Below are 276026 nucleotides of genomic sequence, written 5' to 3' on the forward strand. Positions count from 1 at the left end.
GGATCTGCTGCCATCGATTACCTGTGAGAGGGAACACGGTCCCCTGTGTGCCACATGAGGCAGGGATAGGGGCCACTCCCCAGGGGATGCTGCGTGGCCCCGCCTGATGTGAGCTTTCCTTGTCCTGTGCAGGGGCACCTGCCTGAGGTGGGATGACTGTAACTATCCTAGTCTGAGCCCCTGGGGCTGTACTGGGACCCACACTGGGCACTCAGGGAAGTCCGAGTACTTCAGAGTACCTCAGCCATCAGCGGTCCCAGCCTTGTAACTGCACCTAAGGAGGGATAAGGTGCTTGGCACGGCCCCATTCACGGATGCGCGTGCGATGCCTCAGTGGCACCTTGCCAGGGTGGCCGGTGACCGGTCCCCTGTCCCTCGGCAGCTTCACAGTCTAGGGGGATCTGCAGAAGCCGCCCTGGCTCCCGCTGCCCAGTCCCGGCACGGGCAGGCGGCGTGCACGCCATGGGACACTCCTCTCCCCGGGTCACCTCTTCTCCGGTACCCGCACCATGAAGCTGGCTGGGAAACAGCCGGTTGGAAATCGCACCGGAGAGCTTCGGCTCGGCAGGAAGGAGGTCCTGGAGCGGGGAGTGGGCAGGGACCCGCTGCCCATCAGCCGAACTAACCAGGGCGGCCGCACCGGCTTGCCCAAAGCCTTCGTAGGGCGGTGTCCTCATGTCTGCCCGCCCGGTCACAGCGAGCACCACGGCTCCGGCCCGGTGCGTGACACTGAACAGTAACGGGAGACCTACGGCAGCCTCAGGGGGGGCACCCTCAGTCCACCACCATCCCAGCCACGGAGCCTCCTTCCTGCGGCTGCCGGCCGGTGCCGGAGAAGGACGGCCCGCCGTGGCACCATGGCCGCCCGTGGTGCCGCGCGGAGCACGGCGCGCGGCGGCGGCGGCGGCGGCCCGGGCGCCCACGGCCGCGGGGGAGGAGCGGCGGCCGGGGCACGGGGCGGGGCGGGGCGGGCGCCGGGGCCGCGCTACAGGTCCCGCACTACAGGTCCCGGCGCTCCCCACGGCGGGGCGGGCTCGGCGCGGCGGAAGCGGCGGCGCGGCGCGGAGCGACGGGGGACCCGGCACGGCCACTGGTAACGGCGGCGGCCTGGTGGGCGGCACGGCCCGGCCCGGCCCGGCACGGCCCGGCACGGCACGGCACGGCGGGGCGCTCGGTACCGGGGCACAGCGGCCCGGGGTGCGCACCCTGCCCGGTCCCGGCGCTGCCCCGCTCTCCCTCACCCTGGTGTCCCAGCCCTGATCCTTACTCCCCGTCCCAGCCCTGATCCTTATCCCCTGTCCCAGCCCTGTCCCCAGCTCTGCTCCCCTCGCCCTGTCCAAACCCTGTTCCCCACCTAAGTCCGGCTTCCCCAGTCTGCTGGCAGGCAAGCCCCGGGATACCCGGACAAGGGCACATTGCAGACCCCATAACTCTTCCCACCGTACAGAGTCACAGGGCGATGTGTCAGCCCTCGAGTGCAGGGGAGCTACACAGATTCCTGGGTGCTTGGTATGCCAGTCTGCCATGCCTTGTAAAACAGGTGTCTGGTGCTCACACGTGCTGGACACTGTTTTTCATGGCTGCCTGCAGGCCCCTGGCATCCTCGTGTATCCTTCCCACGCCTGCGAAGTTCTGTGTGCTGCCTGCTGTGGGGCTGTCACAGCCGTAGCGTGGCCCATGGTGCGATGCTGGTGACCAGATATGCCTCTTGCACGTTTTGGGGTGGTCATCCCAGTCACTTGCTTTCTGGTGTAAGTGCACTGTAGGGCTCTGGGCCTTGCCTTTCAGGCTGCTCTTGCTCCCTGAGTAGCTCCTTTGGGTTATTTTAACTTCATTTTCCCAGGCTGGGTCTTGCTTTGTTTCCTGCTTACATTTCTTGGATCCTTTCAACGGATCCTTCCTTCCTTCCGTGTCTTTCTGGATGGTGTTTACAACAGCTCGCTGCTCAGTATCATCTAATGACAGTTCATTATTCAAGTAGAAGTTTGAGAGATGCTGTAAAACGAGACCCTGAAGTTCAGCTAAGTTGGCTCTTGCTTGCCTCATCAAAAAGCTTTGCCCAGTGATTCTTCTGAAATAACTTCTCTGGGCAAGCCAGTATCCGTCATTCATTGTACAGGTATGCAGGCTCCTTTAATTGCCAGTTTTGTTCTGGGGATAGGAACAGGGTTTATCCTGTTGTCAGCTCTGGTTGTGTTGTCCTTTCTTACAGAGAAAATCAGTGCCTTGTTTGCTCTAGCCATCACTAGGGCCCTGGTTTCTCCTCAGCACTGTGTGTCAGCAGGTTAATAGGTTCCTCTCCGCACTGGCCAGGCTGGCCAGGTGACTGTGTCTGTGTGGACATGCTGTTTTTGCTTTTGCTGCAGCTGTTTTTGCAAGGCCTCTGCCTCATTTGCATTTTTCTGTTTAAAAACAGTGATTTTTCCCTTTTGAGTCATCTTTATTTTTGAGACATCATTAATTTTCTCTCCCTCCTTGTTTATTAATAGATCGTTTCACTTTTGTGCTGATGCTGCCTGGTTATATTTGTAAAGTCCTTTGTATTCCCCTTAGCATTCTGGCTGTTAACTCCTTCTGCTGGTTTGTTGTCCCTTCCCTCTCCTGTGCCCCCCTGCAGTTGTGAGGGGACACTATTGACTTTCAAATCATCTTCCTGTCTGGAATGTTCCCCTTCTCTTGTTCCAGGTATCTCCTAAGAGCATCTATTCCAGGTGTCTCCTAAGAGTATTGCAAGTGAAAGGCACAATTGAAATCTCTCTCAGTGCCTTGGATGCTTTTGCCACCTCCTCACACAGCCAGTGTTTGCTGTGGCTGCTGAAGAGCTCTTTCTCCTGGCAGCAGGGGACAGGAGGTCTTAAAACCTGCGGGGCTGCAGGCAGGAGTTGGATGGAATGCAGCTCTTCGCTCCTTGAATGCTTTGCCTTGTACTAGTGGCTGTGTTCATGCCTTTGCTCTGTCTCCACCAGGTATCCAGGTCCTTTCCTGACCCCGTTGCCTGCTGTTGAGCCAGGTGGCCTGGGCTGGAGCTCTGCTGAGAGCAGGAGAGGTGCAAGGTAGCCAAAACCTCTGACAGTCCTTGTCCTGGCTGTCAGGGGCTGGTGTTATGCAGTTGGTAAGTGTGCCATGGCACGTGCCTGGCATGGGATGAGTCCTGCAAGTGGCAGGTTCCCCAGTGGAGCTGTTTAGAATCTCCTTGTACCTGCCTTTTTATTATTCTTGTTATTATAGTTATTTTTTTCCCCTTCAAAGAGCCCAATCTGCTGCAGGCTGTAAAGAGTGACATTGTGGTGTGCGAGCTGCATGCCAAGGCTGCGTGAGGTCCCCCAAGGCTCCTGGTCCCCCAGTATTGCCATCCCTGTTCACTGTCAAGGCTTTAAGGTTATCTACTCTATTGATGGGAATATGGATTGAGTGGAATTAGAAACCTCGAAGGCTAAAAATACAGCTCCCTGCCAGGAAATGCGGCAGCCTGCTGAGAGGGTGCTGTGTGGCACTGAGACTTCTCCAGGAACTGGCATGTTCCACATGAACACCACAGTCCAGCATCCGTGCCTGTTCCCAGGTTCCCTGAGCAGGACTGTGGCTGGCTTGCTCTTGTTTGTGGGGTCCTTCCCTCGACAGGACAGGGGGAGAAATCAGGGAGAAAACTCTGCCCGTGTGACCTGCAGATGTTCACTAGAGGACAGGCTGGCACCTGACTGGGCAGCTCGCTGAGACCTCACAAATGCATACCATGAGCACAAGCTCCCCATGAGCAGGGTATTCCTGGGAACAGTGTGAGAGGAGCCTGTGCCTTCAGAGAGCTCTGGCTGCCTCCTGGCTGATGATCCAGCATCCTCCTGGCCATGCTGGGCTGTGTTGTGCTGGGCTGGTGGGCTTTACGTGGCAGACAGCTGGGCAGCACTCCCATCACCTCTTTTACCATGGTGCCAGAGTGCTGAGTTCTTTTACTAGGCAGGTTCATAAAACAAGACAGCATAGGCCTTTTTGGAGATGCACTGCTTGTTGCTGCCTGTCTCTATGGGGAAGGCTTGGTCCCAAACTCTGGAAGTGGTAGGGTTGCCCTGCTTAGTGTAGTGTGAATGAGACCCAAAGCCAGGGCCATTGCTCTGCCTCCCAGAGCATGAAATTAGTGGGTGCTGACCCGTGGCTGTAGCATTGACAAAGTGTTTGATAGGCTGGGGGCAGGAGCTGTGCAGCCCTGTGGGGAAAAAACAAAGCACTGCGACATCCCTGCCAGTGTGGGTCATCTGCCACCTTGCCGTGCTTCTTCCCAGGCTGCAGGAAGCAGCTCTTCCCCAGCAGTGTGTGGCAGGCAGAGGCAAAGCTGTGCAGGGAGAGGATACTCCCAGCACCAGCCGTCTGGCTAATGCTGCACCATCTGCTTTGGAGGGTGAGGCAAGGTGAATGGCAAGTTTTTGAGGAGCCCATAAATCCTATGTGCAGACGCTCTTGGAGGTGACATGGGATCTGCATGGAGCACTGCTGCTTCTGGTTGCTCCCCGTGCTGGAAATTGTCAGGAAGGAGAGCCTGGGGAGATCACTGACCCCCACAAGTCATTCAGCAATGAGCCATGGCCTGGGACTCTTGGGCTTGGCTGGGAAAAGTCCTTCAGCAGAACATGCTTCGGTGCAGTTGGAAGCTGTCTGTGGTTAGAAGTGGTGGTGCTGGGGGGGCTTCCAGTGCCCCCTCGCCTCTGGCACTCGGCTGCCACTCGGTGAGAAAATGTATAATGCCTCAGTGTTGAAAAATGACTAATCCAGTCCTTGGAAGGTTTGTAGGATACATTCCTTTCTTGCGGTCGATAAAGATAAAGGGGATCGTTCTGCCAGCAAAATTAGTGTATCAAAGAATGGGAGGGGGGGGGAACGACAAGAGCTATGGAGACAGAAAAATGATTGGGGCAGCCCTGGGATGGTGCTCAGCATCACCACGGCACCCGTGCCTGCACCTCATGTTCCTGCCCACCTTTGCAGCATGAGGTGCAGGCACAGGCACCGTGGTCATGCTAGGGGTACTGCCCTGCTGGGCTCTTCCAGTGGTTTCCAGAGAGCCATGAGAGACTCATCCATCATGCCAAGGCAACGGTCTGTCCATCCATCAGGAAGAGGGGATGATGCCGTGTGGCGTGGGCAGCCCCAGCCACTTTCCAGCCAGTGGTTGGCCTCCCCTCGCCTTCCCGGCACCACTGCTGGCTGTTGGTGAGGGGCCATGGAGAGCGTTCGCGCCTCGGTCAGGGGCTGTGTGGAGGGGAGGCTAATGTACCGGAGGTGCCTCGGAAATGAGAGCCTTGGATGGGTTCCTGGCCCTATTGATCTGCCGGCAGTTTATGCATCCTGACATTCATAATCTCGGTCGGCGCTGATGGTCCAGATTAATGGGCCCAGGGGCTGTCCATCCGTCACTTCACATTAATTACTGAAGAGGTGTTTTTCCAGTGATTTACCTGACAGCGGCCTGTGATGAATCCCCCTAAATGGAGTGGGCAGTGATTAATCATGGAGCCCCAGCCCAGCCCCACTCTGCCTTCCCCTCAACCACAGTGCAGCCCCCTGCACCATCCGTCTCCATAAACCCTGTCTGATGCATATTTATAGGGGCAGGGGGGCCTGGCCACTTGTGGTGTGCCTGCTTCTGCCAAAGATGATGAAAAATAAATCTCTGTCGGGACGGGGCAGCAGGTGAGCAGGGCTGCATCATGCCATGGTCCTGCGCCAGGGTATCCCTGCGCTGGGGTTTGCTTCCTGTTGTTCTGTGGCTGCCTCAGGCTTCTCTGTGGTTTTTGATGGCTGAGTAGTGCCTGGTCTCAGTGTTCTGCTTCAGCTGCAGATGCTGTTCCCTTGAGCCTGAGGGTCCCAGGTAGCAGCTGCCGGAGCAGGGCAGGTGCCCCAGTGATTCTGTCAGGATTTCCCTGCTTCGCCCGAGCTGGATGTGCCCCACCAAAGGCTGTAGGGCTGTGGGGTGCTCCGGGCCCCAAACCCTGTCTGCTGGTACTCTGCTGTGGGGCCGTGTTGAAGCTCCACAACCTATCACTGTGTGCCAGTTGCTGAGGGAGCAGGGCTGGGTGCTGGGACCCCGACTCAGTGACCTGGGCAGGGGCTGCCCACTGTGCCCTCAGCTGTGGGGCTGTTGGGCTGCAGGCAGGACAGTGACGCTGTTCTCTCCTTGGCAGGCACTGGTGGCACCATGCAGCAGGAGGCGGAGGGCGGCCGGGTGCGCCGCAGGAAGCCTGACATGGCGCTCTACGTGCCCAAAGCGCGGCGGGAGAGAGAGGCACAAGCGGCAGGCGACATACGGGCTGGGCACCGCCGGGAGCCTGAGAACCACCGCCGGGAGCCTGAGAACCACCGCTGGGAGCCTGAGAGCCACCGCCGGGAGCCTGAGAGCCACCGCCGGGAGCCTGAGAACCACCGCCTGGTGCAGGACTCTGGCTGGGCCAGTGGCGAGGGGCAGAGGAGAAGCCCCTGTGCCAGAACACAGGCAGGCAGAGCGGCAAGGAGGGAAAACAAGGTGGATGCCGTCCCAAAGGAGCTGCGGACAGCCTCTGCCAGGCACAGCCATAGGACGAGAGGCAGCTGCCCTACTGCACTGGAAAGCCTGGAGGCATCACCCAGCATGTGTGAGCCATGCCCAGATCCAGCTCTTGCTCAGCCCCGGGACAGGCAGGACAAAGCATCTCATGAAGAACCTGGAGAGCTCAGCCATGACCACAGGATAAGGACTGAGCCTGACCCTCCATCCCCAGAGAATGTCCAGGCTGGGGCTGTGAAGGCTACCCCCAAGCCTGAGGATGACTCCACTAGCCCAACACCCGCTGCTAGCCCAACAATGGTTTGTCAGACAGGCCTGAGTGGCATGTTGGAGCACTTGGGGGACAGCACTCTAGATCCAGCTGGGTGCCTCTCCCAAGGCCTGGGAGAGGCTGTCCTGCAGTCAGCAGGGGTGGGCAACCATGGAAGAGTGCCCCAGGTGGAGGTGGGGACAGTGAATCCAAAAGCCTGGGAGGAGGAGAGGTCTCTCCTGGCAGAACAGAGCAAGGGTTGTGCCACTGGAGTGCCAAAGGAAGAGGAGACATGGGGAGGCAGAGCTGAGCTTCCTGGGGAGAGCACGTTGTGTGCACCAGGAGCCAGCTGCCAACCTGCGTTCCTGAGGGGCAGCATGGGCGACGTTCCAGTGCTCCCAGGGGAGAGCACTCCACAGCAGGGCACGGGCAGCCCATCCCAGCTTCCGCCCGTCATGGGGGAGAGCGCTGCTGGTGCTGGGGATCCCAGTGGGGAGGGTGACCTGGTGCCTGCTGTAGTGGAAGCAGGCAGCACAGATAGCAGTGCTGGATCTGAGAGCAGCCCGTGGGAAGGAGCACCTCTGGAAAGCTGTGAGCCCCCAGTGCCCCTAGAGCAGCTGTGCCATGGCATGGAGGGGATCTCACCTGCGTCCTGGGCCAAGGAGCTGGCAAGGCCAGATGAGGATGTGGGCTCGCTGCAGAAGCACCAGGAGGCTGAGAAAGAAGAGAGAGGTCTCCACAGCAGCTCCCCTAAGGAAGGACAGACCAGTGCCAGTGCTGAAACCCTGAGCCAGACCAGCCCAGGTTCTGAGGAGAGCTGGGATGTGCTGTTCAATGATGATGGAGACTGCCTGGACCCACGCCTGCTGGAGGAGGTACTTCCTGCAAGCCAGTGTTTGTGGGGATTGGCAGGGTTGTGGGGGATGTCTGTTCCTGTGTTCTCTGGGGTGAATGCGTGGGGTGGGTGGGCTGCACCCAGTCAGCCTAGCTGGCTGTGCTGCCTGCTCTTAGAGCCAGCCTTCCCCTGTGCTGCCGAAACACCTGGGATCTCCATCTTCCCCATCTGTCCCACCCCATCCTGCATTGCTGGAGAAGGCTGGGGTGATCGTCCCTCTGTAGTACATAAAGTGTGCCCAGTAAAACCTGCTGAAGTGATGTAAACTGCAACTGCACCCTCATGAAACCAGGGCTGGTGATAAAGAAATGGGCTGAGATGGATAGGATCCCATTGAAACAGCAATGGGATGTTTCCTCGAATCTATGGCTTCCTAATCAGCTGTGGCTCATTGCCATTCCCTCCTGCACAGATGCTGCTGAATTTACTACAGTTGGCTGCTTAGTGCCAGGACCCACACAGTTTTGCTGCCATCCACGAGGAAAGCTTGGCTCCTGCAGCAAGGCTGGATATCCCTTACTGCATTTTAAATCAGTAGCGTCAAACTGGTAATTTTCCAAGTGACGTTAATGTACCTGAGGAAACAAACAACGTTATTATTGTTACATCCAGCGTCTGCCTATCCCTGGCTGGAAGCAGGGTGTGAAGTGATGGGTGATACCTTGATAACAGCATCTGTGAAGGGATCAGATTAACTCAAGAGCACTCTTACTGAGGGGCACAGATCCCACCTTGTTTGCAAGCCCTTGCTTGGGCTGATGTGTCCTCTTGGAGCCTGGGATGGTGGGACACAGAGGGCTTGCATCTGGGAGATGTGGAAGGGTGTTGGGTATTCCCATCCTTGCATGGCTGTGCTCCCCTGAGCCGCTGTCCCTCAGCCTCCAGACTGGAGATTGTGGTGAGTGCTGCTGTGAGGAGGACAGCACTGCTGCTCTGAGGCAGCTGGTGCAGGTGGCATTGGCTTTCTGTGGGCTGATGCCATGGGCACGGCTTTGCCCTCGGGGGAGGAAGGTCAGGGAGGATCCCTGCTATGGTGCGGCCATAGGATGCTGTGGGCAAGGTTGTGCTGTGCAGTACGGGTTCTCACTCCCAGGAGTACCTGTATTGGCTCCCCTATGCACAAGCTCTGAAACAAGTTTCAGCTTTAAAGGGAGCTTCCCAAAATGGGTGAAAAAGAACCTGAAATAGGGATTTATCAAATGTTGCCATCTTTGTCCCCTGCAGATTCATACATGGCGCCTTGTGCTTCCTGAGCCCTCTGAGCTCCCAGCAGGTGGATGTAGCTGCGTGGGGAGGGCCCAGGCTCTTGGGAAGATGGAGCTGTTGTTAATTAACATAAAGAACAAGAAAATTAGCAACATTTTCCTCGAAACTGAATCCTTATGCAATGCAGGTAGCTGGCAGAGAGCAAGATTTATGACGTTCTGTGTGGAGGAGAGATTTCTGATAGCGGATGGCTCTTTAATCTAGCAGGAAAAAACCACTCTAGTGAGCACCATTGGCTGGAAGCTGAAACCAGACAAATTCAGAGTAGAAATCAGTTTGAACACAGAGTAATTAAGCACTGCGACCGTTTCCTTGCAGGCTCTGTGGATTCTCCATCAGGTGGTGTGGCACGGCAGGGGCTGCGATGTGTGCGTGCCTGCCCAGGGCTGTGGTGTAAGCAAGCAGCCACAGATCCCCCCTGGCCTGCTCTGCCAGGAGTGTGTCTTCAGAGAGCAGCAAGATGTGATGGACAGGCATAATTTTCCCTGTCATCTGTCTGTCCATCCATCAGGCGAACCCTCCTTGGGATGCCTGCCATGGCTGGGGACCTCACCATGGCTCGCATTCCCTGCCCTGCCCCATGGCTGGGGAGCTGCTGGCACGCTGTGTGCCAGGCTGGCAGTGCTGCAGGACCTGTTGAGCCGTGCCTGCCGCGTGGCCGAGTCCTGCTGCCAGACGGCTCCTGTCCTTCCTGCCCCGCCACACTTGGTGATTTGTGAAGGTCAAGGGCTGCTCTGGCACTCTGTGCTCCTGCTCTCAAATCATCTTCCCGGTGCCTGACACTATCTGAGTGCTCTGCTCCCTCAAGCAGCACTACAGGGCTTAATCCTGCCTGGGAATGGCTCCCTTGCTTCCCCTGAGCAGGTGCAGGGCACCTGATGAGTGTGCTGCCTGCATGGGGGTGATGGCAGGGCAGGAGGCTCTGTTGGCAGTGCTGGCTTGTCCCATGAGCTCCATAACTCAGCTCTACCCTCCACCAGCATCCAGCTGCTATGGCAGCACCCCCTTACCTGCCATGAATCCATCTTCCCCATAAAATTGTCGGAATGAGCACTTTTTATCGACTGAGCTGGCTGGGATTTATGGACTCTAACCTTGCAGTCATGGTGTGCTCTGCTATGATCGCTTAGGGGATCGGGGTGGGAACCTGCCTGAGTTATGTACCCATTTCTTGGCATCATGCCAGCCCCATGCTCCAGAGGGAACAGGGAGCTGTCAGTGGCTTTGGACTGCACCTGGCCTGGTGTCTCAGCTGAAACAGGACAGTGAATCTCCTTGGCCACTGGCATGGTGTGGTTTGGAAAGCAAGGATTCAGCAAGCGATGCAGGGCAGCCCACTGGGCAGAGCATGGTGCAGGGTGACCAGCTGGCACTGGCAATGCTGTGGGACAGAGGGAAATAGGGGCTGGCTGCACCCTTGTGTTGTGGCAGCGGGAGCCTGCTGCCTGTGTTCTGAAATAAAGGCTGAAAAATGCGCAAGGTAGAAAAGCTCTACAGCCATCATCTTTTAGGGCTGGAGAAAGTGCTCCGCTGTGAGGTATTAAAGGTGCACAACCCATTTTATCAATAAGAAGATTGAGAAGGGACTTGATTAATGTTAGTAAGTGCTGTGATGGGGAGGAGACCAGGGACTGAGGGTTCTTTAATCCGGCAGAGAAGCAGAACAAGAACTACTGGCTGGAAAGTGAAATCAGACAAATTCAAATGAGAAATAAAACATAAATTTCTAGGTGCACAGGTGATTAACCAGCAGAACTTGCTCCTCAGTGGAGCACTGTCTTTTTCATCTTGGCACCTGGGGTGCTGATAGGCTGCTCCGGTGCATGTGCTGCAGCCAAGGTGTGCTGAGCCTGGTGCTTCCATGTGGCAGAGAGACATCAAACTTTCCTCCTGGCATTATTATCCTGCTCCTTGTTCTTCCCCTAAGGTATTTCAGGTCATCACATCACTGTGGAAGGAGGGGTGTGCTTGGAGATGCATGTGCTGTTTCACCCCTGCCATTCCTACCATGTCCCTGACCTGGCCACAGAGCGTGGCAAGTGAAGGGATGCTGGTAATGGGAAAAGCAAGTCTATGGTGTGAGAACCCTGGTTGATAACTCCTAATTCTCAATGCCATTAATCCATCTGCAGTGCTGGGGTGCAGGGACCTGGACAACTTTCTGGGGAGCACTTGCCACGCTTTGGGAACTGCTGTGAGGCAGGTGGGCATAGGTTGCTCAGTGCTGTGCCTCTCCTACTGCTGCAGCTCTCAGGAGGTGAGAAGCACCAGGAGAGCCAGCAGTCACCTCGCTTCAACTACTATGGGGCCGAACCTGCTGCTCCAGACATCAGCGATGATGAGCTGCCCCACGTCATCGAGATCTATGACTTCCCCTCGGATTTCCGCACCGAGGATCTGATGCGTGTCTTCTGCAGCTATCAGTGAGTCTGCCAGCACTCTGTCCCTGGTGCTGGGGTTCCCTGCCTGGGCTTTGTTCCAGATGACTTCCCTATCAGGTGTCCATGCCTCGCTGACCTGCCCTCTCTTCGGCAGGAAAAAAGGCTTTGATATTAAATGGGTGGATGATACGCACGCCCTGGGCATCTTCTCCAGCCCCATAACAGGTATTGCTCCTGGTTCAGCTGGGGATGGGCAGAGAGGAGGCATCCCTCTCCCACAGCCAGATCCTGGGCATGGGGCTGACCCTGCACGTGGACATGCTGCTCTCTTCCTGCAGCACGCGATGCCCTCAGCACCAAGCACCTGATGGTGAAGACACGCCCACTGTCCCAGGGCACCCGCGCCTCTAAAGCCAAAGCCAGGGCATATGCTGGTGAGTGGTGCTGCCCTGTGCCAGCTTGGTCCATCGTGCTTGTGCTGCAACATTATCTTGATAACTGGGGAGGGATGGGGCAGCCAGCGTGGCTCCACAGCTGTGCCAGCTGCCCTGTCCCTCCCAGAGTGCCCCACTAATGTCCCCCCTCTTCACAGAGTACCTGCAGCCAGCCAAGGAGCGCCCTGAAACATCAGCTGTCCTGGCCAGGCGGCTGGTGATCGGTGCCCTGGGGGTACGGAGCAAGCAGACACCAGCCCAGCGAGATGCCGAGCGGAGGAAGCTGCAAGAAGCTCAAGGTGAGTTTTGGGTGCCTGGAGGGGCTGCAGTATAGGGGGGCTTCCTCACGCATGCTCTGTCTCACAGAGCTGCTGGGTGAGAGGCGGCTGCAGCAGGGTGGACTCCAGCCACTTCCACAGGGAGGTGGGGTGGTAGATGTGGCATTCACCCTCTTGTCTCTGCAGAAAGGAAGCGCCTGGAGAACAAGCAGCGGGAGGATGCCTGGGAGGGCCGGGACTGAGCCAGGAGGCTGCACTTTCAGCCCATGTCCCTCTCTGCAGGCAGGCAGAGCATTCTGCATCTCAGAGCTGGGACAGATTCTGCGTCCAAAAGCACTGGGCTGCTTTGCCGAAAGGGCTGAGCAGCACGTGGGCTGGTTGGTGCTGTGGGGATGCTGTTGCTGTCAGGCAGCACTGCCCACCCTGCCCAGGGCAGAACCCCCAAGGCTGCCAGCCACAGCAGGAGCAACAGCAGGATGCAGGGAGCTCAGCAGAGAGCGTGAGGGGCTGTGTGGGGTGGCCCTGGCCACCTGGAAGGGCCTTGTGAGTGAGAGTTTCTGTCCTTTATTTTGCTAATAAATGCCATTTATTTTATTTGCTTGCCTGGGTGGTGGCTCCCCATTCCCTTCATACCGGGGGAGGGTGTGCGTGCCTGGGGCAGCTGCGCATGGTCTGCAGCGCTGTGGGGATGTCCACCCCTCCCAGGTGCTGGGTGTCCCCAGCGGGTGTGGGGGATGTGCAGGCAGGAGGGATCGGGCAGGACGGCAGGCAGGAATGTGCTGGCAGGAACCCTGTTTACTTCCGCGGAGCAGCTGCAGCCCTGAACAGCAGGGCCCTTGTCAGAGCACGGGCAGGGCCGTGTTCGTGGCCCCACATGGGGCTCTGATGTGGCCATGCTGCCAGCCATGGCAGGCTGGGGGCTTCCTGCCCTGCCCCTGGGCGGAGGCTGGCACCTGGGACCTGCCTTTGGCTCTGCTTTGCATCATCTCTCAGCACCTGAAAAACAGCTCTGTGTGCCCCAGCATTCCCACCCTGTAGCTCTGCAGACTCTGAGGTTTTGGGGCCTTTCATAGGAGGTGAGGATGGGGATGATGCTTTTCTGCCACCATTACCAGCAGTTTGCATGCTTTTGGTCGCTGAAGAGCTCATGTGGCTGCCCTGCGTCCCCTGGCTGTCCCCCAGCTTGGCAGCAGTGGAGCTGGTCATGACCCCGTGGTGGTGGCTGCCTGCCCCTGCACCATCCGGCAGCGCTGCCAGCTGGGAGCCATCTCGGCTGCTGTTCCCGGATGCTCGTGGCTTGGCCGGTGGAAATTTCAGGGAGCAAAGCTGCTCTCATGTGGAAAACATCTTCCCCACCATCCGGCATCCCTCAAAGCCCGAGCCTGGCCGAGTGAGCCTCCACCAGCACGTGCCTTGCCACGGTCTCTGGCCTCAGGCCCCTCCAGTGCATCACCATCATTCCCAGCAGCAACTCCACGTGCAGGGACCTCACGTGTGGGTGCAGCCTGACTCGTCCTGGGCTGAGGTGGGTGCTGACAGCCCCCCACCCCAGGCTGGTGCCTGCCAGCGAGGCAGGAATGGACAGAGGTATGCAAGGAGAGGGGTGGCACTGCCCCGTGGCTGGCGATCTGGGGAACAGACAGTACAGAATGTGTTGGTGACATTCCCTTTTATTTCCTGTTGTAAGAAAAAAAGGTAGAAACCACGGGAGGTAAGAAACAGAGAGCAAGGGCACAGTGTTCCCTGTGTCCCCACTCTGTGCCCAGAAGCAAGGGTTTTGAGGGACAGAGTGGCCCTACCACAGCTCCCATGTCTGGGAAGCTGCCAGGACAGCCTGGGAAAGCCCAGCATGTCAGCTGCATACACTGTGGCTGCTGGGCTGGCTGCCAGCCCATGCTGCCACAGAGCTGGCTGGGTCTTTTTGCATGCACAGGGTTAGCCAGTTCAAGGCCAGGGTGTCCTGGCCCATGGGGACCACTGATGGCAAGCCAGAACTGCTTGATGCCAGCCACGTGCAGACAGCCAGGGAATTGGTGGCCTTGGGTGGCACAGGGAGAACACTGCCTGGCTGGGGATACATTGCCTAGACCAAGTTGTTCCCAGCAGGGGACTGGCTTTGTGATCCTAATAGGAAAGAGTGCAGGGAAAGGAGGAGGTGATGATGGGATTGATAAAGGAGTAGCCCCTCTTCCACAGCACAGCACCCTGCTCCCAGCTCACAGAACCTTTATTGAAGACAGGACTGGTGCATGGGTGGCTGGGGACTGTCCTGAGTCTGCTGGAGCATAGGGGGCTGAGCAGGCTGAGGTAGTTGTCTGGGGGGCCCTGGGGCTGTGGAGGTGAGGCCTGCTGCAGTACTTGGGCCACTCTTTCAAATCCCGCTGGAGCACGGGACTGGGCACCCCCAGGCACTCCCCGCCAGCCCTGGCGCTCATCTCCATCCTCTGCAGCAGCATCAATAAATACAAAAGTCTGCAAGTCCCTGAGCTCAGTCCGGTGCTGCCAGGGCACAGGGGCTGGGGTGCGGGAGTTGGACTCTCCCGTGGCGCTGCTGGGACCACGCCAATGCCAAGGGTTCACACGAGGTTGTTGGCCAGGCGCTCCCGTCTCTCCAGATCGCTCACCACGTCGGCACCGTAGGCATCACCTGGGGAGAGCGATGTTGTGGGGGTAGGTGTGCGTGTGGGGGCACAAGAAACCTGTGGCACCCTCAGATTCATCACTTCCCTCACCCTGCCTGCCATGGCCCCTATGCTCCCGTCCTCCTTACTTGTGTGGCAGCCGTGCATCCAGACACGCTGCCCATCATACTTGCACTGGCACCTCATCACGTTGTTGGAGAAGTCCGACTCAGCCACCTCATGCTTGGGGTTCACAACCACCTGGGGAGGGCAAGGGGCAGGGCTGGCAGCATCTCTGCTATGCCCTGGCCAGGCAGGGCTGTGGCATGCACAGCAGGGTACAGAACAGCACCCTGATGTGCAAGGTGAGAGATGCTGTTGTGCTCATGGAGGGGACTCCCCAGCCCTGAGATTTGGTAGCTTGGTGTCCCCCACCCCTCCATCCCCATACCTGGAAGGTGTAGCTGCCCGGTGGCACATCGGTGATGTCAATCCACTGGCAGTCGATGTCATGGCGGTAGGTGTCCCAGCACCCCACACTCACCCCCTGCTCACCAAAGTTGGCACAGGCGAAGCGTCGCTGAAGACCTGCAGCAAGGAGGGGAAGTGAGGGAGGCACAGACAGAGCCCCTTTGGGGAGCAGAATGGGAGCCTCTGTCAGCTCTGCAGCTAGCACCTACCTTCAGGGCAGTTGGTGTCTTCCAGGCAAAAGCTGGCCTTGTGACCCTCGGCCACCTTGGAGCCATTGAGCGTCAGCAGGTCATAGTGGGTAAAGACCTCAATGCTGTGGAAGTGTCTGTGGGGACAGGGGCTGAGCACAGGACCAGTGCCTGGCCAGGGAGCACATGGCTGGCCCAGGCAACCCCGGCAGAACTTCCAGTAGGGCAGCACCCAGGGACTCAGCAAATTACAACTCTGAAGCCAAATAAAGCCGTAATGACAGTGCTGGCTCAGACGCTGTTAATTACCCCGGGTGGGACAGCCTTTTGGGGACGGGTGCCACCATGCCCTGCCTGGCCCAAGGAGAGGGCAGCTCCCTGCCAGCCCCTGCCTATGGGCCACTCACCGGTGGCACTGGTGCCAAGTCCAGGCATGACGCCCCATCCTCGGTCGGAAATCGGCTCTTCCCAGGTTGTGGATCTGGGAGGAGAAGCGAAGAAGGCGGCGGTGGCCATAGGGCCACTGCATGTTGTCAGCAGAGCGGGAGAGGCAGCGCTCCTCATGGGCACAGTACAGCAGCCCCAGGGGTCGGTCCTCCAGGTAGGCTGTCTCCTGCACCAGCTGGGCGTTCATCACCAGGTCTGGGGCATCTGGAATGGAGGGGATCAGCGGGGATTGAGACGGTGATCCCCACCCCGCATAGCACCCCCTACTCTCCTACAGGAGAAGGGGGGTGCTCCCTCCAGCAGTACCCCATGGGCTCCTGCTACTCACGGGCAGTGCAGGTGACCCCTGCTGAGAAGCGTCCCCCGCCGCTGGGGCAATGGACAGGGCCATGGTGCTGGCACTGCTGGAGGGCCAGCTCGGTGCCGGCACAGCGCACCCCACTCATCACAACCTGGGTGGCATCGGGGCTGCCTGCCCAGTACCACGTCTCCTGAACAGAGGAGGAGCACAGTGCTTGGGACCAGTCCTTGCAGCCCTTGCCAGCTCCCACCTGCCTCCCCTCCTGCCCTAACACTGCCACCGGGATTTGTCCCTGCACCATCCCATCCCAGAGCCCCTGGCCACACCATGCCCACGCTATCCATCCTGCAGGACCCCTGCAGTTCTGGCCCCAGGCTGGTACCCCACTCACCTGGAGGGCATGGCTGGCAAAGCCCAGCCCCAGCTGCCTGCAGACCACCATGGCCTCGTTCAGGCCCCACTGTGCACCACACACTGCACCCCACTGCAGCTGTCCCTGCACTGGCACCAGCACCTCCACCACGCCTTCCTCGGGGTTGCGGCCCCCAGCCAGCCGCACCTGTTGGCAGAGAGGGGCTGAACTGGAATGTGGCACAGACCGTCAGCTCTCCCATCCCACATTGCAATGGGACAAGCAGCCCCGCACATCCAGCTGAATATATCCCTCATCTTCATCTCCCTCCTTTCCCCCCTACAAGACCAATTTTGCCACCAGATCATCCTGCAGAACCCCATCAGGGTGCTGCTCTGTATCCCCCCATCCCCTGGGTCACCCCAGGGCTGCTCTGATTATCCACACTGGGCATTGAGCTTGGGGAGCAGGGACTGTGCAATGGGGCTGGGGTTCAACAGGCTCTGGGAAGGAGGCAGGGACTCACCTGGCTCTTGAAGTCCATGTAGGGCATGTGGCAGCGGACGGCAGCATCAGCTTCGTGCCGACACCCATTCTGCTCAGCATCCTGGAAGCGACACTCGCCCAGGGAGCGCTCATGGCCAGTGCACTGTACATTGCTCATATGGATGGGCCCCAGACCTAAAGCATAGGAAGGGTCAGTGCTCCCTACTCCATGACCACCCTGGAGCAGGACCCTCATCCTCCTTCCCCTGATCTGGGCATTCTCTATGGGAATGGGGCTGCCCATGGCAGGAGCAGTCAGGGTAGCTTCATCCCAGGGTGGGCTGGAGCTGTGTGAGCATCCCAGGATTCTCCAGCAGGACACATTAGACCAGTTGATTTCCCCATCATACCCCTCCAACCCCAGAGGTTCCCCAAGTCCATGCTGTAACACCTGCCTCACCTTGTCCCATCCGGGCTCCCACCAGGGCCTGCTTCGCTGTCCCATAGCCCAGCTGCCGGCACACCACACTGGCTGCAGCCAGGTCCCACTGCTTGTCACACACGGTGCCCCACTGCCCGTGGCGTAGCACCTCCACCCGGCCCTCACCAGCATGGGTGCCCGCTCGCAGCCGCACTGGGAGCACCTGGGTACAGAGAGCAGCCAGTCAGCAAGCCCAGGACACAGCCAGCCCCCTCCTCAAGTGCAAACGGGGTGGCTGAGTGCTGCTCAGCCCTGGGACTCTCTGTCGGTGGGAGAGGGTATGGAACTCTGCAAGGGCTCACCTTTCCTGGGGCTGTCTTGTTCTTGCCCTTTCCCTTCTGGAAGGCAGGGCCAAGGAGACAGCTAACGATGGCGTGCATGCCGTGGGGGCAGGCGTGCTGGCGGGGGGCTGGTGGGGCCATCTGCATTGGGCAGCGGGCCAGGTGGGGCTCTGAGCCCTGACACCGCACCTTGTGCACCCAGAAGCTGTTCTTCTGGCTGAGGGTCTTCAGGCTGCCAAGGGAGAGGAGCAGGGCCAGGGTCAGCTCGGGTGCCAGACTCTCCCCCACCCAGTGCTCATGCTGGGCGCTCATTCAAGGTGCCCTGCTCACCATGCACAGCGCTGAGTCCTACCTGGAGTTGGGGTCCTTCAGCTTCCTGTTCCAGAGCTTTCTGTGGGTGTACAGAGCCAGGAAGTGAGGCAGCATGCTGACACTGCCCAACTCCGAACCCCCTGCCCCGTCATTTCTGCCCTCCTTGGCAGGAGATGGAGACCCCAGGGTACGTCATATTCTCTCCCCACTGGCAATTACTGTGCCAAGCCCGTCTATACCATGTGTCCCAGTGGGACTGTGCGACTCCTGGCACCAGTAGGGGCTCATTATGGACTGTATTTATAGTTCCAGGCTGAGACAGGGTGGGAGGGACCAAGGAACACTCATCTTTCCTCTCCTTTCTCCCACACTTTGCCAGTCATGATGGTGACCATCTCCAAAGACCTCTGGATGCTGCTGAGCCCAACTGTGACCGTTGTCAAAAGCCCAAGAAGGGGATGCAGGCATGGCCAGGCCGTACCAGCACCTCGCACACCCACCCACATGTGCAGCCCTTCTCTGACCACTGCTCCAGTCTCTTGTCCCCACAGTGTGTCCAGCCAGGCACCTGCCCCACATGCCCAGGTGCAGCGCATGTCTCCCACATCCCTACCGGTAGAAGCTGGTGTTGATGTGCTTCTCCCGGGGGAAGCCCAGCATCCCGCAGACCACGCGGCTGTTGTTCCTGGTCCAGTTGGCATCACACACCTGCCTCCAGCGCCCGTTGTGCTTCACCTCCACAGCACCCTCCATCACTGGCATGCTCAGCTTGGCCCGTGCCAGGATGGGCTTGAGCCGCACCTCCTCCAGGGTTAGTCCCAGCACCTGCCACAGTGGGCATGGGGTGGGCGTGGAGCTCCAGCATCGAGGGCAGAGTGTTCAGAAAAGGGGCCAGGGGAAGGGTTAGTGGGACCTGCCACTAACCCCGGCGTACCCTGCTGGCCACAGGTGAATGCCATGGGTCCCCACTCACCTCTCCCAAGTGACCAGAGGTGGTAGCCTGGGGGGAGTTGCCAGGCAGGCGCTGTCCTGAGCACACCACACCAGCATCCTCACCATGGTGGCAGTCACTGATGCCCCAGCCATTGTGGACACACTCTGCCAGAGAGCCTTCGCTGCCCCCACATCGCACGTTGTCCAGCCAGATGGGGCCTGGGGACACAGCGTCATAGGCCCCATGCAGTGGTGCAGACAGCCCCGTGGGGAGGCTCCCACAGCCAGCGGGGAGCACACTGCCCTCATCAGGAGCCCCTGCCTCCATTCCCCACCTGCCCCCTACCTTCCCCTTGGCCGTAGGTGGCACTGTGGGTCCAGGTGATGGCTGCGGTGTAACCCAGCTGTCGGCAGGCCACGGTGGCCGCATGGAAGTCGAAGCCGTCATCGCACACGGTGCCCCAGCGCCCCTGGTACAGCACCTCCAGTCGGCCCTCTCCAGCTGGACCCCGTGGTCCCCCCAGCCGCAGCTGCACCGGGGCCAGCTCCTGTCTGCTGGGGGCCACCCAGCACAGCACCAGCACCAGCACCAGCAGGATGTGACTTGTGCCAGTTGGCATCACCATCATGGTTCTGTGAGTGGATGCCTGGGGACAGACCAACAATGAGTCCTTGGGGACCATGGCAGAGTGGGGGAGCAGCTGCAGCCCCCCTCTGCTGCAGGAGCTGGGCAATGGTGGAGGGATCTCGTGCCCTCTTGCACAGTGGTGTCATTCCTGTCCCTGTGCTGTGGGGGATGCATGGGCTGGTCCCTGCCATACTCACAGTATACCCCAGCCCTACACTCTTCACAGGTCACCCAGCTCTGACACAGCCCTCCTGGGCACTGACAGCCATGGGCCGCCCCACGAACACTGCCCTGCGCTCTTGTTGCTTCCTGTTTGCCCCATGTTTCAGGACATGGGTGAGGGCCCCACAGAGCCCCCTTTCATGGTCCACCTGGATTCTCTACTGAACACCAGGATTCCTCCCCATCTTGCACACAGCCCCATCCCCATCACCTCACCTCTTCCCCTGCATCCTCATTCAGAGCATTGGTAGGATTGCTGACCCCCCTCCAAGTACCCAGACTTCCCCTCCCAGGGCCATCTCTGGCACTCACCCTGGCAAGGGATGGTGGTGCCGGACCGGCAGCGGTGCGGGGCAGGCGGTGGAGAGGGACACGGTGGTGGCGAGGGGACGCAGCGGTAGCGCTGGCGGCAGTGGATCCCGCAGCTCCTGCCTCCCGCTGGGCACCGCCTGCAGCCGCTTTTATGGTGCGACGGGGTGGGCCGACCCGAGGGGGCCCCCCGCCTCCCCGCCTCTGGTCTGGAGCCCAGCCCTGCTCCCTGCCCACCCCCGGCCCTACTCTGCCTCACCGCACACTGGGGCAAACCCGTTCCTGTCCCAAACCCTGTCCTTTCCTGTCCAGCCGGGAGGATCTGAGCTGTCCCGGACAGTCCCTACCTGCTGTGAGGCTGGACCTCCCCCGAGTCCAAATTCCCTCGCTCAGGGATGCTCCCCTCACTGGGCTGTCCCGCAGCCTGCCACAGCATGGACTTTCTGGAGATGACGAACTGCTATGCCGGGGACACTCCCTGCAGCTTCCCACTCACGCAGTGGTTCAAGTGGGTGCACGGGCATAGGATGCCTGGAGGTGCTGCGGTGGGGCCAGGACTCGGGGGACACAGGGACCACGGCAGGGTATGGGATGGTACCGTGAGCCGGGAGCACAGTTATCCCGGGGCTTGGGGCATCACCTATGCCATCCATAAACCGGGCTGGCTGTGAGGGTCCTCAGGCTCAGCCCCGCTCCGTGGGACGTGGAGACTGGTGATGCGCGCCCCCGCCCCCGCCCCGACTTGCCCCGGGAGCAACCTCCGGCTTGGGGTGCCGCCAGTCCCCGGGGCACCCTGCTGCCCACACACCCGCCGTGCCCCGCCGTGGGATGGGGATAAACAGGAAACCCAGTGCTCCGGCCGTGCCCAGGGACCGGCCAGGAATGTGCCGGTGGCCACCGGACTGTTTGTTTGGAGTCAAAGCAGCCGGATCCTGCCGGGAGGAGCCAGGATCAACACGGCCGGGAATAGCCCGTGAGCTCATCGCCACGTCTCGCAAGGACCTACAGCACCTCTGGGTGTGCAGGGATGCACAACTCTGGGTCCCCCTCGCAGGGGACTCTCATCCCAGCCCTCTGCCTTGGCCGGGATCAGGGCAATGTCCTGAAGCCTCTGCTGCGAGATGGTCCCCCAGAATGGAGGCCACGGAAAGCCCTGGGGAAGGGCAGGGTTGGGGCCAGCAGTGGAGCCCGTGACTCATTCGTCTCGACGTTTTGGAGATCAATTGCTTAAGTGTGAAGCCAGGAGCCTCCCCCGAACTCCTCCCCCGGCAAATGCTGGCAGGGGCGCAGGGCAGGCGGGTTCTGGGTCCCGCTCCCAGCTCTGCCTCTGCTCCTGGGGACAGCAAGAAGAGAGAAGTGAGGGGGCTGGTGGGCTCTCCCACATCTGGGAGCTGCCAGCCTCTTCTCGCAGCAGTACGGGCACTGTGTCCTGCCGCTCATGCGATCGTGGCGGGCTGGAGGTGTCCCCCTTTGCCCTGAGGTGTCAGCCAATGAGCCCCTCATCTCCCTCGTGGCTCACTGGGTGCCAGCACCTGCAATCCCGGGCAGCCAGCAACGGCAGCAGCTAAAAATACACGGCCGGCAGCAGGGCAGCCCCTGCGCGGGAAGCTGTGGGCGGAGGGCGGGCGTGCGGGGCTATTCTCAGAGGGCTGCGGGACTATTCCTGGCCGGTCAATATTGATTCAGCCAGCTCAGGTGCAGCAGCTCACCCTGTCAGCACCGTATTTAGGGCCCGGCAGGAGGCGAGGCGGGCGGCTGAATTGGGAGCATTGTCTGGCGGAGGAAGAGGGCAGGGAGAGGATGTGAGCTCTGTAATCTGCAGCCAGCGGCTCCCGGCAGCAGCCCGGGTGAGGGGCACACCCCGAGCCTGCTGTGGCTGAGGAGTGGCCAGCACGGAACATCTGCCCAGGGGACGCAGGGACGGGGCCAGAACACGTGCAAGCAGCTTCCGTCGGGAATAGGAGCATGTGTGAGACACGAGGGGACAGCTGCTGCTCCTGGCTCCTGTGGTTTCTGAGCTGCTGGGCACGTGTCTGCTGTGCACACAGCCACAAAAGCCAGGGGACAGCTGGGGACTTCAGGTACCAAAGCAGTATCCAGGCAGCTTGTTCTAAGTACTTAGGATGGTCTGGACCTGCCCTGAGCTGTAGAGCTAAATACAAACAGCCATGCATGCACCTGAGTCTGCATCAATGGGCAGAGAAGAGGGTGAGGGGCCGTTTGTCCCTGTTCACTACTCTGAAATGTGCCTGTGCTCTCTGGCAGCTCCCCCAAGGCTGCATTACCGGCAAGCGTAGATAACACAGTAGGAGCTGCATGAGTTGCTCAAAAAACACGGTGAGAGTGCTCATGACAGAGCCCAGGCCAGGGTTTATTTTCCATGGGCACAGGCAGGGACTGACTGAGGCTTGCCATTGGTCATGCAGGGTCCAGGAGCCGCTGGGGCAAGGCTGGGTTGTGGCAGGCTGGGAGCAACCATCTGTTCAAGGTGATGGTAGCAGCTGGCAGCACAAGGGACCCCTGCCAGCCTACAACCAGCTCTCAGGAGATGCTGCTGCCCTGAGGTACTGGGGAATCAAGTTGGGGATGGGCAGGGATCTGCGCTGCATCAGTAGAGCATGCTGCTGTCGCAGCCCTGTGTTGGTGAAGTCAGTTTCACCAATCTCATCAGAGATGCCTGAAATCCTCGATAGCCACCTGGGCGGCATTGCGTCCTGCTGCTCCCATCACTCCTCCTCCTGCAAGAAAGGAGAAATGGGGAATGCTGGTGCACCTCTTCCACATGCCCCTTTCTTCCTTCTGCAGGCCTCCATGAGGGTCCTAGCTCCCAGCTCTACTCACCAGGGTGGGCTCCACTTCCACACAGGTACAGGCCAGGAATTGGGGACCGGTAGCCAGAGTAGGATGGTGCTGGCCGGGCGAAGTACAGCTGGTCCAGAGACATCCCTCCATGGAAGATATTCTGCCAACAGAGCTCTGTGAGCTAGCTGTGCCTGGCCCAGGCCCGTGTGCCCACTAGCACTGGCACCAGAGCGATGCTTAGAGTTGACACGCATGGTACCCACTCCACCGGGCAGCCCAAAGATCCTCTCCAGGTCTGGTGGTGTCAGGATGTCCCTGCCAATGACAGATGCCTTGAAGCCTGGGGCATAGTCTTCGATGCAATCAAACACTAGAGAAAGATGAAGGGACTAATGGTGGGCAGCCCGGGGGGACATGGTAGCAAACCCCTGCAGCTCCAGGGCAGCTCTGCCCATGGGTGTTCCTGGGGTCTGTGTGTGCATTACGTACCCGTGTCTGCATATGCATTTCTGGCCTGCTCGTCCCAGGACCGACCGCCTGCCAGCATGGACGGGGTGTACTGCGTGAAGAGGGACACGACGTGGCAGCCTGGCGGGGCCAGCCCTGGGTCCAGTGCTGAGGGAATGCAGAGCTCGATCATGGGCCTGGGGGAGGAGTACACCAACTGGGCAGGCAGAGGGGGACCCAGCCATTCCACATCACCTTCCTCAGCATGCTCTGACTGTCCTGTCCCTTCTCCAGCACACCAAGGTGTGCCAGTACATGCTCCTACCTGCTGGAGGGGTGCCCGTGGGCAGCCTCAGTGAATGCCTGATGCAGGAGCTGGGTGCCCTCGCAGTTGAGATGTATGGAGCACTGGTGGTGGGGCAGGGGCTGGCCGTCGCGGGCATTGGGGGCAGCCAGGAAGCTGGGCAGCCGATCCACCGCCACTGGGCATGGGATGTGGAGATGGAGGAAGTGGAGTGCAGCCTCTTGCTGAGCCTGGCACCAGTGTTCCTCCAGCAGGGATGGCAGCAGAAGTGTCCTTGCTGGTACCTACCATTGATCTTGGTGACAGGTGAGCGTGTGTCAAGCTGCCGGATCCGCTGGACAAAATCCTTCGGCAGCTTCTCCTAGGGTGGGATATACCAGTGCAGAGGCTGGCTGTGAGAGGCAGTGAGAATGGGGCTATTCCAACATGCCAAGCCCCCACCAGGCCCATGCACTCCATACCTGAGGAATAAGTTCCAGAAAGGTGATTTGGGGGGAGGCATTGGACAGCACCAGTTTGCTCCTCACCTCTGTCCCATCCTGCAGCACGACACCCTGCGCCTCCCCGTCGCTGCCCAGCAGCACGTGGCACACTGCCTGGGCACGCGTAGGGGACAAAACTTTACCAAGAGCATCCCTGCTGCCTCTGGGGATGGCCAAGCAGCTTCCCTCTCCCAGACACCCCGTACCTTCTCCGCAAAGATGTGGGCTCCCCGGGCAGTTGCTGCCTGGGCGATGGCTTGGGACAGGGCTCCCATGCCACCTGCCACGTAGCCCCAGGCCCCCCGCCGTCCCTCCAGCTCACCCATGACATGGTGCAAGAGCACATACCTGTGGTAGCAGGACCTAGGATTAGCTGCTGGCTGAGGGGATGGATCTGTCCCCTGCATGGGTAGTGAGGATGGTGCCACAGCCCCCACATCCTCCCCATGGGACCATGCCACCTCATGGGATGTCAACTCAGTTACAGGGAGCACCAGCCAGGACTCAGCCTAGCCCGGGACAACAGGTGCCCAAACCGTGAAGGAATAAGTGGGGGCCGCTGAGGAAAGCCATATGGCAGGGCTGGGGGCAGCCCCTTGCCCAGCACCAATCCCTGAGGAACCCTCCCTGAACAGGCAGTGGGAGGGAGAGGCAAGGGGGCAGGGCATGGGGTACTGGTGTGCAGCAGAGCCAAGCACAGAGCATGGCAAGAGGGGACAGTGCAGGCATGAGCCCCAGGGGAAGGGTCCCTCACCCACTGCCGGGGGTGTGTGGGCTGGCCATGGCTCCAATCACAGCATCAGTAGCCAGAGTTGCCTTCAGGGGTTCTGACTCAAACCAGTGATCCAGGATCTGGCCCAGGAGAAAGAGAGCATGCCAGGCTTGGGGTGGGGAGCTGCCGCAGCATCCTGGCAGGCAGGAGAGGCAGTGGGTGTTTCCACACCAGCACTGCCAGCACGCACCTTGGAGATGGGAGCTGTGAGCACCTCGTAATAGCGGGGCAGCTGCCGCCCCAGTGCCAGCCCTGGGGGTTGAGAGGTGGTGTGAGACCTGCATGGCTGTGCCAGGGCTGGCTACTGGTGCCCAGCTGGGTTTGGAGGTCAGTCAGTGGGACCAAGGTGAGCAAGCCTACCAGAGCCTGCCAGCCCAGACTGGGCTCCTGAGGAGGCTCTGCATTGCCCATCCCAGGTGCTGGCAAACACCCCTTGCTGTCGGGGTTCCCTGGCATCCCAGATGTACCTGCTTGCAGCAAGGGCTTCAGGGTTCGCAGGTTCCTGAGCTGCTGGAGCAGGGAACCCTTTCCCAGGGCAGCTGTATCTACTGGAGGGGCATCCAGCAGTGGGTCAAGGGCCAACACCATGTGCCCCATGAACGCCTCATACTCAGGGTAGGCCTGGAAGGAGACAGAGGGTGGACAACAAGGACTGCACCATGGTGGGTGCAATGGATACCCCACCAGGAGCATCCCTGCCATGCAGGGGTAGGGCAGCCCCTCGTGGGTTTTGCTGTGCCAGGTGCATGTCCCTGGTGGTACCTGGGCATCCTTCTGGGAGAACTGAGCAATCTGCTGCTGAGTCTGAGCCATGTCATGTCCCAGCAGAAGGGAGCGAGGAGGGCTCCTGTCCTCCAGCAGTGGGGTGAAGGAGTAGGGGTCCCGTGGGAGCACCCTCAGACCGTGCTGCTGCAAGACAGGGATGTCTCCACTGCAGGACCCACCCTGCAGGGACAGCCTGGCAGCAGGGTCCCCTTCCTTGCATGCTGTGAGTTGCCAGCAGCCCAGCAAAGGGTGGGTGCCAGTACCTGCAGCTCCAGATCAGCATAGATTTGTGGTCGCAGCAGGCTGAGCAGATATGATGCCCGGGAGAACTTGAACCCTGGAACATGTGGGGTGGTGTGGAATGTCCACCACCAGGGCTGGCCAGGGGGACAAGGGGCATGCAGTGGTACCTGGCACAATCTCCTCGGTGACGGCCGCGCCGCCCAACACGTGACGCTTCTCCAGCACAGCTGTGCGCAGCCCTGCCTGCTGCAGGTAGGCAGCCTGTGGGGAGCACGGTACACACTGCCCATCCCTCCAGCTGGGATGTCACTGCCAACTCTTGCACGTGGTGCCCCCCTCACTAGGGAGGGCCAACCCCATGGACATTGCCACCAAAGCCCCCCCTTGCTCACAGCACAGCCCCTTCCCAGTCCCTTACTGTCCCCTGTGGATGGAGGACAGGCAGCACACCACTCTAGGTACTCACTGCCACCAGCCCGTTGTGCCCTGCAAGAAGAGAGAGAGATGAGCAGAGCCCAGTGTTGGTGATGGGCCCACAGCACAGGGCACCCTGCCGTGCCTGGGGCATGGGGCTGTCCCAATAACAGGGCCACCCCAATAACAGGCTCTAGACACAGGGATACAGGTGACAAGGAGAATCCTCCCCCAGCCCTACAGCCCTGGCCCTAATGGTGCAGCAGAGGGGAACAGAAGTGCTCAAGGCAGATGCTCCAACAGTCCTCTGTATGCTGGGGGGTTGCAATTTGTGCCAGACCCCTGTGTCGTGCCAAGCACGAGGAGCAGTCTGGAGGTTTGCAATGCATCCAGCACTACTGTGGTCCCCACCTAGCTGCTCCTCTGCTACCAGCTCTGGGGGGAGAGCAGATGTGGGTCCTCGCCGGCTGCCCGCAGCTCGACTCTTGCTCCCTTGCTCTGTTACCTGCGCCGATCACCACCGCGTCGTATTCCTGCTGCAGCTGGGCTGCAGCCCCGGCATGGGCCAAACGCGCTCCTGATGGCCCCAGGGACAGATGCCAGCCCTGCGGCCAGCGGGACGAGCAGACCAGACTCAGTCTTCCCCGAAGCCCGGCTGCCATCGCCCCGCAGCCTCCGGCCATGGCTGCCCTGCGTCCGGCAGCCTGGACTTCGCTTTCACGGCGGAACTTTTCCCAGGGCTTCCGGGCACAGGGAGGGGACGGGGGGCCAGGGCAGGGAACGCCTTGAGGAGGCGGGGAAGCTGGTCGGGACAGCGGCACCCGCCGAGCGCTGCCCAGCTGCTGCTGTCCCCAGCGAGGCGCGGACCGTGGCGCAGTTCAGCCAGGGGCTTGCAGCGGGGCCGGAGACGAGCCCCAGGGCTGAGAAGGGGTCAGATCCTGCCTGGGGCTCAGCACGGGGCCAGGAGCTCCCCAGGCTGTACTCCAGGCTGTAGTCCGGCTGAGCAGGCAGGCGGGGGCCTGAGAGCCCCCTTCCCCAGCTCCTGTTGTGCTCCAGGGATGAGCCAGAGGCACGTGGCTGGGGTGATGGGCCAAGCACCGGCAGGACAGAGGGAATTTGCCCCCCCCCCCCCCCTCACAGCCCCAAACGCAGCCCTGAAAGCAGCAGGAAAAGGAGCAGTTTGGGAATGAGCTTGGCTTTGAATCCAGAACTATTGCTCAGCGGGGCAAATTCCAGCTCAGCAGAATGAGCAAAGGCCCTGTCATGGTCCAGTGCTCCCTTAATTGCTGTCCCCAGCTCCAGCGAGTGACATGGGAGCAACAAGGGGCAGTGGCTACCTGAGTCCCTTGGGGCTGGCCCCATTCCCAGCTGTACTTGAGGTTTGCAGTGCACTGAGCCCAGACGTGCCTGGGAAACACATAAGCTGCCTCAGGATTTACTCACTGTTCCCAGCTAAGCTCAGAGCTGTGGCTAACTGGTGCCTGGCTGCAGGGAAGGGGGTGGGTGCAGGATGGGCTGCATCTCCCCAAAGCCTGCCAAACCTCTGAGGGCCGTGCACCCCACATTTGGGGGTGAGGGGGAAGGGGCAGGCACCCTAGACCATTGCTACACTAAGGTTTGGCTACACTATCTTGATCTCTGGCCAAAGCCCGGCAGCAATGCCAAGCTAACATTATAAATCCTGCTCTGGAAATGCACTTTTCAGCAGGACAGTGATTTGCCAACAACATCTCGGCCCTCCTCTCTGTCTGTCCCCTGAGCCTGCTGGATGGCAGTGAAAACCATGGGGAGCAGGAAAAGGGACAGTGCCAGCCCTGGCCAGGCTGAAGGATGGGAAGGTTGCCTGTCTCTGCTAAAGACACAATCCATGGCACACAGACACTGAGAAAGCAACCCAGGCTCTGGGAACACCCACACCCCCACTTTAATGCCAGCCCCAAGGTGGCTGGAGGCAGCTCAGAGCAGAGGGATGCGGGATGGCTCCCAGAGGCGCCGGGCCAAGTCGTAGGCCTGCTGGACCACGAGTTCGGAGGGGATGATGCCCAGGTGCACGGTCAGCAGCTCATAGCACTTCACTACCTCTGCCTGGTGGTTCTTGCTGTAATAACGCAGCAACTTCCTGGGGAGGAGAAGACAAGGGCTTGCCAGGTACAGTGCACACAGGCAACCCCTTTCTAACAACCTTCCCTCTATAAAGCACTTTGCAAGGACACAGCAAAACCATGGCACCAGGCTGGGAGATGGGCCCGTGCAACTCCAGTGACACCACAACACTGGCATCCTGGCATCACTCACAGGGACTCGTGTGCCATCACAGCTTTGAGCCCTGCTGCCAAACCACAGGGCTGGCAACTGCTCACCTGTAGTAGTCTCCTGCAAGCATCCCAATAGGAGCAGAATCATCAGAAAGGACTGGTACCTCCATCACCTCCAGCTTGTAGCCCTGGGGAGAAATGACAGCAGAATGCAGGAGCTGGGATGGGACCACCGAGCAGTCAGAGCTGGCTAGGCCTACAGCCCTGCTCCCTGCCCCAGGGAAAGAGGGCTCAGCCCCTTCCTGGCTCCACATACCATCTCATTCTCAAACCAGAGGAAGTAGGAGCAGCAGTAGTCGCCATCCTGCAGCACCAGTGTTGTATAGCCCTTCTGTAGGTATCGCCGGGCCAGTGTGATCAGGGACCAGACCTGGGGCACAAGGGGCACCTGAAACCTGAGCAGAAACCCCTCCAATTTCCACCCTCTTCTGCGGTTCCCATCCCATGAGCAGTACCTTTTTCTTGATGAAGGTGGCCAGGGGACCCTTGCCCAGCTCTGAGCTGGACTTCTCTGTCACACTGAGTGATGGTGCCATCATTTGTCCAGCTGTGCGGTCCACATAGATGAAGTGCACCAGACCAGGGAAGTCCTCCAGGTATGTGGGATGGGTTAAGGGTGTCCAACAACTTTGGTGCTCTTCCAGGACAGCCCCTGAGCCTCGGGGAAACCACCTTTGCCCATTAAATTCCTCCCCTTGATCCCAGTGCCGGTGGACAGGGTCCTACTCCCACATCTGCTACCCCCTTAGGGACACCCCCTTGCTAGGCTGGGTCCCCAGCTGCAGAGATGGGTATGACACCATGGTGATATTGCGCCTGCTCTTCACCAGTAGGAAGTCCCGCCAGTCCAGCAGCTTCTCCCTGCAGAGAAGAGGCACGGTGAGAGGCCAGGACCCACAAGCCACAGCACAGCTGGGTGTGTGGCAGCCCCCCGGCAATGCTGACCATCCCCATGCACTCACCTCATCAATTTCTGAGCACGGTCCCGCAGCCCTTGGGACAGGCTGTGGCCAGCAGAGGTCAGGAAGAGCTGGCGGTACACAGAGCAGAGCTGCCGCTTCACATTGGCCACTGACTGCAGCAGCCTGAGCCAGGGGACACAGCGCTGAGTTTGGACACTGGGTCCCCAGCACTGCAGAGACAGCTGGGCTGGTCCCCAGGCTGGGAAAGGTCCCTGCCTGTCCCAGAGACTTTCCCTGGCTTCCCCCTACTCACTCTAGGGAACTCCCAGGCTCACTCCGTGAAAAGATCTTGTTCTTGAAGTCCAGCCAGGTGTTCTGCAACTAGAAAGAGACAGGACTGTGTCAGGCTGTGGAGAAAACAGGACAGGGTCCTCATGTTCCCACTCCCACCTGGATGTCCTGTCCGCTCAGCTTCTTCACAAATTTGTCCATGCGCTGCCGCAGCTCAGCGAGGAATGGGTAGGAGCGTGCGACTCCCACCTCTGGTCCCTCTTCCAGCTTCTTCTCCAGCACCAAGAAACCATCCAGCAGTTGGTACAAGGTGATGGCCACCTGGGTCATGGGGCCCTGTCAAGGAAAGGAGAGGTGTGTCAGGCAGGACTCGGGCCCACATAGCTTCCCTCACCTCAGAGGCAGCTCACCTTGGTCAGTAGCACAAGGGAGATGCCTGGCCAGAGCTGGAGGCAGTGCATGGTGTGTGGCAGCAAGGGGCAGTAACCTTCCCGCAGGCTGGCATCCAGAAAGATCCTTCTGGGGTTTGAAGCTTCAGGGACCAGAGGCCCCAAAGTCTGGAGCAAGTCCTCTGCCATCTGGGAAGACAGGGGAGATACTCAGTCCTCTGTGGGGATGAGACAGCTCACACCAAGAATGCTCTGTAGGGATGCAGCATTGCCTTGAATGCTGCAACCAGGCAAGACAGAACCAAAAGAGCTGGAGGGACCACGTAGGAAAAGATCAGCAGTGAGGAAAGTGCCCAGGGACCCCAAAGGAGTGGCAGAGAAGACTGTTGCAAAGACAAAGGTTGCAAATGCCTTAAACGGTGGCCAGTGTTTGCTTGCAGTGTGTGAGGTGTTGCAGCATCCATCAGGGAAGCAGCCCAGAAAGCCCAATGGCAGCAGAGGGAGACACGGGACTGCTCTGAGGCAGCCCCGCTCCCTCTCTCCTGACAGCTCGTTGTAAGCAACACCTCAGAGAAGGAGATCAGAGCTGTCACAATTATGCACAACATGGGGGATGCAGAGCACCCACAACTGCAGCACAGCAAGAGATGAGTGACGAGGACCAGAAGCTGCAAAGGGCACCGGGACAGGCTGGTGAGGTGTGGAGCTGGGAGGTGTTGCAGAACTCTGTGCTCACCTGGACATCTGCAGCATCCACTTCCCCGATGCTCAGCATCTCAGCACCCTCTGACCAGCTCTCGCTGCCTGCAGAGAACATGGCAGGGCACCCTTCCAACCCCCTCAGAGCCCTGGGGCCTCAGCAGGGTTGGGGGTGTGGGGCACAGCTGCTGCCCAGCTGGGCACTCACCTGTACTATGCTGGCCTGGCGAGGGCTCAGGTGTGTAGTACACCTCAGGCACAGAGAGATCATCTGTGTCCTGCCAGCAAAAACAAATGGGCCAGCGATAGCAGCGATACAGGCAGCCCTCCCAGCAATCCCACCCTGCAACTCCTGATATCAAGGACTCACTTGGTCATCTGAGTCCTTCTCTGCAGCTCCATGGGAGCCAGAGCCACTCACAGGAATGCTCTCACTTCTCTTGGGTCCCTGAGGGAGAACATTCCCTGCTGTGGCCTTTCAAAAAGAGAGAAAAAACCCCTAAGCCTCAGCTGTCAAGGTATCACCCCATGGGAGCACCCTGACTTGCTGTACTCCCAATCCTGCTCTGGAGCACCTGTGGGCCAAGCTCCTCCTCAGCACTCTGGCTGGGGTACAGGTCCTGAACCAGGAGGATGAGGACAAGCAGGTCGGCAGGGCGAATGGAGCTAGCGTTGCGGCTGCAGGCCAGAGAAGGAACAGGTCAGCTGGTAGGACAAATGGCTGCCCTGGGGAGGGTGGTGGGGCTGGGCACACCTGGAGTAGAAGGCCAGCAGCTTGGTGTGTACCAGGAGGAAGGCATGGCCCACTTCATCCCCGCCACGCTCAGGGCTGGCGTTGATGTACTGTACCACTTGTCGCTCCAGGAACTCGATGCACTGCTCACACAGCTGAGGATGGATCAGCCGCTCCACGGCCTGAGGTGCAGGAGGAGGGTAGGCTGCTGAGCTCCCTCAGCCCAGCCTTGCAGTCCTAGGGGCAGGTCTGAGCTTCCATTGCTCTAGGGAGCTGCCCTAAAGTCCCCAGCCTACTGCCTTTTCCCACATCCTGGGACTCCACGCAGCCTCCCACCCCTGGAACACTCCAAAAGTGAGGGACAGCCCAGAGCATTGGTACCTCCACTGCAAAGCTCTGGTCCTCCTCCCGCAGGTGGCTGTAGGTCTCCAGCAGGCCCCGCAGCAGGCTCCACACGCGCTCCCGCTGCTCCGAATCAGCCGGCCGCAGCCTGCAGCCGTCACAAGAGTGTGAACTCATAGGTGGCTGTCACCTCCCTGCGTGGGACGGACACACCAAAACCCAGCTCCCCGCGTGGGACGGACACACCAAAACCCAGCTGCAGCCCAGCAGGCAGGGGGTCCTGCTGCAAAGGGAGGGTCCCAGCTGGAGACACCCACTCCCACCCCCCGGTGCTGCATGAAGGCAGCTCAGGGCAGCCATCCAAGCAACCCGACATGCCACCCTGTGCCGGTGGCTGTGCCTGCTCACTCCTTGCGAATGAGGTGCGAGTCGAGCGTGACGAGGCCACAGTGAGTCTCCACCAAGCGCCGCAGCACGAAGAGCGTCCGGCGCAGGTCGTCCTCGCTCTGCGTCCCGTCGCCGTTCACTGCGATGTACAGGCAGTCCCCGAACTGCAACCGGCAGCGGGGTCAAGCGGGGGCCGGCCAGGAGTCCCTGGTCCCCGGTGTCGGTCCTACCATGTGCAGGACGTGGAGGTGCCGCCCGCCCTCGGTGGCGAAGCACGTATAGGTATCGGAGAGCTTCTCCAGCAGCGCGGCGCAGGAAATGATGAGGGGGGCGAAGAGGGTGTTGAGGCTGTCCTCCAGCGCCGGGCCCTGCGCCACACTCTCCCGGTCAGCGCCCACGTGCGACCGCGCACCCCATGCTCTCTTCCCCGCACCCGCGCCGCCCCGTCCCGCCCCACCTGCCCGGCGTGGGACGACCGTAGCCGGCGGAGGAAGGCGGCATCGGCCCAGTAGAAGAGCAGCTCGGCCGCGGTGCTGGCGATCAGGACGCAGCGCATGGCCCACGGCCGGGGGAACACCAGGATCGGGACACCGGGACCGGGCGGCTCCACCGGCTCCACCCGCCCCGCGCCGCTTCCTGCTCCGCCGCGCGTGACCGCCGCGCCCACGCGCGCAGCGCCCCCGGCGGCTCGGCGCGGCACCGCACCGTGTGACAGCGGCACCGCACCGTGTGACAGCGGCTCCGCACCGTGTGACAGCGGCACCGCACCGTGTGACAGCGGCTCCGCACCGTGTGACAGCGGCTCCGCACCGTGTGACAGCGGCACCGCACCGTGTGACCACCGCACCGCACCGTGTGACAGCGGCTCCGCACCGTGTGACAGCGGCACCGCACCGCGTGACAGCGGCTCCGCACCGTGTGACAGCGGCACCGCACCGTGTGACAGCGGCTCCGCACCGTGTGACAGCGGCACCGCACCGTGTGACAGCGGCTCCGCACCGCGTGACAGCGGCTCCGCACCGTGTGACAGCGGCACCGCACCGTGTGACCACCGCACCGCTTGACCGCCGCACCGCACCGTGTGACAGCGGCACCGCACCGCTCCCGCCCGCCCGGCTCCGCCCGGCCCGGCCCACGGCGGACAGAAGACGCCGGCGCGGTTGAGAGCCCAACTTTATTACACCTCCGGTAGCGCCTGGGCGCGTCGCAGCTGCTCCTTCCTGCCCGCGACACCGCCACTCTCCCGGGCAGGACACGCTCCCGGCCCGCCGCTCCGCCCCTCTCCGCTCCGGGATGTATAATTTAATTATCAACATTTCCCGCCGCGGAGCTCCAGCTCGCCCGCCCGGGGCGGGCCCGGCGCGCCCTCCCCTCCCCTGCCCCGCCCCGCCCCGCCCGGTGCATCCCCGGCGGGCCAGGCCGGCTGGCGGCATCCCGGCGGCAGTAGAGGGAGCTGCTTCCATGCGCTTGCTGCACCGGAGCACTGCCCGCCTGCGGGGAGGGGGTCCGTCTGCTGCAGGGGTCATCCCGAGGGGCAGCGGGACCAGGGGGTCGGGGAAGGTGTTCGTCCCGGGATATACCGGGGCTCAGCACCCCAGCCCTCCCTGCAGCCAGTGGGCACCAGGGCCCGGGTGCTTCTCGCAGCTCACAGGACGGAGGATGGCAGGACCTGCAAATTGGCTGTGGCTCTGCTCTGGCGGGATGGTGGCCAGGGCATGTGGAGCTCTGCGGTCACAGGGCAGGGTGGTCCCAAGGTGGAGGACATCCTGGGGGTGAGGATGAGGGCATGGCGTGGAGCTGCCCAACACGGCCCCACGGCGAGGCTGCGTGGGCTGCCAAGGAGGCAGCGTGACCTGGGCAGTGCACAGGGGCAGGAGCGGGGCTGGCCAGTCCGTTGTGGCCGCAGGCTATCGGTACCGACAGGCCAGCGCGTTCACATTCTTCACCACGTAGAAGCTCATAGTCAGCGGGGGGATGACGAGGGTGCGGCCGGCCCGCAGCGGGCGAGGCTTCAGCTCGGGGAGAGTCCCGTCATCCACCATGGCCAGCGGCTGCCCGTTGAGCTGGACCGACCTGTGGGACCAGGAGAGGGTCAGCGCAGTGGCACTGAGTATGGGACAGTGGTGGCAGTCCCAGCCACCAGCATCAAACTCACTTGGAGTGGAGCCCGTCCTTGCCATAGGGCTGCAACAGGTACTGGTGGACAATCTTATCCCGCAGCGTCCCTGCCAGCTTGATTTTCTTCCGGGAGCGATGCAGGTTGATGATGTAAAGGGTAATGGATCCCCGGACATAGTTGTGACTGCAAGGGGGAGAGTGGGAGATGAGGGCTGCACTGCCATGTCCTCAGGGAGCATTGCCTCCAAGAAGGGGCTTGGGGGATCTCTGTAAGAACTGGCCTCGTGCAGGCATCCCGATTCGCTATCCTGCTGCCCCTTCTCAGGGAGATGCCACCTTCCCATCATGAAGCCTGATTCTGAGGTGGCACCTTTCAAGCCCCCCTCTTCAGGCAGCAGTGACATGGCACAAGAGGACACTGCCACCGTGTCCAGACTGGAGGTGGCCAAGGACAGAGTGTCAGTCCCAGGACGGCCCCTGCCCCCCCCTCCCACAACATTGCAAGGAGGAGGCTGAGAACGGAGGGGAGCTCTGTGCATGAGTGGCGTCTGCCCCTGCCACCCCAGGCACCTGACAGACAGGTCCAGACACTGATCCTCTGTCCCTGCCTAATCAGGCAGCCCCAAACAAAGGCTATAAAGCACTTTGCACCTGTCAGTTACTAGACAAGGTTTCCTACCGAGCTGGAGGCATGTTGAAAGCATCTGGACTGTGTAAAGAAACAGTCTCTCCTCCTCCACAATAGCAACTTGTGTCCGCGGAGGAGGTGGCCGCTCCCCCGGCTCGCTGAGGTGCTTTCAAAGACCTTATCAGCGAAACAATAACCAGGCCAGGCTCCCCGGCAGCGCGGCCTGGCGGGTAACCCGACCGAGCGGGGCCCCTCGTGTGAAATCCACTCCCTTGATCTCTGCTGCCCAGGCTGCCCGGCCGCCACTGCACCGGTCCCAGCCGGCCCTGTTCCCAGGCACGGGCTTGCCACGACTTTCATCGGAGGCATCGCCATTCCTGCACTCTCCCTTCACTGTGACAGTGGCCAGAGCAGGACCCGAGTGGATATCCTGGGAAGCCAACCTGCCCCAGCATGTCCTTGTTGGCCCCCATCTCCTGGGGGTACCACGTATCCCACCCTCTAACCCTCAGCCTTGCTTCACTTACTTGTGGTAGCTGGTGCAGTGGGCATAAATCCGGAGCTTGTCGCGAATGACTCTGCCGGGCCGGGGTTTCCTCTGGAGACCGGCCACGTGGATCGCCAGCACCTTGGGACCAATGAGGCGCTTGTAAAGCAGGGACAGCCAGTAGTCCTGGGGGGCAGAGGGGACAGTCAGCAGCACAACAGCCCCCCCTACTCACAGAGAGCGTGGGTAGGAAAGGCTGGCTCCCCTGCTTGCAGCCTAGCAAAATTATGGCTGTTCGGGAGAAAATGTTGTGTGTCAGATGTCTGCTTTGGGATGAGGCTTTTTAGTGCAGTCCAAGCCATAATGGCATGGATGTTTCCAGGAAAGAGATTCAGGGAGGAATACATTGCCCATGCTGAGAGACATGGATACTCTCTAAAGGAGCTCAGATCTTGGCTGGGTTGCAGAGCATGGGGAGCAGCATGAGCACCATCGCACACACCCATGGACCAACACTTAGCCATGCTGTGGATCTGCACACCAGCTCCAGCTGATGCACACAGGGTGGTAATGTCTCTGGAGCAGGCTCTTCCTCCACTCTCTACACAGAGCTGGAGCACATCAGAACTTCCCCTGCTCTTTGTCTCTATTCATGGCACACTGGCTTTTGGGACTGCTGAGGGTACTCAGCTTCCCAGAGCCATTTCTCCCATTTTAAAGCCTCCTGAGGAGCATGGGGAAGCCAAGCTCAAGAAAGAGGAAATGCTTAGACCCTACACACATGCATAAGTGATGCAGCCTTAATTACGTCAGCACACACTACTTTTTTCCGCAGGGCACGGCCTCGCACGGCACGCAGGATGGGCCCCAAGCCCCAGGGAGGGAGGTGAGGCTGTGTGGTGACGGAGACCGCTGCCGGCAGGGCCCCCCACTCATCCGCTGCAGGAGCTGGGAGGTGTGTGGTAAATGAAGCAGGGTTGTGGGAAGGGAAAGGGCAGGCTCAGGCCCTCGCCTGCTGTTCTGCAGGATGGGGCTCTGGCCCCGCTGCTGCTCCAGGCACACCAGGTGATGCTGGGGAGATGGAGCCTCTCACCCTGCTTCTCTGAGTGCTGCCTGTAGGTGCTGAGGCACCTTCACACACATGAGCACTCTGGATAAACACCCTCTGAACAGCCCAGACTGGATATCCTAGAAGGGCCATGTGCCCCAGGGCAGTTGGGATGATCTCCCCTCCCCGATGGCACTGTCAAACGTTCAGCAGTGATGGTCACACTAGCACCAGGGGCTGTGCTCTGCCTGCCAGGGCTGACCTGCACAGTGAGGAGGAAATGAGTACTGAAAAAGCACCTTGTGGCTCTGCACAGTGCCTGAGAAGGGCAAGGAAAGCCCTGCATGGTCAGGATAGTGTGATGAAGGGATCTTGCATCCCAGGAGGGCATGTGGTTGGGAATGGGGTCTCCAGGCCCCCAGGATGCAGGGCAGAATGGGCAGGTGGAAGTGCAGATATCTCACATAGACTGAGTTTTCCATCCTGTGCGTGGGGAGCCCTCCCACAGCCCCCGATTAACATGCATTTTGGGTAAAGGGGTCAGCAGCATATAAAACCGACCAGTGGGGCACCAGTGACCAGCACAAGGCGAAAACCCACCAGCCATATTGGACTGCCAGCCCCGTGCTCTTTCCAGTTCAGCAGAAGCTGATCTGTTCCATCAGCATTTAGCTGGTCTGGCAAAGAGAGATCCAGACACACTTCTCACTTTCTGGGCAAGATTTTGGCATAATGCTGGAGGAAAAGCCACCTTCTGTTCTCCTCTTGCTACTCCCAGCCAAAACCACGGGGCTTTGCACCACACCAGCCTGGTAACTGCTTCCTCTGGAAACTCTGGGCTCCAAAGGAGATGTGAGTGTGAAGGGAGAGGCTCATGTAGCCTGAGACAGCTCAGCCACAAGGCTAAAGCTTGTGAGGGAGAACGAGCTGCATTTGCTCAACGCAGCTTATGTGTGCTGTCAATGAGGCCATGCCTCTGTCCCTGACTGCTGGCTGGGCTGCTCTACAGACTGAGGATGTCCCTGCCTGCACCAAGCTTCTGTGGGAAGCAGTGCCAGCCTGTGCTGCTCAGGCTCACAGCAGGCAGGAGAAACAGTACTGCTGCGTCTCTGGCAAGCCACCCTGATTAGCAGTCATTAGATGAGTAACTGCTTGAGTTTGCAAAGACAAAGAAGACAAAGAAAAGCACAGACTTCAGTGTTCAGCCCCATGATCACACGCTAAAATTAAGTTTTGTGTCCTGAGCTACCTGTCAGCTCAGGCTTTTAGGTCTTCTCTAGAAGCCCTTCGGGGGTTTCTCATCTCCGTATTTCCACTGATGAGATGCTGCTTTTACCCACAAGTTACAGGAGTGATAGAGACCAGACCCTCAGTGTCTGCCCTCAGACACAGAATTTCCATGTGGATCTCATGAGCTGCTCTGCAGGGGGTTCTCAATGGTCTTGCCTCCATGGAGCTTGCTCCTGGGACCAGCAGCTCCAGCCTCCAGCTGAGCACCCACCACTCTGGGCTGGGTGTTCCCCAGGGATTTGCTGCTTTGACATCAGTGTCCCTCCACTCTTCAAGGCAGCAGCAAGGTTTGTAATGTGGGGGTCCTGGGAGCCTGCCCAGCCCCATGACCTGCCCCAGCTGCTGCTAAATTTCACATCTCAGCACATGCTCTTCCCAAGGATTCTCTGAATAGCCCTGAAGAGCTGGGAGCATTGAGCCCCTAGCTCCTGCCATGATGGTTCATGGGCAGAGCTGTGCCATTCAGCATCTCCCAAGCTCGGCACAAGGACAGATGATTGTCTCTCCTAAAAGTGTTGGCTATGTTTTGTGAGCTTCTGGCCCACCTAAGGGTACACAGCTTTTCTGAGAAAAGCCATGCAGGTGCCATGGGATGGGTAGGAGAGTCAGCAGTGATTTAGGGTGAGCTGTTCTGCAGAGTATGAGGTGATCACAGCTGAGTGTGCAGTATTTCAGCACAGTCAGTGCCTCCAGGGCAGTGCAGAGACCACTGTGTCCCTCCAATATCTGCAGGAGGTAAGCGGAGAGCAGAGCAGTGCTTTTACCTCGCCTTGCTGGCAAAGCTAGCTACAAAGTCTCACTTTCAAGGATGTGAAAATACCAAAGGCAGTTCAAAGGAGGGCTAAAAAATTGACCCGGGGTTGAAAAGGGAGTTGTCAGCACTGGCCTCAAGGCATTTGAGCCCTGCAGCTTTTCGTGTCATCGCAACCCCCCCCCACTTGTGTGAGGGGCCAAAATCATGTTATTTGCAATAAATTACCAGGACCTGGTGACATCGAGCACTTGGATAATGAATTACACACACGCACCTAGCATGACTGAAACCATCCTGCTGAGGGCAGACACTTTCCCTAGCTGGGCTGGTGCTCCAGAGCTGCTCCTTCCACTGGCATGAGTGAACCCCAGCTAAAATCACACCAGGGCTGCTGGGCTTCCTAGAGCTACCAGCTCCTGTTCAAATGGGACCAGCTTGGGAAATAGTTGCTCTTGAAACCCACCTGCAACCAGGGCAGCTTTTCTGCTGACCAGTGACCTCTTCCTCAGCCCCAACAGCAGCTGGCACCCGCTCCCATGTGGCATGCTCTGTGCAAGCAAGTTCCCCAGGCTGGCAGTGCCCAGATGTGCAGTGTGGTGCTGGACATCCTGTCAGGGGCAGCCTCAGCAATGTCCAGGGAGACAGGTTGCTCCAACCAGTGCAACTGCAGAAAGGATTTGTCTTTTGGAGTCATAGAAAACTCTTGTTGTGAGGGCTGGGCCAGCAATACAGGTATAGCAGTAGAGGAGGGATAGCAGAGAAGAATCTGGTTTGTTATTAGTACCAAGGGAATCGATGGATCTTTCATGGTTTAATTACTTTGCAGACCCATCAAGCAGTACTGCAGGTGAGGAGCACCTGAAGGCAGAGCTTTCCTGTGCCTCAGGAGGTCTCCTGTCTGGGACCCCTGGTTTGTGGGCAGGAGGGGAGCTTGTGTTGAGTGAGCTGATGTGCAGAGCTCAGGGACCCTCATCTTCTGAGCCCCATGGGGCCAGTGAAGATGTATAAGCTTTCTATTAGAGAGGGAAAACCCAGAGGGTCCTACTTGATGTCTTTGCACAGTTTACTTCATTGCAGAAGTTTTAGAGACTTCAGCTTTTGGAAACAAGGTTGATTAGGCAGACACTGAGGCAGAACTATTAGCCAGACCCTCCTGTCTGTAGAGCCATCAGGAGAAGTGCAGGAGTTATCCCCATGCTCTCTCCTAGAGACAACAAAGCAGCTCTGCTGCCCACCTGAATTTGTTCAGCTCTGTGCTCTCCACGTGTGAGAAGATGTTTCCATAACCAGAAAACCAGAGTAAAAGAGCCATAGCCCTTCAGTCTCCTGGGAACTGTAACCAGCAAAGGCAGCTGAATTTCAAACGAGTAGGCTGTGAGCCCATGGTGCACAACCTCCTCTTGCTGGGGCTGCCAGGGTATGGCTTTATGGCATCAGCTGGCTGCTGCTCACCATATTCCACTTTTTATTGCTTCTTCCTGCTTCTGAAGCTGTCCAAGTTCTTCCCCTGTGCCTTATGCACACTCGAGTTTCAATAGCCTGTTACAGAGAGCTCCAGTCCTGCACCTTCATCTGCATTTTTCCACAGTCCAAGCAACCTGTGTGGAGATAAGGGCTGGCTGGTCTGAACACCACAGGACAGAGAGCTTTGCTCTTTCATCCCTTTGTTGAGCCTGATGGCTTGTTTTTGACAAAAGCATCCTACAGAAAAATAGTGATTGTAGTTGTGAAGACTTGGAGGGATGGAGAAGCTGACATTTTCCAGGGAGCCTGTTCCAGCAGTTACATATCCACACTGTTAACAATCCCATTCCTTATTTTTGTCTTGAATTTGTCTGGCTTCAGCTTCCAACCAGTGGTTTTGTTCTTTCTTTTTCCACTAGATTAAAGAGATTCTCAGCATCCAAAGCTTTCTCCCTGTGGAGGTCCTTACATCCTGTTCAAGCCATAGCTGCTTGTTCCTCCAGCAAGGCTGGATAACGTTGCTTTTAACATTATCCCTGAGTTTTATGTGCTTCTTAAGTGGGAGTTCAAGTTTTTCTCAGCCAAGCCCTTTGCAAGGTCCTGTGACAAGTTGAGTGGGGCAGAGTCTCATCCCGAAGGGAACAACATTTTCTGAAGTCAAAATTTCCAGCTTCAGACACTAATGTTGTCTTCATGAGCTCTCATGTCCCCTCTCAAAGATGCAATCTGTTTGCTGTTTTGTGTGTGTCCCCTCTTGTATGGAGGTTGTGTAGAAGTGAGCAATCTCCTACAACATTTGCTCCTGTACTGGGAAGTCTGTGAGTGAGCACCACAGGGGACACTCCAGAGACAGTCCAAGAATGGGGAACAAGGCTCCTTCTAGCCCCAAACAAGGGGGCTTCAAGTGGACTGGCCTGCCAGAGGCAGCAGCAGGGGAGGAGGAGGCAGCACGCAGAGATGCTGCAGCAAAGGGACCCCTTGCCTCTCCCCTCTGCTCTGCCCCTGCTGGGCAGGACACACCTTTGCTTTGATCCAGACACCTCCGCCCATGAAAGGAACGGCCGATGCTGACCAATCCCTTTTTTTGCTGAGGCCACATCCCTGCAGGTGCCCCACCACCAGCCCTCTGAAGCTGCTGACGTCTCTGCCTGGGCATCTGTTGCTTTCGCTGTGCTGATCCTCTTCCTTCCTGCTCTAACGGCTGCAAACATTTCATCTCACACCACTCTTTCCTGCATTGCCTTATGCCTTTACATCTTCCTGCAGCTTTCTCCTCAAGCAAGGGGTCTTCAGCAAAATTCCTACTGTGGGAGTGGCAGCCACAGGAATTGCTGCCAGGCATCAGTGGCACTGAGGGGACAGCCTGCCAGGAAACGGGAAAGTGCTGAGTAGGACGTGACCCCTGCCTACTGCCCATCACAGCCTGCCTCCAGCCAGTGGCCTCCCCATCTTCTTGGGATCTGAGCAGATGGAGGAACAGCCAAATCTCTCTTTTGTCATCACCTCTCCCTAACAGGGTCCAGGCGATGCAGGCTACAGGAAGGGAGCGGAGTTGCCAGATCAGAGGGCTTGGAAACCAAATGCAATTTTTCTGTTTCCTGTTCTTCCAGAACACCAATCTACTCTGGGAATGGTCTTTCTGTCCCACCTCATTCACTGCCCTGGGTTGGCTCTGTGACCAAGCTAGGCAGGTTTAGCACTAGCATGGTGCCTCTGGGAGATGTGAGCCGTGGCTGTGTCCATCCTTCCAAGACCAAGCTGCTGCTGCCGGTCCCAGATGGATTTTGTTTCTGCCCCAGACTCCGCTGCAGGAGGAACAGTCCTGCTCCAGCTCTGCACATGTCTTGCAGCTCCAGTGGGTGGGTGCCAGAGCTGCTAGCCTGGCTTTGATCCATTTGAGAGTCCATGCATATGCACTTCAGAGACCTTTTTTCTTGTGCACCAAGAGGGAAAGGCCCTTTAACCCACTGTGACAGCAAGCAGAGTTTAGCTGCTTTAAATCTGTCTCCTCACTCACGGATACAACGATCCTCAGAGCAAACCTGGAACTCCTGGAAGGAGAGAGGGTGCAGAAAGCAGACAATGCCTCAGTCCTTGAGACATGATAGAAAGGACAAGGCGCTGGAGTGGATGCTCTGCTCAAACCTGCTCCAGGCAGTTGTGCCAAGGATCGCTGGAAGACTTCCACAGGGCACCATTTCCACTCTGCCCTTCAGCAGACCATGCTTTAGCTTGACATCTCATGGGAGAGCTTTTCCCCCATGCACACCTGAACTGCCCGGGATTTCATCCCTCCCATCCGTGGCCAGAGCAAACGTCCTCTAACAACAGTTCCTGCCAATCCTTGCCTCTCCCACCCTTTCCCTGTCTGCAGGCATCACTCCCACCAGAGTCAGTGCTCTAGCGTGCAGGGCAGATGGGGGTGTCAGACGCCCGCGCAGCAGATTTATCGTCGTCAGGAACAGCTTCCGTGTGTGTGTGCAAGCTCCATTGAACCTGCTCCCTCTCCCCACCCTCTGTCGCTCCCAGACTTGGGACCGTGCTTCTGCCTGCATGGCACGCTGCAGTCCGACCTGAGCACCCTCTCCTAGACAGTGACCTGGAGCCGAGGGTTCCCGCGGGGGAAGAGCAGCCACAGTCCTGCTTTGGTGCTCGGCCGGCTGTGTGCCCAGCGTGGTGACAGTGGTGGACGTGCAGACGGGCGGGTGCAGCAGCAGGGCTGAATTCCGCTGGCCCCCGGGGTGGGCATGGGCATGGGCACAGGAGGGCGAGGACCCAGCCCCCGCAGCCCTGGCCAGGCGAGGACCCCTTCGGGTGCAGCGCAGGGGCCGACCGGGGAGACGGCTGGGACCTTCAGCTGCAATTAGCAGCGCCTCCTGCCAAGCCAGCTCAGCTAATGAGCGCACCGGGGAGCGTGTACGTGCAGCAGGCGGGAGCATGGCCGGGACCCGCTCCCGCTGCTGGTACCTCACCGGAGGGCCCCTTACCTCCTTGGACCCGGAAACTGGGAGGGCCCAACCCATTCCCTAATGCGGAGGTGCTCGGGACAGGTCAGACAGACCTAATACGAGCCCAGGGTCCTCCCTCCTCCAGGACAGACAGTAACGTTCTTTCCCACTGAGTTCTCAGTGCCTTTGGGCAAAGCCAAGGAGGTGAAAAATCACCCGCAGCATCCAAGCATCTGATCACAGCACCACTGGGCACAGACCTTCGCACTGCTGTGATGCTTTCTCAAGGACACCATCAATTCACAGGCAATATCGTATTGTCTTCTACCACCACAGCTGAGCAGGCAGCCCCTGCTGTCGATTCACCCTTGATCCCTCCGGGACTTTCTTGTCCTGCATATGAATCTTATATGCAGAAAAGAACTTTAAGTGTCTACCAAACTCAGTATCTCACCGCCCATAGTCCTTAGAGGAAGGTCCATGAGGAGCCACAGGAAATGGAAGTCTGGTTTTCAGCTTTGGCTTTTCCATGGGGTTTGTGTTCCTCAAGCCCTGCCTAGAAATATGCCCAAGTTTTTTCTCTTCATAGATATAACCTTACAGCATTGTACATTAAAGGAGCAGAAATCAATACCAAGGATGGATAAAAAAGAGATGAGTACCACGTGGAAGAGCACTGAAAAACGTCTTTAACATTCTGTAAGAATCTGAAGAGAAATCTCACGTCTGCCTGGGGTGAAATAAATGTATTGCTTCCCTCTGGACTGTTTCAGAGAGATATTAAGGAAAGAGAGATAGAGTATGTACCTTGCATGCCTGAAATGATCCTAGAGGTACTATATGCCAGATCAGCATTTCAAAGGCACTGCCCCGTGACGAGCAAATATTAGTGCTGCTCCTGCCCTCCTTCCCTCCACTCCTTACTCCCACACATATGCAGGTTTAAGTGCAGGCAGGCAGACTGATGTACCTGCAAAAGGCTTCATTTGAAGGGCTTCTCTGACTATTATACAGCTGACTGCTCCAATCACTCAGGAAGAAAAAGCACTCCAACCATACATGAAAATGTTATCTCAAAAATAACAAGGCAGTAAAACACTTGAGCTCAAAGGGAGAGTGGACAGGCAATTCTGGCAACCAGGATGGGCACTCAAGCTGCCCTTCCATGGGTGAAGGACCTGGAGGGGCACACAAGGACCATGTCTCTTGCAAGACGTTTCAAAAGTCACAAGATGCCGTTTAGCTCATGAGTCAGCTGTGTATGGGAAGCCCAGCAGAGATGTGAGCACCTTCCTAATTTCACTGCGAAGCTTCAGTGCCTGTTGTCCACACTGCTGCCACCTGAGAGCATCCTCTTATTGGACAAGCAGGCATCAGCAGGGGCAGGGAGGAGAAGGAGGTGCAAAGACTGCTATGGGGAGCCCAGGCCTGGCTCCCAGCTCCCTGAGGAGCTGCCAGCTGGAGCTGTGATTGATGCCGCGGCGGTGCAGCCCTTCTCTCAGCAGGCAGCTGAGAGCTGCCTCACGCCCAGCCGGCGTGCGGAAACCTCTTTGTCATGGAAGCTAACGAGCAGATTGTATTTCACAGCGCCGCGGCCCCGCACAGGTACAGCCAGCGGCTTTTATCTTCTGATAGCTCCCACGGGAAAAGAGCAGCCGCCATCCCGCGGAGCAGGTCACCGCCCGGTCTTGATGGGCTTTACGGTGTTTGCAGCTTTTTAAAACCCTTTGTCTGTTTTCACCTGTCTGTGGCTCTTTTATAGCACAGGAGTGGAGGGAAAGGGGTTGTGGAAGCACCTGCCAGAGTTTGTGCAGGAGCACAGTGATGGGATGTGGGATCGCTGCTGAAGAACATGGGAGTGAGGAAACAATCATGACAGCAATTGGCACCTCACTTATTGGGAGACTTATCTTTAAAACAACCGCAAAATCCAAGTTAAAGACTTCCATTGTGTTTAACAGCCTGGGGTTTATTCTTCTAACTCCTTCCCTGGCTTTAATCCCGTTCTGAACTGCACTCCTCCAGCCGCTCTGGGGCTGCTGCCCCGCTGTGCCAGCAGAGCTGGCCATGGGCCACCCTCTGAGCTGCTGTGCCAGGAGAGCTGGCCACAGCCATCTGCTACCCTCGTGCACCCAGCAGGCAGAAGCTGGCCTGCACCCATCCAACCAGGAGCAATCTGGGGCCCCGAAGCCCTGGGAAAGGGAGTGATGTGGCTTAGTCAGGGAAATTGGCTCTTCAGGAGAAATCCATCGAGCTGCGAGCTCAGGTTCATCTCAAACGAAGCTCAAAGCCCCTAGGCAGGGGCCTCAGAGCTGGCAGGTATGCTTGCTGGAAGGCTGCATGTGGAAACAGACCAAGGTGCCCCAGGAGATACCCAGAGCAGCACAGGCAGTAGACCATGCTCTCCTGCTCACTGGTTTGTTCTCTGGAGCCAGCCTGGTGCTCAGGGATGCTGTTGCAGGGATGCTATTTTCATTGCCTGAGTAGGCAGAGCTGACTGAGCTGCAATTCCCTCAGATTTTGCTCCCCTGCAGCCACCCCTGAGATCCCAGTCCAGCATCAAGGGCCGGCTCACAGTGTCAGGGTTGTGCACATCTTCCAACAGGGATCCCCAGCCCACTGGCAGTGTCTGCTGGCTCATGGACCAATAAATCCCTTCTAGAAGAAATGCAGAGCACCCAGCTGCTCTGCCAGGCTCTCTGCTTGCAAGGCAGTATATTTACTAACCCCCAGAGGAAAAAGGAAACCTGCTACTTTTAACAGGATTTTTCATATGTTTTCCTTATGAGCACCATGTGTTCTGGGAGTTCCCCTCTGCCCAGGTATTTCTGAAGAGTGAGGGATGTTGTGATCCACTGCTCACTGTGAAGCTTTCACCTTGGTTTCTAGAAATCTGAAATCAGGTGCTGAAGCTCCAGCCTGGCTTCCCTTGGGCCAGCTCAACATGAGTGATCCAGCTGCCTGCCCCATCCATTCCTCCAACTTGCCAGCCTGCCCTGGTGCCCCTCAGTGGTACCAGCTTCCCTCCTCTGCTACAGCCCTGAGGCAACAGATGAAATTTCAGCCACAGAGGTATCGCTCTCCCATCTGCCCCCAGCATGTTGCACTTGACATGAACCAACATCCCCTATTAACACTGTCAGGAACAGATCTGGAAAATTCATTTTCTGGCAGAGTTCAGAGAAGCCACAAGGAGAGAATCCCCCAAACGTGCAGGGAGAAGCCAGCACCAGCATGACATCCCTGGGCAGACCTACCGGCAAGGGGTTGAAGTTCTGGTCCACCAAGTGGTTGTGGCCGTGGTCGAGGAAGGAATGGCGCACCACCACGTCGATGCCCTGGCTGGCCAGCAAGCCCAGCGTGTTCAGCCACCTGGGGACAGAGGGAACAGAGCCAGGGCACCATGGAGGGGCAGGGGGCCACCAGGGGGGACACTATGGGGGGACTGCCTGGTCCCAGTGGCATAGCTGCTCTCATGCATACGACCTGATTCCTGCCCCAGCACCTGAGCTGAAGCCTCCTGATGGTTTTATGAGCTGGCCACTAACTGGCTCCCACTATCCCTGCCCCAGCAAGTCTGCACGTCTCTTCCCCTGCCCCAGCTGTGCCCAGCTTGCACATCCCAAACCTGTGCTTGAGCCCCTGTGTGTGTATTGAGCCCCTGTGTATTGAGGTGTGGGGGCACCCCAATATCTCAGCCCTCTGCCCAGAGCCTGGGGTGCTCCCCCAGCCTGCCAGCACTCTGCACCCACTGTGTGAGCAGGGCACACCAGACCTTTGCACTGGCCTGTCTTCTCACACTCCCTGGGCAAGATCTTCAGTTCTCACAGCCTGCCACAGCCCTGATAGCCCAGGCATGTCCCTGTGCTTCCCTGCAAAGCTTAGATAATCTTCCTCCATCTTTCATGATCACAGCCAGCTCTGAAGATCTGAACTGGGGCTTTGCAGCAGGATGTCCAGGCCATGGGGCTGTGCCAGTGGACAAGCCCCAGGAGCCAGGAATGGTTGTAGCTTCAAAGGAGAGAAAATGGAAAGCAGAGCTGAGGAGGGGTAATAGGTATGAAATGGAGACATTAACAATACTCAGGCTGTCAGGGAGTACTGAGGGGGTCTCTGGGCCTGGAGCTTGCCCTCTTCCAGCTGCAGTGCCTTTGCAGGACCTCAGCCTGCAGAGCCCATGGGGGTGGCAGTGCCCTGGGGCTGGCAAGCCAGTGTCACTCACAGGAACCCGGCTGCGTATGAATCGGAGAGGTTGTTCATGCCTCCAGCTGAGGTCATGCCAACACCTTCCAGCCAGATCTTCTTCCCTGGTGTGTACGTGTTCACTACCTGCGTGAGAGACAAAAGCAACCAAAATTACTCTGGTGAACCTGTGATTTAAAGCCAAAGCATACATCTCCAGCCTCATGGGAAGACTTGTGGAGACCTTTGGTGATGGTGCTGCTGGACAGTCAGTGCCTGCCTGGCCATGGCATGTCACTCTGTGTCTTTACCTTGGCTGGGTGGTGGGACACTATTCCTCACTCTTTCCTTCCACTGCCAACACGTCCACTCACATCTTCTGGAGCTGCTCCCAAACGGACTCTCGTGTTCCCAGTCCCAGATCCTGCTCTTCCCCTGTGGTCTCCCCATGCACTCTGTCCCACAGACTGTCCTCTCATGTCACCTTAGCTCATCATACCCCCTTTCATGGTGGCCGCCAGCAACGGGTAGCCCCCGAGCGCCAGTGGCTCTGCAGTGTGGCAGCACTGGGCCACATACTGGAGCCACATGGATTAAAGGTGGGCAGGCACTCAAGGAGAAAGCAGAGGGATTCCTCTGGTCACAGACAGTCAGTCCCACAGCTGAGAAGGGGCTGCTTTGCCACCTGAGGGGTCCATGGCACAGGTGGGACATGCAGGTCTGAGCATGCCAGCCCACCCCTTACCAGGCTTCAGCTGGCAGTGCAGACACCTGTGAGACGCTCAGCTGGCCAGAGCTGCCCTCTCCCAGCCCGAGCAACTTTTGGCACCACACCCTGTCCCCTCTCCTGCAATCCCACTTCTCCAGGCTGGGTGACAAGCTCCCAAGACCAGATGTCTGCAAACCCAACGGCCCCAGGAATGCTCTGAGCAGCCTGATGGATCCTGCCCCATTAGTGAGGAGCGCTGGAATGTGCTGGATGGACTGGGATCCCTCAAAGATGTTAAATACGCCAGCTCTGGGCTGCCTCCCACTCACAGCCTGTGAGAGTCCACAACCCTGACTGAAGCCCCAGAGGTGTTGGCATCCTGCCTGTAATTATCTAAGCCCGCCACCTTCCCCGGTCGGAGAGGAAGCAATAAAACAGGGAAGTGGACAAGTCCAGCTGCTCTAATCAGCCCCGGCAGGATGCACGGACTCAGAGCCAAGCTGGAGGCTATTAGCACCCAGTGCTGTGCTTTTGCTCAGCCACACTGGCATTCCCAGGAGAGCCTTCCCCAGCCCTACCCTTTGCAGACCAAATTCTGGCCCATGGGTGTGAGGGTTTCCCTAAACTGCACCAAGGGTAGCTCCTGGCTGCTTCTGGTCTGGGAATGGATGGAGTCCCACTCCATTCCCAGCAGGTTCCAACCCGCAGCAGAGATGGGATACGTCACCACTTTTGGCAGGGCATTATAGCCATGGGGGCTGGGTCAGCTGGTGTCTCTTGCTTGCCCCACAGTGATTCCACTGGCCATTGTGCCATGCCTCCCCCACAGCAGGAGTATCATCCACACACATGGATGACTCCCAGCTTGTGCCAGAGGGCTCAGCAAGGAGCTTCTCTCCTCCAGCTTTGCTGCACTGACCCTCTCATCCCCTTTCCCAGGGCCTCTTTGAATTGTTTACTCATTCTATGGTTTCTCCCTGCAGGAATTACAAGTGAGACATTGTGGTAAGTGGTAAGATTTGAAAACCTATACAAGACAGATGGGTGGACATCTCCTCTAGTCCCTAAGGCCTTTTTCACTCACTAGGTGTTCCTTATTTCTTCCAGGGCTGACAGCTGAGTGTGTCAGTCTCAGCCCTGGCCCCTCTATCAGCCAAAGCAGGGGGACCCTGCAAAGCCCCTGCCATGTATCCCATTGTTAGAGATACGAGCTAGTTCCCCTGGACAGTGAGGAAAGGAGCACTCACGAGCCAGGCCATGGACTCTGACACCACAGGCCAGCAACAGCTGGGTTTTTTGACACAGTCAAAACATGATTATCAGGGAAAAAGGACACTAGTTAATAATGGTCACAGTTCTCCACCAGTGAGAATCACTCTGGGAATGCATCTGCCACTACTTTGCAAGAAACATTTCCAGGCACACTGTGAGCAAGTGGGGCAAGATGTGGCGGTAGGAGCCCCCTCCTGAGCAGACATGGCGCTGGCTGTGCTCAGGAAGGTTTGGTACCACCTGGCTGCTCGCTCCTCTCCTTGTTCGGGGGAGCAGGTTCAGTTTCACCCTCATTACATGCTGCTCCCTTCAAGAACAGACAGATGGGAGCCTCAAGCCAGTCAGCTGCCTTAGCAGGGCCTTGCATGGTGTTTTCTCCTGCTCTGTGTCCCAGCACACCTGCACAGCCCATGCTGTGCTGCAGCCTGTGGCCACTTCCCTCAAAACCCACCGCACACCCCACCCTGGGGCCAGGCTTTGTGCTGCCTGGTGTTTCACCCCCTGCCCTGGATGAGGGCCGGCTGCACTTTCACTGGGAGCACAGGGCCCGCTCTCCCTCCCTGTCCCACACCAGCTCCCCTGGGAGTTGGTGCTGAGCCCTGGCCATCAGCTGTGCCACAGCCAGGCACTGCAGCCATGGTGTCTCCTCGCCCCTGCAGACCCTTTGCTCACCTTCTGGATTTTCCTGATCTGGTCTGACAGTGTGTCTAACAGGCGTGTCTTCAGGAAGTCTGTCACTTTGGCCACTCGACCATCAATGTAGTAACTGGAAGGAAAATAAGAAAACAAGGTCAGACAGGTGGAAGTATCTCTGCCCCAAACCACATCCTCCTGTTCTGCTGCTGTCCCATACCAAGATGCTTTCTTTGCTCTGGGGGAGTCCCTGCTTGCACCCTGTCCTATCCTGGCCCTCTCCCCATACCTGTATGGCAGATGCTTCAGTCTCCAAAAGAGGATGTAAGGTGGACACACCCTAAACACTGAGCGTCCTGCACTTCAGGAACCATGGGAAGTTTTGCAGTTTCTTAACTTTTGCTGGTGAAACTCTGTGGGTAGTATTCTAAAGGCTGGAAGCAAAATGCCACCTGCAAAGGCTTTGCAGCACTCTTGAACAACCTTTTTTCGCTTGCCCTTCCAGAAAATTCCACAGTCGAATCCCCCTGTCAAGAGATGTTGTGGCTGTTACCAGCAGAGGAAGTCCTGCTCTCACAGAAATACCTTCTGGCCTACGAATGCCAGGGAGTGTTTCCCATACAGGAGGCCAATTCCTGCTCTCCATGTGCTTGATTTTATGAAGTACAGCTACAGTGCTGCCCATAACAATGTGAATCATCTGTCTCTAAGTGTGAGAGAAAGGCTCTGAAATGTCTCACCGCTGTCTCCTGGCTCTGGGACATAAGGAGAAGCATTCTGTCCTGACTGCACATACCCTCTGTCAAGAGGTAATCCCAACCTGCTCCTCCTGAGGAAGAGTCTCGGGCTGTCACCTCTCCTCCATGCAAAGAGAAATGGCAGGCCTTGCACATCTCCCAGAGGGTCCTGCCAACCTTGCAGGGAATAGGATGCCTGCTGCAGCATGCGCTGGCATACCCCTAGGCCAGCCTTTTTTCTGATAAATAGGTTTTGCAAGAGAAACTTTATGAACCTTCTCCTCCCAAATCTGCATTGTGTATCAGCCACTCACCCCAGCAAGCCCCAGAGTATGTGAGAGCCACGTTGGGGGGATGGAGGTTCCCAGGAACAGCAGCAGCTCTGGCTGGGGCTGGTGGGGCTCAGTCATTAACTCCCATCCCTCAGTGGATCTACATCCACTCGGATTTCACCAGAGTTACACGGATCCTTCTCTCTCCCTGCAGACCTCGGTGCAGCTGTGGGTGCTGGGATGCATAACAAACTAAAGACCTGGGCTCTGAAGAAAGGTGGATTCACCTTTCCAGGGCTGCTTTCTCCATGACATGCACCTCATCTGCACCAGTGAGCAGCTGTAGCAGTTGTAGTGGCTGTTTCACTTGGGTGCTGGAATGCAGGAGCATCCCCACAGGATGCCGTGGGCTAACTCAGCCTCAGACAGAGCACCTGGCACATGTGCAACATGCATGAGTGCTTGGAGAGGATTTTTGTGTCTCACTTCTCCAAGTCCCTAACTGTCCCAGAGCAGAATTCTATTACAGGCTCCACTTGCAAATGCATTCAAGGAGAAGAACCTCCTCTGTCAGCCCTCCCCCAGGCGTGCAGTCCCAGCTGTGTCCCCAGTGAAGCACAGGAACATGCCAGCACACCCCAACGTTGTGTGACTGGGTAGGGAGGCACGAGGCACTTCTGTATATCCATGGTGGCTGGAAGGTGCTAAGGGCAGAGATAATCTCCAGGGAGAATTTAGGAAGTGTTCAAAATCATTCTGATCACTTACACACTATCGAACCACTGGCTGCTGGGAGGAGAGCAGATCTGTGAGCAGCAGGCAGTGGTGGGGTTTACACAGATTACTTTTTAAGACAAAATTACAAAGCAGTGTTCTCTGGGGATGGCAGATGTTTGGAGTTTAGCACCACACTTAAAAACTGAGCAGAAATGACTTTTTCAGACTGCTGTGGACTAAAAACCCCATCACCTGGGCTGAAAACTGGCTGAAAGACATAAAAAAAAGTTGTATTCACAGGGAAAATATGGAGTTAGATAGACCTCAGTCTGTGTATGACCCCTCCAATGCATCAGGTTTTCTGGAGGGTTTAGCTCCTTGGCCAGTATGGTCCCAGAGCCCAGGATAAACCCCTCAGAGAGCAAAGACAAGCTTGCACTGCCTCATCACCTCATTCAAGCACAAGGTGTGCTCTGACATGCAGCTCCACTGCCAAGGGGAGAGGATCAGCAGCAGACCCAGAGGAGGCTCTGCCCCCCAGAAATCACCTGGGGAGGTGCTGCTGTGCTCAGCACAGCCCAGACCCTACAGGGAAGAGAAATAACAACCCAAAGAAATAGAGACAGGTAGAGGCATGAAGGGCAGAAATAAAGTATCAGTATTCCTGCTTCAGTGTCAAGAAATCTTGGTAGCATATTTCCTGGTGGTATGAAGAGGGGAACATTTCAGCTTTGGGTGTGTAAACAGAGCATGAAGACAATTACAGGCTTCAGTAAAATGGGCAAGGATTGCTTGCAAATCTGCCTGGGAAGTCTTCAGTTGCCAACAGGCAGTTTCATCCTCCTCAGACTAGGGAAAAGGGAAAACGGCACCAGTTGCACAAGGCTTCTGAGGAAGAGAGAGGAACTGAGGTCTGTGCTGATACCTGGCTACTCAGGAATGGGTTCCAGCTTCATCTCATTGAGTTAATGGCTTTTCCTTTTGGTAACTTTAACTGTCTGTATAGGCAGTATAGAAATCCACAAAATGCAAACTGTCAGGCCTTTAAAGCAAGAGAAGAGCTCATTAGGCGTGGATTATTCCTTGGAGAAAAGGCTGCAGCTTTGCTGGTATTTACAATGACTCAGTGCACTTGACTTTAAAAAAAACCCAACAACCTAAAACAGTCACAACTCTTCAACCTCCAAAAAAGCCAGCAGCAGCTGCAGAGATATCCAGCACTGACAAATACCTCCCCAGGCCAGCCCCAGGGTCTGTGGCACTCACATCCTGCTCTCCTAAGTCTGGCAGGGAGATGAATGGACAGACCCTCCCCAGCACGGGCAGGGGTCTCTGTCAGCCATGACTCTGCAGGGGCAGAGCACACTTAGCTCTTGGACAAGCTGTTTGTCTCCAACACGGGCTGACAGTTCTTTCAGTGGGCTCTGAGTATGGCACAGCAACAGCAGTGGCCCTGAAGCCTAGGAGATATCAGCAAGCACACCATGAGCACTGACCATGCTGTTTCTCATCATTCAGGAAAGAACAGATATGGCCAATTATATACAGAGCTAGGCCATTGTGTTCCCCTATTTGATGCCACTATCTCTATGAACAGGCAGTCTGCAAGAACATGAGAAGAGTCAACCAAGAAAAAGAGGGATCCAGATGAGACAGACATCTTGAAGGAAAGGCCATGTACATCTACTTTTGGGTGTCCTATTATATTTGGATGCCTATTATACAAAGCTGACACAAATTCTTCCCCCCTCTGCTTACATGGCCCCATTTCTAAAACCATCATTGGACTGTGCCATAAAAGCCAGGATGAGATCAGCCACTTTGCAAAGGGAGGTGTGACTGGGCCGCTCTGGAGATGGCCAAACCAGAGTGTGCTGCAGGGGAAGGACTCAGCCAAGGGCTGGGTAAGGATTTATGCCAGTCCTAGGAAATGAACCACCCCAATTCCTGGCTTCCATCCTTTGATGAATCTGTAGCATGGGACAAAGATGAGCTGAGAACAGTAGTGAGGCAGGGCTGAACACAGCTGCCAGTCAGAAATGCCCTTGCTCTTGAGCAGGCTGCAAGGCCAGGCTGCACACAGCTTCCCACTGCCTCCCAGAGAGGGACAGTGCCAGGCACCAGAGCACTTGGGCACTCAGGGGCTGGCCACATGTCTCTGTCCTCTCACCTCCAGGTCTTGTGTTGCATTTAAAATTGTTTTCTGGCAAGATCCATGATTTGCTGCATGGGACCATAAGCATTGTACCATGTTTAATGAAGGCAGTGCACTGACTCCTGGGCAGCTGGTTTCATTTACATCCTCCTGCATTTTAAAGAGAAACCTTTGCCCCTATTATCTGACCTCTTCTTCTGTTGCAGTTAATTACATTAAAGCCCACTTCCCAAAGCTCAGGAATTTCCGGATCTACTTTGTTGCCTGCTGCTACAGGGAGAGTCTGCTTGGAATTAGGGCACTGGCCTGCCAGGGACAGCGGGCAGGGCAGATCCTCACGGTCAGCATGACACCCTGCTGCCACTGCAGCTGTGAAACCGGGACACCTCTGCTGAGAGGTGGCCCTGAGCCCTGAGCATCTTCCCGAGGAGAAGGATCTGCAGCGCAGGACGTGGGGCAGCCACACTGCTTCTCATGGAGAAGAGAGGCAGGATGCCACCTGCTCCTTCCAAACACCTGCAGGCACAGATGAGAGGTGCTGCCTACCTCCAGTCAACTAATAAATGCTTTGATGAAGAGGGACCAGGGGCTGTTCTCTGGCCCCAAAGGCACAGCTCACACCCACGCCTTTCTCTACCCCCAGACAAGATGCATTTGCCCATCTCACCACCAGGAGCCATCCCTGGCCTGTGCCATTTCCCCAGCCTTGCCCTGGCATTGCCTGGAAATGTGCTGATGGCCAGGGCCATGGTGCTGCCAGGAACTGTTCCCTCCATCAGACAGTGAAGAGGATTGCAAGCCAGAGGGCAAAGCTGTGCCCTGACCAGGTTTATTTACACATTGTAGTGGGTTTGGCTTTCAAACCACCACACAGGTGCAAATGGGTCAGAGACTCCTTTCTGCAGCCCCTTCCTCCAGGCACAGCCTGTGAAGACACAGCACTCTGAGCACTCTGAAGCTGATGTGAGCCCAAATAGACACCCTGGGTACATAACACTGGTGGGTGTGCCCATGCTGGTCAACTCTCTCCTGGCACCTTTGGAAAATCTGCCCTGTGCTACTGCCCGTGAGCATTTCCCCCTGCACATTCAACATGTCTAGGCCAGAAGAGATGTCACCCAAACCAATCCAGGCAAAAGCATTTTAAGCAACATTTTTCACACGCCTGTGTGTCTGGCACCTCTGATTTGCCACATAGGACAAGTGACTTTGTATCTTGGAAGAGAAGGTGGCATTTTCCAAGAAGCCACAGGGACAGATGTCCGCTGGTTTTGAAGATGTAAACGTTTACTTTCCCCATAAGTAATAGGGATTTGTGCTTCAGAGGCAGCATTGCATGAGGATTTGCCCATTAAACATGACAAACTTGGAGCTGTGTGAAAGACTTCGAGTGGAAAAGCAGTTGTGCAGACTGAGAGAGTGTGCTGGGGGATGGAACTGGGCACAGCTGCAGGTTTAAGCAGACAATGGATCTTTCCCATATGTGAGGACACCAGTGCAGAGCAAAGAGATGGCTGTGGGGACGATTCTGAGCAGTGGGAACCCACATCCAAAGGCTGATGGGGTCTGCGTTCACTCATAACCAAACATAACAATCTAAATCACCAGGGAAATGCCAAATCCCTTAGAGCCACTTGTCACATCCTCCTTTAGAGGAAATTCCCTGAGCACTTTGAAGCCATTCACACATCCCTCTCCAGGAACACTTTACTTCTGAAGAGGGAGGCACACATGCTGAGTGATGTTGTGTATGTAAGTGAAACCATACTCAGTTGAGTGAGTGAGGCTCATTGGTGAGCTGTTTATTTCTACACAGTGTCACTTTTCTATCAATTATATTTCAGATATATTCTGTTTCCACGCAGAGAATAAGGCTTCTTGCAATATATTCCCTCCTCAATTCCCCTTCTGGATTGAGCACAGACTTTTCAAAGGAATAACAGATTTGACAAATTTATAACCAATATCCCAGGAGAACGTTAGGGTTTGGAACCAAAATACTCATACTTGAAATTAGACAGCAGTTTAGTTTCCTGCTAATAATTTTCTTCTTGGATACAAAGGAACTTGTTTTGTTTTGTTTTGCTGTTTGGAGCAGAGGGATGAGACACTGTTTTGACATTTATTCATAAACAGTACAGAAGCCCAGCTCAGAGCTGTGGCCATTGCCAGTCCTCACAATCACATATGAGTGCTATCTCCAGAGCTGCAAACCCTGGCTGGGGGAGAAGCTGGAACACTGCAGTGGAAATGGGGCAGCAGGCAGCAGCTCAGCTCTGCTGACCCTTGTGGGGAGCTGCACCTTGTGGGGAGCCCTCCCAGCCACAAGCTGCTGCTTCAGCACCAGACCTGACAAGCACTTCAGACTGACCCTATAAAAGAAACGGTTTCAAAGCAGCCATGCAGGCAGATTCCCTGCACACCAGATGAAACTCCACATCTGAAGCCTGGAAGATTGTTCCTTCAACTCATCCAAGGGCTTGGCCCAGCCATCAACCCCTGTTGCAGAAAGCAAATTCCTGGACTAAGTAAATGCGATCAGCACATCGTGTAATCATGAAAAGCAAATTCCCAGATGAGACATAGATCATCATTGCACAGCATGAGCCTGTAAGTAACACAAATCCTGCTCCAATTGCTCTGCTACCCCACTGTCCCCCTTGCAGCAAGCTGCTGCTGCCTGGCAGGAAAACCCAAGGAGCTAAACACCCAGGCAAGCACACTGAGACAAGCCAAGTTCCAGGAATGGGACTTACAGGTTGCTGGTCATGTCTGGTGCTATAAACCCCTCTAAGATGCCAACAGTTGCTTCTGCAGAAGCCTCCAAGGCTAACACACTGACACAGAGACCACGGCTGTGCTTGCAGGAGCGCCTCTTATGTTAAACCCCACTGAGCTCTGCTTAAGAGCAGGTGTCCAAAGGGCCTTTCCAAGTCATGGGTTTACAAACCCCACTACTGCACTGCAGCAAAGCAGCCCGAGCCCCTCATGAAGGGTCATGGTGAAGAATCAGCTTGGGAACAAGACCTGTGGGCATCACACTCAAGCACATCTTGGACCTGAGACCCTGGCTCCCATGCTCAGGCCAGCATCCTGCATGGGAAGTATAACCCAGCATGACAGCAAGTCCACTTTTTCTGAGAACAGAATGGCCTCACAGTAGTTTTTTCCCCTCCAGTGAATATTTGTCTCTGAAATGTATCCTTTCTGTGGCAGGGGAGAGTCCTGCCTGCCCCACAAACCCTCTTGCTATCAATTTTGGTGGTCTCTGCTGTGCTTGTACAATGCCTCACCTTTGCACTGGCGTTTGCACTCCCACTGCAGAGAGCCACAGCCTGCTGGGGGGCCTACCTCTGGCCATAGCATGGAAACTGGGGCAGGTAGAAATAGGAGGAAGGAAAAGATGTTTTTTGATTTTCCCTCAAATAAGAAAACCTCTCCCTGCATAGGGTGCTTGTAACACTCAGTGCTACAGCTCAGAGCTTCCTTTGCTCTTCTGAAATGCAGCATTTGTAGGACCAGAGGGAAGAACAGGTAACAGCATCTCTCTCAGCCTCAGCTGGGCCAGGATCTTGGATGTTCATCCCCTTTTAACTGATATCTGCTCCTGGGGCTCCACCTGCATGTAGGACACAGCAGTGTGTCTGTGGACACCCTTACAAAGCAGAGTGGGGGCTGGGGCATTATGTTTTTACCATTGGACTAAGATGCCTCTCCCTTGTCTGGATGAACCTGTTTAGATTCAGGCCAATGGGCATGAGGAGGCAGTGATTGGGGTGAAAGGAAAAGGGCTTTCAGATAGTGCCACACATCTGTCATGTCTGTGGCTTTTGCCTCCTTGTCCCTACCCTGGCTACCCCCAGAGCTGTCTGTCCTCCCAGCTGCCTCTGGAGACTCAGGGCTCTGTTTCCAGCAATCCATCAGGCCAGGCATGCAGGCAGTGGTATTTTTGTCCTGTGTCTCAGCTGCAGAGGTATAGGTTATTACATCCACTCCTGTAATTGTTTGAGAGGCTCGAGAAAGAAGGGCAGAGCTTCCTTCACCTGTTTAAATTCAGCAGGACAGAGGAGGTGGCTGTAGCACATCTGCCCCTTTGACACCCAGAGAGCACATCAGCTCTGTTCCCAGCATCTGTGATCACTGCACTGAGTGTTGGAAAATAGAAGGAATGGTGAATACCTACTGTTGCCAGGTAACAGCATCCACCGTGCCGCCGGCCACTTTCATGAACCTATGGGAAACAGAGGAAGAAACCAGATAAGCCCAGTGTTGTCACAGGGGAAATCCTAAACAACCAATGCTCATCCTACATTCTGAGATAACAAAGGTGGCCACTGTATCCACAAATACTTTCTAATGAAGCCTCTGTGTCCTTAAATAGAAGGAATAACTTCTACTTAATCCAAATGCTCGTAGCAAGCACAGCTGAGAACAATGAAGTGAAAACCAACTGGCAGCAGAGCTCTGGGCATTATTTTAGAGCAGGAAGGGAGAGCTTTGGAAACACAACAGCATTTCAGGAACAAGGTCTTGAGGTATGTATTCAGTTCTGTGACTTTAACAATTCTCAACAGCAATTAAAGAACATGTTTTAAATGTCAATCTTAAAAGGAGATACTTCTTAGCCCCCAATATGTATTTAATTTGAGGAACTCTTTGCCTGGATTCAAGAAAGGACTGGAAAATGGAAGAAAATGGAAATAAAACCCAGCAAAGCTATTAGGTGCAAAAATGCCACCTCCTGCTCAGGAAGCTCCTGAGGAAGGGAGGAAAAGCTGGACTAATATTGCTAAGTGCTTTCCTTTTTTTGACTCTTTCTTTGGCATTGGCTATTAGCAAACTGTGGGATTCTGACCTGGGTCAAACCTCTTCTGGTTTATTCCATTCCTGTGCCTAACCACAGCACTTCCATGGACAAGGTTAAAGTCAGTGATACATGGGTATTATTGTCCTGGTGGCTTCTGACCTGACTAAGAATATACCTCTTCCAGAGAGCTCCTGTTTGAGTCAGACTTGAGGCTACACAGGTGCACCTGCTCACACTGCCAGTCCCAAAACCAAAGCAATTCCTAATCCTGGGCACCATGTGTAACTGCAGGGGTCTCTCCCTGGTTCCCCAGCCCAGCAATCCAAACAGCACCTTGGAAAACTGCAGCTCCCATGAGGAAGCCCAGGCAGCTCTTATAATCTTATGTTTAAGGGTATGGATATGGAAACACATAAAGGCACACTCCGAGTGGACAGGCACGTTGTCTGTGCAGGAGTGCAACGTGCACTGCGTGGCTGATGCATTTTGGACGTGATAGTGCACACACATGACAGGAGACATTTGCCTGAGCTCATGAATGTGCTGAGAAAGGAAACGATGCTCTATTTTCTTGGGCTGCTTTTGATGCACAAGGATTCCAGGAACACAGCAGCAATGTCACAGCTGTCCCAGCTCCACACAGGGGTCAGTGGTGCTGGGTCCAGCGACCCCAAGGAGAGCCCCATGACCGAGGGTAGGGAAGGGGAAGCTTTGTGAGGAGAGACCATCAGACTATTTGTCATGGCAGGGATGAGCAGCAGCTTTCTGGCACATGAGCCTCTAATCAGGTCTGAAACAAGAGCAGCAAGCTTCAGGATAAATATAGCTCGGAAATGATCATTCTGACTTTAAATTAATGACCATGGTCAATTATAGACTGGGACAAAAGGGCAGCTGGACCCTGTGGAGCATAAGAGGATGCTGGCAAAGGCAGCAATAATAAATCCCTGCAGACAGAGAGGGAAGAGAGACAATTAGAAATGGAAAAACAATAACATGCTGTAAACTCCTGTAGCACTGAGGCATCCCCCATTCTGCTGCCCAGCAATGCTGAGAGCTCAGCTCCCAGGCTCTGTAAAAGATGCAAAAGCCTTTCTGAAATGCTTTTACATCTTTCTTGAGGGGACAGCTCCTCCCCAGCTGAGCAGGGGGAGAATATCCGCTGGGCCAGCCCTAGTGCAGCCACAGGGAGAGGTGTGAGCTCCCCACAACTCACATTGGTCACCTGGAAAAAAGAAAATTATGCAAATATTGCTGAGGAGGTGTTGCTGTTGTCTAAAACTAAGTGTGCAAAAATACACCAAAAAAGTCAAAAACCCCAGCTGCCAGGTTTTAAATTCCCTGTACAGGGGCTGCTGCATAAAATGTAATGCACAAAGTCTATAAGAGTAAACTAATGACCTCTAAACTGAAATTATGAACACCATCTGTATTGGATTTGAAGATCGATATGTTGCAATTGGATTTGAAAATTAGCCCAGCTTGTTTTCTAACCTCAAACGCTTTACATTCTGGCTGAAAGTAAACCATCCTGGACTTTACTGAATCACCTTTTCAGGCTCAGCTTGGCACTTTCCTCTCACAGACCAAAACCATGAGCAGACCACGCTTAAAGGAAGAAGCTCTCTGGTTTTCCTTGCCATTTTCATAGGGCCTATAGCCCTGTTGAAGACACACCTTCTACAGTGGTCTTTGAGCAGGGACTGAAAAGCGAAGCAAACCCTCATTATAACCTCCTGGAGCAGCAGAAGCAGCACAGCCATATGCCTCATCTCCCACATCTCTAGGAAGCTACTTGGTCTCCTGATAAAAAGTTCCTGAGAAACAGTTATAGAGCACAGGCAGCACAGTGCAAACCAAAAACAGGACAGAATGGCCCTGGCTTGCTTAGCGTTCCTCTTCGGCCCCTATAATAGGAAGATAAATCAGTTAGTTCTGTTAATATTAAAATCTTATGATAAAACATACATATCTACCTCAAATTTTCTTTTGCATGTCTGTTTTCCTTTCTTTCTGTTTTCTTCCTTTTTCCTTTTGTTGAGATTTTTGCAAGATGAAGTTCCTAGTAATTCTTCAAGTCCTGCCTTTAGAGCTGGAGTTGTTCCTGGAACACCCCAGATGTTTTGGGCAGTGGTCTCTACTCTTCAGAGGGAACCTAGAGCAGCCCAGCAGCCAGCAAGGGGTACTGCAGGAGCAAGAGATGAAAGCCTAGGGGAGGTGAAGAGGCAGTAATGTACAGGTATCCAAATATTCTTGTTTTAGGAACAGGGATTTAACTAATCCCTTTACTCCTATAGCACCCGTGCTGCTCCATCCACAGGTTTTGAGGCCAGTGAAGATCCATAGGGTCAGAATGACCAGTGGTGACACATTTTCACTTGGGATTTCCTGGGCTGTGTGATTTCCACGTGCACGGTGCAGGCACAGTGAACCAGACACTTCCGGCAGAGCTCAGATCCCTGCACATGTGCTGCACAGATGGGCTGGGCTGGCACAGTAAATCTGCCATTTTCCTACACACTGGGGTCTTTCTGTGAGCACCAATTGACCCTGCAGCACATGTGCACTAAATCCCTCCCAGGAGCAGTGGGACAAGCTCAGCCCATGCTGTGCAGGCTATAGGGGCAAATGCTGTAGCATTGCCCCAAAATTCAGAAGGGTGGCAGCCCCAGTGCCTGCCCATGCAATACCCTGGCTGGGTTTCCACATATCAGAAACCTGGGCCCACGTTAAAATCCTCAAGAAAAGTCTTTGAAATCTTCCGGGACAGCATTTCTAGGTGGGAAAGCAGAACACATCAGAGACGTGTAAAGGAATAGGAATCTTGGGTAGGGAGTTTCTGATTTGAGGATGAGACAAAGTCACTGAGCTTGATATGGACACCTACGTGACAGGGGGTAGGTTTAGATCAGGTATTAGCAAGAAATTCTTCACTGTGAGGGTGATAAGGCACAGGAGCAGGTTGACCAAAGAAGCTGTGGATGCCCCATCCCTGGAAGTGTTCAAGGCCAGGTCGGATGGGGTCCTGGGTAACCTGGTCTACTGAAAGGTGTCCTTGCCCATGGCAGGGTGTTAGGAACTAGATGATCTCCAAGTGTCTTTTCAATACAACCCACCCCATTACTCTGTTCATTTTCTTAGCCTTGCAGCTGGCTCTGTGCCAGTATCCCATGCCACCCTTGCTACCTGTGGGGCCCTGCATTGAACTAGAGCTGAGAAAAATGTAATTCAACATTGCTCAGTGGCTCAAACAGTTCCCAGCTCTGTCCCACAAAAGTGGGGCTCACCTCACAGGGCATGTGTGATCTGTGGGGGCAAAGAGCAGGAGGGCTGCAACATCTCAAGATGGTACTGATACCCAAACTCTGTATTGTGACACCATGGCTCAAATCTGACCTCTTCCAGAGCATCTCCTATAACCACATCTCCCAGGACGACAACTTTTACTTTTGTGTTGGCAGATACCTGAAACATGTCTCCTGCCCTGATTCAATACTTGTCAGTCATGGAGCACCTACTGCAACCTCAAGTAAATTGCTCCCATGGTTAATTAGCCTCCAAGTACGTTGTTTCTCATGTGAATGTGTCTGAATTCAGCTGCCAGCTTCTGGAACTTCCTAGGCTTATTCCTGATACATTAAAGAGACATCCACATTTGGAAATCTCTTTCCCATGCAGGTAATTGCAGATTTTCATCCTTTAAACTATTAAAAAAATTTAAAAAAAGAGCAATGCTGTAACAAAGAATGCAGCTGCACAAGGAGAAAAGTTGTTATTGCAGAGGCATCCAAGTGGTTTAGCATCTGAATGACCCCTGAGTGCTGAACTTTACAAACATGGGTTATTTCATCTGCTACTCACTGAAGAACTACAAAACAGAGTCCCTACCCTGCACAAGCCCCAAATGTAGGAACAAGACTGGCTTGCCTGTGGTTGTGGTGATGCCCTGGTGGATCCCTAGAGCAGGGTGGTGTCATCATCATGTGTCTCAGCAGGCTGGTGAGGGTCACTAAGGCCCAGGCTGCCCTTTACTGACTTCTTCAGGTTCCAGCAGCACAACTGAACACGTGCAGCAGCAGCAGCAAGAGATACTAGACCTCACTAATGCTACATGCTGCAAAGCCTTTATCCTGCAGTGGACATTCATGAATTTCATTCTGGGGAGCAGAGGCTGGTGTGAACTAGGTATAAATCTGCTGATATTCTCTGTCTGCTCAGCATCACCTTTCTTCAGCCAGCCTGGTCTGTGGTAGGGCTGCACAAGCCTTCAGCAAGGAGGGCTTTTTGTCCTTGGGGGAAGCTCAAGGGGTTAGGAGACAGGGACTCACCTAACTCTAGCCTCCACAACACCCTGTGACAATTACTTACACAATGCCACTGTGCACCGTGTGAATAACCTTCCTCCTTCTTTACAAAGCTTCCTTCCAAACGACTTTCTGCATTGTGAACAAACCACCCCATTCACAGGCTCCTGGGCCTCGGTAACATTCCCTCTGAGCTGTCTCTCTTCTGAGCTGAAGAGGCATGGCCTGTTTAATCCCTTCTCACGTGAAGAAATCACACACTATGCACATCCTCAGCTTCTCTCTGTAACCTCCTGGTTCTATTACATCTTTTCTGAGATGAAATTACTAAGACTGTAGATAGTAATCAGCATGAAGGTACAATGTGTACTTACACAGTGCTGTAATCTCATCTATGTGTTTTCTTATCCATTTTGTTCTTCCTATTCAGGTGACTTGATTCTGGCATTCCAGAAATCAAATTAAGTTTCAGAAGCAACAACTATATTAACTCTTTCCTCCTGCAAGAGCAGTAGCTAAATCTTTTGCTTATATCTCAGCTCCTTGACCCTGCTATATAACCAACTGCAAAATGAGTCATCACATCCTTCACACCTCATTTCAACGTATTTATGAATTGAATCACTCATAAGTTCAACGCTACCAGAGCTTGAGTTCATGCTGCAGTGACCTCCTCCTCCCTTTGTAGCATTAATTTAATGTTCCTTGTCTTGTGGCTCAAATTTTTGTACAAAATTCTTGCTCTGGATCCGTTGAGCGTCCTGGTCTGTGCCACCAACCTTGTGGTAGTTTTTGTAATACAATACAGCAAGGATATACTTTTTTTTTAAGGAAAGACAAACAGCCGAAACAACTTCTAAAAACCCAGTGTTTACAAGTCCCTTGTGTCGAATATGGCAGAAGTCCTTCTCAGCAAGAGGAGGGGAAAATGCCTACTTTCATTCCTAAAATTCATCCAGAGTCCTTTCCTTTGCCAGATACCACCTACTCCAGTTAGTTATTTCTCGTTCTTACTTGAATTTAAACAAACAAGCTCTGTCCATACACTGTCTTTGCTGCTATTTGGATAAAAACTAATGCCTGAACTGACTGAGGCGTGCTGACCTGCACAGACAGGCACAGCCCTCTTCATCCTCATGATGGCAGAGACATAAGGCAAGGGCAGTTATCATCAAAACACTACCAAAGCCTCTCCCATTTTAAAGCACTTTGATTTTGCTTTGGTGGAACCCCATTGTGCCATTTCATTATCTGTAAGCTAACAATTCTCTCTACCAGGTAAGTGTTAGAAACCTTGGCTTGGGGTTGATTTGTGGGTGAAAGGAGCAGGGCTGAGGACTGAGTCAGGTATTAACCTGACCCCTGCTTGTCTGCCCACAAATAACTAAGACACGCCCCCTCCCAGTCCTGGCATATCCACAGCTGGCAGGGAGGAAGGGCTTCTTCTTAACCACCGCTGACAAAAGTGCTTCTTCAGCTTTATGGGCTCCTTTCAGACCACTGTGGAATGACATCACCAGAAGGAGACACAGGGAACCAGATGGGTGGTTAAGTCTCCACAGGCAGTACAAACCAGGGGCAGGAGGCAGTAAAATCACAAAAGATCAGATATTTTTGTGCCTTGCAAGGGAAAGATTGACAAATGGGAGCCTTGTCACCTACTTCTGCCACCTGGCTGAAGGTGCTGTGCCCTGTGACCAGAGGGTGGATGCACAGTGGTGACTGCAGTAGCAAAAAGGGGCCAAGGAGGCTGGAAAGAGGGCAGAGAAAAGCCAAGGAGGCACAAGATCTGGTGACTTTGAGACCTGTGAGATGAGGAATAGGGAAAGACTATAGCTCCAGACAAGAAAGATTTTAACTTCTCTGGTGACTCAGCAGTCTCAGGACTTAAACTGGCCAACAACAGCCAGTCTAGCATGGGCAAAAGCGCCTGCCAGACCTTACCCTGCTGGCACTGCTGCAGCTCCTGCCATGGTGGAGGTTACACACCAAAACTTGTGAGTTACCAGTGGCAAAAACTGGCCTACACCAGCTGAGGAGCAATGGGTCATGAGAGCCCAGAGTCAAATCCACCCAGACATGCCAAACTAAGTTTTGTACCACATGTTCCAAGCTTTAACACCTCTCCTTTAGCATCTCTCCTTCCTTATAGCTTTTCCGCATGTTTCTTCTCTTCCAGCACCAAATGGGCTATCCAGCCATGCATTAACCTTTGTGTCTGATTCCTGATCTGCTGTTAAAATCTATGTTAATTCCTCAGAATCCCATAATTTTTTTCCCCAAGCAAATTCTGAGCAGTTCTGGGATTCCTGTACCTGCAGACACAGTAGGTAGCTAACATGGTCTGCTCTGCAACAGCTCAGCCTGCATGAATGGTCTAATTAACACCTCATCAAACTCAACTGTTGGTTGTGTCTGGAGAAATTCCCTCTTGCACCTGTGCATCCACAAGATACCATTTCTAGCCTCCTGCATAGTAGGAGCAGCTCTCCACTGCAGAGCCTGTCCTTACACCATCAGCAGCAGCCCAGCTCCAGGCTCCAGGACCTGCCAGCCCAGGGTGACACGGATGGCTGTGGCTGCTCTGAGCCACTGCTCCCTGCAGGGTGGTGGAGGAGCTCAGGGGCAATAACTCAGCCCTGAAGGGTGTGCAAAACCCAAGCTTCTGTGCTCCAAGCTCTCCTCCCCTCACTACACCCCACCTCCACCACTGGGAAGTGCATAGCTGTCACCCAGCACAGCTCAGTGTCACCTGCCTAAGGACAGCCTCTGCAGTGGACAGCATGCACATCCTCCTATATGCTGCAAACTTTTGGGTGCCCAAACTGTCCATTATTGTAGCAGACCCCAGAGAAAGGTGGCACCTCAGGAGGGATTCAGTCCCACCCTGTTCTGGAGGTCAGGCATAAGGATTTAGTCAGAAGACCCCTGGAGGTGTTCAGCAGATGCAAATGCCCAAGTCATGTTGACACTGCCATTATTTCAGGACAAAACTTAAGCACAAAAATAAGTTTAGTTTGGTTGCTTGAGATAACAGCTAAAAATAGACTAAAACCTTTGGAACACAGATCATGGAACAGGAAGATGTTATTCTAGTTAATATGTCACAGTGACACTTTTCTCTGAGTGTTTTGGGACCTCAGGTATCTCCAGAGGCTTTCCCTGGAGAACATCTGATGCCAGCTTCTACTGCTGGAGAACACTCCCTGGGCTTGTCTGAGGTTTCCTGTCCCATTTCAGCTCATTTCCATTACTTCTCCTACCAAAATTCACTTCCTCACTTTGTGTAACACAGCAATGCTTGCCTGGCAGACTAATCCACCCATCCCATCTTCACATCAGGGGTGTTATCTCACCCCTCCAGCCTTAGTTAACTCTTGATGCATAATCTGCCACTTGACATATCACCCCCTACATGGTTGACTTCTGCTGTTCATCACAATTTTTTAAAAGAAGAGAAAAACTACAAATTTCACATCATCAGGACTATGAGCTGCACATACTTCACTCAGGAGCCTTCAGCCTACTGTGAGCACTACATAGATCACTCAGGGTCTAGCAAGGCAGGTGGCAGATTTGCCTTTGAGACAACCTTCCTAAATTCCCTCTCCTCTCTCCTGCTTGCTGACTGTGTGTGGCTTGTTCAGGACCCTGAGAGGCATGTCCTGGCTGTGATAGTACCAGGCACATGCTGAGCCACATCCTGTGGACCAGTTCTGGATGCTGCTGCAGAAGACAGAGCTCTCAGTAGCACTAACCCACATTGAAGAGACCTTGGGGAGCTACTGGCAATAAAGCTCACGTTGTCTAAGAGCTTAGGCACCGGGGTTTATATGTTTATCCTTTTGCAACTCCACGTCCAAATACTGCAAATGAGCCTTTAGCCCTTTGTGTAATCAGACTTGTCCCTCCTCTTTATGCCCTGCCTGGTAATAATGGGGTCTTTACATGGAAAGACCAGCAGCTCTTTTTCCACAGGACCCCGCAGGCTGTAACGCCATGCAGGCATGTGCCGCTTGCTGTGAGCTGCAGACACCAGGATTTGGAGTGCAGGACACAAGGTTTCTTCATGGGAGAGACAAAACTCTTTGAGCACCCATGGAACAGAGTTATCCTGGAAGGCAGGGATGGCAGCAGAGAAGAGAACATATGGCTTGGAGAGCAGGCATGCTCATCAGAGTTTTCCACACCAGTTGGGGGGTTTATGAAGAGCCCCACTATCCCGTCACCAGGGCTGCAGCTCTTACATACCTTCCCTTTCATTTGAGATGGGGTGTCTGCCATTATCTCCACCAGACTGTACACTACAGCCTTGCTCCCAGGGTTGCTGTCAGTCAAAACACAGCCAGCAACATTTAGCTGCTGGACCACCCTGGCCGTGCGACTTGGCTCTTCCGACCCCTCTTCCCTGGGACCCGGCTGCGGCGCACGAAGGGCAAACACAGCAGTAGGACTTCCCTTTCTCTAATAGCTTCTTGGCTCTCATCCCCATTGTTTTCCTTACTCAGCCCGCTCCTCCCGGCGCTAATAGATTTCCTGCTGATCAAGGCTACTACAGCATTCTGTAACTCCCCCTGCGCCGCTCCCACGCGCGGCACCAAGCGCGGGGCTCCGTCGGGCGACGCTCTCACATGGCATGGGTGGCAGCCATGGTGTGGCCACGGGGGCTGTTCCCCCACTTTCGTCAGTGGGAGGGATGCTGGTGTCGCAGCTGGTCCAACCAGCTTTATGGTCTCTTTGTGCTGCTGCAGTAGAGCTGAGAATCTGGCCCTGGCTCCCTCCCCGCCTCGCTGGGGACTGCATCAGTGTGCTGTTTATTGTTTCTGCCAGATCATTCCTGCAGATGTTAATGAATGCTAGACCCAGCTTTGCTCCCAGCAGAGTCCCTTCCACACCTCCCCCTGCCCAGCCTTCTGCACTGGAGTTTCTGTTTACAGTCCTGCAGGGAATTTCCCTTCTGCTGCATGGTCTTCGAGTCACACAGACCCAACTCCTGCTGCCAGCAGGCTCCCACACCTCCCTGATTCCTGTAGCTGTCCAATGTCACCGCCAGGTTTCTGTGTCCCTCTCTGTCACCATTCTTTCTCCACCTCTGGCCTTCCCAAACTAGAGACATGCCAATCCCCCTAGGAGGGAGAAGAGAGCTTGGCCAGTGAAGAAAGTTGCTACAAGTTCTTCCTCTGCACAGATGGAGAAAGCACAGGGAGAAGAAATCACCAAAAGGGAAGAGCAAAGCAATTTGTCCAGGAGGACTCAGAGATAATAATGTGCACATTGGTAAGTGGTGCCAGGACCCACATCCTCACCCTGCAGCTCTTGGGCTTACAGCAGCCTGCATCCACAAGACTGCATTGTCTTAACATCCCAACAAGGTGGACACCTCAGCCTGCCTATAATTGGGAAACGCTGGAAATGCTTGGGAGAGTGTGAATCATTCCATCCCAAAATCCCACCAGAGACCTCTGCAGAACTTTAGCTGTACACATGACCATGTTCCAAAGCCTCTGGTACTATGGTGGCTCAGCCACACAGAGCCTCACTATCCTGGATGCTGTTGGACATTGGGAAGCCAAGGAGCAAGCCTTCCTGCTGCCAAGGACATTGGTCTCAGGAGGGATTTCTGAGCTCTTTTTGATCAAGCCAACACCACTTACCCTTCCAGGAAAGCAATGACATTCTTTCTGGGCCTTCCAATGTTTGGCCCGTAGAGGTGTGCTCTGGAATAAGTGCGGATAAGCTGCAGCAGGCTTCTCAGCTGAGTGTAGTCCTTTCCCAGCTGGCTGCCATTCACTGAGCGGCCGATCAGTGTCCGATAGTTATTGGGCTCTGAGAAAATACAAATTGACAAGCAAAACTTGTCAGCTCTGCTTCCTCCTCTGCGCTTCCAGAGAGACACAGCTCACCCTGTCCCACAGCTTGAGCTCCGCAGAGGACGCAGGCAGCTCTGCAGAGCAACAGAAAGAGCCTTTGAGGAGTGGACGACAGCCACTGCCTGCTGTCCTGTGCCCTTTTTGCTGTGCGCTGGGTGAAGGAGCTGTCCCTTGGTGTCATGCTCCTGTCCCCATAGGGTTGCCCACTTCCCCTGGCACTGTTGCCACCACACAAGTCCCTACAGTTGATGGCCTGGCCCCCCAGGACCAGCCAGGCCCAGCAGCCAGGGCAGAAACATTTCATGTGCTTCATACCAACTGAGAGAAATGTCCAGCTAAGAGACTCACACCAAGTCTTAGAGGTGATGCTGCCTTACAGCAGGGGCCTTTAAATCCCTCTGAAAATACACTGGTAAAGCACCCTGGGAGCTACAAGTATCCTCTTCCAAAACTGAGTATCTTGCTGCTACAGCAAGCTCCATTCCCGTGGCTCTCCTTTTCCCACACTCACCGTTGCCCAGCTCCCAGGAGATGTTGTACTTCTTGCTGGCACTGTACTTCAGCAGGCTGAGGGCATTGGAGCTGTTCCAGGAGTTGTTGGGATTTCGGCGCAAAGCATTCAGTGCAAAGATCAGGTGAAGGCCAGAGCAGTCAGCAAAGTTATAGAGTTTGTCTAGAGACCTGGCTGGGAAAAAACAAAAAACAGTTTGTAATTCAAAGGAAAGCTAGTTCCAGGGGAGTTCAAATGATCCTGCTGTCCATCATTCCTTGCCTTCTGTGTAGGATGAGCCAGGGTCAAATGCCATCCCCACGACATCTGTAACCACAGAAAGGCACCTGACCTTTGAAACCCAGATAGGATTCCAGGTGTGGGTTCATCTCCTTCCAGCATGAAACTTGGATGCCCTCCACTTCTGTGTCAGAGCTGGGGCCATGTTACCAGAGACAAGTGACTTTATAACATCGCTTTTCATCTGATCTTGGCAAGGAAAGTTTGTCCTTTCCTGTGCTTATTCTGCCTTGCATCTCTTTCAGAGCAGATCCCTGCAGTGTCTGGGGAGAGGAGGAAGAAGTCACCACCCTAAAGCTGCCACCTCTCCTGCACCCCACAGCAGCCTGGCCTTTGCTCCCTAGGCTCCCTGCCTAGTGACAGCCTGGCCAAACCCTGCTGCCAGCAGGCCCTCCCAGGGTGATGGGGCTGTGTGGGATCTGTGTCCTATCTGCTGGCCCCAAAACTGCCTGGATGGCATCTCCCTGTACTGTGGCCTCGATGAGCAGTGGGAACACCAGCCAGCAGCAACAGGAGAGACCAAAAAAAGAGCTGATCCACTATGTAGGGAGGTGCAACATTAGCACAGGACAGAGAAACAAAACACTTAATGTCCTTTTTTTAATGAAAATTTCCCTAAAAACTCAACACCAATCAAATTGCTGATGAAGCTAATGCCAGTATTAGCAAGACACAAACTCACATGACAGCAAGAGGAGATTTGGTTAGAGAGCAATTAGATAACTGTGGTGTTTTCAATCATCCTTGCCTGTTGAACTGCATCCCAGGATACTCAGCAAGCTTCCTGAAGCAGCCTTGGAGATGCAACCACTTAACTGTGAAGAGCCACCAGGGACAGGGAGGTTCCAGGGGGCCAGGGAGGGCAGACTGCAGGCTCCACTTTCAGAAGAGGGGAAGAAGGTTCTTGGGAATTACAGAGTAGGCAGACTGGCTTCAGGTCCCAGAAAAACACTTGGACAAATAACCAAGTTGCTTGTCAGCACTTACAAAATATAAGGAGATGATCAACAGCCACAGGAGAGTGCCAAGAACAAATCACACTGAAGCAGTCTACTGACAGGAGAGCAGGACTTGTGGGCAGCAAAGCAGCCATTTAGGTCTTACACCTTGATGGGGTCTGAGGCTTTGTACACAAAGGATTGCACATGATATTCTCTCCAGAAATGGAGGTAACCCTTATCTAGACTGAACTGCAGTGAGAAATACTCACACCTAGGTCAGCTTCCAGTCATTTTACAGTGAAGGGTCTAGGCAGCCTGCTCTGGGTCTATGTGCACATTTCCAAAAAAAAAGTGGGGCATAAAAGAGCAGAAGATACATCAGACTTGCCATGGCACCAAGGTGATAGCATGCACCAGCTTTGCCAAGGGAGATGAAGGGGATGTAGGAAAGGCCACCACACACTCAGGGAATTGCTCTAAGCCCAGCAGTGATGCTCCAAGATTTCCTGTAGCCATGCTGCCCACCTGAGGTGCAAGTGGAAGAGGGAGCTGCTCGCTCCAGGTGGGATAAGCTGTTCACTGTATGTCTGTGTTTATTCTGTTGCCTTTCCTGGTCACTGAAAGTCTCAGTGAATACAGACCCAGGTCTGAGGTCTGACAAAAATAAACTTACCTTTTAAAGTAAAGTTTTAAGGAGGGTCCAGGAAATAAGCTAACTGAATAGCTAACACTTAATGCAACACAGGGAAGTTAAGGAAAGAAGAAGAAGAATGCAAAAATGTGGAAGAGAAATTCTCAATCCCTTCCACAACCTTTTTCAAAACGCTTCTGGTTGTTTGAGTGAGAAGTAGCTGAATTAGATTAATCTAATGTATTCATCCCAGTGGTTCAAGCACATTAGCTGTTTTTTGCCTTTTTTTTTTTTTTTTTTTTTTTTTTTTGCATGTTTAGTGAATTAGAGACAGATACAGTTACTTATAACTGATTTACTTCAGACCCCCGGGCAAAAAGTTGCACTTGAAGTGGGACTCCTATAAAGAGGAGAAGATAGACACCCAAATGATAAAACAGGATAGCAAAAATGGTGTTACCTGCAGTTCTCCTGCTAGAAACGAAACCCTTTCACTGGTACAAAACAACTGCACTGCAAAAGGGGATTTGGTTCATGTTTAGGAGCCACTGCAGAAGACTGGGAATTGATTTTCCATGCATCCATGAGAAGAAACAAGACGTCTGTTTATCCCAACACAGGGCCTGCCACTGTGAAATTATATTTTTCCCATGACACTTATTTTGTTTCTATGTGCCTGGATGCAGAGATGCCACGTATATTTCATGTTCTGCCACAACTTTCCAAGCTGGAAACCTCAGCAATCAGGGGAGTGAGCTAGGAGAAACACACAGATGTCTGGGTTTCAGTCCTGCACGTTTCCTAGTGGTCTCCCAGGACAGATGGACCTGTAGCCTGTACTGAAGCTACAAAGAGCAGAAAAGTACTAATAAACCTATCTCTGCATCACATCTGATTGTTAAAATGACCACTCTTGATACCAAGACTAGCAGGTACTGAATCCACTTTCCTCCTTCATTCTTGGCAACTGTCTTGGGATAGTGCAAGCTTGGAAGCACCAGTCCAGTGACCCTGGCAGAATCTTGATGATCAGTTTGCACAAGCTAGCTAACCATTAGTGGCTAACCATTAGTCTCTCACCTCTGAGATGATTGCCTTAAAAACTGGACATCTTCATTGCAGACAGCTGCAGTTAGATGACAACAATACTGTCATGCAGTGTATGACAGCAGAGTGGCATCCTGGCTTGTATCAGCAGCAGTGTGGGCAGCAGGACAAGGGCAGTGATTGTCCCCCTGTACTCAGCACTGGTGATGCTGCACCTTGAGTGCTGTGTTCAGTTTTGGGCCCCTCACTATAAGAAAGGTGTTGAGATGCTGGAGCATGTCCAGAGAAAGACAAAAAAGCTGGTGAATGGTCTGGAGCACAAGTCTTGTAAGGAGCATATGAAGGAGCTGGGGGTATCCAGCCTGAAGAAAAGGAGGCTCAGGGGAGACCTTATCACTCTCTGCCAACTACCTGAGAGGAGGTTGTTAGTGAGGTGGGGGTAGGCTTCTTCTCCCAAGCAACAAGGGATAGGACAAGAGGAAAGAGCCTTAAGTTGTGCCAGGGGACATTTGGATGGGATACAAGAAAAAATTTCTTCACTGAAAGCATTCTCAAGCATTAGAACAGCCTGTCCAGGGAAGTGGTCGAATCACTACCCCTGGAGATATTTAAAAGATGTGTGGGTATGGCACTTAGGGACATAGTTTAGTGATGGAGTTGGCACTGTTAGGATATTGGTTGGACTGAATGATCTTAGAGGTCTTTTTCAAACCAAATGATTCTATGGATGGCTAAAGCACAAAAAGAAGCCTGTTTAGAAGACTTTGAGTGATGCCCAGTCCTCCATATGTACAAATAAGGCCATAAGAAAATGCTATAAATATTTTACTGCCATGACTAGGGATGGCAACATTACTTTTGAGTAATGAGAACATGAGGAATCGCAGTATTATTAACAGCTGGCTAAAACTCACTTTGAATTCTGGATAATTGCACTGTTTTTTCTTCATCAAACAAAGAAAATCATAAGGAATTTAACCTTTCCCCAGCTAACAGATCATTAGGCAAGGCTTTCACAAAGCACTTCAATAGAAAAAGCCATTGTCGTACCAGAATGAATCTTAATAGAGCAGAACTAGATTTATAAGATGTTCTCCTTGCTCCTTCTCCCTTCTGCCCAGTGCAGAGATGCACATGCTCAGCACTCATCTGCCACTTCAGCTCAGCAAGAAGGAATAACAAAAAAAAAAAAGAAAAAAAGAACAAGAAAAGTGCAAGGATGCTGAGAGTCAGCTTCTTCCTTTTATAATGCTCATGTAGTTGGAGTGAGGCTGCCCGAGGCAGCAAAGCCCCAAGCTCTATCCCCTCACACCCAGCAGCAGTGTTGGTGGGGGGGTCTCACTGGGCTGGGTGCCTTGGTGGGTTTGGGACAAACAGCAGACACAGAGGCCACTTAGCCCTGGCACAAAAGCTAAATCAGAAGATATTTCTCAAACTTTTACATCATTGGTTGTAGAGGCTTCAACTCATCTAGGGAGTGAATACAGCCCAACACTGCATGTCTGGGTGGCCACCAGTGAAGATCTGCTCCCAGTCCTGCCCTCAGATGAAGCTCTGTGCACAAATTAAAGCTTTTAGCTGCTTGTATTGATCTCATACCCTGCACAGAGAGAGACAAACAATTTCAAAATGCAGAAGGTGTCTGTGAAACCACAAATGATGGTAGGGTTCAAGGGACAAGTACATCCTTTGGGATTCTTTCCCATTATTCTTCTTTTTATACAAGGCTAAATTGTAATGTTCTCTGAAAGATGGATGGCACTTAACTCTGTAGCATACCAACACAAAATCTGAGGCACATTAAAATATCTCTGGCAGTTTACAATAATTGGAAAGACTTTCCAGTTGTAGTTACTGAATTAAACATTATACTAGAGACTTTATAAAGAGCACAGTATTGACTGCTGTTTGGTAAGAGGGACAGTTCAAGAATCTCTGGGTTTGAAAGTCTTCCACATTTTTTATTCTGGAATTTATTTATTCAGGAATTTTGCTTTGTCAGAGTTTAGCATGAAGAGTGGAAATTCATGTGCATGCTGAGATGGAAGCTGGGATCAGTCAGTGGGCTGAGGGGTGGCGTGGTGTTCCAGGGGCTTTTGCAACTCTGGGAAGGCAACCAGAAGGATGGGAAAGAAGAGCCTGTTCCCCCTCTATCCCCACCATTCACCACATCCATCTCTTGCACATACAGAGTATGCAAGCACCAAGGAGGATGAGACAAGAGCTGAGTATGGGGTGGGCAGCACACAGCACAATTCCCAAATCCACAAGATTGCTGAGAGACCAATCCAGTGAGCAACAGATGAACCCTTCTGTGGGTAAAGCAAAGAAATGTAGCTCTAGAAATAACCATTTCAACTAGTCACAGATATTGCTCAACTCTGTTGATTCCCCATAAATTCTGAGCAAGCCTGGAGTGTCCCTGCTCCTGGTGCCAGCACTAAAACCAGCAGCATCCCCTGCCCCTGAGCACCCCAGAGGAGATAGCGGGGTAATGGCATTGGGAAAGACCTGGCAAAGAGAAGCCTAAAGAAAACTTTACAGGGAGAGGGCAGAAAGGGCAGTACAGGCTGTTCAGATTAGAGATGAGTAAGATGGCTGGTCAGAGCAATGAACAGAAAAATAAAGATATTCCCCCTTACAGAAAAACAAGTGGGTACATGGAAAATTTATTTACAAACACATTTGCACCATGGTCAGCTGAATTTCATTTCCTCTGTCTCTCTTGCATCGAAAATCCTCATAAAACCACTTGTGTGTGGCAATGACTTGATGTTTTCTTAGCAAATAAATATGAATCAGAAGATATGCAACAGACAAGGAGAGTAACTCCAGACCCATGGGACAGGTCTGCAACACTGGCTTGAAATCTTCCAAAGGATTGCATCCCCAGACACAACAGGGTGTCAGACAAGGCAACCAGACCCCCCCATCCACAATCTGCACAGTTGGAGCACCAAAGATCAGCCTTCACCATCGCTGCAAGTTCAGAGGCAAAGCAACATCCCACACTGTCGGTGTGCACTACAACATCCCACTGGAGCATGGGAAGATTTTCCTATTGTAGCTGCATGCTAAGCCATTCCTTCAAAGTTGTTGCTTAATGAGAATTTTAGAGATTTCAAGGCTACCAAGAAACCCACACAGTTGCTGGAAACTGCATTCTAATGATGACCATCCCAGCTGGGAAGATGTTTGGTTTTAATTCCATTTTCTGAAGCATTTTCCATGCAGTAAAACCATGCTGTATAAAGATGCTGAAGAATTCCTGGGCAAAATTGCTGGAGGGAAAAATTTGCTTGCCTCAGATACACATTTCACCTGAAATGATCTCTCTACCTGGTCAGGTTCCTAACATCCTCCAAAGAGGATTGAGGTTTTCAGAACTGTCCCTTGCTCTCCTTGACCTGCCAGGCTCTCCCATTGCTGCAAGGCAAGGTGCAATGTTGGAGGTCTGTTCTGAGTGACAAGAAGTGCTTTGGCAGAGCCTAATGGTGCTATAGAAAAGGGATCTAGTTTAATCCCATCTGAAGAATACCTGAAAGTTAGAGGAACTGGCTTTAATACTGCCAGCCAGCAAAGAAATGCTGCGCACTGTGTTAATGAGAACCTGGATTTTATATCCAGCTGGAAGACAGATGGGGGATCTGGGACTATTCCCTTTGGAGTATCAAGGGGGCCTTTTTCCAAGGGAATTGTCATCATCCCTGGTCTTTAAGCAGCTGAACATTGACCCTCAATATTCATTCAACTCTTTAACTAGATTTTTCATTTCTCTGCCAGTGCAGAGGTGATTATGCTGACCACGTGAGCAAGGTTCAGTCCTTAACACCACTGCACAGAAATAGCAGTCTGGGGGCTTGGTGTCAATCTCTTGCCAATAAGGAGCTTGGCTAGCAGCCATGGATTGTGGGCTGAGTTCCCAGCTGGCATATAACTTGGAAGACAACCACGAGGTCTGGGTTCAATATCCAATTGCTAAGGAGTCTGGCTGACAGCCTCATTTTGTGGAATGAATCCCAAATTAATATAATTCTTTTGATACCAGACAAGGGGCATGGCCTGATTCCAAATGCTCTAAGGGCTCAGATAAAAGCCATAGGCATTGGGTTCAGTGTGTAAATGGTATCGAGGTTGGATAACAGTCAGGATTTGGCTTAATCCTCAGATGGTGAGAAAAAAGAATGAGCCCTGAGCTCTGCCTTCGTGCTAAAAAAGAGAGCTCAAATGAGCAGAATAGCTCTGTTTTCAATCCTCGCGTGGTAAAGAGCTCACAGGACAGTAATGGTTTCTAGGAACAAGTGTAAATTGACATGGAGCTTCAGAAGAGATGTGGGATCTGGGTTCAATCTCCAAGTGCTGTAAAGCTCAGATAATGGCCAGAGGGGCAATTTCCAAACCCTCTGTTCCAGTCTGGTGTCTGGGAAGAAACCAGGATCATATTACAGCTAAGAAAGCTGTTTTCTCCTGCTGCATAACTTAAGGTATTTTCCCTTTTGGATTGGGATGAATCCAGCATCTTCTAAAGTTTCAGAGGGAAATGGAGGTGAGCAGGGAGAGTGCTACATGTTTGAGTGGAGCAGAAGAACAGAGCAAGGGAAAATAAGACTGTGAGCACCACCTGCTCTTCCACATCTTCTTGGCCACTCCAGATCACTGGATCTGAGCCATGGAAATTGTTCCAGGGAAAACCTGGGTACAGGTCCTCAGCCTCCTCAGTGCTCAGCAGTGCCTGCACTTCTGGGGGTCTTTGGGGCCTCTGTGGGAGGCAGCTTATCCTGTCAAGAGTCAGTGACAGCCTGCGTGGCAATTCCATCTCACTGACACCACTTGCACAAGGGATTGGTGGGAAACAGTGCGTGCAGCAGTGAGTCAGGTCAGCAGCTTGCTTGAGTCATTCCATTTTGGATAAAGGAATGCAAATAAAATGAGCAGAAAGTATTCAACCAGGCATTTAAAGCTGGTCTTTCACATAGGAAAAGGAACAGAGGATGAGGTTTTATCAAAAGCTATATATTGATCCTGTGAAAAGCTACAAATTTGATAGCACTATCTTCCTGCTCTTGAGGAAATTTTAAAAATCTAATTCCAGTCCCTGTGACTCTCAGCTTTAGCTCCAAAGTCCAAATAGGATGGACCACAGCAGAGAGGGTCTGATCTGTGAATGCTGCCAGAACAGGCTTTGGATTGTGAACGTGACCTGCAGTTAGCCAGACTCCTGAGCAGCAACCGCAGGTTTGGGGTAAAACCCTCCAAAACCCCTTCTCATTGTGGGAACTACCCATTCCTAATGACCAGGGGTGCTGAAGACAAGCCCTGTCAGCACCATCCCCTGCACAGGTGGTGGGCACAGCCCAGCGTTCTGCTCTTTACCCTGTGCACAGCTGTGACTCTGGGGACGGGCTACCCCATCGCCACAGAGGTGCCTCCCTCCGGGCTTTACCTGTGCACGAGGAGGGAGCAAACCTGCCAGGCTCGGGAACACGGCTGCAGACATAACCCAGCTCCACTGCCAGACCTTTGCTGACAGAATGACTGTTTTATATGGCTATAAGAACAGCTATAAGCACAGCTGTCTGAAAAGCAACAAAATCTATGATGTGTGTTTCTAAACCCAATGACAGCTGGCAGTGCTGCGCTGCAGCTCATTCCTTCTTTTACACGGTTTAGTTAAAACACTTCTCTGCAATCACTGTGATTTATCAACAAACTGCAGTTTCTGGAACAATTTAAAAGCATTCCTAAATAGGTAAGAAGTGGTCAGCTCCTCAAGCTTTCAGCAAGTTCCCAAATGGCAGGCAGCTAGAGATGGACAGGGACAGCTGATGGGAGGACCAAGTGCCCTCCCAGGTCACCTCACCTGTCCCAGGGAGGACAGGGCTGTCAATCCCATTGGGATGGGGAATGTTGAGGCATGGGTACCTGGGCAGCTGCAAAACATTACCCATGGATGGGAGAATGGTGATTTATTGAGTTTAAAGCAGCTTCAGGTGCAAACATGAGCTATTTCTGTGCTGCCAGGAGAGGTGAATTGGTCCTTGCACAGGGCTGCTCCCTAGCCACATGGAGGGGGACCTGCTGTGACAGTCTGACCTCTCAGGCATGGGAAACCCTGTGCAGCCCAAACCCACCGAGGTACATACAAGATAACGCCATAGCTCGCTGTTCAGCTGGATGTTGTACCACAAGGCAGAGCGAGAAGGTAAATACTGTACCATGCCTGTCCCCACAGTCACCTCCTCCTGCCAGCTGTAGGGCAGATGACAACAGCCATGATGGGAACCCACATAACCCCATGCATCACTTGCTGCTCAGGCAAAATGCATCCACGTTGTTCTTTCAATCTGACACAGTTGCAAGGCAGAGGTTTTTTTAGAAATACATTTTTATAGAAGCACCTGAAGCACTAACACTACAGCAAGAGGGTAGGTGTTTCCCGCACTTCCCTGCAAAAAGTGAGCGGGGCAGCACAGGCTGAGCACCACCCTGTGCAGATGCTGCATGGCTAAACAGGAATGAAAGATGCACAGGTACAAAGCATGCTTTTAACATGTTCCTTTAATCTCAGTAAAATGCTTAGCCCAGGTAGGCTGTGCATCTAGCTCACCAATCCCCTTCAGCAGCTCCCATATTCCATTTTTTGCTGCCTAAACTGCTGTCACGTGGCAGACACACAGCTTGATTCAGAAGAGCCTCATGCAAGCCAGATCCACCCCACAGCATCCCTGGAGCTGCAGAAGGAGCAGAGCCTTGTACCAGGCCCTTCGCCTCCCACCCCCCAGATCTCTGGCTGCTCCAGAGCAGAGTGACATTGATCAGTCATGGGGGGGGGGCTGAACTACCACATCGGGAACAAATTCAAACTGAGCACTTTAGTGTTGCCAAACACCAACATTCAAAAATCATGAGTCAAACTCACAAAAATCATGGGACTGGCTCAAGAAACTTGGTTTTAACATAATTTTCATTGCCTGCTGTTTTCAAAAATTTGGGGTGCCTTTATAAGATGTTTTTGAGCTCTTATACTACCAGGAGAGTTAAAATCTGGCTTGTTTTTATTATTCCTTTTAGGCAGTTGATGTGCAGCAGAACAATCAGTTTACTTTGCAAGTTGTTTGACTGCCTTTCCCATGGGCGGGGACTGCAGCTGGTGGTCAGGGATGGCAGGGGCGCGCCTGAAGTCCCTCAGTGCCGGGTGCTGCAGGAGAAACGCTCTGCTGCTAAACAGGCATCTGACCATCTCCTCTTACAATCCCTGGCTATTGGGAAGCAAACCCGGAATCCACAAGAATCAGGTGCTTTATTTTGTGTGTCTGAGTCAATGTTTGCTATGGTGCAGGGAGCCGCAGGCATGGCGCGCTGCTGGAAGCGCCCGTCGCGGTCCCGCACATCCTCTCCTGCCTGCTGACCCCATTCTCGCCATCGGCCGTCCCTGGCTGCTCCTACTCAGCGGAGCAGCTGACTTCCCTTGGAGGAAGAGGGAGTGACTACGGCTCTTCGCACACTTTGTGAGCTGGGCATCTGGTATTTTTCAAAACTCTGAAACATTTTAACTGAAAACTGTCTTTAAAAAAAAAAAAAAAAAAAAAAAAAGAACACCCAAAACCCCAACCAAAAAAACAACACATAAAACCGGAAATGTTTCAATCTGAAATCCCTAATTAAAACCACACTCTTTAGTACATAAAGAAGGAAGTTAAAACAGAAATGTACTTTTGCACATTACAGACAGCATTATAATAAACACAGAGCTCTGCCAAGAAAGAGGCATTTTCAAGGCCAAAATAGATGCCTCCAGCTGCACTCGGATAATGTCAAAGGGCTCGTCTGCAGTGCCGAGTGTGGCTGCATTTGAACACAACAGCGACCGACCAAGCCTGGCGGGTGAGGAACACGGCAATTACCGGGGCAGACTGCGAGCGCTGCAGCAAGGACCACAACCCACTGGGGTCAGAGCTCCACTGATTCCCACAGATCCCAGACCCGGATCCCAATCTGTAAAATATTTGCAGGAACTGGCCCTGGCTCTCTATGCTCCTCTGGGCTCTCAGATATGGCTCAGCTGGAGGGACCCGGTTTGGCAGGAGCTTTCTCCGGCTAATCTTTGGGGGAATCTTGTACCAAAGCACACAGGGTGGAGTCTGAACCTGATTTTGGAGGCACAGATGAATGGCTGGAAAAGACCAGCATCGTTAGCATGATGTCCTGCACCAGGCAGCCTGGGACACACATGTGGAGTGCACAAGTCAAACCAGTCCTTCAGCAGGACAGATCAGCTAGTTTATAAAGGTACCTACTAAGAGCTTAAAATCTGCTGCAGTTATGGAAATCAGCCTACCCCTGTGTGAGATTTCACAGTTATTTAGCATCTGTGATCAAAATAGGCACGTGGATTTGAGTCCAAACTTACCTGTTTTGGCTTTCTAGTGACTGGGTCTTGCTATACTCTTGCCCTGCTAGGTTTTTGTTTCTTGTGGATAGCTCAAGATTAAGGTCAAGCCTCCTCTAAGCACACTTTCATTAAGCTGTATTTGTTGCAAGTCTTCAGCATATTCACAACAATGCAAGATGTTCCAAGCTTCCATCAATTCTTTGGCTCTTTGCTGTCCTACAAGCCTTACCAAACTCTGTCAACAAACCACTGCTGGGGGGGGGGGCATTTAGGATCTCATGAACCAATTGATTTGCTCTGAGAGGACACGTCTGCTCAGACTCCTTCTCCTCTTCACCAGCTGCAGAGCCAAAGCAGCCATGTCTGCACATAAGTGTTAGGAGAACAAACAAGACACAGTTAAACAACTACAGCAATTAGCCTCACACATGCTTCATGGAAAGATTGTTAGAGGGGAATGCTGATGTGGAAGGATGTCACCTGCTTAGGAAACAGAAGAAGGAAATAGGAGGGTTGATTGGGTTTTTTTTTTTGTATGAAGAATATTTTGGGGTTCAAAGAGAGGTGAGAAACAGACTCTGTGCATGTCTCCAGGGACCAAGAAAAATAAAAGGAGCACAGAAAATGTCTCACAGAACTCCATTAATAACAAACAGAACACAGAGGACATCTATTTGAGGGTCTGACTAAAGCAGTTAAAATAACTAGAGCTGGTAGGAACTGGTAATTTTAATTACCATGTTATCTGCTAAAGACAGAGCAGAGCAGGTCCCAGACACTCCAAGCTGTTGGAATACGTGAGGAAAAGTTGCTCTGGAGAAGGGAAAGTAACAGGGGAGGGGATGTTTATTACTTGAATATTATTGATATAGAAAGTTGATTAATAGTCCAAAAATGGAAGTAATTTTGAGTGCAAGTGGTTACAAAACCAAAAAGCCCAGCAATTTAAGGCAGTGAAGGAGTAAGACAAACGGATTAAAGATAATGTATTTCAAAAAACGCAAATTTGAACAAATTCAGGGCACAGGTCAAGAGGATCTCTGGGGAAGGGAGTTTAAGACAGCATTTCCCAACCAGTGAGACATGGAGAGGCAACAGCTGTGCTGTGGGTCAGGGGAGAGAGCAGCAGAAAGAACAGCAGGAAAATACCTTGCAAATACATACAAATTAGAGGAAGAAAAAGGAAAATATCAACTGGTAACTCAGTGCAAAAGAGTAAGCAACATATTGACATAGAAACAGCTCTTTTCTTTAGTTTTCATCGAGACAATTAACTGTGACATGACATGACTGTTAGTTACATTAATCTGAACTGTGAAAGAGCAGCAGACCTGAAGAAGGACAGAACAAATGAAAGACCACTTAGGAAACCTAAACCACAGAAGTGCTTAATAATTGCTATGACGTCTGTGTCAAATTGTTTTGCCAAATACAGAAGATTCATATGTATTCAATAAATACCTTTTCTGCATTTTTCACCCAGAATTTTGCCACTATCAGCATGCCCTCTTACAATAATTCTGTATTTTACTGAAGTGGTTTTACTCCTGGTACACTGGAAGTATATTTATTGCTTTACCCCCCTGGGCACAGATGCATCCCCAATACTCTCAGCCTGTGCAATGGAGGTATCACCTGAGGCAGGTTCATTCTTTGAAGGTGAGCTGGGAGGAACAGCTATGACTCATAGTGATGTAAGCATCCAAAGAGACTTGGGTGAACTCCCTTTAAGCTCCATACTTCTTTATACTCATGGAAAATAACCCAAAGCCAGCCCAGTCCTGTGGATCAACACTGCAGGTGTATGGACTTGGATGGGATGGATGTTAAATTCCACAGCAATAACCCTGCAGGCACTGCTGCCACACAACTCCTCTGCACTGGCTGGCACATCCTTGGTTGCTGTAGTGATGGGGAGGGTGCTTAGACAACCTGCCAGCACAGCAGCTCCAAAGTATCACCCATTAATGGTACCATGCCTAGGGGTGGCTGGCAAAACCAGAGGGAGCCACGTAGGCAGAAGAGGCAGAGGAGAGCACGACTCACTTGTGGTATGTGGGACTCAGCTAAACACACATCAAAAGGCTGTGCTGTGAGTTACTCCACTCATGGAATGGATTTAGATGTCAGATGTCGGCTCTTTTCATGAGCAGATCCTTTGCATGGCTTTTAATACATATGTGTACCCAACTGCTGAGTGACCTACAGCACTGCCCTCCCTCCTGCTCCCCTCTTACTACTGAAACACAAATCCTTCAACTGAAAATACATCAAACTCTGGAGCTAAAGAGTCATATTAAAATCGAGTATATGAGGTGCTGGTTTAAGCTAATGGTGTCATTGGCTTGCCTTCTGGGAGAGGGATCTGAGGATTTTGGAATATACTTGTCAGACTTTTCAACTTACTCAGCTAAACAAATAACCACTGTTAAACCTCTGAAAGGGATTCTGCCCCAGCCAGAGGAGACAGTCTTCTGAGACAATTCTTGGGGATAAAGGTTGATCTAAATAAGCATAATTTCTCAGGGTTTAACTGACTATCTCACTGGTTAAGTAAATGGTTTTATTTCTGGATATGGCATAATCTCTGATGAAAAATAAATTCATGGAAAATATTAAAATCAACTTATTAAAATAAATCCCCCCCATACTTCTTGGCAGTCTCTAATTAAATAATTCTACCTGAAAATCCCATCGACTCAGATTACTTATGGGATATGCCACCTTTGGTAAATGGGAACCATGTGGGCAGCATTAGGAGAGGGAAGTGCAAGAAAAGGTGAGCCCAGTGAAAGGCAGATGGACACACCATGGCATTCTGGGGGAGATTAAAGGGAGACACCAAAGGAGGGATGAAAGCTTCTAACAGTGAAGAACAGGAAATTTTCTGTGTCTGAGGAAGGTTATGCTTGCTCTGAGCAGGAAGGAAGGTGTTAGCAGCTGGAAGAAAAGACTAAGTCTTGTCCTGAGAGGAAATGCTTCAAAAGCATTTACTTTCCAGATTAGCAATGACCTTGCTCCATTTACTGCTGAGACTGTGGCTGTTGGAAGCCTCATCCTGCAAAATGTGGCTTGTTGTGCATTATTGTACAGCTGACAAATGCTCCGTGTTCTGAACTGAGAAATATGCTCACAGCACTCAGAAATGACTCAACAGATTCTCACTCAGATTTCAGGTCATCTCTTTAAAACCTCAGTCTGAAACTTTAGCATAAGGAATTCCTATTTAAAGAGAGGTGATAGGATAAAATTATAAAAACTCAAACCACAGACTAAGGGTTCCACATGATCTCGTGCTATGTCAGCACCAGGGGGACAAACAGGGCAAGCATCTGGACACCAGGAGGACAAGTCAGCCACCAGGATCACCTCCTGGAGAGAAAACAGAGACAGAGAGTGCCCAGGATGAAAGCAGGAAACTCAGGCAGCCTCAGTCTCTTCCCAGCAGCACTGACCAGATCTTCTGGTGATGTGCTGCTGTGCAACACAACAGCTTTGATCACAAAGACTGATGGCAATGAAGAAGGAGATATCTCTAGTGATTAAGAAAGGAACGTGAAATATTTTATGCACATGTGTGTAGAAACAGTATCTTTCTAGAGCACTTTTGGCCATCCAATCAAGAAAGGCACAAAGGCAGCACTTGTGTTAGAAGAGGTGGCGCATCAGGGAGAAATTTATTGAGCTTCTCTGTCAGGCCCTAGTTGGTCATAATTTCTTTCAGGTGAATTTTACTGGTACTCCAGTGCTGACAAGTCCTGGGATGGCAAAGACACCATGAACCCACAACTATCAGAGAATCTGGAAAACCTAATTAGCTTTCTGATGGCTCTTCACTCAAATACAATCTAAGCACCACAAAGACAGAGCAGAAGGGCAACTCAGCCTCCACAGTGCCCTGGAGGAGTTTGGAAATGGTGTTGATAACTGTGCTCCAGGAAGGCAGTGCCTGGGACATTGCATGAGTGCAGGGTTTTAACCACTGGGTTTGCTGTGTATTCCGTTTCCTGACACAAGAGGTGCTGCAAGTCCTATTGGTGATGATTTCCCACTTCTCAAAGGATGGAGATCTGCAAAGTTTCCTTAGCCTCTAATGGCTCCTTCCCAAGGACAGACTCACTAGGAGGTGCAAGCTATTGGCAGCTCAAGGGCCCAGAGGAGCTGTTGACCGTGTTTAGGCCGCGATCCAGAAGACTTGATTTCATCCAGCATAAGCGGAGCTGTTTTATTTATTCTAATGGTCTGATGGCGAGGGAGGAGTGCTCCCTGGCTGCCCAGGCCAGCCCTGTTCCAGGCAAGAGGTCCAACACACAGCCCTTCTCCAGAAAACACTCACAGGGACAAGGCACCCATCCTCATGTGCTAGCTGGAAGCAAAGTTTCAGCACACTCATGCTGCCTCCCAAGAGATGTTTAATCTTCTCTTAGGCCTGTTGTCTGACATTCTATGTCTTTGCCAGCCAGGTGAGCTTGTGTGATTGCTCCACATCTTACTGGAGGACTGTTTGAGCATCCCTTCTCCAGCAATGGCCAAGAGGAGATACCTGGAGAAGAGCACAGTAAGGACAACCACAGCTTGGTTGGGCTCCAAGAATTAGTGGCACAGGGCAGCAAGGATACAAGGAATTAGGAGCCTTACTTTCCAAATAAAAGCAATAGTAGGAGCCAGGATACAATGACAGGCCTGGGACATCACATGCACCATGAATATGATGAAGCTCAACTCAGAGTAACCTGCTGTGCCACCCAAAGGTCTGAAAGCAAGATGTCCTAGCTCACATAAAACAGTGAGAGTCTGCTGAACCCTTAGAACAGACTCACGCCAAATTATAAATAAAGATCCAAGAAGCCTTGACACAATACTGAGGCAATGACTAGAGAAATGACTTATGAAGTGCACAGCAAATGCCTGCAGGGCTGACCAAATGGAGGAGAAGCTTTTAAGAGCTGCAGAAGCTTTCCAAAGGAACAGAATCTGAGGAGTGCCAATTTGTGTCAAAGATTTTCCATCTGCACACAAATAAAAAAATAAGAAAGATGGAAGAAGACAGGGAGAAATCTGTGTTGTCCATCACGGAGCCCTATGTGGGTGTAGCTCCTCCAATGCAGTCTGCACTGAACTCCAGCGAGACTGAAGTGTTGCAGATGGCCAGCAGTAGTCATCTGCGTGGAGCTGAGTTACACTTCAGAGGTCCAATTCTGCCTCTGAAATGAATACTGTGTCCTCTACATGTCCAAGGTGCTCTCCAGACCTGCACAGCATTGATGTGCCAGAGAAGGAGCAACAATGTCCCTCAGGCAGAGAGTGGTTTGGGAGTCCAGGGAGAACAAAGAGCAAGGAAGGAAGATGTGGGACAATAAGCAGAAGGGGAAAAGAAATAATTTTCCATGGCCAAGCCATGATATCCCAGCTCCCATTAACTTCCAGTCCTGCTCTCCACAGCACCTCTGCATAAGGACACCAGCCTTGCCACCCACCAACAAATCATGGAGGGAGCAGAGAGGGAAGCATGGCAGGCAAAGACGGGACAAAGGCAAGCCAAAGAGTGCGGGAGGGAAAAAATATTTTGGGGTTTATTTTTCACACAGGATTCACAACATTCCTCAGAAAATTTAATTTTGCTGTCCTGTTCTTGTTTGCTAACCAGAACCAATTTAATTTTAAAACAACACGCAGAGCCAACAGGGGAAAAAACATTTTGCAATGGCTCTTCGCTCCCACTTGGAACGGCGAGCACAGCTTAACTCGTTCGGCTCTCGCAGTTGCAGCACCAGCTCGTGGGGAGCTGACCCAAGAAGCCTCTGCCCGGGAGGAAGAGGGAACTCAGTGGTGCCCGTAAATGATAGAATAAAAATGGGTTTTTTTGAGCAACTTGAGAGGTCCCACTCCACACATCTGTGGGGGCTGGAGGTGGTGGGAGCAGGGAGCAATTTGTCACATGGAACATCTTCCTGCAGCCCTGTCTCTCCACTCGACAGCTCACTCCAAGGTTTGTAGAAGAAAAATGGTTTGTTGCCGCATTTAACAAAGCTCAGAAAGCTTCTATTCCTCTTCCACTACCAAGAACTTGCACATTTCTCATATCAGCTTGTGAGTCTTCTGTGGTTTTATGCCTTGTTGTGACAGTTTGGTAAACAAGCTGATAAAAATCAAGAGCTTTTCAAAGGCAAGGTTAACACACTCATGTACGACCTGGCTTGTCAGAGAACACCAGAAACTCCAAACACGTTGCTTCTGCTTACCATCTGCATGAGCTTATTCAGACTAAAATAACAAAGTGTGTTTCCTGATCTCCATCAATGTAAATAGAGCCATTAAACTGCAAGGCTGTTTACATTCTGGGAAATAGTCATTGCATTCATCCTGATTGCTCCTTATCCTGCAGCCCCAGCATCCCCACACCATTCTAGCCGTGGCTCTGCTGCAGACCACAACCCCACTGACCACCACCTGCCTAACACCAGGCACAGGGACCCGCCACGTCTGTGCCACAAAACCAATGGAAACCCCTTTGCAAACATTGTATGCTGGTGTCCAAATTTGGTTTTATAACTAGAAACAAGGACACACTTGAAGGATCCAACTCTCCCAGTTGTAATATCTGGCAGGCTTAGAAGTGGGAACATTCACATTTTATAAAAGGAGATCTTTTGCTAGGTAAAATCATAAACATTAGAGCAGAAAAAAACTTCTGGAGCTTGCCAGTGGTGTGCTTACAATAGCTCTGTCTTCTGCGTCATGCAAGGACCAACACTCCAACACAAGCACGTAAAGATAGCCCAGCCTCCGTCCCAGGGGATTCATGTCCTGGAGGAGGAGGGGATGGTGCCATCTGTAAGCTGTTGCATCCCAGAACATCAGAGCCAGACACTGCACTCTTTTGGCCCCGGCAGCCCAGCTGCTCATAGAGAAGGGCTGAGAGCAAACCTTGCCCAGCCCTCTGGGGTTGGATCACGCCAGTCAGCACCTCTGCACCCATATGGGCACGGGGCTCCTGGGTGCTGGCAGAGAGATTTGCACAGTTCCTGGGAGCATGTGCCATTCTGGATGCTGGCCTGCACTGCTAGGCTCCTTACAGACCTAAGAGGTGTTCTCTGTAATTGTGGGAGACCGTTGTTTTTTGTTGGCCTAGCTTCACCTGCAGAATTGTCAGGAATGAGAATTCCACATTTGGAAATAATAACAAAAGGATAAAACTGGGCAAATAATGATGCAGGCCAGGTCACACATTCCCATTTTATTAGACTCAAACCCTCCTGAAAGAATTTCCTTGTATCTGCGTGTAATAGCTAAGTGCAAATATTTTCTAGAGGACATTCCGTTTCACAAAATGGAGGGGCTCTGTTTCTGTGCGGGTTACATCATAAATTATCCATTATAAGTGTGGCAGATTTTGCCTTTATGCTCTCTGCATAACAGCTCTGGACCTGCCCTGTGGCTCTGCTTGGCGAGCCAGCTCTGCAGTTCCACAGATCCATCACAAGCATTCCCCTCTGCAGGGCCAAGGTGTTTGTATTGCCACTCTTCACAGCTCCTGTCCTTGTCTCTGTCCCAGATGAAAATATCCCTCTCCTCTTTTGCATATGGCTCTTCCCTACCCTCTCCCTCTGCTAGCAATTATACTCATGGAGCATTTGTGAACCAGAACAAAAAACAACATGGAGGGATAAAAGGGTAGTCCCATTCCTCACTGTCCTGGTGGGGACAATGCCACTCTGCCCTGCCTTGTGTCAACTGGCAGCGTGCAGCAGGAAGCCCACAGAGTATGGACAAGGCTAAGGAAGAAAGGAGTGCAGCACATTTGCTTTGGCTGCTGATGTTCTGCCAGTTGCATCACATGTAACCATTTAACAACAGGGCTCGTGAAACCCAGCACATCAGCATCTGCCTTTACCTTGACTTTCAAGGCATCTGTGCCATGCAGGCACTGTTTTTACAAGAGTGAAGCAAATATGGATTTGCACTTGCATTTGAGCACCAGTGAGGTGGAATACACTGTGGGAATGGCATTGCCCCAGGCAGAGCCAGTGTGTCCAGTATGTCCAAGGGACAATCCTGCCTTGATTCAGAGCTGTTAATCACATCCCAGCAACCATTGCAGGTTCTAGAGTTACACACCCACTGGGAGACAGGCTTTCATCACAGACGTGTAATTAAAGGGAGATGTCAATGTAGCATGTTAATAATTTGGAACATCAGTTATCCTTGGAACATCGGTTATCCTGGGAGTTCAGCGAATTTAAAATATAAGTATTTTGATAGAGCTCATCAGTTAACATACCAACTTTAACTCCAAATAAATCAAGAAAGTTTGATGATTTTATGCCAAGTTATTTCTGCAAAAATAGAAAGTACCTCAGTGTAAGCATAGAAAGTCTCAGCCACAAACCAGGCAGGCACAACATGTCAGCATGGAACACCTTACATCTGTCTCTCTGCATCTAAAACAGTTAAATAATTACTCAGTACTTTGCACAATAAACTCTAAATATCATTACAACCCCTCAGGTTTGCTTCATGGGGAAGACAGAGTGAAAAAAAGATGCCTGTGGCTAGATGGTGTGTTTTAATCATGTCCAGCCCTTTCCATTTGAGGTGTATGTATCAAGTATCTGTCCAAACAGGAAGGACGCACACACGGGATAGTCAGAACAGCTGAAACTCACGCACTTAAGAAGGAAAACATCTCCCAGTTGTGCGTGGGTTGGCTCTGAGGATCAGGAAATACACAGAAGACAATGCCCAGGGACAGGGCAATCTCAGCCATGGGACGTGCTTGGGCACGCTGCAGGGGTGTCACTGAAGAACAGGCCACTTTGGGTCAGGGATGGAGAGAACACCATCCCATGCACAGGCTCAGACCTGCTCAGAACACACCTAACCCAGATGGGAGAGGTGAAAGCAGCAGCCATGAGCTGTTTTCAAGTGCGTGGCAATGTTTCATTGTCAAAAAGGCTGTGCTGGCCAGAAATGTTACTACATTATTCAGCATTAAAAAACATTTTCCACTTAAGAACAGACACAAGTTTGAAGCCAGTGTAAAAGCACCCTCTCAATCAGTAGTAACAATGGCATCATTCAGTTCTGCTGATGCTTCAGGAGAGATCAGTACTTCTGCCTGTATGGTTTTAATAAAAGCAGCCAAACAATCCCAGTATGGGCTCTCTAGAAAGCCCTGTGGAGGGTTTGTGCACTTGAAAAAGGAGCGTGGGATCCATGGCAGTTGAGGTGGTACTTGTGTGAACGCAGCTGCCCTGGGATAAAGATGTTCACGGCATAAGCTGAAGCAGTACAGAGCTGTAGACAGACAAGCCCCTGGAGAGACAGAAGAGAATTATGGAGTGTTGAGCTAATTAGGTTCACAGCCTTAATTATTGGAGCACTACAGCTGATAATGCAAAACCAGCCTTGTAAACAAGCTTCTATTTTCAGCCACTCATGCCAGCAACTTTCTTCTGAAAGCATCTGCTGCACAACTCAGACTTGTCACATCCCAAGGGCACATTCTGGAGAGTGTAAAGAGGTGCTCTGAAGCCCTATAATATCAGGTAATTAGAGCAAAAGAGATCTTGACAATTGCAATTTTTAAACAAATAATGAAAACATGATGGAACATTTCAAACTCATATGTGGGCTGGAACATGCATGGCTTAAGTGCTGGCTGAAAACAAACCAAAAACATGGGAATTCAGTTTTATAGATGGCTTGCAAACCTTCAGCTTCTCTTCAGAGCATCCTCCCCAGGATCAGAGGAGCAGGAGGCAGGGTCGCATACAGACCATCTGCTAATCCCAGGAGAATATAGATGGAGTCACAGCTTCACACCTTAACTGGTCCCAACCTTCTGCCCACACTAAAACTTTGTAGAGGCTCTGAAGGAGGAGGAACCATCAGATCACCTTGTCTGACCTCCTGTGCATCACACACTATAGTATTTCACCCACTTATACATGTGCTGAGCCAAATAACTCAGATTTGGCAGAACCATAGTTAATATAAAGGCAGCCAGACTTAATAGAAAGCATTACAAGATGAAGAGAAACCACTTTTTTTCCTTAGGTAGTTTATGTAGCTGGCTAAATATTTGTGTCCCAGTTCTAATTGGAATTCTTTGGGTTTGGCTTCCAGACCCTGACTCTTGTTCTATCTCTAGTCATTAGATCAAGAGACCTTGCAGTAGATTGTGTGGGGTTTTTTTGTGAGACCACACAAATCAATCCACATTTTAGTTGGTTTTTTTTTTTTTTTTTTTTTTTTTTTGATACACTGATCTGCCCAAGTTTGTGAAGGCTCCTTCACAAAAAGGACCCAATACCTCTTGGTACCCAGTGGAGTTCCCTCCACTCCACCACCTTCACTCACCCAGGTGAAACAGCAAGTTGAATGAGCTCAATGTCAGTCTCAAATGGTGCATGGAGAGCCCAGGGAAGTAGTAAAGAGTAAAGACAACTCTCAGTGATGAGGGAAAAGCAGGGGAGCAAACTCTGTCCTGTAGAGGGCCTAAACTTTCAGTTACAGCAACACTCAAAGAGCCATTCCTGTTCATACGAGAGTCACACATCAGTGCAGAGAAAATGGTCCTTGAAAAAAACCTCAGTCCATATAAAGCTCAGAAAAGGTATCACATCATCGAGACTCTTGTCCCACACAGCCAAATGTACCTCCTAGAGCCACCTTCACTGAACTCAGTAATTTGAATTTACTCAGTTACAAAAAGCATCAGATTTTAAATGTTTTTTTTTTTTTTTTACATGGAAAACAAATTATCCACTTTTCTATTGCTGCCCACTCAGTGAAGCATTAAATGTTTCCTGGGATAGGGTGAAAGCAATGATGTAAGGTTTTGGGAGCCTCAGACATGGGGCAGCTGGGATAACTGGACTATCACGAGCTGTCAACATGTGAACAAAGATATCAACTATGAGATGAGATTCCTGGGCATTTAACTACACACTTTACAATTCCCAGAGCAGACAGTGATTTATGACTCACCCAATTATCCCTGTCTCATGATGCTGCATAACAGAAACATTAATGAAGGAACCAGAGTTAAGGGGAGATAAAAATGGACAGATTTCCACATGGACAGCCATGATATGCTATGGGACTCATGATATTCCAGTGCCCACCCAGGGGACTGTGGGCTGCGTAAATGGGGCAAAGAAGGTAGAAGAGGACCAGGTCACGTATTTCTGCTGTGGGTAGCAGTTTGAAGAACAGGAGAAGCCACAATGCTGCACTTCAGTCCTGGGAGAGTGTCAGTGACTGACAAATCAAGCTCAGATCCCCAAGATACTGTAAACTTCAGGGCAAACGTGCTTTTAAAATGCTGATGCATTTTGTTATTTCATACCATCACACTACCATTGTAAACACATAGGGTTTGGCAGGTTAATGAAATAACTTGTCCCTTTAGCCCTGCTTAGAGCTAAACCTGAGCTCAAGGCTCTTCACCACTAACCCCACCCACCCTACATCCCAGAGAAGTCATGTCAGATGAGCTGCAAGCACACTGCTCTGTCCATCCTGCACAGAAACTGGGGAGGCCTGTCCCTGCCAAGGGCCCACCCCAGTAATAACTGTGTCATTATCATTTCTGTGCATCTTCTATCTGACAGCCCTTTCCAACTTAACTCTGGCCAACCCCCCCCCCCACTTAATTGCAAGGACTTAGTCATTAAGAAAGTAACATGAATTGGCAGATTATGAGAAACATCTTTCCTGGAAAAGATTAGCCTGAGTTGCTTAATAAATAACATGATAGCAGAGAGGGTTTTTAAGATTCAGGGGTCGCCAGGCACTTGTTACCATCACAAAAGGTTTTACAGGTTCTCTTGGACCTCTTAAAGAGGCCACTTAAGAAACAGGTATGAAATCAGTAAGTCACAAAATAGCAGAGCTGTGTGTCTTCCTCATTCCGAAACAGAGGGCAAGCACCATGAAATAAAAAGAGATTCAGGGCTGGGTTTATGTGCATTTCTTATGCAGAGTGGATGTGAGGATCATGGACAGAGCAGACCCTGGGGTCCCTGGCACAGTTCTTCCTCAGCAGCATAGGGACGCACTTTGGACACAAAGAAATGATTTCAAAATCATCAATGTCAGCAGGGAAAGAACAGCAATTTTAATTTCAATCATGGCTTTTAAGTAAAGGAAGCACTAATGTTACAATGAAAACATACAGCCAAAGCACGGAAGGTGTCTGCCTCCATACTGCTTGAACAGAAACTTCCTTCAGACACCAGGAGGCACCAGCATCCTGACAGGGATGAACTGCGGGTGATGCTTGCAGCGCACAAACAGATACCTAGGAATTCGCTTTCTCCAGCTGAGCAAGCACAGCTTTTTCCTAAGCATGAGGTTTCTATTTGCATCTAGCCTCCCGTATCCCTTCATTTTCTCCCAGGCTTTCTGCTGTATGAATATCTCCACTAGCCATCATCTTTTTGCCCTCTGTAATGCTGCCAAAGACTTGTACCTGTCTGTCACTCATTAAGTTACTTGAAGTAAAACCTTGCCTTTTCTCCTCAGAATATGATACCCACCCATGCCCACACCATGTGTGTATCATAATCCAGGGCATCTGGAGCAGCTCCCATGTGCCCAAGCAGCCTCCAGCCACCACTGCAACCACCAGCCCCAAGACTCCTCTTCCTATTGTTATTATCCCAAATACCATCACACCTGAACTGCCCCAGGAAGAACACTCTTTTGTGTATGATGCCCAGCTTATTTCTGAGCATATGAAGTTTCATGTCTGTCTCCAGTTAGCTTCACTCTGAGACACTTGGATGCTGAGCAAGCCAAAGCCTGCACATCTGCTGGGATGAGAGATGCACTGTGGCAGCTAAACCCCCGGGGCGCACACAGTCCATTTATCTTTTCTTGCAGCAAGCTGAAGTGAGGACATGCCATAACACCTAGTGCTATTCTCCTCCTCATCTCTTCCACCACTCTGTTCATTCAGTGAGAGAAGCCCCTCCCAAGGGCAGAAACCCGTGGGAGCCCAAGTCCCAGCCCTAACACAGGCTGAGTTTAACATTCTTCATAGGTTGTGTCAGTGGCAGCAGGACTCCCTCAGTGCCCGAGGAGGGGGCTACCAGAGAACTGTGCTCCCATGTCAAGAGCCAATAATCCAAACAGCATGAAAACAAATGGTACTGGAGCGGCTGGCACCGAATTACGGTGTTGGAGGCTCTCTTCCCTCAGAAGTCACCTCAGGGAACACGTGCCATGGAGGGCTCCCCATCCCCAGGCACCTCCAAGCTTCACAGCCACGCAGACGGGCAGGAGGCAGCACTAATGCCCTGTGTGCCAAAGCACATGGCGCTGCTCCAAGCCTACAAAAGCCACCAGCATGGATCTGCTCTCCAAGGTCTCAGTAAGCATTTCTGCAAAGCATAAACTCCTTAAACCTCATGTTTCTGGAACTTAAATCTGCCATTTTAAAGCAGCTTAAATGTGATGTGAACACTAATAAAAAGACCATCCACCAGCTCTGCTGCTGCAAAACAGCTGGCTTTGAAGCTGGCTAATTCACTTAGCAGAAGCTCAGCCTTGCCACGCTCTTGAACAAGGACAGAGGGACTGCAGGACCACCACTAACAGCAAAACCTATCTAGGTTATTTCTGCCACCTGCTCAGGGCGCTAACAAATTCAGCAAGGAGAAAAGCACATGTACTTGCCTGCTACAAAGACAACGTGAGCAGCCCAGTGCATGAGGTAACGCACACATGAGCTTTTTAAAGCAGTGGCTGTGACCATTTCTGGGGTTTGGGATGTGATTGCCCCAAGGGAACATATGGCTGCGTGACACACAGCCCTTCACTGGGATTCACACTCTCTAGAATTCACTGAAGCTAAAGCTTTCATTGTATTTTCACTGTGTTTCAGGGCTGGGTAATTTTATGGACACTAATAACACTTAGAGTTAAGTAAGATACTCCTATGAAAAGGTAATCAAATGTCATGCATGAATCAAGAAACCACTAGTGGTTCATTCAAAGAATGCTGAGGATATGGCAAAATAATTATCTTTGGAAGAAAAGAGGAGATGAACTTAAATATTAGCAATTAGCAATAAGTACTTACACATCAAGAAACCTTACATCAGTAAATTAAACAAGGGCTGGTGCTTGGGGAGATGGGCACAGCTAGCTCAGAGGTGGGCTTCTGCTGGGACTAAGATAAACTGTGTCCAGATTAGAGGCCAGAAATGCAAGAGGGGATGGATATGACCTAAATTAGGCACCACCACCTTGGTGATGGAGGCATTCCTGCATTGATACAGCACAGGATTAAATTCTGCAGCTACACAGTCCTGGGCTGAGGAGAGAAAGTCACATCAAGGAGGAGACTGGAGGCCAGGGGTGGAGAGGAGACACAGCTGATACTGCTGAAGGCTGGCTGTGCTGTGCACACAAGAAGTTCCTGCTGATCTTCTGCCACAGCCACCCCGTGACTGGTGGGTGTGGGTGGTGCCAGCAGCACTGCTTGCTCTCAGCCAGGAGCCTGTCTGCCCCTGCCCTGCTGTAGGGTCAGCAGGATGCTGTGGGACAAGGCATCTGCAGACACAGCCACCAAACACCTTCTGGTTGCATGGGATTGGTGTGCACCATGCCCATCACGTGGCTTTTACTGAAGAGTTTTCCTGAAAGGTTACTGAGCCTCCAGCACCACCAGAGGAACACAGCACCGATCTGCCCAGCTCAACAGAAATAATGACTGAGAGTTTGTTTGTGGAGTAACCTCCACATCCTGGTGCTGCACTAAATCACCCTCCTGGTCGGTTCTCAGTGTGGAGAAAGCAGCCTAAGGATGTGGCTATGGCAGGCTGTGTTACTGCAGTCAGGATGCATTTCTGCACCCCATGTGGTGACACTGGGGTCCTCTTGTTTTCCTGCACTGCACTGGCCCCTTGAGATCCTGGGCTGGGAATGGAAGAGATGCTACAGCCCTTGTCAGAAAAGATTTCCAGATACAGACTTTGATCACAGGGAAGAAAGGGCAGGTTGGGACATTTATGCAGGAAACAAGTCCCCAGGAACCACTTCATTGCAGTGTAAGGAACAGTCTTTTTTCCCTCCAAGCTCCACAGATTGTTGGGGAAAAATACCCAAAAAGTAACCCCCAGAAAAAGCATAAACTCTGGCAAATTAAATGTAAAAGCATAATAAAGCAAATCAAAAAGATTTTAAGAAACAACTTACTAAAGCCTTTAAAACTAATAAAAGCTTTTTCAAACACATCAAAAGGAGGAAGGCTGCCAGAGAGTCTGTAGAGCCAGAAGATGGCTGAGGCAAAAAGATAAGACGACAGCAGAAAAGTTAAATTAATTCTTGGCCTGTGTACAAAACAGCTTGAGAAGGTTCCCACAGCAGGGCCTTGCTTTATGTGGGATGAGCCAGAGGAATGTCTCCAGCAGCAGCACCAGCCACAGAGGTGCAGAGACAGGGGCTTGTGGAACTGAGCAGGACAGGGGAGCTTTGGTCACTGCTCCTCTCAGCAAAGGGAACACCAGTGCCAGGAAATCACAAGGTGGAAATATCAACTCATGCAGCCAGTGCAGCTTCCCTCCCACCATTTGTAATTAGGCAGAAGAGCTCATTACCAGAAAGGTTCTGAGGGTGGTACAAGGCTGGATGGATTCCCTGGACTCTGAGATGAATAAGTAGGAAGAAATGCACCATCAGCTTTAGGTGATACTCTGGCAATTCCACAATTCTGCCCAAGCTCTCTGTTTAAGGCAAGAGATGTAGGACATCCATCTGAGGGACAGAGAAGCAGTCCCTAGAACGAGAGAAGGCTGCAAGTGGACACCCAAATGAGACCTGCCATCATCCTTATTACTGCTTTAAGGCTGTTATTTGGGAAAATGTCCCAGTAATTAGGATTTAGAGTGCAACTTATAAGTAAAGGACAGCAGTAGAGAGAGAGAGAGAGCAGTGCTGCAAAATAGGACAGTCTTTTGGGGGTTCATAAAAATTTTGCTTGTGGCTGCTAGAGAGGTCAAGGTCTGTGCCTACAACCACACTGGAAATGCTTGGTCACAAGCAAACCTGAACCAGCAGCAGCTGGGCAACGCATCGGTTCGAGCTCCTGGCTGCTTCCAGCCCAAATTTCATGTGATTTGGTAGCAAGCATACTCTGTCATCATCACCCACATGGCTGTGAAGACAAATCACAGTACCCCAGATTATGAAATTAGGACCAGGGTGCTTATCCTGAGCAACACTTTCTTGGCCTCACAGGGTGCCTCCCAGGAGAGCCTGCTGCAATGCTGTCAGTGACAGGGCTGCATTATTGAGGTTAGTATTGTTTTCATGGGGAGAAAAAGAACACAAATACAGGAGTAGTGGGAAAACTGGGGGTCGGAGGAGGAAATGTATCGGCTAAGGAAAGGTGTAATTTTATAACTAGACTTTTTTTAAAAAAATCTCTAGACTGCACAAGCCCCTTCCTCTCCACACCTGCTTGCCCTGCTGTATTTTCCAGCCTCAGTTTTTTCACCACTGAATCTTCCCGATGGGTCAGAGGCAAGTCCTGATCCATTTCTCAAACTTACAAGAATGGATTTAGCCTACCAGGGCAAATGGAGCCTCCTGGATGAGAGGGTTCTGCAGAGCCACCATGGTCCCCTGACACCTGCAAGACACCTGGCACCTAAGGGAATTCTGTAGACAAAAACCCAGGAAGTCAAACACCTGGAGGTTGATATCTTCTATATTTGAGCCTAATTGCCACACACAGTGCACTGGAAAATTTCAACATTTCACCAAAATAAAGACCTTACAGATTATATATTCACATATTAAGTTTGAAAAAAATAATTAAGTCTCACTTTCTTACTCATTTTCATTTACTTGGGACAGGAAATGCTGGCTTTCTATCTGGCTATAGCAAGGGGAAATTTGCAGATGAATGGAAGATGGCTTTGCTCCTAGAAATGCTGGCATAATGACTCTGCAGTGAGATACCAAAGAACTTCAAGCTATTCAATTTATTCTAGTGGCAGATAGCACGCCAATCAACTCTTAAGCACCGGAATACGTTAAAAAGACTTTTTTTTTTTAATTATACATTGCATTTTAATTTATCAAAGCCAGGGCAGTTTTTACAGACAGAATGAAGCAAGACAAATGTATGCACTAGAAATAAGCCTCCCTTTTATACATACATACAGTGAAGGCAGTTAATCATTGGAACAATTTGTCTGCATTGTGGATGATTCTCCATCACATGTTATCTTTTTAAGGCAAGAATAGAAAATTTTATTAAAATCTGCTCTGGTTCAACCAGAAGCTGTGAGTTTAAAGTAGAAATTTCTAAATAAGATTTTTTTGTCCAATGTTACTATGCAAAACAGAGAAGATTATTGTATTAGTGTGTACTGACCTTAACAGTCAAGATTGATTGTAATGAGAGAGGTTTCCCATTAAAATAAATTATATTAAGGGCATTAAATTTTATTTCTTTGAACCACTCTGAATTTTTTTGCTTTGATATAGATATTTTTATTCAGTCTGTGTTTATTTAGGTATCAAAAGGTACTAAAACTAATCATGGAACTTTCCGTTAACATCTATTTAATATAGCACAATAGACTTACTGAAGCACGTAAAATATCTGAACTATATTAGAAGTTTAAAACCTTGTAAAACTATGGATTACTAACCCAGTGCTATGAATGCATTTGGGGATTTAATGGGATGTTGCAGGATATTAATTTCCACCCCCTCTCCATCACAGCAGCAGGGTGAAGGGAAAGCTCCTCCAGCCCCTCTAGCAACAGAGACAATATAGTAGAGCACAATAATGAATTTCTGCTGGACTTGCTGAGGTCTGAATGCATGAAGGTCCTTCTCTGCTTCACACATGTCCTCCACTAACACAAACATCCACTGACAAGAAGGAACACTGAACTTTGAGTCAGAACTAAAATAGGTAGAATAGTCAAATATTAAATTAAACAGAGCTCCAGATCAAACTTTTCCACATTAGATTGAGCTCCAGCCTGTGCACACCACTCAACCTCTTTTAGACAACACAGACACAATCAGATCTGATTCATATTCCAGCTAGGATCAGCTCTTAATTCCTTCAAACGAAATCCAGACGCAAGGTGCCACATGTTCCTAGGCTTTGTGGATTCTTAAATATTTTCCTTCTTCATGTGTGCGCTCGGGACACCTGAGTACACATCACCCCCGAGCAGGCAGATACACAAAGGGGGCTTTTGGCCAGGCATGCTCCTCTGCAGCGAGACACTGCAAGACTCTGCCTAGTTCTTGCACAGCTAAAAGGCACTGCTAGTTGAACTGCCATGAACAGCCCAAAAGGACAGTGAAAGATCAGGCATTTCTCACAGAAACCAAACCCATAGTGAACTCTCATGCTCCCAGGTGTGCTTCTACCCCAGCCATGTTGTAACACCTTACATCTATGCATGGCCACTGCTTTGGTAACATAAAACTGCCCAGCATCCAAGGGAAATACATCTTTTTTTCAACCAATCAATCTACAGCTAAATTTTCCAGTGCTTCAGTCCAGCTGTGTTATATTCAAAGCTTTTCATCTTTGAATATGTAAAGCAATAGAGCTGGCTGGTGAAGAGCTATCAACTTATGCTGTTTTCTTAATTTCCAAGCCCTTTCAGTAGTTTGTTTCTGTGTTGGGCAAGAAAGGAGGAGTAAACCCTGGACAAGACCAGATCAGTAACTTCAGCTTCTCACATCACCCTCACCTTAATGGTGGGGAGGGCAGCACATCCTCACCCACTGATTTCTCTTCTCAGCTGTCTCCATTAACAAACACTTACATGCCACAGGGAATCAAAAATGGATATGTGCTCGTTTGCAAACTCTCTAAATTAAATCGAAATGAAAGGAATTAAATAAGTTAATGAAACTATTGAACAACACTAGACTTGGCCCTTGAGGCTTTCTGCATGATTTCTCTTCCTAGCTTGACAGAGAACTAGATGTACTTATTTCTTTGAATATAATTTTTTCACCTATTTTATAATTATTTCATCTAAACCAATGTCCTTGGTTTGCTTTAGAGACAAGCACTACCTCACAGTCAAAATATATCAGAGCTATTATTACCTTCCCAAATCAATGGCTGTCAAAAAAGGAAAACAAATTTGTTCTTGACTAGCCTAGGTTAAACCAATATTTCTTGTCATCTTATCGTCCTGGAAGTGTTTTTAAATTGGTTCATAATTTGTTCTAGCATCTTCCTCATTATCAAAGTGAAAATGACTGGTTTATAGTCACCCATGTCTCCCATCTTAGAGAAGTATTATGCTTGTTGTGCTCTTTTTGCCAGGGCACAGCCTGTCCTCTGTGGACTACTAAAGGTGGCTTAATTATCTACACACTCTTCAAAACTGACCCTTTGATATCAGGGGCACAGAAGACCTGTGGAAGCAGTTTCTGGATAAGCGATTTCACTGTCACCATCGGGTGCCACCATGAGCAGAGCCAGACGAGTGCCAGCAATGACAGCATGGCTTCAGGCTGAGGGTCTGCAAGTGTGGGCTCACCAGCAGTTGTTTACATGTGTTTGTCTGAAGTTAGGAAAAAAAAAATAAAAGAAGGAAAAAAGGAAAGAACAAGAGAAAATGAGCATTTTAATTTCCCAATAAAATCTATGCTACAGTATGAGTCATTGTTTGCTTTTTTACACTAGTTGGGAAAGTCCTTCTGGTTTTAATAACTAATACTGCTGAGTTCAATAAAAAGTGCTTAATTTAATTTAATCCAAATCCTGATTAATGCCAGCTTCCCCTGGAATTTTATCTTTGTTTTAATTTGAGTCACTATGTTAAGGGGAAAAAAAAGACAGAAGGGGTAGAAGTCAATTCATTGCTGTGCCTGTTTCTGGGCAAAACACTGGAAAATAGAAGATTGACAGGTATGGTCTGAAAGTCTATTTTCCCCCATTCCTTGGGCTGACTTTCCCCTAAGAAAATAATGTTTGCTTAGTCTTAAAAAAGGAAGCTTAACAGCTCACAGCTCCATTTGGAAAATAAAATATTCCAGGGCCAATTAGGATCAGATTTCTTTCCTGGATGTATATTGCTTTTAATGTGTTAATATTCAAGAGATATGCTACTGTTTAATTGGACACAGAGAGCCCTTAAAGCTTGAGAGCTCTAACATGAAAACAGCTAACCTCAGTCATGGGCTCTGGAGTGGCTACAGAAGGAAATAATCTGGGATAAAACCTCTGATAAGAGGTTTTCATCCTTTCCCTACAATTGTCTGCACGTATGTTTATTCAGATTCATATCTTATACAAATAACCAGTGCTAACAAATTTTTTTAGGCTGGAAAGTTGAACATTCAAAAACCTAGGGTAGACGAGCTGCTGATACTGGAGTTCAACACCCTCTGTGGCTGCGGGGGGATTGGCTCTGCCCAGCATCACACAGGAATCCTGTGACAGTGCCAGGGTTAGGATCCAGTTCTCCCACATCCCTCACCAGTGCCGTAGCTACAAGTTATCATTCCCTCTCTTTTGCAGTTCTATATCTTATTCTGCACAAGGAGTAAGCCAAGGTCCTGCCAAGCCAATAGTCTTTAATTACATGATCACATACTCTTGTAATGCATATATGCAAGGGAACTGAATTAAGAGTGTACGGGCCTGGGTATTTTCTAACTTTTGTACAACTAATTTCTGCAGCTTTACAGGGAAGGTTTTGGATATGTTGTCTGTGATCACCTTTCATTATAGTAACAAGAGAAATAGAAATGAAATTATACAAACATACAGGACTACTTGCAAAAGTCTGCAGCAGAACCATAACTCAGAATCTTAGAGGAGCAACACTGGTCTTCAGGTCTTCAGCAAACAGAGCAAATTCTGAGAGCAGACGGCTGGAGCATTAATTACATAACATGCACTTCACTACATATGGCTTTAGGTGCTTTTCCCCCTTCCAGTAGCCAGGGATGCTGGAAATTAGAAAGTCTGAGCTCTTTGTTGCGCTGGAAGCATTCGGCAGGGCTCTGGTATTGGCAGGCACTGCATGCTCATTCTCATGTGCTGCTTGAACAAGAACTAATTCTTTGTGTGTTAGAGACTAGCAAAAGCATGAGCAAATGTTGCACAGAGAGAGGGGGAAACACTTTTCTGGATTTACTTGCTCCCATCTCATCCTGTCTTCCCATGTTGCTAAGACAAAGGAAGGGGCACAGACATCCCCTGCTCCCTTTGGAGTCCCAGTTCCAGCCCTCATCCTCCTCCTGCTAAGGTGAACACAAAGGAAAATAGACGAGATACACAAGTACAGAAAAGGGTCAAAAAATGGATGAAGGAATTAAAGTATCAATAATTATCTTTTCAAGAAAACAAATTTCAAAGGAAAAATGAAACCCATGCCAGCAGAGAAGTATATACAGGGCTTTGAACCCTCAGTTTTGCACAGAGTAGTTAACCAAGCTCATTACCCAAAGGGGGGACTCATGGGAAGGGGGCTACCACCACCATCAGCCTGGCTACACAAAACCCAGAGTGAACCATCTGCACCCTGCAGATCCCTAGAGTGACTTGGACTTTCCTGCTCACACCAGCAATAATGGGAAAGGGATTCCAGGCACTGCCTCTGTACCTTCTAGGAAATTCCTTCCCTGTGGTTGTTGGGTAACCCTTCTCTAATAAAAATTAAACAAACAAATGTAATAAAGAGTTTTATTCAGAATAGAGGCCAATTTACTAGTAATGGCAGCATTAAGGTCCTAAAAGGGTATTGAATTACAGAGCAGTAAAGCCACAGAAAACAGCCTCTAGTTCTAAAATAGATACAGGTGCCAAAATTAGGGAGGACCAAATTACCAGTCTAATTTCAGTGTTGCCCTGCAAATACTCAATGCAACATGAAAAATGAATAGCAAATGATTGCCTTTATATTAAGAAAAAGTTGTTTGAATATATTAAATGTGTTTCATTGTGCAATTTCTATATTTGCTCTGTTCCCCAAACCAGAATTATTCACCTAATGGATAGATTAATGAGATGACTCTAAGCAGAGGGAGAAGGTCGTCTATAATCAGAACACTTGCAGACATTGTTTATAAAAGCTATTTAACAACACCAAGGATGAGTATACTGCACTTACAGCTAAAATGCTTCTAGGAGGGGCTGAACACCTGCACTGCTCAGCACACACAAGGGCTTTAAACCAAACCAAATCTGCCTTCGTGTGAAAGATGGCAATTCTGGATGACAGAGAATGAGATTTCCTGTCAGCTGACCTCCCACCTCCCAGGCAAAGGGAAGTCAAGCCAGCCATTGGTAGCATCACTGTTCAATTTGAAAGAGCACATGTTCCTTGCCTGGAAATGCAAAATTTGGATTCAATGTGCTAGCTGCCTGTGCAGCCATGTGAGGCAGTATAATGGCACATGAAAGAAAAGGTCAAATTTACTAAGTGTTGAGGAGGTGTCATCAAGAGTCACATATTACTTCAAGATGTGTTTTCAGCAGCAGAGCCTGCATGAACCCCTCTAACACAGAAATCTCTTCTGCCCACTGGGAGTTGGAGAATTCCTCCCAGCTTGAGTGGAAGTTGCTGATCTCCACAGGCTTGCAGAAGATCTGTCTTTTTCCTGCTCCATTTTTCCTTAAAGTGCCACAAAATGCAACCAAACTGATGGGAACGGGCCTCTGGCAAACCCCTGTGCTTCTTTCTTTCCCATTTGCAGAACTTGCATGTTACCTACAGCAATTAAGCTTTTGCAGAGCAGTGATTGTATCCCACATGATCCAAGGAGCTGCTCTCACCTCCCACAGCTTTCATTCTCTTCAACTTGAGTTATCAATTTCCTTTCATCAGTGGTAGCAGCCAGGGATGGGGGAGGCAGATTTTTACCTCTCTCCAGCCCCTGCAGAAATGCTCCAAACATTTTCAACCTGTTTGGTTCCTGACCCATTAACACACTTCTGTGTCTCTGCATTTTCCATCGAGGAGCGCAGCGCCGGTGGGAATTGCCTGCCCAGGCTCAGGAAGCCTGGCCGGCAGCACTGGCTCCACACAGCACGACAGCTCTTTCTCAGGGCTGTCTTCTTCACTGCCATCCCCCCCTTCTTTCCAGATAAAACCTCCACCAGCACTACTGTCAGCAGCAAGAACAATGTGCTAAGGCAAGCACCAAGGCAAACAGAGAAGCCATAAGGCTCTCTGCAGGGTAAACATGAGCTAAAATCCAGAGTCACATAAATCACGAGGATACACGCACTTCTGAGGGGACAGGAGGCAAAGGAGGGACTAATTTTTCTTGCACAAGTCCTGAAGGCCCCTTCCTGAGATCAGAGCAACTCAGCCAGAGGCACCAGTGAGGCATTGCCTGGTTTGACCAAGGGCAAGGAGCTGGTTAGGAGGATGGCTGAGGTGTATTTGTGCAGATATCTGCTCCTGGGTTCCTGCCCTACAGTTTTCATCCTCATGACCAGTTAACTCTACTCCTCTGCAGTGGGAGAGCTGAAGCCAAAATGCAAAGCCCCTCTGTTTGATCCACTTCTTACAGAGGGTGGCTTTTGCTTCTCATTCAGACTGCACATCACAGGCCACTTCTCAGGGCAGACCTGCAGCTACAGACCACAGTGCTGGGATTCAGGAGAGATGAGGGCTTTGCCTGAAGAGGTCTGGTTGACTCTTCACAGGACTTGAGTGCCCTAAAGATTTCATGGCAGGGCAGTTGGAGCTAGATGATCTTTAAGGTCCCTTCCCACCCAACCTTTCTGATTCTATGATACATGGGCTAAATACCCCAACACACAAAGTAACTTACATGGTAGCAGCTCTTGTCATCAATTGAAAGACAGGGAAACAGGAGCTAGACACTGTGATGAGAACAAGTGTCACCTTCCCATCAAAACTGGGAATGTTCATGTTCCCAGTGTGACAGTGACACGGGGCAACTTGTAGGAGTCCCACATGAGCATGGCAAGGATGTGAAAAACCTGGGATGAAGTAGTGGTATAGAGTTTTAAAAGCATAAGCATTTTCATGCATTGAAGTGAAACCAGCATTTTCAGAAGACTAAATTCATTAGTCATATCAGATGAAGCATCCAACAGAATATTCTGTGATTCTGTGAAATGTTCACTGAGAGCTGTGGAAACGGGTTGGCTGGGCATATGAAAGAACAGCTCCCATGCCCAAGTTTCCAGTAAGTTAATGTGCTTTGCATTATGTATTCTCAAGTTCTGCTTGAGAATTTTGCATTATTTGGGTGTTGAAGGAACTTTGAGCTTTGCACAAACAGTAACACAGATATTTCAGTATTGAACCCGCTTTCAATTTTCTGATAATCTCTGCCTGGCAAAAAATAGCAGACAAAATAAAAATATAATTGCAGCAAGATGCAGAAACAGTGAACAGCAGTTATTTCTTAATTCAGTAGCCTCACATTTTATGTGCATATCTGAACTTAACATCCATGAGTACTGTGTGTTAGTTTAACCTATTTTGTAAAGCTCAGGAGAAAAGACTAATTTGGCTCTTTTACAAGTCTCTCGTGGTTGAATATGCTTTGCTTCAACAAAGACATAGCAGGAAATCCAGGAAATTGCAAGAAAAAAAGACATTAAGGCAATGCCATGTGTGATGTTTCCGATACCTACAGAGATAAGGTGACTTACAAACTCTCCCATCATGAAACAGATAATAGAAAGAAAGGCTTGTTTTTGTTATTTACGAAGCAAACAACTGAAGGTACTGTTCCTAAATGGTCTGAAACAGTAAAGGTGGAGTATTTATTTTAAATTAGCAGTATACTTGCATTTACTTTTTTTACTTCATTTACATTGTTAGTACAAGACCAGGGAAGTTTTGAAAATCTTCTTAAATAGCAGTTGAGAGTGGGTTTGTTCAAACCCAGTAATGTATTTGAATCCCAATATAAAAATCTGTATTATTTCCCTGCAAGGACTTATTGGATCACCAGTCAAACCAGCCCTGGTGTTCATGTATCTGAGCTGTGCTGAAGGTATAGGACATTTGCTTCCAGAGACTCTTCAGAGCTCTCCTGACTCTTCTGGGTTTTTTTATCTCTACCTGTGAGCTTGGAAAATTATTTTTCCCCTCTATTTATTTGAAATCAAACCTTGCATATTTACATCCATGATCACTTTGATCAGATATTGTGCAAGTGGAAGTGCCACTCATCTTGTTTCAGGCACTTGGGACTTAAGGATGGAGTTGTCCAGATGCCTGATGACAGACACAAGGCTCCAGTCCAGCCTCCCCCTGCTTCTTCCACTGCAGCCTCCCCAGACTGCACCAGGGCAACACAGGCTGGGCAGCAACACAGCTGCCAGTGGCAAGTGCTGGAAGAACAAGAGTCACCCTCCCAACAAAACTGGGAATGTTCATGTACCCAGTGCACTTTGAGGAGTATTCTCTGTCTGTACACACAGGATGGCATAAATCCCCCAAACTGCTCCAGACAGGTGACCAGGTGTACAAGAAACCATAGTCATCATCCTAGACAGCCAGACAGAGTTGAAAAGGGAGTATCCCACATCCCTCATTTCTTGCCAAGAAGTCGAGAGATTCCAAATTAGAGGACAGGGATAGAAGATGCTCAAAGTTCATATGGATAGCACATTTTGAAGAATTTGGTGCTGGTACATAAACCTAATTTTTTCCATTGCTTTATGTAGATACACATTCATAGAGTAGTCAAACTTCAAACCTCCCTTCCAGGGACAGCCACATCCCAGGGAATGACTCTGGAGACTTTACAAGGGCAAAGCCTGGAGGGCTGCTGTGCCAAGTGCTGTATCATGCCTGGAAAAATGATACAACAGACCAGATCTTGGCAAAGACGTGAAAGGCCCTCTAGGCTACCCAGCAAAACACACTGACAAATGTTTCTCAGAGACACCACTGGACACCTGGGCATTGGACATCACATGGAATAACAACCAGTTATTCAAGCCTGGAGTGCTCACAGTGAGTCCTGACACAGCTCATCCTTCCATGCAGCATCCCTGCTATTCACACTGAGGGACCTGGGAAGCCTTGCCATGGAGGCAAAGAAGGGAAGGTGTTTCCCAAATGTTATTTTATGTAAATATGATAAAAGTTTCCCCAGAGAGTACAGGAGGGGTAGAAAGTGGCTCATTGCACACACAGTACAGTGATGCTGCAAACATACAGGAACTCTGATGCACCAGATGTGCTCTGTGTGTATCCAGATGTGCTCCTGTTAATTCTCTAGTATTCCCCAGCTGCCCTTGTGACTCATCAGCTCACATGCCAGAGTAGCTCCCAAGCTGTGAGATCCACATGGCACACTTGGGTGACACATGCTGAGGGCTTTCTCAGGCACCAATGGAGTGATTCTATCCTCCCAGGGAGCAGAGCACCCTTCCTGCTGATGCACTAAGGCACCACGTTTCTCATGGGGCAGCATGTAAGGGCAAGAGTAGTTCTGCTTTATCCTATCAAGGTCAAAGCTAAAAGCAGTGTATTGCAGTATGGAGAGTTGCACAGAAGTAGCATAATGGATGCACAGTTAATGACTGCCTGAAACTGAGATCCATGATTTGCTGTTAGCTGATTTCTTACCCATGGTATCACCCAGTCATTCAGGTTGAGAATGGGTTGTGGCCAAAAATCCTTTGCCAGAACATGCTCTGAAGAAATAACCGCAGTTTGGAATACAGCCTGCTTGCTCTGTTACGGCAAAACACTGAAGGGAAGTGAATTTTCAAATAATTTCTGGTCTCTCCTACTCTTTTTCCAGTTGCTCAGTTTGGAGATGGTAACATACAAATTCCACTTCTTCTCTCCTCCTCCGTCATCTGCTCAGGAGCCTACTCTGTGCTTGCTCACAGTAACACTGATGTTCACACTTCTGTCCAGAAAGCCTGGTGTTCACATCTCCATGTGGAAGAGGAAAGATTGCTTGTTTCAGCCCAAAAAATTTTGCTGTGTGTTTCTGTTTTTCCTGATCTACCTTTCCAGTTCAGACGATTCCACTAATGTATTGTTTCCCATCAATTTCCATAGGACTCAAGAAACAGTTACCCTCTAGCAACCAATACATCTTCAGCTGTGTGCTATGGTCAGGCACCAGGGCAGCAGAATAAACACATTAGGGAGAGGGAGTAGAACCATGCCCACATCCAGAAGGTACCCCAGCAGGGTTTTGGGATGGGTTTTGGGCTTCCATTCTATGCTTGGGCCAGCCATGGAAGGTCAGCTGGGAGTGAAGAAAAAAAGCCAGGTGCCCACTGTCATCCAGCAAGCAGGGTTACATGAGGCACCTATGTCTTTCTCTCATCATGCCAGTTCTCAGCTCCTGGCAGGAGCTTGGAGGGATTTTACCATTTGGCCAAGCACAAAGGCAGAAGGACAGGAGCAAGCAGGAGGATAGTGAGGAACAAGGAGTGTGAGTGAGGAACAACCCTGCTTGTCCCACAGTCTGCAGTGAGTCATCAGTCATGGCTTGTACCAGATTTCCTAGTGACAATTCTGCTGGTGAAATGCTCCTGACTCTGGAAGCCTAAGCACAGGTCTCATGGTATGTTAATCCCACCACATAGATCTGAGTAGCACATAAACACCATCATCTTCACCACTGCTTGGCACATCATAAATACAACTGCTTGAAGCTGGCTGTTGGACACTCATCCAAGCAATGGTGCTGTAAATTCAGAGGGCAGGAGAGTCTGCACAGGAACAGCCCAGGAGAAAGCAGGAGACAGCTGTTTCATTTCTACTTCTTACAGAAAAATATTTCCATGAAGTGTAATGTTTGGAAAATGTCTAACAACCCAGTTCATGCTTTCTACAGATTATGTGGACTTAGCATTTCTGTTGTCTATACTGGGATAGATGAATAGAGAGATAAAAGGAGGCATGAAAATATAAGACAGTTGGAATGCAGGAGAATCCACAGAATGTGCGAAAAATGTAGGAAAAACTAAATAAAAGAGGAAAAGACAAATGAGATATTGTCAAGGCAGCCAGTGAAGCAGCAGGGTCCCAGTTCAGAGGTGGAATCATTAAAGGACAAGTGAGGCAACTCTTACGAAAAGCCTACGTGATTTTTTAACCCTGGAATTCACTAGGGGGAGTGTGTGGTCAAGGGTGAATGCCAGAATAAATCTGTTTTCCAGAAGAAAAAGGGAATGTATTGGGAGTTCAATCACCCCAGAACATGGGCTCAGGGAATGGGGCAGCTTCTGCACCAGCCATATAAAGGACATGTCACCTAGAAGCTGAGAAGGGAAGGTGGGAGGTGTCTACCCTGCATCACACCCAGCAGCAGCTTTGGGAGGGCAGGTTCACTCACTTCCAGAGACAGGACCAAATACCATGGCCCTGTAAGTGAGAAGCAATAAAAAATGCCACAGAGTAAAATCTGGTGAATTTGCTTGTGTTTTACCTTGGGAAAACTATCAAACCTTCCTCCCTTTCCTTCTCCAGCTTGTCACAAAAATCTGGTATCTGATTAGAAATGCCACAGTGCCAACACAGCAGCTCCCACACCAGTTAGAGTCCTTCCATGTCCCAAGTGCAAGTGAGCAGCATGTCAGAAAAACATCAGAGCAAACCTGTCCCACCCTCTGCTCTTCTCTGCTGCAAAGAGGGATGGGAAGATACAGATCCCCATGGAGACCTGTGCTGAAAGGGGATTGAGGAGCCCAGCCGGGAAGCACAAAGATCGAGCAGAAAAAGGAATTGCCTCAGAGCAAGACCACAAGACAAAGGGCCTTCCTACTGATCCTGATGGAAAATAGTCCCATGTAGGAAGGGAATGTAAAGGACTAGGACAGTCTGACAGGGATTTCCAAAGTATGTATGCTTGTACAGAGCAGCATGTGCATGTGCAACAAACCTAATCCTAAACCTCAGTGGACATACCAGGACACACACACCAACTCCTTCTTGAGATTCTGCATTTCCTTCAAGTGCACTAAAAACAATTGCAGCAGTTGTACAGTTGTCCATACAACATTCCCTGTGTCCAATCCCTTGCACATAAATGATCAGCAATTTCCAGGCAAGGAACAACTCAAGGCTCCTATGCATGGGGGCATATCCTACATTTCCAGACATTTGGCAGCTCCTCAGGATTCCTGCATCTGTGGACACATCTGGGCTTCCCAGACATGGGGCAGTAGAGAGTTTCTGTGCACGCACAGCAGCATGCAAGGCCAGGAGACATATGAATTCCCCCAAGTCTGACTAGACAGTGACAGACAAGAGAACACATGTGGGGAAACCTGGACAGTTGGTCATGTGAAGAGCAGACTAGCCTAGAGAAGCCAGCAGAGGAAGCTGGTGGCATTAGAGGTGAAAGACAGGTATGGCAGCTTGGGTTCTTTTCCTCACCCCTTCTACCTGAAGGCAAGCTGGCACTCGTATCTCTTGGGGACAAGAATGCAAAACTTGTGCTGCTTCTGGACTGTCCTGTCCTCAGAAAGAGAAACACGAGGCATGGAGCTACTCCCAGTCCCTGTGGGGCTGCCAGAAATAACACAAACCTAACGTCTCACACCAGCTGGCGAAGAGGACTAATCTGGCTTCAGGAACTGCTTGAAAGAGAGCCAAGCCTCCCATCCAGTTCTCATGGCCCCCTCCACCTCCCTCCAGACCCAGTTCCTTTTCTGGCATGATGGTATCCTCAGTGCTCAGCTGACAGCAAGCTGCTCCTCGCTAAGCGCTGTGCCGACCCACCCTGCTGCGTGTTCCTTGGGGGCTCCCCCGCGCTTTTCCCATCCCGGACACAGAACAACAGGCCCTGGCTCTGTGGTGCCAGGTGGGGTAGTGGACATGGCAGGAAACCCCATCTGTCCCTCCATCCTGGTCCCTGTCATTGCTGCTGCACCTCTTCCCTTGAATTAGGCATCTCAAGAGATCCCCTGCCTGTGACCCGGCATTTCTCTCCCTTCTATCAACAACCTGTGTCTCTTTTGAACCTCCAGCTGGAAAGTCTGCACTCCTCTGTAGAAGAGGAGCTTGGTCATATTTTAAAGTATTTTTTTATATTTCTTTTTAAAATGCAATATAATGACCAGAGCAGATGCATCAGTAACATAATAACTAAATCTGTCTGCATTTACAATGAGGGTGCTGAGACACTGGCACAGTTTGCCCAGAGAAATTGTGGATGCCCCATTCCTAAAAGTAATCATGGCTAGGTTGGATGAGGCTCTGAGCAACCTGTTTTAGTGGAAGATGTCCCTGCCCATGACAGGTGGATTGGACAAGATGACCTTTAAAAGGTCCCTTCCAACCTAAAGCATTCCACAATTCCAAGATTATTGATTCATTTCAACCAGCAGCTTGCAAGATAATGAAAAAAGAGTGGTTTTGACAGTCACATAACTAATTGCAACTAATCCAACCCTTTTTCAGTGACACTGCATAGCCCAAACCAACAGCTGTGAAGCACAGTTTAAATTAGATGTTGGTGCAAGCATAAGGGTTTATTTTCATGACTGCCACACCTTGACTCTGTTCCTGCCACCACATCTCTCCCTCCAGCACTGCCTCACTGTGGTTTCTGCATTAGAAAAGCTGTGTTAAAAATATGTGAGAAAGCAATTTTTTTTCTTGAGTCAACAGAAAAGAAGGAGGCTGGCACACTCAAGAGGCTGTATGTAAATGAGTCCAAAGGCTATGTGTTTCAGAAAGAAAAGAGAAGTCCAAATACTTAATTTTAGAAGGGCAAGACCCTGATGGAAAGATACCCTGCATTACAAGTGTACAGAGCTGGGCAGAGCTAAATTCAAAACATTCCAAGCCTGATTTGGTCTGCAAGGTTCCTATCTCCTTCTGTCACACATTATTAAACATAGATCAAAACCAGGATCTAGGATTACAGAACACACTGGACTCGGGACATCAGAAGACACCTGTCCTATAAATAGGAATCATTTACCAATTCAGAGCAACACACACATGTTTTGGCAACCTCTCAGCCAATAAAAGCAGAAGCCACAACTCCAGAATTATCCAAGTGCTATTATTTTAAATGCGAAACAATGGTTTACATCATCATGACTTAACTCCTTATTTCCCAAATTCTCATCATGCATGTCTGTGCTGAATCACACCAAAAATTAACCCTTCCCAAAACTAGTCCACTATGAATTTGGAAAATTGCCCTTTTTTTTAAAGGAATAGAGCAGAAACAACAACAAAAAGCAGAACTTTATGTTTGGAGCTGTTGATTTGGTGCTTTTGATTTCTTTAATAGATTTTTGCCTGCATCCCAACACCCCAGGATTTCCACTTCAAATCTTCAAAGTCGATTCAGTCACTTAGATCACACCCCTTTGCATGGCAAAATGCTCAGAAACACCAATTTGGGATTTTGAACAGTTTCAATGCTGGCCTTCAATTTGTTGAAACTTGGGTTTCTAGGAAAAATTAACAGGAACACGTGCAAGGGTGTGTGTAAGGGAACAACGTGAAGCGCTGCTTCCAAACAGGTGCAGCCGATTATCTCAGGCAGCGCTGTGCAGGAAAAGAAACTCTGTTTTCTTCGCGAATTTTAAGAGCACTAAAAACTTCCAGATAATGGGAAGTCCCTGAAGCTTTTAGAAAGTGTTTTCTCATACTCCATACCTGGTATGACAGCTGCTTCTTTGCAGCTATGGGGAGTTGTGGTTTTCCATTTGTGAAAATTCAAGTGAAATCTATCATTTTTTGGAAAGAGCCTAAGTCCTGGTGTTCTCAAATATCTTTACAGGTTGAACATTTGGAAAGGATCCAAGACTCCAATCAGAGCCTGAATATGTGGAAATATTTAACTCTCTAAGAAACAGTATATAAAATAAGCTGTTTCTCTGCTTGATGACTATTTCAGGATTGACTAATTACTTGTCATGATGCCAAACACCACAGAGATGGCTCAAGAGGATAATTTCTGAAACTTGAATTTGTTACATTCTATCAAAGGAAGACTATTTCTGTGTCAAAACCCTATATCTGGAAATTTATATACAGCAAGATCATAAATGAACTTTCGGACACCCAAGGTCAAGTTATTCAATGAAATACCAGCTAAATCTTTTTTGGGAGGTGGAATGAACAAGCTTTAAAATAAAGCAGGAAAATGAAGACTACTGTATCAAACACAGGTTCCTCCTGGGGAAGCACTCACATTTCAGGTAATTGCTCTCTGGATCTTGTTTCAGGGAAGGATTTGGTGGTGGGGAGGAAAGACTCCCTGCTGCCCTGCTCAGCACATCAGCTCCTCCCTAGGGGTGGTTGTAGCAAGGAGATGTAGCTGAGGTTTCCTAAATTTAGTCACCTCTGTCCAAAAAACCCTGACCTAAACTTGATCTTTCTTCTTACACCAAAGCACATCACATCAAAGCCAGGCAGGTTCTGGCATAGGCAGGGGCTAAATTCAGCCCCTTATTTTAATGGGAAGAGAACCAGAGCCCATAGTCCAGGCTCAGTTTTGCTTACAGCTGAGTGAAAAGTCCCGTTGGCCAAGTTATCAGCAAAGGCTAACAAGTTCAGTTTGGTTTCAGGACTATTTAATCCCTGCCATCACCTATTCTCTAGGAGGCACAACACTCATGTTGCACATTTATACAGGTTATAAGGACAGAAAGGACCAATCTCAGCATTTAAATCTGCACATTATTTCTCCAAGGTTATCCTGCACTAGGTTCTAAATCACAGTTTCCTTTTTTGCCTTTCTTCTCTAATATTTAAAGGTATTTCCTTTGAACTTTTTCTTCCTCCTGTTAGTACTTGCACATTATGATTACGTTTCTTTTAAATTTTTCTTTAGTAGATGAATATTAGTGAAATCATATCTATAGCACCCTATTTCCAGGATTTGGTCACATTTACTGCTCTTTTATGAATCTTTCCCAACCATATAGCATTTTGGCTAAAATCAGCATGAGAATTGGACATGGTGCCCAGCACTGCTTCCCAATCCCATTTCCAATGTCAGAGCATCCCAGTGCCCCTTAGAGGGTGCACATGTCCTCCCAGATGCTGCTCTGCCCATGTGGCTTATGCTCACCAAGCTATTTGCAACATCCCAAATTCCTTTTTAATCTGCTTCCACCTCAAATTTAACGTTTTCTTTTTAGCCCTGTGAAGTCCAAATCTATACTGAGTATCAAAGCACATGAACTTTAGCTCACCTGTAAAACAATCAGATGCCAGTCCCAAGCTCAGAGCTGTATGGAGCTCGCTGTCACAGGAGCTGGCCAAAGACAAGCAGCAGATTTGAGACCCTGACACACCATGTGAGATAACCAAAGGCTTTGGCACAGAGAGGGCAAAGATACAGCAGCTGCTAGAGAGAGCAGCCTTGTCTGTTTAATATCATACCATTGAGAAATAACCTTTTACTTGTCACTAGTGTTACAAGGGATCTGCACCGAGTGGAGGTGGGTGTTGTGTGGGGTTTGGGGAGCTTTTACCAGTGCCCATGGTGGCTGGAGCACAGCTCAGTAACAGCTGGTCAGTGAACTGAGCAGAGGGAAGAAAAAGGGGCTCAAGGTCCGATTAGCACCATGGGAGGGAGAATGAGAAGGATTCTGGAAGAGGAAAGAGCCAAGCAGAAGGGCACAAGGCTGTCATGAGGGTGGATAACCATCAGAACAGGCTGAGCTCCAGCATGGCGGGAGGGGACAGCAGCACAGCAGCCAGTGTGTGGGAGAGGGAGAGAAGGAGCAGCCTGAGCGTGTTATGAGGCCACAGGGAAGACACAGCTGTCAACCACAGCCCTGCAGAAAGGCATGAGAGGGATCAGCAGGGGAGACACACATGGAGTTTGGTTTTGGCCAGCCTGAGAAAAGCAGGCAGCCATCCACCATGGAGCTTATGTGGGATGTGCGAGGCTGGCTGGCAGAGGGAGGAAAGAGGTCCCTTCTGGGGCACTTCTCACCTCAGATGGGTGAGTTGGGTCCAGAGCAACACAGCAATTCATGACCCTGAGGAAAGCAGACTTGAGAGGAGAGAGGAGAGGCTCACATTTGGGCAGCAAAGGGGCAGGGGAAGGCACCGAATCCAGCCAGGAAAGAGGAGACCTGTGTGACAGGGCTTTGAGTAACCTGGTCTAGTGGAAGATGTCCCTGCCCATGGCAAGGGGGTTGGAACTAGGTCATCTTTAAGGCCCCTTCCAACCCAAACCATCCTATGATTGCATGTGGAACACCATCAGTCATTAGCAGCTCTAGAACTTCATTCCTGTATGCCAGCCTTGCAAGGCACAGGAAGCAGCTGTGGCAAATCCTGACACCACCTACAAACAACAAAGTCTCCTCCTCCTTCTTCCATATTCACATGCTGAGGGGCTCAGAGACTGGCAGTGTGCCTGCCGGGCAGGCAAGGTACACAGCACCACAGGCAGCCTTCTGAAGGTGCAACCTCCCTCCCACCCAGCTCACCCAAAGCAGGATCCTCCCAATCGCCTTCCCTACAGACCTGCTCCTTGTTCCTGTCACCTCAGCACAGCTGGCAGAGCATCTGTAACATGACTGGGGACACAAGCATCATAACGTCACCCTAGGACAGCATCTTACTCCACAGCTCACCCCAGCAGCATGAACTAAGTGTCCCAAACCTGCCTGGCTGCTTGTACAGCCTTTCCACACCAGTCCGAGGCCCCATATCCACCCAAACTCTCCTGTCACACCTCATGGCAGGTACAACATAGCCCCAGCACCCTGCTCTTGCACCCCTGTCACCTGGGGGTGACAGAGCCAGTTCTCCCCACACATGCACTCTTGGATAGCAATGCCCTTGCCCGGCAAGGAGACACAGACATAGGTTAAGTGCTGTATGTGTGAGGAAGGGCTCAGCACGGCACTAGCGCTGAGCGGGTTGGAAGAGACGCTGCTCATGCCAGCAGGCTCAGACAGCAAGCCCTGGTGGCATACCCACCTGAATTAGGTGCATACCTTTAGGGGCACAGGCACCTACATGCAAGGCCTCCAGAGCTACACACTTCTTCTGCTCTGTGTGTGCACCCCTACTGTTACAGTTTGCTACTAATCCAAGGACTGTCACTGTTCCCAGGTTTCTGTTCTGTGTAGTAGATAATACATAATGGTTTAGACCCACAGTTTTCCTATGCAAGTATGTGTTGGGAAGCACCTAGAAACTGTTATACAACATTGAAATATTTCCAGGAGGACCCTCTGCAGTTGGTATGACTGCTACTTTGTCAGACATCTAAGCAATTTCTTGGCCTGTGCCCCACCCCCCTCCCCAAAAAGTCTCCAAACAAATCCCAGAGCTGAATCCGTTTCCTCTATTTAGAGGCTCCACTAAGTTTTTTCCTAGGATTCCCATTTTCTCTACTTCTTTTTCTTTAAAAATATATAAATAGTCACATTGTCATATGAGACAAGTAGACTGACTCTTATGGGTAAAAAACAGATGTTTCCCAATCTTCTCTAACAAAGTAATATTTTATATATGGCTCTTCAATGGATTTATAGCCAATGAAGGGATGTTACTACATTAGCTCATGGAGGGGGTGGGTGATAAAAACTGGAAAGGAAGAGCCAGACAAGGAAAAAAGAAGCTATCCAGAGCGCTGCAATTGGAGAAGCATGACAAATGGGCAGCACAGTTTTAGAGGGCTTCGACAGCAAGGCAGATTGCCTGGCTGGGAGTGATTGTCCACAGCTGGAGCATCGCAGAGACCATCTGGTATTTCTTAAACATGCTTTCCCCAGGTGATCCAATTCTTGGAGTGCCCCAGCAAAGAGAAGAAAAAAAGGCCTGTGAGTCTCAGTCCCATTTCCAGAGTTCCCCTAATTAGTTAATAGAATTATATTTGAACGGTTTAAGTTTCTCCTACAAAACCTTTTTTTTTGCCACCTTTTCATCAGAGGAAAAAAAGAAAATTTAAACTCACGGAGGTTTTCGCTTCTTTAAGAAAGTCCATGATCGTGTCTCTTGGCACAGCAATCCAATATAAAACTTAATGAAGTAAAGAGAGATCCAAAATTTCTTTTGAACACCTTGTAACCTCACTTTTCCCCCACCACTTTTAGCTGCACAAAGCAGGCATATCCAGAGCTTCTCACGTTACTCTCCAACCCCTGTGTATCCATCCCCAGCATGAGCCTCTGAAAAAGCAGAACATGGACTGCATGGGGGACTTCAGGACTCAAGGGGCTCTTACTTAGAGGATTTTGACCCTTTCTTAACTTGGAAAAAGTGTTGAAGAGTTTAATTAACTGTGCATGCCACACCGTCCCATCCTTGCAACAAGGAGGGCTGGCAGAGAAGCAGTGCAACAATATTTGCTGCTGTCCTTGTGATCCCCATAAGACAGCCCTTTCCAGAGCCAGGAGCACTGGGAACCAGCTAATGAAGAAAAGAGCAAGTGAAAGCGGTAAATAATAAATGAACGGACAGATGGAAAAAGGGTTAGAGCGAGCAACCGGAGAAGAAGCCTCGGGAAGCAAACTGCGTTCCCAGCAGCAGGCAGTGCCCCCTCCGAGCAGTGTGGGGCAGGAGCCAGGGTCCAGCCACAGGGATTATCCCCGCCAAGCCGGGCTCACCAGCCGCGCCTTTCCCCTCTCCTCCCTGTTTTTCTCCAGCAGTTTTCCCAGCCACAAAGCTTCTGGCTGTCAGATGGGTCCTGCACACCACAGTCCCACAGCCTGGATCCCGGGCTGCAAGCTCCTCAGCAGCATGCAAATACCACCCGGTATTTTCCACAGGGAGCAAACACACGGGAATGGCGGCTGAAACGAACGATACTCCTACAACTGCAGCAAAATGAGTTGCTATGTCACAATTTGCCAGAGAAGTTTGTAAAAATGCTGAGAACCTACCAGGCACAGAGTTTCCTGCTCTGTCCACATAGGCATCTACCTTATCCGAGTCTGTATTTGAGCAAAGCTACTGGGATCATAATCCCAGTCAAAAATACATACACAAGATGCTTCAATATCTCCAGGCTGAAAAAAAAATCTAATTAAGTTATTGGGAAGAATATACTGGACAAAAGAAACGAAAGGAATACTTAAAGGGGATTTGGATTGGGTTTTGTTGTTGTTGTTGTTGTTGTTGTTGTTTTGTTTTGTTTTGTTTTGTTTTTGTTTTGTTTTGCTTTGCTTTTAGGTGATGGCTAAAGTCAGCATATTCCACCACCATGCTGGAAGGGGATTTTGGCAGGAAACCCATCCTTATGCAGTGGTATAGCTAGCAATAACAGAAGATAATATAACCCATGATTGTAATGCCAAAGAAATAGCAACCAACTGCAAATTACAAAGTATAGAAAAATAATACAGTATTTTAAAAGCATGATGAAAAAATTCATGCCTTGCTGAGTTTTGAGTGGAAATTTAAATATAGAGAAAAGAAGGGAAATGAACAGACATAGCTGTGCTATTTTGTGCACATGGTAAAATTATCAGTGTAACTACAAAAATATACATAAAGGCACTCTGTATTTATGAAAAAAATATGATGATGAATTAATCATAAGAGGATTATATACATCACCATTTACTGATGACCAAGACATAAATTAGATCACATCTGCTTTAGATAAACACTATTAAATCACCCACCCCGGATAATTTGCACCTCCAAGTGCACTAAGGAGATCTCTGACCCATTGATGCTAATTTTTAATAAATCTTGGAATGCCAAGTAATTCTAGAAGGGTAGGTGAGCCCTAACCCCATGCTGGTGCTTTGGCAGGACTTGATGACCTAAGGACCAACAGCCAGTCAGGCTGACAGCAGAACTTGACAGAGTAATTAAAAGATAATATGAGAATCTACCAACAATTCATTATATTCATGTCTCAGCTAATTACCAGCCAGCATATGTTGTACAGAATCAAGTCCTGTCTAACGGGTGTTACAGCTTCATTTAAGAACTTGCATTAATAAAAGTAATTTGGTATAAGTAGATGGACTGAAGTGGTTAATGAGACAAAAACCTATCCATTGTTTGTTTCCCATGCTACAGGACACAGTTTTTACCAATCATTCAGATAAATACAAGATCCTTAGAGGCAGCTTGCAGATAGCACAAATGAAGGTTAGTAAATAATGAACAAAACAGCCTTCATTTATCCTGTGATCCCATTTGTATGGCTAAATGGCCACCATCCAACCAAGCGTGCTTTAATTCAGCCAAGCACAAGATAATACACGTACAGGAAAACAATACAGGGCTTGTGCCTCCAGGATGGACAAGTCTGTCCTGCATGGCCACAGGACCAAGGAGCAGGTATGACAGGACTTTGGCAAAGTGAAGCTTGAGGAGCCAAATATATTCAGCTTTTGAAAGAAAAATCCACAAGGTTTGACTGCTGCATGTGGGCATTACGTTAGTGTGGGAGGAGAAGGGCTTTCTAACCTGGTGGCTAGAGGCAAAGCAAGCTCCAGGGGTTGAAAGTCAGAGTTAAGCATGGTGCTGGCAAAGAGAAAAAGTAACATTAGTGCAGCTGAGGATGAGAAACATCACACAGAAGCTCTGGATGATCTTGGGGCCCAGCATAAAAGCAGGGGGTGAAACTCAGTAGTATAAAAGGCAGGTATAAAGACCACTGTGTAATGTAAGACTGGAAGGAGCCCAGACACTGGCACACTGGGGGTCTGCTTTAGGCTACAAAATCAGGGAGATCGGAAGCATAGGCTTATTGGGAGCATCTGAAACACAGAACCTGCTGGTAATTAGGGACCTTTAACTGCCCACACATTTGCTGGGAAAGGAAGACATCAGACACTGCCTTGCTTCAACTTCCTGGAATGCACCAAAAAAAAAAAAAATTGAGAAAGAAGCGACAGGAGCAAAACTAGGAAGGAGTCTCCTTGAGGCTTCATTCTCACCAACAGCAAAAACTGGGGAAAGCCATGAAGGTGGAAAACACCACAGGCAGGGAAGCCCAAAACGAGTGTTCGTAGTTGTTTGAAAAAGAATGGGAAATAGTGGCAGAATAAAAATAGTGCGTTGTAAGGACAGAGGCTTCAGTAATCTGAGAGGGCTGGCAAGTGAGATTTTGCTCCAAATGAAAAGAGAGTTTGGGAAAGACAGTGTTTTGTAAACACACAGCAAGATAAGGGAACAGATGTAAATTATCTTAACACAGGGGTACGATTAGGGTAATTCACAGACTCCTCCGTGGCTTGAAGCTTGCAGAGGAGAAATGGCAACTCCATCAGGCTGATGTGGATGAGCACAAAGGAACAGCACCAGGAGAGAGGGACAGAGCGAAAGAGCCGAGTGCTCCACAGAAACTGCTCACTGCAGTGACTGCCAGCGGTAACCAGGAGACATTTGATAACTACATTGGTGGGAAGAGACAGACCAAAGAGTTCTGCACCTCCTGAGGAAGGAGAAAAGGTTAATAGATTGCTTTATGACACTGAACAAGCCACAAGCCCTTCCAAAGCTATTAGTGTGCGTCAGCCCTCCCCCTCTTCCACCAAAATCTGTTTTCTGTTAGGTTTATGTGTTTTCTTTATTCTCTACACAGCACCCAGAACTGGCTGGTTCTGGTAATGACATTACATATTGTAATGTATGTACGACTGCTAATATTAAGATTCACAATTTATAAAATATCTTCTCTTGTGCGGCTAGTTGAATTGGGCAGTAAATTGAATTTAATAAATCCTGAACATGTCACAAGAAGCCGTATTTCCCACAGTTACAAAAACAATAACCAAATCAGATAATGAGAAAGCCAAAGTGTGGCTTAACAGACTAGAGGGTGTCACCTGAAAAAGAGATTCACCTTCATGACCTCTCTCACACACACACATGCTGTCAGCACAAAACGAGTTGTGAAACTTCTAATTAGGGTAAGAGAAGGCAGGGGATCCCAGGGGTTTGGCTCACAGCTGTCTCAGGAAGCAAAGAGGTATAAATTGGGACAGAATTTCACAATAGTCAACAACTCACAGAGTTAAAGCAGGAATGCTTAATGCTTTTTTTGGTTCAGACTTCATGAAAAGAAGGATAACATTAGGACCACAAAGTTAATGCAATTAAAAGAATCAGAGTAGAAGGGTAATTTATAGTAGCACCTTAGCAGAATGAAAACTACAGAAGTCTGCTGTTTTAAAATAGGTGGAGGTCCGTCAGCAACTATCTGGAGGAATTCCTGGAAGATGAATGAGGTTCTAAAAGATCAGAAAAGGGCAAATATAGTGGCTATGTTCAACAGGCTGAAAAACCAAGGAAATTGCAGGCCAGCCAACATAACTTCAATTCCTGGAAAAATTTTGAAAGAAATCATCAAACAATCCATCGGCAAGGAAGGGCTGGAAGTAATAGCCCTGCCATGTGAAGGCAACCTGACTTCTCTTTGATAGAGCAACAAGGTCTCGTGAGTGAGATAGAGGCAACAGATGTTCTGTACCTTTACTTTCTCAAGGCTTTACCTCCAGCTTTGTGTAACATTTTAATTAGAAAATTAGGAAAATAGAGTCTAGATGAAATTCCACATGGGAAATGCACAGCTGGTTGGGAAATAGTACAAAAATTGCAGGCATGAACAAGCAATATTGTATAAAAAAAATCCATGATTATACAGACAGAAGTGTCACACACCAGGTACATGAAATAACCCTGCTGCTTTTCTCAGTCAAGAAAGGCTACAGCTACAATACTGGTCTCATTTCAAGGCAATGCACTTAAAAAACATCCCAGACCCAGTGGAGAGAGCCCAAGGGACCCCAACAAAACACAGAGCCACAAAAAAATTGTAGAGGGTTGAAAAGGATCTCAAGATGCAGAATCAGCTACACATATGTCATTCAACTTGAAAATAAAATGGACATGAGAAAAGAGCAAATGAAAGGCAGTTGTTCAGTGCAGAAAACAAAAGTCTTCAGGGAAACATGATAACAAGCCTCAAATATGTAAAAGATTTCTGCAAAGAGAAAAGGAGTGCTGTAAGCTGTTCTGCATGTCCACAGGGAGAGGACATGCCATCATGGGCTTAAACTGAAGCAAGAGATTTTAAAAATACCGACTCCATGATGATATAGCTAATTAGGCTCCAGAGCTGACTGCTGAGGGAGGGTACATCACTGCCATCACACAGGTTTAAAATAAGGATAAAGCCACATCATTTGAATCAGTCAACAGTTGTCCCCACAACCTGGGCAATGCTGGTGCCTGGCAGCTGAGCCCCAGCAGCCTGCAGGCTTTACATGGACATGCCCAGGAACACAATGTATTTCAGCTACAGCAAACACCCTCAGAAGGCTGTGTAGTAAAAACAAACAGCCACTTTGTTTCAGAATGAGCTCATATAAACAACTGATAACGGCACAAAACCACTCAGTTACCCGAGATTGTTTTCCAAAATTTATTTTTCCCAGCACTATTCCATTGGATCTGATCCCAAGATCTCAGAAGACACCTGCAAACTATCCTCAAAAGGCTGGCACCTCTGCTGTCATTAACTGTGGGCTTGGTGCAGATAGTGATTTAATGACATTACGATTTTCCTGGTCCCTTCCTCCCAGGACAGCCTCCAGTGTTTCACAGCAGCTCTCTCCCCCTCTTTCCCTCAGGGATTGGTAACATTTTTGTGTTCCCTTTGCTGACAGGACTCCTCCACCAGTACCCCAGCTGTGCTATTCAAGGTGACAAGTTCTGGGTAACTATTTGCACTGTGGTTTTGGCTTTGAATGCTACTTTTTTGTTTTTTTAAAGGTTTAAGCCTCCCAGAGTTTGCCTGACTTTCCAAGTGTACCAGCTGGATATTGCCTCTTCCCAGACACCTTTCCCCAAGCAGAGACCAGGTACAGATTTGCCATGGAAAAGGCTAGAAGATGCCCTCTTGAGGTCCTTTCTAGATCTATTTTGTACAATGCTGTGGATAATGTGTGTGATGTAAGGGTCTGTGATGGACAGAAGGGCAGAGGGCTTGATCCAAAAGACACTCCCAGGCCTGTAATACAGCCCCAGGGCACACTCTCCTCGAAGGAAAGCTGGAGAGCCAGTGCAGTGCAGACCACCCCTGTGCAGCCCCCATAAAACAGCTATGATACATATCACTGCTGTGCAGACCACGGGACATTGAGGGTTCTGATCCCAAACAAGATGCCAAAAAGGCGAGGAAGCTGTGCTTACCTTTACTACAACCCTGTCAGGTACCATCTCACAAGGTGGCCCACCCTCCAGTCCCATGCAGTTAGGTGTAGCTGGGGGATAAAACCCATCTGAGGAAAATTCCAGCAAAATTAACCAGAGTGACCTTACTGCCTGGCAGCACAGGCACCAAAAGCACACCCAACCCCATGCCCTGCTTCCTACACACACCCTCTTGCACAGGCAGCCCCTGAGCCATGGTTCTCTCAGACCCAGCACTCCATGGGATGAGCCTCAGGCCTTACAAACATGTCCAGCTCAAGGGCCATTGTCTCCCAGAGCCACAGCATTCAGCAGGAACCACAAAACCACCAGGGAAGGTTCACAAGTGCAGGAAACCCACATGTCACAGGTGCTCAACCTGATCACTGTGATTCCCTGCCAAAGGACAAGTACACCTGGGGTTCTCACTGTCTAAAACCTATTTCTGTGGGACAGTATCTCACTAGCAAGCTCTTCACACAGACACTCTGCCCTCATCTCTGCTCTGTGCCTCCCACACACGTGTGTTCTGCAGTAGCCTCACATAAACTCTGCTGCCCTACCCTGCTTTGTTCCACTCGTGCCACATTGCACAACCCCCTTGTGAAAAGTGGGTGTGCGCTCTGTCACCACCACCACATACCCCCAAACCCCTTACCTTGGGCAAAGAGGGTCTCTGCATGGCTGCTAACATCTCCAGGAGTAGACTTTTCCAAGGAAAAACCTCACAGAGAGATCACAACTGCTGTTATGGCAGAGTTTAAGCTATCTAATTAGTGACGGGGTAGTGGGATGCAAGTGTAAAACAGCTGATTGCAGTGTTGGACACAGACAGTGAAATGCACTCTTCAGCAGCTCTCAGCTCTGTTCCTATCAGTTCCATCTGAGTTTAGTCCCTTCAAGTCTCTCTCAGTGCAGAGGGGAGTGACAAAACACCCTCAGCAGGGTGTGACCACACAGGGTCACCTGGGAACCTTACAAGCTGTGTGGGGAGGGTCTGCCCCCTTAATCACTGTGCTCTATATTACAGGATGGAGAGCTCCCACCACACACTTTCCAGTCTCCTCACTGGCTTCTCAGTGCAGATGTGGTGTGGCAGGACAGGCCAGAGAGCTCTCATCATTAGTCTCTTGATGCAGTGAAGTAATCTGTGCCACAGTTTCAGGCAGAAGGCACAGCAGAAAGTTGTTTCTCCATGTTTCAGAATGAGCAGTGGGGCACTATTTTGTTTCCGCTGGATGGGGAATCCTAAAGGGAAGTTTATAGTCCATACTTGTTTCTTGGGAAGCCTCAGTTACACCTAACACATCATGTAAATACAGCAGGGGCCAGTTCTTCACGTGTCTACTGACCTGAACGGTTCCCTCTTCCACAGGCTTAACAGGCTTTACTGGAGAACAGTGCAGAAGCCTGTGGATGTCCAGTCTCTTAAACTACAAATGCAATACACTGCCCCAGCCCAAACTGGCACCACAGGTGGAAGAATTTGGATTTAGTCTGTTGAAGCCTGATGCTGCCCCACTCCCCACAAGCTCGCTCTAAAATCTGCATGCACGCTGTGTCTCCACTGCCCCAGGCAGTTCCTCACACCTCACCTGTTGCCAGCCCAATGTTGTGCTTTCCGGCCCCCCCACCTCCACCCGGTTCCAGGACTCCAGAATGATCTTCCTGTCTCCTGAACATTTCTTCTGAGGGCTGCAAAGGACGGGAGCCTGCTGTGACAATTGCAACTTCTAATGCCCAGCTGATACAAAACATAAAAAGAATCGCTGCTGCTTGCTCTGTGAACGGTGGAGGAGCAAAGTGTTTCTAAGGAAAGATTCCTTCTCGTGCCTTGTCCCAGGGTGGGCTGAGCTCAGGGAGCTGGTTCCCAGAGCAGAGCAGGCAGTGCTGTGCTCTGCCCCCCACTCTACCACGGACTGACCCGGGAGCACGAGAGATGCTGATCTGTGAAACGAGATACCCATCTCTGAGCACCGCGGGGGAAACAGCAAAGATTAATAAACCTCATTTTACAGCATTTAAATAGCACGGTCACAGATCAAAGGCAATTGCTCATGTCAGGGAGACAGGCTCAGTAAGCCTGGAAAGATCACATACAGAAAGCAGAGGCAAGATGCAAGAGAAAGCCTGCAGACAGGAGCCGAGGAAGGCTCGACAAGAGAAACCAAAGTGGTCTAAGCCAGAGTCTCACATGTGTTCCTGGAGGAGTGAGAGCCAGAAAGACTGCCTGGTTTCACTCAGTCTCAGTTGTGTCTTAGCACAAAAACACACATTTCATTCTAAGACACCCTCTTACCTTGGAAGTACCTGCTGCTGTGAGCAGCTTAAATCCCAGTATAGCACAGCCCTGCCTGATGCCTGAAATAAGGAACACCCTGGGAATTATGTGCAACTGGTGAATAGATTTGGGAAAGCCCTCTGATGCCACAGAGACTGCAGATTCATGCCCTGCACTCTCAGAGCTTTCATTCCTAAACCCATGAGGGTACTGCTTGAAAGTTTGTTGGCAGAATCCACTGCCCACACTTGCAGGCAGAGTGGGAGGCCTGAAAGTCTTTCAAATTGTTCATGTAACTATATTACCTGTGAGGAGAAGAAGGAAGGAGGGAATGGGACTTTTTATCCAGATCACTACAGTGGTAGTGGTAGTGATAAGGGGATAAAAATGCCACACTGTAGTATTTCTACTCTCAAGCTCTCCTAGAGGAGCTATCCCATCATAAAGCACTTGTATTCTCATATGACTTTGGGCAAGATAGTCCATTTACATTTTTGGGGTACAATTGAAGAACTAGCAGCAGTAGGAGCCCTCTCACACAGAGGTGTGGGGTTCAATACTGCTCCAGTCTGGGTTGGACACTGGAGGTCATCCACAGTACGTGCTCTGCGTGAGGCCAAGTGACTCCTCAATACAGACCCCCAGGAGCAAACCCTGTTCCCAAGGCTCCCATGGATACTCCATCCCTGCCAACTCAGTCCTTCACTAAGGACTCCCTAAACCACATCTGCATTCTTGCTCCTGCACCTTGCCTCATGACCTGGGGACTCCCTATAGCACTGTACAAACCCACTGTGCAGAACAAAAAGAAGTCCTCAAGCAAACTCTGTCTGATTGAATTTTGAAGGTAAGAAATGTCCTTCTGCAACAGATGTACAACCCCCTCTACCCACCCCAAACACCAGATCCATCACAGAGAAGGGAAATATTTACACAAGTTAGTAGAGTTCCAGTTAAATATTATGCTTAGCTGTCTAGAGACCATGTTCTCAGACTATGTCTATGAAATAAAAGATTAAACTTCATAACAATTATGAAGTTGCTCTGCTCACATTCAAAGGGAGTTAAAGAACATTAAAATAGTTCTTTGGGTAATATTCTGGTGAAATTGCTCTCTCCACCCTGGAGAGTTAGAGCTAAAACCTTCTGAACTATCCTGTAAACACACTTGGAAAGGCTAAGAGCTAAACTGATAACCAGGTAGCACCTCTGCTCTGCAGGTTCTGTAAAAAATGTGAGCAATGCCAGAGAGCTTTTGAAGCAGCAAGGGAAGGAGGATAGGGGAGAGCAGCTTCACTTCTCGAGGGAAGTTTGTTTAGTGGAAAGTAAGCAAGTTGTCAGGGGAAAAGCTGACAATGTTGATTCCAGCAGTTGTACTGGGAATAAACAGCCAAGTGGATTACGTTACAGAGAATGAGAAACGGCTCTGAGGATCCCATTTAAATGCTGGGCCTTCAGGAATGATGCAATTCAGCTACATTCAGGGCCCCGATACCCAGTGACCCCCTGGGCTTTGCCTTTCCACAGTGCTGGTGTCACCATCCGACCTCCGTGGGGTCCCCGAGAGCTCCAACACAGCTGATGTCCCCAGGAGAGGCAGAGCTCACTGGTGAGAATGCAGACCCACGCTGGCTTCAAGGCAGGGGCTGGGCACTGAAACAGGGGGGGCAGCAGAGTGGGGGATGTTGTGCAGGACTGGTTTGCCTCTCCCAGCCCAGCAGCAGGGGAGGGCCACCATGGGTTCTGCCATCTCCTCCCCAGACAGAGCACAGGGCCCTCTCTCCTGTGAAAGTAAGATGCCTGCCTGCCTTTCACAGGAAAGGGACCTGTCAAGAGGAGAAGGGGGTCTCGTTTGATTTATTAGTCTCCTCCTCCTTCCCATCGTCTGTGGCTCATCCATCTGTAGTGATAACGAGAAGAGATATGAGAGGACCCTCTTGGCTGCTGGGATACCATCCTTCTGCCCACTCACTGCCTGAAGACATCAGTCCTTTACAAGCACCATTAAATGCGTATCCAAAATGTGGCAGTCTCCTCCATCGAGATTCTATTCCCAGGATAATACAAACAGTTGCCAGAAAAAGAGTATCCTCTCATCTCTGTCTAGGCCATTATCCCTTTATATTTGCTCTTTAATATTTACTGGGTTCACACAAAGTGCATGCTCTGGAAAGAAAAAAAATCAGCTGCAGCTTAAAGGACTCCAAATTTAGTAATTGCTGCAGCCCCATCGACGTGAACAGTTAGCAGGGAGATTTCTCCAGCACTTCACATGCCGTGGTATTCTGCTTAGGTCAGACTGTAGAAAATGTTCTGTTCAGGGGCACCAAATCTGGAGTGTTTGCATAGGTGCCAGCTGCAGAGGCCTTATGAGTCCACACCTCCAGTTCCTGCCGGTCCTTTCCCTCCCAATACCCAGTAACCTTGGTAGGAAACAGAGGCAGCCAGAGAGATGATGATTCATACAGAGGCGAGGAACCCGAGGGTTTTAACACACCTGTGAGTTAGCAAGAACTAGACCCAGCTCCTGGCTCCAGAGCTGGTCTTGCAGCCTTACCTGTTAGTGTGAGGTTGCTGTATGTGTTTGAAAACTGCTCCTTTAACAAAACCAAGTGCATCTGAGCTGCCTTTTCCCTCTGTAGCTCCAACATTATGTCAGGATGCTGGGCGATCTTACAGCCTTTCTGCTTATCCAGGGCAATGTCGCTGCGAACAATGTCTACAGCAAAAGGGAAAGAAAAGAGGGAGATGGCCAAACCTCAGCTTTCGTTTTCGCCAGAAAACGCTTGGATCAGCTCCAGCCCGTATGACAGTCACACAATCATCACTCGGCAAGAGCAACCCAACAAAAGGATCCAAACCCCTTGGATCCACCTAGCAAATGACCCTCCCCAGCCCAGGTCTCTTTTTCTCCCACACAAAGCTCAAGTTGTATGCTCACAGAACCTACATCCTTTCACAGAACCTACCACAGACCCTTCCATCCTCTACCTGCCTAGCTGTTGCTCTCTTACAATGCTGACCCCTCCCTTGCAGGAGAGTGCAAAAGTCTCCCAACATTTATATGACAACCCCATTACATGTGTATTTGACACTAAATAATGAGAAAAGACAAAATCCCATTCCAGTAACCCCTGGCTTCCACTTAACCTTGCCTGTTAAAGAGGTGATGAAGAAGGCTTGTTCTCACCTTGTTTATCCTCACTGCAGCTATCACAGGTCAGCATGGCCTGCGAACAAGTGGCCTGTGACTCTTTGAACAAATGTCTGTATCCTTCTAATGCCTGACATTCAGGAGGCAGAAGGATTATTTAACAATTGTTTTCTCTTCATAAGAGCATTTTCTAAGCCATATTATGGAACAAGAATATTATATTCCCTACCCTAGAACTACTCACCTGCTGGGGAAAGGGAATGACAGAGTAGCAAGGCAGAACAAAAATCAAGTAAGATCTGTCAGTCTAACCAGAAGGTGAGTGCTGCAAAGTAGTCCTTGCTAGGTCCCTTATGAGTTTAATAAACTCTGCAACATGTTCAGATCCACAGGCACCAGATGCTGTGTCTATTTCTCACAAAACCTCAGGCGGCCAGCTCTGATAAGCAAGGATTGAAGTTGGAATTCTTCCACCACATTGCATAAGGACACTTTGCCTCACAAGGCTGATCTTTGCTTGGTTCAATTCTCATCTAGCTAGAAGCTGCTGAAGAAGCTTGTTGTCAGAAGAGAGTCACACCTTGCTCCATACACACTCTCCAGCTCCTTTATTGTTATGCACATTGAGAAACACCAAAGTTGCTTCCAAAAGTCATGCTCCTGTTTCTCAGGTTCAGCAAACTTAGGTTCAAAGCTCTGCTATATCTTGGGCTGGCAGGGAACTGCCTCCAAACATGTGGTGGAGGACTGGAAGCCACATTATCTTCCTGTCTCTGAGCCTCATCCTAGAGTCACAACACTTTCTTGCCCAGGCTGTGTTCTACCTCTTTTCTGTGCAGTTTGGGATGAGTAGAGCTTCTCTAAAGGCTGTCTAAACAGACTGCTCAGAACAGCAGTGTCATTGAAGTACCCATGGTCTGTAGTTAGCCATGTGAGTTCCCTCCTCCACCCACAGCTAGCATACTCAGGAGTGGATACTGGGCAGCAACCAGATACCATGAAAATATGGTCCAATATTTCTACATCCAGCACAAGGGCATCAGTGAGATGGAGCAAGAGGAAGGACTAATGTTCCTCTGCAGCTAATGAGCATGGACCCCCCAGCTGTGTTCTTTAGTGCACATTCTCTTGGATGGGCACTAAGTAAGACTAGGGCCCACCCAACCTTTGCCCAGCTAATGAATGATAAAATCCTGAACCTCTGTTGTGTGAAATATTTGGGAAGTAAAGATTAAGAAACACAACCCTACATCTGTCCCACATGAGAAAGGGCTGCTGGAGTCACCTAGAGCCCATGACCTTCCTGGGTGATGGATTTCCCTTCCTACAGAACAGAAGGCAAGAGTTGTACACCCCCCACCCCCAAGGAAAAATGAAGTCAAACACATCAACGAGGCCCTGAAGGAGGAGAATACTGAGAGGCAGACAGGTTTGAAACTAGATGGTCAATATGCTGTCTGCAATTCTCTTTAAACTGCTCTAAGGGTGTCCAGGCTGGGTCAAAACAAGTTTGTTTCCTAAAAGGAATGGATGACTTCTAAAACCTAAACCAGGGCAAATGTAGGACCCATGCGGAGGAAACACGGGCCCAGGACCAGGGTCAGGGGCCAGCACCTTGGAGGGTGCGGGGGACCATGGCAGTGACATCCGTCTTTGGGGACCACAGGGATGGCTCTGCATGCACTGACAGCAGGGCCTGGGGACAGAGGGCAGGCCCAGGAATGAAGAGCAGGAGGGGTGTTTTGATAAAGCTGCTGTGACAGGGATTACCACCAGGATGTCAAGTCACATGCAGACAAATCTCTGGAAGAGTGTGGGGAAGGCAGTCAAGGCACAGAAGTCAGAGCACTCTCTGACAGTTATCTTCATGGGGTTCTCTGAGAGCTGCCCCTGCAAACACTCAGGAAGCAGAGACAAGACCTGCAAGGTCCTGACTTCTCAGATTGGTGAGGGACCCAAGAAACTTGTCCAAGACCTAAAGATGGAGGTGGACCCCACAGTCATTATAACTCCAGCTTAAACTGTGGGCAGATGTCTGGGACATGGAGCTCACCAAGGAACTCAGTGCCTGGTCCTTCCTACTCCACCGGGCTGTGCTCAGTGCAGGGAAGGAGGCAAAGGCACCTCTGCACCACTCTGCTGAACCAGCAGCACTGAGGGAAGAGGGGTGGCAGACCACAGCTTCTGAAGGCCATGGGGAATTCTCAGCAAGAGCAACCCGAGGGACACAGACAGCAAGGAGTTCACAGCTTTCAAATCTTAAAAGGAAGAGACAGAAAAAAGACCGATGCATGGAAGCCAAGAAGAAGGACGGTACCCAGGAGGCTCCGGGCAGGGCAGCTCCAAGTGGGCAGGAGAAGGGGAAGAAGGGCACTCACGGCCTTCCTGAGCCTCGAGTAAGAAAAAAAAAAAAAAAAAAGGCGATAAACTGCTCAGCAGAGCACGGGACCGAGCAGCTCCTGCCAGGAGTGCGAAAGAAGAACTCCAGATGTGAGTGAGAGCCCCAGAGGATGCCAAATGTTTTCGAAAGACGGCCGGCCGGGAGCCGTGCCCCCGGCGGGCCGGGTCAGTACCCTGGCCAGCTCAGGCTGCCCCGCGGCCGCACGGCCGGACCCCGGCGGGCGCGGCGCTCCGGGGCGGCGGGCGCGGGTCCCGCGGCGGCGGCGGCGGCAGCAGCGCGGTGCCGGGCCCGGCAGCGCCGAGCGGAATGGCGGGAGCACACCCGTGTGGCGGCCAGGTGAGCTGCGGCTGCCGCAGGCACCGCCGCACCGACCGGCAATCCCGGCCCCGGGAGCGCCCGCCTCGGGACGGCCTCGGGCCCCGCGCCCGTCACACCCCGCCGGGAGCGGCGGAGGAGCCGCGATCCCGCAGGAGCTCTCCCTCCCCTCGCCAGGCTGCGGGGCCGGGGCGGAGGACGCTGTTTTGCGGAGGCCGGTGTGTCTCCGAGCGCCCGCACACATCCCTGGCCCTCCTCGGGATATCTCCTGCGACTTCGCGCACGCCGCCCATGGAGGTCACCGAGACTACCAAGGAAACGCTGAAGAACAAGTTAGAAAATCCCCTTCAGGAGAGGCACGATCGCAGCATTCCCGGGCATCCCAGGACTAGCTGAGCCCTACCAGTCCCTTCCTGTGAGTCACCTGCACCAAGGGGTTTCAGTGACCATTTCCCACAGGGCAGAGAAGTTCCAAGCTGTGAGACCTCGAGGATGGCGCACAGCAGGCAGAGACAGCTCCCAGCCAGAGCCGGGTTTCCCTTGCACAGAGTGAGCATCTCTAGCCGAGAATTTACACATTGTCAGTGTGGTCTATGTGCAGGTGACATTCCTATGGCTCATGCCACCATCTGCCCATAGGCAATTCCATTCCAGGAGCTGCCGGAGTCATGGAGCAGACATAGACTACTGCAGCTGAGCACCTGGAAGATGGGAGGAGGAAGGACAGGGCAGAGGGATGTGGTTATTGCCAGAGGAAGGTGTGACAGAAGGGTAAAGAGGAGAAGTAACTCATCTTTCTGTGTCTGTGTGTGTGAAAGCCAGCACTGCCCACAGCGATCACCGCTCCAGCAAAAGCAAGAGTGACACTGCCATGGCACCAGAACAAGCTGAGTTTAGCCATCCTCCTCAGGGGACTGTTTGCTTCAGATTTCCAGTCTTGAAAAGTGAATTCAAAAGGGAAAAAAACCCTCACTTTCATTCTAACAAAACCTGAACTAAAAACTGGAATATTAAAAAATTATGTTAATACCAAAATTAAATAGATATTTAATGAGTGACTAGGCAAAAGTCTTACAATTTTCACATTGCCAAACTTGTAAAATACCTAGTTTTTAAATCAACAGATTTAAAATGCTTTTAAAAACAGATTTGTATTCCAGAATTGTTATAAAATGCCCAGTGATTGTGAAATTGGGAACACAACTTTTATTTAGAAAGACAGAAGATTTCTCAAGCCACAAACTGCATCCTCATCATGTTTGTCTTTAATGGGCAAATTTTTGACACATTAGTATCATTCCTTTATTTTAGCTGGGAAAAATTCTCTGACAATGAGTTCCAGAAGTTATTTCCCACCATATTAAAAAAAAAGTCATATTTGTTCATTTTATATGTAATAATTCCACTGGATGCTCCCTATTTCTTTTGTCATGAAAACAAGGAAATAATCATTCCCAAATTGTCTTCTCTGTGTGACACCGAGCTCATAGCATTTGTCATAATCTCTGTCATTTTTTTCCAAGATGAAAAATCTCTAAGACTGAAAGATATTACTTTGATCACTTCCACCATCCTGCTCCTTACATATATATTCTTTACACTGATTAGTGTGTCAGCACCTAGTCTACTTATAGCATAAGATTGCTCTCAGTGATTGTTTCCAATTATTTTCTAATATCCCTATCATTAGATCCATTTTTTACTTACCTAAATGTATTCAGAGACCAAATCATAATAAATTCAGAACATTTTCCCTGAATGCCAGCTGCTAATTTAGAATGGATAGTTGTGTACAAAAAGTCACGTCTTACCCTGTGCATGTAGTTTTGCATTAATCACTTTTAATTCATACAAAGTAGATGTAGCATGGAAAGAAATGTGAAACTAACAAAAATATGCAATTTTAAAACAGAATTGAGGATGCTTATTATAAACAATTAAATACATAACCACTACACAAGCAAATAGCTAACAAATCAGAAGTTAATTGCTTGATTGCACCTTTTCCTGAAGTTATTAAAGCACTTTTCATGCATGATTATAGCAGAACAGTTTTTATTTTCAAAAGAAAAGTTGAGATAAACAGGCAATCTTTGGAAGTATCTCCTGCTCAGGCTGTATCTCCCTTACCTTGTGTAACGTGATTTCTACAACCTGGTTTTTTTTTAATTTTTAATTTCTAAGAAAACAACTAAGCCCTGGGACTCTTTATAGAGGCAGAGCAGGTTGTAGCTCCTTCCCTGCAGTTGTGGTGCCTGGGAACTTGGGGGCAGGAGGCTGCCTCAGAGCTCTGCTGAGGCACAGAGCAGCCCCAGGTCTGGCAAATCCCAGAAGTCCAAAGGACATCAGAGGATCTTCCCATGTTGGGGACTGAGTTCTTGCTATGCCTGAAATGCTACAGCCCTCTCTAAGGGGCTGTGTTTGAAACACTTGGAGGGTGAAAAAAACAACTATTTCCTCTTCAAGCTCTGAAAGGACAGATGTCTAAACTGTCAAGAGACACAAAGCATACAGAAAAGGGGCCCTGGGTGACTAGAAACAGAAGATGATTCCTTGAATAAAGGAAAATTCGTTTGTTTGTTTTTACCAGGACAACAGGATGGTTCTCCATTCAGAAACATCTACTGCAGTTTTATGAGCTGGCAGAGCCAAAGGGACACTCCCAGACACATGGCAACAACGTTCCCTTTCTCTGGCCCAGGTAGCCTCATACCCCATGAGCATCCTCATAATCCTGCTCACTAAATTCACAGTAAAGCTGTTGCTTTTTTTTTTTTTTTTTTTTTTTTTTTTTTTAACTTGAGATAATTTTCTGCTGCTCAGCAGAGGATCAGAAATATGCCAGAGCCAGCACAAGGGAAGCAGCAGAAGAACAGTGCACAGATCATAAGGAAAGCAAGGGGACCAACCCTTCTGATGGCAAAGAAACACGAAGTGAAATTTCCTGCCTTCAGGACACAGATTTGAAGGATTTAATCTGACCAAGACTGAGACTGCTGCACTCTCATCTGCCTTCAATGCAGGCTTTCCTCTGCCAGCACTGTCCTCTACACCTCTGCCTGGTCACACAGCATTGGTCAATTTGGCAGCTGAGCAGGCTGAAGTGCAATCACATCTCCACCATCAAGTTTTGGTCAGCTGAGATCCCTGACTCACCACGGAAACTCAGGCTCCAGGCATGGAGGAGGGCAGGAATATGCCAGAAGGGGCTGAAGAGTGGGAACAGCAGCCCTAGCTGGGGTCAGCTCCAGCCCCTGTGTAACCACATAAACGAATCCTCAGGTCATTTAACATATCCTCGGGTCATTATTATCTTCCTTTCCACTCAGGGATGTTCTAACAGCATGGCATCCTAGAAGACACTTGTGCAGTATGGATTGAGCAAAAGTGAAAATATGTTCCCACTGCCAGACAAATTTTGAGGCTTACATGCAGTGTTGGGTACCTGAGGATGCCTGAAGGATGCCTGAAAGAATACACAGAATGCCAGCATTACACAGCATGATGTGAAATTTCCCACACTATACTGCAAAATCCCCTGACTAGTATGGAAGGCTTAACAAGCATGTCTTTGTCATTTTTTTTTGTTGTAATTGGACATTTTTCCAGATACCTGGTATCCCATTAAAAAAAAAAAAAAAAAAAAAAAAAAAAAAAAAAAAAAAAAAAAAAAGTGATAAAATAGAAGATAGAAGGAAGCAAGTTACCAGCAATTAAAAGAGTATTTTTGAAATGTGTTGTCCGTACACACTTCAGCTGAGAAACTTCTTTGATGCACTACCTATAGCATGCAAATGTAGTCCCCTTCCCCTCTCCCTGCCATGGCCCACACAGGGACACACAAAGTGTCCTTTGGTCTCTTCTCAGCCATGAAAAGGCTACAAAACTCTACAAAAGGCTGGGATACAGGAGTGAGAAGCTGCACACTTGGGCCAACACATCTCTAAGGACTCCAGCTTGAGTAACTCCTCTTTCTCCACTGCACTCTTCCTTGGCTGCACAGGGGAAGCTGTAGCAATGTCTGTGCCACCCAGGTTGTCCAAAGCTGGCTCTGTGGCTTTAGGGTGAGAGGCAGTTGAGGATCACCCTGCAGATGAGGAGGCTCCACATTAGCTCACTAAACTCACACTGGAGCACCAGCAAGGAGCTTCCAAAATGGGCTCCAGGTTCAGGCACTGAGATTGCACCTGCAGCATCCCTTGCTGAAACAAGACCAGGACTCCACACATATGTAACACTCCAACACCAGGCTCTAGGACAGCAGACAAGTCAGGTTTTAACAAACTCAGCTTCAGAAAAGGTTTTGTACCAACAACAACCCAAGACTTTGCTCCAAAGAGGAGCTGCTCAAGCCTGTTTTCCTGGAGACCAGTGTTTCTTGTTGTCCCATTCCTCAGACCCAACTGGTCCCTGGCTCATGTGAGGCAGTTGAAAGGACAGGCTGAACAGATTGCTTGTTAGGAAAAACCCAACAGCAAAAGGAGAAGCAGACCTACTACATAGACTGAGCATGAAACTTTACATCTTGGTACCTGCCCTGGAATCAGACATGTGCAGAGAAACACATCTCCAGATAACAAAACACAACACTGAGCATAGCTGGGGAAGAAAAACTAACTCAGCAGGGCACATACAGAGAAACACCATTTAAGGGAGGGAAAAGTCTCTCAGGCTAAAAATGTTACACCTCTTGATCATAAAATGTCAAAAAGTCTCTGGCACAGCCCCACCTCCTGGTACCACAGAGTCTGACATACATCAAACTGGGTTTCTGTTTCTAACACACCTCAGGCTGGCCAATGCCTTATCCAAATAGGGTGGACTCCAGGACTGACCATCCAAAGTCGGGGCTGCATGGGATGGAAGCCACCTGGCATGCAACATAGGTGGGGTGTTAATATAACACACTGGATGACCTAATATTTAACAAAGTCCAGGAGGTACCTAGAGCCATGCTACCATAACAGAGACTGCACACCCTGTGGCTGACTGAGAGCATCTACCATAGGCATCCACTTTCAGGAGTTGCCATGTCAGGTACTGACAAATCTGCCAGCAAATGATGAAATTGCTGTGCCAGTTTTATACGCTGTGCTAAAGCAAATTGCCACATGCACCCTCTTCATGGGCATCCCAGGCAGTAACCTGGGAGCATGCACTTTATTACCTTTGCTGCCCAAACATGACCGGTTTACACTGGGGTGAGGCTGTTCACACATACAAAGGAAAAATACCATACACCCCTGGTAACACACAATACTTCCAGGTCTGTGTTTCCAGGAATAATCTGAACAAGAAATTAGTTACTCTGAAACCTAAAGAGACACCTTATTTCAGCAAAACTAAGTACATTTTAGATACAAGTGGAAAACAACTACTACTACCCTAAGAGAGTACTCACACTCTCTGTGAAAGAAAGAAGTGGGAAAAAACGGGTTGGTGAGCCCAAAGGCAGGCCTAGGTAAAAGCAATTTCTAGAAGGTGGAGGTGTACATAGTTGGGACCATTTGAAAGGGAATAAAATATAATTTTAAGTGCAGAGGAAGAGTAAGGCTAATCTCTGAGGACATCTGATAGTCAGGAAGGAAGAGCACCACAGAGACAGAAAAAACCATCCAAGGGAACAGTGAGGAATACTTGGTCTGAAAAGCACCAGGGTGGCAGAGGGGGATTTACAGGATGAAGATCCCTGTACAGAGATACAGAGATACATTCCAACTCTAGCAAGCGTGGTCACAGGGCCCATGAAGGATGATACAAAGCTGTCCTGTTGCCCTTGCTGCCTCCCATCTGAATGCCTGAGAGGGCCACACCAGGAGGCCTGTGAGCACACAGTGGGGTGCAGCTGCCTGTGATGTGAACACCACTCACAGTCACTCACTTGTAACTGCAGTTCTCTGAGCAATCTTGCACACGAGCCCTTCACCTCTCAGTCCTGCACTCTGTGAGCTGCTGCAGCTTAGAGGAACATAAGAAGTGCCCTTCCCTCCCCCTCTGTGCACAGGCCACAGGAGAACACAAGGCAGGGGAGCACCTGTGGGGACTGCAAAGAGAGCCCAGGCTCTTTGGGCACAGGCCTGGAGTCTGTGTGCACACACAGGCAGAAATGCAAGAAAGAAAAACACTCAAAGCAGAAAACAACCAGTCACTTGTCACGTCACTAAAAAATCACTAGGGTGCTGCATAGGACTTTAAAATTCACTGATTTCTCTGTTAAATGCTTTCTGACTATTTTAACTAATCAAGCCCCCCAACATCTTCCCCACTCCCATGCCATTATAAGAAATTTCAGAAAATAGGTGATCCCATTAAAACATATAAAAGCCCATGGACATGGAAAAATATTTCAACCAGCCCAGACAGCTTGGGGAGAAGGAAGGGTACCTAGCAGGATGCTTGTTGGCTTCCCCCATGCTCAGGTGCTGATTGCCATCAGTTTTTGTGCTGTCTGTTGAAGCTGTAAGTCCTCAGCAGCAAGAGCAAACTGCATGTCCTGATTCCAAGCAGGTCCTGGGTGAGCCACAGATGAGGGAACAAAAATGGAACCAGGGCTCCAAATGGAGAAGGTGGCTGCTCATACCCAGGACAGCAGGGCAAAAAGCTGTGGTGGCATCGGGATTTCATTTTGGAGAACTGGATCCCTCTAGTGAAGTACTTAGTGCAGCCTCAGCACAAAAGGATGTGAGCTACTAGCAACTCTAGCTCTTATCCAAATAGGGTGAAACTCCCTGACCCTGGAGTTTGCACACAGATCTTAAGAACAAATACGAGAGCTTTGCTTCCAGGCAGGAAATCCCTTTTACCACACCTTTCTGATTTACACCAATGCTTGATACACACCACATGTGTCTTCCCCTTCCTTCACCCACATTCACAATGGTCCTGTTCCATATTTAAGTGATGAAAAGTTAAGACCTGTGGTTACAACTTCTATGAAAAGCTTCATTTTGAAGGCTGCTACATTTCAATTTTATTGCCATGAGGAAAACTGAAAAAAAAAAAAAAAAAAGCCAAAATATTTCAGTCCTTCCTTAACATGAAAGCTGTTGTGAAGACATTTAATAAGTAACTGTAAGTTCTCTCCTGCAAGTTGTTGAAATGTGGAAGGTGGGAAAATTTATTCTTACAAATGTTTTGTATGAGTCCCATCCACAACTTTATGCACGACACTTAATTTCCACTGTACAAGGTGTCTGTGGCAAGTTTGGTCAGCATTTTTTCCTGAAGTGCATCTCAGCAGGCAAAGCTTACAACAAACCCTTTGACTGAGATTTGTTACAAGAAGGAAAACAAGGAATAATATTGGGATTGCCCCAGCTAGGAGAGCAAGTGAAAGATGGAGCACAAAAACTTACCCACCTGCCTGCGTGTGGGAATAGGAGGACATTCATCTCAGAGATGTTACGTAGGGAAACAGCAGGAGTGAGAGCCATCAGAAAACTGGCAAATGCATCTGCTTTTTCCATTCAGGACTGCTGCTGACTAGATCTCTGTAAAATTTCCTCTGTTCCACAGACCTGCCCAGTGGGATCTGTCTGGCATTAATTGGCCTTCAAAATTACTTATGGAAAAAATCTTAAGCTAATTTTCGTAAGTCGTTGAGTAAGGGAAAAAAAAAAAAAAAAAAAAAAAAAAAAAAAAGCTTGTTTCTTTAAAAAAGAAACAAACTAAGCAAGAGAGAAAAATCAATAAATTCTTGTATGTGGACATCGTATTCTGCTGCTTAATAGAATTGCCTTAGGACGGAGATACGGCTCTAAATTTTCTACTCAGTTTCTTTGTGTGAATTATGGGCCGCGAAAAGTGAAAGCCTTTTGTGTACTGAGGTCCGATGGGGAGAAGGGCAGACGGCGAAGAGGGGAACAGCGGAGAGGCGGAGGCCAGGCAGTGGCTGGAAAGAGCTCAGATGGCCGAGCGGTTCGCAGGGGGAGCAGCCCCGACCGGGCACCAGCACGGAGGGACAGCGGGGAGCCCAAAGGGCTGCGGCGGGCACAGAAACGGCGAGGTCCGTGAGGAAAGGCAGGGCTCCCGAGAGCCGCGGGAGAAGCGCGGGACGGGGCATCCCGGGGTTCCGATGCCTGGCCCCCGCCCGGAGCCGCGGCAAAGTCTCCTCTGCGGCCGGCGCTGCCTGCCCGGGGCTCGGGGGCAAAGGGAGACGGAGGACGCAGCGGGGCGGGGGAATACGAAAAGTCCCGCTCCCCAGTGCTGGTCTTTTGTTCCCGGGGGACGACAGCAGCCGAATGCACCGGCAACGGGGGGAGCGAGCTCCGCCGAGCTCCTCGGCTCCCCTCCCTCGGGAAAGAAAGGGTACGGGAATTCTCCCCCGGCCGGTAGCCGGCGGCAACGTGCCCGGGCGCGACACGGCCCCGCCGGGCGCGGGGAGAGAGCGGGGCAGGCGGAGCGGGACCGCCCGGCTCCCGCAGCCCCCGCTGCAGCGCCCGCCCCCCGCCCCGGCCCCGGAGCTCACCGTCCTCGTAGTTCTTGAGGTAGTAGTCGGGGCCGGGCCCGCCGCGGCTCTTAGCCGGGTTCTTCACGTTGTGGAACTGCAAAAAGTCCGTCCTCTTGCCCGCGAAGCGCAGGAAGGCGGGGGCCAGGCCCCGCGCCAGGGTCACCAGCCGCCGGGAGCTGGGGAGAGGAGAGAGAGGGCTGAGGAAGCCGCGGGCCGGGCCCTCGCTTCCCCAGTACCGCCAGCGACCGGGGACCACGGGGCTCGAGGACCCGCCGTTGCCCCGCCCGGGGCAGCGCGACGCGGTACCACCGGCTGCGGGGCTCTGCGCGGGCCGAGCGGCGCGGCCCTGGAGCGGGGAGCCGCCCCGCCCGCCGGTGGCGGCCCGGAGGCCGGCGGGCCCGGCTCCCCCCCGTCCTGCCGGCGCCCTCCGGACAAGTGCAGCGGCGTCCAGGAGGCAGAGGCGCTCAGCGCCACGCGGGACCGTGCCGCGGGCCGAGCCGCCGGGGAGGGAGAGGAGCGGGGAGGGGAGAAAAGCGGGAGCCGTCCCGGCTCCGCTTCTCTCGCGCCTTCCCGCATCCTCGCCCTGCTCCTTTCCCGGCTGCCGAAGAGACCCTCGGAGCGGGCGTGCGGAGGAGACCCGCTCTCCCTCCCCGACTTACCCAGCGGGGAGAAGGCTTTCTGGCCGTCCCAGCGCCTCCAGGCCGCGGCCGCTCCGCACCGCCGGTGGGACCCAGCGCAGCTGCAGCCCGGCTCTGCCCCCTGCGCAGGGCTGGAAGTCCAGGGAGCGGAGGGCTCAGAAGACCTGGCCGACACCCGCTCTCTGCCCGTCGGGACCCGGGGAAGGCTCGGCTCGGCAGGCGGCCCCGTTCCTGCTGCTGTTTTTTGTTCCATTTTGATTTTTTTTTTTCCCCCTGTGCTGCCTCGGCCCGTGTTGTGCTTTTTGCAGAGGAGCGGTTGCTGGAGCGAGGGGAGCACGACATTTTTGCAGTCATAACTGATAAGTCTCCGAAATGCTTTCTCCATTGCAAACATGTGCATCTTAATGGAAACCATGGCCTCGCTCCCTCCGTCACAACAAGCGCCGCCAGCAGCGCGGAGCCCGGCAGGGCTGGGCGGCGGGGCCGCCGGGGCGCCCCGCGGGCGGCGTGGGGAGGGCGCCGGGGGGCTCCTGCCTTACCTTAAGAAATCGAGCCAGCCATCATGAATGATGGAGGGGTCCAGCTGCAGGGAGAGGAAATTCTCACTGATTATCCTGACAGGGCTCTTGGTGTTGACATCAAGGAGAATGAGAGTTCTTCCCTTCACACCTGGAGGTTTCTCCACCGGCAGTGCTCTCCTGTCCCCAGCCTGGGAAGGCAGCGAGAAGGTGGCCATGAGGGCCAGCCCAGGTGCCATCAGGGCTAAGAGCCCTGGGGGGCAGGAGCTGGGACAGGGCATGCCGGAGAGCAGGAAACCCCTAATTAACTCGCTGTCTGCAGGGGCTCGCTGGTGGCTAATTGTCCTTATCTAAAGTGTGGGGCGCTCTGCCTTTTTTTGCAATGTTTTGGTGTTGGTGGAGGGGAACTCACGCCCCTGACCAGCCTTTCTCGCAGCCGGTGCCAAGACTCCTTGTAGCCAGCACCGCCCCTTTAAGAGATGCAGGCTCCAGACATTTTTAACTTTTTGAAGGTAAGGGGAGGCTCCTGGTTTAACCCCCTCGGTTCGGGGCCCGCCGCCCTGCCGCAGCCCCGCCAGCACCGAGCTTTCGCTTTGTGCCGGCTCCAGCGGACGTTTTCAGCTCCCGCAAAACCGGGACGGAGTCGGGACACGGAGACACCGGAGAACTCGGGACGGGGACCGGCGCGCGGAGGCCGGCCAGCACGGTTCGAGATAGTCGCCGGCTATAGAACGACAAAGAAGGTAAGGCAGCGAGGACGGCCCTGGTTGGGAAGGGGGGAGTTTGGGGGGTGGTAATCACCCCGGAAAAAAACCCAAACACTACTTCTGAGGGAAGAGTTACCTCCAAACTGCGCCGGGACCCGCGACGCTGGGCGAGGCCCTCGGGGCTGAGCGCTGGAGGCTCCACGGGACCCGACGGGCGCAGCGGGCTGGGGGCCGCCAGCACCCCGGAGCCCCGGCGCGGCGCGCTCGGTGCGCCCTGCCCGAAGCTGGGGCTCGGCCGGTCCTCTCACGACTGCCATCGGGCACCGCGGGGAACCGGGACACGGGGAATCGAGCCGTCGGTCTCCTTTTCCCGCCTGCCTCCGGGCCCATCGGTGTCCCACCGGCGGCAGGGAAAGAAGAGGGGCAGCAGCAGCAGTGCCTGGTGTGGAAACGTCCGCATCGGGGACAGCACAGTTTGATGGCACCGACGGGGACTCCCGTGCCGGGGCCAGCCCTCCGTCGCGACCTCCAGGAGGGGCCGGGGCAGGACTGCAGGGCTCGGCGCACTGCAGAAGTGCAGGCGGCTGCGGTTGCCAGCTCTGGGCAAGGTCGTGGCACCGGGCCGGGGATCGGTGGCGGCTGCCGACAATCCCGGGAGCCTCAAGGATTGCCCATCCGAATCGGACATCCTCTCCGTCAGCAGCCGCTTCCCGGGCCAGCCCCGAGCTCCCACAAGCAGTCTGCTACCGCCGGGACACGCACCGCGCCCTACCTGGGCTCTCGGCCGCCGTGGCCCGCCCCAGTTCCCGCGTCGCCCAGGCCATGCGGGACGCAGGGCCCCGGTGCCGCTGCCGGCCCGGCGACGGAGGGCGGACGGCGGGAGGGCTGAGCCGAGCCAGGTGCGGTCCGCCGGGGCCCCGCAGCCCCGGGGATGCGGCGGGCGCAGCACCATCTGCTGGTGAGGGGCCCGGCGCGGCGGGGGAGCCGGCACCCACCTGCCGACACCCTCCGCGCCGCTGTCGGGAGGTGCCGGGCTGCGGGCAGCAGCGCGGCTTCGGGATCGAGGCATAAATCTCGCCGCAAGAGTGGCCGAGCGCCGGGGACCCGCCAGCCGCCCTCGGGGATGCCGGCGGGTCGGGTACGAGCGCCCCGGGCAGCCGGATCAGGGGCACTCCGAGCGCACGGGCAGCCCGCTGTCCCGGCAGGGCTGCCCGCCCTTGGGAACCCTCTCCAGCGTCTCCCGGCGTCCGTACGGAGCTACTTGTGCGCCCCGACCGCCCTAGTCAGGGCCCGAGAGGCGGTGGGAGCGGTCCCGGTGACCCGGCGGCAAGTCCCGGAGCTCGGTGCGTTCGGCGGAGCCCCGCACGGAGGGGAAGCACTCGGCCTGGGCCCCGGGCCCCGGTGAAGCCCGCGGACAGCGCTGTCTCCGGCGGAAATCTCCACTCCCCCTGCCTCTCTGCCCTTGAAACGCTCCAAGACAAGAGGGGCAGCCACCCCTGCCAGTCCCGGCTCACTCGGGCAGGCGCTGTAGCGGTACGGAGCCGCTGTGATAACGCGTGGGGAAGGATGAAACATACCTCTGGCTCTGCTCGGGGTGAGCAGGGAATACACGAACTAGGATTTGCCGTGAAACCATCCCGCCAAAGCAGAGACGGGAGCAGGGCTCAAGCCGCGCCTGGGAAGGGGCTGCCGAGCGCAGCGCAAGCTGACCTAGAGCAGCAAAAGGGTGCCCGGGGCAGCGGGCTCTGAGCGCTGGAATAAGTAAATGGATCCGGGGAAAAGAGCTGTGCAATTTCAGCTGTGCAGAGCCCTGGCATCCCGAGACAGGAAGAAGGCAATTTAAGCCTGGAAATTTGTGTTCGGCTGCAAAGACTTCTGCTGAGGTTTGCAGTAGCCCTTAAAACTGACCCAAGACCTGAAGCCTCCACTTCAGAAGCTGCACAGTTTTCTGGGTCATCTCCAAATGAGGAACACGAGCTTCAAAATCATCTCGTTATTTTTAAATATTTTTTTTCTATGCTTTCAGAAGATGAGAGCAAGGCTTTGGGGATATTTGTTGTGATTGCAGGCCGAAATATTGTAACGTGCCTCCCTGCAAGGATGGTTCTATTTTCAAACGAAATTCCAGTGTTTTCTGTAGTAAATGGGGAAAAAAAAAAACACAAGCAAAAACTAAACAAATTATCCACTTTAACCTCCTTTTTGTATATTTTTTCCTTACAAACACATTACTTCGAAAGAGAAATGTGTTTATTCTGAAAAGTTCCCCACAATTAGTCTCTGCTTTGAACGCAAACTCCGGATGCAATGAAGTCACTTATCTGCGGAGATATCACCAACAACATGAAACAGCAGGGAAATAGGCAAAAATCCTCCCAGATGCCAGAGTCACCTTCCAGATTCTGGGAAGACAACGTTACAGGAAATATCCATTTACCTGTCTGAGCTTTCCAAACCAACACCGGGAGCTTGCCCCAGTCCTGTGCCCTCGGAAATGCAGTTGCACCCCACTTTGCATCTGACCCCAGCAGCTGCGAGTTAAATCTAAAAATACAGTGGTTTGGGCTTTTTTGTTTGTTGGCCTGTTTTTCAATAAATTGTGGGCTTAGTATAGAAAACATTTAAACGCTAAAAATCACTCGGTTATCTGCGAGCCCCGGGGCGGCAGAGGAGGTGCGGGGAGCCCCGAGAGCCGCGAGTCCCGGGAGCCGCCGCTGCCGCCCGGCGCAGCTCCGGGACGGCCCAGGAATCCGCAAAGAGGGGCCACGGCCACCTCCTCCCCAGCCAGGCACACCAGATAGGAGGGATCTCAATTTACACCAGCTGCGACCCTGGCTCGCCGTCCGCAGGGGCGGCGAAGCGATGATCCTTTCTTATATTACGACAATTACTTTAGAAAGCCTGACTCACATAAAAAGTATCTATAAAGATTTACCCGCGGTTTTGTCAATTTCGAAATAGGTTTCTCCGTTTTCCATCTACTCTAAACTTGCTGGTTTTAATCTCCAAAACAGTCATTGGAAAAGAAAACTGGGGGAGGAGAAGCATTTCTATAAAGAGCTTAACCAAAGCACATTAAATATTTTCCCAACATCACCAAATAAACAACAATTCTCCAGCTCCCTATAAACTATTTAAAGCATGTCATATCATCTCTTCTGTTCTTGCCAATGTACTTTTCATTTACAAGCTGATTAGAGCAGGGGCCTGTCTTTTTGTATATATTTGCAAAATATTTGGCACCCTTTCAGTCAGTTGCAGTTCACAAACACTTAAAACTGCATTTAACTTCATTATTATAGGTAGTCATTTCGATTTTTCCTCTATTTTGTAGAGCTACTGCCTGTGAAAATGCTTCTTGTAAATGGTCTGAGCAGTTGCTGAAGATTTTCAGCAGAAGAAACCTCTTCAGATGGAAAAAAAAAAAAAAAAAAAAAAGAGAGAGGGAAGAAAAAGCACAACGGAAATCTAAACTCAGATCTCAGGCTATACAAATTGGCCCAAAAGAAAATGGGGGAAATCTCCTTACGAGGAACATTTTTAGTTCACTAAAGAATAAACTTTGCTCATAAATGATGAAAGTTATTATCATCAGAGGATGTCCTGTACCAAACAAACCTCCATTAGGCTGGGAAGGATAAAACAGGCTAGACAGCCCTTTAAAAAAAAAAAATCATCATGTCTTTGATTCCCAAGATATCAACCATGTCTGTTTCTGTACTGCTGTCAAGTAAATCTGAGTTATGGATGCTCTAAAAGAAGCCAGCAAGGAGAAAATTCAGCAAGTGAAAATTAAGAGTGTTATGCATACTTCACAAAAATACACTTTATTTTCAAGCTCTTAAGCTTCTGCCCTGTAGCATGGTATGACAATTTCTTAGAAGAGCAAGACCAATGAATGTGGTAAAGCTGTAATCATCAGAGCATGCAATTGCATGATAGATTCTTTTTACTGAGCTTTTTGCTCTTTCTGCAATGCAGCGTCCATCATTTTCACCACAAGAGCCTTAACGTCTGGAATGCAACCTCCTAAAACTGCCAGTGCCTCAAGGTGGGTGTCACAGCCTGAACTCCACTGCTGAAACCATTTTCTAGCATGTTTATGTATCATGCCTAACCTGATCAAACAGACAGAGGACAGTTGCTTGATTTAATACAGTATCCACATATTGCTCTTTAATGTAGGTGATCTGGGAAGTTCTGTAAAAAGCAAATACCTCTGTCTGAGCTAGAAGGACTGGCTGGTTAGGGAGCTCAGCCACAGCGGGAGGAAAGCAAGCCTACTGAGAGAGCTTCCTCCCTCCAGACATGCCAAAGGCAAGGCATCCATCAAAACCAACGGCCTGGGCAGGAAAAGCACAGTTGGCAATGTTGTCTTTGCATTTTTGCCAGCGTGAAAGGAACACAAACTGGTATTTCCAAATCTAGCCATAGGAAACTAGAGCATGTTTCTTTGAGAGTCATTCTGTACTCACTAGCTGCATAATGAAGAAACCTGGGAAAAAAAAAAAAAGGTGGGGGGATAGGGGCAAAAAAAACCCCACTGGTGCCATAAAGGTTGTGAGTGTGGGCTCTCCCTCGGTGGCACACCACAGAATGAAACTGGGAGGATGAAACAGAGTTTTAGGCAGCTACCAATCAATGGGTTTTTTTCAGGGTATTTTCAGTTTTTGTAATTTAATTTCCAGTTCTGTGAGAAATTAGAGACCGTGTACTTTGTTGGAAAAACAGCATTTATTGTTTCCCTTATCTGCCCTATTGTTTTACTTTATCTGACTTCTGATGCATGATCTCAAAAATTCTCTTACAATCTGGTCCTGCAGATTTGTCCATGGAGAGAACTTGTGAAATCCCAAAGTGCTGAAGTCCCAGCAGGACTTCTGAAGTCCTTGAAAGACTGAGATGCATGGTTTCCATAAAGCTGTAGGAATTGCACTGGGGGTTCAAATCAGGTGCCATCTCAGCACACAGAAATCCCCTTTGCCCAGCACCTCTTCAGCAAACAGAAAAAAATCCACATAATGACTGAGAACATTTCAGTGTACAACAATGCCCTTGGACAGAGAATGCTCTTTGGCTCCATTTACTTCTCTGTACTCATCAATGGCCAGGTCTGATTTCACTTTTGTCTTTCACATCTTGAGAAGCAGGAAATACAGCAGCAATTTGTCACAGTCAAAGAGATACAGAGTGAGAACACAACTGGAGACTGGAGCTCTGCAGTGCCCTGAAGACCACAATAGCCTTGGAAACCTTTTTCTTCAGATTGAGCCCAGCCCAGAGCAGCAGAGAAATGTGCAGAATTATTCCTGTTTCACATCATCACATGAAAAAGAAAGAGAAGGGAACATGCCAATTTTACAAGCCTGAGAATGAATGCAAGCGAGTATTTGTCCCACCATCTGGGGAAGATGATAGAGGTGAAGGAAGAGGTAATATGAGGGGGATGGTAAAAGTTGACAGAGACCTATTTTTCTGGAGGGATGCTTTACATTCCAGCAGCAAAAATGAAGGAAGTGGACATGAGAATTAGATCAGAGAGGGGAAGTAAGAAGATGGATGAAGTGCAAGACTGGAGGAGCAAACGAGTCAATTATGAAAAAGAGGAAGGAACTGTGTGCAGAAATCAACGAGGAGATGGAGCTCAGGGGAAGAAACAGCAGCCAAAATGCTCTCAAATCAGAGAAGCTGCTGGGGTGAGAGAGACAGAAAAGAATTGGAATATTTCAGGTAATGATAAAATTGTAAACCCCTGTCTGCTGTATTTATTTGCATAGGGCAAATAAGCTCTCTGTCACCAGCTCTATCCAGACATCAGAGCATGGCCCTGCTACAGACAAAGACAGGACAAGTCAGCTATGTCAAAGCTGCAAACTGTTGGTGCGCATTAGTGAAATCAGAAGTAGCACATGAAACTCAAGGCTAGAGAGCAAGAGGAGAAAACTATGGGTCATGCCTGAAAACCAGACAAATACATGAAGTAGAAATAAAGTTAAATGCCCATAAGGAACCACGAAATTCGGAGGTTCAGAAGAGAGCACCGCTGAATGAGGGGGAAAGGCCAGCAGTACATCAGTGACCTGTACTCATGGAGGGAGGAATCTCAGGCTGATGTCAGATAGACTTTAAACCAAATACTCTGCTTCCATTGCCCAGAAAAAGCAATGTTTTTTCTGCATAAATTCCAGAGCCCTTACAGGAACTCATCCTCACCTCAGCATTGCTTAAGGGCTGGCATGTCAGCAAAAGTGAGGGGTGAGGTGCAGAGTCCCTAACCCAGGCACAGAACGTCATTGCCCTGTAGGGAAAGTGCATTTATTCACAGCACAGACAACTTTGTCCTTTCTACCATGAGCAACTGGGTATTGCCTTGTATCTTCTCCCTCCACAGATCCCCTTCTGTGTCCTTTAGAACAGCAACAGTTGAGAAAGCTAAAAATAAAGCTATATAAGCAATATAATAGGCATGCAATTGCATGTCTATTTTCTTTGAAAAAATGATGCTTTATTTCCTGTTCAATGGAAAATATAGTTTGATGTTACAGCTATTAGGTTTTGACTGAATGCAGAAATTTGACTGAAACAATGACATTCCCCCTGTATTTACTATTACCATATGTCACTGATTATATATTTAAGTTGCAAAAATGAATTAAATTTCATGGCTTCCTCAAGCTAGATTCTCTTGGAATGGACTGTCTTTTGTTACTAACCAAAATGCTTGGAAAACAGTTTAAATCAAAACAGCAGACTTTTGGTATCATTTCAGGAGAAAACTGGTTATCACAAACCAAGTGCTTAACACATCATCATCGTGAAGGCTGGCTAAAGCCTTGCAAAGCTGCAGCCATTATGGCCAGGAGAGAGAAAGAGGGTTAATTGAACACCGCAGACTTAGAGATGGAAAAAGGAAAGGAAAAAAAAAAAAGACACCGTTTGGAGCTCTCTTGCCTGGGGTCTTATTCCTTCTGCTTCTGAAGTTATCATATATCCCACATCACAGTGCTTATTTCACTTACTTAAGGAAAGTATCTTCTCTAATCTGGCTACTGAGCATTAGTGACAATCAGATTGCACGTATGTTCCAGGAGAAGCCAGCCTTGTCCTTGCTAGGTTTCCTCCTGCTTTCTGGGGAGGAAAAAAAAATTTTTTTTTTTTTACTCCTTCTGTTTCCCATCATGATTTGGATTGCTAACATTTCTATCCCCACTAGGAGTCCCTGGTGGCTCCTGGCCCTTTTCTAGAGGACCAGCGGACAGCAGAGCCCCTGGGCTCCCATCAACCAGGAAGGAAGTGAATTGCCACCCACAGCCTCCTGGACTGTGATTTCAGACCTTAAAGTCAGGGTGATGTAAAGAGACTTTAGGAAACTCCCCATGTTCATGCTTCCCACTTCCTCCAGGTCCCGTCTGGACCTGAACAGCCAGAGCTGGAAGAGGACAGCGGTGACTAGAGAAGTCACCACTGGCAGGTTTGTGGATATTGTGGGCTGTGATGCAAGAGGGATCTCAGTGGTAGCAGACATAGTGTAAAGCAGAACCTGAACAGTGCTGGTGAGTGGGAATCAGGTTGTCATTCCTAACTGAAGAGTTAGGGAAGAGCAGGTAAAAGAAGTAAGATTCAGCATAAGAGAAGAAGGACAGCTATGCTGTGCTTGCTGAAGGACTCACCAGGCAGGATACAGCCTGGACAGGCCTCAGTGAGAACATTGCAAATTCATGTCATACTTTGCCAAAGACTCAATCAATTGAGCATGTGCTAAAGCTGAGTTTGTTTTGTCTTATTTGGAGCTTTGGAAGATATTTCCTATCTTGACTCATTGAACACACTCCAACCACACACCTGCAACTTCTGGAGTGCATCCTCTCAGCAAGAGGCTGGCTAGCACGTCGTCACTTATGCAGGGCAAATCCTACTGAAAGCACATCTGACCACAGCTTTCACACCAGTTTACTTTTACATGTAGCACATGTAAGCTAACATCTGGCAAGAACACAGCTATGTCCTGATCGAGAGGGAGCTTATAGCAACAGATGGTGTTTGATACTGCAGGACAAGGGAGGCTCTACCTTAAACTGAGCATTATTTCCCTTCTGAGCTTTTGCACCCTCTGTCCACATCTTTTTCAGAGTGAAGCCACTGCCACTATGGCTTTGCAATCCCCTCAAGACCAAATACACTCTCAGCCTGCAGGTCACTGCTTAGTCCTAACATCCAGGTGATTTTGCTCCCATTGAGACATGTCAGAGTGTGAAGCAGGGTGCTAATGCAACCATTATATTGTACTTCAGTATAACATGAGGTTAGCAATGCCCTGAACCAGACAGTGCCTCCAGTGCAGGAGGAAATTTCCTCTCCAAGCACACAGTAGCTCTGCCTGCAGGCACACAAGCAGCACCGGTAGTTAGCAATCTAACAAGCAACATCTGCTGCCTATTTGGGGGCAAAGGATGGAAAAGCCAGCAAAGAGTAGCCTACAGATCCAGCTCTTCAAGACTGAGATTTTCATATTAAAGGGAAAAGTGTTTGGAAGAGAAAATCCAGCATCAAAACTGGATGGCTGTGACTCTGGAAGATAAAGGATGTGACTAACTGCTTCTGCAGCTTTACACAGTTACTGTCCGCAATTTTTTTTTTTTTTGCCAGATCTTTATTTTGCCAGTAAAGTGCGGCGAGAGATTGCCACCTTGTGGTTTCTTCTCCTGCAGTGCCATGTTTTTTTTCCCACGTGTTCCAGGCTAGCTAGACCAGTGGTTTCCAAACCACTGTCCAGGGATTTCTCTAGTGACAAGGGTACTATGGACAAGAATATATTCCAAATAATTAACTAAAAAAAAAAGCATGTCTGTAATTCACAGTCTTCAGTTCCTATACTGAGAAGCTTATTACTAGAAAACCTTTCAGGGATCTGACCTGCAATTTAATAAACACTAGTAACTGGCATGGGTACACAGCTCCCAAACAGCAATACAAAACGCAATGACACAAAACCAGACCGCCTTTACAATACTCTCAGCACCAAGAAGTCTGCGAGAAATTCAGGGCTGATGACAGCCTGCCATTGCTAAAATATGGGATGATCTCAAACAGTAGTTCCCACAAGGTCCTAATAAAGAAGGAGCAGCCATGTGCTCATCCCCGCACCTTGCAGACAGGAAGGCAGGAGCACGCTGTGCTGGTCCCAAGTCACTCTGGGTACTGCCTAGGGCAGCTTGTGAGATCTGTCCCTCAGGCTGCATAACTTGGGGCAAGGTCTGCACAAGTAGCTTACCAGGTGGCTCCTTCATCAATCATGCCCGGGTAGAGCACCAGGTAATATCTCCCCTGTGGTACTAAAGGGGAGTTAGAAAGTGGACGAGCAAGAGCTTGTGAAGTAGCACACAGCCCCTGTGAACACCCAGTGAATTCATCACATTTGGGGAAAAAAATAGCTGCCTCCCCCAGAGAGAGAGAGAGAGAAGAGTCTCTCGTAACACAGAAAGGAGCACAGATCCCCCTGGTAGCTTTCATGCCTGTCTGCTTGCTGACATACTGACACAGAAAGTGACCTATTTTCATGAGAGCAATAATGAGTGAATAATCAGAATTTTTCGGGCACTTCCTTTGCCTCCATGACATTTTCTAGCTTCTTGCTTTGCCATTGCTGAGCCTGTTGCAGTTGTAAGTAACTCCTTTCCAGTTCTCCAGCCTCATTTCAAGTTTGTCGTGAATGTTGGTCCAGGGAAGACACAAAACTTTAAGGAGTCCCTGAGTACATTCTTGAGCACATACTTCTGAAGCTGATAAACGCTAGCAACATTCCCCATCAGGTCTAGACACGAGAATAAATGTAGCTACAGTGTGGTACATTTGTTTCCCAGAAAGACTGCAAATCTAACGACTACCCACCCCCCATTAAAAAACCCCAAACAAAAAAAAAAAAACAAAAACAAAAAAAAAAAAAAAAAAAAAAAAAACAAAAAAAAAAATCAAACCACTCCCACGGGAAGAAGGGAAATTAATTTGAACTGAAAAGCTGAAGAGTAGGGCTTCGACAGATAACAGAGGGAGGCTGAATGCAAATTCTAGCTCCAGAGATTGCTGGCAAAAGCCCCTCAGCAAACCCCGACCGCACAGTGCAGGGGAGGCGCAGCCCCCGCACCGCAACCCACAGGCAGTGTACCTGGGATGACACCGGGAGCCAGCGCGGCCGCGGGTGGCTGGGCAGAGCTCGCTGTTCGGCCCGCACCCCACTCTGGCTGCCAGGGGTGGGGGCTGCCCCGTATCACCGCGAATCTGCTCCGGCGTGGATCCGCCAGCATCTCACCAGGTGCGGAGAGAGCGCGCGGTGCCGCCCGCCGCGGGGATGCTCCCGCAGGGGGCGGGTGGGCGAACTCCTCGGTCCCCTGCGTAGCGTCCCGGTTGGCGGCCCCGCTCTGCCGGCCCCTCCCGCCGGGGCGCCGCAGGCCGGCTCCCGGTCGCACGTGGCACGGCGGCCGCCCGCCCCCCGGCCCACGTGTGCCGCCGCGCCGTGCAGTGCCGTGCCGTGCCGTGCCGTGCAGTGCCGTGCCGGCTCCCCGCTGCAGTCCCGGGGCGGCGGGCGGGCGCTGCGGTGCCGGCACAGCGGCATGGCGGCGGCGGCGGGGCCGGGGCGCGGCGGCAGCGGCGGCAGCTGGGGCCGGAGCCGGGGCGCAGTGCTGCTGCTCTTCTTCTCGCTGTCGCCGCGGCCGCCGGCCGGGGCCGCCTGGCTGCTGGGGCTGCGGCCCGAGGACACGACGCCGGGCCGGGTGTCTCTGGAGGGCGGCGCGGTGCAGGCGGCGGAGGGCAGCCGCTTCCTCCTGCGCCTCTACTTCCAGCCGCCGCCCGAGGGCAACGGCAGCCGCGGGCCGGCGGGGGAGCGGGAGCCGCGGCTGGTCTTCATCGAAGAGGCGGCGGCGGGGAGCACGGCGACGCGGGGCCCGGCGGAGCGGTGCCGGGAGCGCAGCGCCTGGGCCTCGGACGTGGAGGTGGTGGGGCCGCTGCGCTCGGGCGGCGCGGCGGGCTCGGCGCTGGCCGAGGTGCGGGTGCGGGAGCCGCGCAAGGGCGAGGCGGCGGCGGCGCCGGGCGGGCGGCTCTTCTCGCTGTGCGCTTGGGACGGGCGGGCCTGGGCGCACCACGGCGCGGCAGGCGGCTTCTTGCTGCGGGTGCGGCCGGCCGCCCCGCCGCTGGGCACTTGGCTGCTGCCGCTGCCCGAGGCGGGCTGGCTGCGGGCGCTGGGCGCCCTGCTGCTGCTGGGGCTGTCGGCGCTGTTCAGCGGGCTGCGCCTCTCGCTGCTCTCGCTGGACCCGCTGGAGCTCCGCGTCCTGCGTAACAGCGGCTCGGCCGCCGAGCGGGAGCAGGCGCGGCGGGTGCAGGCGGTGCGCGGCGGCGGCGGCACCTACCTGCTGTGCACGCTTCTGCTGGGGCAGGCGGGGGCCAACGCGGCGCTGGCCGGCTGGCTCTGCGCCTCGCTGCCCGGCGGCGGGCCGGCGGCGGCGGCCGGCGGGCCACGGGGAGCGCCCTGGCTGCCGGTGCTGCTGTGCACCGCCGCCGTCTTCCTGGGCGGCGAGGTGCTGCCCTACTCGGTGTGCTCGCGGCACGGGCTGGCCATCGCCTCCCGCACGCTCTGCCTCACCCGGCTGCTGATGCTGGCCGCCTTCCCCCTCTGCTACCCGCTCAGCCGGTTGCTGGACTGGGCGCTGCGGCAGGAGCTCAGCGTCTTCTCTACGCGGGAGCGGCTGCTGGAGACGCTGCGCGCCGCTGGCCCCCACGGCGACCTGGTCCGGGAGGAGCTGGCCATGGTGCAGGGCGCGCTGGAGCTACGCACCAAGGTGGTGGAGGATGTGCTGACGCCGCTGGCCGACTGCTTCATGCTCCGGGCCGATGCTGTGCTGGACTTCGCCACCGTCTCTGAGATCCTCCGATCTGGCTACACCCGCATCCCAGTCTATGAGGGTGACCGGCGCGACAACATTGTCGACCTGCTTTTTGTCAAAGACCTGGCCTTTGTCGACCCTGATGACTGCACTCCCCTGCAGACTGTCACCCGCTTCTACCGCCGCCCGCTCCACTGCGTCTTCAATGACACGCGCCTCGACACGCTGCTTGAGGAGTTCAAGAAGGGTGAGGTCGCCGGGCCACCCTCTGCACCCCCCCGGGCTCCCCCTGCACCCCTCTGCACCCCCAATGATTTCCAGGTCAGCAGCCTCCACGGGCAGCCCCGCATGGCCTCTTGGCAGGATGTGGCAGGTACCAGGGGTGCTGGGGGGAATCGGTCCCTGCATGTGCTGGTGTGTCAGTGACCCTGGTGTCACCTGGTGGAACATCCTCGGGTGGATTGAGGGCCAGTCCTTGATGTACCTGTGATGTTATGAAGACTGTAAGAGCCTTTGGCCTCACAGATTGCTGGCTCAGCAGGTGAGCCTGTCCCCCAGGATGGCAGCAGTGGCCTGGCAGCATGGGCATGGCACCTGCCTTGCACCATTCCCCACACAGCATTTGCTGCTCTGTTCCGTGCAAAGGAATTTATGACAGGAAATCGCTTCTCATGACTTGGCTTTCACATTTTCAGCCTAGCAGTGAGAAGGAGGTCTACAAAGTGTTTCTATGCAAGTGATTTAAAAAAAGAAGAAAAGATTAAGCCCTTAGTAAGAGCTGTACTTCTTTTGCAGCTGTGACAGCATTCATAATGCAGCAGCTGCCAGCAGCCCGAGAGATGCTGAGAGCTGTATTTCATTAACCATACCTTGAGAATACGCACAGCATGTGTTTTTCTCTCCCACTGGGAACTGTGTTTTGCCGCGTGTTACTCACTACGTCATACTGTGGTGAGTGAGTCTAAGAAATGGCTGCAGCAGTGACATGCTGCATTATGTAATGCATGAGGGCAGCACTTGGCTCCTGGGCTGCCTGGCGCCGCTCTGCCGCAGGCAGAGCTGATCATATGAGAAAGGCCAACCTGGTCCACTCCAGATACAGAGAAGGCCTCTCTGTGAGTCATCTCCTGCTCGTTTTTGGAGGCGGGAGGAGAGGATAGGACATTTCTCAGTGTGCCAGGAATGTGCTCATCAGATACATGCGGGTCAGCATCTTCTCCAGAGATGTTCGGCTGTGTTCCCTTACCACTCAGGATCACAGGCAGAGGAGCTCTGTGTGCCACCACCTGCCCTCTCTGCCCCTCAGCAGGACTGGAGACTCCCAATGGAGAAAACAGAAAATCCCTGGGTTTTATAAAAGACTGTTAGCAAAAGCATTGAGATTGTTCTCTGAGTTCAGCCCTGGTGAGCTGCAGTAGTCCATGCCGGTCCCCTTCCCCCCATGCCAGTTGTCTCTTGTGTTCCTAATCTAATTCCTTATGTGCTTTGCAGTTCCTTCCTAACTGTGTTTTCCTACAATAGCAATGAAGTTCACCTGAGGTCTCTTCTACCTCCCTCTTGTCTAGAGATGTCAGATGATTTTGGCACCCTCTCCCTTGGTCAGGCTCCCCTGCAATTATCTGATTTACTTTGATACACTTCGCCTTCTAAATTTCTTCTACAGCATGGTACCCTATGAATCAATAGACCTATAAAAACAGACTTGTGGTTGCTTACTTCCCTGCCCTTTGCTTGCTGTCCTCTGCCCTCCTTAAACAGAGCTGTTTGGTGTGTGCTGCTCTGTGAGCTCATGGGTATGCTATCAAACCTTGCTACCCACCCTGCACTTTCATAGCTGGTCTTCATCTCAGATGAAGATTATCCATCCTTCTTTAACTTTGCTCCATTAAACTCTTGGCATATCACTTCCGGTTCTTCCTCCTTTTTATCTGTCTGCCATTGTGGCCTTCCGGGGTGTTTTGCTACAGCCCCTATTTAGAGCTCTCCCTAAGCCCTTTATCTACTCCCACCTCACTTCCCCTTGTCTTTTCTAAACTACATGGCTGAAAAGCCTTGCTTTTGGTTTTCATATCTAACTCTGCATGGGGTTTAGCAATTCCAGCTCTTCCCCCAAATGTTCTTCTTCCCAAGAATTGATGTTTTATTCTGATTCATCTTTCCTCTATTTGTAGGCAGTTGGTCACCCCTGGCACCCTGAATTTGCAAACAGTTACCCCCCAGCCCAGCCCTGAACCCTCCTAAACTGTATTTTTCCAGTTCCAAATACAGGTTCTCATGCTGGCTTCCACATTGTGACAGATGTTAGCTCCCAGCTGCCTTCAGCCCCATCCACTGCTGCGTCAGCCCTGTTCACTTGGCTATTTAATTTCTAAAATAAAGATTTCCCATTTGCAATTAAGAATCTTTATCACTGTCTCCTTTTCTGTGTCCATTTGAATTATGGTGAAGTATCTTGTTTGATCCAATCAAGGTTGCTTTCCATGGCCAGGTCTTCTGAGACACCTTCACTAATTAGAAAGCTGGCTGATTGCTTGTTGGCTCAGTGAGTGTTTAATGAAGGCATTCATCACTTCACACGTCCAAGGTGCCTGCAGGACAGCAAATGCTCCCACTGATAAAGCCCAGCCTCTTTCTAGGAAATTAAAGTCTCTGGTAAGGATGGGCATTAATAACCACCTCCAAGTCCTTATGTCCCTCACAAGCCTTTAGAAAAGTCAGCTTTTCTTTCCTTTTCTCATGATTAACTGAAACAATTTTTGTATCTTTTATTTCTTTTCGTTATTATAGTGTTATACAAAATTCCTATAACATTTTACATTCTTCTTTCTTGGATAGCAATGTGTATTTCTGATATGTTTCACTAATGGTTAATGTTCTGCCACATCCACTATAACCATACTGTCATTTTTTTGCATAATGTATAAGTAACACAATTTCACTGCCAGGGCTCCTTGCCACAGTACACAAACATTTATTCTTTCTTACTGAAAATGTCAAGGGATTATTAAATACAGTGATTTGGAACTCTTGCTCACACCTCTGACAGCACTTTCATTTTCTGTCTCCTACTCACCAATATCTCACTATTATCCTTGTTTACCTGAGGCATTTATTTTCTTTTGCTGTTCTACCCCAGCTATGAAGATAATCAGCCTTTTTTCCTCTTTAGTCTTCTATAGCAGGGTTTGAGGGGAAGCTTTCCTTCATTTGTTTCTAGGTATGCTCACAGTAACCTCGTTTGAGTGCAGTTCCATTAAGATGCATTGGTGTTTACCTTGATTTTAATCCACAGATGTGTCACAAACTGCCTCTCCCCCAGCAGGATCTTGTGTGGAAGGGATAACCTTCCACAGACCTGTACCATCAGCTTTCCATTTAATTTAACATTTAAATTGTATTAAATAGTAGCACACACTCAGTAGCACCCAGGGAGCCACTGGCCCAGTGTGGTCCTGGTGCCCAAGAGCAGCTGTGAGCTGCTGGTTAACAAAACCTGGCCCCTGCTCCATCACAGCAGAACTGGTCAAACTCTTCACCTCTGCCTTTCCACAACCCTCCTGCTGCAGCCATTGTTTGATTTCTCTTTCAGTACTGATTCCTGCAGAGAGGTGGTTAAATTGGGGGTCCGATGGGAACTGGGAAAAACCCAGAGAAGACTCCAAACAGCCCCAGAGGGGCAGTCTGGCCTGCAAGGGAATAGTGTAGACATCAACCCACAGCCCAAATGAGGAGGGCAGCTGCAAAAACCATATAGAAAAACAGCATTACAGCAGCGTGAGACAGGTTCAGCTGAAGGAAGGAAATACTTGTGCTGCAATATGGTTTTGACTTCATCTTCTCAGCAAAACTCAGCAAAAAGAACTCAGAAATAATGGGGGCTGGACACCCAATTTGCCATCTTTTCAGGGAAGAAAAGACAGTCTTTTATAGAAGGCATACATTGTTGTTCAGCATTAACTGAGAAGTGCTAAATGAAGGACCCTACACAAAATGTGTCCCCTCTTCACTAGAAATAAGAAAATATATACCAGTACAGTAATTTTACCACCTGCAGCCAGGTGAAAGAAGATGGAAATACTGAAGGAGTGAAAAAATTGGGAGATAATCTCTTGGCAATCTATTGGTACATCTTGGAGCACCTGGCTTTATTCTGGGCTCCCAGGAGAAAATACCTAATACACCAAAAAAATAATTGCACCATATATAGCAAGGTACAGCTATGTTGGGAGGCAGATGAGCTTTCTGTAGGATAAACTTTACCTAGGGAATGTGGAGATGTGAGGAAGGTTTTATGCATTTATTCAGCGTGAAATGTTGTGGGTGATACAATCTGTTTCTCCTCCTTTCTTAAAGATAACCAAGCAATGCATGTTGCAGCTCCAGTCCAGTGATATAACTCCTCCTGGAAACCTCTTCTGTGAGGTCCACCTCCTTGTTATGTAGTGCCTCTGGGAAGTCATAGTCTTGTCCCTTCCTCAAGTTGTTTATGGGTTTTGTTCACTGATTTCCTGGAGGGGTCTATATACAGCACTGGCACCTTTCAGCAAGTAACTTTCCTCTGTCAGAGGAACAGTAGAAATGTGCTCTTAATGTTCATTTTCCTGCAGCAGGACAGAGGCTGAGCTGCAACTCAAATTAGCCTTCTGTGGCTTGGCATCTTTTAAGAGTTACTAAAAATAGATTCTTCAAACCCCAAATTTCAGGCTTAGCAGGGAAAACAGCCTGTCCTGTGGAGGACAGCTCTGCCCTAGGGTATGTCTTTACATTTGAAAATGCTTCACAGCCTCTATTAGACTTCTGCAAATTGAATGTAGCTGGAGAAGGTGCTTACATTTGCCAGGAACTGGGGTCAGTGCCATTTCAGATGCTTTTTGTACCATCTTTCTGATCCTGCAGGCATTGTAAGCACACAGTGTTGCTTCAAAATTAACTCAGCCTTCAAGAGATTTCTGCAAGTGTTTTAGTCACTCTGCTGGGCATCTTGATGAGCCGAAGCAATGACCTCCCAAGGTAGTTGTATGGGTTAAGGAGCCAGTTTTTCCCAGGAACTATCACCTACACGTCCCCTGGAATGTGACTGCCAGGCTGAGAGCAAGTGAGTTGCTGATAGACAAAAAATGGTCTCAGTGTCTCATGCTGCAATTCTGCCTGAAACATTACTGTGCTTTTCCCACTAAACTGTGCTAAATCTTACTGTGTAAACCCTGGGCTGCTCTACCCCACCCCAATAATCCCAGGATCAGGCCTGCTCTGGGGAAGCATTCAGCAAAGCCAGAAGGGAGCCAAGTCCTTGGGGGAGAGGGAACCCTGCCACCCAGTTCCCTCTTCACAGCTGTCAAAGGCACCTTCTTACTGAGCTGTTGGGTACCCAGGAGGTCAGGATCCTGTTGCACAACAGATGGAAGATGAGGTTCTGTGTCACCTCTAATCTTCTCCTTACCTTCCTGATCTCCAGTGGTAATAGATGAGCTATTCCAAATGTTCCGTCTTTTTTACAGTTTTCCTTAGGATTAGGAAAAGCACAAAAAGGGAATATGAGAAAGGCTACAAACAGATGTAAGTAGGTGAAGTTTTTGCCTCTGAGAAAGGTCTGGGTTAGCTTAGGATTTACAGTTTTTCCTTTACATAGCTCTTATTCCTGTAGAGCAGTGTGGCCCTGCAGCCCTCTTGGTTATTTCCCCCCTGCTTAGATGGGCATTTCCTCTAGACACAATGTGTGCTTTCACCCATGGTGCAGAGCCGTGGTAACACAGGATCACACTCACACACATTTCCAGTTCAAGGTGTTCCCCACTTTCTTCAGATGCAGGTCAGCAAGAAGGCACAGAGATGCTGGCAGCTCCTGTGAAGAGCTCTGAAGAAAAGCACACAGAAAACAGATTTCAGTTACATCATGGTTGTTTCACAAATCAACATTATTTTAAAATTACTCTTTTTTTTTCCTTCCATTTTGTAGCTGCAAAGGGTTCAGGCACAGGTCTGTGCCTGTACCTTTGATCTCCTAATAATAGCTTCAGATCTTACCATAAAAAATTATGAAAATGAATTTCATGCTTGGAATGCTCATCCTGTGGAACAAGAGACAAGGCTAAAGCATCTTTAACATTCCTCTGGCAGGGTACCTATATATAAAAAAAATTATAAAGAAGTCATCTGGGTTATATTTGAACCCAACAGCACTTTCTTTCCCAGAAGTCAAGGCATTTCCATGTGTTCAGACCCTGTTCTCTCTTTGAGGAAGATGCTTTGAGGTGGATCTGTGAGCCCAAGGTCATTTAGGTGCCTATGAAAATCAAGGCTCCTAAAAATGGGCATAAAAGCTTTGGGTATCTGTTCAGATGCTTGCTCCATCTGGAAGCTCTCAGCTGTTTATATTAGCTCTGTAATTTAGCATTTTGAGGCATTAACTTTCCACTGAAGCTGTTGTTTGAAAAGAGCAGATTTCATGTAGCTCGTAAAGAATTTAGTGCAGTTGTATCCCATGCTGAGCAGACACTTAATCACCTATAGACTTCCTGTGCGAGAGCAGTCCTGCGGAGGCCGGCAGAGCTGCTCGCACAAGGAAAGTTAATTGCCCATTTGTTCTAGCATTTGCCAAACCAAGGCTTTGATTCTCAAGTGTTTCACTGTGCTTTCCTGCATCAGCGATAGCCTTGTAAAGTTTACATGTGACAGCTTGCTAGTGGGGAAGCAGCTCACCCTTATAATTCATCTCATTTGAGCTATCAAGCAGTGGTTACAATAGCACGGTTTTTGGAATCAGTTTTACAGATCTTAAAGCTGTTTTAGATCAAGTTTGGGGGTTTGTTTAAATGATTTACCTCTCTTTGTTGTGCTCCCACTGAGGCTGACCTGCTGGATAATGGCTGTAGAGGCAAATGTGTCCCCTGTGGTGTCCCCAGGTCTGTCCCTATGCCATCCTCCCTTAGACATTGTTTCCATCTCATTGCCCAGATTCTGCCCTTGTACATGCTCTAAAGGCCACTGCTTTTCCTCCCGTGCAAGTGTAGCAGCTCCCAGGGCTGGGCAGAGGGATCCAGCTGAGCTTGGCAGCAGTGCCCAGGAGGGAACAAGCCATGACCACACAGCCAAGGCACCTGCAAACCCTCCAGCAGAATTTATGGGGTCTGTTGAAAAGCTGATGGGAGGAGATACGGGACCCAGTCAGGTCAGGGGGGTGGGACACAACCTTGCGAATGATCTCATGTCCTTCAGGTGGGAAATCGGAGCATGTCGGCCCTCTCCCAGAGGGGAGCAGCTGCGAGCAGCACTCACTTAAAGGACCAGGACTGGCTGGCATTCAGGGCTTTTTGTGACATGGATACAGCTGGCCAGGCATGGGCTGGGATCAGCTCTCAGTATGGGCAGCAGCAGCCACACTGACCTGCAACAATTTTCTGTTGTTTGGTACCTGCTCCATTTCTAGTGTGGGTATTAGCCTGGAAACATGAACCTGGGGGTTTGGAGTGTGAATACAAGTGTTTATATTCTGTGAAAATAAAGAACTCTGGAGTGCTCTAACAGCCCTACTGGCTCTTCCCCCAGTGCAGTGAAACCATGGGTCTCCTTCCAGGCTAATGGTGCTGGGTTATTTCTAAATAATCTCATTTGCAGCTATGTGAACATGGAGCTTGAATCACATTTCTAGTGTAAATTGCAGTGTCGAGGTAGGTGTTTGGCCAAAAAAAGAATTGCCTCCATCACTCTCTGACTGCCTTTAAGTAGCACCTAAGCTTTTTGTAAGGGCTTGGTGGTTTTGGGTTGCATGTAAATGTCATTAACAACAAGCTCTCAGCCAAAAGAAATAACTTTTTCCCCCTTCTCGCTCACACAAGGACTTGTATGAGACCAGATGGCCCCAGTGTTTGGGAGCAGAGTTTGGCAGAGGAGACCTTTTCAAAAGCTGGACTTTGCTAAGATGAAACATAGCTGTCGCTGCTGTCTTGCAGCCAACTCCTCTGCTTTTTTCTTCTAAAGTGCAGTGTTGCTTTATTACCTACTGAACAGAAAAGATGCACAAACCTATGCATAAAAGGAGTGAAATAGCCCAGTCTAAAGAACATGCTGAATTTTCAGTGCCCCAGGGCTATTGATTTGGTTTTTTAAAGTAAATCTCAGTGCTACTTGCTGCAATGTTATGTTCTCATTTCTAAATCTGTAGGCGTGGGAGGCAGAGAGCTGCTCTCTGAAATCTTGCAATAAAAGCTTGGTATGAGGAGGAGGGAATTTATCCTGTGGAAAATGCCCAAGATTTGCTATGAGAAATGTATAGTGCTGATCTTCAGCTGAGAAATGTCATCTGCTCGTCTCAGATCCAGGGCAGGGTTATTTGAAGGTCACATGATCCCCAGCAAGACGTGTTTGTGGCACTGCCAGGCTGCTCTGGGTGTGCTTGTCCCTGTGCCTCTGCAGGGACGAGCCGGGAGGCACTGCGGGTAAGGAAGGAGCTCTGCACCAGGCAGGAGCCCACCCTGTCACATCTTTATGCATGAATGCTGCTCACATCCCTTGTCGGGAGCAGCAGGAGAGCTTGTTGGGACAGGCTTATGGGAGAAGTGGATGCAGAGGCAGCTGCAAAGCAGAGAGGACCTGCCCCTGTTTTGGGTGACCATTGCTGCTCAAGGAGCTCAGCTCCGAGCCCGTGGGGAAAATAAGGTGTTAGCAGCTTCCCAGAGGTCGCTGCAGTACTTTGGGTTTATGCAGGCATTGCAACAGGAGACCCCAGGGATGCAGAGCAAACAGAGGGAGCAGAAGTTTTTGGCTGTGGTGCCAATGAGGGTGCGTTTAAGTAAAACTAGAGGTTCAGAATCTGTGTGCACTGCTGGGCAGTGTGGGAGCCATACAGGCAGTAAGAGACTCAGTGCTGTTCATTGGCAGGTCCAAGAACATGTTGGAGCTAGAAACCCAGAAGTTGTTTGTGGCTTGGAAGTTGGGTTCTGGTCAAGATGCTGAGCAGGACCATAAATCAGAGCAGCCAGTAAAGGAAGGGAGAGGTTGAAAAAGTCAAAACAGCTTACAGAGAGCTTGACATGCAAAAACAAATAGAAATGTTTCAAGTATGCCAAAACCAAGAAACTTGAGAACGTGTCAGGAGAACTGCCAGCTTACAAGGGACAAGTGAGGAAGCTGAAACTGTCATCCAGGAACACTGGAACTTCCAAGCAGGAGTCAACATCATTGCAGCTGAAGGTCATGGACTCACTCTGCTTGTTTAAGGTAACATAGAGAAGATGCTGTCAAGGGCAGGACTTGGAGAAGAATTTCAGGTGCAAGCTGATGGGTTGAAAAGTGTTCAGTGTCTGCATGCAGTTGGTTCACCCAAGAGTTCTGTAGGAGCTGGGCTAAAAGCTGCAAACAAACATTTGTGTTTCTGCATAAAAACCAGCTGCTGTTTCAAGGAGATGGAAATTTTGCCTGTATTTTACAAAAAACCTTTGTACTGGTCTACGTAGTGATGAGGGCTGCATGTCCAGCCCTTCTCCTTGGGTTAGCACACTTGGGTGGGTTTAGGTGACAGTGTCTGCTGTGATCTGTGCCTCCCACCAAACCCTGCCCACCTGCCTGCCCACCATGCAGGGAACTGCTCTCAGGATCACTGGGCCAGGTGTCTCACTGCCACTCTGCTTTTCCCCTGCAGGAAAGTCCCACCTGGCCATCGTGCAGCGGGTGAACAATGAAGGGGAAGGGGACCCGTTCTACGAAGTGATGGGCATTGTCACCCTGGAAGATGTCATTGAGGAGATCATCAAGTCCGAGATCCTGGATGAGACGGATCTGTACAGTTAGTGTCCCAGAGCAGCTACTGCGGTTGCAGGAGCCAGGGTGGGAGCCTGCACAGACAGACAGATGTGGGTAGGAAACAGGCCAGAGCAAATTGTGGTCCTTCCCCAGAGTGATTTGCTGTTGTGATGGGAAAGACAAGAATGATGGAGAGATGCTGGTCAAGTGTCCCTATCTTGGATGCTCAAGATAGAGAAGTACCAGCATCAGCAGTGGGTGGCTGGGCAGGGCCCGACCTAGGAACATCTATGTTGGGCATGAAATGGGTGGTTCCCAAGCTCATTTGCAACTCTGGGCGATGCATCCAGACTGGAGAACACAGGGCTTGTTCCTGAGGAATAAGTGTGTTTTACAGTCCCGCTCCCTGTCCTGGGAGCTGCTCCCAAGGCTGCATGCACAGCAGGTTTTATGTGCCCCACTGCTCCATCTGCTGCTCCACAGCAGCCCTGCCATAGGGTGCAGCCAGACATGCCTGTCCATACGTGTGCATGTGACGTGGGGTCCTGCAGCTGCAGCAGGTCTGTGGCTGCAGCAGGGGAGTGACCGCTCTGCTCTGCCTGCAGCTGACAATCGGAAGAAGGAGCAAGTTCCCCACCGGGGACGCAAGCCCCAGGATTTCTCCATCTTCAGGCTCTCAGAGAGTGAGATGAAGGTGAAGATCTCCCCACAGCTCCTCCTGGCTACCCATCGGTTCATGGCAACAGGTACACTTGCCCTTGTGCAAGCCCTGCAGCACCAGCCCCACAGGGCATCCCTGAGCCATTCCTGGGTTGGGCTCCTCCCCACTGAGCAATTTCTACCCGCTGGACCTACAGCCTGGACATTCCACTGCCCCACCAGTGTGGGTCTGCATTTGGCTCCCCTTTTGGCAGTGGGTGCTTAGGCTGCAGGAGCAGGGCTGTGCAGCGCAGAGGATGAGGGGTTCCCAGCAGTCCTGGGCCTGCTGAGCACAGCATGTATGTGTTGCCTCCCTTTTAGAGGTGGAGCCTTTCAAGTCCCCCTACCTCTCAGAGAAGATCCTGCTGCGGCTCTTGAAACACCCCAATGTCATCCAGGAGCTCAAGTACGACCGAAAGAACAAGAAGGCAGCAGAGCATTACCTCTACCAGCGCAACCGCCCTGTTGACTACTTTGTCCTCATCCTGCAGGTGCCTGGGGCAGCAGCAAGCAGAGGGTGGCAGGGCATGGCCCTGTTTTCTTCTTGCCACCTTGTTCTAAGCTGCTTCTGTCAGCAAAGATTCCCATCCTCTTGTATGGGCCGGCAGGGGTCCCTGCAGCCCTGGGTGGGTCAGGAGCATGGGGTGCTTGTCTGAGAGGTTTTTCCTCCTCCTTCCAGGGGAAAGTGCAGGTGGAGGTCGGCAAAGAAGGACTGCGGTTTGAGAATGGGGCGTTCACCTACTATGGTGTCCCAGCCATCATGGCTGTTTTCTCCTCAGGTGAGGCCTCTGTGGGCTCCCTCTGCCTTTGCTTCAGCAGCATCCATGGAGGCTAAACCAGCTGGTGCCAGGAGAAGGGGCTGGCCATGGGGTGGGGCGACCCTGCTTTGGGGCATGGAGCCCTTCTTCTGCTATTCCCACACCTCCAACTGTTGTTTCAGAAAACGATGTGCGAAAAATGGGAAGCCTGGCAGGATCCTCCTTCCTACGTAAGTATTTTGGGACAGGCTGAGGCCCTAAAACCTCTCTGCAGCACTGGCTGGCTGGAGAAGCAATGGCTTTTCTCCCATGCTCTGTGCTGAGGTAGACAGAGAAACAACATGCTGAGGGGCTGATGCAGCAATGACCCCACAGAGTGACTTGGAGGTCCCTTTGAGGTCTCTTTGATGTCCTTTTGAAGGTTCTACCATATGCTGGCTCTCTGCTGGTGGGTCCCAGCACGGCTGCTGCTGCAAGGGGCAGTGCCCACGGGTGGGTGTTATACTCATTCTAGGTCTCAGCATAACACCTCTAGACCCATTTGCCTTCCTGAGGCTCAGGGCACAACCTGAGCATGGGCCCCACATTGGGCTGCTTGGCAATTGCAGAGATGGGTCGATTTACCTGTGGGCCATTTGCACGTGGTGGTGGGAAATTAGCTGAGTGCCAATAAATTCCCTGCCTGCAGAGCTGATGGGTTAAGAAGCAGATCCCCTGCTTGCAGGAGTTAAGAGGGAGCTCTGATTAGGGGAGACTGAGAGGTACCCCCTTCTTTGCTACAACCCCTACAAAGGTTTGGTCCCATGTGGCTCAGGAGCAGGTTGAGGTGCTGCCCAATCCCACTCCATCATCATCCAAACCCCAGATGTTGCAGCCAGATCTGCAGTGCTGATGGTAAGCTGAGATGCTCTGCCTGCCTAATCAAAACAGGGATCTACTAACTGCAGTCTTTAGGGAGATGTAAAGAGGAATGTCATCAAGAGAACAGGGGCAGTCTCTTGGGGCAGGTGGCTCACTCCAGTGGGTCCTAGTCTTTCTGCAGCTCTAGGGTTCACCTGTTTCCTGCTGCTTGCTCTGCCTCAGTGCAAAAGGCTGGCTCGTGGACTGATGGATTAACCCCTCAGTGAGCATTCCTGCTTTGCCCTGTGTCCACAGTGCAGTCAGTCTGGAGAGAGGAAATTAATGAAGTGGCCAATTTCTGCCAGGGTGTTGCTGGATGGCCCAGTGTCCTGTATCCTAGGTGAGAGTCCTCACAGGCCCACAGGGGCTCAGGCAGTGAGTGCTGCCCACGGGCCCTTGGGCCAGGCAGGGCAGAAGCTGCAGTGGGAACTGTGTCAGAGCAGCCCTGCGTGTCTGCAGTGCCGCCTGCTGGGACACTGCTGCTCAGGGCTCCTTTGCTCCCAGTGCTCACACATGACACTGTCATGAGGTGTTTTCTGCCATGCAGCCATTCCTGCCTGCAGTGGGACAGACCTGTGTCACACCCCTGGCCAGCAAGGAAGCGGGCTAGGAGGCAGAAGTGACAGGGCATCTCCCTTGTGGTGGAGGCTGACATCCTCTTTCCTCCTTGAAGGAAAGCCCAGAAGAAAGGACTGTGAGAAGAGTATCACAGCTGAGAATTCAGACATCGGCCTAGAGCATTTAGGTTGTTATTAATTAACTGTTATGCAATTGTTTTATCTCCAGCTGATCTTTGGCATTGGTGCTGTGTGGTGACAAACACTGTGGGAGGGTCAGGCAGTGGGAGCATGGAGTCTATGCTAGTGGTTATCAACTCATCCTTTGCTCCCATCAGGACAAGGTCATTCCGAGCAGTGCTTCATGCTGGAGTCTTTTATTTGCAGAACGTTTTGATTCAGGGGAGGGCAAGTAACAGGAATTCCTGGGAGAGCAGCAGGGAGATTAGAAAAGGGGACTGCAGGGCAAATTTCCTGGGGGTTTTACATTTGAAGCAATTTTAAAACATTAATCACATAGGCAGCAGATAGTTCCTAGAGTGTTGCAGCTGTGCTGTGGACACAGTGGCTGGAGGTAGGGCAGGACACCTCGGGCAGGAGGGCTGGCAGCTGGGGGAATCGTGGCAATGGCTGGAGTAGGGGCTGGCAGCCAGCAGGCTCACATCTCCCACTGCTTTCAAGGTGGGCAATGGCAGTGGCGAAAGCAGAGACTGGCAAGTGTTAAGGAGCGCATCGCTCACCCTGTGTGTTGGTCTCTCCGTGCTCCCCCATCCCCCGTGGCCCAGGAATGCTCTTGAGGGCAGCAAACACCGGGAGGGCGAATGGCCTGCCCTAGAAATTGTCATTGCTGCTGTAACCCATGGCAATAAAACATGGAAAGTGAGTGTCTATGATTTACCTTCTCTGTGGCAATGGGTCAGGCAGCCCCAGATGCAGAGTCCTGGCTTCTTGCAGTTCCTGCAAGGATCAGCCCCCAGTGGGTAGCTCTTCTCGGCATCACCCGAAGGCTTTTGAGACCCAGGACCTTGCAAGGAACTGCAAACAGCCTGACATGAATCCCTCTGCTTTGCATCACCGTGAAGAGCTTCTGTCAGCCCCTGCCTGCACTGTGGGGCTGGGGCAGCGACTTTTGCAGAGCACATTCCTTCTCTGCCATGTGCCTGCACACACGGAAGCATCCCAGATACCGAGTGCAGTGATTTAGCTTCCACCCATTTCCCAGTGGCATAAGCTGACCACAAAGTCCCCTATCCTGGCAATGGCTGGTAAAGGGCCAGAGCCAAGTGCCAGCACTTAACTCATGGGGGAAAGATATTTTCTACCCATGCTACAGCTCCAGGAAGTTGTGTGGCTCTGCAGACAGGCCTGGCAGGAGCAGATCCCCCCTGCCAGCCTCACCTCAACTTACCTTGTCACAGAGCAACCTGCTGATATACAGCTTCCAAGTCTGTGTTCCTGCCCGTGGCCCTGTCCCCAGGACTGGCAGGCACCTCTCCAGAGCAGAAGCAGGAGGGTGTAAAAGGGGTGGGAAGGCATGCTGGAGACAGCAATGGGAGCTCAGCCCAGGACTGCTGGCACATGATTCTTTTTCTTATTCTTCCTCTTGCTCTGTATCCCACCCTCACCTCCATCCCTCACCTTTCCCCTGGGTCCCCTCCTTCCTTCTCCCTCCCTCTCTCTGCAGTGCCTGTCTCAGTGTCCCGTACTTTCGCCTTCAGCAGAGGGGACTCCCTGGCTGGCTCTCCAGGTAACAGGGCATGGCTTTGGCCAGGGGCCTCTGCATGTGACAGGCTCTTTCCAGCACCCTGTCCACGGTGCCCCAACCCCCCTCCACCCTGCATGCTGGGCAGTACCCAAGGCACCCCTGGGCAGCCCCTCACTGGTTGGAGCATTGGTGGCAGACTGGGGCCAGCAGTCCTGCCACAGCCTCCCCAGTATGATGCAAATCCCTGGAAGAATAGGATGGGGACAAGGGGAAGCCATGGGCTTGGGCTTTCTTCGGTGTGCACTTCCTGCAATTTCCTGCACTTAGCTCTTGGGGTCTTGGCTTGCTGCTTTTGGTGACAGTGACCTGCAGCTCTGCATGTCTGCTGCCCTGCCCCCCTTGCTTTCTGCTGATCTGGGTAATAAGAAGGCGTTTTAGCAGCAGAGCAAAGTCAGCATGACGTCACCTATGCAAGGAACAAGCTGCCTTTGTTCCCTAATAAATCACTGACTAGACAAAATCCATCACGCTGTGTGTCAGAGGCCACGCTGTGTGTCAGAGGCCATCAGTCAATGTGAGTGACAGACTAGCTTGCCATGGCAGCCTCTCCCCCTGATCTGTCATAGTTGGGGTGAACAGGAGCATGCCTTTGAGACAGGTTAAGCAAATACTCACAGGCCGCTGGCTCAAGCAGGAGAAGTTGTGCCAAATGTGGCGCAGAAGGCCGGCATTAACAGGAGAGCTGTCAGTGACAGGCAGCCAGCAGCCCTAACCTCTGCTGCTGGCACCAGGTCAGAGTCCTGCCCAGTCCCTTCGGTTTGTGTGGGGCTGGCATGGCACAGTCTCCACACCAACCCACACTGAGGAGGACAGGCTGCAGGACCCCCTCAGGGCCCCTGCCAGCCCCTTGTCCTGGGGAATAGCCACTGGAGGTGACTGGTCCACCTTGGCCCTACACTGGCACTGAGAGCCCGAGCAACCCCATGAGCAAGAGTGAGTGCTTGCCTCTCTCTCTGCTGTCCCCTCCCGCAGTGAACAGGTCACCGTCGCGCTGCAGTGGCCTCAACCGCTCCGAGTCCCCCAACCGGGAGGACTATGGAGGCAGCAGCACGCAGCTCCACAGCAGCAGCAACAACATCTACACACCTGACTACTCCGTGCACATCCTCTGCGACGTGCAGTTCGTCAAGGTATGGGCTGTGCTGGCAGGGACTGTCCCACCCTGGCCACCCCTGTCCAGGTGCCCTCTTGCCCCACTGTGCCCCAGGAGCCTGGTGGGTGCCTGATGGGTGCTGAGGAGTCTTGCACTTACTCCTGCTGTCTGGAGGTTTGGAGCCACCAAGTCTCCGAGAGGTCCCGGTGGGGCTCGGTGCCCACTGAGCTGGGTGCACGTCTGTGTGCCCAGGTGACCCGGCAGCAGTACCACAACGCACTGGTGGCCAGCCGCATGGACAGCTCACCTCAGTCCCCTGACATGGAGGCCTTCGACAGGGATTCAACCAAGGCCTCGACTGCACGGGGAACCCCACAGACACCCAAGGAGGACCCTGCCACCCTCCTGAATGAGAGGAACAGCATCATGTGTGAGTCACCCAACAGCATTCCTTCCCTGCCACAGGCCAGCGCTGCATGTCCCCTAGGGGGTTCTGTGCTGGGACCCTCTGGCATGATGCACACACCACCTCTGCGATGCAGTTGCACATGGAGTGGGGCTCGTATGCGGTGCGGGCATTTGCACACACACACCTGTGGATGCCTGCACAACTGCCAGTGTGCAGGCATGTAATTCCTCATTGCCTTGTGCTCGTGTCCCCCGGGGTCCCCGGCAGTTGGACTTGCTGCCATGGCTGGCATCCTGCCACGTCCTGCCCCAGGGCACAGCACCTCCCTGCCCTGTGTCCCTGCAGGCAGCCGCTCTGAGGGGCTGCGCAGTCCCAGCGAGTCAGTGTTCCTGCGCATGGAGGGCATCCCCTTCATCCAGGAGGAGCTGGCTGACAACGAGGAGAGCAGCAAGCGGCAGAGTGAGTCTGGCCGGGGGGCACACACACCTGACCCCGGGGCTGCTGAGGCCACGGTGCCCTGAGGTGCTGCAGCCATGCTGGGCTTTTGCAGACAGTGAGTGCTGCGGGACCGTCCTGGAAGCAGAGTCCCCAGGTCGAGAGGCCGGGACCGGCTCATCGCCGAGCAGCTCTGAGGAGGCGCTGGGCAAGAGGCTGCTGAGATCCCTCAGTGAGTGACTGACCCAGGGATGGCACACCCAGGGGAGAGCTCTGCCTCAGCACCCTGCTGCCTGTGCCAGCTGTTCCCCAACCCTGTCCTGGGGACACCCTGCATGGGGCTGTTGTGGAACGGGGGACAACCTAGTTCCCTGTCAGTACCTCAGCAGAAGGCAAAACTGCACTGCGGGCTAGCTCAGGCAGAGCCAGCCACTGGGTCCTGGCCCAGCCCTATGCACCCCTGCCCTGAGCACCCTGGGGTCCCAGCACCCCAGCCCTAAGCACCCTTGCTGCTGCAGGTGGACGCAAGCAGCGGACATCATCAGAAGGTGAGAAGTCTCCTGAGGAAAGCTCCAATCTCGCCCCATTAATCACCTGAGCAGCAGCGTGGCCAGAGCACAGTGCTGGAGGCCCACGCAGACTGGAGGTAGGAACCTGCCTCTTGGTGCGACATTCATTTCCCAGCAAGTGGGAGGTCACTCATTTTAAATAGGGTAAAACAAGTTTCAGGCAGCAAAGCCAAATGGGGTTTGGAGCCCATGCAGCTGTGCGTGTTAGTGGGGGCTGGAGCAGGATCAAGGGATACGGAGCAGGATCTGCTCTCAACAGCAAACTGGATGTCAGAGAGGAGTGAGACCTCAGCTCATGATTTCACTGTCTGCACCAGTGTACACCTGAGCTTGGCTAGGAAAGGTGCTGCAGGCTTGAGCAGCAGCAGGTCAGAGAGAGCAAGCTCTGGCCACCTGCACCAGGCTGTGCTTGTGTCTTCCAGGTCTGCAGCATGGGGGTCTCCTGCCGTGAGGCTCACGTCCAACAGCAGGAGGTCTGCACTCGCCCGCTGCCTGTCCGCCCGCTCGTGCCGCCCCTCCCTGCAGGATTTGTGCAGAGCCCCATCCCCAGGCGAGAAAGGATGTACCCTGGCAGGGCTGAACCACCCAGGCAGCCTGGACCAGCTAGCTGGAGACCGAGGGCCCTTGCCCTTGCCCAGCTGCTCCCTGGTAGCATCTGGTCTCAAGGAAGAGGTGGAAAAAGGAAAGGTGAAAAAGTGTCTGTCACGGCATCCCTGCAAACAGTGCAGGGAGGGGCAGCCCAACCCAGAACTGCCCTTTAACATCATTTACCATCCCCATCCCAGCGAGGCCTGGAGCTCCACGGTGCCGGTGCTGCAAGATGTGGTCTCCAGCACGAGGAGAATGTGCTATTTGGGGGGTGCCACGCGCAGCTCAGGGCCCCAGCACACGTTTGTGCCGTGCCTGGTTGACACGCCCGCTTGCAGCGCCTCGCTCACGCTGACCATGGACACGGCCCAGCACTCCCGAAGCCCTGCCAGGCACAGGGCAAGGAGCCCGCTCCCCCCCGAGGGCAGCCCCCTCTCCATGCTGCATTGGACCATCCTCCTCTCCACACACGCCTGCCGCTGTGAGGGAGGCTTGCACCAAGTCTTCGGGGTGGAACAGACCAGTCAGTAGTTTTTGTAGAGGCTCAATGCAACAGGGATATCAACATTAAAAGTGGTTTTTCCCTGAGCAATGCCCTCTCTGTGTCCATGGGTGTAGGGAAAGATGCTAACCCCTCCCAGCAGGCCAGGCTGCACTCATACCCAGGGCCAGAGGTGCCTGGAGTAACAGGACTCAGCCTCACTGAGAACGGGTCAGCAAGTGCTGCCTGATTTCTCGCCGTGACGCTGGGCTCTCTGTCACTCCTACTGCCAGGAGAGCACTTGGCAAGCAGGGAGATAAGCCCCAGCAGTGCAGACAAGGACTGGGGAAAGCCAGGAGTTAATCAGGCCATTGCAAACACAATTGTGGGATACACGTGCTGGAGTACAGCCTGACAGATAACGACAGAAATCTCATAGTCCACCCATGCTGATAAAACTTCAGCTGGAATAACTGCAGCCTTGTCTGGGCACTGCCCTTCTAAGGAAACACATAGCAATTGAAAAGTGGACAGAGGAAGGCAAGGGCTGGAAAACAACTTACCCCAAAGGCTGAAGGGAAGAGTCACTTAATCTTTACTGGTGAAGGGTAGAGAGGAAGTTTTCAAATACATAAAAAGCTGTTGTACAGAGGAAAGGAATAATCTGTTCTCTGTTGCCATGGTAAATGGGATAATTGGTAATGAGCTTACACCCCAGAAAAGGAGAAATTTAGGTCACTTGCTAGGAAAAACAAGGTTGGTAAGACTAGCAAAACACCAATATAGATCATATGGGGTGGGCCAGCCTTCACACCAGGAGGTCTGTAAAGGCAGAAGTGTAAGCAAATATCATAAATAAAAAAATTAACTCCTCCTGAGATGACCCCTAGAAGCCATCTTTTAACCACTTCCTCACCATCCCTGTTGTGAATGGACACCAAGAGGGAAAAAAGATCCTCACCTGCAGAGAGAAGGAAAGGCTACCTCTGTCTCACTCTCTTATATGATATGAATACTAACCGAAAAAGAACAAACAAGAGACCCCACGCACTCTGTGCAAACACAACAAGGCAATAAGGCACCATTTTTGCCTGTTCTGTATAAGCTGCAGCACAAGCAAATGCATCAGGGTAACAGTGACTACTGCTACCTGACACAAGGAAAGGAGCTGTCCCCTTTCTTCACAAGATCCTGTCAGGAGGCTGCTGTCAGCTCACAAATAGATCTGCAGTGACTGCAGAGAGCAGAAACAGATGGTCCCAGCTCTTTTTCTGTGCCAGAAACACAGGCTGTTGCTGGCAGGCCCCATTGAAGCAACTGGGAGTAGATGGGGGTTCACCAGGAGCCTGCTGAAAAGGATGATAAGAGAGATCTGCTTTTTCACACCTGAGGGGCAGGTCAGGAGCCCTGGGCCAGGGAGGGATGGCCAAATGGAAACACTTGACCATCCAGAAAGCAACCACAGACAGACAGACAAACAGACAGGCAGGATAAGCTGGGCAGCACATGGCAGCGGGGCAGAAAGAACACAAGATGAATACAGGAGGAACTGGTTGGCTTCATGTAGTCACAGGGATCTCTCAACAACACTCTCCCAGTAAGACTCCCCCTTTAGTAGTGGCTGTGATTATCAGAGATGCAACACACCTGAGAAAGGTACAGCCTTGAAAACAAGCTGAGTAAGTGGACAAACCAGGATGTTGAAGCTTTAACCTCAGCCTGGGGAGAGGTTAGTATGGTCTGAAGACACGACATCACACAAGGCAGGGGGTAGTGTTCAGAGACAAAGGTTTAATTTCCTGTCAGCAACACAAAGAAGCAATTATCACAATTACAAATATTTGCTCATATAAGGCTCAGAAATTGGGAAGGGGTGGAATGGGTGGAGAGAAGAAGCTAGCAACAGCTTTACCTCTCCCTAAAATACTACTGGGTGACATTAGTTCACAAGCCATGTGAGATCCCAACTTCTGTGCTGTTATCACACAGTGCATTGCACTGGCACCAGACTTGCTATGATCAAAATGATCAGTTACATGGAGTTGATTTAGACATGCTAAAGAGGCAGCTCTAAGGGCCTGGAGACCAGGCTGCTGTTGTGAAACAAGAGCCAAGGTGGCTCATGCTACTCCTGGGGGCACTGGCTTACCATATTGCAAGGACCACTTAAAAATGTCAGAAGACCATTATCCCCGACTGAGCTACTGCTCCCATCTTTATTAACCCCCTAGAGGTGTGGGAAAAGGCAAGCCATGAGCAGAGAAAGACATGGACTACACACTATAGCTTTGGTGACTTCATGTAAGTTTGGTTGTTCATGTGCTTCATTGGATTTTTGTGACAGCTTCATGGATGGACTTGGCCACATAGTCCAGGTTCTTGGTAGTTAGACCACACATGTTGATGCGCCCACTAGCCATCAGGTAGATGTGTTTTTCCTTGACCATGTACTCCACCTGCTTAGCTGGGGAAACAATTGGACATCAGGTCAGAGCAGTGACCCACAGCTCAGAAAAAAGAACTAGTCAGGAATGCTTGAATCTTTCACAACAAGCAGAAAAGTTCAAGCACTGGCCACTAGAATACTGCATGATGCTTCATCCCTCCCCAGCCACAGACGCAGTGATGCCAAAACTCCAGTGAGACCGAGAGATTCCTGCTTGGACTGCTTCAGCCCAGTTCACCCGTAGCAAAACTGCCCCCGCCCGATCCTCCCTTCAACAGGCCTTCAAACTGCTACTTACGGTTCAACCCTGTGAAGCTGAACATGCCGATCTGCTCTGTGATGTGGTTCCAGGTGCCTGGGGTCCCAAGGGCCTCCAGTCGAGACCGCAGCTCTGACCGCATCAGCAAGACCCGATCTGCCATTGTCTTCACATTGCCCTTCCTGCAGCAGGCAGGAAGCAGAGGATTAGGATGGGCACCCATTTGGTTTGAAGCCATCTGGCCAAGCCTGACACTCAGGGAGACAGCTTCCCTCCCTCGCCCTCTCCCACTGGCCCTGGCAACACGTACCACTCATCAAAGAGCTGCGGGGAAGCAAGTGTAGTTGCCACAATGCGCGCTCCCTGGGAGGGAGGGTTGGACCAAGTGGTGCGCACAATCTTCTCCATCTGGGACAGCACGCGCTGCACATTGTCTGCATCCTTCCCCACCACGGTCAGGTTCCCCACCCGTTCATCTGTGGACAAGCCAAGAGACGTGAGCCATTGGTTCCACATGTCGTGGCAAAGCAGAGAATTCCCCACCCCTCAGCATGCCAGCCCCATCTGTCTGGGTATGATGCTACTGGGCCAGCTTACTGCCAGACACTCACTGTAGAGCCCAAAGTTCTTGGAAAACGACTGTGCACAGAAGAGCTCAAAGCCCTCGGAGACAAAGTATCGCACAGCCCAGGCATCCTTTTCCAGGCTGCCAGAGGCAAACCCTTGGTACGCTGAGTCGAAGAATGGAAACAGGCTCCGGCGCTGCAAGGAGGAACAGTGTTAGAGGAAATCTCCTCCCCACAACCTCTCTTTTTACCCCCCACAGTACCCGTAGGAGGGAAAAATGACCATGGAGTTCCTGTGTGAATTCAAAGGAAACATGGTCCAGCAACACCAGGCTGAAATACTTTCTTTCTACTGGGGTGAAAGAATAGAAAGAGTAAAGTGGTCAATAAAAGTCAATGCAGGAGAAAACTGCATTTGAGAACATAAGAAGTGTACCACTTCGCATGCTACTATCCAGCACCTGCCTGCACATAATCCTTCCAGCAGGAGAAACCTCTCTACAGTGGGCACTCCATAGAGTGTGAAAACAAGAACTTGGAGGCACAACAAGAACTGCAGTGCATCTCTCCTCTGAGCACAGACAACCAGCATTCTGTTGTCCACCTCTCCCTTCAACACCTGCCTTGTGGGACTCTCAGCTTCTGCTACATCTCATGCCATTCCCTCAAAGCCCATTTCAGATGCAAATGCTCTGTCTGGCTCAAGAGCTATTTGCCCCCTCAGTATTGGTTTAGCCCCAGCAGCAGCCCATACCTTCATGACAGCAGCAATCTGCTTCCACTGCTCGGGAGTAGGGTCTGTGCCTGTTGGGTTGTGCGCACAGGCATGGAGGATGAAAATGGAGAACTCCGGGGCTTGCTGAGGAGAGAACGCATCTTGGTCACACACACACATGGATGTGACTGGGCACCTGCAGCATAGGGAGAGGCCTGGAGCTGCTCTGGGCAACAACAGCCTCTTTTGCAGTGATCCACTTCCCAGCACAGCGCACCAGAGCCTAGCCAGCTGCAGATATTGACAGTACAGCACCAAGTTCAGCCCATCCCATGGCAATTTTACTCACCTCCATGTCACTCAGCAGCCCCTGGAGATCCAGACCCCTCTTGGCAGCATCCCAGTAGTGGTAGGTTCTAATATCTTTGAAGCCAGCATCCATAAACACAGAATTGTGGTTCTCTGAGGAAAGAAATAACTTCTTAGAAAAGCACACCATACCTCCAGCAAGCTTCCTTCTAGAGCCCCAGTACCTCCCATTACACACATGAGAAGGCCGCTTCCCCATTGCCCAGGCCCCTGCAAGGAGCAGGGCTGTGCCTCCCTCACTCACTGACCCACAGGGCTCCCTGAGAGCAGCACTCACCCCAGGATGGAGCGGAGACGTAGATGGGGGTGGCCGTGTTGTTGTTGCCGTTGTACCAGCGCCGCAGGAAGTCTGCGCCGATCCGCAGAGCGCCCGTCCCACCCAGGGACTGAACGCTCCCCACCTGCAACAGAGACACTTGCCAGCACTGCCCGCCCAGGTCAGCACCGCTAGCAGTGCGTGGAAAGCAGAGGTGCTTGCAAGAGTGAGACAGGAACCCAAACGCGTCCCCTGGGTCAGCTCAGTCAGAATGCCATCCCCTTCCAGTGGTCTTCAACCTCCTTCAGTGCTCAGGTCCATCCTGACAACTACTACCATTATAAATAGACTCCAGCCATTCCCGTTACATTTTGGCACAGAACAGATTCTCAGCTAGTAGTTTATTTCAGGAAAGGTGGTGTATTATCTGACTTGGGTTTCCTGTGGGGAAGCTATTAAAAGATGAAGGAAAACACAGATTCCAATCACAGGCCACATTCGGCTTTTCCCCAAAACCACAACTACTTGCACAAACAGTTTCAAGTGCATGAGTTCATCACGTAAGCTACAATCAAGAAAGACCATGTCTGAGAAACCCCCAAATCCTGCCAAAATGCAGGACCTTCGCAAATTTGTGCTCTTCTACTCAGTTGGCTGTAGAGGCACCCCAGGAACCCCAGTGCTCCCTGTCCACCACTTACCCGGTTCTCCTTGATGGCAGGGCTGTCATCACCCAGGGCGATCCGGGAGGCGTTTGCCCGGAACTCGGGCAGGCCCAGGATGGGCAGGTACTCGTGGTTCAGGCTGTTGTCGTTGGCGATCATCTGCTCCACCTTTTTCACCACCGGCAGGACCCATGGCTGCCCCTCGTCCGTGCGGTAGGCTGCGGGAAAGGGAGAGCCGTCCTTACTGCACCGCGGGGACGCTGCGCCGCCCGGCTCCCCGAGGGACCTGCCCGGGACACCGAGCACGGCGGCCCGGCCGGCCCCACGACCTTGACGCCCGCTGGACCTCGCTGTCCGCCCACCTCCCCCCCCTCGCGTCCGGCCGGGCGCTTGCCGCGGCCCGGTGACCTTTGGCGCTCGGGGCCCGCCGCCGCCACCCGGCCGCCGCAGCAGGCGCGGAAGCCGCCGCAAGGGCACCGACCGGCCCGAGCCGCGGGGAATGGCCCCGCCGAACAGGACGAAGCCACGGACTCACCGCCCACGCCGAGGTTGACCTTCCGCGAGTCGCTGTCTTCCCGGAAATCCGCCGTGAGCTTGAAGACGGCGACAGGCGGGGAGCGGGGGACGGCGGCGAAGATGGAGGCGGCCATGGCGGCGCAGCCACTGCGTACCGGTCCGCTCCGGTTCGGCTCGGGAGGCGCGCGGCGCTGGAGGAGACGCTCACCTTCACCGGCGGGGCGGGGCCGCCGCCGGCCGCGACCAATCAGCGCGCCGCGCTCGACCCCGCCCCCGCCGCCGGCCAACGGCTGCCCCGCCTTGCCGCCGGCGCCGCGCGGGCGGCCAATGGCGGCGGGGAGCGCGCGCGGTGACGCGTGACGCAGGCCCCGCCCATGGCCGGCCGTGCCCCCAGGCCGCCGCTCCGCTCTCCGTGGGGCCGGGCCCGCGGCTGCGGGCGGGCGTGCAGAGCCGCCAGCGGCGGTGCGGCGCCCGGTGCTGCGGGGCTCCCGCAGCTGCAGAGATTGAGGGTGTCCCGGAGTGCAATGCCCCGTGCAGTACGGGGCGCTGCGGGGGACGCCGTGCCCAAGGCGGCGCTGCGCTGCGGCAGTGCTCGGGGGTGCAGTGCTCGGGGTCACGGCACAGTCCCCACTGGGCACCCGGAGCTACAGATCAAGCCTAGAGCGCAAAGCCGGGGTGAAGGCAGCCCCGGGGTGCTGTGCCCGGGATGCAGGATGGTGCCGGGGTGCAAGGCTCGGGGGGTGCGGGAAGGTGTCGGGGCGCCGTGCCCGGGTGTGACGGGTCCGGGCGCAGCGCCCGGGGGGCGGGGGGATCCCAGGGCTGCAGTGACGCGGGTACGGGACGGGGACCGCTGTGAGGACGGTGGGTTTTCCAAAGGCACTTCCCTAATTCGCAGCCAGGTCAGACGCTGTGGGCTTACCCCCGAGAACCTCCCAGCCCCGAGGAGATCCCAGGGTCACCTGTGCGGGTCTCCGCTACCACTGGTTAGCTCGGGATACGGCTCTGATCCATGGGGTCTTCCTCGCAGCGCCTCCCTGCCAAACTCCACGCCCTTCGCGCAGGCACAGCGCTTCCCACGATGCCCCGTGGCTCTTGCGGGCCGCCCTCCAGCCCCGCGGGGACTCCCGGGGCTCCTGGGCGCGGCCGCCGTCGGGGGTGCGGCGGTGCCGGGCGGTGCCGGCAGGGGGCAGAGCCGGCCCGCGCATCCCGCCGCCCGTCCCGCAACCCCCGCGGGGAGCGGCACCCACGGCTCCGGCCCGGCCTAGGGCTGCTCGAACATCCCACCCGTGGCTGCCCCCACGCCTTCCCGGGGAGAGGCGTGAGTGCCTCCCGGTGCGCGGCCGTCTCCGTTAGGAACCTGCCACCTATCTCGAGGAGCTTTTGAAGTTTGTGAGAATCCACCCGCAACCCTGCTGCATCTGGGAAAGGCTTTGAGGGAGACGGGAAGGACGTCTCGAATAACAGCTCCGACAGCGTGACACACACCACACACACCTCCCTTCATGACATAAAACACGGGGGTACAGGACGGGAGACAACCGGTGTTATATGCTCCCTTTGTTAACCCAGCCAAGATCCCTCTGAAAACCAATCTGGATCCTTGCCCCCTTCCATACCCAAGGTGGCTCCACATCCCGGCTGCCCAGGAGGGAGCCCAGGGGCGCAGCCCTCGCCTCCCCCGGCTCCGGGCAGCACCTGGAAGAACTGCCCAGTGCACTTTCTGCTTAGCATGAGAGTGGGGAAGAGGCAGAGCTGTCTGTCGGCACAGTAGCGTGCCAGCACTTCTGCCTTCAGAGAAAAGAGAATAATGAGAAAGGCGGAGGAGCAAAACAGGAGTGCTAGACCAAAGCTTTGGCCCTGGTGATGTTTTTAGTCCAATTTGGACAAAATTTCATTCACGCCTTGGGAAAAAGCTGCATGGAAACCCCAAAAGAGCTTGAGGTCTGCTCTCTGCAATAGCTGTGAACCTCTGTAAACACCTGACCTGGCCAAGTTGCTGTCAGGGCATCCAAACCCTAACCCTAACCCTACCCTTAAATCTAACCATACCCTTAACTATAGCCCTAATCTTAACTCTAATCTCAACTGGATGAAGAACTCTTGCGTTTCTCAAGGTCAGTGGATTCTGCTAAATGAGAGATGCTGGGCAAGAAAGCAGCTGATGAAAACAAGGGCATCAGAGGGATCTGGGGGTAGCCCACTGCAGGGTGAGTCATGTTTTCTGCTCACAAAGAGTAAAGCACTGCACAAGTGGAATGCTGCAACGGGAAAAACAGACAGATCCTATTTCTGGAGCAGACAGAAGTGCTAGGGAGTCCCCAGACTAACAGGCTCTCACTGCACTTACTGGTTTCTAATCCTACCACTTTCCAAAGAGCACTGGGATACTTGGGGACATGGCCAAGTGCTTTCCCAGTGCAGAACAGGGAAGTCACAAAGGCACGGGGGTGCTGCCTGCCAAGCTGGCTGCACCAAGCTGCTGCCTGGGACTGCCAGAGCAGGCTGAGCAGTGCTCGTTGCAGGAAAAAATGCAGTTTCCCTAAATCAGGACCGTTTTGTTCCCCTTCCTCAGGAGCTCCTGGGCAGTGTGAGCGCAGTCTGGTGCAAACCGTCTGTGCCGCTGCCTGTGCCTGCGAGGCCGGGGTCGCTGACCCAGCAGGAGTTACCTGCCAGAGCGCTTGGTGCCTCTGGCTCAGCCGGTGTCCCGTGCCCTTGACGGCACGGAGTGGAGCTCCGCTGGGAAGAGATGCAAGAATGAGACAATGAGAGACAAAGCAGCAGGCTGTCGGGCCCCCGAGCTGGGTGGCTTTGCGTTAGCAAGATCCCTCTGGCCCTGAGCTTTCATCTCCTCAGCCTACACAAAGGGTGCCACCAACACGTATGTAAAAGCAGGAGGAACATGGGAGCCAGCCCTGAGGCATCCCTCCCTTCATCTCCTGCCTTGGACTGACAGCCAGCAATGACCTGCCACTCAGTGAGAAAGCTTGCACACCTTACAGAGAGCGAAGAAGCCCCCGGGCACGCACGGCCGTGCCGCATGCAGACAGGGCCCCCCACACTCAGCTCCTCCTGGGAGCCAGAGGCAGGGGGGCTCAGCAGCCAGCCTGGCTCCTGCAGAGCTCAGCCTGCTGCAGGGATACAGGGACCACTGGGGACCAGGTGATGGCCTCCCCACACCATCAAGCCTCACGTGGTCTTGGAAAAAAAGCCCTTTTTATGAGGGTGAGCTCCACTGACCCCATCCCATTCACTCCCTCTCACAAAATTCACCTTCACACCCCTCTGGCCTCTGCCTCATCCTCTCCAGAGTGCCCTGCCCAGTACTGGGACATGGTCGATCTTGGCATCACAGCAAGGGTTTAGCAGCCTGCCCATCCCAGCCCGAGGCTGGGTGCAAGCAGTGTGTGGCACGGAGCAGAGCTGAGGCTGTCCCCAGCGGGTGCCGTGCGGGGGCTGTTTTCCCAGCATCCTCCAAATACAGATGTTTTCTCAGTGCAGGATCCAGACAGAGGAGGGTAAAATGTTTTCATTCCAAGCTCCGGAGGTCAGGTCATGGTTTGTCTAAATGGCTTTTGTTGCTGTAATTATCAGATTAGCTGATCTCTGGCGGTGCATTTAGGGGCAGCTACATTAACTGGGGATCCTGACCCCTCCACTGCCACCCTGCCCAGCTGGGACAGTGGGTTTGCAATGGAGCAGTGGGGACTGGGGATGTCATGAGAGCCAAGTGAAATGCTCGCCATTAGTTTTGAGCTGGTACTCAGCTGGACCGTGGCCCAGGAGCAGGCGGTACATTTGAGGAAGACAGCAGCAAGGCTCCTTGACCTCACAGCATACTGAGCTGGGCCTGATCCTTCCCTCCCGCTCCAACCTGCAATGCACAGCAGCCATGGAGCCCTGTCCCAGGCACCTGCCTGCCGCTGCGGCCGATGCTCAGCATGCAGACACGGGATGGGGCCATCTGTGGTGCCTTCCCTCGCTCAGAGCTGGTGGTGCTTGCAGGCACCAAGCTCAGCAGGTCCTAGGGGAGGATGGTCCAGAACCTCGGGGCCTGTGCCTGGCATGCGGGAGCCTGGGGCCTGTGCCTGGCCGCAGGGTGCTGTGAGGCTGGGCAGCCCCAGCAGCCGACAGGGCACAGGAATAGGAACGTGAGATACCAGGCGAGACACAGAGCACGACAGGGAGATGAGAGAGCAGGCTGAGGAACAGATAAAAAGGAATCAGGAGTTTCCGGCCCCCGCCAGCCCCTTGCCGGGTCCGTGGGTCCATCTGTCAGCGCCTGCGAGTGCTGATGGCATCGGGCCCTGGTGGCAGCCGGGGCTGCAGGTCCTGCCGAGGGACACCGTCAGGGCGGGACGGGGCCCTGCCCCCGCCTTCCCGCTGCACACACAGATAGCGAGTGTCAGGGCTTGCACACGCTGGCACAAAAAAAAATCGGTTCCCACTCTGCTGAGCTGCAGATCAGCACCTGGGTGCTCAGAGGCTGTGTGCTTGGGCACCGTGCCCGTGGCAGCCCCCTGCCCCCTGACACGTCATCCCACCTCCTCTCTCACCTGTGGGTGGGAGAAAAAGGAGATTCCCTTGAGCAAAGCAGAAGCTCTATAATGAAATAAATCAAAATCAGAAAAGATTTTATTGTTTCTGCATAAAACAACTTATTTAAAATACGGCTTCACTCCATTTCACTTTCTGAAGTTTTACAATGCCAGAGCACAACACCCCACTGAATGAATGCTTCTGGAGCAGAATATCTGCATCTTGTCTTTCAAATAATAGTTCAATTCCTTCAAATGCTTCAAAAAATTTCAACAGGAAAATATTTCCTTTAAACATCATGTTCCTACAGGAAGTTTTGGCTTCAGAAAAACATGCATTAAAAAAAATAGTGAAAGTTATGCTCCTGGCATTTTGTTAGTTTTCCTAATTGCCACCATGACACTACTTGGTTAGCTCCAAGTCCAGCTTTGCTTCCAGCTCAAAGCCAGAGAACAACCCAGGGCAGCAAGGACCAAGTCTGTGCACCCCAAAAAGGAGCATATCCACCTACCTAATCAGGCTCAAACCTCTCCTGCCACTGCAGCTTCTTGGGCACAGCTAGAGGTTTGCTATTTCTCTAAAACCATTCTGCACATTAGTTCTGGGGTCCAGGAATCCCAGCTTGGGTTATGGACCACTCATGGCCATGCTTGCCTATTCTATGTCTACTCATTCCCATGGGCACTCAGGAGTTTCCCCTAATTTTTCCTTTTGCATCAGCACCTGCTGGCAGATGTCAGGGGACTGACCCATGCACTGTGACCTGCTCAGATATTGACACCCTGGTGCATTGAAGGTGGTTTCCTAAGGGTGTGGAAGACCAGTGGGGGAAAGGACAGGCACTTCTGTGTCAAGGCATGGACTTCTGCACAGCCAAGGAAATGGGTTTTGGGACATCTGACATGAGGAGATAGCTGCCATTCCCAAAGGCAGCAAACCTCCTGGCCAAGCCTCTGCCCTCTCACCAGCGAGCCTGGCTCAAGCGTTGGCATGGAGACACTGGAGGTGTTGCAGGGAGCTGCTCTGCCGTGGTGTACCCAGGCTGCCAGGCAGCTGTGGGAGCTGTGCCCATGGGGCTGAGGCAACTGCAGCACAGCTGGTCCCAGCTGGACCCCTCTGGACAGGGTGTGTCCCCCAGCACAGCCAGGAGAAGGCCAAGGAAAGGGAGTCCAGCTCTCTTGCAGGGAGCCCAGTGCTGCGGGTAGCTTCTGGACCTTGGTGTAGGAGCAGATTTGCTGAAAACAATTTATTTAATATCAAAAATAATTTCTTACAGAGTTTCAGCTGGCGTCAGCCAAGCGCTTACTCACCCGGGAATTCAAACAAAGGCAGGGCTGGCGCCCAGCCAGGGGGTCGGGCGCTGGGTGGTCGTGTCCATCCCGGCCTTGGACACGCCTCTGGGTCACTTGCGGGCTTGTGGCACGATGTCTCCATTTATTTATTGGAAATGTTTGAACAGGAAATGCTAATGGTTTGGGTTTGTGGAGACAGCTGGAGGGGTCCGGACGGAGCTGCTGAGAAGGGGAGGGTGCGCTGGGACAGGGCAGGCCAGCAGAGAAGGGGGAATCAGTGCTGCCACTGGGGATTTGTCCCTTGTGTTTGTGGTGAAGAGCCCAGCAGGAGGTGAGACCAGGGAGGGCCCTGCCAGCTCTGCTGCCTCCTCCTTCACTGCTGCCTGCATCCCACAGCACAGGGGTGCACGGCAGTGCAGCTGGCAAAGCGGTGAAGGAGGAACAGCAACCACAGGGCATGGCAGATCTCATCCCATCACCGGCCGCCGGGGTGTCCATTAGCGTGGGAGAGATGGGAAAGTGCTGCCTCCCCCTGCAAGGGGGTCGAGAGGTTCCTATGCAGCCCAGCTCTGGAGCGGGCTGTTCCTGCATTTGCTGATAACAGCGGAGGTAAAGCCTGACCCAGGAAAGCAGGCAAGATCCGCAGAGATAAACTCCCCGCAGCAAGACAAAGGCACTGACCTCCTCACTGCATGAGCTGCACATTCCCACAAGCACAGCAACAATTGCCCAGGAGCAGCCCTGAGACCTGCACCCAACCCCTCTGGCCGGCCACCGGGAAAGGCCCCCGCAGCAGCCAGGAACACCTCTTGTCAGGATCACGGCACAGAAACCACAGCTTGGGGTTTTTAACCAAGCCTACTGTCCATACCATTTTTCTGAGCAGTGAGAGCGAAGAGCTTGCTGTCATTGCTTGCTCCTCATTCAGCATCTTGGCCCTGCTGCGTTGCACAGCCAGAGGGACAAGCTGTACAAGCACCCCTTTGTATTTCCTACCTCACACTTCTATCTGCACATTTGCAGTACAAACAGGCTTTAAGTTTCATTCCCAAACACAGCCGAGGGTCTTACGCACTCACTGATGCAATTCAGGTGTGAGTGCCTGGAGCCCCACACACCCAGAGCACACCCAAGGTACTGAACGGCAGGCAGGAGCCTGCATGGCATTTCCCCATGTCAGGTCTGCCCCAAGAGAGCACCAGCTGAAAAAAGCAGAGGCACTTAATGGGATTTGCAGAACACAGCTCAGTTACACACCATACGGCTGTTGTCTCAGGCGTGTTTTTAAAATCTTTATCTCTGCATCATTACACACTGATCTACATTTGAAAAGAATCCCTTCGGTTCCCTACCTCTGAAATGAGGATAACTATCCTTCACCTCATAGCAGGGTTATGAGGATAAACAGATTAAAGACTGTGATATTGTTGCAAAGAAGGTTAAACAAGCCCCTGTGACAGACAGCCCAGGGGCAGGGACCAGCATCAGAGCCATGCAAGCCGACCCACGTCTGCACCATGCTAATGACCCCAAAATCCCAGCGACAGGTTTGCCACTGTCTGCCTTCCCAGGATGCAGTCCCCAGCCAGCTGCACGCCTGTAGAGGGGACAGTGCCCCAGCCTGGGATGTGCACCTGTGCCCTGAGAAAGGGGAGTGCAGGGGGAGCAGGGGCTGGGAGGTGCTCATTAGTAGCACAAAGTTTCAAGAGGACATCAGGGTGCCCTGGGCTGGCAGGGACAGCGGGGAGATGTGCACTTCTGCAGAAAGAGCTGGTGGGGGAGAGGATGAGCTGGACAATTACTGTCTGGGAAGTCTCACCCGGATCCCTAGTAAAATAATGGCACAAATATTAAGAAAAGGAGCTCTGTAAACATCTAGAGGATAATGAAACCATGAGCTATAAGCAGGATGGGATTTGTAAATAAAGGGCTGTGCCAAAAACAACAAGCCCTCCATAATTGTTTTGGATAGAAGGACAAGATTAGTGCGGGAAGGGGACTTGGCGGATGTCATGAGAGGAGACCTGGAAGCACAGGGCTTGTCCTCCTGCCTGGCCATTAGAGTCTCTGGCATGTTTGGGCAGGTTTAAGGAGGCTGACCTGTACAAAAGGTGCCCCTGATGGCATGGCTGGCAGCTGGGAACATACCTGACCTCTGCAGCTGGACACCTGTACTACCCCAGCAGCTGCTCACACTTTTGGCCACCTCAGAGCTGACAGGAGAGAGCACGGCTAAACCTGAGACCCCAACCCAAATGAGATGTATCTCACCATCACATCTCACAGGGCTGGGACCCGTGCAGTGCAGGAATAAGCCAGCTGGACAGTCATGGAGTGGCAGAATGAGAAACAAAACCGAACAAATCCAGGAGCAGGAAAATAATGCTGGCACCTTCCATGATGCTCTCCAGATTTGGACAAAACTCTGTCTTCTGTGAACATCAAAATGGCATGTTCTACAGGAGTGTAGGGTTCCCTGGTGCTCTCAAGTATCAGCTTTTTGGCCAGAATACAGGAAATGTGCATGCACCTCCTTGCAACCAGCCCTTTGAAATGCTACTGTAAAAGCACAAGTAAGCACCACCAGTCATCTGCACTGCACAGGACAAACTCGTCCAGTGTAGACATTGCACGGAAGGAAAAGCAGAATCCTGGCCAAAATGTACCTGATTTTGTACTGGAGCCTTGGGTCTCCGCAGCAGCCAGCGGCACCGGGCTGGATAACGCGCTCGCCCGCTGCATGCAGCATGCAGGGCAACGCGCTCGCAAAGCGAAGCTGAAATGCACCATATATGGTGAAGGTATTATTAGTCCATGGCTTCTTCCTAGGATCTTCTGAGGAAATCCTGCTTGAAAATGGGGAACAAAGAGGTTTGACTGTGTCTCAAGCAGGGACTTGAACTGCCCACAGGACGAAAAGCAATGGCTTCAAAGAAACAGGGAGCAGTGAGGTGTCAGACCCTTGGGTATCTGTGAGGTGCTTAACAGTATTCTGGTTAAGCACTTGTCTTAATTAATACTGATTGCTCATCCAATACCTACACCCTGACTGGCCCCAGAAGTTGTTCTCAACAGGGAGATGTTGCTGCAATGGTGTCAGCACTGAAATCCAGGTACCCAGTGCAGGCTCAGGCCAGCTCAGAGGTGGCACCTGTTCACTGCCGCCAACCTTGTCTGCAGCCCTACAAGTCATGGCTGCAGGTTTTGACCGAGCCGAATGCCAAGCTGGACGTGTTGGCAAAGAAAGTGGGCTATCCCTCTGGGTGGCAGGGGCTAACAGAAGACTCTGTTGGTTTGGGGTCCTGAGGGTGAGCAACTGGAAGTGAGCTCAATGCTGGGACCACGTGGTAAATGCAGTCCTGGGCACCAGAGCTGGGAGTGCAGCAAATGGGAGTTGTGAGGCAGTGCTCTGTGCAGCAGAGGATGGGATGCTGTCCCTGAGATACTGTGAATAGCCTGGTGCCTCACTATAAAAAGATCCAGATGAAGTGAGAGATGTAAATGTGATTCCCACCCCTCCATATTTCCCATAACATCCTTGCAGACAGAGTGGGGAGGTATGGGCTGGAAGAGAGAAGACACAAGGTGGCTTGAAAACTGAGTGAAGTGATGGAATCTGTGTCTTCAGACTTTTCCAAAATTCAATGGATCAAGGCCCAACCAGTGGGCTGTACTGCCAGAGTTCCTGAGGCCAAAATTATTCTGTGAAATGAGAGAGAGTGCAGAAAACAGGCATAGAAAAGACACACTTGCAGGAGGATGCACCCCACAGTGACAGAATCAAGCTCAACCTGTTTTCTTCTTAAAAAAGCTCAAGAAATTTGACTGCTATGCACAAGTGCTCTCATAGTAAGAAAATACTATGTGCTAACATCTTTTTATTCTAGCCAAAAAAGGCAGAACAAGAATCAATGGTTGGAAATTAAAAGCCAGACAACCCTGCATACGAAATACGACATACATTTACTGAGCAATACTGATTAGCTGCTGGATTAACCGTCAGTGATTAAATAAGACCAAACCATGAACTCCCTTGCTCCTCCAGACCAGATGCTTTTGTGCATTAGTGAAACCCCAGGTTATTTGGATCCAGAAAAAGTAACAAGACAAGGCAGTCGGGTAGATCAGCATAGGTGATCTAATGACTAACTCTGATCTTAAACATCGTGAGTAAAAATGCACCGTGTTACTAATACACATAGAAAAATTCCCATTGCACAAGCTCAGTGTAAACACTGGACAGTTGACATCTGCAAACCCACAGATGGAGGGGGACAACAGTTGTTACTCCTGTTTTAGAAACAGAAAAACACCCAGCCCACGGACGACCTGCAGAGGCCTTGTGACAAGACTGAAACCAGGAGTGAGGCACGAGCTTGGAACACCAGGAGTCTGTCAGCAGGCAAATTCATGAGAGACACGGGGTCTGCCCCAGGATGCTCCTGGATATTGTGTATTAGACATGTGGAACACTGGGTTGGGAAGAAATGGTCTCTCTGCACAGAGCTTTGGGGGATCACACAAGGCATATGACCATTCCAGGAAAAGTAGAGTCAGAGTGATGTACAGAAACAGGGGAAAATTTGCATAGGGAAAAAAATGGTGAGGAGTAAATACCAAAAAACTCAAAACCCAAAAACCCAAGCAAACAAACAAAAAACCCAACCCCCCCAAAAAAACCCCACAAATGAAAGAAAACCAAAAAAACCCCAAAAACAAAACAAAACAAAACAAAACAAAACAAAACAAAACAAAAAAAAATCACCAACAATAACCTAATGGAAACCTTCACAGCTGAAGCAAAACACACCTGGCAAGGACCAGTCCTGAATAGACTGGCCACAGGCAAAATTATTTTCCCCTCTTTTTAGTATCTGTATTCAGAGAATTATAAAAAATAAGCCTGGAAGGCCCTTGAAAGGTCACCTAGCCTGTCTGCCCGCTACCAAACAAATCAAACCCTTCCTGGTGGAGCTTTTGTCTAAACACTTCCTAAAAGAAGCCTCTAGTGGTGACGACGGCTCCCAGGAAAAACAAGTTTTAATCCCTTTTACCGCAATCATTGCAAGGTGAGTCTGTGGCTTCTTCTTCTACCCACCTGAAAACAAGGAATAGCCCATTATCTCATACTTTGTAGCAGGGCTTTATGCATTTAAAGACTTTTATCTTATTTCCCTGTAGTCTTTGTGTTGTGATACTAAGCCACCCTTCAGCCTTCTCCAGTATGTCATGTTTTCTGAATTTCTGATCTTGTTCTTCCCTGGGCTTTCTCCAAGAACAGCAACTTGAAACGCTGAGCCCCGAGTGGGATTCAATGCCGAGTCTGACACTCTTTAAATGCAGCAGGATCACATCAGGTGTCTTACAAACACCTTGTTCATATGTCCTGGTCTGATTTTGCTCTTCTCACTTGGGCTGCTGCTGTCTCATGCTCCCTGCAGGACCCACTTTCACCTCCAGCTACTTTCCCACAGAGCAACCTTACTCTGTGCCTGCAATGTTGATTTTTCCCAACTCACAGAAGAGCCTTATATTTGTTCTTATCAGCAGGTTTATTTCAGGTTTCTTCAGGTTCTCAAGAAAATCATTATTGCAGACTGGCGCTGCAGGTGAAAATCACTGATGAAAGCACCAACTACCCCTAAACCAAGACCAGGCCCTGTCTGAGGACTGAGCATGGGAAACTGCCCTTTCAATACCTTTTCGCAGCCAGCCGTTCCCTCATGTAGCTGCACACTCACCTAGACCACATTTCTCCATTACTCACAAGAATTTCAGAATTTCATGTGGAAATGCGACTAAACTCCTGTGAAAGCCAAGATTTAGCACATCTTGTCTTTCATATGTCAGCCAGCACAGAAATCCTCAAGTAGAAAATTTGGTTGATTCAGTTTTTAGCTGATGGCCAAAGCTGTCACTTACTGGTTCATTATCCCTGCTCTTGTGGTGTGTCACTTAATGATGTATTTGCCTATCTTCAGTCTGTTTATGATCTGTTTATGTCAAAGGTCCCTTTTTCTTTGCTTCTGCACCCCTGGTCTTGAGTAAAGCTCAGGAACTTGGAAAGCCAAAAAGATTCATTTGGGGAAAAAAAAAAAAGGGAGGGAAAAGAAATACTCAACAACTACATCCTCAGAACTCACATGTTTATCCAAATTCAACTGAACCTTCTGGGGACAGTGACTTTTTAGGGTAAAATGAAAACAAGTTCAAGTGACTTTTCCATCCCTGCACAGTACAGTAATTCCAGCCAATCTGAGACAATTTTCCAAGAAGATTTCCTGCAACCTCACAGTGATTAAAGGAAATAACATTGTGAATAAAGGGACATTCTTCAAAGTCAATGAAGGAGCCACAAACGGTACGTTCTCACAGAGGGCCGGAAAGCGCCGGCGCGAGGTGGATTTTGCGGTGCGTGGCCCCCCAGAAGGAAGAGGGTGGGCTGCCACTCCATCCCTCTTCCCCAGTCAGGGGTTGTGACCGGGCTTCTCCCGGAGCAGGCGGTGAGGGAACAGGGTCCCCAGGCTCTCCATGCTTTGGGCCAAAAGGCTTGGCCCCACAAGCTCTGGCTCCCCACCCCCAGGTGAGAATTTGACAGGTTTGGGGTCAGGTGGCAAGGGGCAAGAGCCCACTGACCCTCTCAAATCCCAGCGTGACTATGCAAAGAGCAGCGTGCAACCACGGCTGTTTCATGCCACAACCTTCCTAGGAACCTCGCCATGCCTCGCTTTGCCTCAGTCCCTCAGTGCCTTTGCCTGGGGTTGACATGGGAATGTGAACGGGCCCAAAGAGCCACTTGGGCAGAGGCAAGAGCGCTTGGCTGCCATGCTGGGCGAGTGGGGTCCTGCCCGCGGCCACCCCTGTCCTTGCAGGTGCCCCGACACTGGGACCAGCCAGGGAGGGAGGAGCCTGCACTCCGAATGACCGGGAAAGGGCACTTTTAAAAGCCCACCTCGTTAGCTAAAACAAAGAGAAGGGGGTAAGGAGGAAGGGAGAGGAGCTGGGGAGAAAGGTGAGAGGGGCTCCCTGGCAGCCCAAACACACATGCTTCAGTTGATGCTGCGTAATAAGGGAATTAGCTAATGAGCTTACTGCAGCACAGGGACAAGTCCTTTAGAAATATCACGGCCGCCTGGGGAGGCTTGCAGAGGAGCCAGGCGGCCTTAATCTGCGGTGCTGGAAATACAAGCCCCCTCTGCCCCTCCCCAGCCCTGCTTCCTCCCTGGACAGCGTGTGTCCAGGGGTGCCACAGAGGGCCGACACAAATCCAACAAGAACCGGGCATGAAAAGGATAGTAGAGAGTGGTTTTTAAAAAAAACCCAGCCCATGCTCACGGCTGATCTTAGGGAGACGGGGATGGGGCTGCTCGGGGACCAGTGTGATCCAACTGCCCCTGCACAGACAGCACTGCCCCAGCCAGCCAGCAGAAGGGATTCAGAAGTATGGACTGCCTTTCCTGCACTGGTAGCTGTGACGGATATGTCAGACAAAACCAAATAACTCCAAAATATGGATTGGGTGTTTTTTTGCAAATCGTCCAAACACAGCCTTATAAAATCTGAGGCGAATGCATATTCATATATAAGTGCCTGTGAATGTGCTAATTTGAAGGGAAAGTGGGTGAGAGAATCTGATGTTGAAAGAACTTAGAACAATCTGATGTTGTTCACTTAGAACAATGCAAACACTAAATATACAAATACTCATCAAATACTTATTTAGAAAGTGGCTTTAGACAGTGAACAGGCTGGGTTGAAAAAAAATTATTTGCTGGTAAATATTGAACTCATTGAGGAATTTGGGCATGTGGCAGTATTTGCATGAATTAGAAGAGGGGAGGTATGAAAACATCGAAGACAGAACACTTCTCCAGTGAAAAAAGGGACAAGCAAAAACCTCAGCCAAAAATAAGACCCCACTTAAAAATTGCTCTCACACTAGTGAAGACATGACCAAAAATCCATGTATTCACTGGAAAAATGTAAATTGATGATTTTTATTATCATATTGAGGCAGAATTATTATTAATGATATAGAAAAGAAATTATAAAACTTACATTTATTCTGTAAAAAAATTGCTTAAAATTTTCTAGTTCAAAAATAATTAGATTTACAACTATTCTATGGAAACCAATTTAATTTAACTTTTCAATGGGATATTTTGTAACAATTTTTTCCTTTCTGTTTTCTAAAGCAGAAAGCTGTTCGAAATTTGAAAGCATTGTGCTTCCAGGTTTCCTTGTCCTCTTTTTGTCTGCTGCCCTGATGCTGCTTTATGATGGCTGACGTTCGTGCTGGATTTCCTCCTCTTTTCTGATCCTTTATTCCCTACTCCAAGCTTTACAAAATTTTAGCATTCTTGTGAAAGAAAAAAAGAAAAACCCTAAATGCAATATCGCTTCCTCAGCCACTGAAGAGTTGTAACAATAAAAGTAAAAGAAGAAAGAAAAAAAAGTTGTCAGCATTTAAATAATTTTTCAGCTGTAGTAGAAACAATTATGCCTACTCAGAAAATGGTGAGACCTACAGCAAAATGATCCTTGATTTTTTTTCTGGTTTTCTTTTTGTATGAAGAATTTTCCTGAAATACTTTAGTTGGGGTTTTTTGGTTTTGTGTTTTGGAATTTTTTGTTTGTTTTTTTGATTTGGTTTGGTTGGGTTTTTTTTTTTTTTTTTTTTTTTTTGGTTTTTTGGTTTTGTTTTGGTTTTGTTTGTTTGTTGTTTTTTTGTTTTGGTTTGGTTTTTTTTTGTTTGGTTTTTTTTTTGTGGTAGGGAAAAATCAGGGTCTGTTTTTTGGGCTGCTGCTTTCTGATTAGTCATGACGAGTAAGGCCCTGGGGTCCCAACCACCTTGGGGATTCAGCTCCCACACTGCCGTCTGGGGAGTGAAATTTCTTGTCTGCTGCACCAGAAGCAGCAGCTTGTCCTGCACCCAGACCCTCCAGCAGAAGGGGTGACATTAGGGGGACCGTGGTTGCAGGGCTCAGAAGTGACACAAGCCATGGGGATGACCCCACCGCCGTGGCAGCAGCAGGTGTGTGAGGCTGCAGACACCCTGGCTCCACACTGGGGGAGATGCCAGTGCTGGGCACAAGAGCCTCACACACCTGCAGTGTGGCTAAAGGGAGCAAAACTGCCAGAGCTGGCATTTGGGAAGGCGGGTGGGACATTCCCTTGCCTTTCCAGTTGGTCACCGCTGCCCCAGCTCTGAGTCCAGCACAATGAGCACAGTGAGTGATGCCCAGGTGCCCGCCCACGCAGGGACCATGGCCCCAGGAATCGCCCCTTCCCAGCCATGGTGAGGTGGGGGCCGATGGAAGCTGTGAACTCAGCCCCTCCCTCTCTGAGCAACGGGGTCCTTCCACAGCTCCCCGCTCCTCCGAGTGTCCACTGTGGGGTAGGGCACAGCCCCACACCGAGGGCGGGGGACTGTCATGTCACTCCACAGACATGAAACAATAGTCAGTGTCGATTATTTATTTTCCAAATAAATCAGCGGGCCCTGCAGCAGAAGGGCTGGAAATTGGCGAGTTTAGATTAGACCCTCCCCAAACCCCGGCTGGGCCTTGAGCCGCTGTCAGGGCTGCAGAGAAACAGCAGCGAACTCTCACGCAAATGGCCTATAAAAAAGGCCCCTGTCAAAGGCACCTTGACCTGGAGGCTCGCTGTGGTGCTGAGCTCCCCGTGGCCCTCCCCTCCCCGGGCCGCGCTCCCCTCGCATGATGTATTTCCCCTGCCTTTTTTAGAGCTGCATTATGTTAGCTCCAGGAAACAGCCTCTTCCTTCTTATAAACACAGCCCTGGGTTACTGACCAGCGGCCCTGCCACTCCACAGCCACTCTCTGTCCATCCATCACACCTCGCTGTCACCCTGGCAACATATCTCTTGGACCGGTCCGGCTCCAGGGATGGGAGAGGCAGGAGGGGGGGATAAGGGGGGGTCACATACACAGAGCACAATTCCAGCCTGCTGACTAATTCCCTGGAAACCCTGGGGCTGCACAATGAGAAAGCCTTTCCGAGGGTTTCTCGAGCGTTACTGGAAGGTCAGATGAAGGTCAGTGCAAGGACACGGCTCCTACTTTCCCCACCGTCAGCAAGGGCGGGTGCGCGGGGCGGACATGGGTGAGCCGCGGGGGTACCACGGGTGCACGGTGGGAGGGATGTTTGGAGAAGGGAGCCTGGGCCCTGGGATGCGGCACAGAGCCCACTCGGCACTGCCGGGCGCAGGAAATGTGCCTGGGACGGGGCTGGCGGGGTGTCCTGGCAGCCAGACAGGCGTCAGTGCTTCCAGTGGGACAGGGCATGGCCAGTGGTGTGGCCTCTTGCCACTCTGACGAGGGAGGGATGAGGAAGGGAAGAATTACTTTGGCCCCATGTGTACTCCCCACCACCTTTGCTATGGCCCCAGTGCCTGCAAACTGCTGGCCTGCCACAGCATCGCTGCATGGCTCATTCAGTGCAGGATGGATCCTGGGGGAGAGCACCAGGATGGCTCCTGTGAAGGGCATTCCAGATGTGCTTGGATACCCATGGTCTCCAGTGTGCTGGGACATCAACAGCACAGGGAGAAGACAGGAACCGTATCAAGAGTTCCAGGTTGCCCTGTCAGTACTGGCACAGGGACATATTCTGGCTGAGTCTTCGAGCCATCCAGCTCTTGTATGCGTGGCTGAAGCACAGCAACCACAGCAGGAGGGGTCCAGCCATGTCCTGCTCCTGGAACACTACCCTTGTCCATCCCCACCTGCTTGTCCTTCATGTTAAGCCATTGTCTCCAAGAGGAAATGCCATTTAAAGGCAGGTATTTCAAAAGAAATGGGAGATCTCTGCTCTCTGAACAACACAGCACTTCACTTCTGCCTGTTCCCTGCGTAAAGCTGGGAGTCAGGTTTACATAGGGATAAAACAAAAAAGGCAATGCTTTTAAGGACAGATCTTCACAAACCCAAACCAAAGCCCCATGAGGGCAAATCCTTTCTAATCCTTGCTCTTCCTCAGAGGTGTAAGTGGAGTGGAAGGGTAGAGGGGAGGGATTTAAATCTGGAAAACAGTTCCCCATCTCTTTGGTCTGGCAAAGGGCCCACTGATAGACTAAAAACAAGTTTGCAGAGAAGCCTGTGTGGGATAATCCAGCTATGGCCCCAGAGGGGATGAGAACAATTAGGAGTCCTCTCTCAAGTCTCCACTCCAAGACAGAAAAACAGTTTATAGTTTGGTCCAGAGTTGTTGTTAGAAAGTTCTGAATCATCAGGATACACTAACAATTTCTGCACAGTAATTGCCAGGATAATTCATTAGGCAGACTGAGAGATAAACTATTAAGAGAAGCTTTCAAATCTCCTACCTGCCTTCCCGTGTGCAGGACACAGGGGCTGCCCTATTTATACAGCGGTTGTCGGTGACGATCCGGGTTCAGGAGGGAACCACATGAGCAGCCATGGCTAAATACGAAAAGTATTTCAAAGGAAAACAAAATAATGGGTATTTATTAGACATGTGCAAACCAAGCACATGCTCTGCCATTAACCTTTCCAGGCATGGTAATCAGCCAGGGAGCAGTTTGCCTTCACTGCCACTGAACATGCCACAGTCTCCAGCCACAGCAACTATTCTACTTCCAGGGAAAACCCACCAGAACATTGGAAGCTGGCCTGCTGTGGCTTCTGGAAGGACAGTGCAAAATGTCTTTGGGCTGAGCCTGATAGGCTTTTGACCCATATTTACCCAGAAGAGACAGAAATTATGAGCTTCCCCAGTCTCATCTTCCCCCCCTAGCCCCCAAGTGCAGGTTGTTGCATAACAGAGGATATTTGTGTCCAATCCTCCTGAGTTGGTCAGCTTCAAATCACATTTGGGAAGATGAAGCAGTGCAACAGCCACTGGCTGTGGGTGCCTCTCGGAGGAAATGTCAGCCCCATAGACAAATGCCAGCAGAGTTGAGGAATGCCACTGCACAGAGGCCTGTGCACCTCCCTATGTATGCGCTCAGCCAAGATTGCAGCATAACTTCTGCCAAAGCTGGTTCCTGCACCCTTTTTCAGCTCAATTTCCCTGAAACCACTCTGGCAAACCCAGAGCTGTGTACCATTTCTTTCACAGACTTGCCAGCTCCAGGGTAGCCATGGCCAGGATGGCTTCATCTGCATGGGAACAGCCGGAGGAATCTTGATTAAGCAGAGAGAGAAGTGGGGACTGGCTGCCAGGCAGATGCCCTAAACAAGAGCAACTTATCAGCTGCGTTTCCAAGATGAGACATCTGTCACCACCTTGCACAGAGCCAGCCCAGCCACTTGCTCCTTACCAGCATGCCTGTACAGAAGCATGAGGGCTTCCCTCTCCCCGAAGGAAGCCATAGAAATAGCCACCATATAATTTGCAAACTTTCTTCTAGAAAATGCTTTGCTTGGGCTAAGAAAAGCATTACACCTGGAATGCTTTGGGGGACAGTGCTGGACAGGAGCAGGAGGCAGCCTGCAGCTGCATTCCCAGCCCCCTGTGTTTGCCAGAGAGCCGGCCCCAGCGGCAGCGCAGGGAGGTCTCCAGCCCGGAGGAACACCAAGTGCTGCGGACAGCAAGGAACCACTCCGCCAGCACACACACAGCAAAGCCCGACACGGTTAATCCCTCCAGTTTATTATGTAATAAAACGCTTTCCAGACCTGTTAAAATTTAATTGGTTTAATCTTAATTGTTCCATTTTCTATGGCACATGCAAACACAGAGCCTGACCCTGCCACTCTCGTGTGAACTGTCCCGCGGGCTGTGGTGGGAGCAGGATGAAACCCGCTGACCTCAGCGGGATTACGTGCATGAATCAGAGCGGCAGGCCTGGGCTCGGAGCTGAAATCCAGCACTGGGCAGGTCGCCAGCACAAGGCCCAGGGTCCACTTAGGCTCCACTTGAGCGCTATGGGATGCAAGTGGTACGCAGGCCTGTGGATGCGAGCGGTGAGCAAGCCTCGTGCTGGGCCTCTGCTGAAGGATGAATTTCAGCTCAGCTTCTCAACCTCACAGACACAAACACACAGCAATGGCTTCTCAGACACGGAGCAAAGGTACTCCCAGAAAGTCTGCGGGGTGTGCTCCACCAACAGAGTGGTGTACGTGTGCCTGCAGCAGTGTCCTCCTTCTGCTGCACGGGGAACCCTCTCATTGCACGGTCAGTAACTGTGATTTATGACAGCTTCCAATCCAGAGGAAGAGGTGTTTTGCTACCCTCTGCACGTCCACAGTCATGGGGCTGTGTTGTACAGCACAGTAACTTTGTAAAGCCTGGATATCCTTTGTGCACAAGAGATGCCAAATAAAAGCAGGCAGGGAGGGGGTCCTTGGCACTGGCATTTCCTATCCTACATTGCCTTAGATGAAGGATGACCTTTACCTGCTCCTGCAAGGTGGCTCTCACCAAGCTCAGCATGTCAGCCTCAGTTTCAGAGGCCCATCTGGCACTGAAATCAAGGGCAGCCTTGCTTTGGTGTCCAAGCCTACCGAGGTCCTCTTGCTGCAATGGGCAGCACCCTTGCATTTGCTGCTCCTATCCCTCAAAGTGCTGAACACTGAATGTTTCACACAGCTATTGGTATCCCTCAAACCAACCTCCCACCTTAAAAATATATGTGTAGGATGCTAGAGTCTGGCTCTGACCTTTAGAAAACACATTTATCTTCCACTGAGGCTTTGTTTTGGGATGCATTTCCAAGTCATGCATCCCTGCAAGAACTGTGAAGCAAAAGTAAATCAGCCAGTGTCAATGGAGCTAAAAAAATACTGAAGAAAAGCAGATATTTGCTTTTCTTAAGATATTTGTATTTTTCAAGACAATGGGCATTAGTTGGGTGGTTCTCAGCCAAACCAAGCCAGCTGTTCTGAGGATTTAGAGAGATGCAGGCAGGTGTGAAGTGGCAGACTCGAGTGAACAGAATGGTGTAGGCACTGCCTGGGCACAGACGGGACACAGCAGTGGGAGATGGAGCCAGCCTGTTGCTGGGTGAGCATGCTGCATCCTCTGCCTGGACCCGGCTCTGCTGCCTGCAGAAGCCCTCTTCTCTCCTGAGGAATACAGATAATGTTTATTTTCAGAGTTGTGAAAAAGAGCCATTCCTGTGCAAGTGGCAGGGCAGGGATAAACGCCATCCTCTCCCCCGAGAGCCGTGACCAGGTGGGCACACTCAGGGAATGAGTCCGGGCTGGGAGCGGCCGGCAGAGCCGCCCCGTGTGCCCTCCTTACGGAGCCCCTCAGGGCGCGCCCGCTGGGCACCGTGAGGGGCGCCGAGGCTGCGTGCGAAGAGAGCCGGACCCGGGAGACGGCGGAGCGCCGTGCCGTGCCGGACTGGACACGACAGGGCCGCGGGGTCCGCTGCCGGCAGGTGACCGAGCCGTGCGGAGCCGGTGCGGGCCGCACGGGACGCGGCCCCACCGGCGGCGAGTCGCTGTCCCGAGACCCGCCGCCTCTCCGCGTCGCGTCGCCGGCCCCGCCGTGCGGGGGCGTCCCCGGCGCGCTGCGGTTCTCACATAAATCAGGACCGAACTCCTGGGAAAGGGCCATCCTTCACCGGGCGCTGCTGACAGAGAACGAGAACCAGACGGGCCGTGAGATAAACCACGGCGCGCAGCGTTTACACAAGGGCAGGCTCTGTGTAAATAGAGCCGGGCGCGGGGGGCAGCTCCCGGCGGCGCGGGTCCGCTCCGGCTACGGCCCCAGCCCGCGGGGCTCCTGGGGCGGCAGGCAGGTGGGTGCCGCCCGCCCAGCGCCTCCCGCCGCCGTGCCCCGTTGGCTCCCCGAGCACGGGGGCTGGAGACAGGGCCGGATTAGCGTGTTTGTTTGTTTACGGCCATTACCGCGGGGCCGGCTCCAGCACTCCGCACCCGCAAGACTAATGGAGCAATTAGCAGCCCTGGTGCTGATAGCATCGCCCCGAGCGAGACCCCCGGCCGCGGCCGCTGCTACCGGGCTGCCTGCGGCCCGGGCCCTCGGGCGGGAACGGGCTGCTCGCTCCCTCGCCCGCCCGCTGCGGTGTGCGCGGCCGCAGCGGGGCTGCTGCTCGCTCCCCGGGCCCGGGGGGGAGGCTCTTGGCGCTCTTGGCTCCGCTGCAGCATCCGCACGGCGAGCTCCATCCATTACAATAATCCCCTGTCTAAACAGAGCGCAGGAGCGGCCGGGACAACAAGACCGTGCTGTAAACAGAGCTCAGGGGACGCCGCTAATGATATAAATAAAATAACCATTAATAGCCCGGTGACCCCAGCCCAGCCTGCTTGGGAAAACCCTGCAGCCGCAACCCGGGCTGAGACCCGCCGGCAGGTACCAGGGCTGCCCTGCTCCTTCCTCCCCCAGGCCTGTGTACCTCCGCACCGCTCGCCCCGGTCCGGTCGTGCTCCTCGGCGCCAGCCGCCTCGGTACGGGCACGGTCGGGCCCGACCATCTCCCTGCTTCCCTGGCCTTCCCAGCCGGGAACTCACCACGGATCCGCCTCCACTAAAGAGGGCATGCTGGCATGGGGGGGAAAGCGCGGGTCAGTTACCGCACCGAGAGACATGCGGACGGTAGGGCGGTCCAGAAAAGGCCCGGCCGCGGCTTGCTCCCTCCGTCGGGCGTGGATTCCCCGAGCAGTCCGTCTAGCTGGCAGCAGCACAAATGAGTGGGTCCCAGCGGGAGAACCACTCGTTCCGCCGGGGAGACGCCGTTTATGCCCGACCCAGGTTCCCAGAGCCCGCAGGCCGCGCCCGGCGATCGGCCCGTCCGGGATCCCTGTGCGGGCAGGAGCGCGATGGCGCCAAACGAGCCAGACCCTGCCGGGGCGCGGCCCCGGCCCTCGGCATGGCGGCTGCTGCTCCAGGCGGACAACGGCAGTGGCCCGGCAATTCTTATGGCCGCCACCACCGAGGGCACCGGCCCTTGACGCTGTTCTCCCCGCCGGGAAGCTCGGCCGCACTGGAGCTCCCGGGGAGCGCGGCGCTGTGCAGAGCCCGGCCGCTCGCCGCGCTGCCGCCGGGCCCCGCGCCTGCACCTTCCTGGGCCCGGGGCCCCGAGGCGGGCGGGAGTGGCCCGGGACGGTGGCGGATGCGTAACACAGATAAGGAACTAATTGTTACTAATTTTCGGGGTCCCGGCAGCGAGGCAGCGCCGAGCGTCTCTGCACACGGGCGGCACGGGGCAGAGTCGGGCCCCGGTGTGGCCTGCTTACTGCGGGCGCCCTTCCCCGACCACCGTCCGGACCGCAGGAAGGCGTCTCCCACGGGGAGCGGCGAGAAGAGACCGAATCGTCATATTTATATGACGAGGGGTTTGAAGCTGCGTGCTGGCAGCGGTCCGGTGCGCCGGGGGAAGGGGAACCGGCCCAACCGCGGACCGGTAGCACATGAGCTGCGGAGAAGTGCGCTGGACTCGGGCTCCTGTCCCGGGCTGCGCCCCCAGTAAATACGTCTCTGGGGTGCGCAAAAAGACGAAGATACGAAAGCACCGACAGAGCACCGACTCCACCGGCTAAACGCTGGAGCCGCCGGACGTTAACAACACGAGAGAAATTCCCGGGAAGGCCCCGCGAAGCCCCGGCGCCGGGACACTCACCTGCCCGGCGTACGCGCCCGGCTCCGGTGGCTTCCCCTCGTCGCTGATCCAAGCCCTGCGGGGCAGCATGATTTTAATCACAACGAAAAATCTCACCAAAGACCCTCTGCCCCTCCCTCGGTGCGCTCGCTCCCCGCGCCAGGGCAGCCCGGAGCCCCTGCAAAAGTCCAGGGCCGGGGGGAGCGCCGAGGGGCCGCGGCACCCCCCGCATTACTGCGGGGCTCGGCCGGTGCCCGGCGAAGTCCTGTGCCCGGGGGACCCTCAGTGCGGAAGAGCTCGGCAGGCTCATTCGGTGCGTCACCCGCCGACACGGCGGCGAGGTGGCTCCGCAAAACCCGCTGGCCGCCCGTTACCGGCGGGAGAAACTAAACAAAACGAAACAAAACGAAACAAAACGAAAAACAACGAAAGGAAACACCGACAATCGCGGTATCGCGCTCCCCACCCAGCCTCGCGTTAACGCGGTCCCAGGCTGCCCACCCGGCTCGGCCCGGTCCCCCCCGACTGGGCCTGGCGGTCGCAGGCTGCGGGGCTCGATCCGGCGGCGGCGAAGCGTGCTTTCCCCTGTGCGAACGAGTGTCGCACCGGCTGCGGCGAGCTAGGCCGGCCTGCAGATTGGCCGATCGCGGGGGTATTTGTGGGGGCACCGGCGAAGGGACCGGAGGTGCAGGGGGATGCGGAGTGGGTTGGCTACGTGTACGTCGCATGGCTACGGCCCGTCCGGGACGGCGGGGTCGCCGTCGGTTGCGAGAGGGCTGCGGGGTGGCGGAGGCGAATCTCCCCTCCGCTACGCGTCCTGGGCCGCGGGAGGCACTTGCGGGGGCGTGCTGGTGGGAGGGGGAGGACGGGCCGGCGGGGCCGCACATGTCGGTCCCTGCCGGGGCCGGACCGAGCCGTGCGCGGGCAGGGGCCAGCGGGGCGCGCCCGGGCGGGGGTCCCTACCTACCTACACGTGCTTAGCACTGGGGGGCGCGGCGGCGTCTGCCGCGGCTCTCTGCGGGGACCCCGACCCCGGCGCACCGTCCCCGCGCCCGCCGGGCGGGTGCCGGGCCGGCGGGGCGCTCTCCGGGAAAGCAGCCTCCCCGAGTGCAGCCTTAATACATTGCTATTTCTGGCCGGGCGGCCGGAGCCGGGCAGGGGGCCGGCTCTGCCTCCCCCTCTCTCCAATGGCGAGGCCGCCCCCGGCCCCTCCTTGCCGTGACGTGCCGGCCCGGGGCAGAGGAGGCTCCCGAGCCTTTGGCTGTCCCTGCAGAAGCTGTAACAAAACGCAGACCCCCAGCGCCGAGCTAATGGAGGCAACTTAGACAGAAGCAGGCGCGGCCCCTCGTCTCTCGGCGCTGCCTGCTCCCCCCGCACCGGGCGCGGCGCTCCCCGCCGAGCAGCCTCCCGAGCGCCGCCGGGCCCGCGGGACTGCTTGGCCGCTTGCGCTGCCCCGATGATGTTACCGAGTCCCGTCACCTCCACACCCTTCTCTGTCAAAGACATCCTCAACCTGGAGCAACAGCAGGACCCGCACTATGGGGCCCAGCTCCCGCACCACCTGGAGCACCACTTCCACCCAGCTGCCTGCCTGCTGGCGGCCGCCGACGGCGCCCGCTTCTCCGACGGCGAGGAGGAAGAGGAGGAGGAAAAGCTCTCCTACCTGAGCCCCATGGCAGCGCCCGGCAGTCAGGCGGACGCGCGGATCTCCGCCGACAACTACGTTCACGCCGTACTGCGTAGCTCCTGCGAGGCTCCCGGCGCGGGAGAAGAGCTGGACGCGGCGGTCCGAGACCCAAGTGAGTATCGGCTCCGCCGCGCTCCCCGCACTGCACCGCCCCGCCGGGACGGGCCGCGCGCTGGCTTCCCGTGGTGCGTTCCCAGCCCTCGGGTATCGCCCCGCGAAGCCCAGGTCCCGGCGCTTTGCCCGCTCCACGTCCCTTGGCCATGTCGAGCCGGGACAGGCACGTCGCGGGGCTGCCACCGCCCTCCTCCGCGCCTCGCTCGCGTTCTCCCTGGGGAGTGCTTCTGCATGGCCCCAGTCCGGAGGTGCCGGATCAGGCCCGGGCTCTGCAAATTCGGTAGCAGAGGGGGAAGAATGGGTCGGGTTAGGCCCAGTCCGCACCCGCTGCGGCGGGGCCCGGCGGCGGAGCAGGTGCCCGGCGCTGTGCGCGACGCGGCCCGGAGCTCTCCTCGCGGTGCCGCAGCGGTAACGCCGCAGCCAGCCCGGAGGCGCGGGAACGTTACCGTCCCCGCCACCCGAATCGGGCCCTCGCAAACACAGGTAGTGCCGGAGACGGCCGGTCCCGGCGCTGCCTCCCCGTCCGCACCGCGATGCCCCGACGGGCGCGTAGCGGCGCGGGGTCGGCCGGGGGCGAAGCTCTCGTCCGCCGGTGGGGCCCGTCGGGAGCCCCGAGCGCCCGGTGTCGGTGAGGCGCACCCATGACCTGTGCTCCCCCGTACAGAGAGCTGTGTTTTGAAGAAGCCGCTGGACGCAGCGGAGAAGGCGGAGGAGACGGAGAGGCCGAAGCAGCGGAGCCGGAGGAAGCCGCGCGTACTCTTCTCCCAGGCGCAGGTCTTCGAACTGGAGCGTCGGTTCAAGCAGCAGCGTTACCTGTCGGCGCCCGAGCGGGAGCACCTGGCCAGCAGCCTCAAGCTTACCTCCACGCAGGTGAAGATCTGGTTCCAGAACCGGCGTTACAAGTGCAAGCGGCAGCGGCAGGACAAGTCGCTGGAGCTGGGCGGCCCCGCGGCCCCGCCGCCGCCGCGCAGGGTGGCCGTGCCCGTGCTGGTTCGTGACGGCAAGCCGTGCCTCGGCGGGTCGCAGGGCTACAGCTCTGCGTACAACGGGCCCTACTCCTACAATGGCTTCCCCGCCTACGGCTACGGCAACGCTGCCTCCTACAACCCCGGCTATGGCTGCACCTACCCGGCGGGCACCGGCGGCGCGTCCATGCAAGCCGCCTGCAGCCCGGCGGCGGCCGCCAGCCCCTTCGTGAACGTGGGCGGCCTCGGGGGTTTCAGCGGCGGCGGCCAGCCGCTGCACCAGCCGGCGGCGGGGCCTTCCTGTGGCCAGGGCGCACTGCAGGGCATTCGGGCCTGGTAGCCCGCACGCACTGAGGGTCGGGAGCGGACCGACAGGACGGCCCGGCGGCTCCGCGGCCCCGTTAGCACCCGCACCGCGGCCCGGCTGCGCGCCACGCGCCCTGGACCGGAGGCGGCGGCGGGACGGCGCGGCGGGACCCCGGCGCTCTCGCGAGCATCGGTGCGGGACTGGCGACGGACGGAGCGGAGCGGCGCGGCAGGACGGGGCCGCGCGAACCCGCAGCGAAGCGCCGCCGCCCCGCGGAGCCGCCGCGACGGCCGGGCGGGCCGGAGCCGATCGCGCCGCGCCAGCGGAGCAGCTTTGCTTGTAAAAAGCCGACGGCGGGGCCCGCTAGTGCCGCGGCTCCTCTATCTACTCTGTATCGGTCACTGCCAGCGCCAGCTCGCCCAGTCAGTCAATAAACCAGGTGCAATACTCGCCGCCCGATCCTCCTTCGTTCACCGGCCGGTGCCCGGCGGAGGGGCCGGGGCCCGTGCCCGGCGGCTGGGCGGTCGCCGCGTCGTGCCCGCGGGGCAGGGCGGCCCGGCCGGCTTGTGAGCGTGCCAAGGGCGCTGAATGGGGCCGCGTAGCTCAGAGCCGGGCCCATTGTGGCCGACGGGCCGGCGCTGAAAGGAGCCGCCGAGGAAGGTAGCGGGAATAGGCGCTTATTGGATTCGGGAACAAAAGGTGTGGCAGGGAGGCGAGGGACAAAGGGGCCCCGGCGCCGAGATTGACGGGCCGCTTTGCCCCCCACTGAGGCCCAGGCCCGGCGCTTTATGCGCGGGGGCTGCAGAAACGTGCTGGGTTTTGTTCCCCATTCTGGGAGCGCAGGGGAAGAGGAGGGGGGTCCGCGGGCCGCTGATTAGGGCCGGCCGGGCCGGGCAGCCTGAATGCCGGGTCATTATTGCTACATGTTCAGCCATTTCGCTCAATTGCAGGGGGAGGGGGCGGCCGAGGCCCCCGAGCCCCACGGGCCCGGCCGCGGGGTCGCTTGCCGCCTGCCCCGTCCCGGGCCGCCCGGTTCCGCTGTCGCCACCGAGGCGCTCTCGGGGCGGCGGCGGTCGCGCCGCCGCGGCCGTGCCCCTGCCGTGCGGGTCCTGCCGAGCCCCGCGCCGGGGCCGGAGCCGCGCCGGGGAGGGCCGGACGCCCGCCGAGCGGCGCGGCAGCAGCGGCCGGCTGGGGCATCCCGGGCGGCTGGGGGGGACCAAAGGCGCCGGGTGCTCTCCCGTGCCGTCCCGCACATCGGCCGCGACGCTGGCTCTCCGAAGGTGTTTCCAGCGGAGTCTTCTTGGAGCCGGCGTGACGGACGCAGACCAGGGGCTCGCTATGCCATCCCCATGACCCAGCGCTGCCCACCGTGTCCTCCCCGTGATCTCCCCGTGTGTGTTGCGTGACAGTCCCTGTGTCCCGAGCAGAGGACCAGGCTCTGCCCTCGCAGAAGCAGCAGGTAACGACCGCTGACGCTACTAACCCCGGGTTTTACGCTGCACATTCCCACCATTCAAGCTGAACGTGCACCTTCGGGGTTTGCTGTTTGAAAGGAACAGGAGAAATTCTTTCCACTGCGGGGACAGAGTGGACAACCCGCAGGCCCCGGCTCCCAGCCTGACTCGGCGCGGCACCCCGCAGTCCCGCGAGCCGCCCGAGGCCAGCAGGCTTCACGGGGCCGGCGCTGGGAGAGGATGCGGCACGCCCAGCTGATTGTTTGCTGGATGGCAGTAAGGTGTCGCAGGAGAGGAAGCCCAGGCCCTGCTCTTGGCTTTCAGAGATGAGTGGTTAAGGCCCTATGGTCTCGTGGGTAGAAACAGGATAGCCAAGAACAAAGGTAATGCGCTTTCTTCACAGCAGCAGTCAGGCTGGAGAGATTTGTCTCTGCCATAGGAAGGAGTTGCATTTTCCTCCATGTTCTGCCAGACTGTTGTCTGCAAAAATAGGGGACTTGTGTGAGTTCATACTGCAGCATGCAAGCCAGAGGAACCGTAACCACAATAGAAGTTCCTCCAAAATTAGGGTGTGTGAGAGGAGTTCCCAGCTTAACACATCCCCTCAAAGTACATGGCAGTTGATGAGAAATCCACTGCATCTCAGCAGCACCCAAAGCCTCTGGCTGAGACCAGAGCCCTGGCATGGGACATGCTGCCCAGGCCTGTAGAGCCCTGGCATGGGACATGCTGCCCAGTCATGGTCTCTAGAGCACGGACAGTTCTGTAAAGCAAAAGGACACCCAGGGACCTCGCAGCCGTGTTGCAGGAGGTGATGCCGGGCAGTACCAGCATGATCCAGCACCAACAGTACCCAGCCACAGCAGAGCGCTCTCCACTTGCGCCTGGTCGCAGCCCTGACCCCTCTCTCCCTCCACGGAGCTGGAGCAGCTCCCAGTCGGGGGATTCCGAGAGGCCTGACCGCAGGCTGATGTCGCATGGCGCTGGAAGTTTCTAGATGTCCACCACAGCAAGCCCCATTCCTGGGACAGATCCCAGCTGTCCCACCAGCTCAGATTGGAGGAAGGGCAAGGGGTTAGTGGGAGGGACCCCTCTGCAGAGCCTCGCCCAAAGCTCCTGAGCTGATGGGGACGACAAAACAGCACAAAGAGACGGCGGTACTGGAGGGCCCAGAGCAGGGTGGCGGAAGTGGAATGCTCCAAAGAGGAGGAACAGCCGGCAGAGGCCAGTGGGAGGGAGATGGTGGGAGATTGCAGATTGGACCGGCTGCCCAGGGAGGGGAGACACAATGGAGGGAAGTTGCTGCGTGGCTGTGCTGGAGGCAGCACCCGCCCATGATGCACCCTGTCCCCCACACCCCACGTTGAAGCGGGATGCCTCCAGCAGGGTGAGAGGCACAGGGAAATCTCTGGTGGAAATTCCTTCGGCATGGTGCCACTGTGGTTGTGCCACGGCTAGAGGGACATCAGAGGGAGGGACGAGGATGGCCATGGACAAGGGGCAGAGGGTGTGTGTTTCTTCCTGGTTAATTGAGGGATTTACTGCTATTTGGGAATCAAGCGGTGAAGGTGCTGATTGATTTCAAACAGGAATGAGATTCTCTTAAGTGCACTAATTTAAGGAAAGAAGGGATTTTTGGAGCAGCTAGGTTTTAATCCCCAGGCCTCAGACCCACTGTATGCAGGCCCCAGCTGTGTTTTTTATTCAAGTTTCCTGTATAAGGATGAGCCCATAAGCAGAACTTGTCTGGTCCAGTGGCTTCTAGAGAGGCTCCATCCAAAGCCCAGTTATTGCTGTTTTTTTGTGGCCTTCCCATCATGCTCAGGATCACACAGAAGCAGTGCTATTCCTTCTGCAGCACCACAGATATGCTCTGGTTTCCTCTCCTTCCTGACATCTGTTTTCCCTTCCTCTCTCCCTCCCTAAGAGGGGTCATCTCTCCCCCTCTTATCCTTCATCCTTCTGTCTCCACCACCCACCTGCAGCCATCAACAAGGAGCTCACCTGGGTGCAGAGGGAGATGCCTGCTCCCAGTGAAGCTGGTCAGGCTGCTTGTGGATCTGGGTAGGCATCACTGAGTTCTGGTCCCATCTTCTTCAACCTGGTCATAGTTGCCTCCTGCTGCCTGGGTTGGGAGCCTGGGGACCCAGCTGTTTGCTAGTGTGGAGCCCAGCTCTTGCTCCTTTATTTGAGTGTCAGCTCATGCTCTGCAGTGCTTTCCACTGCAGCCACCCCAGCCCTTGAGCTGAGAGCTGCTCAGGCTGCTTGGCCACTGGGGCTCTGTGGAGCCCTCAGATGTTGGAGATGCTGGAAGCTCCTCCTGGCAACGGCAATATGGAGTTGTCACATAAGAACTCTCCAGTGCCAAGAAAACTGTTTCCAGCCGTGGATCAGGTAATTAAAATACTGGTAGTTGTGCCGTGGAGTCTCCAGCGAGGCTTTCTCCCACTACATGCCTGCAGCACAAGGGGCAGGGACCTGCCTCCCTTGCGTGGATGAGTCACTGCATCACAAGATGACTACACCTGACTGAGCAGGGTGACGGGACTTGCATGTTTTAGCTGTTCCTCCTTCCTGCGGTGGTGAGATCAGGCACAGTGCTGCCACTGGGGATCCAAGAGACCCACGAAGGATTCACTCTGATTCAACCAAGGATCCAGGTGACCTGTCCACAGAGGGGGACTGAATCTTTGTCCCCTCTAGAACAGAGTGCTGCTGAAGGTCAAAGCTGCCCCTGCTCCTGCCAGGGCCCTTCCCGGTGGCATCGTGCCACTATCTCCCGCCTAGGCAATAAATAAAACCCACAGACACGTCCCTGGGGACGATCCTTCTCCGCGCCCGGGGCTGCTGCAGGCGGGCGGTGCCGGGGCCAGCGGGGTCCCGGGGTGCTGCCCGGGATGCTCAGGTCCGCCGGGCTGCCAGCAGGGACAGGGACACTTGATCCCAGGGCCTGTCCCCAAGCGAGATACGCCACCGCCATCTATCGGCCAGCGCCCGGGGACAGGGAGTGACGGACACCCTTGTGCCCCCGCCATCCCGCGCCGCGGAGGTTCTGCAGCTGCGCTTGGCTCGCTTTGGGGGGGCCGACTCCCCCTAGAAGGCTTCGAGAGCGGCGGAGCATCGGGGCAGGGTGTGGTGTCCCCGCTGGGAGGGGCAGCGGGACAGACCGGACATCGGGAAGGCTGGGCTGGTTTCGTGGGCTCTGGGCAGGCGGGTGTGTCCCCACGGCACAGCCCTGCGGGAGCTGCGGGCTCCCGAGCCACGCGGGAGCATCGCCGGGGGCTGTGCACGCAGCGAAGGCACGCACCCACCCGTGCCCCGCTGCGAGGGGAGAGCTGGGGACAAGGCCAGTGTCCCTTCCCAGCCTCCAGCCACCGGGCAGGTCCCTTGCTAGTGAGCAATGCTTTGCTGTGTTCTTTAGGTCAGCACGAGCACACAGTCTGTGAGAGACCCAGCAGAGTTTCAGCTCTGTTTTTTTTTTTTTTTTTTTCCCAAAATGATGCAATTCACCTAATTCCAGGAGCTCCCCTGAAACTCCTGATGCCCCGACACTGCCTGTAGCTTCCAGCTAAGGCGATCCCTCCCTGCAAATTCTTGCCCAAGGACATGTGATGGCTGTTGGTGTCCAGCGCCTGGTGCCTGTCGCAGCTGCATCCTCACCAGAGGGAGCTGTGTCCCACATTGAGGCACAGCCCAGTTTTGGCCCAGTTCCCCCTTTTTTATAGCCCTTGGCAATGCTCCAGGTGACATACTGCTCAGGTCTAACGGGCATCTAAAGGTGCTTGGATTTCCATTTCTCCTGGCACCCACCTAGCCGTGCCAGGCACAGTCAGTGCCTGCCAGGAGCCTCCTGTGTCAGTCCCAAAGCTGTATTGCCCCGGGGGGCATTCCAGGCTTTCTCTGGGGCTGACACTGGCTGCTAATTCAATATCTGCAGACGTGCCGGGCCGGGGAGATTAGGGCTGAAGCCTCCGCCAGTCCCCTGGAACAGCCATTGCTTCAGCTGCTTTTGAAGATGATCCCAGACCAAGATCTAGTGTCACAGCATGCCTGAGCTGACCTCACCCATGTGAGGACGCTTGCAAGAGTGACCCCTGCTGCCCCCCCCCCGTGCCACTCACGTCCAGCACAGGAGCAGCTCCTTCTCCACCTCTGTCACCTCCCCAGTGCAACAGGCCATCTGCCCACACCCCAGTTCCAGGCAGGATGCCACTTTGCAGTGCCTTTTTGGGGGGAATTTGACACAGAAGCCTGCACTAAGTAGGGGTGTTCACCCAGCATCTCCCCATCAGGGCAAACATGCCCAGAGCTGTCCCAGCCCAGCCTAGGGGATTGCTTCTTCTAGTGGTTCTCTATAGACAAGAAATAAGGTTTTCAGCCTCAGCTTTACCTTTCAGGGTATATTCCCTGCCTAGAAAGGGAAATAGCCTTCCAGGCTATTCCCTGCACTGCCATGCTTGGACAGAGCCAGGCAGGCTGGGACCAGCCCAGCCCAGAGCTGCCTCTCAGTTAAAGCCAGGCAGCGATGTGGGTGAGGAGGGGGTTTCCCAGGCCCACCAGAGGCAATGTCTGCTCTGTGTCCAGGAGCCCCAGTGCTTGTGTTTAGCACTGCTGGAAGGCCGGGAGGTCATGAGAACTTGTACAACTTTATTGGAGTCTGACACAGCCCTGAGGAATCCCAGAGCCAGGGTGGGTTGGGGCTGGAGGGTGGCTGGGAGCCCATCTCTGTGCTCCCCATGGGCTCCAGCCACCTTCTCCCACTGAGCAGGGCTGTCAGGCACCCACTGCAGAGGGGCAGGAAACCTCAGGGCAGCCCAGGGTGCTGGCAGAGCACAGGGATGTGCCTTCCAGGGCAGTGCTCTTGTCCCCCTGTCTGCCCCCGAGCTGTGCTAACAAAAGCCTCTGAGCACTGGGACCCCAGTGCCCTGTGTGGGATCACAGAGGCAGGAGCAGCTCAGGAGCCCACTGGCCCCACCTGAAAGTACAGGACAGACACTGGAGAGATCTCCCCCCCTTCTTTCTCTGAGTAAGATGAACCCTCAGCCCCAGCTTCCCTCACCCCAGCTCTGCCCTTAACCTGCAGGAGTGTGGCCATCTCCAGTTACCCCAGGAAGGCAGCTGGGGGCTCCTGAGCTGCTCCTGGCACAGCAACCTCAGGCTGCCTGAAATAGTTTGGGCTTGTGCCATAGCACAGCTGCGCAGCCCCAGACCCATCACCTGGAGCAGGGCCAGGCCAGTGGTGCTTCCCAGCTCTGCCTGCTCGGGGGCTGCGGGGCTCTCCCGACCCAGAACACACCAGGACAGGGCTCAAGGGCAGCTGGACACAGGAAGGCAAGGCAGCAAATCCCTGTCTGTGCTGGATGTGGCTGGGGATCTTGCAGGGAGGTGAAAGGAAAAGGGATTGTCTCCAAAACTCTGCTGGGACGAGCATTGCTTCCTTGCTGGAAAGCCAAAAATAGTCTCTTTACTCAGAAGAGGCTGTAGGAGGAGAGATCTCACTCTAGGCACAGCCAAATTCCTAGGAGGCCACAGGACAGACCCAGAGCAGCGTGGCCAACTGAGACATTATCAGACCTTGGAAAGGCAGCGGCCAGAGCTGAACCAGCCAATAACTCCATTGCCTCCAGGCACCTTGTGATGCCAAAGGTGCCAGAGGAACCAGTCTGTCTGGCAAGGGAACACCCCCACCCTGGCAGAGCTGGGCGCAGCAGCAAACTGCCACGGCCAGCCCTTAGTTTGTGTCAGGCATTCAGCTCAGAGATGGCAGCAGGACGACATTTTTCCTGTCCATTTTGGCCTGGCCCAAGGGATATCTGGGAATCCCCATGGCAGCTCTACTGCCCCTGCAGTGCCAAACCCAGAACAGGCAGTGCCATTCCTTGCAGGGCTGCTGCTGCCTGCACTGTGAAACACCCAGCTGCTGCTGGGGAGGCTGGCAAAGCACCGGGAGATCAGAAAGGCTGTGCCCTTGCCAGGGGAGTGCTTTAGGCCAATTGCTCACATAGCAGCATTTCTGGGCCATGCTGACTTATCTCCCTGCTCCTGGGGGTCTCACTCCCTCCCCCAGCACTCCTGTGGGTTGTTATTCCTGGAAAACATCCTAGAGACACTTTCAATCATGCCTTCATCCACTGACATTTATAGAGCTTCTTCCAGCAGCTGATGGACTTAATAGTGTGAATCTTGCCCCAGCCCCAGTCTGTTTATGCCTTTCCCTCCATGGGGTTCGTCATTGCCCCAGTGTGTAGTGAGGGCTAAAGGCAAAGCTGCAGCTCTGCTGCCAACAGCTTTCAGCTCCTGGGCAGAGACCCATGCTGGCAGAGCCCAGTTGTACTCATCTTCTGCAAACTCCTAATGCCCTGCCCTCCAACCTAATCCTGCTCTGGTCTCTCCCAGCCATCTCTGCTTCTCCATCTTGGGTGGAGGAGCTGCAGGGCTGCCAAATCTCGCAATACTTAGACTATTTCTTAAAGTCACAGCTCCTGAAATAGTGGGAAAACTTCAATTTCCTGACCTCCTGCAGCTTTTGTGTCTTTAAGGAGCTTCTCATGCTTCTGCTTGTGCAGAAAAAGCAGGGACCAGGAGCTTGCAGCCCATGCCAGGGAGCAGAGGATGGGCACAGCACACAACCAGGAGGACCCAGGCTGCAGAGCGGTGGCTGTGGCTGCTCTGTGCCAGGGACATCCAGACCTGCCAGGCAGCCATCCAAAATCCCACAGGTGGTCATTCAGCTTCCCTCACCACCTTGAGGAACCAGGGCAAGAGAGATGTGTAAGGGAAAGGTGAATGCAGGACTGGGCTGGGGCTTGGGCAAGGTGTTAAGCACCCAGCCCTGCAGTGCAGAGGTCCCTGCCCCCAAGCCATGCTGGAGCCCAAACCACTGAGGGCAGCACATCGCCTTTGCTGACCCAGAAGCTTTTCCAGCCACAGGAAAACCCCTCTGTCCTCACCACAGCCCACCCCAGCAGTCTTTTGGGCAGGCCAGGCCAGCAGATCCTCTGGAGCAGCTCTAATCCAACCCAGATACCCACCGGCAGCACATACCACAGCTGTGAATGCATTTCCTCCAGGGAATTATTTTGGGCATGCCTCCGTGGGACACCTGCCACACCTGAAAACACTGGGAGAGTCAGGCATCACCCACGAGCACCCTGTTCAAGAAACCCAGAGATCTGCTCTGGGCAGGTCAGCACAATGAGGCAATACTTTAGTGCTCAGCTGACAGCTCCATAGTTGGGTGGGACCCTGAAATAAACTGGAATCAAGACAATTAACAAGTTAAAAAAAAAAAGTTATTTTACTAATTACCACTAGATTGGAAAATATATTAGCATTTTGAGCAATCATGAGATGCTCATCAAGCATCAAACTAATCTAATTACTCAAACTTATGGGGCAAAAGCTCTGCTGAGCCCCAAATCTCCTGTATGAGGTGCACAAAGCCTACCAGCCTCACTCAGCACCAAATTCCTGTGCTGCTCCTGATGCACAACCCCTCCTGCCAACATCTCCATTTGGAGCAATTTGGAAGCATCCTGAGGACCCCCAGTCAGACTGAGGGTGTGGGACTACTTTGCCAAGGAACATAAACATCAGCTTCTCCTCCAGGGTCACAACTCACAGCAGCAGCAGGCGATGGACCATGACCCAGAGGGGATGGGGCCACCCTCATCCCTGCGTGTCACCAGGGTGACTGGGCCAGACAGGCCCCCTTCTCCCACCAGCACCCCCACACTGCTCTTCCCTCCCCTGCTCTGGCATCCATCAAGAGTTCAGCACAGGCACAGCCAGAAAGACACAGTGCTGGGAGCTGGGCCATGCTGGAGTAAGAATGGGACATGAGAACAGAGCAGAACTGTTTTTATTGGAGGTGTCAAGAGCAGGAACAAGAACAAACCTACAGGCTCCCTCCTCAAGTGCCATCCTCCCCTCGCCCACCACCACCACCACCGGGGCAGTCAGCATCACGTGTGCGTGCTACGAGACAACGGCCAAGACTTGCACTTTGCTTCAGCCAAAAGCCAGACGAGGCCCCTGCTGTCACCCCCTCCTCGGTGACTGCGAGCTCAGCTTGGCCCTGCTGGGGGCAGGCCAGGACATTCACCTTCCCCCCGGAGCAGGGCTGAGTTTTGCGTGAGATGTTGTGGTAAAGGGAAGCCAGGAGCACAGCTCCACCGAAGTGCCAGGGCATGTGACCTGGGCTGCAGCTCCCAGCAGGACATGGCGGGGGAGCCCAGCAGAGAGCAAGCTGTGCAGCCTGAGCAGAGCTGCAACAGCCACAGGCAAAAAATGGCATTGCTAAACCCCAAAGGGCTTCGCTGCCCCCTCTCTTCAACACAAACCAAACCAAAAGGGAGAGGGGTCAGAAGACACACCAGGAGGGGATGTGAGACGGGTCTGGAACGGCGTTTGGCTCTGGATCACTTGCCAGCCCGACGCTCCTCCTGGCGCTTGGTAAGGATGTATTTGAAGAACTCGTATACAGACCAGGCAATCGCCGTCGAGGGCATCTGAAAAATGACTCTGGCCTGGACCCCTCTGAAGTAGGCGGTCACACCGCCCACCTGGTACACCGTCCTGAAGGCATTAGCCATGCCTGTGATGTGTCCGCTGATGTTGGAGCTCAAGGCCAGGGACTCCTGGGTGTTGAGCAGCGTTTTGCAAACGTCCAAAGGCGTAGTGGCGGCAGCAGCGACAGCCCCCGCGCAGGCTCCAGAGACCACGTGGGAGCCTGGGTTGTACTGTCTGTGGGGGTTGAGCTGCTCTTGCAAGAACTCATAGGTCATGAAGTGAATGGCTTGGAAGGGGATGTTCATGGTGAGCTGGGTGGTGTAGCTGCGGTAGAAAGCTCCGGCCCCTTCGTTGCGCCACACAGCCCGTACACAGTCCATCACGTGCTGGTAAGGCGAGTTGTACATCTGCATCCTCTGCTTCACCACTTGGGACAGGCGGCGGCAGCGGCCAGGACCCAGGCACAGGGGAGAAGAGGAGAGAAGAGAGAAGGGTAAACACAAAGCCAGGCTTCCTCCAGCTGCTTGGAGTTGGGTCACACTGGCCTAAGAGCTGAAGAGACAACTCGAACCACCAGTGCCCCTGTGTCTCCAGACATGACACCAGCTATTTAAATCTGCTGAGACATCACTGTCACACAGACATCACCACTATGAAGCCACTCACATGCCGCAGCCCCGGGGAATTTCCTGATAACCCATTGCTTACAGTCCAGATCCACCCTTGCTCCCAAGCAACCGATGTTTCCCCATCCACTGCTGCAGAGCTATCACTCAAGCAGAAGAACCAGTCTCTTATTTCCCATACAGCTCTTGATGTGGATAAGACTGTCCCTCCCCTGCCACCCCCACTGCAGCCCAGAATAACCACAGCTCATTGCAGAGCCCACTAGCCAGGAACTGTTAGCAGCCACTGCCAAAATGCAGCCACTCCGGGCAAGGTTCAGATGCCAAACCCCCCTAACACATCCAAGAGCGGGACAGGGGAGTCCAGAGCACAGCCTGCCACTGTTCTACCTCCCCCCATCTCAATGTGAGCGTAAGGAGCTAAAAATGATGCGATGCTGAATTACTACAGTCATGACAAGAGAAGCTCCATGACAATGGTCTGGCAGCTGCCTGCTCCTCGGGGTCCCTGTCATGCAGTGGGAAGGCAAGATCTGTACCCAGAACAGCTGGAGCCTGCACTATCACAAGCCCTCCAGTTTTAAGAGGGAAAAATACCTTCATGACTGGCCTTTCCTCATTGCTTCTCCTCCTCCCACCACTTCCATGGACTCAGTAAAATTACTAACTCCCTATACCTTTTTCATATATACCAGGCTCATAGAAATAAGCATCTTCCAGATATTTTGCAAGCTCTCCCTTCTCCCAACTTGTCTAGCATGTTTTTATACCCCACTCTTGTAATTTTCCTCTTGAACACAGGCCCACAACTGTACCACCTCTTCCCTAGATCTCAATACAGCAGTGCCCAGCTTCCATGCACTTAGAATGACTTTGGCAGTGCCAATCACATCTCTCTTCCCTTCTCTCCTGCATGGAAGGCCCATGCCCTCCCTCCCAGCTCTTCCTAAACCATGGTTTGCTGTGCTCCTGAGTGTTCTACCTACCCTGTCCATAACAGGCAGCTAGCAGGGTCCCTAGCTGGAGCCATGGGCCCCCAGAGAACCCCCGCAGTCAGGCAAGAACAAGAACACTCTTTGTACTACAGAGGGGATCCAAGAGGCTTGGGCAGACCCTGATTCTCCCCTCTCTGGCAGGCCAGGACCACCATTACCTTCAGCAGGGTTCATGGCTGCATCGTGGAGCAACGTTGCTACACACCCGGCTGCACCTGCAAAACAAGAACTGCCACATGTGAGGGTGGGAAAGGTGAGGGACCCTGGGACTCCACCACAGCCCCAAGTCCCTGGCCAAGGCACAGGAGGAGGCTCCTGGAAAAGGTGAGATCTGAAGGCAGCCTCCATCTCCCTTCCAAAAGGCAGGCTGGTCCTCAGGGCTTCCCACCCAGAGTGAGATAGAGAGGGAGAAGATGGTGACAGGCTGCTGTGTCCCGTGGGGTGACCGGGACTCATTCGTGCCCACTCCTTGGGGGACGGGCCAATGCCACCAGCTGGCAGGGAGGCCTTAGGATGGCGAGTGTCCTCATGTCCCGCTGGCACTCCGCTGTACGCCTGCCAAGGGCAGAACACACCCTGCTCTCCCCTCAGCCCCACGCTCCCCCTACTGTGGCGGGTCCTTGAGACGAGTAATGGGCACCATGGCGACATGGGCTCCAAAACCATGTGGCACTCCTGGGGCGAGCTCTGGCACTGCCAACGCACGGGCCACGGCCAGTCCCAGCTTGTCTGCAGGCAGCTCCTGTCCACCAGCATCCTTCTGAGCCAGGGCCACTAACCTGCTTCAGGTCAGATACCTGGCAGCAGCTCTGGCAGGCGCGGAGCGGTGCTTCCCCGTGCCCGGCACCGTGCGGCTGGCTCACGGCTGGAGAGAGCACAGGGCTTTAGGATATCCACGGCACCCCGACCCCGCGGCGGGACCTCCCTACCGCCAGACCGGCCGCTCCCACCCCGCTCCCACCCGGGCGTGGCGGGGCCGGTACCGTTGGCCACATGGCTATTGCCCCCTGCGTGGATAACGTCGCTCAGCGTCTTTTTTAACTTTTCGTAGCAGGCGAAGTAGAGGGCGTGCGCCGGGCCGGCGCCGGTGGCGGTGATGTTCAGGCCGCGCATGGGCCGCCAGACGCCCTCGGTGCGGGCGATGCGCCACAGGGCCTCCAGCACGTTCCGGTAGCGAGCGGCCGGCTCCGGCTGCAGGCTCTGCATCCGCGTCTGCAAAACAGGGCGGGCCCGGCCGTGCGGCTCGTCAGACCGTGCCCGGGGCTCCCGCTGTGACGCCCCGTCCCCTCCCTCCCCGCGCCCGCGCGCCGCCGGCACCTTGACGCAGTCGATGGGGTACATCACGCAGTGCTCCATGACGCCGGCCACGGCGCCCGCCAACATGTGCGTGGACACGGCGGCGCCTTGGGGCAGCGCCTCGTAGTCGGGGGCGGGCGGGGAGCGCGGCTCGGGGCCCCCCGGGCCGGGACCGGGACCCGGCGCCACCTCCGTCTCCGCGCCGCCCCGCCGCGCCCGGCCTGCGCCGCCGCCGCCCATCAGCAGCAGCAGGACGCGGCCCGACTCCGCGCCGCCCCGCGCGCCGGGGCCCGCGCCCGCCCCCGCTCCCGCCCCCAGCTCCATCGCGGCGCCGCCGCCGCCGCCGCCGCCCGCCGCCGCCGCCGCCGCCCCGGCCCGCGCCCGCCGCGCCCCGCGCCGCCCCGCCCCTCCCCGGCGCCCATTGGCCGCCGCGGGCCGGCGCCCGCCCCTGGAGCGCGCTCATTGGCTCGGCGGGCCGCGCGCCGCCCACGCACGCCGCTCTAATTGGCCGCCGGCGCCGCGGCTCCGGCGCCGCCACTGGCCGGCCGCTTCCACCGCTGCCCGTTGGCCGCCGGGACTGCCCGCCCTGCCGGCCCTCGCAGCCCATTGGGTGTCTCAACTTCGCGCCCCGCCCTACCGCGCAGCGCATTGGCCGGCGCGCCCGCGACCTTTGGCCCGCTCGCCCCGCCTCTCCGCGGGGCCGAAGAGTCGCCATTGGTCGGCGAGTCCGCCACTCCGGACGTGGGCGGGTGCTGTGTATTTGGGCGCCCGCGATTGGCTGGAAGCCTGCGCGTGACGCCTCCCGGCGAAGGTCGGACGCGGGAGCAAGGGCGAAGCCGGGCACCGCCCCCTCCCGCGCGATGGGGGGGCGCGTCCCGCCCAGTACGATTGGTCGTCGGGCAGCGTGGGCGTGGCTCCAGCGGGGCGGGCGGAGCCGATTGGTCGCCGTGCCGCGGGGGGCGGGGCTCCGCCCGGCGGGGCGCGGCGGCGGCGGCGGGCGGTGACGTGTCCGCCGGTGCCGGCGGCGGTGCCGGCAGCGGCGATGCGCGGGCGGGCGGCAGCGGGCGCACATGGCCAGGTGAGCGGGGCCGGGCCGGGGGGTCGAGGCCGGCGCGGTGCCGGTGCTCAGCAGTGGTCTCTACCCTCAGGGTCGGCGTTTTCTGCCCGTCGTGGCGCTCGGTGGGACCGTGCCCGGGGCCGCGGCAGCGCCCGGCTGTGCTGGGGCTCGCTCTCCTCTTGGCGCTGCTGCTGCTGCTGGCGGCCGCCGTGCCCCGCCGCTGGGCCGCGCCGTCCCGCGCCTCCCGGCGGGACGAGAGGTGAGCGGGGTCTGGGCTGCCGGGGAGCGGGGTCACCGCCGGCCGCCGGTGCTGAGCCGCCGTGCCGCCGTGCCGCAGGTACCTGGCGCGGGCGGAGGAGCTGACGGCCACGGACACCGAGGACTCGTCCCTTAATTACGGGGTGGTGGTGGACTGCGGGAGCAGCGGGTCCCGGGTTTTCGTCTACTTCTGGCCCCCGCACAACGGGAACCCCCACGACCTGCTGGACATCAAGCAGATGAGGGACCGGAGCAGCCGCCCCGTCGTCAAGAAAATTAAACCCGGTGCGTGCTGCCCCTCTCCGAGCCCCAGCCCCCCGCTCACGGACGGGGCGGGCTGGCTCACGGCGCCTTCCTCGCCAGGCATCTCCGTGACGGCGGCGGCCCCCGAGCAGGCGACCCCCTACCTGCGGCCTCTGCTGCGGTTCGCGGCAGCGCACGTCCCGCCGCGGAAGCACAAGGAGACGCCGCTGTACATCCTGTGCACGGCGGGCATGCGGCTGCTGCCCGAGCGGTGAGTTCGCCGCCCTTGTCAGGCGAGCCAGGGATGTGCCGGGATCCCTCCGAACCGAGGAGGAGCAAGAGAGCTGCCTGCTCTTGGACTTTGCGGGAGAATCGAGAATCCTGTGGGGGGAATTGAAAAAGGAAAGGGCGCGTTGTAGGGGCGAGTGGCAAGGGATGCAGAAGGAGGGTTTGAGCATGCTGGGAGGGAGCTGAGATCTCGAACAAATAGATCTATTTTTCATCTCCAAAACATTCTGGCTGCGGCAGCAGAACTTGTGGGGTTGAATGGGGGCTGTAGTGTGGTGTGATTCCTGGTCTCTTCACCAGCATCAGCATCTGTCCCTCTCCTGCACACTTGCAGGCAGCAAGCTGCAATCCTGGAAGACCTGGTGACAAATGTGCCCCTGGAGTTTGATTTCCTCTTCTCCAAATCACATGCAGAAGTGATCTCAGGGAAGCAGGAAGGTAGGAGCTGCCACAAAGCACTGCTTGTTCCTCTTTAGTATATTGTTGTAATGACCTCTTCTATCTTGTGCAGGTGTCTATGCATGGATTGGCATCAACTTTGTCCTGGGACGGTTTGATCATGAGGATGGTGAGTCTGGCTGCTTGTAGAACAGCTGGGAGGGTCTAAGCAGAGCGTGCTGGACTTTGTACCAGTGCTGTAGCTAAGATCAACCTCTGAAGCACGTCATACGTGTGAAACTTTCCTAAACCTGGGAGGTGATCCTTGCAATTGGCCCTTGGGGTCTGCCTGCAGTGGGGGAGGAGCCCTATGAGGCAGCTCTGGGGTGATGGTGGAAGGGAGAAGATGCTGCCCCAGGCCTTGCCTCTTGCTGACATGCTGCTGTGGGTTGCAGAGGAGGATGCAGTGATCACCGTAGCACTTGGGGACCAGGGGAAGTCCCTGGTTCGGAAACGAACAGTTGGGATCCTTGACATGGGAGGCGCCTCCCTGCAGATTGCCTACGAAGTGCCCGACTCCGGAGCCATCTCCTCCCCGCTGCAGGTGCGTGTCTGGTCCCCGAGAGCAGCTCCTGCCTTCCCTGGATTGCTGCTGATCATGGACCTATGTGTGTCAGCAGGAGGAGGCTGCTAAGAGCTTGCTGGCAGAATTCAACCTGGGCTGTGACGTGCAGCACACTGGCCACATGTACCGTGTCTACGTCAACACTTTCCTGGGCTTCGGGGGCAATTTTGCCCGGCAGCGCTATGAGGAACATGTGCTGAACCAAACCTATGTGCACAACCGGTATTGCTTCCTCACCTAGTGGTGCCCCCACTAGAGCATTGTGAAATGGGGTGCTGGTTCCTTCCTGCTGTGCTCTCCCCCTTGGATTTGCCTCATGAGCTGCCTGTGGTGATAACAGTGCCCACAGCCACGCTGGCAGCAGCTGGTGCCCGGGCTGGCACAGAGTGCTTGGCTGCTGTTGTTCTCCAAGCCTGGCAGGCGTTATCAGTGCCACAGCTCCCTGCCTTCCTCCTTCTCTCCTTGTGACAGGCTACAGGGAGGCCCCTCCTAGTGGCTTTTGGCTTTTCCTGCTCTGACTTCCCCTCCTCCAGCACCGATTCACTCAGCACATCTTTCCATTGCATCCCTACCTCGAGCTCTTCTGTCTCCTGTCTCTCCTTTCCTTCCAAGAGCACTACATGAAGCTGTCACCACAGTTGGAGGCTTGGTGCCCAGGTACTCCTGTGCCAGGAGCAGCCCCTGCTTCCAGATCTCCTAGGGGCTGTGCAGAGGCACAGTTCCCCATGAGCTGGGTGGGGTGGGCTGTGCCTTGCTGCACCCTAGAGGTGCTCAGAGCATGTAGCTGCAGGGCAGCGTGACAGATCTGGTGAGTTCAGCCTTAGCAGGAGGTGGCAGGGCAGGCACCAGCTCTGCAGGACACAAGAGGACACAGCCTGGTCTGGTGCAGAGGGTATCTGGATGTGGGACAGGGCTAGATTAGGCTTTTGGGATGTGGTATGGGACCCCCTGTGCAATTGCCATTTTTTCCTGGACTGTTTTCCAGCCTGCACAACCAGCAGACAGGGCTGAGCCCTAAGATGCCCTTCTTGGATCCCTGCCTGCCTGTGGGGCTGGAGGACACGGTGGTGAGGGGTGGCCAAACCCTGCACATGAGGGGACGAGGGGACTGGCAGGCCTGTGTAAAGCTGCTGCAGCCCCTCCTGGCAGGGTCCAATGGCAGCCATGCCTCCCTGGTGGAGACCTACAAAGCACCCATCGACTTCAGCAACAGCGAGTTTTACGGCTTCTCAGAGTTCTTCTACTGCACCGAGGACGTGCTGCGCCTGGGGGGCCAGTACAGTGCCCCCACCTTCACCTCTGCTGCCCAGGTGGGTGCTGCTTCAGCCCAGGGGAGCTGGGCTGCTCCTGGGGCTGGGAGTGAGGGTGGTTTCTCTGTTCTGAATCCCAACCTCTCCTTCCCCAGGAGTACTGCAGCCAGCGGTGGGAGGTGCTGACTCAGCGTTTCCGCGGTGGCCTCTACTCGGCGCATGCTGACCAGCACCGGCTGAAGTAAATGGACGTGCTGGGAGGTGCCATGGCTGCACCTCCTGGGGGCCTTTTGCTGGGGTAAGGGCCCGGCGCAGTTGTTAGTGTCTGGCTGATGCTCCTGTGTGCTGTGTCTGCAGGTATCAGTGCTTCAAATCAGCGTGGATGTACCAAGTCCTTCACGAGGGCTTCCAGTTCCCACTGGACTACCCCAGCCTGCGCACAGCCCAGCTGGTGTACGACCGGGAGGTGCAGTGGACGCTGGGAGCCATCCTCTACAAGACGCGATTTCTGCCACTCAGGTACCATCGGCTGGCAGGTGGCGTCACGGAGAGGGGTGGCTGGGGAGGAGCAGGAGTAACTGCACTGGGTGAGGGCTCTGCACAGAGCACGGTAGGACCCTGGCAGTGCCCCACTGCATCTCATGGCCGGTCCTGATGTTCCTCTCCCTAGGGATCTCCGTCAGGAGAGCATCCGGCAAGCACACGCCTCCTGGCTGCGCCTCTCTTTTGTCTACAACCACTATCTCTTTTTTGCCTGCATCCTGGTCGTGGCGCTGGCCATCGTCCTCTACCTCCTGCGGCTGCGCCGCATCCACCGCCGGCAGCTGCGCTCGGCCCAGCACACCCTGCTCTGGCTGGACAAGGTGGTGGTGCCGCTGGGCCAGGGAAGCGTGCCGTGATGCCAGAGGTGCCCAGCATCCAGTTGTACCAGCAGAACTAGGACTGGCTGACAGCCTGGGCTCTGAGAGCTTGGACTCTTCCTTAAAGACCATCTCAAAGTCTGCACTCCATCATCTCTGCATCAGAACTGGAGTCTGTGGGCTGAGGCAGCTATAGACACGAGAGCTTTCCTCTCCACCTTGCCCCAGTCCTAATCTTTGCATTCCTTGGCCTCTGGCCTTTGCCTCACTACATGGTGTAGGGCAAAGTCCTCTGCTACCAGCAGGCTCAAGGCTGCAGCCCTGGCAGATCCCTCAGATAACAGGACACTGTATCACTGAGGCAGCCAAACCAGGGCTCTGGCCTGAAACACTGAGCCACCCCATGACTCAGCCACCAGTTTGCAGAGCAACCTGGTGAGGTGCTGTGGTTCATCACCTGGGGTGGCCTTCTGCAGGCCCTGACAAGCCTGGGGCTGGGAGAGTGGCAGGCGCGAGCTAAGTTACTGCAGGAACAAGGTAAACCGTGAGTTCCACCAGGCTGCTCTGCCCAACCTGGCCCCTCTTGGAGTATTCCTGAAGGGGTGTCCTGCTCTTTGCTATGTCTTCCCTCTGAGGACAATCCTGCAGTCCTACCGAACATCCCAGACTGAGCCCTGAGGGCTCACTGATTGATTTTTGAGGCTCCACCAAAGTGGGCTGTCTTTTCATTCCCTCCTGGGCACAGCTGCCCTGTGCTGTCCCAGGTACTAGTGACAGGAGCTACGGTTCTTTCCTCCAAGAGGGTGGGCTGGGCCTGCCCCTGGGAGAGCCACCTCAGTCCAGCCCAGCTCACGGCCCCAGGACAGGCCAGGGCCGAGCTGTGCACACAGGCACAAACCTTCCCTGGGGCTGGAGCCCCACCGATGGGCCAATGAAGTTTGTCACTTTACTGAACTCAGCTGTTCCCATTCCTGTAGCAATAAACAAACCCCTTGAGCCATCCAGCACTGTCTCATTTCCTAGCAAGCAGCTCCAGCAGCGATGGTGGCATGGCTGGGTAGCTGCATGTCTGCACAGCTCTGCTGCTGCTTCCTGCTGCCACAGTGGGATGATGGAGCTCCTTTCCTGCCAGTATTGTTCTCTAACTCCAGCAGGACTGAGCTTAACTGAGCTGCTAGCAGCAAGGGGAGCTCTGATCCAAACCAAACTGCTGGAATTCTTGGAAACAGAATCCTTTGCTGCCCTCTTCCTAAGAGGAAAAGCCTGCCCACTCAGAGCCCCTCCAAGATGTCGGTCTCTGCTTTTTTACTTTATTCTTCACCTCACCCGAGTCTTAGCTGCCTGGCAAAGAGGCCATTGAGCTGTTCTACCACCACGGAAATGGTCCCTGCACAGCTGCAAGAGGCTGGGCAAGTACCCAGTTCTCTCTAGCACACACAGTTCCCTCCCTGTGACCCTGGTCCCACAGCATGAGCACACAGGTGCCATCAAGGATAAAACTTTCCACACACCAGCCTGCTGCAGACCTCCTCAACAGCTGAGGATCCCAGCCTTGTTCTCATGGTGCAAGAAGAGTGCTGGGGAAAGGAAAGGTGTCTGAATAAGGCCAAGACTGTTGTTCAGCCTCAAAGCAGCAAGTGACTCAGCCTTCAGCATGACTTACTAGAAAAACCATTTATTTCCACAACACAATCTAAACGACACAGACAAATAAATAAGTACAGATAAATTATCTGATAAATAAAGGGAAGCCTGAAACACAATGCCCTACTCGGCTCTTCTCAGAACCTGGACCCATCTTATGGTGGAGATACCTAAACACTACTGCAGCTGCCTCACTGCTTAGGTGGGAGACAGCCCTCTTTCCATCCCTGCCAGCAGACCCCAACACCTCCCTTATCATACCCAAGGGGCTCTGCATGCTCCTCCAGGGTCAACCCTCCATTCTTCCAGCCTCACCACATGGGACTGGCCAGACCACCGAGGATGCAATGGCTCCTGTGTTCTCATGCAGACGGGCAGCCAGTGGATGTAACGATCAGGGACAGGGCAACTAGTTGGGCAGCTTAAGCTACGAGCACGGGTTTCACGTGGGGGCTAGGGCTGAACACACCAAGAGGGTAGGACAAGCACTGCTGGGACAGGATCTGCTGGCACCACACACAGATCCCTCACAGGGGGTGCTCAGTCACTGCAGCATTGGGCCAGCTGAAGGGATCTCTCCCTGGCAGTGTGCCTGCTCCTAGGGCCGGATTAGTAGGCCCTCATCCAGGGATGCTGCCTGCTGTGCTTGGGCGCCCAGCCATCCATTGGTCCAGGCTGCAGTGCTCCAGGTGTGCTTGGGGAGTGGGTCCAGCCTCTCTCCCAGCACCTCTGGGGGCTGTTTGGTACAGGAAGGTAGAGGCTGGAACAGCTACAAGAGCTGGGGGAGGGAGAAAGGAAGAGAAGTTAGCACCAAACCGCATTCATGAGCAAGCTCCCACAAATTTGAGAATTACAATGCTTGATTTGCTCAGGCCCAGCACAGAGCCAGCAGCCCACACTGGGACCTGCTCACCACAGCCACAAGGCACAGAAGCCAAAGCACTTCCCCCAGCCCAGCAAGGGCTGAGCTGCAGCTCCCTCCCCAGCCAGATACAGGCAGGCAAGCAGGGACATCTGCCATCCCAGCTCTCTGCCCACTCACGGTGATGGTTTGATGGTGGTCTCTGTTGAGGTGCCAGCTCCCAGGGACTGCTCACTCCCAGAGGAAGCGCACATACCAGATGGTCTCGTTCTTCAGCTGAGGCCCGAACAGGGGGTTGGCCTGGGCCAGGATGGCGATGAGCCAGCTGCAAAGGGACGGATCAGCCGCCATCAGCCGCCATCAGCCGCCCTGGCAGGACCACAGCGCCGGGAGCGGCTGCTGCCCCGCGAGAGATGCGCCCGGGAGGGAGGCGGGCCGCAGCCCGGGGACTGTCCTCTCCATCCACGGAGGAAGCTGGGCAGCAGCCACCGGTCTCGGTGAAGCCAGCGGAGGTGGGGGGGAAGGGTACCGGGCCCGGCCCGCGGTACTCACAAGAGGTAGCAGCACACGGCGGTGGTGACCAGCATCGTGATGATCACCCTGCGGACACACCGGCGTTAGCACGGAAAGGCCCAGCTCCAGAACCCCCGACCGCGGTACCCCCCGAGCCCCCACTCACCCGCGGTTCGGCCCCTTGGGCACGAACCAGGGGGCGGCGATGCCCACGAGGCCCCAGAAGGCGGAGAAGAGGACGAGCGGCAGCGCGAAGCTGTGCGCCGTCATGGCCGCTCCGCACCGGACAGCGCCCCGCCCACTGCCGCGCCGCGCCGCCAATCCGCGGCCGGAGCGCGCCGCGCCGGCGCCACCGTCGCCTCCCATTGGCGGAACCGCTCGGCTCGGCCCGGCTCGGCTCGGCTCGGCCCGGCTCGGCTCGGCCCGGGCCCCGCATCCCTCCGCACGTCGCTCCCAAAGGAGCACCAGCCAGACACAGCCGCTTCACAAAACTCCTTTATGTTACAAAGCTCGCACTCACACCCGCCGCCGCCTCCCGCGCCAGCCCGGCTGGGCGCACATCGCCCTGCGCACCCGGGGCTCGGGGGCTCGGCAGCCCCTGCGTCCGGCGGTGCGGCTCCCCGAAGGGCTCTCCCGCCGGTGCGTTACTTGGGAACTCTCCGGAGCTCGCTCATGAGCCACAGGGCCACGCTGAGCAGGGCCAGCGAGCCTGACTGGTGCGTAGCAGCCACAGGCGTAGGGACATAAAGCAGCAGTGTGCTGATGCCCAGGCCCACCTGCCAAGAAGGGAGAAGAGGTAAGAGCAGTTGTGGATGCACCACGGATACCATTCCCAGCACAAAGTGTGGTGTTAGAAAGGCTCATGGCCACACCATGATCCACCCCAAATCCAGAGTGTGCATGCAGCATGGTGAGCTGTAGGATCTAGGCAGCTCTACCTCTCAGCTCTGTACTCTTGGAGCCAGCACAGATCCAAGTGGGGTCAGGTCTGCCTTGTCAATGTGCTGCAAAGGAGTAGGAAAAAGATAAGGGCAATACCTGCATGCAAGCTACGGCCAGTAAGGAAGTCACAGCCATCCTGGTCCTTCGAGGGAGTGGGATCTTCCTCGAGAAGAGGTACAGTGCTGTGACAGCTGTGATGGAGGCAATTCCCTAGAGGAAGGAAGGGAAACAACCACCCTTCAATGAAAGTTCAAGGGAAATGGGTGCAGTGGCCTTTGGCTGTGCCTTCCATGCAGTAAAAGAAATTGTGTGAGAAGTATTTAACTAAAGAAATGTATTACTGGCCATGACCAAATCCTAGAGCTCCCACACCATCAGGTTAACAACCCTGAAATTTAACTGAAGTTACAGAGAATTTTATTTTGCTCCAAATGAATGCTTTAGTTTTTAAGAGCTTCCTCTCATTAATTTAAGACATTTGAGATTGTGTCTGCCCTCTCCCCAGCTGCCACACTGACAACTGAAGGTGGAAGCTGTCATCTGGAAAACCGATCTCATTTCCACCACTCAGCTATAGTTCACCAGCATAATCTTGCTGTGCAGGTCACCCAAGGTGATCCAGCTTAATCCTTCTTTTTTTAGTCTTAGCCACAGCTTAGTTCACAGCAGTGCTGCCAGTGGTATTTAATATCCGGATTGATCTAACTAGCTGAGATAAATTCACAGGGCACTACTGTGCAAAACAAGTTCAGAAATGCTGGAGGAAGCATTCAATATCAGGATTTCCAAGTTTTATTTCACACAGCTTTCCCAGACATTTCAATAGCAAGGAGACCCTTCCCACACTGTAGCTCATGTTATGGAAAAGGAGAATCAGAGAACCAAAGTGTTACTTGCGCAGGAGGAAGAACTCCTTAAGGAAGAAGGCCACACTGAAAATAAAAAACAATGCTAAACTTCCTCTTCCTGCAGAAGCAAACTGGTAAGACGCTCTCAGGCCCTTTGGACACCCTAGAAATCACTCAAGCTGACAGAACCACAGCCCAAAGAAGACAGCTTGGCTGCAGGAGGCAACCAAGAAGCAGCCCAGACATATCAGGAAGACAGCACTTACCAAGATCCTGTGATCAAACTGTACAGTTGTAGGATTCTCAAAGATATTTCTCAGCACGGGAGAGAAGGCAAGGAGATCATCTGGGATCCAGCGCTCCCCCATTTTGGGGAAGGAATTGTACACAAGGCCAGCATCCAGCCCTGCCACAAAGGCACCTGCAATTCCAGAGTAGAAAATGAGACTACCAGAGTATACAAAGGTGTCACTCCAGGGTGCACAGCTCTCATTCAAGAGCTCAGCTTGATCCTGAATTTCTTTTAGCAACATAGACAGAGATCACACAGCACAGGAAGGCTGGAAGGTGCTTCTCCACCTGTCCAGGAAAGACCAGTGAGGAGGTTCTGGACTGTAAGATCCCTGACAGCAGCAATTTTCCCAGAGAATGGATGGGGTTGCTCACAGGAAGAAAAAAAAAAAAAAAACCAAACCAGCAGAGGAATGAACTGCACGAACTGCACAGCAGAAAGAGCTTTACCTGAAAGAGCAGTAAGAAAAATGAGAGCTGTAGTGCCATGAGCATATTGTCTCAAGCGAAGGAGCTGTTTGGTTTCTGGCAACTGTAAAATAAAAAAAAAAAAAAATTAAGGCATTTGCAGTGCTGTTGGCAGCAGCTAAGAAAAGCCTTCACAACATACACAGGCCAAAGGGTTGGTGGCCTGTATTTTACAGACCAACACAGAGCCACACTTCAGTGGTCCCTCAAAACGACAGCTAATCAAGTCCAGCTCTGTGCAGAGACTGAAGTGGCCCTTGGACAGTTACTGGCACAAATAATTTAGCCCAGCCAGGCACACCCCTGGCTGAGCTTCCACAAATTCTGAGACTCATCACTTACGACCCAAACAGCACCAGCCAAAGCAAGTGTCCCATAGCCAAGAAGTTTACAGAATGGGTATTTTGTAACACTGTAAGTATTAGATCAGAGTCAGGAACAGAGACTACCAGAGAAGCACCATCAGCCTTCACATCCTTTCCTTACCTTCACATCACACCCAACCCTCTGCCCTGATGCACCACTCCATACCTTGTGTTGTGGAAGCAGCAAAGACAGCCCTGTCCACAGGCTGGCAGAGTACAGGACCAGCGCAGAGCCCAGGTGTGCTGCCAGGCGGTACTGACTGACCCGAGGGATGTCGTAGGAGTCTGGCTTCTCTTCCAGCCCGCTCTTCACCATGTACCATCCCAGCAGCCCCTAACAAAACAGGAGAGGGCTCAGAGCCAGACAGGACAGCAGCAACTACTAAAATGGGATAAACATTAGGGGCAAAGCAACTTGTTTCCTCTACTTTCAAGTAGCTACCAGCACTGACACACTGTCATGGCGTCACTGACTCCAAGTTATCATGACTCCCACTGTCTTAGTTATGCTGCATCAGAAGATATCAAACTGGCAGAGGGCAGGTTTAGATTAGATACTGGGAAAAAAATCTGTGCTGTGAGGGTGGTGGGCACTGGAACGGGTTTCCCAGAGAAGCTGTGGATGCCTCATCCGTGGTCAGGTTGGAGGGAGCTCTGAGCAAAGCGGTCTAGTGGAAGCTATCTCTGGTTGGGGGTTGAAAGCAGACGATGGTTACGGTCATTCTGTGATACGCAGAGGCTGTCCCTGATGCTCTCACCTGGAAGCAGACCAGCCCGCAGAGCGCGAGGACGCGGCCCTTGAGGGCCGGGCTGAGCCAGCCGCGGCGCCAGAAGTAGGCAGCAGGCAGGATGTAGGCCAGGCCCACGGCGCGGCCCCACATGCGGTGCGAGTACTCCATGTACCAAATGAACTTGAACTCCGGCAGCGTCATGTCGTGGTTCAGGCTGTTAAAGGACAATAAAGCAACTGTTTCACAGCCCCCGCTGGGCTTTGTGGGATCGCCTTCCTCGGAGAACGGCCGGGAACAGAGGAGCCACCACCAGGCAGGCTTTGTGTGCCTTCCCAGTGACTTCAGAAAACGTTTTCCTTCTTACAATAGTTTTATGAGTGGCTCAGTCGCAGGAGGGATGCTCTCAGCCCACCCTCCTTCCAGTTTTGCACACTCACATTTTAAACTCTGGGAACTGCTGGTACTTCTGGAACTCGGCTTCCCACTCCTGCTGTGTTCGGGGGGGTTTCATCTCCTTCACCAGGTGCCAGTCGACCATGGAAAGGCCTGATTCTGTCAGCCTGGGAGCAGAGACACGAACAGGCACAGCTCACTCCCTGACAGTCAGCAAATCTACTGAACTGAAGTGAGAGCTGTTGGCTGCACAACAACCCAGGAGCTGGGACGTCAATGGTCCTTGCGGGACCCTTCCAAGTCAGGATACTCTCTGGTTCTATGATAAGTCTTAAAACCCTTTTTCAGACAATCCTCAAGCTCACAACTAGGAACAGGATGGAGATCAGAGTCTGTGAATGACCACACCTGAAACGATGATAAATGTGTAAGAGCTACCCGCAGTGGCATCCCGTGAACAGACTCCCCGGTACTCCCAGCCCTATCCCAGCACGTCCCCTTGCAGCCAAGAGGGGAAGGCACGGGGGGAGCTCTCACAGGCTCTCTCGGGGTGGCTCTCGGTGTGGGGACAGCCGCAGAGGGTCACCGGCGGGGCGGACCGGAGGGCACACACGGACGGCAGCCTCCATGGACCCGCTCCGCGCCCCTCCCGGCGGGGCTGGGGGTGCCGCGCTCACCTGGTGACGCCGCCCAGCACCACGGCACCGGCCACGGCACCGCTGCAGGCCAGCAGCCATCGCCCCACGGCGGGCGGCGGCGCGGCGGGCTGGGGCGCCTGTTGCAGCAGGCGGCGCGGAAGGCAGAGCCGCGGGGGGAGGCGGCCGTGCGGCGGCGGTGGCGGCGGCGGTGGCGGTGGCGGCGCGGGCCCCCCCCGCAGCAGCCGCCGGGCCCCGCCGCGCGCCGCCCGCAGCATCCCGAGCCACCCCGGAAGTGTCGCCGCCGGAAGCGCGGCACGAGCACTTCCGGACCCGCCCGGGCGTCGCCATGACGATCGCGCGGCGCGTGACCGGCAGCGCAGAGAGCGACCCCCGCGCGCCGCCAGCGCAGGTGCTGAGGGCGCGTGCGGGACGGGGGCGGGGCCCGCGCGGCGGCGGGGGCGGGGCCGAGGCGCCCGGGAGGGGGGTGGGGGGGCGGGGCTCGCGCGCGCCGCGCGCCGGCGTGGGCGCGCCCGGCTCGCGTCCCGCGCCTCCGCCCGCCCGCGCGCCCGCCCTCGCGCCGACGGGCGGCGCGGGCCCGGGCCGCGAGGAGGGGGCGGGCCCGGAAGCGCGGGCGGGGGGGGCGGGGCCCGAGGCGGAAGCGGGGCGGGCTCGCGGCGGGGCCGGCGCGGCCCGGGCGGGCGCCATGGGGCGGTCCGGGGTGACCGCGCCGCTCCCGTCCCGCAGGCATGGACGATGGGTTCCTCATGGAGGTGTGCGTGGACTCGGTGGAGTCCGCCGTCAACGCGGAGCGCGGAGGTAAGGCCCGGGGGCCTGGCGGGAGGGCGCGGCAGCGCGGCGGGGCCGGTTCTGACGCGCCTCTCCGCAGGTGCCGGGCGGATCGAGCTGTGCGCGGGCCTCGTGGAAGGAGGGACCACCCCGAGCATGGGTGAGCCGCGCCCGCCCCTGGGCCGCCTTCCCTGTCGGTGTCCCTTGGCCGCCCTCCGTCCCGCTCGGCTCCCGCCCGCGCCCGGTCCCGGCGGGAGCTGAGCCGCCCCTGTCCCGCCGGCAGGGCTGCTGCAGGTGGTGAAGCAGTGCGTGCGGGTCCCGGTGTTCGTCATGATCCGGCCCCGCGGCGGGGATTTCCTGTACTCGGACCGGGAGGTGGAGGTGATGAAGGCCGACATCCGCCTGGCCAAGCTGCACGGCGCGGACGGGCTGGTGTTCGGCGCCCTCACCGAGGACGGGCGCATCGACACGGAGCTCTGCACGGCGCTGCTGGGTGAGGGTGCCTCCAGCAGAGCTCTGCGCTCTGCCAGGGTTCTAGCGCTGCTCCGCCTCGTGCCGTAGAACTGTACGGAGGGCTTCGGTCTGCACATCCTGTCTGCGGTCTTGCCATCCCTTTCCACCGTTTTCGATTTAATTTCCTGCCATACCTGTGAGACATTAAGTAGTTCAGAAACTTTGCAGGCCGAGGGCCACAGCCCCAAGCCATTCACACGGAGTTTGAGGCCGCCTGGGACAAATAGCAAAGTTTAAGAAGGCTTAAGTGAGCTGCTTTGACCTGCTGAATTCTCTCCCTCGTTTTCTTTGTTCTTTATGTCCTTGCTACAGGTGTCTAGGATATGTATCTCCTAGACTTTGGCCTTGAGTGTAGCTGACAATTCATCTTCATTTTTCTCTCTTAACACACACAGGGAGAAAAGATTACAAGAGAGAGGTGTGAACACATGAAAAACTGCTGAAGCTGCAGTGGGAGACTGTTAGCCTAGACCACAAACATGCTGAAGGAAATTATCTTTTGGGAGCTACAGCCAAAGCTAAAGAGGGCTGGGCCTTTCCCTGGTGATGTGGTGCTGAGGGTCTCATAAGAAAGTGAATGTGCTGTAAGGAGTGCAGCAAAGGAAAAGGGTCTTGCCCAGACTTAGCAGGGAGCAGGTGGATATCTTTTCATAGAATTAAATAAGCTTTGCTCAGTAAGGAGAGGACCTCTGGTGAAATTTGCTGTGGTCTGAGAGCAGAAATTGTAGGTAGTGAAAGAAATCACAAAAATCTGCTCCCCTGCTTCCAAGGACCAATGGTCCTGGGCTTTTCCCAGGTAGGTGATACAACTGACCTGCTTCCTTCCTGCTGAGAAAGTCATCTGTGGTGGGAATGAGGGTTCTGCATGTTCTAGGTAGGATGGGGGATTTTGTTGTTACTTATAAAACCAAAGGTTTGTTGTTTTCTCAAAGGGCAGAAGAACTCTTCCTCATGAAAAAGCCTGGATGAACAGCATTGTTCCCAGCAAGGATGGGGACTCTCTGAGCTCCCCAGGAATGGCTTGAGAAGCCTTTGCCCTCTTCCGTGTCGTGTATGTTTCTGGTTCTAGCACAAGGGACTCTGTACCAGCCCTGACTGACCATATGTCTTCTTTCTGCAGCCGTGTGCCGTCCCCTGCCAGTCACATTTCACCGCGGTGAGTTTCCAGGGACAGTCTGTGTCCCACTGCCAGGGGAGGGTGGGGCTGGGAGGGAGCTGAGCTTGATCTTCTTTGCTTGTTCTTTGGAGGGGGAAAGCTCTGCAAGTTGTGCTATTCCCCACAAGAGAAAAGGTCCAGGGGGCTCAGGTTTGGGAGCTGTCTCATTGCCCTGTGAGAGAGGAGGTGTCTGAGGAGCTGAGTATGGTGGCCCTGGCACTGCTGCAAGGGGAGTGTTACAGTCAGGAGCTGTGAATCCAGGGTGTGAGCAGGACCCTTCCTATCGCTGCCTTTGGGGGAACTGGCTGAGGGACAGGGCTTGAGCACAATGGACTGAGTGATTTCTGAGCTGTTGTTCTGTCCCCCAGCCTTTGACATGGTGCATGACCCTCTGGTGGCACTGGAGACCCTGATTTCCCTGGGCTTTGAGCGGGTGTTGACAAGTGGCTGTGACAGCTCAGCACTGGAAGGATTGTCCTTGATTAAGAGGCTTGCAGAACAGGTGAGTGTTTGCTGTGCTCCGCTGGGTTACTGTGGCTGCTCCCTGGCACTGCCTGCAGCAGCTGCTTTATGGTATCCCTCATTTCTGAAAGGGACTTCTGTCAGCGAGTGCTTGCCTTCCCTCTCTTGCTTGGCTTTAATTTTGTTTCCTCCAGTCCTGAAGTCTCCCACAACAAAAACTGGTTGGGTTCTTGCTTGCAGATTCGGGGAGGGTGGTTGGAGTTGGTTTAAACAGCTGGTGTGATGAGCCCACACAAACAGCAGAGTGAGGTCCCTGCTGAGTGTCTCACAGTTCCTTTTAGGAAAGTGCAACAGGTGAGCTAGCAAGGTGGGATGGAGAGGTAGGAGGGAATGGTGACAGGTTGTCTTAGCTGTAACTGCAAGTTCTTTTCCACTTTTCCTTTTAAAACATGAATAATACAAAAACGATGGGTGAGAGCACACAAACTGTAAACCATGGTGATATCCATGACCTTATGGAAAGTGCTGCATGTGAGGTTTCTTTGCTACCTCACAAATGCACATGTGGATGTGGTCCTCAATAATACCACTGACACATATGTTACTCTTCTTTCAGGCAAAGGGCAGAATTGTGGTGGTGCCAGGTAATGTTTTTTTGTCATCTGTACCAGGTCCTGCAATCCTTAGCCTTTCCTTGCTAGCCTCCTTGCCCTGGATTCCTTGCCCTGGAATTCACTTTCTGATCTGGCTTTCTGAGCCAGAAGGAGCAGCTCCTGTCCTGGTGTGAGTAAAGGCCATGCAGCCTGTTGGGGAGGGCAGAGCCCTGCAGCTATTGCTCCCTGCAGGATTTGGGGACAGCTCTGTATCTGTGGGACAACATGAGCCAAGGTTTCTCCCGTCCCTTTTCACGTGCCCATGTCTCTGTTGTCCCAAGGGCTCTTTTTCCCTTCGGTGTATATGGCTCCTGTCCCTTAGTGGTGAGGTTCTGGGGTGATGTCGGGTCTGGAATAGTGACGTCTGTGTGTGACATCGGGCTTGTTCCCACCAGGAGGTGGCATCACGGAGCGCAACCTGCAGAGGATTCTGGAAGGCTCCACTGCTTCTGAGTTTCACTGCTCTGCTCGCTCAGCTCGGGACTCGGGGATGAAGTTCAGGTAACTGATTATTTATGTTTATTTTTTAGCAGAACTCTGTAAGGGACAAAGGCTAATGAATGTGAATGTGAGTTTGTAGAACTGGCATAAATTTCAATCAGCTTCCTGAGTATTAGTTGTGCTTTTATGTTTGGGATCATGGTGCCTGATACTGCATTCTGCAGTGTATGAATCCAGCAGTGCTCCTCATGTGGACATGAGTTCCATGCAGAACCAGATCCTTGGGGCATTTCTCTTGCTACTGCTGCCCTAGGAGTTTTGAGGGCACTTGGGAAGGCGGGTTGTGGTGTAGCTGCCTTAGACTTTTAACACAAGCATGTAGGATTTGGCAAGCCAGCGGGATGTGCTTCTGAAAATTGAGTGAGGAATGGGCCATATTTGTCCATAGGTCTAGACTTCTTAGGCTTAGGATTATTGTTCTTTCTATTACTGTCCCAACTTTGTTTTGGGTGGCACCATCTTTGGCCAGTGCTGAAGCTGGAGGAAATAGGGGGTGTTTTTCGTGGTGGATCTTTCCCATGTGTATCAGCAGCAGATCAGCACTAATCGCTCACTGGTTTTCCTGACAGAAATCCGAACGTTGCCATGGGAGCGTCCTTCTCTGCCCCCGAGTACTCCATAAAGGTGGCAGATGTGGCCAAAGTGAGGACCCTGAACGCGATTGCCAAGAACATTCTGTAGCGGAGGGCACCGTGCTGCGACAAGAGCGCAGAGAGTGCAGGGTCTGCCCTGGCACACGGACAGATGGGTACTGCTTCCGTCCTCAGGCTGCAGAGGATGTGCACTAGGTGATGGAGCCTCACACCTCTTCCCTTGGCTTCCCCTGAAGTCCCTGGCCTGGAAACTTATGTTGGCCATTTTAAATAAAAGGACTCATTTCCAGATGTTGCAGCAGCAGCTGTTGGGCAGCATTTGGGAGGAAGGGAGGTATGCAAGTAGGGGGACTGAATTGTATAGCACTGCATGTGATTGTCAAATAAACACTGCAGCTGCCCCCCTCTTGCTGTGCTTTTCTAGAATTTATTTATGTTTTCAGGTAAGACCATGACCCATGTTGCATAGCCTGAATTAGGACCCTGCCGTGCGGGGAATACAATCACATCCAAAATGCCAGGGTGGGAAACGCCATAGCCACAGCTGGGAAACAAGGCCTGCTGTGGTCAGCCAGTAGCATGGGTGGGGATTAGCATTGCAGCAGCTGTAAGTAGTGGGAAGCACCCGACTGATTAGGTGAGGAAGCTGTGAGCCATCCTGGGCTGTGGGTCCTCAGTGCTCGAGGTGGGGTTGGTGTATGAGATTTCTTGGAAGGACAAGCTGCTTTTTCTAAGGGAGTTTCCAGGTCCTTGTCCCACCATAAAGCATAAACTGCTTGCTCTCCACACCCTGTTGGGTCCTTGCTGCCTAGTCAGGATTGAAGCCTCAGGCACAGTTCCTCTGTAAAATACCCAGTGAAAGATTTAAATGGTATCAGAGGGTGCATTAGAAGATTAGAGACCTATAAGTAAAGCACCTTTATGCTTGCTGCCTGCTCTTCTGTAAAAGATCACAAAGCTGAAGAGAATCCCTCTGGCAGACAAGTTATTGGACGTCAGGAGGTAAATGCAGGGTACAGATTTCTCTTCCCACCTTGGAAATAGCTTACAGCCTGTGAGGATGTATGGAAAAAATGTGATACTTGACAAGGTGGCAGCACCTTTGTCACCTTAAATAGAATCACATTATTGAAAACTTATCATCAAGACTATGTATTTTCAGTTCCAAGGGTACATCCACTTTTCCACATGGATCCATCAGAGGCATCGGTGTCTCCCAAAACAACTTGTTCTTAACAGAGGAACTGGGAATGACTGCATAGTGCTGGTGTCAGAGCCTGCTTCAGCACTGACAGATGTGCAGGCTGTAGGAAGAATCCAAACTTGGAAAGAGTGATTAAATTTATGATTATGGTCAATATAAAGAGTTCGTGACTTATGTTGAGATTTTATGAGTCATGGTCATGATTATGATACTGGTAGCTCAATTATGATGGGGCTACCAGTATCATAATCATGATAATTAAAGTGAGAATATTCTGCTGACCCAGCTGCCTCAGGTTTTTGAACATGGGCTAAGAACGTGACAAGGCAGAGAAACTCTTCAGAGAAGATACGAGCAGTGAGGGCTGGAGGAATTTGGTTGATTGCCTGGCAGAGACCTCTGGATCAAACCCTGTGTGAGACAGGCTTGAATCAATGCCTAGTTTTGAAAAGCTGTAATGTGCTGTACAACAGATGGATAAAGACAAGGGAGCACAGGGAAACTATGGTATTGCTGGCCAAAGAGGTGCTTCTTAGATTACTTTGACCCTCTGTGGTCCCAGTGAATCTTTTCTGGGTATTTTAGTGGAGGAAGATTTATGGAAGGAGCTGAAGGACAGTAAAGCTTTATGGGTTTTTAGGAGGAGCATGCTCTAGCTGTGAGGGTAGAGAAAATAGGTTATGCTTGCTTTCAACATCAAAGAGAGCGGAATCCTTGTGCTGAGGGCAACACTTCAACTCTGAGTGAGAGACCAAAGCCAGGGTGAGGATGAGCTGTGACCTGTACTAAAAACTGAGACAAGCAATGGGATGGGGCATTATATAGGAAGGTGTCATAAGCAAGTGGCCCCCTTAGCAGCAGTGCTCCAAGTGGTTTTGAGCAAGGCCAGAGGACAGCTGTGCCAGTGTCAGAAAGAAGAATCACATCAGCAGTCCAGATGGAGAAGGGCTGAGTGACTGCTCCATTCACTTCTTACTCACTGCTCAGTTTACAGCTCTCATGAGCAGGGTATTGGTTCTGGCCCGGAGGACATAGCACTAGGGATAGTTTTATTTACAAAACCATGTGGATTTAATCAGACAAATTGCTAATAATTAACCACTGAGTTGGACATTGAGCCTTTCTTTGGTATTGATGATTCCTGAGGAATTACTCATTGTGTCACCCTTGACTTCTGAGTTATCTTCTAACTCCGTTACAAGAGACAACAAGATTGTTGCAGTCACCCTACTGTTCCTGTTTTGTTGGCATTCAGCAGGCTTCTCACTGGAGAGGTCTGTTACACCAAAGTGATGTCTTTAGCAGGTCCAGACGAGTTTGTGTCTGTTGATGTGCACTGATCAAGGCTATGGTTTCTGAGCAATGGCTGTGGTGTCCTGCAGTGACTCTGTGACTTCCCTGTATCTCCTGTTTGGTCTCTTTCTTGGGTCTTCCTCTCCTCCTTTCTGAGTCTGTGCAGCTTCCCAAGCCCTTTTGATCACTGCTTTGGTTTGTAGGGTTGTGCAATAGCAGACAGTTAATAAGTAACTGTGGGTGATCAGAGGGTTTTGTCCCAAGACCGCTTGAGGGTGTGTGGGGACTTTATCCCAAGCGTCTGCCCAGGTGTCTCAGTTGGGCAGAGCGAGAGGAAGGAGCTGCTGTTTCTTCTCCCCTGAACTATGTCAGCAGCTCTGGAGAAGTTCTGCGGCTCCGTCTTCTGGGTGAGTGACTGCAGCATCCCCACTGCCTGTTCTCGGCGTAGGACACCGCCTGTGGGGGGAGAGCAGTGGCTTCCAAGGCTCGCAGCCTGTCCTGCCAGGGAGACCCAAGTGGTCGGCAGAGGTTCTGGGGTTTATCCAGGAGTGCCATGGCATTGAGTGCTGTGCACTGCCTGCACATTGTTCACCAGACAGTGAGGCAATGACACCTCTAACTGAGCTCTGTCCTGTTTTAGCCTTCCTAGGAACACAGGACAGCCTGTATGGACTTGTGGAGAATGATTTGGCTTCAGCTGCTTCTGCTGGCTTGGCTCCAGCAAGGGCTGGCCATCCCACATTCAGGCAGAGAGATGGGGATGGGGTATCACTTGGACCTTGGCTGAGTGCTGAAATGCCCAGCCAGGAGGGTGGGTGTTGAAGAGGGGGATGTAATGGGGTGGAGCTGGGTGGGCAGGACCTATAGGAGTGTTGGCTCTTGTCCTGTGTGCCAAGTCAGAGCCAAGCCCTCGTAAGTGACTTGGTGTTCTGTCCTTGCTGCCCCCAGAATGATTCCTACCTTGCTCGTCCGGATGCCGACCTGCCTGTGTGCTTCCAGCAGACTGTGCTGGTCTGGATCCCCCTTGGCTTCTTCTGGATTTTGGCCCCATGGCAGCTCCTGCCCATGTGCAAATCCAGAGCCAAGAAATCCTCTGTGACCAAACTCTACATCATCAAGCAGGTAGAGTGGAGCTGAAGGGGCACAGATGACAGGCTGGAGCAGCCTGAGGTGTTGGTGGTATGAGTGGAAAGACTCTGTGCTACAGTCAGGTGTGGGATGGAGAGATGAGAAGTGTGGGAGGGAAGGAGCAATGGGATAGGGAACCATCTGGGACAGAAATGTAAAGGGGAGCTGAGCAGGAGGCATATCTGGGACAGAGGGCATAACAGGGAGGGATGCACTGGGAGGGAGGGCAGAGTGTCTATTGGGGCCTCTCATCTTGTGGGCTGCTATCTTCTGAACTGAAAATAATGGCAATGCTCCTGTGGAGCTGTGGCACATTCACAGGGTTGAAAGCTGTCCCAGGCCAAGTCTGGGTTGAAGAGGGTGTATTTTATGCGGAACTCTGTTGTCTCCCAGTGGTTCCCAGTGTCCACAATGGGCTGGCCCTCTCTCCCCACAGGTGCTGGCTACTCTGCTGATGTTGACAGCAGTGGCAGAGCTGGCCCTGGCGTTTGTGGACGCCGAGCAGGGGGCAGTGCCAGCTGTGCAGTACACAAACCCCAGCCTGTACATCGCCACCTGGGTAAGGGCTCGGCCGTGAACGTGCTGTGTGTCACCAGGGACAGGGTGAGACTGCAGCACCGAGCACAACAAGGCTTTCCTAGCACAGAGGTCAGAGGGAAGCTGTGTCCACGGGGCAAGACTAGCCTGGAAATTGGGTAGGACTAGCCCCAAACTTGTGTGGGTGGTGCATGAGGGTGATATGTTGAGGGCAGGTGCCTGGCTGTACAGTGCTCACTGCTGTTATCCTTAAAACTGGGATGATTCTGTGCCTGCAAGTGTAGCTGAGCTCTCTGATAGAACGTTCCTTGGAGAAGTATGCTTTTCACAGGACTGATTTTGCAGTGTGAACATCAGACCATGGCTTGCAGCTCTGATGTCTCACAGCTTCCTTTACATTGCTGCTCAGTTTTGGGCAGAGAGCCAGGAAGTACCACGGGGTGCCCAGGCAGAGGAGAAAGCTGGCTAAAGAGGATTTAGTGGCTATTAGCGTGATGGAATATGTGCATGGTAGTTACAGACGTCTTGTGTGAGACATGGAGTGTTCTAACAATCTTAACAAATGCTCAGGAGCTACACTTAAAAGCAAAACAAGACCTTCATTTGCTCTCCTTATTTTACCGTGTCATTTAGTTTCACATGCAGAGTCCATGTGAGATGATAAGGCAAGCAGACTCCCCAGAGAGGCTGCACTGCTGGAATGTGATCTGGGTTCCGTTCCAGGTCTGGAGGCAAGGTGCTGGAGACAGGGTGTGACCCCTCACGGCTTGACATGTCTGAGAATCTGGAGTGAGAAGAGCTTGAAAGAGAAATAGTGCCCTGCTATAATGTCAGAGTACATTCAAACCTGATCTTATGTCTTCCTGAAATAAACCTTTGCCCTATATAATTAATTCTGAAGCTCATGAAGGGTTGGTGGTGTGTTCAGGGTATTTAAAGCAGTGAATCCCAGCAGATCATGTGTGCTGGCATCCCAAGACACATGCTCCAAAGGGCACTTTTAGAGCCAGACCTAGTCCTGCAGCTCTGACTGATTTTCTTTCCCCCAGATTATGGTCCTGCTGGTGCAGGATGCACAACGCTTCTGCATGCGCAGAGATTCGGGGGTGCTTTTCTGCTTCTGGATACTGACCCTTCTCTGTGGGATTCTGCCTTTCCAGTCGCTCGTCCGGAAAGCCCTGCAGGTTGGGTTTGACAGGAAGCTCTGCGCTTCCCCGTGGTCTCGCTCTGTTCCCAAAAAAAGCTTCTTCATACTCTTCTCTTGACAAGCTCTCTGTGGTATCACTGGGGTTCCAGCTGCCCTGGACACCTTGGGGAACCAGAAAAGACCTGAGAAGGAATTGCTGTTTGAATTCATCCTGTCTCTTGGGGAAGTAAAACCTCTCCAGGACTAATTTCTCCCCTTAAATGCTTATGGGAGGAGGTCAGGGAGAAGCAGGGAGAGGTGGCAAAGGGAAGCTGATCCATGACTCAGAGTGAGTTTTGCACTGCTCTGTTGGGCTCAGCCAGGGGATGGATCTTGTCTCTGAGTACCAAGGGCCTTGAGTCAATCCCCAGCAATAACCCTGGGCTTTCCATTCCTGCAGGAACCAATCTCTGACCTGCCACGGTTTATCCTTTTCTTCATCTCGTATGGGCTCCAGCTGCTGCTCTTCCTTGTCTCAGGCTTCTCAGATATTGCCCCAGAAACAAAGGAAATCGGGAAGAAGGTGTGAGGACTACATGGGACTGGGTTTGGGGCACCACATCCTGAGCATTGCGTGGGGCAGGGCGGGCTCTGTGCAGGCTCCAGGCTCCTTGGGAAGACCTGAAGACTTCAGCACAGGGCTCAGCAAGAGCTGGAGCCTGCAGCATGGGGCATCTGCATGTGTGTCCAGGGTGGGCTGCTGCTGGCTCTGAGCTAAGGTTTCTGGGGCTGGAGCTGGCATGGTTTGAAACCTATGAGGCTCCTTAATGGCTGGGAGTGCTAAAGCAGCTTTTGTCAAAACCATTCCCCAGCATAAACAATGTCTCAGTACCCACTTTGCTTTGTACCACAGAACCCAGAGGTGACAGCCTCCTTCCTGAGCTCCATCACCTTTCAGTGGTACAGCAGGTGAGCAGGGCTCTGAGGGAGGGCTGGCAAAATGCAGGGGTGCCTCAGGGGAACCTGCAGCACAGGCTTGGAGAGGCACCACATTGGGTGCAGCCTGTGCAGCCTGAGCCCAGGGCCAGGATGGTGTGAAGGCTCTGCATTTGAGCAAGGAGTCTCCAACAAGTATCATTGGATTTCTCTGTCCCACAGCACGGTTTTCAAGGGCTATCGCAAGCCTCTGGAAATAGAGGATGTCTGGGAATTGAAAGATAAAGACAAGACAAAGGCTCTTTACACTGCTTTTGAGAAGAACATGAAGACTGCGATGCAGAAAGCCAGAGCAGAACTGGCGAAACGGAAACGCAAGAAGAGACGCCAGGAAGATGACCCAGACCACGGGAACAGCATGAGCAAGGCCCAGAGCCAAGACATCCTGGTGCTGGTAAATCCATTCCTGCTCTTGGCCTTGTATGAGGCTGAGACATCCAGGTCCAGCCTCAGGGAGTAGGGTCACCTCACCTCCCTGCAGCCATCTGCTGGGTTTTCCCTTCTTTGATCCTGCAGGACCATGGGCTAGGATAGGGGAAACCATGATAGGATCTTCCTGTCATGTCCTTGGCAGATCCCCATATTTTGAGAGACCAAGCAAGTCTCCAGATTTCCACCTTACATAAAGAGAAGAACCCTCAAATCTGCAGTACAAGCAGTTCCCTTATGTCTATCTAGCTCAGATACTTTCCAGCAATGAGGTCAGAGGGAACATCATTCCATGACCACCCCTGGCCTCAGATGCTTCATGATTTTTGCCTGATATTTGGGCAGGTTTAGGTTTTAACAATTGTCTTTGGTACAAAAGAGAAGGTGGTAGTCCTGGGTGTGTATGACATAAGCAGAGATCAGTGAAAGGGAATGTGACAGGAGCTAAAGCGAAAGCTTTGTTCAGGATACCTGATCTGGGGTCAGTGAGGAACTGCCCTGAAGCATCCTTCCAGATGCAGGATGCCTACACAACCAGCTCCCTCACTTCTGTGTGGGCTTTCCTCTAGGAGGAGAAGCAGCCAAAGAAGAAGAAAAAGAAGGGAGGCAATGAGGACTCAGGCCCTCCCAAGGATTACCCCAGGGGCTGGTTGATGAAAACCCTGGTCAAGACCTTCCAGCAGAATCTCCTGCTAGCAGTGGCATTCAAGGTGGTGCATGATGCCCTTGTGTTTGTCAGCCCCCAGCTGCTGAAGTGAGTCCTTTCTGTCTCTATCGTGACTGTGCACCTAGCCCCACCACCTCCCAGTGTGTGCACTTGTATCCAGCCCCACCATCTCCATGTGTGCCTCTGCCAGCCACAGACTCTGGGGACATTTTGTGCCCTCATCAAAAATGGGAGAATGTGCTGGGGTACAGTTTAACAAAGAACTAATCTGAGCTGGCTGCCAGCTCCCTTGCATCCTGTTATGCAGCCCTGCTCCCTCCCTGGAGACAGTCCTGGCTCTTCTTTGGGGCCCTCCAGGAGTCAGTGCAGCTCAGCCCAGCAGAGCCTCTGTTTTGCAGAGCAGCACAGTCTCTGTGGTGTGGATGATCTTCCATTAGTGTCCCTCTGCCATGTCTGTGGCAGAACAGGGTTCCCAGCTTGCTGACCGTCGAGCCAGCTCTCTGGGGCAGGGTTTTGCTCACCACTCTTGTGAGGATGCTCCCCCTGCATTCACTTGGAGCATCCTGCTTGGGTCTGTCTCAGTAGGGTGTGTGTCTCATGAGCTTGTTTCCCCGGCAGGCTGCTGATTGCCTTTGTGTCGGATGAGGATTCCTTTGCCTGGCAAGGCTATTTGTATGCCATCCTGCTCTTCCTGACGGCAGTGATCCAGTCCCTCTGCCTGCAGCAGCACTTCAGCTTGTGCTTCCAGCTTGGCATAAATGTGCGAGCCAGTCTCATCGCTGCCATCTACAAGAAGGTCTGTATGGTCCTGTTATCATCCCTGCTGGCTTCCTCCAAGCTGGGCTGTGGAGAAAATCATGCACCTGCCCCATCAACCTGAAGTGTGTGCACTTTCCTCCCCAGAAGGCACAGGGAGAGCTTGGGGGACACACACCCAGCACTGAGGACACTGTGAGCCCTAGTTCTGCTTGGGACCTGGGTGCTGCAGCCATGTGTTTGACAGCTACCAGGGGTTGAGGGTGGTTTCTCTTCAGAGCAGTGCAACACCTAGGGCAGGTGCTGCTAGGATTCCTGCACAGGGGTGCTTTTCTTTGCACCCAGCACACAGTGGCTCCAGGTGTGCAGGCACTGAGGGAGCACTGGTGCCCAGTACAGAGGCACCAGGAGTAAACCCAGAAGTGGCTTCAGCCTAGTCTGCTGATTCCCTGCTCTGAGCCATGCTGCTGGCAGCAGGGCTGCTCCCAGACTGGCTTGTGCTGACTGTGCTTTCTCTTCCCAGTCACTCACCATGTCCGGAGCCACCCGCAAGGAGTCCACGGTGGGAGAGACTGTGAATCTGATGTCAGCTGATGCCCAGAGGTTCATGGACTTGGCCAACTTTATTCACCAGCTGTGGTCATCCCCCCTGCAAATTATCCTGTCCATTGTCTTCCTCTGGGGAGAGCTGGGCCCCGCGGTCTTGGCTGGCATTGCAACCTTGGTGCTGCTCCTCCCCATAAATGCGTTCCTGGTTGCCAAGGCCAAAACCATTCAGGTCAGTAGTGGGTGCAATATCCTTCCTGGTCTCCCACATCCACCCCCACTGTTGCTCCCCTCCCTCATCTTCCACACTCCCTACCCTTTGCTTTTATGCTCTGGATATTTCCCAGCCTAGAAAGTTGATCTCACTTGGGCTGGGGGTGCCTCTAACCTGAGCCAGAGGTGATCAGCTTCCCTGAGCAGGAGATAGGTGAGATCTGTTCTACCATCACAGCTGAACTTGAACCAGATTGGGCACAGCCATGAGGGCTAAAAATGAGGTGTTGCCAACCGTAAGATAAAGCTTTAGCTTCTACCTGACAGCAGGGTGGTGTTTTTCCCCAACTTGTCCAGAGCCACAGGGAGCCAGGGCTCAGCTTCATAGGATGACTTCTCTGGGCTATGGAGCCCATCATTCCCTTCCCTGTGGCAGCCCAGATGTATTTCCAAGGATGAGCTGCTGTCTGGTTCAGGTGATGTCAGGCTCTTCTGTTTGTAGGAGAGGAACATGAAGAACAAGGATGAACGCATGAAAATAATGACTGAAATCCTCAATGGAATCAAGGTGAGCAGTGGCGTGGAGACTCTCCAGGCAGCTGCTGCATGCCTCTTCTTGGTGCACTGTACCTGGAGGCAGCACACCTCTATAACCCTACAGCACCAGTGTTAGTCTAGCTTGGGAGCCCTGTGTCTGACCCTCAACAATTCTCATCTTTTGAAAAGTTGGCTGGGGAGGAGCTCTGGATACTTAGATTAAGACTTGGGAGTCTAGAGAGGGTTTTCTGGATGGCTGTGGTAGTGGCATGGTGGCAGAGGAGCTGGCAATGACCTTTAAGTTGAGACTGAGGGAGTGGGAGTGCAGTGGGGAAGTGCTATAAGCAGGACAGGAGAGGGGGAGATGCAGTGTCCAAGTAGGCTTCTGAGCAAGCCAGGTGATGGAGGTGCTGGCCACCGGTGAGCTGAGCATGGAGGTGGGCATTCCTGTGAGACCAGCATCTGCTCACCCTGCTCATCCTGCAGATCCTGAAGCTTTTTGCCTGGGAGCCCTCCTTTGAGAAGCGAGTTAATGAGATCCGGGCACGTGAGCTCAAGAACTTGGTGAACTTCAGTTACCTGCAGTCAGTCTCTGTCTTCGTGTTCACATGTGCTCCTTTCCTGGTGAGTGACAACAGCCCTGGGGAGGGGGGTGGCTTCCTCTGAGCTGAGGCTGGGCTGTGTCCAAGGGGGTGGGAAATATTTGGAACCTCAGCTGGAGAGTTTCTGCAGTGAGGAAAGGGCTGGCTGGTGGATATAGTTTATGGTTCTGGTTGCTGGCAGGAGAGCTGTGGTGGAAAAGGGGTTCCATCGGGGTGGTGAAATGGGGCCCAAAGGAGAACAGAAGCAGGAGGGGAACAGCTCCCCAGCACAAAGGCACTGCTGAGGCCTTGGGGCAGTGTGAGGGTCTGGGCTGCACACAAACACACTGATGGTGGCTTTCCCTTATATCTGTCCTAGGTCTCCTTGGCAAGCTTTGCTGTCTATGTGCTTGTGGATGAGAACAACGTCTTGGATGCACAGAAGGCCTTTACTGCCATCTCCCTTTTCAATGTGCTGCGCTTCCCCATGGCCACGCTGCCCATGGTCATCTCTGCCCTGGTGCAGGTCAGGCCTCACATAGGGCGGGGGTGTGGGGGGATCCTGTGGCCTCTGTCCAAACCAGCAGCTGGGGCTCAGGTGTGTGATGGATCCCCAGGGGTCAGTGCACAGGACTCTGCTGGCAGTGGGGTGGGACAGGACTCACGTGCATAACACAGGTTTGGGGCCCAGAGGTTGGGTGGGGACTGTGATGTGATGCTTTGCACAGCCAGCTGTGCCCCATGCCCATGTGCCATCCTCATCCTCTTTCTACCATGGCAGGCCAATGTGTCGACTGCGAGGCTGGAGCGCTACCTGAGTGGAGAAGACCTGGACACCTCAGCTATCCACCACAACCCCATTGCAGGCAGGTGAACCTCCAGATTACTCCCTGTGGGCCTCAGGCTGGCCCAGCCCAGGGCTTTCCCCTCTCTGAGGGACATCTCTCTCTGGCAGGCAGTGCTGTGCGTTTCTCAGAGGCCACTTTTTCCTGGGAGCAGGACGGCAACGCTGCCATAAGAGAGTGAGTGCTCTGCGCCACATCAGGGCAGAGGGCTGGGGAAGGGGAGGCTTTCTGTGTTCTGTGGGGAGGGCAATCACCTCGACAGTGCTGCTAGGCATGAGTGTCCCAGAGACACTGCCCTGTCCCACGCAGGGACTGACGGGTGACCTGGCAGTGCTGCATCCTCAGCCCTCATGTCTTTGCAGCGTCACCCTGGATGTCGCGCCTGGGAGCCTGGTGGCTGTGGTGGGGGCTGTGGGCTCAGGCAAATCTTCGTTGGTGTCAGCCATGCTTGGGGAGATGGAGAATATCAAGGGACACATCAACATCCAGGTGAGAGGAACCAGCTGGTGCACAGGGCTTTGGGGCTGCCTGGGAGCTCAGCGGGGAAGTAGAGCAGGACTGTCCCAAAGTGGTGGCTCGGGGCAAGGACAGGCTGCAGGAGGTGTCAGTGCTCAGGCTGATCTCTGACAGGTGCTGTTGTCTCTCCTTCCAGGGCTCCCTGGCCTATGTCCCCCAGCAGGCCTGGATCCAGAATGCCACACTGAAAGATAACATCATTTTCGGGTCAGAGCTGGATGAAGCCAGGTATCAGCAGGTCCTCAAGGCTTGCGCCCTCCTTCCAGACCTGGAATTGCTGCCTGCAGGTGACCAGACAGAGATTGGAGAGAAGGTATCAGCCCTGGGCACTATGGTTTCCGATAGCACCTGCAGCAGAGGTCAGAGCTGTTGCCCTGTGCCAGCCCCATGTCCAGGGAGGTCCTTCCCTTCCTTCCAGGGAATCAACCTGAGTGGGGGCCAGAAGCAGCGGGTCAGCCTGGCCCGGGCAGTGTACAGCAACGCAGACATCTACATCCTGGATGATCCGCTGTCTGCCGTGGACGCCCACGTGGGCAAGTACCTCTTCGAGCACGTGCTGGGGCCAAAAGGGCTGCTGCGAAAGAAGGTGAGCACCCATAGCCTCCAACCCACCACCCAGACAGGCAGGAGTGGCACTGGCACGGTGTTAGCCATCCAAGGAAGTCTGAGGTTGCTTGCCTGGGACAGAGAGGAATCCTGCAGCTTTCACATGGGGCTGCAGCAGGCAGGAGAGGCCTCAAGAGTGCCCAGAGGGGTACCCTGTATTCTCATAGCCATGCATTGCTAAGCAGACAAGTCCCCAAGTGGGAGATGGAGAGCCTGCAGACCCATGGCTGGGGATGAGGGGTGCTCTGATGATCACTACCCTGCAACCCCTTTGTTGCAGACACGGATCTTGGTGACGCACAGTATCAGTTTCCTGCCCCAGGTCGATAACATTGTGGTGCTGGCAGCAGGAGCAGTGTCTGAGCATGGCTCCTACAGCACCCTGCTTGCAAACAAGGGGGCCTTTTCCCAGTTCCTGAACTTGTATGGAAATCAGGAGGAGGATGTTTCAGAGGAAAATATTGCAGGTACTGGGAACACAGTGGGGCTGTGGCAGTTAAGAGTGGCTGTGCATATATCTTGGGGATATGAAGGTGTGATGTGTCAGCCTGACCTGGCCCTATCCAGCCCTATCCTGGTGGCTGCTGTGAATCCTTCTCAGCTTCTGGCAATCAGCAGCACAATAACTTCCTGACTAAGACTGGCATTCAGGCATTATGTTAAACATTCAGCACGGGACCTGTTTAACGTTTTTACTCTCTTTTTAGTTCATTTATTATGGGTCCCAAAATCTTATGTGGCAACAGGCTCCATGTTTTTGTGATGCTGGGGTCAGAAAGATCCTTTGGTTTGTTCTAAACATCCCACTGGATAATTTCATCTTTATCATGTCCCCCAGTGCTATGGGGAGGAGTGGTGTCAGGTCAGGTGAGTGCTTACCCTGTCAGAGCTCAGCCCAGTTGTCCAGCTGCAGCCTGGCTATTCCCAGTATGTCTTCACAGGGCCCACCTCCACCTGCTTAAGGAGATGCTTCTGAGCTGGAGTGATATGACCTACCAGATCTTGCACTACTAAACTAGTACAAATCTCTGCTTGAGGTCTGGCCAGTGGTGCCGGGATAAGTCAGCAGGAGGGATTGCCTCCGTGCAGGCCTTTAGCTCTATGTCCCCTGTCAGTTCTCCCCCCAGCACAATGTATTTCTTCCTCCTCCTGCTGTGCTGGTCTTGCAGCAAGCTTGGAGGTGATGTGATAAGTAGTGGTAGGACACAGCCTAGGCCTAGGGTACAGCCCAGAGCTGAGTGCAGCAGAGGTGTGGTGTATGGGATCTGCTCTTTCCTCAGTGCCTGACCCTACCTTCCCTCATGCCTGTGCTTGTAGCTGTTGCTTTAGCTGGGGATGAAGAGGAGGCTGATGAAGCTGTTGATCCTTGCACGGAGGAGCGCACTGAAGATGTGGTGACTATGACCCTGAAGCGAGAGGCCAGCATCCATCGGAGAAAATTGAGTCGCAGGTGGGCCACAACATGAGCTTTCAGCTCTTTCCCCTGCCACATGCACTGCTCCCTCAGAGACAGGGATCTGGGGGCTTCCCAGGGAGTTCCAGCTGGAAGCCTCCCTGTCTGCTCCTACCACAAGCTGCTCTGAGTCAGGAGCATCTGATTTTGCCTTTACTCACACTAGTGTGCCACAGCCTTACTCTGCAGTCTTCCCTGAAACTTGTGCTGATGGCCAGTTCTGCTTTTGGCAATGAGACTTTAATTTTATGGCTGCACATGCCTAGTGCTTCCACAAGGCTCATTCAAAGCTGCCCCAGTTAGGACATTATTTTCCAGAGGACTCCACCACCAGTGCAGCACAGGGATGGACCCCCAGGAAATTAGGACCAATCCAACAGCCTGTGACTAATGGTACTCATCACCTCCCTGCAGCCTTAGTAAAAAGAGCACCAGTTCCCAGAAGAAGGCCCAGGAGGAGCCCCCAAAGAACCTGAAGGGACAGCAACTGATCGAGAAAGAAGCTGTGGAAACCGGCAGGGTGAGGAGAATGGAGGGATGTAGCACTGTGCTGCCCTGGCTAAGTGCTGCCAGACCCTGACTGTGGCTCAGAGAAGCTGGTGTGGGCTTCCACAGCCAAGAGACACGAGGGAGAGACAGAGCTGCCTGGCACTGGTGGGTGGGGTGGTGGAGGGGAGCACTGTGGGCTGCAAGGTGGAGTCCCAAGGCTGTGCTGGGTGTCATTGCCTGCGGTGTGATGGGCTCGATTGGTCCACAGGTGAAGTTCTCCATGTACCTGCGGTACCTGCGTGCTGTTGGCTCATGCTTTACCTTCTGGATCGTCATGGGCTACGTTGGACAATACGCCGCCTACGTGGGGAGCAACCTGTGGCTCAGTGACTGGACTGATGATTCAGTGCGCTATCAGAACCAGACCTATCCCACACAGCAGCGGGACCTGCGGATCGGTGTCTTTGGGGCACTGGGAGTGTCACAAGGTGAGTGTGGGAGGAGAGCAGTTCCCGCTCTCCTCATTTGTGTGGTCCAGGAGGGATATGACTTGCAAGGCCTACAGCCAGCAGTGCGGTAAGGAGCAGGGACCCAGCATTTTGCTAATTTTCCTGCTGCTGCCTTCCTTCCAGCTCCTGGCTGAATTGTGGACACACGCCAGTCTGAAAGCAGCATAAATTGTCCCAAGTCTGTGTTGCCCCCTCAGTTTAAGATAATTTTCTTTAATCAAGACATAGTGCTAGGGCCCAAGGCTTTCCAATAGGGTTAGCGTTCCTCCCCTGCACTGGGACGCAGTTGCTGAGGCCTCCCAAGAAGGTGGGATGTAGGATTATCCCGGTGGCTTGCTGCAGAGCTGCTGGCTTGGTGCTGCTTGGTGCGTCCATCAAGCCAAAGGGTACCTTGGGCCAGTGTCACCCATGAGCTGGTGACAGCCCCGTGCTCTCCTTGCAGCTCTCTTCCTGCTCTTTGCAACCATGCTGTCTGCCCGGGGCACCGTGCGAGCCTCCCGTGTCATGCACCAGCAGCTGCTCAGCAACATCCTGCGCGCGCCCATGAGCTTCTTCGACACCACCCCTGTCGGCCGCATCGTCAATAGGTTTGCCAAGGTATGAGAACACCCCAACACGCAGAAGGTGTTTGTTCCACTACATCTGCAGAGCTTTGGGTAGTGGCATAACCCTGCTCTGTTGAGCACTGCACAGCTGAGCCCAGGAAAGGGCCAGGAAGGAACCAGGAGGACATGGGGATGCAAGGCTGACCATGAGCCAAACCACATCCTGGGCACTATTAGAAAGACAGTGTGGCAAATCACAGGAAGTTGTTACCTCCTCTGCTCAGTGCTGAGGAGCTTACACCTGGATACTATATCCTGTTTGGAGTCACCTGGGCAAGAAGAATGTGGAGAAACAGAAGAGGGTCCATAGTAGATGACTAAGAGAGGTAAGAGCCTAGGGCTCATGTCCCACAGTGAGAAGTCCTTCTGGTTATAGACTTCCAGTAAAATCTACAATCTTTTCTATGTAAGTGAAGGTCAAAAACAAAGAGAAAATGAGAAAGGAGGGAAAATGCAAACAGGTAATTTCAAGTGTGCTGCTTCTCCACTTCTTCCTTTGGTATCATCTCTTGTTTTGGAAATTAAATTTCTTCTTAAAATTAAGCCTATTAAGCCTGGGTTTACTCTGAGTTGAGGGAGCATGTGGTGCCCGGCTAGGAGATGGATGAGGACCAGCTGGAGACCTGGGTGCACCTGCATGGACCTGGAGCTTTCCCCGTCCCTCTTTTTGCTTCAATTACTGCCTCTGCATCCTAGGGCCTGATGAAGATGCAGTTCTTAAAGCTGGTCTGTGTAACGGGAATATTATAGGAAGTTTGTCACAGCATATGTCACAGTTGAGCTGGCCACAATACACAAAGCATCACCATACAATTTCAGAAAGCTTTAGGCATTCGCCCAAACAGTAACACCCATACCATATCAGAAGGCTTCAGGTGTCTGCCCATACAGTGTAACATCATGTCACTTCAGAAGGCTGCAAGCACCTGCTCATCTTGTTCTTTTGCCCAACCTTTTATACCCTTCATCTTACATGTTTTACACCTGTGTGTCCTCTTTACCCTTTTGTGATTGGTTAGTGCACTTCAGCACTCCATGTCTCATTACCTTCAATGCTGTTCACCTGTTTTTCACAGCTGTAGCCCATTAGGGATGAAGCTCAGCTGCAGCCCCACTCCCAAGTACCACAAAATGTGTACTAACAAGTTTCTCTGTTAACTCAGCTGTTCTCAAGCTAAGAACTGTGCCCCTAAATGAGGTTGTGACCATAACACCAATTCAGGATGATCTGATATTTTTACAAGTGTCTGGCACTGTGTTATCACAGGAGTGTGTAGGAACCCTGTATGTATGAGACCTTTGGGCTTCTCCTTCTCTCTGGGGTCACTGACTGCTTCTCTATACTTTTTTATATGCTCCAGGACATCTTCACAGTAGATGAAACCATTCCCATGTCCTTCCGCAGCTGGATCTCCTGTTTCATGGCCATCATTAGCACACTGATTGTGATCTGCCTGGCCACTCCATTCTTTGCTGTCGTTATCATTCCCTTGAGCATCTTCTACTATTTTGTGCTGGTGCGTAACTGGGCCCTGAGCGAAGCTTCTGCCCTGCTGAGAGCAGTATCTTGGTGGCTGCTGGGCTTTGTGTTGGTAACCAGTCTGTGTCGCTCGTTTCAGCGCTTCTACGTCTCCACGTCACGCCAGCTAAGGCGTCTGGACTCTGTCACCAGGTCTCCCATCTACTCCCACTTCGGTGAGACTGTGTCAGGCCTTTCTGTGATCCGGGCCTATGGACACCAAGAACGGTTCCTGAAGCAAAATGAGATCACCATGGACATAAATCAGAAAAGTGTTTATTCCTGGATAGTATCAAATAGGTGAGTTTTACCACTTATGCCACAGCATAGCTTGCAGCACTTCTGCCCAGGGCTGCTGGGTCCTGAGAGAGGTCCCTGGGATCCTGCATTCCTCCCTCTTGATTTCAGCATTGTGGTTTGCCTAGGTACTGGGGCAGTTTAGGATAGGGGCACCATCTGTGGCAATGGGACATTTTAGGGTGATTTTGAAAGCCAAAGTATGCTCCCCTACAAAGTGTCCAGAGGCTGGGCAGGGTGAGCTGTGCAGTCAAGGGCTGAGATGCTCTTGGTGAGTTCTGGCAAGAGGGTGATCCTCCAGGCCCAGCAGGAGTCTGATGCGGGCGTTTTCTGGTTTTGAATCTTATTGGTAAATTATTTGGGTGTGTGAGGGTTGAATGTTTGGGGCTCTTCTGATACATGGCATTACCAGCACAGGAGGTTATGTGTGAGACATGGACTGACATAAATTAACCTGCTTGCAGAATTGGCCACAAATGACCTGCTGTGTACATGCACCAATGTGTGCCACGTGCACAGCACTGGGCTCGTGGCTAGCTGTGAGGGATGTTTGTGCTGTTACTGGTGGGCTGTGTGTTGGGCACAGGCAGATGCCTTCCTGCCTCTCTCACTGCCCTTCAGCTGTCCTCTCCTGGTGCAGGTGGCTGGCCATCCGCCTGGAGTTCGTTGGGAGCCTGGTGGTCTTCTTCTCTGCACTTCTGGCAGTGATTGCAAAGGGCACTTTGGAGGGTGGCATCGTGGGTCTTTCTGTCTCCTCCGCTCTCAATGTGAGTCATTGAAAGCATTTTCTCATTCTGGGACAGGGACGGGGTTGTCTCTGGGAGCTCTGGGCTGGTGGCAGGATGCTGTACTGCCACCAGCTCTGATCATGGAAATGGGATTATCTGGGGTGTTCCATCACCTGGGGAGTGGCTATAGAGCCAGGGAAGCACATATTCATCCCAGTGTGAGTGGGATACTTGCTGCCACGGGGAGGAATATGGCCTTGCTGTGGATCAGAGATGCTGCAGCAAAGTTTTTGAAGGGCTGGGGAGAGGTGGGCTGTGTCTTGGCAGTGGAGCATTAGGGGCTAGGCCAGGTATGCTTGTGCCCAGGATGATTCCCTGGGCTGAGGTGGGAGGTGGTTGTTCCTGGGTGCCACTGAGCTTTGCACCCTCTGATTCTGCCATGCAGGTGACCCAGACACTGAACTGGCTGGTGCGGACATCTTCGGAGCTGGAGACCAACATCGTGGCTGTGGAGCGAGTCCATGAGTACATGACAGTGAAGAATGAGGTGAGGAATCCAGGGTCTGGGCAAACACCTGCTGCACAGCTTGGTGCTCGTCAGCATTGCTGAGTGAACCCCCCTAATGCTCCTGTGCCCTCCCCCAGGCTCCATGGGTGACAAAAAAGCGTCCACCACATGGCTGGCCCAGCAGAGGCGAGATCCAGTTCATTGACTACAAAGTTCGCTACCGACCTGAACTGGACCTGGTTCTTCAGGGGATCACCTGTAATATTGGAAGCACTGAGAAGGTGCCTCTGCCCTCACTATGCTCTTTACAGAGACTCTGTTAAAGTTGTTTCTTCTTCTCGGCTTTAGTCCATGTGCTGGGGTGGGATGGTGATGGGATGTGTCTCCTGGGGACTTGAACTGCAGGAAAGGAAACAAAGCAGACAGTCTGGGTGATGGTAAGGGCAGGAAGGCCCGCCAGACCAAGATGGAGAGCATCTGCCCTGTTTTCTACAGCCCTGTCATCTGGTCTAAAAAGCTGCTTCCACAGGTTGGGGTTGTGGGCCGGACCGGGGCTGGAAAATCCTCCCTCACCAACTGCCTGTTCCGGGTGCTGGAGGCGGCTGGAGGGAAGATCATCATCGACGACGTGGACATAGCAACAATTGGCCTCCATGACCTGCGCAAGAGCCTCACCATCATCCCCCAGGTGAGCTGATCCCCACCTTTCCATGTCCCACTGCTGCATGCCCCTTGCAGGCACTGCATGGCCTCAGGGTGTCCCTGGGTGCTGTGGACGTGCCAAAGGCCTGTGAGCAGGCTGTCACCACATCCCTTGCCAGCTGCAGGCAGTGGTGTGAGCAGAATGTGGCCACACTTGGAGGCCAGGACCCATTTCCCCTGCTACATGGCCGTGGTGGGGCTGAACATGGTGCTGTCCCTGGCAGGACCCTGTGCTCTTCACTGGAACCTTGCGGATGAACCTGGACCCCTTTGACCAGTACTCAGACGAGGAGGTCTGGAAGGCCCTGGAGCTGGCTCACCTGAAGACATATGTGCAAGGCCTTCCCGAGAGGCTGCTGCATCTTGTGAGCGAGGCAGGGGAGAACTTGAGGTGAGCAGACAAGCAGATGCAGGTCCAGCTCCCCTCCCTTACCTAGATCCCTGGAACTGCAGCCTCAAGCAAAGCAGCTGTCCAGGGATGATGCACAGAAGCTTCTGGGCAGTGAAGATGGAAGAAAATGGCTGAGGAGCCAGTGTCAGCCAACCCTTCTGTGGTGGCCCAGAGAGTAATATGCTGAGGGATGAGGTGCTTGGGGTGGCAGATGGTCAGCGGGGAAAGGCCAGGGACAGTGCTGGGGTCAGAGCAGCAAGAGGCAGTAGGCTTGCAGAAGGTCCGCTAGCATCGGTCTAGTAACTTGTGCTCTTCATTTCATCCCAGTGTTGGGCAGAGGCAGCTGGTGTGCCTGGCCCGGGCCCTTCTCCGCAAAGCCAAGATCCTCATCCTCGATGAAGCAACAGCAGCTGTAGATCTGGAAACCGATCATTTAATCCAGACAACAATCCGGAGTGCGTTTGCTGACTGCACTGTCCTTACTATCGCCCATCGCCTCCACACAATCATGGACAGCAACAGGTACCATGGGACAATAGTGCAGGGCAAATGAAATGGGGATTTGAACTCCTGGCATGGGGTGAGAGGTGGACAGCAGCGGAAGCAAGAATGCAGCCAGAGGGGCAGGGGTGGATGCAGAGCCTGGGGCAGTAATATGCAGTGGTGAAGAGAACAGAAGGGGTAGTAGGGATGCCCATGCAGAAGTGCTGCCTTTGTTGGAGAAACATTTTTTGGGATCCTTCTTTACAGCAACAGACCCTAGAAGCATTTGCTGTTGACACCTTATGTGTGTGACCCATAACACAGGGAGGAGGGCTGTGCCCTCGCCACTGCTGAGAGAACCACATAAAGTGGCTTAGGAGTGAGGGTTGGTGGGCTGTCAGTGCTGGCCCCTGCAGCACTATCCACTCAGATCCTGGGAGTTGAGGCCTGGTTCCCTTCTGCCAGGGTGATGGTGCTGCACGCTGGGCAGATTGTGGAATTCGACAGCCCCGAGCAGCTGCTCATGAAGCAGGGCATCTTCTCCGCGATGGCAAAGGACGCCGGCATCACCGCTGCAGAAACCACCGCTCTGTAGGCAGAGTGCTGCAGGGGCCGGGCGTGTGCGACAGCTCCTCCTGCTGCCGCTCACCCAGCGGGCGCTGGTGTCTCCCACAGCCAAGCTGCCCAGGAATCGGCCTCTCTGCAGCAGGCAAGCAAAGAGAGTGGCTTCTCTTGCTGTCCAGAGACAGAGCATCTGGACTTGAGCGAGCTGTTAACCTCACTACCACATCCTGCCTGCTGTGCACATAAGGGTCTGGAGCTGCATCATTTATTCCAGGATAGAGGGGAAAAACTATCTGTCAGGCAGGGAGATCATGACCTCCAGTGGGGGTGATCTTAGTTTTTGTACTTCACCATGCAAGGTGAATATACTTTAGAGATGCTTTAGCATTATGGAATGAAATTTACAGTTTAATCAAAGAATGAATGTTATAATTTATTTACTTTTTGTAAATGTTGGTAGTCTTCCAACTACAAGGCAGATGTCAAGGCATAGAAGCCTCGGTTTAGCTTTAAACCTGGCTAGTGCTTGGGTGGGGAGAGCTGCCAACAGAGGTTACACAGAGCTGGGCAGTCTAAACTGGGGGCCACAACTCTACTCATGCAAGAACACGGCTCTGTAGCAAAACCAGGGCTGCCTGCCTGCCTTCCCTGTGGCTACTGCTCCCTTTGATTGTATTGCAAATAAATGAGCCTCTCCCTGAGGTTATCACAACCACTTGTGGGGCAGATTTTGGGCTATGGTTCCAGACTGCAAATCTGATGGTGGTGGCAACAAGCTGGAGAACAGCAGGCACACATCTGTGTACATCCATGCACACACAAAGTATGGTGATTATTGTTAACAAACCCGTGACTCTTTGTTCTTGGGTCAGATCTCCTCATGCAGGGAGCAGGTGCCCACTTAGAGTGGGGCAACCATTCACCCCTCCAGCCCCTACTGCCCTGGAGCCCCAGAGTCATGTAACACACAGCTGGCAGAAGAGGGCAGTTCAACCACTTCAGCTTAATAAAGAAGGTTCCAGTGAGTGTTTCCTCATGCCTGAGCTGCAGCTGGCACAAACACCAAGGCACTAGAATGCTGGACCCCATCAAAATGGAAACGTTGTTCCTGGCCCTGTAGGGTCTGCATGAAGGCTGCAGCACCTGCCAGTCACTCCTCCCAGGTCTCCCAATACTTGCAAAGGCACCTTCTATACACAAGGGCAAATCTTTATTTGCAGAGCAGCAGAACAGAGGATACAAACACTGCCCCATTAAGGGAATCTCTTCCCTTCAGGACATGGCAGCAGCCATATCACACACCAACCCAGCAAAAGGCACCACAGCCCTCCCAGGGATGATAGTCCTGCTGCTCCAGAGTGTCAGCACCCTCCCCAGTGCCGTGCAGGAAAGCACAGGTGAGGCAATTCTGGTCAGACCCCAGAAAACAGGCTGGAGGACAGCTTGTGCTTTGCCTTCTTCCCTGCCCCAGCTCAGAGCAGCCAGGTGGGCACGGCCGTGCAAAGATGGGTCCTGGGCACAGCCAATACTGCTCTGATAGGGGTATGGTTTTCTGGGCTTCTGGCTCACCTGAGAACCTGATGGTTGCTGGCAGCAGCAGACCTTGTAAAGGCCAAGCCCCTGGGAGACCAAGCACAGGGAGAAGGCACCTGCTGACAGCTTTCTTTTGAGGGTTTCAGAGGCCATATCCATCCCAGGCCTGTAGCTCAACTACTCCCAGCAAACCTCAGAGATGCTTCCCCAGGCAGTGTGTAAATGTCCCACCCCAAGTCCTGCAGAGACAGGTGAGACCAGGCTCCTACTGCACAGGGAGCATATTCACAAAGTCTGTGTTGCTTTTAATACTACTTGACTAAAGACAATCTCCAGAAACTCAGCATTAGCCTTCCACAATTTAAATCTACAGCAGCTCCTCAGCCTGAGTCAAGCCTTACCCTTCTAGGCAAGTGACAGCCCCAGGCTTTGCTCCCCTGCTCCTGCCTGGACACAGGAGGCTCAAACACACCTCAGAGGTGAACTCACCCCTGCCCTCACACAAGCTGCCTGCTCCTGCCTACCTGGCCAGCCCACCGTTCTTTCTCCCCTAAAGGGGCGATGGCAGCCAGTGTTTGGGGCCCAGGAGCACTGCACAGCTGTGAGAGGCACAGCCTTAAGGGTGAGCAGTGGGGGCTGCAGGGCTGGCCAGCCTCCCCCAGACCCTAGCAGTCCCAGCAGGAACAAGGCATGGGGTGCAGGCTCTGTCTGCTGCCTCACGTGTACTCTGTCTTCCGGATGTAACTTGAGGGCACATAGCCCTGCTTGCCATGGGCCTCAGCCAGCCACCACTCCTGATTGCCTGTGATGTCCTCAAACTGCAGGATCCTGAGTCTCTGGTTAGCTGACACGCTCAGCTCATTGGTGTTCCGGCTTTTGAAGGTGTAGAGAGCATAGTAGACCTGCCAGACAAGGGGAGAGCATCAGTTAGATGGTCACACCACACAGCCTTAATCTCACACTGCATAGGATGTGTGGGCTTTTGTCCTTCACCCCAGTGACAGCTGTGGCCCCATCCTGGCCTCTGCCCACCCTCATCTGAAGCCTGGTTCTCTGCTGTTGGAAGAAAACGTCTCATACTCTACCTCCTACATATTCCTGGTCACTGCCAGGGAAGAGGATGATTCAGTCCCCAGCCAAACAGTTAGCCCTTGGCATCCCCAGCCCCATGAGGGTGGCTGAAGACTCACCTGGTTGCCCTCTGACTCGCTGTTCTCCAGCCCTGAGTCTCTGTCCTCCACCGAGGGCGTGGGCCTGAGACGTGCTTTGGTGGGGTGCCCGTTGCGAGAGCTGGAGCTGCAGCCCAGCTCGGGGCGGCTGTAGCGGCGCTGAGACGTCACGGTACCAGCCAGTGGGGCCATCCTGTCGCCAGAGCCAAGCTGGGGCACAGAGGGGGAGTCCACCTCCAGTGGAGGCTGTGGGGACTGGTACACATCTGCTGGGGAGACAGAGTCCTGCAGGGGTTTCTGAGTGAAGGTGACGGCCGCCCCACTGGGGCTGAAGGTCAGGGTGGCGTTGCTTTGGGGAGAGGAGCTGCTGTGCTCCGACTCGTTGGAAGAGTGACTGCCCACAGAGACGTCCGACTGGCTGCGGCGGGGGTTGTAGGGCTTCAGAAAGGAGCTGTACACAAAGCCTTTGGTCACTGCAGAGGGAGAGGAAGTGAGCTCAGACTGGGGCACAGGGAGATCAGAGGAGGAGACTCACAGCAAGCACCAAGGGCAGGGAACAGCCACCTACCCCCATTGTCTATGAGCCAGCGATTCTGGCTGCCCATGGGGTCCTTCTTCTTGATGACGCCCACAATGTCTCCTTCCAACAGGGAGACATCCAGGTCTTGGGCAGCATTGAAATTGCGGTCTGCCTGGAAGAGACTCTCTGGGGGATAGCGGGCCAGGAGGGCAGCTCGGATGTCATCCGACTGCAGGAAGTAGGTTGGCTGCAGAGGAACAAGGCAGATGTGAGTGGCTGTCCTGGGCTCTGCAAGCCCTGACACCGGGCAGAGGGAACTCACCAAGCCAGCAAGGGGCTGCCGCCGGGCAGACTGCCGTTCCATGCTTTTCCTTTCAAAAGTCTTCTTGGGAGCCGCCTGGGACTCTGGGAAGAAGGTGAAGGCCTGGAGCTGCTGGAGGACTCGACTGTGCTCATCCTGGAAGATGGCAATGAGGTTCCCTTCCCTGCCAGACACCTTCAGTAACTGGAACCAGAGCAAAGTCGGGATCCTGGTTAGGTGACCGGTGCTGCGAGAAGTGGCCAAGAGCTACAGTGTAGACCATGGCAGGGCTCTGTGTCCTGCCTGTGACTTGCATCAGGCACACGTTTGCAGTCCTGTCTGGACACAGCTCTAAGTGGTCCTCAAACTTGTGACCCGAGATTCTCCCAAGTGAATGCTCTCATGCCACTGCTCCAAGAGCCTTCTACACACAACTGCAACATAACCCTGCAATCCCTGCCCCAACACCATCCCACAGGAGCCCTCCACAAGTCACCTGTGGCCTGAAACTGCAGTAGCAGCTTCCCCCACGATGTGACAGGTCCCAGTGAGGCTCAGGGACAAGATTAGTGCTGCCCTGAGCCCAGGGTGCTGCCTGCACTGTGGGAACCCACCGACAGCAGGGGTCTGAGCTCCTCCAGGGCCAGGCGCACGAAGTCGCAGTGTGCCTCGGCATAGCCCCGCACGCAGCTGGCAAAGAGCTCCTTGGCGAAGCGCAGGAACTTGGGCAGCTCGTCCAGCAGCTGGGCATTGAGGGCCTCGTAGTTGTTGCGGGCTGACTGCAGCTCCTCCAGCGTTCGCTTGTCCTTCAGCTTCTCCGCTCGCTCAGTGCAGTTGTGGAAGTCGAGCAGTTTGTCGAAGCGTTTCTGCACCAGCTTGTGGGGCCCCGCAAACATGCTCAGCAGCTGGCTCAGGGGCGAGATCACCAGCCGCTCCGTCCGCTCTTTCTGGTGGGCAGAGGTGCAGTGAGAAGGTGAGACAAGGTGCTCTCTCCCACCGTGATGCCAACAGCTCACTCTCCAGCACACAACCTCCCCAGGACAATACAGTGACTGTCTCCTGGTGGCAGCCACTGATGCTCCAGAGGTCCCTTCTAACAGCAATTATCCTATGATCTTACATAATTGTGCCAGCATGGGTAACTCTATGCAAAGTACCTGAGCCACCTGCATGAAGCGCTGTAGCATTTCAGGTAGGGCTGAAAAAATGAATATCTAACAGGCAGAGTCATAAACTGCCAGGCATCAAAGCTCTCAGGAGGGCAGAGCTAAACAGGAATGCTCACAGCTCTCCCAGGTTACCCTCCCTGCAGCCTCCCAGGGCCTGCCCATCTGCAGCTGACTCCCAGGTGGGCCCCAAAGGGGCATAAGCCTCACTCACAAAGCTGGAGAAGAGCTGGTCGCTGATGAGACGATTCACTTTCTGGAACTGGTCCAAGTCCCCACTTCCCTTCTCTGTGCACAGATCCCACATGCTCCCTGCTGCCAGTGCCTTCATACAAGCTGACTCCTGCAGCAGGGAGACACAGCTGAGCCATTCTTGCTGCCCAGAAGGGGCTCCCAGAGCAGCCCAGACCACCCAGCCCCTACAGAGCTGAGGCAGGAGCTGTGGCCAGAGGCACTGCAGGGACACACCATGCAGACAGGAGGGGCAGTGCATGGTGTGCCCCACAGGCTTGCCATCACACCCAGACTGGCTCACCCGGACGTGCTGCAGGTAGAGGGAAAGGTCCCGGATGAAGGACTTGATCAGACGCTCCTGCATCCGGAAGTTTTTCTCTGTCTCTTCAAAGGCTTCATCCTTTAGCTGTGAGAGAAAGTGTTTCAAGGGAGGTGATACAGGACTCAGCACCTCTCAGACTACAAGATGTGGGGCCCTCCTGCCCACAGCTGGACAGCAGAGATGGGTGGTTCAGACCCTAAGCTCACTCTGCCTCGCTGGCCTGGATCAGAGCTGGATGGGGGGAAGGGGTATGGAGGGACAGCAGATACTTCTGGAGAAGCACTGAAAGGTGTAAGTGCACCTGATGCACAGTACCTGGGGTGCAAAGCCTGTGAGATGCTTGAGGTGGCTGCTCACACGGTTGGATTTCTTGATGATAGAATGGAAATTGAGCTTGGAGATCTTCTCCATGAGGCTATCATCATCCCCTTTTCTGTACTTTAGCACTAAAGAGATTGATATAGAAATCAAAACCCTTGTAAGCACAAACATCCATGTCTTACACTGCCTCATCAACAATCACCTTGTTAGCTCTCCTCTTCCCCAAGCCTCTGTAGTCCAAATAACCCCACATATCATTACAGAATGGCTTGGGTTGAAGTGACCTAAAAATCACCCCGTTCTAATCCCTCTGCCATGGGCAGGGACATCTATTAGACCAAGCTGCTCAAAGCCCCATCCAGCCTGGTCTTGAACACTTCCTTGGATGGGACATCTGCAACTTCTGCAGGCAGGCTGATCCACTGCCTTACCACCCTCACTGTAAAGACTTTTTCCTTAGATCTAATCTAATTCCTCTCAGTTTAAAGCCATTATCCAGCCCTATCATTGCATGCCCTTGTAAAATATTGTATCATAACCTCCCATCCCATCCAGCACTGTGTCACCTGTTTGGTTCTTGAGATCCCCTACAGTTTGTAGACAAACCATTCAAGCTCTTCCACACGATTATGCACAGTGCCAGCTAAGGTGACATAGGAGATTATGTACAATAGTCCCTGGACATAGAGAAGGTGTCTATATTGCTTCTTTAGCAAATACAAGCAATCATCACATGCAGCCTCTGTCACCTCAGCTTCAGTGGGGCTATGAGGAAAGACTAAAGTGTAAGATTTGCACAAACTGGGGGCTTTCAAGGGAAAACAGGGAGGGTGGCCAACAGGCATCAAAGGGAGTAATTTTCTCCCTCTGTTCAGCCCCAGGGAGGCTACACTTGGGTATTGTGTCTAGTTTGGTGCCTGAAGGCCAAGACGTGGAAGAACCACATCTCGTAATCCAGGAGGAGAGCTGGGGGACCCAGGTGGGCTGGATGTGAGGAAGCAGAGGGGGATCTGCTCACAACTAGCAGCTACTTGAAGGGTAGTTACAAAGGTGATGGGGCCAAACTCCCCTAAGCAGTGAGAGCTCCTCCATGACCATGGTTGCCAGCTAAGGCTCAGTGGCCAGCAGACACCGACCTCAGCACACCTACTCCTGTCTCTCTGTGCCCAGCACTGCCCAGCTCCTCACCCAGGTCCTTCCGGCGCTTGTACTCGTTGATGTTGACATTGATTTCTTTGACTGCGAGGACAGCAGCTGTGAGTGGTGCCTTATCAGGGTGAGCCTCAGGGGTAGCACTCAGCAGCTCCATCAGCAGCAGCGGGTACCGCATCACCCTCTGCACTGGCTTGATGAGGAAGGAGCCCAGGTTAATGTAGTTTGTGCAACCCCTGGAAAGTCAGGACAAAGGAGATGTATCAGATGTCAGTCTGGCTCTGCCACACACATTCTGCCCCCTCAAACCAGTGCCAATGAGACTCAGAACTCCAGTGTCTCTAAATCCACTGTACTCCCTACATCACGCCACCTTTGTGTCCAAACTCATTGCACTCCTGAACTCCTGGTGCTCTCAGATCAACCCCAGGTTTCTGCTCCTCACTCACAGCAGGTGATACTTCCCAGCCAGGATCCTCTTCATTACCAGACCCACCATGAAATCCCACATAGGCACAGCCTCATACTTGCCAGAGAGCCACTTGTTTCAGATGCTGTTCCACCAACCAACTGCCCAGATCTGTCTGCAAGTGCAGGACAGACTGACTACAGGACCGCAGTCACTGCAGGGCTTTCCTGGCTCCCTGGGGCTGAGGGCTCCCAAATCCTGTTTCCTGCCCAAGACTTTCCCTCACCTCATCACTCATGCTGCCTACCTGTGCAGCCCACCCACTGCCTCTGGTGCCATCATGCCACAGATACCTCTCTCCTCCCTGTCATGCCTCCACAAGGCACTGTTAGGGCACCCCAGCATGCACCCAGCCTGTGGCAGAAGGTCAGTCACAAGGGAATGGCCAGACCAACACAGACAGACAAGCAGGGACTAAGAGGAAGTACTCACCATTCACTGTACAGGCTCCTGCCGGCCCACAGAGTGCCAAAAAGCAAACAAAAGCAAGGGTTAATGGGGTGGCAGGTGTGCAATCCCACAGCCAGTGCCTATGGCCTGCCCAGTGAGGCTGCCAAGGCAGTGGGCAGCCCTGTCCTCCCAGAGCCGCCATCGGCACTGCCAGCTCCCGGGGCAGTTGCCTCCACAAGTTGGAGCCCTGGCACCCACTGAGCCAGGCAAAGCAGCTCCTTCCTCAGCAGCCGTGGTGGCTCAGGGTTTGGGGAACAGGAGCCCTCAGTCCAGGACATGCCACCTCCTCTACACATTGGTGGCTTCTATGCAGATTTTAAGGGGGTCTACAGGTCTCCCAGCACGTGTGCATTGGGGCAGGGGGCCATTTGAATCCAGAGCCTGGTCAACTATGCAGTGCCACCATCAGACCCTCTCCAGTCACCACCTGAACTATCTAAACACTGCTGAAGAGGGGCAGGGATGTTGGAAACTGATCCCCCTATCCCAGCCTGGTGGCTGCCACAGGCAAAGGCTCAAACCTGAGACTATCCAGCAGGTCCAAAAGTAGTTTCTGCAACTTCTCATCCTTCTCATAGGTTTCCAGCAGTGCAATGGCCTCATCATGGTTCTGGCAATACACCCTGTAGACACTCTCCAGGTCTGCACGATGCGTCAGGAACACTGGTCCTGCAGACAGCAGCAAAGCAGGACTTCAGTATCTCCTGGTCCCCAGCTGCCTCCAGAAACACTGGTGTGTCTCTTGGTAAGACATCCAGTGTCCCTGTTCCACACACAGACGTCAAGAAAACAGTGCTACTACAGCATGCAGGACCCCTCCTCATCACCCACCAACACAGAGAGCTCAGTCAATCCAGGTCTCCCAGGGGGAGTAGTGGAGTCATTGGTCACAGGAGCCACAGAGCAAAGGGCCAGGGATGGCCACAGGCACATTGTCTGAGCATAGTGACCCCTGGGGCAACACAGATCTCCTTGGCTTCACTGCTGGACTGATAAGTGGCGATGGGGACCAGCAGGGAGAAAGCCCAGGCCCAGTGATCCTCTCCCATCATTTAAACTGTTATGTTCTGGCACTAGCAATGCCCATCCCAGCTTTCTGAGAAAAGGTAACAGCAGAACTCATACCGATGGCATCTGAAGCCTCCAAGGCGGACAGCAGCTGCTTGGAGAAGTTTATTACCATGTGGATGTTTCCAAAAAGGCCCTCAAAGTCTATGTTCTGCATCTAGTGAATGGGAAAAGAGATGTCCTGGATGGGGAACATGTCCCAGTTAGACTCAACAGCCCCCTCATTGCCCTCCTGCAACCCATCAGTCCTTAGCTTCACAGCAGGCACCTGGTGTGAACTTCTCTCATCACAGAGAGAAGTACACATTCTCTTGTCCCCCAGTGCACTGAAACTCTCACTCCTTATGTGTCCCTCTTTTTCCCAGCAATTCTACTCCTGCCTCTGCTCACCTGATTTTCTCTTTTTCCTCCCACTAAATCTGTCCCCATACCAATACCCCATCTTATTTCTCCTGTCAATGAATTTAACCTATAACCAAACAAGAGAAACTTTTCCTGCACCAAAAGAATCAATGTGTGATACTTGCTGCCAGGTCTCTCATTCCCAGCAAGGATGAGGGCTCACCAGGATCTCAAAGCACATGGGCTTATTGCAACAAGTGCAGACAACTGTGGGAACCACCCTCCTCTCCTCGGAATAGCTTTAATTTCCTCTATGGGTTCCCGTGCTGCATAGTCACCTCTGAGAACTAAATGGACTCAGTATTCTCACCCCAGTCCACCAGTGCTGCACCACCGGTTCCCCTCCTTTCCCAGCTCCTACCTGTGCCTGCTGCAGGGGCACCATGATCCTCTCCACACACATCTCCAGGTCTCTGATATAGTCCCGCTCTGTCTGGAGCAGTTCCTCAATAACCTTGGCCCTCTTCTCCAGCATCCTCTGCTCTGCGCTCTCAGTGGCGGCCGAGGACGGCTCCAGGGATGGTGTCTGGGAGGACAGGAGAGTCATCTCTGCAAGACAGATAATCGAGATCAGCATGCTCCAGCAAGGATACAAAGACAGGAGACAAATAGCGCCTCAACTGCTACACACGTAACCCATGAGACTGAGAAACAGCACTATTGAGAGTCTAAGGGCCTTTCCAGAGGGGCCATCCCCAGGGCTGCAGGGAGACCCGGCTGCTCCCAGAGCCCACCCTCGCAGCACCAGGAGCGCCGCAAAGCCCTGGCACCGGCGTGCCGGGCAACAAACCTGGCTCCACACGGTCTGCCCCGATGCCGGCCGGGCCTGGCTCCTCTCCCACCCCGCGGCTCCGGGAAGCTGCAGACACGGAGGGAAGCCCCCGCTAAGCAATGGCGGCCGCCCCTCCCTCAGGCTGGGAACAGGGTCTCCAGTCTCCAGGCCCGGGGCATTTCCATCTCAATGGCCGCGGAGGGCCCCGGGCACCGCAACGCTGCTGCCGCCGGCAAAGCCCGGAGCTGGAGCCCGGCCAGCGGGGCCGGGCAGGGCCGCCCCGCCCGCAGGGCCCGGGGCTGCGGGCCGCCCTCCTCGGCCCCGTCCGGACCCCCGCGGCCGCCTCGCCTCCTGGTTTTCTGTGCCACCTGCGGCCCCGGGCCGGCCCAGCCCCCTCCCGCTTCCATTGAGATATTTCATCGCCCCGCGGATTCCTGGGCCCCGCCGCTCTCTGCCCCACCTGCCTGCTCTTGAAGGCTGCGCCCTCGGACCGAAACCACGGCCACAGTGCTCTCCCCGCGCCTCCCCGACCCCTCCCTGGTCACCCCTCCGAGGCCAGGAACACTCGGGTCTCCCCCAATTCAGGGCGGCACGGAGCCCCTTGGAGCGCCAGCCTGCCTCGGGTACCCCATTTCATGTCAGTGGCTGATTCCACAAATGCGCCGTCTGCTACGGAGCCCCAGCTGCCCCTCCATCAGCAGAATTTTTTTTTTGAGTTGCAGACATGCCCCAGTTCAGACGTTTCTAAGAATGTTTTTGCAGGACAGGCGCTTCCAGAGGTCCCTGACCTCTCCAGTGACAGCGTCAGACAAAGGCTCAGCCCTGCTTACTCCCAGGGACACCCAGAAGGGCTCGGGACTTATCCTGGTACCACAGTACCGACTGTGCACAGCCCTGAGAGACCCCCTTGCTCCCAGCCGCTTCTGCCCAGGTGCTGGGCAGGCTGCAAGTAGCTCCCAGCCGTGCTCTGTGGGGTGATGGCAGTACCCAGCACTGCAGCACAAAACATGGGATGGGAAAATTGCTGCCTCAGCCTAAGCATCCTGTCCACTGCTCCCCAGGCCGGGGTCTTCACACTGAAACAATTCGAGAAAGAAAAGACACCCAAGCTGAGACGCTGGCTCAGAAACCATGCCAGCCCTTTTGGCCCTTCCCATTGCAGAGCAGCCTTGGCAGAAACCAGGAGCATCAGTACCAAACAGCAAGTTCTTACAGCTGCCTGGGCTGAGGATGAACCACTGCGCCTCTCTGCAGAAAGAGCAACTTCAAAATCCTTCCCAGTGCCAGCCCGGCAAATGGGAAACCCAGCTGAAACACAGATACCCTCAATGTGGGAGGGAAGATATTCATCTCTCTAAGCTGGCATCTCTGCTGCCCTGCCTTGAAATCTAGCCTGGGGAGAGGCAAAACAACCAGCTCCATGGAGGAGGATTCAGTGACACAACCAGCACTACATTTAGTAGGCAATCACTGGGAAGAAAAGGCCTCACTGATTCTTCTACTTGCTTAAGGCAAGTATCCTTAAGCCTAACCCCATCAGAGCCTGTCCTGGCTTTCCAGCAGTCCCCAGTGATGAACTTTATCAACTCAAATGCAGCAGGAATCCACAAGGAGGGCTTCAGAGCAGATGCTGGGTTTAACTGGTTTTGCTCTTTGCATTTCCACAGCATCTACAAAGTTTCAGGAGCAGACTGGGCCCTGCTGTGCAAGGTCCTCCACAAACACCCACAGGGATATCCTAGACACAGCACTTGGATCCTGAACAGGATATGAACAGAAAAATGTACAAGAGGGACAACTAAACACTAAGATAATACAGTCAGCAGGTCTTTGTTAATGAAGTTACAACAAATGAGTTATTTTAAAGAAGGCATGGCATTTGTTTTGAAGGAGAGCAAGCTCAAGTGGGAAGCTTCTTCCAGCCTGGAAGAAACTGGAAGGTGTTAATTTGCAATGCAAACAGATGTGTGAAACCCAGAGGGGGTGGGCGGTGAGATGATACTACTGCATGGGGTGGGTTGGGAAGAATCTTGAAAATTAAGACAAGCCAAAATCACAGCCAGAAATTACCCCTATACACATTTGGGAAGACAAATGGAAAAGATTACAATTGCTTTGGTCAAAGAACAGAATTTCATATTTAGCCCCAGGCAAAATGCCACCACATTAAGTTTTGTACAGGACACCTCAGGAGTTTACTGCACGACCAAACAACCCTGCTGTGTTCCCAGCCTTAGCCATAGCTAAACTGCAGTCACACCATGTGTTTGGCTCTAGCTCCCCAAAACAGAGCTGGGGATGCCCAGCGCTGCTGGCAAGTGCAGCAGCTCCCCACGCTCCACCAAGCAAACCCCAGGCAAGTAAATCTAGGTCAGGCCCTTATAGAAAGTACCCTGTGGCAAGGATTCAACCCACACTTGTGAGATTGCCAACTCCGTGACACCCTTCTTTGGCAAACCTCAAGTCCCTGCCTATGGAAGGGAAATTAAAACCGTCCCTGCACAGATTTTAAGCCCACAGTCGTCATCAGCTCAGCCTGGATGACCTGACATGATGCTGGGCATCAGTTCTACCCCACTGTATCAGTATTTGCATGATTTTGAGAACTCATACAAATTAATTCTCCTCTGGCCTTCTTGCTCTTTCTGAACATTTCAAGACTCCTTCAAAAACAAGGCTACATTGCAGTCAAGTCTCCTAGAACTCTTGTTGTTTATCACTAGTCCAGCATCCTCCTTCAGCAATGAACTCAAAAGTTGCTCTACTTCTTTCCAAACACTTACAGCTCAAAATATTCAAATACACAATTTGTAATATTTAGCTCTTATATCTGACCAATATGTATTACTTAGTGTTTGTTTCTGATACATTAAAAAAACTCTCACTTTTTGTATTTCATACTGTTAATTGTCATTAATTTATTTTTTCTTGTTTGTCACACATTCTTGTATGTCTAATAACAGCTTTCCTTAAATGAGGCTTATTAAGCAGTTAACTAAACCCACCAATTTCACAGCTGTGGATTTTGGTCACCTAGTAAGTATTTTTTAAACACATCTCCATTTTACTCCACAGATTTTCTATTTAGATGTTAACTTTCAATTTGATTCATCATGCCCATCAACTTTGGAGATGCTAAGACACACCACAGCTTGAATGAGCCTTGTTGGCCTGCAGAATACGACTCGTATTTTAATGAAGCCAACAAATTCCAATCCAGTGACAAATTCATGTTTACCCATGACACAGTTGCCAAATAGGCATTCAGAAATACATTTCCAAAAACAATGTTCTCAATCACAATTTTCAGAGATTCAGATTCTGTTTCTCCTCTCGGTTTGATGGTCTGATCCAGCCTCCCAGGAGCACCTGCTTTTCAGCTTTGCTAGTACCCCTGCTGGACCCATGAGAGACCCAACAGCAGCTCCTAACCCAGCCCTGGCAATGAGGTGTGAAGATGGAGCACACTCCCACCTCCCCTTCCTGGGGAGGCTGTGGTTTGCTTTTGCTATCACACGGCTCATCCTGCTCATCTGAGAAATGCCACTGTCATCAACTTTCTTCCAATTAATGAAAACTTTGAATTGTTATTACCCAACTTCCTAGTGGGAGCATACATGCAATCAGAGGTTTTCCCTGCCCCATTCTGGGAGCAGACTTGACCCACAAAGACCAGATCCAACGGGATGCATGTCCACCACACTGCAGGGCTCACCCAAAGGTCTGCATCGCCCCCCAGCTGCTCCTCCTCAGGGCTCACCTGGCAGCATTCCGCAGGCTCGGCGCAGCCCGGCGGGCGCTAACGCTACCTGGACAGGGACGTGCCGCCCATCAGCGCCGAGGACAAGCCCAGCAATCTCCGGCAGAGCTGCACCCAGCCGCGAGGCAAGCCCGGCCCCGGGCCCACAGCTCAGCAGAGTCAAGCAGTGACTCAGGACAAAACAAACCAGCTGCAAATATTTGAAGTATGTGGAGGCCAGGAGGGGAGGAGCCACTGCCGACCATGAGAAGGGGGACGATGAAACTAGGGCAGGGAATAATTAATCTGAGCAAAAGGCTAAACTCGCTGCCAGGAGCTGGATCTGGCTGGGGTGAGAACTCTTACTCCAGACATTGGTAATACACCAGCAAGCTGAACAGGGGTAGAATAGGGATGCTTCTCCAGGGCCATTGGAGCGGCTTGGTGTCCCAAACACACCTAATACAGAGACTGCTTGGTTGGGATGTCTCTATGCCAGATAAGATCATAACCAGGGCCCCAAACTGGCCTCTGGTTGCACAGACAGCCCCATGGATTCAGTGTGAGCAGAGGATGATTCCAACCCTTGACACAGAAAAAAGTGAAGTAACATGATGGTGTAAAAGAGCTAAGCTGCTAAAACTGAGGCAGGGCATCAACAAAAGTGTGAGCAAAACCACTGATGGACAAAAGAATGAAAGCTGAAAGTTCTTTAAAAGGATGTTTTAAATATACAATCCAAAAATCATGAAGAGAACAGTACTGATGAAAAGTCTGTCCTGCATCTCTTTTTCAATAAAGAAAGCAAATATAAATATATAAATGAACACAGTGAGCCAGATAACAGATAATAGACGCACCACAGAAAAATGAGAAAAGAAAGACATCAAGAAAAATCCATGGATGGTAGAATTCAGTTTTCATCTTTTAAATGAGGAAATAAAATGCTAGTTTATAGTGGACCTTTATTTCCATCTAGGACAAAGGAAATCCTACAATGCCATAATCCCACAAGTAGGCAGAGAGATTACGATTTTTGGCAAACCTGGCAAAAACATAGAATTATACAATAAATTTTCTGCTTATTTCTTTCTAAAAAGCAAAAAGAGAAAAAAAACCAAAAAACAAAAAACAAGAAACCCCCCAAAAACCACCTTGAAAATCCACTGCCAGTGGAGTGGAGACTATCCAGAAAAGAAGGCATTTCTAAACAGGTTCTTCAGAGACTGGATTTAGTTAATCCCACATAATAAAGTAAATGGAAAATCACTGCTGTCATGTAGAGAAGTGAGGATCAATTCAACAGGATCACAAATAAAGATGAGGCATATGAGTCACTGAGTGATCCAGGGTACCATGAATAAGATGTAATTATTCAAACCAAGCAGGTTTAATGCAGACAAATGCATTAATGTATTAATGGGAACAAGAAACAGAGCCACATGCAGCATTGTATTCTGGGCAGTAATTTTTTGGCTTGATCAGACAAAATTCAACAGGGCTTCCCTGAATGTTGCAGAGGACCATTGGGGTTTTGGACAAGGGCACAGGAGCACAGCAAGGTAAACTAGTGCTGACACCCACCCAGAACGCCTCATCCAGCTCTGAAGTCCACTGTTTCAAAAGAGTCTGAACTGAAAAATGAGTGAGCATCAGGAAAAATAAACACTTAAAGGTCTTCCTGTGAGTCTTTGACATGGGTATTTTAAGACTCCATTCACTACAAAGAATTGAAGACTGAAAAATTACTTAATTACAGTACCTGCCTGAGAAGAATATCCATCGACTAAAAAGCTCTAATTGAGGAGAAAAAGGTTGGGGTTCAGAGCTGAAATGCAACACATTAGCATGCAAAACCTTTAAGAGTGATGGTGACTAAGCAGCAAAACTATGACAGGTGGGTTCTCCTGTTGATGTGTCAGGCAGTCACATCTGAGTGTTATCCCAGAAGAGGCGCTCTAACCAAGCAGCTGTCACCCAGTTACACCGTACAGAAATCTGTAAGTGTGATAACCCTGCGAACAGAAAAGATCTCTACTGGCTTGGAAGTATTCAAGGCAGGCCAGATGGGGCCCTTGGCAACCAGATCTAGAGTGTGGCATCCCTGCCCATGGCAGGGGCATTGGAACTAGATGCCCCTCTAGTTCTCTTCCAACCCAAACCATTCTACTGGGGCTTTAAAGTCCCAAATTCTGTTACTCAGTGGATGGCTGAGGAACCTGTTAGAGAAGTAAACAGCATTGGAAAAGGTGCCTGGAGCACACGCTGAGGGAGAACCAGAGCTGACTTTTCCCTGCCAGCTGCACAGGAGGTGTCTGCTGCTAAGCACAATGGGAGCTCTTTTGGGGAGATGCTGGTGGGATCTTACACTGAGGCAACTACAGCAGCAAAGCAGTACATGCCAAGGAGAGCTGTTGCTGGTCCAGCACTGTGTCCCAGCAGGACAAGAGGAGGAAAGTAACAGACAGTTGCAGCCAGAAAAAGGCTACAGGATGGACAGTGTTTGAAATACCTGGAGCTTTCATCTCTCCTCTTGTGAGACACTGGTGCAGATGATAAGGGCATCCTGCCCTGTACCTCTCACAGCTACTCCCATGCCCCTGAGCCTGCCACAGTAGAGAAGAATCCTATAATCCTGATAGCATAGGCTTTCACTTGGCATCACAGTCTGTCCCTTCAACTCTTGCAAAAGCTGGAGAAGCCAGCACTGCTCCAGCCTCCTAAGGCTTTGTGGACCATATCCCATCCCACTCTGTTCCTTGCCTCCTCCTGGCTCCCCTGCTGCCCTTTGAACGTCTTGGCACTGCAAAGCCTCTCCCTTTCCTCACCCTGGGGACACAGCTGAGCAAAGTCCCACCCTTACAGGGTGGCCTGAGAGTGCAGAAATGCAGCCACTGGAGCCTGCTTAATAAGTATCTCCAGAGGCCAGATTTCTTGCTAAGGCAAAGGTAGGCACTGCCTCCAGCTTTGCTATCACTTTAGCTGTTGCAGTTTTCCTCTCCATTTCAATCCCACTTCACAGAGAATTCACACATACAGCTACATGAGACAGATGCTGACAGAAAGGGCACAGGAACAAACAAGTTTTCAGACACATGGAGGCCTGTTCATCAAGAAGCGCTCCTTCTGTCCCTCTGCCCAGACCCCAGACCTTGCTGCCACTTCCCCTCAACCCCCACCAGTATTCTTGCAACCAGAAGCCAAGCTGAACAAATCTACCTGCAGCTGACTCTGATGTAGCCACAGCGTCAATGGAATGATTCCACCCATGCCAAGGCAGCCTAAGCTTTCCACTTTGGTAATTCTGCAGCTCCAGGGTGCTATTTGATGGGACTGGAGACCCAGGGATGGCTTGGGGACCCAGGACACAGGGCATGCAACTGCTGTAGCACAGGCAAGGGGGACCACTGCAGTACTGAGAGGTGACAGTGCAAGAGATTCCCATTGATGACAGGCTCCCAGCATGCAGGTGCCTGGTTATCTTCCCCAGATGAATTGTGCAACTCTGAGTACTTCCTCTCTGCATATGTCTGAGTGCTTCAACAGCTTCTGCTATTTCCTACTTTGTGCTGCCTGTGAACAGCTGCCACACTCATGCTCAGGGTCAGGAATTGGTTCCTACACATAGAATCTATTAATGATGGGTTATAAAGAGGCAGTGGGAATAACCCAAACATCTCACCCTCTCCCTCATGAGGAACCTCCTCAGGGCCCTGAGAGACCAGACAAACCAGGGCCTTAAGTTTTAGGGTGTACCTAAAACATGCAGGAGCAAAGAAAGGACAGCCTTGAGTCTGTGCCACCACCTGTACTTCCCTCCCACCTGGGCCTTTGCAAAATCCCCTTGCAGAGGCTGCAAGGAGGGGTGATAACCATGATGCTATTTCACTAAGTCCCACGGAGCAGCCTTCCTGTGAGAGGCTGTCTGTGCTGGCCACCCACGTGTACCAGACTCCCAGTGCTGCCCTGGTGCTAGGGCAGGGTGAAGGCACACCCAAGGGAATTGCCCACCATTTCCCTGTGTACCTGGGTTTTTCTTCCTGGTCTGCACAAACTCTGAGTGCCGCAGGGCACTGGGAGCCGTCCGTCTGTAGAAGCTGTTTCTCTGCAGCACAGAGCCCACCCTGTTTGCTTCCTCGGCCTCCTGCTCCCAGACCTGGCTCCAGTCTGGCCGGCCTGTGCGTACCCTCGAGTGCTCTGCTCCACTGCTGCTCTTGGCTGGCATCCCAGGCCCTGGGGCTTCTCCTTCCAGCTCCCCACAGCCGTCGGAGTCAACGACGCATGTCTCGAACTGTGTGCAGCGGGTACCTGACCCCAGGTTCACACTACCATCTCCCAAGGACCTGACCACAAATGCAGGAACTTCACAACCTCTGTCTGGACTGCTGTGATCCATGACATGGCCTTTGGGACTCCTGTGCCGTTCAATGTCTTCATCTACTTGGTCCCTGATACCTACACGTGGTCTTTCCTGCTCTCTATATCCTCTAGGGTTTCCATCATCTCTATACCACTTTCCCCCTTCCCTATATATTTGATTACCTCCATCCTCTCTATACTGCCTTCTCCTCTCCCTATACTTCCCAGAGTCCCTCTCTTGCCTGTGCCACAGTTCCTTTTTCCTATGTCTTCCATGCTCACTGTAGGCCCTAGGATCTCTGTAGTCCTGATACCACCTTCCCCCCTCCCTACAGTTTCCAAGGCCTCTATCCTCTCCATACTGCCTTCCCCTCTCCCTATACTGCCCAGGTAGTCTGTCCTCTCTGTTCCGCCCTCCTCTTATCTCAGAACTGCAGTTTCTGTATTGAACACCCTCCCTCTCATATACCCTGTAGTTTCTGTCCTCTATATCCTGTCTTTTGCCTTCCCAAACATTGTCTGCTCTCCCGCAGTCCATGTACTGCATCTGTCCCTTCCAAAAACCTCCATTCCTGCTCTGTTGGTCCACGGAGATGTCCTCCTGTCTCCTGGAACTGTCCCAGCCACTGTCTGCTCTTCGGCTGCCCGGGTACGGCCTCCTTGTCGCCCTGGGTCTGTCGCTGCAGCCAGCCACGTCCCGTCTCTGCACAGCACAACAGTCCTCATATTCCCAGCTGAGGAGCCGCGGTTCCTGTCTCGGATCCTCCATGCAGTGTTTCCTCTAAGGACAGGTGCACATAGTCCTGTGGGGTGTGGCGCAGGGGCCCACTCCCCTCACCCTCTGCTCCCTGAGCCCAACCCCAGGCTGACGGCGCTCCTCCGCTCTGCTCCAGCACTCCCGTCCCAAGCGAAACGCAGGTGCTGCTTCCTGAAACCAGCCAGCAAAGGCACGGGCCCAATCGCTGGCAGCCCTGGCCTCCTCCACCTGCTGCCCAAAGTAATCAGTAACCAGCCCGGAGCGAGGAAGGGAGCCAGGCTGGGCAGGCCTGCACCGCCCAAACCGGCTCCACGGCTTTGCCAAAACCTCTCCGCAGGCAGCTCTGAGGCAGGGAGGAGGAGGGCACTGGAGCATGCAGAGGCCCTACCCTGAGACCAATGTCCTCAGGGAAGGGAAACAGAGCATGTGTGTGACCGCAGGAAGCCACAGAGCAGAGGTGGGATACCAGATCTTCTACTAGACCTTCTTCTTTCCACCCCTGATGGCATGGCGGAAACAATGTGGTCTAGAAGAGGCTGGGCTCTGCTCCACACTTCGCTGGGGCAAACTGAGGCTTTCAGGCTGCCCCTGGCTCAACCCTGATGCTGAGCCCATCCTCTTCCCAGCCCTCACCCACAGTCACATGAAGGTCAGGAGAGGAGCTGCTCCCTGCAAGACAGACCAGTGCCTCCACAGTGCCATGCAGTCACAGCTGCATGGTTCCCTGCTCCAGGGGGAACAGCTGAGCTGGTCCACCTGCTGACAGGAACAGGCTTGAAGGGATTGCTTGGGTTATGGAGTCTGGTGCCAACACACAAAATAAGTTTCCAGAAGGCTATAGAAATACGCACTCCAGTAATGCTTCTTACTGCAGGGCACAACATATTCCCAATTTTCCATGCCAAACACAGAGCTCCTATAAGAAACCAAGAGACAACAGCATGACCCTGACAGAGAGTGTGAGAGTCTGTAGATGTCATTCATGTCTCAGGTTCTTGCTACACTTGTTAGGAACGCTGAGCCCATGCTCTCAGCTGGTAGAAGAAAAAAATGGACTCTCCTGCTCCAGCTGCAAGAGGGCAAGCGCTAAACCTGCTGCAGCCTGGTGATCAGTGAAACCCCAGCGTGCTCATAAGACACACCAAAAAAGCAACCTGATGATTTTAAACATTTACTGTAGAAAACCACATATTTTCTACTCTTCCTCTGGCTTCCCAAAGATACACTGAAGGGCTGGATTCCCCACTATGAACTATTCCCCCTACAAGACTATGCCTGCCCTGCTTTGGTTGCTGGTCAAGGCTTAGTGAGAGCTTTACTGCCTCCAGTGTCTCCACGTTCCTAACAGTGGTAAGGCAGAGGTCATGCCTCAGGCATGGCACAAACACGTTTTGCTGAGCTGATGCAACACCAAATTACTGTTCTGCCTGCTGCACTAGAGCTGGGCTAGCAAGACATGCTCTCTGGCCACACTCAGATGTGTCAGAAGGGACATGGCAGAGCTTGGGTAGGACACATCTTTATCAAAGGGCTAGAGAGGTCTCTTGAACGGGAGAAAAATCCCCTAGGACAACTGAAAGGACAGTAGCTTGAGGATTCCTCAGCATAGTGCATTAGTTCTTGCCTAAAACTTCTAATTCCAGAAACCAACAGGTTCCACAGGATCAGTCCTCTGCCAGGAAGCACTGGGACAGTAGGAGACATCTTTCTGCAAGATTCATCCCATCAGAAAATTTCCCTTGAGATTCAGCCTAGACTTTCCTCTTCCTACCTTCAAGTTATTTCATCTAGCTTCAAATCCTCTAGGCCTCCTTCCAAGCATCCCTTTTGCACACCACTGTGCACTGTGAAGGCTGTTTGTCACCCTGTTTTCCTGGTGCACCCATAGCAGCCTTCATTCCCATGTGTTCTGCCTCCGACATGATCGTGCAGCAAAGTGCCTGGGTTCCCCAGTGCTCATTAAGCAGTGGGAGGATGGAGGCAATGAAGTCAGAGTGAGTAACTCCCAGGCAGGAGCTGGCATTTCACTCCATCTCCCGCATGCAGTGCCCACATTTCCTGCACGTCGTGGGTTTCAGTAACAGAACTGCAGTGTCAGAGCTCCTTGGAGAAGCCTGGGAAGGAACTGTGGGAGAAGATGTATGTGATTCCATCTTTCCATTTGTCTATTGTAACATCAAGTGTAATATAATTAAAGAGCACTGATCTTTACATGGCATCTTCATGTTTCAGAGACCAAATGTGCTGATATAATAATGGGAAATTCCTCTTAATTTTTTTCTGGGGTGCAAGAACAAAAGTCACATTTTCAGCTACAGATATGCCACAATTGTAAGCTCTTTGCTGTTGTTACCAACAGAATAGTCCTGTTTTCTTGTCCTGGACTTGATGGATGGCAGGAGCACAGGCTTTACTTTTTGCCCAGTAATCCATCCCACTCCCAGGTCAGATTCAGTCTCCTTCTGTGCACCCCTTCTCATACGAGTAACAAATTCCCACAGGTCTATATCAGCACCAGAGCAGAAACCACAGGAAACCTAGTGCCCTGACAGATTGAGAGCAGTCACAGCACAGACTCAGCAGTCAACTCAAATCTCAACTGCAGGACCACCAGCAAAGCCACGCTGAAGTTGCTGCTGACTCCCCTACAGATAAGAGGATGAGGCAGGGAGGTTGGACCTGCAGCAGCAGTGGTTTTCCTTTCCATCATGGAAATACTGGGAGTAGATGAAAGGAAAGCTCTGGATGTATGATGAGGTTGGAAGAGATGGGAAAGTTGGAAGGAAATGGGGGTGGGGTAGACCAGGGCAAAGGAATATCCAGAGAAAGACACCGTGATTCTCCAAAGCAAAATCATGATGATATACACTGCAACAGTACTTCAAAATTATCAAAATCAAGAATTAAAGGGTATAAAAGACTGCCTTCAACAGTGTCTGTAAAACAGCAGAGGCACCTGTGCTCCTGAAGCATTCCCCATCCCACGCTGTTATAGACTCACCTCTCAACTCCTGCAGCTCCATGCTGAGGCTCTCAATGTTTGAGTCACAGAAATCAAGGTTTTCCATGGTCTCTGCTCTCACCAGCTCATCCTGCTGCTCCTCCAGCATCAGGCTTAGCTCGGCACGGGTCTTGCTGTATGCCTCCAGATCTCTCTCCACCTCTCCAATTCGAGTCAGCAGGATGGAGCTGGAGGAGGCTGATCCTGCCTGTGTCAAGTCCTCACATCCCTCCTCCACCTGCTGCTCGGGGGTGCTGGGCTGAAGCTGTGCAGGGGTGACATTTTTCCGCTGGTTGCTGGATGGAGGCCGGGGCGCAGGTCGGGAGGGTTTGACAGAGAAGGACAGAGTCCTGCCTTTGGGCACCTGGCCACCCTGCATGTGCACAGCGGCTGTCGTGAGGCTGCTGGGCCGAGGAGGGGGTGGCCTCAGGGCCCTTCTCCTCTCTGCCTGCCTGGAGTGGGACACAGATTCAGGAGACCCACGGACAATGTCCTTCTCAGAGCTGTAGTCCAAGATGGAGAAGTGACGGGAGACCTTGTCCTGCTCCGCAACAGTACTTGACAGACTCTTCTCAAACTGGGCCAGCTGCTCTGTCAGTTTGGAGTCCAGGTCTATGCAGCTGTCCCCCTGCACTGCAAGAGGGTAGCACTCCCCCCAGCTCCCAGCCCGTGTGTCCAGGCTCACCTGGGCAGTTCCTAAGCTGGAACAGGGCTTGGACTTCTCCAGTTTACTGTCCATCCAACTGTCTAGGTCCTGGGTCCTGCTCTGGCTCTCCTGGGGCTCGGATGCTGCCCAGCTATTAGCAGATGAAATCGCTTGGTTCCTGCAAGGGTTTTGGGGGAAGTGGGGAGCCTGCAAGGGCACAGTGGGGCTGTCTCCATCATGCTTAGGGAGGGAGTGAGTTTCTGAGTTTCCTGGGGTGGCTGAAATAGTCTCCCCAGGCTCCAGCTCACCTGCTTGGCCAAGTCTGTCGTCCTGTGGGGGAGGCAGCTGAGCAGAGGGGAGAATGCCATTGACTGACTTCATGTGGTTAGAGGGGACCGAGCCTACCGTGCCTTCAGGATGCGGCTCTTGGTGTCCTGTGCTGGGAAAGGCCTGGTGCTGTCTCAAGTCAGTGCCAAGAGGACCCTCTGACCTCCCTACCTTGTGAGACAAAATGGTGGCAGGCTCAGGATATGCAGCCAAGCCATCCTCCTTTTCCCTGCTATCTTTCCCTGGCAAAGGAGGAGTTTCAGAGCAAGTACTTCCTGGATCTTGATGGATGCTCAATCCACAACTGCCTCCACCTTGCAGATCCCCAGCACTCACCTTTTCCATGCAAGCCTCAGAGGCTTCCAGCCTCACAAATCTGTGTGGAAAGATGCCACGTTTTCCTCTCAGCTCCCCCTCCAGCCAGCCATCCTCCAGAATGCCTACAATCCGAATCCTGTCACCCACATCAAAATCCAGTTCCTTGGACTCCAGAGCTTGGAACTGATAGAGGGCAACACCATAAGTACTCCCTGGCTCATTGTCTTCTTTGCAGGGCATCTCTACTGTCCCATTGGTGCCACAAGTCCCTGTGGGCTCTGGATCCACTGAGGTTCCTGGTGCTCGCAGAGGAGTAAGCAGTTCCACAAAACCCTCTGGAAAGATGCCCCTGCAGCCTCTGAGCTCACCCTCAAA

At 52.9% G+C, this 276026-nt stretch overlaps 15 protein-coding genes across 26 annotated transcripts in view; 6 read left to right on the forward strand and 9 right to left on the reverse strand.

Annotated features, from left to right (window-relative positions):
- The first annotated feature begins 1015 nt into the window (after positions 1-1015).
- Positions 1016-12630, forward strand: R3HCC1L (R3H domain and coiled-coil containing 1 like). 3 transcript variants are annotated; one of them, XM_053949482.1, is made up of 7 exons: positions 1016-1093; positions 6174-7657; positions 11191-11366; positions 11479-11549; positions 11663-11758; positions 11917-12057; positions 12223-12630. In XM_053949482.1, the coding sequence occupies exons 2-7, from the start codon at positions 6188-6190 to the stop codon at positions 12276-12278; spliced, it is 2010 nt and encodes a 669-aa protein (XP_053805457.1). In that variant the 5' UTR covers positions 1016-1093; positions 6174-6187; the 3' UTR covers positions 12279-12630. The 3 variants fall into 3 exon arrangements, with proteins under 3 accessions (XP_053805457.1, XP_053805458.1, XP_053805459.1); XM_053949483.1 differs by lacking the exon at positions 1016-1093 and adding an exon at positions 1132-1197; XM_053949484.1 differs by lacking the exon at positions 1016-1093 and adding an exon at positions 1208-3112.
- A 1106-nt stretch (positions 12631-13736) lies between these two features.
- LOXL4 (lysyl oxidase like 4) lies at positions 13737-19711 on the reverse strand. Its single transcript, XM_053949101.1, is given in 17 exon segments — positions 13737-14683; positions 14807-14918; positions 15109-15245; positions 15338-15453; positions 15724-15967; positions 16092-16254; positions 16456-16623; positions 16943-17097; positions 17363-17546; positions 17686-17896; positions 18017-18055; positions 18590-18801; positions 18950-19128; positions 19256-19563; positions 19565-19623; positions 19626-19669; positions 19672-19711. Coding segments are annotated over 17 exon segments (2442 nt in total). The 3' UTR covers positions 13737-14612.
- Positions 19712-22415: 2704 nt separating this feature from the next.
- PYROXD2 (pyridine nucleotide-disulphide oxidoreductase domain 2) lies at positions 22416-27134 on the reverse strand. 2 transcript variants are annotated; one of them, XM_053949042.1, is made up of 16 exons: positions 26803-27134; positions 26350-26369; positions 26051-26144; positions 25904-25977; positions 25638-25781; positions 25343-25496; positions 25066-25127; positions 24858-24955; positions 24310-24451; positions 24083-24217; positions 23910-23982; positions 23643-23799; positions 23360-23514; positions 23134-23240; positions 22910-23030; positions 22416-22806 (listed from the first exon to the last, which is right to left on the reverse strand). In XM_053949042.1, exons 1-16 carry the CDS (start codon positions 26978-26980, stop codon positions 22736-22738), a joined length of 1785 nt encoding a protein of 594 aa, XP_053805017.1. In that variant the 5' UTR covers positions 26981-27134; the 3' UTR covers positions 22416-22735. The 2 variants fall into 2 exon arrangements, with proteins under 2 accessions (XP_053805017.1, XP_053805016.1); XM_053949041.1 differs by having other exon boundaries at positions 25638-25784.
- Positions 27135-28179: 1045 nt separating this feature from the next.
- HPS1 (HPS1 biogenesis of lysosomal organelles complex 3 subunit 1) lies at positions 28180-32981 on the reverse strand. Of its 2 annotated transcripts, XM_053949723.1 has the most exons (18): positions 32813-32981; positions 32586-32723; positions 32377-32519; positions 32008-32116; positions 31648-31808; positions 31469-31571; positions 31264-31368; positions 31102-31171; positions 30931-30998; positions 30216-30383; positions 29965-30141; positions 29828-29895; positions 29575-29697; positions 29403-29473; positions 29068-29207; positions 28869-28982; positions 28658-28740; positions 28180-28416 (listed from the first exon to the last, which is right to left on the reverse strand). In XM_053949723.1, exons 1-18 carry the CDS (start codon positions 32909-32911, stop codon positions 28254-28256), a joined length of 2103 nt encoding a protein of 700 aa, XP_053805698.1. In that variant the 5' UTR covers positions 32912-32981; the 3' UTR covers positions 28180-28253. The 2 variants fall into 2 exon arrangements, with proteins under 2 accessions (XP_053805698.1, XP_053805699.1); XM_053949724.1 differs by lacking the exons at positions 32586-32723; positions 32813-32981 and having other exon boundaries at positions 32008-32162; positions 32377-32465.
- A 531-nt stretch (positions 32982-33512) lies between these two features.
- Positions 33513-140685, reverse strand: HPSE2 (heparanase 2 (inactive)). 2 transcript variants are annotated; one of them, XM_053948965.1, is made up of 12 exons: positions 140406-140685; positions 139247-139404; positions 127467-127628; positions 69262-69435; positions 68535-68706; positions 57953-58000; positions 49928-50021; positions 47315-47421; positions 46350-46464; positions 35629-35774; positions 34511-34657; positions 33513-34428 (listed from the first exon to the last, which is right to left on the reverse strand). In XM_053948965.1, the coding sequence occupies exons 1-12, from the start codon at positions 140663-140665 to the stop codon at positions 34263-34265; spliced, it is 1749 nt and encodes a 582-aa protein (XP_053804940.1). In that variant the 5' UTR covers positions 140666-140685; the 3' UTR covers positions 33513-34262. The 2 variants fall into 2 exon arrangements, with proteins under 2 accessions (XP_053804940.1, XP_053804941.1); XM_053948966.1 differs by lacking the exon at positions 127467-127628 and having other exon boundaries at positions 140406-140684.
- An 11013-nt stretch (positions 140686-151698) lies between these two features.
- CNNM1 (cyclin and CBS domain divalent metal cation transport mediator 1) lies at positions 151699-171063 on the forward strand. Its single transcript, XM_053949262.1, has 13 exons — positions 151699-153337; positions 162602-162745; positions 163308-163448; positions 163723-163892; positions 164081-164180; positions 164342-164389; positions 167301-167363; positions 168354-168511; positions 168727-168904; positions 169229-169342; positions 169434-169550; positions 169837-169964; positions 170310-171063. The coding sequence occupies exons 1-12, from the start codon at positions 151699-151701 to the stop codon at positions 169914-169916; spliced, it is 2952 nt and encodes a 983-aa protein (XP_053805237.1). The 3' UTR covers positions 169917-169964; positions 170310-171063.
- A 1664-nt stretch (positions 171064-172727) lies between these two features.
- On the reverse strand, positions 172728-176982 carry GOT1 (glutamic-oxaloacetic transaminase 1). The gene is made up of 9 exons (XM_053948995.1): positions 176768-176982; positions 176269-176450; positions 175589-175712; positions 175292-175404; positions 174982-175086; positions 174273-174423; positions 173972-174137; positions 173701-173843; positions 172728-173420 (listed from the first exon to the last, which is right to left on the reverse strand). Exons 1-9 carry the CDS (start codon positions 176880-176882, stop codon positions 173281-173283), a joined length of 1239 nt encoding a protein of 412 aa, XP_053804970.1. The 5' UTR covers positions 176883-176982; the 3' UTR covers positions 172728-173280.
- Positions 176983-200580: 23598 nt separating this feature from the next.
- Positions 200581-202356, forward strand: NKX2-3 (NK2 homeobox 3). The gene is made up of 2 exons (XM_053949263.1): positions 200581-200923; positions 201590-202356. Exons 1-2 carry the CDS (start codon positions 200581-200583, stop codon positions 202228-202230), a joined length of 984 nt encoding a protein of 327 aa, XP_053805238.1. The 3' UTR covers positions 202231-202356.
- Positions 202357-211494: 9138 nt separating this feature from the next.
- On the reverse strand, positions 211495-215424 carry SLC25A28 (solute carrier family 25 member 28). Its single transcript, XM_053949618.1, has 4 exons — positions 215101-215424; positions 214767-214995; positions 213942-213998; positions 211495-212589 (listed from the first exon to the last, which is right to left on the reverse strand). The coding sequence occupies exons 1-4, from the start codon at positions 215401-215403 to the stop codon at positions 212072-212074; spliced, it is 1107 nt and encodes a 368-aa protein (XP_053805593.1). The 5' UTR covers positions 215404-215424; the 3' UTR covers positions 211495-212071.
- Positions 215425-216071: 647 nt separating this feature from the next.
- On the forward strand, positions 216072-221042 carry ENTPD7 (ectonucleoside triphosphate diphosphohydrolase 7). 2 transcript variants are annotated; one of them, XM_053949265.1, is made up of 12 exons: positions 216072-216157; positions 216228-216395; positions 216474-216679; positions 216758-216908; positions 217260-217363; positions 217437-217493; positions 217759-217907; positions 217981-218150; positions 218914-219238; positions 219334-219419; positions 219536-219697; positions 219849-221042. In XM_053949265.1, exons 1-12 carry the CDS (start codon positions 216150-216152, stop codon positions 220075-220077), a joined length of 1815 nt encoding a protein of 604 aa, XP_053805240.1. In that variant the 5' UTR covers positions 216072-216149; the 3' UTR covers positions 220078-221042. The 2 variants fall into 2 exon arrangements, with proteins under 2 accessions (XP_053805240.1, XP_053805241.1); XM_053949266.1 differs by having other exon boundaries at positions 217984-218150.
- Positions 221043-221697: 655 nt separating this feature from the next.
- On the reverse strand, positions 221698-223369 carry LOC128791541 (V-type proton ATPase subunit e 2). Its single transcript, XM_053949268.1, has 4 exons — positions 223224-223369; positions 223097-223144; positions 222725-222869; positions 221698-222460 (listed from the first exon to the last, which is right to left on the reverse strand). Exons 1-3 carry the CDS (start codon positions 223325-223327, stop codon positions 222776-222778), a joined length of 246 nt encoding a protein of 81 aa, XP_053805243.1. The 5' UTR covers positions 223328-223369; the 3' UTR covers positions 221698-222460; positions 222725-222775.
- A 170-nt stretch (positions 223370-223539) lies between these two features.
- On the reverse strand, positions 223540-228008 carry LOC128791804 (cytochrome c oxidase assembly protein COX15 homolog). Its single transcript, XM_053949702.1, has 8 exons — positions 227773-228008; positions 227140-227262; positions 226730-226916; positions 226138-226305; positions 225589-225670; positions 225114-225268; positions 224096-224209; positions 223540-223833 (listed from the first exon to the last, which is right to left on the reverse strand). Exons 1-8 carry the CDS (start codon positions 228006-228008, stop codon positions 223702-223704), a joined length of 1197 nt encoding a protein of 398 aa, XP_053805677.1. The 3' UTR covers positions 223540-223701.
- Positions 228009-228079: 71 nt separating this feature from the next.
- Positions 228080-232804, forward strand: CUTC (cutC copper transporter). Its single transcript, XM_053949598.1, is given in 10 exon segments — positions 228080-228113; positions 228116-228142; positions 228478-228549; positions 228620-228679; positions 228803-229012; positions 230153-230188; positions 230557-230690; positions 231267-231294; positions 231699-231804; positions 232374-232804. Coding segments are annotated over 10 exon segments (819 nt in total). The 3' UTR covers positions 232486-232804.
- Positions 232805-234844: 2040 nt separating this feature from the next.
- ABCC2 (ATP binding cassette subfamily C member 2) lies at positions 234845-253337 on the forward strand. Its single transcript, XM_053948506.1, has 32 exons — positions 234845-235301; positions 235843-236016; positions 236459-236581; positions 237609-237743; positions 238146-238268; positions 238599-238654; positions 238844-239075; positions 239680-239864; positions 240396-240573; positions 241057-241311; positions 241795-241860; positions 242316-242453; positions 242790-242936; positions 243192-243280; positions 243370-243432; positions 243618-243744; positions 243908-244084; positions 244190-244357; positions 244658-244844; positions 245695-245827; positions 246245-246350; positions 246588-246807; positions 247271-247425; positions 248795-248950; positions 249053-249252; positions 249890-250016; positions 250423-250524; positions 250623-250766; positions 251015-251173; positions 251412-251578; positions 251906-252100; positions 252527-253337. Exons 1-32 carry the CDS (start codon positions 235260-235262, stop codon positions 252654-252656), a joined length of 4659 nt encoding a protein of 1552 aa, XP_053804481.1. The 5' UTR covers positions 234845-235259; the 3' UTR covers positions 252657-253337.
- The window catches only part of DNMBP (dynamin binding protein), a 34803-nt gene continuing 11822 nt past the window's right edge, over positions 253046-276026 (reverse strand). For 2 of the 6 annotated variants that reach the window (XM_053948508.1, XM_053948507.1), the window contains 14 exons: positions 274361-276026; positions 262094-262281; positions 261388-261487; positions 260784-260931; positions 260245-260262; positions 259380-259579; positions 258186-258316; positions 257850-257954; positions 257529-257657; positions 256763-257095; positions 256170-256352; positions 255896-256094; positions 255349-255800; positions 253046-255060 (listed from right to left, as the gene is read on the reverse strand). The exon at positions 274361-276026 is cut by the window's right edge and continues 275 nt beyond it. In XM_053948508.1, the coding sequence (XP_053804483.1) occupies positions 254875-255060; positions 255349-255800; positions 255896-256094; positions 256170-256352; positions 256763-257095; positions 257529-257657; positions 257850-257954; positions 258186-258316; positions 259380-259579; positions 260245-260262; positions 260784-260931; positions 261388-261487; positions 262094-262281; positions 274361-276026 (4038 nt within the window). In that variant the 3' untranslated portion in view covers positions 253046-254874. Of the gene's footprint in view, positions 255061-255348; positions 255801-255895; positions 256095-256169; positions 256353-256762; positions 257096-257528; positions 257658-257849; positions 257955-258185; positions 258317-259379; positions 259580-260244; positions 260263-260783; positions 260932-261387; positions 261488-262093; positions 262282-262522; positions 262770-266264; positions 266378-270269; positions 270932-274360 lie in introns of those variants that run through there. The other 4 variants (XM_053948509.1, XM_053948511.1, XM_053948512.1 and 1 more) reach the window with 4 other exon arrangements.

This window comes from Vidua chalybeata, chromosome 8 (assembly GCF_026979565.1).
Source record: "Vidua chalybeata isolate OUT-0048 chromosome 8, bVidCha1 merged haplotype, whole genome shotgun sequence".
NCBI classification, from domain to species: Eukaryota; Metazoa; Chordata; class Aves; order Passeriformes; family Viduidae; genus Vidua; species Vidua chalybeata.

Coding starts and splice junctions, on each gene's coding strand:
- R3HCC1L (XM_053949482.1), top strand. CDS start 6,188: ATGCAGCAGGAGGCGGAGGGCGGCCGGGTGCGCCGCAGGAAGCCTGAC. Junction 11,367..11,478: donor CGTGTCTTCTGCAGCTATCA/GTGAGTCTGCCA, acceptor TCTCTTCGGCAG/GAAAAAAGGCTTTGATATTA. Junction 11,550..11,662: donor CTTCTCCAGCCCCATAACAG/GTATTGCTCCTG, acceptor CTCTTCCTGCAG/CACGCGATGCCCTCAGCACC.
- PYROXD2 (XM_053949041.1), bottom strand. CDS start 26,980: ATGGCCGGAGGCTGCGGGGCGATGGCAGCCGGGCTTCGGGGAAGACTG. Junction 24,452..24,857: donor CCACACACCCCCGGCAGTGG/GTGAGGGACCCT, acceptor CTGCTACCACAG/GTATGTGCTCTTGCACCATG. Junction 23,983..24,082: donor TTCTGGAACTTATTCCTCAG/GTATGGAGTGCA, acceptor ATCCCACCCTAG/GAGAAGCTGCCGAAGGATTT.
- HPS1 (XM_053949723.1), bottom strand. CDS start 32,911: ATGCGCTGCGTCCTGATCGCCAGCACCGCGGCCGAGCTGCTCTTCTAC. Junction 31,172..31,263: donor AGAAGGACTCAGATGACCAA/GTGAGTCCTTGA, acceptor TTTTGCTGGCAG/GACACAGATGATCTCTCTGT. Junction 29,474..29,574: donor CGTGCTCAGAAATTGATGAG/GTGAGTGCATGG, acceptor TCTTCTCTGCAG/GGAGAAGCTGCTGGACTGGC.
- HPSE2 (XM_053948965.1), bottom strand. CDS start 140,665: ATGCCCTGTCCCAGCTCCTGCCCCCCAGGGCTCTTAGCCCTGATGGCA. Junction 68,707..69,261: donor CTCCTGGGAGCTGGGCAACG/GTGAGTGTGGGA, acceptor GTATTTTCTCAG/AGCCCAATAACTATCGGACA. Junction 35,775..46,349: donor AGAACTTCAACCCCTTGCCG/GTAGGTCTGCCC, acceptor TCTGCCCCCCAG/GACTACTGGCTGTCCCTGCT.
- CNNM1 (XM_053949262.1), top strand. CDS start 151,699: ATGGCGGCGGCGGCGGGGCCGGGGCGCGGCGGCAGCGGCGGCAGCTGG. Junction 153,338..162,601: donor CTCTTGGCAGGATGTGGCAG/GTACCAGGGGTG, acceptor TTTCCCCTGCAG/GAAAGTCCCACCTGGCCATC. Junction 162,746..163,307: donor GGATGAGACGGATCTGTACA/GTTAGTGTCCCA, acceptor CTCTGCCTGCAG/CTGACAATCGGAAGAAGGAG.
- GOT1 (XM_053948995.1), bottom strand. CDS start 176,882: ATGGCCGCCTCCATCTTCGCCGCCGTCCCCCGCTCCCCGCCTGTCGCC. Junction 175,713..176,268: donor CTGCCATCAAGGAGAACCGG/GTAAGTGGTGGA, acceptor TCTCTGTTGCAG/GTGGGGAGCGTTCAGTCCCT. Junction 174,138..174,272: donor CAAGAACTTTGGGCTCTACA/GTGAGTGTCTGG, acceptor GCTTGTCCACAG/ATGAACGGGTGGGGAACCTG.
- NKX2-3 (XM_053949263.1), top strand. CDS start 200,581: ATGATGTTACCGAGTCCCGTCACCTCCACACCCTTCTCTGTCAAAGAC. Junction 200,924..201,589: donor CGCGGCGGTCCGAGACCCAA/GTGAGTATCGGC, acceptor TCCCCCGTACAG/AGAGCTGTGTTTTGAAGAAG.
- SLC25A28 (XM_053949618.1), bottom strand. CDS start 215,403: ATGGAGCTGGGGGCGGGAGCGGGGGCGGGCGCGGGCCCCGGCGCGCGG. Junction 214,996..215,100: donor ACCCCATCGACTGCGTCAAG/GTGCCGGCGGCG, acceptor CCTGTTTTGCAG/ACGCGGATGCAGAGCCTGCA. Junction 213,999..214,766: donor CAATAGCCATGTGGCCAACG/GTACCGGCCCCG, acceptor CTTGTTTTGCAG/GTGCAGCCGGGTGTGTAGCA.
- ENTPD7 (XM_053949265.1), top strand. Junction 217,908..217,980: donor CCATCTCCTCCCCGCTGCAG/GTGCGTGTCTGG, acceptor TATGTGTGTCAG/CAGGAGGAGGCTGCTAAGAG. Junction 219,239..219,333: donor CCTTCACCTCTGCTGCCCAG/GTGGGTGCTGCT, acceptor CTCCTTCCCCAG/GAGTACTGCAGCCAGCGGTG.
- LOC128791541 (XM_053949268.1), bottom strand. CDS start 223,327: ATGACGGCGCACAGCTTCGCGCTGCCGCTCGTCCTCTTCTCCGCCTTC. Junction 223,145..223,223: donor CCCAAGGGGCCGAACCGCGG/GTGAGTGGGGGC, acceptor GTGTGTCCGCAG/GGTGATCATCACGATGCTGG. Junction 222,870..223,096: donor GCCGTGTGCTGCTACCTCTT/GTGAGTACCGCG, acceptor GTCCCTTTGCAG/CTGGCTCATCGCCATCCTGG.
- LOC128791804 (XM_053949702.1), bottom strand. CDS start 228,008: ATGCTGCGGGCGGCGCGCGGCGGGGCCCGGCGGCTGCTGCGGGGGGGG. Junction 225,671..226,137: donor TGCTGCTTCCACAACACAAG/GTATGGAGTGGT, acceptor TTTATTTTACAG/TTGCCAGAAACCAAACAGCT. Junction 223,834..224,095: donor TGGCCGTAGCTTGCATGCAG/GTATTGCCCTTA, acceptor CCTTCTTGGCAG/GTGGGCCTGGGCATCAGCAC.
- ABCC2 (XM_053948506.1), top strand. CDS start 235,260: ATGTCAGCAGCTCTGGAGAAGTTCTGCGGCTCCGTCTTCTGG. Junction 243,433..243,617: donor GGCAACGCTGCCATAAGAGA/GTGAGTGCTCTG, acceptor ATGTCTTTGCAG/CGTCACCCTGGATGTCGCGC. Junction 244,845..245,694: donor TTCAGAGGAAAATATTGCAG/GTACTGGGAACA, acceptor CTGTGCTTGTAG/CTGTTGCTTTAGCTGGGGAT.